General features: G+C 39.8%; 7 protein-coding genes, 2 long non-coding RNA genes and 3 pseudogenes across 19 annotated transcripts in view; 6 read left to right on the top strand and 6 right to left on the bottom strand.

The window, feature by feature from the left end:
• GTF2H1 (general transcription factor IIH subunit 1) overlaps positions 1–27,443 on the top strand; it is a 37,392-nt gene extending 9,949 nt beyond the window's left edge. Inside the window, exons 3-15 of the mRNA XM_025928392.2 lie at positions 2,551–2,743; positions 3,498–3,663; positions 5,050–5,143; positions 6,585–6,734; positions 6,868–6,947; positions 11,032–11,159; positions 11,269–11,356; positions 15,516–15,604; positions 15,987–16,104; positions 19,612–19,702; positions 20,172–20,287; positions 21,551–21,643; positions 26,451–27,443. Of these exons, the coding sequence (XP_025784177.1) occupies positions 2,551–2,743; positions 3,498–3,663; positions 5,050–5,143; positions 6,585–6,734; positions 6,868–6,947; positions 11,032–11,159; positions 11,269–11,356; positions 15,516–15,604; positions 15,987–16,104; positions 19,612–19,702; positions 20,172–20,287; positions 21,551–21,643; positions 26,451–26,537 (1,493 nt within the window). The 3' untranslated portion in view covers positions 26,538–27,443. The remainder of the gene's footprint in view (positions 1–2,550; positions 2,744–3,497; positions 3,664–5,049; positions 5,144–6,584; positions 6,735–6,867; positions 6,948–11,031; positions 11,160–11,268; positions 11,357–15,515; positions 15,605–15,986; positions 16,105–19,611; positions 19,703–20,171; positions 20,288–21,550; positions 21,644–26,450) is intronic.
• Positions 27,444–47,595: 20,152 nt separating this feature from the next.
• Positions 47,596–58,877, top strand: LOC112865275 (L-lactate dehydrogenase A chain). 2 transcript variants are annotated; one of them, XM_025928318.2, is made up of 8 exons: positions 47,596–47,695; positions 49,722–49,871; positions 52,695–52,812; positions 53,745–53,918; positions 54,363–54,536; positions 55,805–55,922; positions 57,452–57,575; positions 58,126–58,877. In XM_025928318.2, the coding sequence occupies exons 2-8, from the start codon at positions 49,746–49,748 to the stop codon at positions 58,288–58,290; spliced, it is 999 nt and encodes a 332-aa protein (XP_025784103.1). In that variant the 5' UTR covers positions 47,596–47,695; positions 49,722–49,745; the 3' UTR covers positions 58,291–58,877. The 2 variants fall into 2 exon arrangements, with proteins under 2 accessions (XP_025784103.1, XP_025784102.1); XM_025928317.2 differs by lacking the exon at positions 47,596–47,695 and adding an exon at positions 49,387–49,511.
• A 4,208-nt stretch (positions 58,878–63,085) lies between these two features.
• On the top strand, positions 63,086–104,758 carry LOC112865086 (L-lactate dehydrogenase C chain). Of its 2 annotated transcripts, none has more exons than XM_025928119.2 (8): positions 63,086–63,211; positions 63,462–63,596; positions 72,325–72,442; positions 80,942–81,115; positions 93,321–93,494; positions 94,265–94,382; positions 97,631–97,754; positions 104,078–104,758. In XM_025928119.2, the coding sequence occupies exons 2-8, from the start codon at positions 63,471–63,473 to the stop codon at positions 104,240–104,242; spliced, it is 999 nt and encodes a 332-aa protein (XP_025783904.1). In that variant the 5' UTR covers positions 63,086–63,211; positions 63,462–63,470; the 3' UTR covers positions 104,243–104,758. The 2 variants fall into 2 exon arrangements, with proteins under 2 accessions (XP_025783904.1, XP_086533964.1); XM_086677838.1 differs by lacking the exon at positions 63,086–63,211 and adding an exon at positions 63,227–63,377.
• On the top strand, positions 67,462–69,325 carry LOC112865085 (twinfilin-1 pseudogene; annotated as a pseudogene).
• Positions 100,572–103,717, bottom strand: LOC147576611 (WW domain-binding protein 2 pseudogene; annotated as a pseudogene).
• A 583-nt stretch (positions 104,759–105,341) lies between the features above and the next one.
• TSG101 (tumor susceptibility 101) lies at positions 105,342–163,801 on the bottom strand. 2 transcript variants are annotated; one of them, XM_086677837.1, is made up of 10 exons: positions 163,648–163,801; positions 159,367–159,451; positions 157,061–157,126; positions 154,263–154,426; positions 147,630–147,756; positions 143,137–143,203; positions 138,372–138,463; positions 126,726–126,928; positions 125,657–125,896; positions 105,342–105,574 (listed from the first exon to the last, which is right to left on the bottom strand). In XM_086677837.1, the coding sequence occupies exons 1-10, from the start codon at positions 163,687–163,689 to the stop codon at positions 105,500–105,502; spliced, it is 1,161 nt and encodes a 386-aa protein (XP_086533963.1). In that variant the 5' UTR covers positions 163,690–163,801; the 3' UTR covers positions 105,342–105,499. The 2 variants fall into 2 exon arrangements, with proteins under 2 accessions (XP_086533963.1, XP_025783931.1); XM_025928146.2 differs by lacking the exon at positions 105,342–105,574 and adding an exon at positions 124,055–124,394.
• On the top strand, positions 111,787–123,370 carry LOC112865631 (uncharacterized). The gene is made up of 3 exons (XR_015240967.1): positions 111,787–113,692; positions 119,670–119,843; positions 120,973–123,370. It is a non-coding gene; the product is annotated as an uncharacterized LOC112865631 (long non-coding RNA).
• LOC147576610 (small ribosomal subunit protein eS12 pseudogene) lies at positions 116,740–119,208 on the bottom strand (annotated as a pseudogene).
• A 1,033-nt stretch (positions 163,802–164,834) lies between the features above and the next one.
• Positions 164,835–224,041, bottom strand: UEVLD (UEV and lactate/malate dehyrogenase domains). Of its 5 annotated transcripts, none has more exons than XM_025928460.2 (13): positions 223,887–224,041; positions 216,063–216,147; positions 209,326–209,391; positions 203,382–203,545; positions 199,273–199,408; positions 197,711–197,829; positions 194,029–194,131; positions 182,887–183,057; positions 181,243–181,416; positions 174,767–174,830; positions 172,442–172,565; positions 168,084–169,449; positions 164,835–167,844 (listed from the first exon to the last, which is right to left on the bottom strand). In XM_025928460.2, exons 1-12 carry the CDS (start codon positions 223,932–223,934, stop codon positions 169,282–169,284), a joined length of 1,422 nt encoding a protein of 473 aa, XP_025784245.2. In that variant the 5' UTR covers positions 223,935–224,041; the 3' UTR covers positions 164,835–167,844; positions 168,084–169,281. The 5 variants fall into 5 exon arrangements, with proteins under 5 accessions (XP_025784245.2, XP_086533957.1, XP_086533958.1 ...); XM_086677831.1 differs by lacking the exon at positions 223,887–224,041 and adding an exon at positions 223,451–223,723; XM_086677832.1 differs by lacking the exon at positions 223,887–224,041 and adding an exon at positions 223,161–223,181.
• Positions 223,835–236,615, top strand: MISFA (mitochondrial sheath formation associated). 3 transcript variants are annotated; one of them, XR_015240966.1, is made up of 5 exons: positions 223,835–224,255; positions 233,313–233,531; positions 233,939–234,043; positions 235,829–235,866; positions 236,504–236,615. XR_015240966.1 is itself a non-coding variant. In XM_086677835.1 (5 exons), exons 2-3 carry the CDS (start codon positions 233,463–233,465, stop codon positions 234,029–234,031), a joined length of 162 nt encoding a protein of 53 aa, XP_086533961.1. In that variant the 5' UTR covers positions 223,835–224,255; positions 233,313–233,462; the 3' UTR covers positions 235,829–235,866; positions 236,504–236,615. The 3 variants fall into 3 exon arrangements, 2 of the variants coding, with proteins under 2 accessions (XP_086533961.1, XP_086533962.1); XM_086677835.1 differs by having other exon boundaries at positions 233,939–234,031; XM_086677836.1 differs by lacking the exon at positions 223,835–224,255 and adding an exon at positions 224,320–224,459 and having other exon boundaries at positions 233,939–234,031.
• A 1,768-nt stretch (positions 236,616–238,383) lies between these two features.
• SPTY2D1 (SPT2 chromatin protein domain containing 1) lies at positions 238,384–260,038 on the bottom strand. 2 transcript variants are annotated; one of them, XM_086677830.1, is made up of 6 exons: positions 259,822–260,038; positions 248,351–248,465; positions 246,029–247,588; positions 244,432–244,603; positions 242,796–242,873; positions 238,384–241,620 (listed from the first exon to the last, which is right to left on the bottom strand). In XM_086677830.1, exons 3-6 carry the CDS (start codon positions 247,509–247,511, stop codon positions 241,527–241,529), a joined length of 1,827 nt encoding a protein of 608 aa, XP_086533956.1. In that variant the 5' UTR covers positions 247,512–247,588; positions 248,351–248,465; positions 259,822–260,038; the 3' UTR covers positions 238,384–241,526. The 2 variants fall into 2 exon arrangements, with proteins under 2 accessions (XP_086533956.1, XP_025784917.1); XM_025929132.2 differs by lacking the exon at positions 259,822–260,038 and adding an exon at positions 259,308–259,611.
• Positions 260,039–267,859: 7,821 nt separating this feature from the next.
• On the bottom strand, positions 267,860–272,778 carry LOC147576609 (uncharacterized). Its single transcript, XR_015241431.1, has 2 exons — positions 272,370–272,778; positions 267,860–269,270 (listed from the first exon to the last, which is right to left on the bottom strand). It is a non-coding gene; the product is annotated as an uncharacterized LOC147576609 (long non-coding RNA).
• Between the last annotated feature and the right edge of the window lie 1,191 nt (positions 272,779–273,969).

Here is a 273,969-nt window from a genome sequence, read left to right as displayed (position 1 = left end):
TTAAAATGTTGGTTGCTGGGGCGCCTGGGTGGCGCAGTCGGTTGAGCGTCCGACTTCAGCCAGGTCACGATCTCGCGGTCCGTGAGTTCGAGCCCCGCGTCAGGCTCTGGGCTGATGGCTCGGAGCCTGGAGCCTGTTTCCGATTCTGTGTCTCCCTCTCTCTCTGCCCCTCCCCCGTTCATGCTCTGTCTCTCTCTGTCCCAAAAAAATAAATAAAAACGTTGAAAAAAAAATTTTTTTTAAAAAATAAAATGTTGGTTGATGCCAGATTGCCCTTTAACGAAATTGTATTGTTTAAGCAAGTTGTGTAGTTAATCTTTGGTTATGTGGCCATTGTCTGTTGAGAAGATAGACTCAATTTTTTATTGGATATAGATAGGAGAAATACAGAGCACAGTATCCTTAACAAATTGTGGTATCTGAACTGTGACCTTAATATGGATTCATTTATTTTCTTGGATATAAAATTCTTCTTCAAGATAAAATCTTATGTAGATTTCAAGGAATGTGATACCTCAAAAAACAAGACACTCTTCACCTTGCAGGTGCTAGATTTGTAAATGTCCTTTGTGTGTGAACAGTTGCCCTAAGGACTTACCTCAACTTTGCTACTGGAAATGACCAAGATCTTCATCCATTTTCACTGAAATAATTTAGAATTTTTACTTTCAAAAGGAAATACTGTTTGAAATTCATCATAATTAAGTACTGCCTAAGCTGTCTGGTCTTTTGTCCGCTATTCTGGTAATATTACCTCCTTTTAAAACTTTGTTTCTGTGGAAAAGTGACTCACCAAGTTCCTCATAGTACTCTTACAAACTAACATTTGTACCAGAAGAGACTCATAAATTAGGAACTTCCTCTGTTAGCATTTCTCTTCAACAGGAAGTTGGTCCTGTAGCTCTGTAAAACATGCACTCATTGTGATACCCACAACGTACAATAAAGAATATACCCTTCTTCTATTTCTTGACAATTCTGTTATTGGGAAGGAGAGCACATACTCAAATCTAGATCTGCACCAGATCAGTATTCATTTTAAGTTGAATATTTGAAATAAAGCCCATTTCTGAAAGAAGCCATTGAAAATTATCAGTAATAAATTACTAAGGTGAAAATCAGCAGTTAGATTAGCTAATTACAAAACTTCAGAAATAGACCTCTTAGAGGCAAGAGCCAAGCTAGAGCAAGGCTACAGCAGTCACTGAGAAAAGATGCATGAAAAGGAGTGATGGTTTGTTTTGGAGAAATGGAAAGCCACAATAGGCTGGCTGACAGCCTACATTGCCCCGTATTGCTGCTTTTGGTAGTTAGATATTTCATCTAGACTGTTGGTCTGGAAGCAGTATCTTGATTGAAAAAGTTTGTTTAGGGATTAGTAGGTGGTTTGGACCATGAGCTTTAGGCAGCATGTTCACACTGTCATGAGTCTCCCATTTCATGAGACAGAACCCCTCCATCCCTCTCCCTCTGTGGAAGACAAGGACTACTGTTGCCATGAGGCCCACTCTTTAAGAGTACAAGTTGTCTATAATGTGGGTGTATTTTGAGGTTCCCAACATCTATTTATTATGAAAATTTTCAAAGTTACAGAAAAATTTTAAGAATGGTACAATGCATACTATACAATATATCTGACTTACATGTGCATACACTCTGCTTTGTAATATTTCGCACTGATAAAATTTTAATAGTAAACATCCAGGACATTGTTACATCCCCAGTTGTCCCAGTAATGTTCTTTTGTAGTAATGATTTTTTTTTAAACCCTATCCAGTCTGGGTTCACATATGTAGTTGTAGTACCTTCAGTACTACACTTTATAGACTTGTCAAATATCATACATTCTGATTATGTCTGCTTATCCTCTCAAGGTTTTTTGAAAATTATTTTCATGCATACTTGTGTTTCTTATAAACTGAAAAGTTTACAGGCTTGATTATACTCAAGTTAAACACTTGCAGCAAGAACAACACATAGGTGGTGGCCTTTACTTACTATTCTATTCCCTGAGAAAGCCTGTAGTGTCAGGTTGTCCGACTCTGGATGAGATAAAGTTTGATCACTTGGTTGAAGTGATGACACCACATCTCTCAAATGTAAAATTATGTATTCTTGTTTGCAGTTAGTAAGACATGGGCTGTGATTTGGAGCTTTTTGAATTAGGACAAATCATTTTTATTTATGATAATGATGATTGGAGGTAGCTGTTCACGCTCAGGACTCCTAGTTGGCTATTTGGAGATTTTCCCCAGTTGAGTGGAAACAAAAGCCCTTTAATATCTGGCGATGGAAGCAGTGGGTGAGAAGTGCCACACAAAGAGGGTGCTGAAGAAGGAAGCAGAGTGTTAGCGGTGAATTTGTTAAACTATGCTCTGATTATATGGGATTATTTGAGAAGAGTTCATTTCTGCAAAAGCATTAAGACTGGAACAGGGCAGCTAAAGCCCAAAGGAATTCTGAATCTTCTTGGGAGGAGAAGTGGCGTATTGTAGGACGATTTCCACAGTGTGGGTGTCCTCGTCTAATTTGTCTCATGTTTCTTTTTAGGCCAGAAAATTAGTCCAGAAGGAAAAGCTAAAATTCAACTTCAGCTGGTGTTGCATGCAGGGGACACAACTAACTTCCATTTTTCCAATGAAAGCACAGCTGTGAAAGAGCGAGATGCAGTGAAAGACCTTCTTCAGCAGCTGCTGCCCAAATTCAAGAGGAAAGCAAATAAAGAACTGGAAGAGAAAAACAGGTGAAGGAGGAAAAGAATAACCTTTTGAAGGGACACTAGATTCTCTCCAGTCTCTTAGTAGAGTAACAGCTGTTATGTCTTAACCCTTGTGCTACATTAAATTAACTGCCTCAACTCTAATAATCGGGTGAGGAACAGAACTGAGATTCAGAGGTGCCAAGGTCCTTTAATTCCTTCTTCCAGTTCTCCGTCCCAGAGAAGACACTGAACTATTAGGAATGTGTTTGTGAATGAGAAACCTGAAAAATCACACTGTAAAAAAAGTTGAGAAAGCGTGTAAAGTAATGAGAATTTCTGATGAGGTGAATTACTCCATTGCCAGTATTTTCCAGGCCATCCATGCTTAAGTCTCCAAGTGCTTATCACCATGAAAAATTAGTGTCCAGAAAATCTCAAGCATACCTTTTCTCTTCCCCTTTCATCTTTATTTATAAAAGAGAATACAGTACAATACAAATACAGACATAGTGATCTTTGTATCACTGGGATATTGAGATGAATAACACCAATAACCCTCAGAGATTTTAGGCTTTGCTTCTAAAGACTTACTTCCATTTATCTTCATTTATTCCTCCAAAAGTTTTTTTTTTAGTTTGAATTATTAAGAGATGAACTAAATGACCTCTGCTGCTCCAAGTTGTGGGTCTCACTGTTTTGTGTTGTTAAAGTCTTTTTTTTTAAGTCTTTTTAAAGTGTTAACATAAATGGTGTTTTATTCTAGAAGTTCAATATATTCAATATATTCTATCACCAGAATGCTGCAAGAAGATCCTGTTTTGTTTCAGCTTTATAAAGACCTTGTTGTGAGTCAAGTGATCAGTGCTGAGGAATTCTGGGCCAATCGTTTAAATATAAATGCGACAGAGAGTTCTTCTACATCCAATCATAAGCAGGATGTTGGCATTTCTGCAGCATTTCTGGTATGTGACCCTTCTAGATTTCTGAAGGAAAAAAGAAAACTCTGATATATGTGTTAGCAATGCCATTTCTTTTGTAAAACTTAGCATTTCCTTAAAGCAAATCAATAGTTACTTTGGTATCCATTGTATTCTAAAGTATTTTAAAAATAGATGCAGTATTTTTTAAATGGATGCTTCTTGTGGCCCCTGGGTGGCTCAGTCGGTTAAGCGTCCGACTTTGGCTCAGCTCATGATCTCGCGGTTCAAGAGTTCCAGTCCTGTGTCAAGCTCTATGCTGACAGTTCAGAGCCTGGAGCCTGCTTTGCGTTCTGCATCTCCCTCCCTCTCTCTCTCTGCCCCTCTCCCACTCACACTCTGTCTCTCTCAAAAATGAATAAATGTTAAAAAAAAATTTTTTTTAAATAGATGCTTCTTCTTGCGAGTTAACTTTTTTTGGTTTTTGGACTTGACCCTAATATGCTGGAAATTAAGTGGAGTTTAATAAAAGAGAATCTTTTAGCAATTGGACTAATACTTGTTTCCCCAAATTCTTTTAAAGTTAGGGCTTTCTGATACTTTATTTTATGATTGCTATATATATAAATGCAGAGTTAAATGTGAAATGACCATGGTATGACAGAAAAACTAAGACTTGTAATGTGTATTTTAGTGAAAGATTGAGAATACCCTTCCTGTGGAATTAGAAAATGGGATTCATTTAGTCTATACTTTGGTGGACCCAAAGCAGTGTTTATGCATTTAACAAGAATTTGAGTACCAGTTATATGTTTAGCATCTTTCTGGGCACTTAGTAGTAAATTGAATGAACGAGGCCTTTCCTAAAGAAACCAGTCGGACCATAAGAGACTCTTAAAAAAACTGAGAATACACTGAGCGTTGATGGGGGGGTGGGAAGGAGGGGAAAGTGAGTGATGGACATTAAGGAGGGCACCTGTTGGGATGAGCACTGGGTGTTGTGTGGAAACCAATTTGACAATAAATTTCGTATTAAAAAAAATAAAAAATAAAATAGTAAAAAAAAGAAAGAAACCAGTCAGATAATATTTGTTTATTTATTTAGTAACCAAGGTTTATAGTTGTTTTGGTAACTGTGCAAGTGTTATGTTAAAGCTCCACTAGCTATCTTCCTTTGGCCACACGTACACATACCTATTTGACCATGTTGAATTTTCAAGGAAACCGATTTCACATCAGTAAGACTATGTGAAACCAAGCCAGGCTTCTTTGAGCCCTATCTCTATGCCAAAAATAAAGGTGAGGGACGTATTTCTGTCTGTCTAGTTTATTCAGAAAGTCTATTTTTCCACCTTTGTCCAGTGTCTATTATATGTTTACACGTCTTCCCCCAATATTCTAGTAAATATATACGTTTGGTCTTTATTTTAGGCTGATGTCCGGCCCCAAACAGATGGATGTAATGGTCTGAGATACAATTTAACCTCCGATATCATTGAGTCCATATTTAGGACCTATCCAGCAGGTAGGAAGAATCAGTCTTTCCACATAGTAGAAATATTTGGATGAATTCAGTAATAATACTTAAGTGAAAAACAAGTATTGCAAGGGAGCATTTTAAATAGCCAAAGTAAAAAAGTTACAGTACTTACGATTTTATTGAGTTTATTGTTTTAGGGGAGATTTTTCTTCCCTACAGTTGATTCTGGAATGGCAAATTGTTTCCATTATTAAAAGTCAAAGTTGTTAGTTTAAAAAAAAGAAAGCTTTACCTTTATTCCTGATGAAGTGCAATAAAATAAGGGTGAAGTACTTACCCAACGTCTGATATATAGTAGTTATTAAGGGCTTAGTATATAATGTGCTGTCATCAGTTCATTGGTATGATGATTTTTCCATTCTTCCATCAGTGGTTCTTAAACTCTATTTACCCTTCAACAAACCTGCACAAGATGGCCTGCTCCAGAGGTATCCGTACATAGTTTCTACAACGCTAACTCAGATCCAACATCATGCTGCCTCCAAAGTGACCTTTCTAACCCACAAATCATTACCCTTGCAGAAACCATCTTAAAAGTATAAATGACTTGATCCCAGCTTTATTAATTGAAGGTGTGCAGCTGAGGTTGCGAGCCCCACCACTTCAGTCATTCTGAGCAAACAGTTCTGTCTCAAAGCATATGCTGTTCTCTCTTCTCACTTCCTCACTGTGCCCCGTTAGTCCTTCAGAAACATAACTCCCCCATGGGATTCAACACAAGTATTGCCTCACTACCACCTCTATAAAATCCTGACTTCTTTGGGCAGGTATACATCTCCCCTTTGCTTCTGTAGGGGCTTGTGTCTGCCTCAACAAGTTATCACGTTGTAATTTTTATATCTTCCTGATAAGAACGTAATTCTATAGTGCATATTACATACCAGACACCATTCCGAGGCCTTGATATATATTAAGTCATTTAGTCATCACAAGTAACCCTACGAAGTAGGCAGTGTTAATACTCTCATAGGACAGATAAGGAAACCGAGATGGAGAAAGATTAAGTAATTTACACAAGGTCACATAGATAGTAAGTGGCAGACCTAGAATTTCAAACCCAGGCTCTCTGGCTCAAGAGACCATGCTCTTAACCTCTTTGCTCATTGGATTGTGAGTTTCTGGGGTGTGCTGAACTGATAGTCCTAGTGGGTATTGATTCTTGGTATTTCTACTAAAACTTTGAAACTCGTTAATTCTTTTGGTGCAAAATAAGGTTTCGTTTGTAATTGGTTAAGATTTATACAGGTAGTGAGTGCCTCACCTAGTCTCTCAAGTTATATTTCAAATTTACGATTAGATTATTATATATGGTATGTAAAGTTGAGCAGGTTAGTAATCTAGTTTTTGCTATTCTGTATTTCAACTCATTTAAGAAGTTTTAAGAAATGGAAACTCTTTATGTAACTATTACGGTTTTTTTCCACAGTAAAAATGAAATATGCAGAAAATGTTCCCCACAACATGACAGAAAAGGAATTTTGGACACGTTTTTTTCAGTCCCATTATTTTCACAGGGACCGGCTGAATACAGGGTCAAAAGACCTCTTTGCAGAATGTGCCAAAATAGATGAAAAAGGTAACTGCTTATCCCTCACATGCTAAAATTTAATTTGCTGTTCTCTAGTCCTCTAGTTATAGTGCTGTTAATGACTTTTTTTATTTTTGAGAAAGGTAAGACTTGACCAACTTTTATTTCATTGATTTTGTAGGGTTAAAAACCATGGTTTCACTAGGAGTAAAAAACCCACTGCTTGACTTGACAGCTTTGGAAGATAAACCATTAGATGAGGTAAGCAGTACCAAAAGAATTTATGAGAGGGGTGCCTGGCTGGCTCAGTTGGTAGAGCATGCAACTCTTGGTCTAGGGGTTGTGAATTTGAGCCCCACATTGGGCATAGAGCCTACTAAAAAACAAAACAAATTTTAATTTTTTTTTTAAACTTTTGTTTATTTTTGAGAGATAGAGACAGAGCATGAATGAGGTAGGAGCAGAGAGAGAGGGAGACACAGAATCCAAGGCAGGCTCCGGGCTCTGAACTGTCAGCACAGAGCCCGATGTAGGGCTCGAACCCACGAACTGTGAGATCATGACCTGAGCCGAAGTCAGACGCTTAACTGGCTGAGCCACCCAGGTGCCCCATAAATTTTAGTTAAAAAAAGAATTTATGAGAAAAAACAGTCTTCCCAGTTTCAACTAGTTTAAAAATTGCCTTCAGTGTAGATATTCCACTTCTGAGAATAAAATACACAAAGTACTGTTATTTGGAGTGATTTATCAGAAGTGCTTCTTAGTAGCACTGTTTGCTATTAAAATTGCCTTGGAGAATTGAACTTACAGGCGTTGCTAAAACTTTTGTAACAGGATTTTAGTCGGTTGAGTGTTGGACTTCAGCTCAGGTCATGATCTCATGGTTTGTGGGTTCAAGCCCGCATCAGGCTGTGTTCTGGCAGCTCAGAGCCTGGAGCCTGCTTCAGATTCTGTGTCTCCCTCTCTCTCTGCCTCTCCCCCATTTGTACTCTCTCTCTCTCAAAATTAAGTAAACTTAAATTCTTTTATTTTTTATTTTTTTATTTTTTTTTCTAGCTTCCACATAGCAATTCTCTAGGTAATAATGTGAAGGCTTAACATGTATTTGTGAGTCCAGCTTTATGCTCTAGCTGACATTAATCTAAAGAAATGTGGATAAATATTAGTAGATGAGGAAAAGATAACAAGCATTTTTCCATAGCCCACTATTTGGCAGACCTTGAACACACTCATGACCCTTACCCTATGCTAGCTCCGATATGTTTCAACAACTAAACCATCAAGTGTGAGCTACCTACCCCTGCATCGTGTCTCCAGACTTACAGATTTATCCAGTCATGGAGAGAGATATGATCCCTTCTGATTAGGGCAAATTCCATTCCTGTTTGTATCTTCTAGGGTAGGAACCTGCCTTCCTCAGGTATTCTCTTCACACTTATATTTTCATTTTCTTACCTTTCTTTTGGTTTCTCTTCTGCTGGCCGTATACACATGCTTATACCTTCCTATCTTATTTTTCTTAACTTTTTCCTTTATTTTCATGTATGAACTCTCCAAGTGAGGAAACTAATGTTAAAATTTTGACCTACAGTCTAGATTATAAATTAACAGAAAATAACCCTTGGTGCCCAGATAAGTCATTTCCTTAATGAAATTTAGTTTTCTTGGTAATTCTCCACATTCAGGCACTTCCTTGCTGAATTTCAACACATTAAAATATGACCTTCTGAAGTCATCCCGAAAAAAATGAAGCTTAATATGGGGGAAAGATTTTAGTGCTTCCCCCTGCCCTCAAGCCCAGTTTTCTTATAAAATGAGGTTAATAGTACTGATTTAGTAGGGAGTAGGAAAGTTGAGATGTTGTTTAAGGGTATCAGCTTACCACTAGTAGATAAATAAGTTTTAGATATCTAATGCACAGCGGAGTCAACAGTGCTGTGTTATAAACTTCAGAGTTGCTGCATCTTAATTGCCCTTACCTCAAAACAAAAAATGATAATTATGTGACATGATAGAGATGTTAGTTAGCTGTAGGGTATCATGTTGGAGCACGTAAGTATCAAATCAACACATTTATACCTTTAACTTCTAAAATGTTACATGTCAATTATATCTCTGGAAAAAAAATGCAAAACAAAAAAAGTGCGGACTTTATGGGATTGCTACAAGAGTTAAAAGAGTGTGGTACACAGTGAGTACTCAACAAATAATAGGTGTTACTATAATTTCTGTTTTTAGTGCTATACAATATTTGATTGTATGGATATGTAAACATATATATAACCAAACCCCTTAATAGAGATCTTGGTTGATTCACTTTTTCCTTTGGTGCCTTTTTCTTTCATCCTCTAGGTGTTATAACTGTCCTAGGTATGGCCTTGGGCCACCTTCTGAATACATTCTCTTCATTCCATTGCTTTGAATACTAATATTGATGATGATGATGATGATGAAATGATGAATCCCAGGTAGCTGTGGTCTCTCTAACCCCAGAACTCCCAAAATCATACATCTGCCTGTTTACTTGATATCTTCACGTAGATATTTCAGACATCTCAGCATAGCATGTCCAAACTGGAACCTTTTATTCCTCGTATATCTGTTTCTTTCTGAGTCTTTCCCATCCATCTCAGTAAAAAAACAAAACAAAACATTGCCATAGACACAGTTGCTCAAGCCAAAACCTGGGAGTCTCCTTGATTCCTTCCCTTCCTTCACCTCCAAAACTCAGTTCATCAGTAAGTCCTCTACAAAACATCTCTGATTTGTCTACATCTGTCCATCTGTACCCTTACACCCTCACTATTAGGCTGCCACCAGTTTTGTCTTGATTGCTTGCGTTAGCCTCCTAATTGGTATTCCTATTTCCACTGTTTTTCCCTATAATTTATTCTCCCCTAGCAGTAAGAGTTATAAATCAGATCATAATAGTTTCCTATGTAAAACTCTTTGATGGATTCTCATTGAAATTAAAATAAAAATCAAAACTCCTACAAGGCTCTTCTTGACTTGGACTCTGTCTGCTTCTACCTCACTTTGGGCCACACCTTCTTTCAGGTCTGTTCCAAGCTTTTTCTACCTCAGGGTCTTTGCACTTACTGTTTCTCCTCCCTGCTCTTCCACCTAACTAGCTTCTACTCATCTTTTAGACATCTGTTCAAATGCTACTTCTTCAAGAGAGACCTTCCCTAACCTGTCTATCTAAAGTAGCTCCTCCTCTCCATCTAGTCACTATATCATGCCACCCCTCTTTATTTTTTTCATACCATCAGTCATTTTCAAAAGTGATCTTTTTATCTTGTCAGAGGGTGACTCTTCTTGTTGTATTGGCTTATCACCCATACATGGCATGTATTAGGCACTCAGTAATTATTTGATAAATGAATGAATGGTATATGAGTCTTTTTGTAATTTTTCTTTTACATCTTTAGTCTTATGTCTTACCAATCCCTGGCCCACCCTTCATTCCAAGTGTACTGCAATACAGAAAAAAACTCATAATATGTATTCTGTTGTTTCTGTACCTTTGTTTAAGCAGATTTTTCTCCCTAAAATATCATTGTCTCTTTGTCTGGCTTGCAAGCACTTATTCAACTTATGGTGCTTCTTGAAGCTTTTTTGAATCTACCACTGCTCTCCTCCAGTGGGATTGGCTACTTCTTCTATTACAGCACATCATATAAGTTTTAACTACATGTACACTTACAGCCCAGCATCCCACTAACTACTACACTGGCTCCTTTGGCACAAGATCTTATTAAGTTTCTGTCTATAGGGCCTAGCACATAGCATAAACTCAATACATGTTTGAAAATATCTATTTCTCCAGTATCTCATTTTACATAGCTTAGACTTGCTTACACTAATACTAGCAAAGTTATAAAGCCAGAATTTGAAAACATATCTATGTGACTCCAAAGTCCATGGTTTTTTTTCCCCTACCATATTCTATTACTTCATTTAATATTTTGCTAGCTATATCTAAAACTGGTCTTTAAAAAATGCATGTTTCGAGGCACCTGGCTGACTCGGTAGAGCATACAACTCTTGATCTAAAGGATGTGAACAACTTTGAGCCCCACATTGGGTGTAGAGATTACTTTTAAAAATAAAATCTTAATAACAAATGCATGGTTTAAGGTTAAGATTATTTTTGTGAAGCCAGAAGGAATATGTTGTATTTTTAATCTTAACTTATTTTTAAATGTTTACCTGTAAAAATTAAGTAATTCTCAGAATTAATGAAGTCCCATCATCCAATTTTTTCAGCTAGCGTATCTCTCATAATGGGTAAGAAAACTAGAATTTTATTTTGAATTTTAATCCTCTAAATTATTTCTCCTAGGGCTATGGCATTTCTTCTGTGCCATCTGCTTCTAATTCCAAATCCATAAAGGAGAATAGTAATGCTGCCATCATCAAGAGGTTTAACCATCACAGTGCCATGGTCCTGGCAGCAGGTCTCAGGAAACAGTTAAGTATACATGCAAAGGTTCAATAACTGGACTTTTCAAGATAGCCAGATGGAGTTGTATTGTTGCTCTGCTTGTGATTTTTAACATTTTTCCCACTTTGTTTTAAGAGAAGCACAAAATGAACAAAATGGTGAGCCCAGCAGCATTGATGGAAATTCTGGAGATGCAGATTGCTTCCAACCAGCAGTCAAAAGGGTATGAGTAAAAAGTGTGGAACGTTTAGAACTCAGGTTTCTCCAGAAACCTTGTATAACTTACTAGTGCTTTATGTTGATCTTTGATTATTTAAAATGACTCAGTTCTTCTGGTCGAGACATTAGGTGTTAGACATAAGTTATAGAACACTTAAAAGAACACTTTCTTGGTTTTAACTTGCCAGCCACCTTTCCATGAACTCCTGTCTATTCACTGTTTTTATTGGCTTTCTTCTCTTTTTTTTCCTTCACATCTACACATACAGTTTGTGTTGTGGGCAAGAGTATCAACAAAGGCAATATGACAAGAATAAAAACTAAAGGTCTGTGTATATGATTTTAGAAGGTAGGGTTTGGGCCTTATATTAAGAGCTAGAGCTCTTATATATTAACCTCTTATATATAAGTTCTTAATATGTAAGAGCTTATATATTTCAGAGCTAGAAATGTGTTCTCATTAGATATTGAAGAAATCATTTAGGGCTATGAGAGAATAAGGACACAATTGTCTACTTCCATATTTCTTCTTTCTTTGCAACTTTGCCAAGCTACTCTTTCAGTTTGTTAAACTTCCTTCCCAATTACAAAAAATGAATATGATAAAGTTTTCTTAGAGGGCAATCAGGCAATATATATTAAAATTTTAAAGGTTTATTGCCCTGTCCATTTTGGGACAGCATTTCATTTTGGACACTTATTTAAAAAGGTAAAGATGTGCAAAGATTTAGATATCAATATTCATTACAGTACTATAATAGAGAAAATAGCAAATATCCTAATGATATCTGTGGTGCGTCCAAACAATGTAGATTGATGCAACCATGAATAACTTGAAAAGGATTCGTGACCTACTGAATTGAAAGGAGTTCACATTTACCATAACAGTAGTGTAGTTCATAAAAAATTAAAGACACCAATTTTTTTAATTGTTTATTTTGAGAGAGAGAGTACGTACATGCATGAGAGAGGGACAGAGAGAGAGAGAGAGAGAGAGAGAGAGAGAGAGAGAGAATCCCAAGCAGGCTCCATGCTTTCAGTGCAGAGCCAAACGTAGGGCTTGATCTCACGAACCATGAGATCATGACCTGACCCAGAATCAAGAGTCAGAGGCTGAACTGACTGAGCCACCCAGGCACCCAAGAAACCATTTTTGAGTTGCCTAAAATACTAAGGGGTGGGAAACAAAAATGAATTTAACAGTTCTTATTCTCAGCGTTCAGTGTCTATAGGGAAGACGAAATCAAAAGAACAATTTCAAAATAAGGTATAGTAATTGTGGGGTGCCTGGGTGGCACAGTTGGTCGAGCATCTGACTCTTGACTTTGATTCAGGTCATGATCGCCCATTGTGTGAATTCAAGCCCTGCATCGGGCTCTGTGCTAACACTGTGGAGTATGCTTAGGATTTGTCTCCCTCTCTCTCTGCCCGTCCCCCACTTGCTCTGTATGTCTCTCAAAATAAATAAAAGTAAATGTGAAAAAAAAAGTATGGTAGTGTTATTTACAATAGGAACCAGAATAAAAATTAATGAATTAAATAAAAAGTTCACAGATCAGACTGTGTGACACAATTTCATATGTAAAAAAAACTTTAAGAACTTTTTAAAAAGGACCTCAGAAATATACGCTAAGGGGTTATCTTTCCATAAAGGGATTATGGGTGATTTTTAACTTGAGTTCGTGTTTCAGTAACTTAATATGTTTTTACAGGCATATGCACTTTTAAAATTAACAAACCCAAGAAAATATTTTTTTTTCTTAAGTTTTTAACTATTTTTTTAAATGTTTATTTATTTTTGAGAGAGAGAGAGACAGAGCATGAGCGGGGCAGGAGTGAGAGAGAAGGAGACACAGAATCTGCAGCAGGCTCCAGGCTCTGAGCTGTCAACAGAGCCCTACATAGGGCTTGAACCCATGAACTGCAAGATCATGACCTGAACTGAAGTTGAATGCTTAACCGACTGAGCCACCTTGGTGCCCCAAGTTTTTATTTAAATTCCTGTTAGTTAACATACAATGTAATACTAGTTTTAGGTGTACAATTTAGTGATTCAGTACTTACATACAATGCTTGGTGATCATCACTTGGTGTACTCCTTTAAAAAATACTTATTTAAGCCATAAATAAATGACTAAGAAAAGTGAAATGAAAATTAAAGTTACAGGGGCGCTTGGGTGGCTCAGTCAGTTGACTGAACTCAGTTGAGTGACCATTAATTTCGGCTCGGGTCACATAGTCTCACGATTAGTTATATCAAGCCCTCATTAGGCTCCACGCTAACTGTGGAAGTCTGCTTAGGATTCTCTCGCTCTCACTCTCCCCCTCGCATGCATGCGCTCTCTCTCCAAATAAGTAAATAAACGTTAATAAAATAAAAAATGAAATGAAAGTTACAGAGAGGAGTTTAAGGAGAAATACAGGAAATGACACTCTTTGCAATACTGTGCACTAAGTACATTTGATTCTTGGTAATTAAAGAGTTGTCAAAAGTCATGGTTTGTTACATTTTCACAATATTCAATATTACTGACTCTGTTCTTTCAAATCAATAGTTTGAAATAGTCTGCTCTATGTTCTGCAAAAGGGTCTTAAAGAATGAGAGATTCAGAAGTAGTAATAGACAAAGTCCTTACTTTATAGATTTTTCATTTAGGTATGTGAGTCATGATGCCTAACGAGGCCCTTAGCAGAGGTTTAGGATTTGGGTTGTTATGGGAGGTTAGGGAGGGACATGACTTAGGCAACAGCAGGGGTAGAAATGAGCTTGACATACATGGAAAGTAATGAAGATATTGGTATGCCTTGAATTTAGCTGAAGGGTATAGAGTTGAGAAAGTAGTAAAAAATTAGGCTGAGTCCAGGTAAAGTGGGGCTGATGAATGTGTTACTTTGAATATTCTACCATCAGGTCTGTTCCTAAACTACAAGAGGACTATTCAGACTGTCAAAATAGGGACTTTAAAATACTAAGTTTTCAAATCCTTTCTGAGAGTTACTTAATAACCTAAATGTTTTGATCCTAGTCCTGGTAGCTATAGGTGAGGGTTGACCAGAAGGTTTCATTGTTAAAGGGGCACCTGGATGGCTCAGTCAGTTGCGTGTCCGACTTCAGCTCAGGTCACAATCTCACAGTTTGTGAGTTCAAGCCCCGTGTTGGGCTCTGTGCTGACAGCTCAGAGCCTGGAGCCTGCTTTGGTCTCTGTGTCTCCCTCTCTCTCTCTGCCCCTACTCCACTCACAGTCTGTCCCTCTCTGTCTCTCAAAAATGAATAAACATTAAGAAAATAAAACTAAAAAAGAAAGGTTTCATTGCTGTGTAAAGGCTGAAATGTTGTAGAATTATTTTCACAAATGTCCATGTAGATTGCTTTCTCATGTCTTATAAAGTAGGCTGTAGGAATTTAGCAGTTTGTAAAGATGAGTAAAACAAAGTAAAGAGTACAGAAGTAAACCCAAATACACGGAAAAATTAAATATATATATATGATAAACATGATATTTCAGAATTAATGGGACAAGACAGATTATTCTACAAATGAGTGTTAAGAGGACTGATTAATAATTTAGTAAAAAGAAGCTCAGATTCCCTGCCTTCTTATTCCAAAATAAACTCTAAGTGGATCAAAGATTTAAGGAGAAAATTAATCCACAGAAGAATAAGCAAAAAAGGGATAGTTAAAACCAAAAAACGCCCAATTGGAAGAAAACGTATTTACAACATTTACAATAAATTAGTCTTTTGGCCGCCTGGGTGGCTCAGTCGGTTAAGTGTCCGACTCTTGACCTCCGCTCAGGTCTTGATCTCAGGGTCGTGAATTCAAGCACTGAATTGGGCTCTGTGCTGGGTGTGACGTCTACTTAGGAAAAAAAAAAATAGTCTTATGTGGTGGAAAAATAGTAAAAGATACCATTTTCATCTGCCAGACTATTAAAAATTAAAGGTTCAGTAATAATATGGTCAGAGTGTAGGAAAACAGGTATTCTGTAAATGGTTGGTGAGAAAATGAGTTCAACCAATTGTAGAGCAGTGATCTCCAGGAACTGAAGCTCATGGTGGGAAGACTTCATATTTTACTCTCTGTAGAGTTGTACTTTTTCAATCATGTTCATTACTCTAGTAAGGAAAAGTTTCCACATAAAGTGCTGTGTTAATAATTATAGGCGAAGTTACAAGAGTCCATTGAATATGAAGACTTGGGAAAAAATAATTCCATAAAAACAATTGCACTAAACCTCAAGAAGTCAGATAGGTAAGTTTGGTCAATATTAAATTAACCTGAGACACAATAGTTTTATAACACAAGTCACTGCAGAGTATATTCTGCAAGTATAGCACTCCAGTTTTAAATCATTTTACCATAAAAATATATTATCTTTTTCTTTGAGAATTTACTTTGTGCATTTCAGAAAAGGATGCTAAATGATCAAAGCCAAGATAAAAATGTGTTCTCTGTACTGTTTGCTTACTGCCCATATAGGAATTAAGTTACTTTATTGAAATCTATTTAGCTTATATTATTTTTTGCTTTGGGGATAATGTTATATTGAGACTGCTAAAATATTTGAAGGACAAATGTTACGTGCCTTTATTCTGTGTTATGAGTCATTTCTTTCTTCCTTGCTAATCTTCAGGTATTATCATGGTCCAACTCCAATCCAGTCACTACAGTATGCAACAAGTCAGGACATTATTAATTCTTTTCAAAGTATTAGGCAAGAAATGGAAGCTTATACACCCAAATTAACTCAGGTAGGTGACTTGCACTGTTTGAAAACCAAAATTCCCTTAGTTATTTCCTCAGTTTATGAGGACAAACACATTGAATTATATAAACTGTTTTAATTGCATTTAAAGACATATTGCCACTAAATAAATTGAAAAAAAGAGGTAGGAAGAAAAAGGTATTTGGCATATTCAAGAAGCATCTGAAGTTAAGGTGGTAATGAAAAATAAGATAATGAGTTTTGTGCCAGTTTTTTCCCTTCCGTATACATAGTGTTGCTGGGGAAATTTCCCAGATTTCCAGAAAACTTGTGGACATCACTGTCTAAATATTTTGCATGACCTTAAACTAGAATATATAAAATAGATCTTATTATCTAGTCTTTATTTTTCCCTGCTCTTATTCATACTTAAATGGATCAGCCAGTTCTGTCCATTCTTCATTATTTCTTGACTCCTATCACCTTGGTTTAAGCAAACCTGAGTAGTTTTCCACAATGCCACTACAAGTTCTCTTTCTAAAAACAAATTTATAACCCTGTAGCTTAAATCCTTTACTGACCCCTTTTGTTGCTATGGTTACTGTCTGAATGCCTCATCTGGTGTGCCAGAATCTTTACGTCTGGCCCGAACCCACATCTCCAGCTGCATTTCCACCATTCCTTTCCACACACAACCAAGAGTCCTCTCTCCAACCTAACACACAAAACTGCCTAGAAAACAAAGTCATACTTTCTCTCTTAGCCTGTTTCCTGACCCTGAGGACCTAATAATAATTATTCAAAACTGAACTCAAATTACATTGTCTCTGTAAAGCAATTCTCAGCATGCCCAGCAACAAGTTTTGGAGGTGGGGGGCGGGGGGCACATCTTTTGTCTATTTTTGTAAACTCTGAATCAGAGTTCACATCTGTCTTGTAGTGCTTACCACATATTGGAACTTATTTTTTTTACTTACAGAAAGTTGCAAAAAAATGTTTTCTGGCTGTTTTGAGATAGAAACTCAAATATTTCAGTGTGTATTTCCTAAAACAAGACATTCTCATAAATAACACAGTACAATTCTCATACATAACATAGTACAATTACAGAAACGATAAGTTAACATTGATAAAGAATTTTTTTTTTAATGTTTGTTTATTTTTGAGAGAGTGCAAGCAGGTTAGGGGCATAGAGAGAGGGAGACAGAGGATCCAAAGCAGGCTCCATGCTGAGAGCAGAGAGCCTGACATGGGGTTCAGACTCCCAAGTCACGAGATGATGCCCTGAGCTGAAGTCAGATACTTAACCGACTCAGCCACCCAGGTGCCCCTAACATTGATAAAGTATTATTATCCAGCCTATAAGTCTTAACAAACATTTCACCAGTTGTACCACCAGTGTTCCTTGGAGCAAAAGAAAACTGTTTTTTCCTTGGTCCAGCATCCAAGTCAAGTTCATTGAGTTGCATTTAGTTCTCGTGTTTTTTAGTCTCTTTTAAAATGGTATCATTTTAAAAATAAATAAATAAGGTAAAATGGTATCGTTTTTCAATCTCTCTTTGTTTTTCATGATCTTGATATTTGAATAAAAGCCAGTTTTTGTAAAATACCCTCACTTTGAGTTTCTCTAATGTTTCCTCATGACTAGATTCACATTAAGCATTTTGGACAAGAATACCACAGAAATGATGTGTCATCCTCAGTGTATTATATCAGGAGGCACATACTTAATTTGTCCTAACTTTTGATCACTTGGGTAGGGTAGTATCTATCTGGTTTTCCACCAAAAAGTTAATATTTTCCCTCTGTAATGAGTATCTTGAGAGATATTTTAAGACCATATAAATATTCTATTTCCTATCAAACTTTTACCCACTAGTTTTTTAGAATCCGTTGATGATTCTTACCAAAACACTTACTTGTGTGGTGGTGGTGGTGAAGTGGTGATTTTCTAATTCCATCATCCCTTCTACATTCGTCAGTTGACACTTTGCTGAGACAGCTTCCCTTTCCTTCTGTGTTTATTTATAACAGAATGGACTCATGGGTTTTTACATTATTTTGTGGGTTATGAACTGTTGCTGTCTTTTTGTTAAACTAAAGTATAATTTACATAGTTAAATGTACCTTTTTTAGTCTCTTCTGCAACTTTTAATAAACACAGTTGTGTAACCACTGACACAATTAAAAAAATTTGTCACCTCCAAAAATGTACCCGTGCCTCTTTGCAATCAGACCCTTCCCACGCCCTTCACACTGGCTCCTATATCTTTCTGACAATGTCCTCATCAATTTTTGAGCACCTCATTTTGAGTACCTTACTTTATGGAACGATGAGATAGATGTTCCAGGTTCATCTTATGCTTGCCCTGCCCCAGCCACAGAATCTTTTTTAATGTTGGGTACACTTAGAAACCAAGATCTGGGTGTGGTGTACTGGTTGCTGTTGGGGTGTCATTTGCTACTGGTTTATCGTCCCCTCCGCGAACAGAGCTAGGAAATACATATATGTTCATATATGTACACATAACAATTGTGGGATAATTTGACTCCTTTTTTTCATCTGTAGTGTAACCCAGCATCTGGCCTTTGGGCCTAAGTAGATCCTCCTAACTTTTTCAAGCTGTGGTCAATCCTAGATACTTAAATTCTTCCCCATACTCACCCTGCATGCCAAAAATGATTTTATATCTGAGACACATGAATTGAGTCAGGAAGGCCCAAGAAATCAATTGTCTGGGTGTATATACCTGAGTACGGCCCGTGGCTAGTCAGCCAGCTCAGCAATCACAGAAGCTTCTAGTTCCAAAGCATTATAAAATTTCTGACAAAAGTGAATAGGAATAACATGAACTCCCATGTCCCCTTAACTTGTGGTGGTCATATCCTGTACTCTTACACCAAGTTGAAATTTTGTTTTCACCCAGTCCATATACCATGGATTTCTACTTAATAAAAACTCCATTGAAAAGCCTTAGAGAGGGTAACCCTGCACTTGAGCTATTCAACAAATGACTTGTTCCTCTATAACCACAGTGCCTGGCACTTGTTAGGCACTCACTGAATAGATATGTGAATTATTTTCCTAGCTGTTGATACTGATACAGTGGGGAGTGTGTTTTTTCCCCTTTTGGTTAAGTATTCACTTCCTTGGAAAACTACAAATGATATATTTCTGCTCTGTTGAGTTTTCTCTTTTTTCCCCCTAGCTGCCAGTAAGTATACATGTTAACATGTTGTTTTAGTTTTTTTTCTTAAGCTCAGTTTTAGCTTCAGTTGTAGAGTTCACAAGTTGAGTTGGTACTTAAGAAGGGCCAAAGTGTGACTTTTGGGGTCTAAAGATGTGCCAGGTATTACTGGAAGACTGGTAGGTATTCTGTTTCTATGCACACTGTGTTTCTGGCCTCACACAAAGTAGTTCACTCTAGTTGCTGTAGATTATGTGTTTATGCAGGAGTAAAGATGCACTAACCATTTTGCTGTAAAGCTGAAATGTTAGGTAGGAAAGATGACAGGAAGAGGAAATCACTTTCTGTGTCTTCGCTTCTTGCAGGTTCTCTCAAGTAGTGCTGCCAGCAGTACTATCACAACACTGTCACCTGGAGGAGCACTTATGCAGGGAGGGACACAGCAAGCCATAAACCGTATGTGCTGGGCTTTCTGTTGCTGCCCCTTTACTTAAATGAGCTCTAAAGAGCAGCTTGAGAGGAATGCTAAAGTTACATTGGTTTTTGTTTGGAGCTTTCTGAAATTTTTGTTTTTGTGCATATAGATCCTGAGATCTATTTAGACAAGAGCTTAGGTTTTGTAATTGTCTTAATAGTACAAAGAGTGGTGCATTGCTAGTCTCCCTATAGCATACCAAAAGCCTTCTTTTTTACTTTACACCTCTTAGAATAAAGGGAAATCTGAAAATTGCTCCAAAATCCAAGGGAATTTAAACTCTGGGATCTGTTAGCCACAAAATCGGTAACTTGTCTCAGAATAGCACATCCTGGTTTGGCATTGGCCGAGAACACACGTTCAGATTTATTCTATGAGTGGTCGTTCTTTCAGAAGCTATACATATGTAAAAATAACCTTTATCCTATAGACCTCTTGTTTCTTCTACAGAGATGGTGCCAAATGATATTCAGTCTGAGTTGAAACACCTGTATGTGGCTGTTGGGGAACTTCTACGGCACTTCTGGTCCTGCTTTCCCGTTAATACACCATTCCTAGAAGAAAAGGTCAGAATTAATTCCAAACACAGCCAGCTCAGTGGTGGTGTGACTTAGCGAGATACTGTTTTGAAATTTGAAAATTGTATTGTTTACCATGTGCTAGACACTGGGATAAGCACTTGCATACGTTAATTTAAGCCTTCAGCATCCTGATGGAGGTAGGTATTAAAACCCATTTTATAGATGAAGAAATTTGAGATACAGGCCAGTTCTATAACTTATGATTGTACGTCTTAAAACTTGTGTCTACCTCTAAGCCACTGGGAGTAATTGAAGAACACAGATCCAAAACAAATCACATCAGTAAAATTATTTATTTGGTATATTTTTTAGAGGTAATTAAATTCAAACTTATATTGACAACAAATATAGCACTAGCTGTTTAACACTGAAACCCTTTTAAATCAATTAAAGGACAGTTGATACATGGGAAAATATTTACAGCTTTAATAGTAATAGCTTAACTATATAGATTACTCTTATAAACATTTCTTAAGAGAACGGTAAATACCCCATTAAAAATAATAGGCAAGAGACTTCTAACAGGCCCCTCACTAAAGAATGCGGGTGGTTCAGGAAACCTAAGAGGAAATTTTCATACTCACTAGTATTCAAATAAGTTCATCTTTAACGCTACAGCAAAAGAGCATTTTTTTTTATCAATTATTTATTTTATTTATTTATTTTTTTTTTTATCAATGATTTTTAAAAGAAAAAATTTTAAGTGATCAGTGATGGCTGAGTTGCCAAGAGTTCTTTCTTTTATTATTCATACTACCTTTTAAAAAAAAAGTTTGACCCAGAAATTTAACCTAAGGAAGTAATTAAGAATATTTATAAATATTTAGCAGTAGAGATGTTCCTCTGCCACTGTCTCCGAAAGATGTGGAACTGGCCTGACTCTTGACCAGAAGGGGCTTGGTTAAAGAAGCATTTGGTATGCCCGTACACTGAATACAATGCATCCATTTTAAACAGTGACTTAGATGAGTATTTAATGATTGAAAGATGTTCACGTTAAACCAAGTGAAATTTTAAAACAGTATAATAAATGCATTTATACACATATACAAAAAATATCGAGAGGGATATGAATTATGAACCAAAGTGTTAATTATCTCTGAGGGGTGGTAGATACTGCTTCTCTGCCTGAAGCCAATTAATGTATTAAAAAAAAAAAGTAAACTTCCTATGTATCTTTTTCTCTTGCTTCTTAAAGGTTCTTTGAGATTTCTCTGTATTTTATTAATTTCTCTCATCTTTTTTTAGGTAGTGAAAATGAAAAGTAATTTGGAACGATTTCAAGTTACAAAGCTCTGCCCATTCCAAGAAAAAATTCGGAGACAGTATTTAAGCACAAACGTAAGGCAACAATCTGATTGGCCTGATTCTCATTCTCTGTGTAGCAAAATGATGAAATTAACTTTGTTTTCATGTAAATGAGTAGATACATTGGCTCTTATTTTTTTTCTGTTACTCAGTATTATTGTTTTTAAGTTTATTTTATTTTTTTTAGCAATCTCTACACCCAACATAGGGCTCAAACTCATGACCCCAAGATCAAGAGGGGCGTGCTCTTCCAACTGAGCCAGCCAAGCACCTCTCACAGGACTGTTTTTTAATTGTAAAATGCATCATATATTCAGAAGAGTGTATAAAATACTTACACTTTTTAAAACAATGAAATGAGTATCTACCAACAAATCATAAGAAATGGAACAAAACCGGTACCCATAGGTATTCCCTGTCCAGTTGCCTACCCCTCCTTCGCACTCTTTCAGGACCACAACTAATCAGGAATTTATCATAATCATCTCCATGGTTTTTGTTTTTCTCTTTTTTAAGTAAACTGCCCCCAGCATGGGGCTCAAACTCAACAACCCCAAGATCGAGTTGCCTGTTCTACCCACTGAGCCAGCCAAGTGCTCCAATCATCTCCGTGTTTTGCTTTATGGATTTACAACCTGTGTGTATGTTCCTAAAAAAATAATTATTTAGAAAACCTGACTAGCAAACACAAACCCAACCCTGCAAAGAAAGGCAGACTTGCTACTCTGTAACAATAAACTGTACAGTTGCTGCCTTAGAGTCTGCCTTCGCCTTCCCTGATGGCTTACAGCAGGGCAGGGCTGTGGGTGAGGTAGTGAGTGCAGAGTGTCACTTGGTGCCCAGGTTTTTTTAACATTTTTTTGAATGCAAGGCTACAGCAACCACACGAGATGGTTTTTCATTTGTTATGCAGTCCTCTCTGAGATGACTGGGCAAGAAGAGTATATACAAATTCAGGATTTAGTATTTGAGTAAGTAGCACAATCAAAAGAGGGAGTTTTATCATTGAAAGCTGAAAAATTCTTCATCAGTAAGGTTTTTAGTAAGTATTTATTCCCTAATGTCCTCAGTGATTTTTCTCAAAATATAACAGTAGTACTTACAATCAGAAAAGAAACTTGGAGTATCTTCCCAACAGCAGAGCAAGAGTGACACATAGGTTTCAGTTCATGTGTTTCCTTGATTGTAACTGCCTGGAGCACTATGGTAAAAAGGATTCTGAGGCCACGTGCAGGCATTAACTTGGAGAATACTGTAGGTTTGTTTCCACACCACTGAAGTAAAGTGAGTCAAATGAATTTTCTGTTTCCTAGTGCATGTACAAGTTAGGTTACACTGTACTGCAGTCTGTTAAATGTGCAACAGCATTGCATGTAAAAAAAAAAAAAACACTGCATACCTTAATAAGAAAATACTTTATTGCTAAAATTGCTATCCACCTTACCTCTCTGTTGGTGGCTGCTGACTGATCAGGTGGTGGTTGCTGAAGGTTGGGGTGGCCGTGGAAATTTCTTGAAATAAGACAACCTTAGGGGTGCCTGGGTGGTTCAGTTGGTTGAGTGTCTGACTTCGGCTCAGGACATGATCTTACGGTTCGTGAGTTTGAGTCCCACTTCAGGCTCTGTGCTGACAGCTCAGAGCCTGGAGCCTGCTTCAGATTCTGTGTCTCCCTCTCTCTGTGCCCCTCCCCTGCTTGTACTCTGTCTCTCTCTTTCAAAATAAACATTAAAAAAAAATAATAAGACAACAGTGAAGTTTGCCACAGCAATTGACACTTCTTTTGCAAATGATTTCTGGGTAACATGCGATGCTATTTGACAGCATTTCACCTACAGTAGAACTTCTTTCAAAATTCAGAGTCAGCCCTCCCAAACCCTGCTTGCTGCTTTATCAACTAAGTTTACGTAATATTGTAAATCCTCTGTTGTTGCTTCTACAGTCTTCACTGCATCCTCAACCAGGAGTAGATTCCATCTCAAAAGACTACTTTCTTTGTTCAGCCCTAAGAAGCAACTCCTGGGGTTCCTGGGTGGCTCACTCGGTTAAGCATCCGACTTCAACTCGGGTCATGATCTCGCAGTTTGTGAGTTTGAGCCCTGCGTCAGGCCCTGTGCTGACAGCTCAGAGCCTGGAGCCTGCTTCGGATTCTGTGTCTCCCTCTCTGTCTGCCCCGCCCCCGCTTGCTCTCTCTCTCTCTCTGTCTCTCAAAAATAAACATTAAAAAAAAAAAAAAGAAGCCACTCCTCATCTGTTCAGGTTTTGTCATGAGATGGCAGCAATTCAGTCATGTCCTCAGACTCTACTTTTATTTCTAGTTCTCTTGCTTTTTCCACCAGCTTGCAGTTACTTCCTCCACTGAAGTCTTGAACCATTCACAGTTATCCATAAGGGTTGGAATCAGCTTCTTCCAAATTGCTGTTAATATTGATACTTTGACCTCTTTCCATGAATCACAAATATTCTTAATTTTTTTTTAATGTTTGTTTATTTTTGAGAGGGGGGGAGGAGGAGTAGAGAAAGAGGGAGACACAGAATACGAAGCAGGCTCCAGGCTCTGAGCTGTCAGTACAGAGCCCGAAGTGGGGCTTAAAATCACAAACCACAAGATTATGACCTGAGCTGAAGTCGGACACTTAACTGAGCCACCTGGGCGTCCTGAGTCACAAATTTTTTTTTTTTTAATTTTTTAAAAATTATTATTTTTGAGAGAGACAGACAGAATGCCAATGGGTTAAGGGCAGAGAGAGAGGGAGACGCAGAAGCAGGCTCCAGGCTCTGAGCTGTCAGCACAGAGCCTGATGTGGGGCTCGAACTCATAAGCTGTGAGATCATGACCTGAGACGAAGTCGGACACTCAACCGACTGAGCCACCCAGGCGCCCCCTGAGTCACAAATATTCTTAATGGTATCTAGAATGGTGAATCCTTTCCAGAAGGTGTTTAGTTTACTTTGCCCAGATCCATCAGAGGAATCACTGTCTATGGCAGTTATAGCCTTAGGAATTGTATTTCTTAAATAATAAGACTTAAAAGTCAAAATTATTCCTTGACTCATGGGTTACAGAATGAATGTTGGGTTAGCAGGCATAAAAACAATGTTCATCATGTCTCCATCAGAGCTCTTGGGTAGCCAGGTGCATTGTCAATGACCAGTAATATTTTGAAAGGAATCTTTTTCTGAGATCTCAACAGTGACCGTAAATGTTCACTAAACCGTGTTATAAAATAGATGTGCTGTCATCTAGGCTTTGTTGTTCCATTCATAGAGCACAGGCAGAGGGGATACAGCATAATTTTTAAGGGCCCAAGGATAATCAGAATGTTAAATGAGCATTGGCTAAAACTTAAAGTCACCAACTGCATCAGCTCCTGGTAAGAGAATCAGCCTGTTCTTTGGAGTTTTGAAACCAAGTATTGACTTCTCCTCTCTAACTATGAAAGTCCTAGATGGCCTCTTCCAATAGAAGGCTGTTTTGTCTGTGTTGAAAATCTGTTGTTTAATGTAGCTACCTTCATTAATTATCTTAGCCAGGTCTTCTGGATAACGCACTACAGTTTCTACATCAGCACTTGCTGCTTCACCTTGTACTTTTTTGTCTGTTACAGAGTTGTCTTCTTTCCTTAAACCTCAGGAACCAGCTTCTGCTGCTTCAGACTTCTCTTCTGCAGCTTCCTCACCTCTCTCAGCCTTGAACAGAGTTAGGGCATTGCTCTGGATTAGGCTTTGGCTAAAGGGCATGTTGTGGCTGGTTGGAGTTTTTATCCAGACCACTAAAACTTTCTCCATATCAGCTATAAGACTGTATTGCTTTCTTTTCATTTCATGTGTTCACTGGAATAACACTTAATGTTTTTCAAGAACTTTTCTTTTGCATTCACAGCTTGGCTAACTGGCACAGGAGTCTTTGCTTTCAGCCCGTCTCAGCTTTCAACACACCTTCCTCACTAAGCTTAATCATTTCTAGCTTCTGATTTAAAGTGAGAAACATGTGACTCTTCCTTTCAGTTGAATATGTAGAGGCTACTGTAGGATTATTCATTGGCCTGATTTCAATATTGTTGTGTCCCAGGGAATAAGGAGTCTTGAGGAAAGAGAGAGAGGGGAATGGCTGGTCAGTGGAGCAGTCAGAATACACACAACATTTATTAAGTTCACCATCTTAACAGGCATGGTTCGTGGTGCCCAAAAACAATTGCAAAAACATCAGAGTCACACTAGTCACAGATTAGGGTAACAACATAATAATAATGAAAAAGTTTGAAATATTGCAAGAATTACCAAAATGTGACCTGGCACAGAGACACAAAGTGAGCAAATGCTGTTGGTAAAACGGTGCTGAGAGACTTGCTTGATGCAGTGTTGCCACAAACTTTCAATTTGTTGGAGAGAGAAAAAAAAAAAAAAAAAACCATTCCTGAGAAGCATAATAAAACTTTGCACAGTAAAACAAGATATACCTGTACAGTCTTCCAGGAGAGCTTGCCATTCATCTCTTCTAATTGGCACTATGGAACCAGTATGCCCATCCAGTAAAGTAAATTATTTTTATATACTTTCCAGGCAGGTTCAACTTTCATGTTGTCCTTTAGCTGCTTAATGGCAGGGCAGACACTACAACCCAGATAGAGCAGGTGAATTTCCAGCCTCTCCCACCATCTCTTCCCTTTTATACAAAACGGCTCTGGTAATAACCTTCACAGAGGGCTTGCCCTTTGCCTCATTGGGGTAATACAAATGAGCATAGAAACTACACTGAAGTATGTGCCAGATCTGGATCAGAAGCATTAACTTCCCCAGCCTTTGCCCAGTTATTGCTGAAGTTTCTTGCTGTGTTTTTCAGTTGGTAAGTCACATAGAGGAGATGCTCCAGACAGCCTACAACAAGCTCCACAAGTGGCAGTCACGGCGTCTGATGAAGAAAACGTGAAGTGTCTGTGACTCTCACAGGTTTTGTGAGAGTAAGAGAACTGTGACCTGCAGTGACTCTGGAAACCTGGCCTGAGACATGCCGATGATCACACAGCAGTGACAAACATCTGCACCATGCCAACTCTCGGAGCTGATGCTGTTGTACTTGCACATTGTGAACTGAAAGGAAAGGAACTGTGACTAAACTCGAAGCTGGGGAGGTAAATTAAGGCAGAACCAAAATGAGCTAAGTTGCAAATATATATATATACATATATATATATTTTAAAGAGAGACTGTTTACTGCAGTTACTCAGGAACTGCTTTTGATTCACATTAAGCTGCTTTCAGAAATTAAAAAAAAAAAAAAACTTTTTAAAAGGGTGCATTGATAAAATCTGAGGTTTTTTTTTTTCTTTGTAAATTTTTTTCCTAAGTTTATGGCACAGGGTACACCTTAAGTATTTCTCCTCCATCCTCCACATGGATCCTCAAGTTGTACTGAATTCTAGTCGTACCTTACATCAGCAAGTTAAAGAGAGTACTTTAAAGCAGGAGACTGTTGCTCAACCATCAGGAAACAGTTGTAGTCAGAAGACATCATTGGTCCTGTGTTTCCTACGGAAATAAGAAACAATAAATGTTGCACTGAATGTTTGTGGTTTGGAGTCCCTAAATGATTAAGAGGGAACATATTTGCAGAAAGTTGCGTGGGATTTTTTATGCAGATTTTTGTCAGAAGACAATGGCGCTGCATGTTTTTCTTTGAGTGCAAATGTACATTGCTAAGATTTTTTTTTAAGATGGCATGTGCTTTGAAAAGAGGAAATTGCATTTTTAAGAGTTTAAAAATCTTATGAGTGAGAAATATAAGAAATCTTACTTATTTTCACCTCTTTAGAAAAAATAAAAGATGTTTCTCATATCTCCTTTTCTCGAGTATCTGACTGTTACTGTCTTTGGCGAATCGATAATCATTGCATAGTGACTGAAAAGCCTAAATGGCAAAAGAAAAAAAAAAGTTTCATTCTTGTTTCTGGAATCATGCCATGTTTTGTTCCTAATAGGATCAACTCACTGTTTATCTAGATTTTAGATGTCTTATATTAAAAATTACAGAAAAAAGTAAAACTTTTTTATAGATACTCCTTTAACTATTAAGACATCTTACGGTTTCTCACATGTTATATTTACGTGGGTGGGCTACTCTTAAAGCCATTGTAGCTCGTTTTATTTTTTTTCTTCTGTTATTTAAAAAAAAACTTTTTTATTGAAGTGTAGTTGACCTACAATGTTATATTAGTTTCAGGTTTATAGTATAGGGATTCTGCAACTCTACATGTTATGCTATTTGTTCACCACAAGTGTAGCTACCGTCTGTCACCATTTATTACAGTACCATTGACTATTCCGTATGCTGTACCTTTCATCCTTGTGGCTGATTGATTCCGTAACTGGAAATCCTGATTATCTTTCATATAATGGCTACAGCAGGTCAAAAACCTGGACATTGAACTAGTAAAAGAAAAGGGGCAACATCCCTTTTGGCTTCAGTCTTCCCATCTCTCCTTCAGATCAATATAGTAATGGTGTAATCCCTTACACCTTACAGTTTTACAAAGTGCTTTTCAAGTGTATTATCACTACAGCTACTCTAAGCAATAACAATGGAGCAGGTAGAAAAATGTTTGAAATAGAAGAGTATGTCCGTTGGGAAAGGCAGGTATAAACAAATAAAATGCTCTGTTTAAGTGATAAATGTAGCGGAAACTGAAGAAAGAAACCATTTTGGAGAACTGGGTAGGCTTTACTAAATATTGAATAGAGAAAAGCATGATAAAAGTGTGAGGCCTTGGAACGACCCCAGTGTGTTTGTTAGATTGGAGGGTTGAGAGTGACAAGTAAGTGACTGGGATAATCAGTTTAAATCAAGTTGCAAATAGCTTTGTATGCCAAGGTAAGAAATTCAGACCTTATCCATTCAGCATGGGTTATGTCAGAGAAAACTTTGAGTAAGTTGTTTTTATGAGAGTCTGGGTTGGTTGGTCTATAGATAAAAAGTCTGGCAGTTAGGAAGGCCAAACCTAAAAGGCCTTTGGAACAATCCAGACTGGAAACTATGTCCAAATTATAGTGTAGTTCTGGTAAATAGGAGGGGTTGGGTAAAGACATCTAATGTATGTGACCAAGTCTCACAGGAAATAAAGGATTTAAGGGCGATCTCACCAGAGTTAACGGTCAATTTCATGTCTAGCTTGCATTTAAAGTATTTGATACTTGGGGGCGCCTGGGCAACTCGGTTGGTTATACATCCAATTCTTTGATTTCATCACAGGTCATTACCTCATAGTTTGTGGGATCAAGCCCCACATCAGGCTCTGCACGGACAACACAGAGCCTGCTTGGTATTCTCTTTCTGTCTCGCTCGCTCGCTCTCGCGCTCTCTCTCTGTCTTGCTCTCTGCCCCTCCCCCACTCACATTCTCTCTCTCAAAAAAAATAAACATTAAAAAAATAAAAATAATAAAGTATTTGATCTTTGGACTCTTTTCAGAGTGAATCTTGGCAGCTGTTTAGCCCTATTATTTTCCTACCTTCCCATTGTGGAAAACGATAATACCTTTCCTGCTATGTCACACTTCATTCCCACAATAACCAGAAGCAGGTAGGTGCTACAGGTTATTTTACAAATTAGAAATGGTTTAGATGTTATGTAATTTACCCAGATACACACAGCCAATAAGTGGCAGAGCTGGGATTTGCCCCAAACTGCAAGCTGCAAGTCCCTTAGGGATAAGATGCTTGTGAAGTTGGAAGCTTTTATTCCCCAACCCACAGCTCCATTGATTAGGTTTTCTTATGACTGCCCTGCTATTCCTGCCTCTCTGATTCTATTCTGCGTTGCTTTTCTGGCAAATCATAGTATGGAGTTAGTCTGCCTGATGGGTCCAGAGGGCTGCAAAATGTAATACAGCACGTCCTGCTTTAGGAGAATGAGTTTCTCCCTGAGAGAAGCAGGAAGTCAGTAGTACTAGTCGGCTTTGGACTTACACTGCAAAATGAATAGCTACATTGTGACCCCCACTTCAGTCTGAAAAATTAAAAGAATGCTTTAACATCTGTGCTAGAAAGGTAGCCCATTCATCCAGGGGGAGAGTTGAGTCCAGAAAGTGATTTCCTGCCCATACACACACACACACACACACACACACACACACACACACACACACACCACCTGGAGTTGACAGTGGCCCTGGGATGTGGCCCTGGGATGGAAAGCTGCCTATTTTAAACTTAGATTTGCTGTCTCCAGTGTCAAGACTTGCACGAGATTCCTCAGTGCATTACCTCTGCCCTTTCCCAGTTTAGCTTCTTGAAGACTCAGCTGTTCTCCTAGTTCCTGAGGCCAAGGAAACCCAAGTTATTTTCAGCTCTTAAACTGTCCAGAGTTGGAGGATTGGTTCAGGGGTGATCAGCCTTAGTTTGTAGTCCATATTGCTTGAGGATATTAAAGTCCCTGAAAAGGCTTAAGAATTCCGACTTTGTAACCACAGAATCCTGTATTCATAGTCTTCCGTGGAATTCCTAATACAACAAACGTGGACTTGCACCTATTGAGATAGAGCCACAGATCCAGCTTCTCCCTCCATGCACTGCCCACCCAGCAGTACACTAAGAATACAACCTGAAAAACGTTATTTTCTCTCTGGCCACCTGGTAACCTGCTGTGTTTATTGGGGTGGGTGATAATAAGAACAGACAAGTTAAAGATAAATTCTGGCTTAACTTTTAAATTTTACATTTCTGTAGTCATAGAAATAAGCAAATAGCAAGATGGTACTTAAACCCCACCTATTAGCAATTACATTAAATGTAAACACACTGAACTCTTTAAAAGACAAATTTTGTCAGAATGGATTAAAAAACAAGCCTCAGCTATACACTAGTTATAATCACAGAAATGATTATATAAATCACTTAGCTCACTGGACTTGCCCACTCAACAAGTATCAAATTCAGGTTCACTAGGTATTAGAGTTCAAAGTCCTTTATTACTCAGATTTATTTCTCTCATTCTAGCAGCTGTCTGGTGAACAGAGCCATAATTTTTTAAGGGGCGAATACTACTGAAGTATGTAAGATAGAAGATGGTTCTGTACCTTTACCCCCAAATCTCACTCTGCTGAGAGTGCTTTTTCTTAGGGACATTTTTCTATGCACTTAATTATTTTTCTAACCTACAACCTGAGATATTTCTGGCAAGAGATATCTGTGTGTACATTCATGCCCTTTAAGGTAAACCTTGACAGTCTCATCTTACAGAATCCATTCATGGTCCTAATTCTGTAAGTCAAATTTTTGTGAATTATGGTCCTATCCATTAGTGGGCTATTTCTGGCACCTGGTTATCCATAAGAAGAGGCTATGCCTGACCTGAATACAAAAATTCTTTGGGCTTTACATGTGCAATCAAGATCCTTATCACCAAGAACATTTGCACCCACAGATACAGGGAGGAGAGAAAGAGTGTTCCTGTAGGCCTAACCGGGATTGATTGCAGCCTCATGAACAGTAGAGACATATTCTAGCAGAGGTGTTAGAACAGACTTTGGTGGACTTGCATAGTTCACTAGCTGTGTGACCTTGAACAATTTAATTTGTACCTCCATTTTTTCATCTGTAAAATGGGCATTATAGTAGTACTTCAGTGATTAGGTGATTGTGAGGATAATGGATAACGGTCCTAGAATTGGGCTCCTTAACAATAAAATACTAATAATCATAAAATAAAAATAAAAAGAGGTTGGGCCCAAACTTGAGGCAAAAAAAAAAAAAAAAAATTTATCAGGAGAGCAACCTTGAAACTTGATTCGGTAGGTGTAAAGGGTTTCTCTGCGAAACAAGGTCACTAACAGGCTTCAGTGAACATATCCACAGAGCTAAATATGGTTATTTGACATCTCAACAATTCTAGCTTAGGCAAGAGAGAATTTCTTTCAAAGCATAATAGTGATCCATTTTCTGTTCTACATGAATAGGAAAAAAAAAGTGATTAAACACTCAAGCTGTACAGTTGAGCTGAGTTCAAATTCCAGCCCTGCCACTTACAAGTGGTGTGATTACTTAATCTCTTCACACCTCAGTTTTCTCATTTGTAAAACGGGCATACAAATAGTACTTGTAGATTTATTATTGTTAAATGAGCTAATAAGTGTAAGTGCTTAGAACAGTGCTTGGCACACATTAAGCAATACATGTTCTTCCTGGCATTTATCATCATTATCATCACCAGACTTCAGCTCAAAGCTTATTGACTCAGGCCAGTATATAATATCAACACAGACAGGCAGCTGGGGCAGAGAATAAAGGAAACCTATTAGGTCTATTTGCCAAACATTTACCGTGCATAAATATATTCTTATTTAATCCTTAGGATTCATTCAACAATTATTTACCAAGCTCCTACTATGCGTCAGTCCACAGTCCCCACCTTATAGTCTCCAATCATGAAAAGGCACTGTCCTAGATGATGGGTAAAATAGATTGTGCCCTAATCAGGCTTACTTAAGAATAAACCGAAGCTCAGAAAGGTGCAACAACTTTCCTAAAGCCCCTGACTCCCAACTTGGGTGTGGAGAGCGGATTCAAATGCCGTTCTTGAATGTAAATCTGTGTAGCTGCAAACTGTTGACCTCTCCCTGCCCCACTCACTGTCTCCCCACCCTGCTCAGGCAGGCTGGAACTTTCTCTTCTACCTGCTATAAATAATGGAGAGAGGGAAAGCTATTTTATTTCTGTCTGGCCACGCACTGACAAGCACAGATGGCTCTAAGGCTGAGAGACTGCTTCATGCTCCTGATGTGCAATGAAGGAGACAGATTGTTGGATCTAAAGCTGCTAGGGATAGCCACACAGGCTTGAACTCTGCTGTTGGTGCCACTAAGTACCCATTATGTGCTAGGTCCTCAAAAGAATAAAAGGGCCTTTGCTGTCCTATTTTCTCCTGACACTGGATTTTTTTTTAATTGTGTTTTCTTTTTTTTTTTTAATTTTTTTTTTCAAGGTTTATTTATTTTTGGGACAGAGAGAGACAGAGCATGAACGGGGGAGGGGCAGAGAGAGAGGGAGACACAGAATCGGAAACAGGCTCCAGGCTCTGAGCCATCAGCCCAGAGCCCGACGCGGGGCTCGAACTCACGGACCGCGAGATCATGACCTGGCTGAAGTCGGACGCTTAACCGACTGCGCCACCCAGGCGCCCCTTTAATTGTGTTTTCTAAGCGAAGTTATACCTGTTCATAATTTAATTTTTAAATTTTTTTTTTCAACGTTTATTTATTTTTGCGACAGAGAGAGACAGAGCATGAACGGGGGAGGGGCAGAGAGAGAGGGAGACACAGAATCGGAAACAGGCTCCAGGCTCTGAGCCATCAGCCCAGAGCTTGACGCGGGGCTCGAACTCGCGGACGGCAAGATCGTGACCTGGCTGAAGTCGGACGCTTAACCGACTGCGCCACCCAGGCGCCCCCATAATTTAATTTTTAAATTTTTGTATTTATTTAATCTCTACACCCTACATGGGGCTTGAACTCATGAACCCAAGATCAAGAGCCACATGCACTTCCGACTGAGCCAGCCAGGTGCCCAACCTGTTCATTGTTTTAAAAAGTCAAAAGCACTAAAAGACACACACCAGAACATTATGTCCACCAACCCACTGCTCCCTGTTCTTTATTCCTTCTTCACAGAATCAGTCACTTTCAACTCCTTTTGCTTATATACCATTCTTAATGTATCAATTTCATTTTCTTAAAAATAAAATGTCTTTTTATTCCTTAAAAATAAATTTTCTTTTTTCTTAAAAATAAAAAAAAAAAATTTAATGTTTGTTTATTTTTGAGAGAGACAGCACAAGCAGGGGAGAGGCAGAGAGAGAGAGAGAGAGAGAGAGAGAGACAGAATCTGAAGCAGGCTCCAGGCTCTGAGCTGTCAGCACAGAGCCTGACATTGGGCTCGAACTTACTAGCCCTGAGAGCATGACCTGCCCACAAACCACGAGATCATGACCTGAGCCAAAGTCGGCCACTTCACCGACTGAGCCACCCAGGCGCCCCCTTAATTTATCAATTTTATTATTATCTGACTTTCTATTTTGGTAGTTGGGGATTTAGTGTTCTTTTTTTTTTTTTTTTTTTAATGTTTATTTAGTTTGACAAGGAGGGGGAGGAGCAGAGAGAGAGGGAGAGCAAGAATCAGGAGCAGGCTCTGTGCTGTCATCAGAGTCCAATGTAGGCCTCAAACCCACGAACCGTGAGACCATAACCTGAGCCAAATCAAGATGCTTAACCGACTGAACCACCGAGGTGCCCCTGGGGATTTAGTGTTCTTATGCCATTATTCCCATATCCCTCTCTGCATCCTCCCAATATTTCACAGTTTTTTTTGATAATCAATAGTCAGTGCTTACATTTTGACTATGTAAATATTGTGTACAGCCTCAGTCATGGTCCTGACAGGAAACAAATGGCACCCTCAAACTGGGTAATTTGAGGGGATTCATAAGGAGACTATTTCCAAAGGTGGGGGCAGAGCATAGAGAAACCATAAGGAATAGGGCAGTACCCTAACTTACTAGGCCTATGCCTGATGAGGTGATGGAAAGGAGTCGTTAGTTACCAGGACAGAAGAGACACGAGTTAAGGAACGCAGCCCACCCATGGTCCCACGGGAAGAGCTCCCCCTCCCCCTCCCTCTCTCCCAGTCTCTGCCAGTGAAGGCAGAGGCAGAGGGCATGGGACACCACTGCTGTGTGGGTCATTCAGGTCAGTCCCCCACAGCCCAGAGCAGAGCGGGGAAGGGGAGAGTGGACCTGCAGGGCAAATAGAAGTCTAGCGCTGCGGCTTGGCCGAGGGGCTGTTTCCCTCCACCTTCTCAACCGGTTTTTTCTTTTCTTTTAAGTTTTCATTTTAATTCCAGTTAGTTGACATGCAGTGTTGTATTAGTTTCAGGTGTACAATGTAGTGACTCAACACTTCCATACGTCACCCGGGGCTCCGAACAACAAGCGCACTCCTTAATCCCCATCACCTATGTCACCCGCCCCCTCCCCCACCTCCCCGCTGGTGACCATCAGTTTGTTCTCTATAGTTAAGAGTCTGTTTCTTGGTTTGTTTCCCTCTCTTCTTTTCCCCCTTTGCTTGTGTGTTTTCTTTCTGAAATTCCACATATGAGTGAAATTATATGGTCTGTCTTTCTCTGACTTATGTCACTTAGCACTGACCAACTTGTTTGTCTTTCCTGGAAAACTTCACTACAGTCTGCAGTTTGCCTGATCTTCTAACATGCCTATGGTTACTTGTACTTCACAGTGAAAGAACTATAAACCGCCTCAACTAGCCCTTATATACGAGTGAGATACTTTAAAGTGGATTTTTGAAGCTCAATGTGCAGAGGCAGGCCTGTCAAGTAGAGGGATTCCCAGGGGTTACTGGGGAGGGAAGCCTGCTTTTCCACCCAGGACTCTTCAAGTGTCCGTATTGGGGGACTTTCTCTGAGGCCATTCAGTCTGTCCAGAGAAGGTGCCTCCGCGTTTGTCCCTGGGAATGTGAGCCGAGATGCTAGCTTTCCGGAATTGCCTCGGGAATGAGGTTCTCTGTTCAGCATGCAGACATGGTCTTACGCTCCTGTGTTCAGTACCTCTCACTACACCTCTCCCTGTGCTTAGGTCCTGGTTCACTTTCCCAAAGAATAAACCTCACATTTTCAGTGAGGGTAGAGACAAGAGGCAGGTGTTTTGTTTCACAGGGTGGCGATAGGAGTCTGGGAGTCTAACTGTCCCTTAGATCCCTTGTCCCAGTCCCAAATTTTACTCCTACCTTCCACAGGACCTGCTACCTCCAGTTGCTAGTTGCAGGGTAAACCAGCTCCCACCTCTTCACTGCGTCCTTCTGTGGGCTCTTGGATTTCACTCCAGTGTGAGTTACACTGATCTCAGCTTTCTGAAACATTGTTGGCAGATGTCACCTGCGGTCGTCTCCTCTTCCAGTCTCTTCATCTTTGTGTGATTATACCATCAATTTAGTTTAGCTAAGATAAACGTATGAGTTCAATCCACCATGCTTAACCAGAGAGCCACTAGTGATGAATTTTGGAGATGTTTTATTTTAGGTCTAGATGAATGCTCATCAGTTCATGCCTAAAGGCCCCATAAGGTGATTGATCCAAATCAATACCACCCAAACCCCTATTAGGTAGCCTCAGCTCTTTGTGATACAGGAAGCCAGTTACCTAGCTTCTTCCCATGGCATGGGCATGTCACATGATTCTACTACTGAGTTCTTCACTAACTCAGTGTTTTCTTTCTTTTTTGTTAATACTTATTTATTTTTGAGAGAGAGCGCGTGCGCATGGGGAACGGGGAGAGAAAGGGGGGAAGAGAGGATCTGAAGCGAGCTCTGTGCTGACAGCAAGCCCAATGCGGGGCTCAAACTTGTGAACCATGAGATCAAGGCCTGAGCCAAAGCCGGAGGCTTAACTGACTGAGCCACCCAGGTGCCCCTAGCCCAGTGTTTTCTGAAGTGTGGTTAGCATACCTCCAAGGGCTTGGCTAAGTATTAGATGAATGATCATTTCAAAATTGTAATTGTAACAGTTATGTATTTTATTGTATATATTTTTTTAAAAATGTCTGGGGCACCTGGGTGGCGCAGTCGGTTAAGCGTCCGACTTCAGCCAGGTCACGATCTCACGGTCCGTGAGTTCGAGCCCCGCATCAGGCTCTGGGCTGATGGCTCAGGGCCTGGAGCCTGTTTCCGATTCTGTGTCTCCCTCTCTCTCTGCCCCTCCCCCGTTCATGCTCTGTCTCTCTCTGTCCGAAAAATAAATAAAAAACGTTGAAAAAAAAAAAATGTAGCTAGCATGGGGCACCTGGCTGGCACTCTTAGTAGAGCCTCTGACTCTTGATCTCAAAACTAAAAAATAAAATGTAACTAGCACATCAGGACCATATTTTGCTAAGGATGAGTCTAAAAACAGCGAGTCAATTTAAAGAAAGGTGTTGAATAAATAATAACATAGGTGCTATTCAGGAGTGGCAAACAATATGCCAATGACTGAAAGGTGGTAAACACTAATCCTGCTGAGTTAAGCTAGCTAGTGCTACATGATCCAGAAAGGACACTTGTGAAGCACATTTCTTTCCAGGGCACTGAGTGGCTCAGCTGGTTAAGCATCCCACTCTTGATTTGGCTCAGATCATGATCTCGTGGTTCGTGGGATGGAGCCCTGCATCAGGCTCCACGCTGCTTGGGATTCTCTCTCTCCCTCTCTCTGCCCCCCCCCCCACCACACACACTTGTGCTCTCTCTCTCAAAATAAATAAGTAAACCTAAAAAAAAAAGGGGGGGGGGAAGAAGAAGAAGCACATTTCTTTCCAGAAAGCCCTGGACGTTGCTCTTCTCCTACCTGCTGGTCCCCAAACTGGAATGAAAACTAAGGATTGCCAAGTGCTGGCCTTCCCCACAGAAATCAAGTTTGATTCTGTGGAATGAATGTAGAAATGCTTCTGCCCTGGTGTGAGTTAGCTGATTCTGAATTGCAAGAGGCTATGTGCAGAGGGTATGAACTACAATAGCAAAGCAGACCTCCTAGAAACCCCCTCCCTCTTAGGGCTGTATTTCTGCTCCCAGGGACCTTCCTTCCTTTGCACCTTTCTCCTGCTGCCCTGAGATGCAAGGTGAGCATATGGGAGTGGAGGGTAATTGGCAGCTGGAATGTTTAGTTCTTAGCCTCAGGGAAGGCAACTGGCTCCTTGCCTGTCTTGCTGCCCCTGGCATATCGCCAGCCCAGACAAGGCAGTGCAGGTTGGGAAACACCTGGTATCAAAGGTCTCTCCTGGCTCCTGGGGGTTGGTCCCCCTTATTAGATTGGGCTCTTGAGAGTTTCCCAGAAAGTGTCCCAAAAGTTCAACATTCCAGATCAACCCACAAGGATAGAAAAGGGAACTAATATTTATTGGGCACCATTTATTATGCCCCAGAGCTTTGTACATTTAAACCTCACAACAGTCTATGCAAATGGTATCATTCCCATTCTACAGAGGCTCCCGATCAAGTAACTTGTCCAAGTTCTTATAATAAGTGGCAGGGCCAGGAGTCAAACCCAGAGTAGTATGAGGCCAAAGCAAAGAGCCATAGTGACAGGAAGACACAAAGCAGAACCTGTTGCCTGGAGATGCATGCTTCCCTTGGTGGCTGTCTGGACATTGCATGGCTGTCTGTCTTCAAACGTGTGAGAACAAGAAAACGGCAGAAAGCCAGGACCTCCCAGGCAGAGGCTGCCTTTCTGAATCCATGCAAGAGGCAGAAATGTGGCGCGTGTGGCAATGGCCGGGCAGCATGGCCATGGCCAGGAACACCCATGTGTTTTATATCATAGTCTAGAGACACCATAAAAAACTAGGAAACTGGTAGCCCCTCCCTGGCCAGCCTAGCCCAGTATATATAACTTATTATAGTTCTAAGTAATAAAGTGTTCCTCTTAAAAAAAAAAAAAGCCAAAACAAGTCCACACACACAAACAAAAAAAACCAAAGTTGGATAAGGCAGGCAGAATGTACAGGTTATGGAACAGCCTTCACCTGAGGAAGAGGTCAGACTAGGCTTGGGTACAGGGCCAAGAATAATTCTGTGAACCAGTTACAGTCCAAAATAGATGACAAACTGTCAGAACGGTGACCACAAACCCTCCTCTCCTCAGCTCATTTCCTGAGATAAGGAAATGGTATACTGAGCAATTCCCCTGTGCTGAGTCCCTTTGCTTGCATTAAAACTATTGGGGGCAGCCACCACTGCCTGGGTGGCTCAGTCAGTTGAGCATCTGACTCTTGATTTCAGCTCAGGTCCTGATCTCGTGGGATCGAGACCCTCATCAGGCTCCATGCTCAGCATGGAGCCCACCTGGGATTCTCTCTCTCTCCGCCTCTGCCCTTCTTCCTCATGCTCTCGCTCTCTCTAAAAATAATGATACTTTTATAACATAAAATGAAACTATTAGAGAGGTACTATTATATTTCCTATCTCACAGCTGCATAAGGCTTAGAAAGATTAAAGGACTTGCTCAGAGACATAAGGGCAGTAGGAATAGAGTCAGGGTTGGGACCCAGGTCTGTGTGGCTGCCAGACTGGAGGTTCCCACTAAGACAGTCTATCCTGCTGAAGGGTAGTGGGTTCGATATAAGCTAGAGCAACGCTGCACAGATTGAGGCCCTGCTCTTTGTGCCTCCTTGTCCTGGAGGGGATGTGAAAAGCATTTCTCTGTATGGAAGGGGCAGGAGGGAGATGCTTATATTCTAAAAGGCCTGGACGGAAAGATACAAAGGGCCTCCTTAGAGGAGGTCACTTGGGCTTTGTGTTCCTCACTCCCCTCCACCCTCAGGATTTAGCAAAATGGCACAGAAACAGGCTGGCAGGAGCTGCTCCAGATAATCACACACACATACACACACACACACACACACACACACACACACACACACACACACACGCAAACACCCTTCCGGGTGCATTCCTGCTGCTCACATCAGTGAGGGAGCAGCATCTACCAGCAATAACTCATGTAAACCTCATCCATTTTCTGCTTCATTAGGTCAGTGAGAGTCTGCGGCTCCGGAGAGAGCCCTCTTCAGCAAGGCCTGGCGATGTCCTTGAGAGAGCCTACTGGGAGGAACTCTCCATTGTTCCTGCTGTTAGAGGCAGTAGCTGCTCCTGACATCCACGCTGGAGCCTGCCCAGATGCCACCTGGATTTCCTGCCTTCGAAGCCTAGCCACAGCACATCTGGCTGTGTGACTGTGGGCAAGTGCCAGCACCTCCCCAAGACTCAGTTCCTATTTCTAAAATGATGATAATGATGTTCCCTATTCCAAAGGGTAGTTGTGAGGATTAAATTAGGTAATGCTTTTAAGGGGTTTAGTAGGAGGGCTAGGTACATATTAAATGTTCAGTAAACATGGGAGTGATTCTTCTGGCAATTCTCACCAAGTCTGGACCCACGAGGTTTGGTCTCCCAGCACTGACCCTTCAGCAATCACAAGGAATTTGAAAATAGCTCGAATCCTAGGCTGGCCTTTCGGCAAAGTGGGAGTGGGGATCACAGCAGCACAAACTGAGAATCGCCTTTCCTCTGCAGCCCACCTACCTTCAACAGACCACAGAGTCAGGGCATCTCTGTTTAAATCTCCCATCCCCACTGCCTCTCAAATTCCTTTCAGATGTGTCTTCTTCCTCTTTATTACGTGGATTAACAGCCTGTAGACCTAAATCCTTCTCCCCTCAACCTTCCTGTATAGTCTTAGGGCCAACTTGGTGCTCTTGATTCCGCATCAAAAAAGCCCAAAGAACAGGTTGAGCTAAAGACAAACCCCCCTCTGAGACTGGGGGAAGGGGGGAAGGTGAACAGGAATGGCCCTGTGAACTCTACATACTGTGTATATACAACTGAATTGCAAGCCCACTCCTCTCCTCTGCCAGAAGTGCTGTTGTGGAAGCAGAGATGTGCACAGAGGGCTGAGAAGGGAAGTGTGAGGAACCAGGAGCAGTTCCACTCTGCATTCTGATTTCTTTTTCTCCTGGAGACAGAACCTCTCTGAAGACTCTCCCCAGTCCTTCGGACGGTGGCAGTGAGGTCAGCTCCGGGGTGCGCTGCCAGCCCCCATCTTCCTCCCCGACTAGGAGAGCTGACAAGGAGCAGATCTGCCTACTGTCTCACTCTGGAGTCTTTGACTCCCCGTTGATAACCACCCTCCCTGGTTGAGAGCCTGCCAGCCCCTCACCTGCCCCAGGAGCCATTTTGTGGGGTGAGGGATGCAAGGAACTGGGATTATTGCCTAATCTATTGCACTCTGTCTCCTGCACCACCACAACCCCCTCTGCCAGGGAGAGCAAAGTCTAAAGCCAACCAACATATTGTGGAATTGTCAACTTTCACCCATTGCCCTGAAGAGAGTTTAACACCAGAGCCCCACGGCCTGCCGTGAGGAACCAATTCCACATGGGGGAGAAGGGGTGGGCTTCCCAGCCTACCCCATTTCAAGACCTTTCTCAAAGAACAGATGGGTTTAAAGTCTTCCAGTGCAACCCAGCCTGGCTGCCTCCCCGGGCTGTCCCCAGGGATGGCACTGAGGTGTGGTGGGGCCTGCAGCGACAGTCAGCCATCCTGGCGTCTACAAAGGAGCTCTGCAAGGGTGCTGGCTCTGGATTATCACCCAAGGCAGGAAGCTGTGGCCCTGGTTACCATGGAGATGCTGGCACAGTCTGTGCCCACCCGAGGCTGATGGAGAAGGAGGAGGAGAAATGCAGTTGCTTCAGAACTAGCTGAGATTAAGGGGAGGGTCTGTGATATCATGAGTCTGCTGCTGGGGGGGGTGCTTGGAGAGAAGGCTGAGGCTGAGGTGGCCCCCTGCCAGTCCTGTAGCTCTAATGGCTGGGGTGTGGCCTCTTGCACAGTGAGGCCTCACTGCCAAGTGCCAGCCTCAATCATAGGCTCTTGGAAGAGGCTCTGATACAGTGGAAAAAACCCAGGATTTGGAGACGCAATGAGAGCCACACCCACAGTACAAGATAGAGCCCAGGCTGGTTGAGAGGCCATGTGTCTGCTGCAGTGAGAAAGTACTGGACTAGTTGGGAGGTTCCAGCCCTTAGTCACCAGCACTGAAGCATCATGGGAGCCTAGAGCACTTCCCTTCCCTGCACCGAGCCCTAATTCCCCACAGCGAATGTTTGCCCTGTGGGCCAGAAGAGAGTAGCTGAGAGGCCCTGCAGTGTAAGCAAAGCAGGGGCAGGCGTGAGGGGCAGGTGGGAAGGGCCAAGGCTGGGAGGGCCCCTCTTGGGCTTTCATCCCTTGTGTGGCTAAAACTGGAGGATGAGCTAAGTTGAAATATCCTCTGAGAGGGCCTGACACTGCAAGTGTGTTTGTACAAAGGGCAGCGTTTGGCCCTGTACACACGCGGGCTGTGCAAGCTAAAGGAGTGCCAGGGAGAAGGGAGGCTGCTTAGGTAAGGCCCTGGAGCAGCCCTGTGGACAGACGAGCCGCCTGGACCTTTCTGCAGCCCTGTCACATTTGCCCTTTGATATCCAAGGAGCAGAGGGCCAACTGCTTTCCAGGCTGTGAAGACAGAGGGGCAGAGTGTTACAGGGGAAGGAAAGCTGGTCTGGGAATGCGCAATCCACCAGGCTGCTTTCCGGCTGCAGGGCCTGGGGCGATTCCAGGTTCTGAGGTTTCCACAGTCCCACCAGTAAAATGGAAGTAAAAATTCCTGCTCTGCTTTCTTCTGGTTGAAGTACAAATGTCACTAGAGAACTGATATGAAAGCCACCCTAGGCTATGCACAAATGAAGGGCCCAGTGAGCTTTATCTAGCTGCAGGGGGAGCCTTCTCCTTGCCTGCACCAGCCCCACCACAGCCTGAGATCCCTCTTGGGGTACCGGGAAGCTCTCCTTTGCTTCTCTTACCAGAATCCCACATTCCCCAGGGAGCCAGAACCCCTTCTAGTACCCTAAAAAAATGAGGTGGGGCTGGCTTTTCAGGTCAGAGCCCTCTGAACAGGCTCAAAGTACAGGCAGAACCTCCTTTGTGAGGTGTAGCTAGATGAGTGGCTGTGTATAGGAGTTTAAACAAAGCCCCAGAGCCAACAGACCCAAATTTCAGCGAGGGTGTTCTGCCAGTCAGCATCGGCACAAATCAGAAGACCTCCATTCCTTGCCCACACCCTAGGCCCAGGAAATTACGGATAGACCTGTCTGGTTTTATTCACTGTTACAATTGCTTTGATCCTCTTGGAATTTTATAGGAAATTACCCTTCTTTCGTGAGCTAGGGCTTGGAATGTACTTCCACACTTGGTATGGTTGCAAAGTGTAAAGAATTCCTTAAAGAATCAGAGATGGCTTCCTGTTATCAGTAATTTGTTTTCAAAGCCCAGTGAGGCTTTTTATTAACAGATGCAACACCCAGCCGGTGCCTTGGGTGTTTTGGACCCAGTTTTCGAACTAAAATGGAGGACAAGAGAATGCTAGGCATGAGATTCTTGTTGCCATGGGTGCAGTCAGGCCCCTTGAATGTCTGCTTCCACATTGGGAGCTCCTCATTCCACATGAGGAGCAGCCCAAATCAGTTCCCAAAAAGGGGGGGGCAGCTTTGCCTCTGAGTTCTGAGCAATTGCAAAAAAGAAGGTGTGTGTGGAGGCTTGATTCGCTAACTCAGAGCCCCCCTGGATGTTAGAACTGGAACAGAGATCCTCTTATGTTTAGTCTAGGATATTGGGGCTACAGAGGGAATGTGACTGCCACAACATCACTCAGAGGTCCATGACCAAACTCAGGTCTCCTGACCCTCAGGTCAGTGTCTCCTCTCCAGCAGGCTGTCCATTCAACTTTGCTAAGCCATGCCCATCACTGTCCTTGCCACCCAAGATGTTGGAGGGAAAGGCTATCACAGCTTCCCACGTCCTCCCCTGTGGTGATTAGATAAAGGGCACTATGTTACCATGCTGGGGATTGTCTGGCTTGGAGACACCTTGGGACTCCCTCTGCACACTGATTTTGTGGGCCCTCAATTTGGAAACCACTTATATTTTGGCAACAGTTTTTGCCTTGGAACCTGTCAGTGTGATGGAAAGCTCGAGGCCTCACTCTGTGACAGGGTTGGACGGAGAGAAAAGGGCATAGGTCTCATTTCTTTTCCTTGGAAAAGAAGGTACTTTAGTCCATTCATGCTGCTGTCACAAAATAGTACAGACTGGGTGGCTTATAAACAATGGAAACTTATTTCTTATGGTTCTGGAGTCTGGGAAGTTCAAGACCAAGGCTCCAGCAGATGTCTGGTGAGAGCCTTCCAAGTTCATAGACTTTTTGCCGTGTCTTCACATGATAGAAGGGACAAGGGAGCTCCTCTTTTTTTTAAGGGCACTAATCCTGTTCATGAAGGCTCCACCCTGATGATCTAATCATCTCCTAAGTGCTCCCCCATCTCAATACTATCACATTACGGATTAGGTTTCAGCATGAGTTGGGGGAAAGGGTGCAAACATTCAGTCTACAGAAAAAGGAATCCAGAGTTTCTGAGGTGGATTCTGTTAGGTGCTCACGGGAGGAATGAACTCTGGAGGGAATAACAATCTAAGCCGAAAAGAGACACAGAGGCAGCTTCCAGTACCTGATAGGAGGGCAGGTAGGGGAGGAAGAGGGGAGGAGAAAGAGGTGGGGGAGGGTGGACACTGGCGTACCAGGAGATGTGGCACCCAGGAGGACTTGAGGAGTCAGGGTGGAGTCTGTGGCTTCCATTCCCATCATGTGAGAGATGGAGGGGGTTAGGGGGATGATATGAAGCAGTCCCAGGGACAGGCACCTGATCTCTTGCCAGAGAGAGGAGCCTTTGCTTTGGCACGTACACAACAGAGCCTGGCCTGTTGGGGACAGAGACCGATGAGGCCATCTGCATCTTGGGCCCTGAAACTCAGAAAAGCCATCAGCTTTGCAAACATGGAAAAGGTAAAAAAAAAAAAAAAAAAAAAAAAAAAAAAAAAAAGAAAAGGGGGGGGCTGCAGGGCCGTGTAGCGTATATCAGAGAAGTGTATGTTCTGTGCCGTTGTGGTTGGAGCTGCGTATGTTCCGAGCTTCTTGTGTTATTACAAAACAAGGTGTGTTCCTCGCCACCCCGCTGTGCTTTCCAGACTTCTCAACTACCTTGCTTTCACTCTCTCTCTCTCTCCCCTTCTCCAAAAGCATCTGACTTCCACTGCCCACCAAAAAAAAAAAAAAAAAAAAAAAAAACAACAACAGCAAAAACACCTAAATTTCATAGCCTGGCATTTAAAGCTAAAGATTCACCAGATACACTTTGAATTTCCTGCCTCAATGCATTTGCTCATACTCATTCTCTGCTTTCTCAACACCTGATCTTCAGCAATTGAAGTCTTTTTCTAGGCTAAGCTCAGATGCTACCTCCCCTGGGAAGCCTTCTCTGATAGTCCTGGCCAAAGGACCCTTCTCTCTTATGATTGTTAGGGCAATTTATTTCTGCCTCTTTTGAGGCAGTGTTATATTCTGTCTTGCATTTTAACCAAAGAGGGGAATGCCATTGGCCTTCCCCATTAAATGGTAAAGTCTTTGAAGGCTTATAAATATGTCTTATTCATTCTTATATCCCCAGCATTTAGCATAGTGCCCTCATGCATTTAGCATAGCAGGCATGTAATTCAAAATACATTTATAAAAACAAATAAATATATGTGCTGAGAATATGCAGAAAGTTTCTGTCCATGTGGAGCTCACAGTCTAGTGAGAAAAAGAGGACAGCAATAAGAATTAGTTTAAAATAAAGCTCAAGCAACAGCATTTGACCTATGAATGTGTGGGTTTGGGGAGGACAGGGATGGTGGCAAGGTAAAGAACATTCAGGTTGAAGAATTCGCCTAGGCGGAATACATGGCATGTCGGGGGAATGTAGTGTAAGAGCCTTGAGACCAGCATACGGGAAGCATGAAGGAAAATAGAAGATAAGGCCAGAGAGGGGATGTGGACACTGTATTGTAGAACATCTAGTGTGCCTTCCAAGGAATTCGGATTTTATTCTTGATGCTGTTGAATGAGGAACTATTGAACTTTTTTGAGGATGACTGTAACAAATACTAAATGAAGGAATGACTCAGCACTGTATTTTGGGTGGACATCATTCATTGGCCGGGTCCATTTTAGGAAAATCTTATATTGGTTGCTGAGCACCACCCATTCCCTGAGGTCAGACTATCCCCTGGTCAAGCCACCTCTTTTGTGAGATGTTCCCTTTCAAAGGGGCCATCCCTGAAGAACACTTGGTTAGTTTGGAGAAGTCTGTTCTGCCCTCTGAAATAGTGCTTTCTGATCCATCCCATGGATCCCACATTTGGCTTGGGCTTTAGTACAGAAATTCTTCTCTTTGGGCTGTATTAGTCAGGGTTCTCTAGAGCAACAGAACCAATAGGAGGTATAACAAAATTTATTATAAGGAATTGGCTCAGGCAATTATGGAAGCTGAGAAATCCCAAGATCTTCCATCTGTAAGCTGGAGACCCATGACAGCAGGTGGTGTAAATTCCAGTCCAAGTTTAAAGGCCTGGAAAGCAGGAGTATGGATAGTAGAAGTACCAGTCTGAGGGCAGAGAAGACTGATGTCTCAGCTCAAAGGATGGGCAGAGACACCCAGTAACATCTACTAGCTCTCACAGAAAATGAAATTTTCTGAGCCTGGGACTAGCTTGGGCCCCCACCATGAGTTCTTAAAAAAATTTTTTTAAAGCATGTATTCATTTTTGAGAGAGGCAGAGTGTGAGTGGGGAGGGGCAGAGAGAGAAAGAGGGTGGAGGGGAGACACAGGATCTGAAGCAGGCTCCAGGTTCCGAGCTGTCGGCACGGAGCCTGAGGCGGGGTTCAAACTCACTAGCCGTAAGATCATGACCTGAGCTGAAGTCGGACGCTTAACCAACTGAGCCACCTGGGCGCACCCCCCTGCACCACAATTTCTTGACTTTTGTGGGGTCAGCGGTGAGGGGTGGAGAAGGGACAACAGGAAAAATAAGAGGTTGGAGTCAGTTGGTCCTAAAGAACCAGCTGAAATCACTTATTGTCTGACCTTGGCAAAATAACTAATTTTTCTGAGCCTTGGCTTCTTAACTGCAAAATGGGGATAATTATGCCTACGCCAAATAATTAGAGTGAAGGTATTACCTGGCTTGCTGCCTGACACGTAGGGGGTGCTCAGTAAATAGTACTTGTTTTATTCACATTTGTAGAGTTAAGTAGAGGATATTGTTCTGCATAAGAAGAAGGAAGCTGTGTTTGGAGTGAGCTGTTATGTGCCTTAATTTAGGGAGCTGCTGTAAACTTTCCACCCAGATTATTTTTAGAGGTCATCCCAAGGTCCTCCTCCTGAGTTCTTACCTGTCTCCCCAGCCTACCTTCCATTCTCTGAACTCTGCCCTCTTGCCACCAGCTGTAGTCACATCTGATAAGAAGGCAGGGGCCCAACCCTGACTGAATGAGGATATTGTTGCAAAGACTGGGGAACCTCGAGCAGTCAGCCCTGCCCTGAGAAACAACGGAGGATTTGTGATTGGCCTTCAGCCTGTCCAGCTGTGTGTTTGAGGTGAGAGCCTAGGTTTCTGGGATTCCTAGAGCAATAGGAAAACTATTACAACATGCTAGACAGATACCCTGCTTTTCTGGAGCTGAGGTTAGCTTGTTCCCTTCAAAACCAAGAGACCCATAATTATGGATCTTTCTCAGAACTGGACTCCAAGTTGGTCCCAGGTTCAAAGGAGGAAGTAGACTGATCCATGCCTTTGAAAGAATCGCTGTCAGGTAGGAGAGCAAAGTGACACACGTCTCTAATGCAAGCCAGTTTGAAGGAGACACAGCTCAGCGGATGCAGAGACAAGGCAGATACTAACTCTGCGTGTGTGTGTGTGTGTGTGTGTGTGTGTGTGTGTGTGTGTGTGAGAGAGAGAGAGAGAGAGAGAGAGAGAGAGAGACAGAGAGAGACAGAGAGAGAGAGAAACCAGATGATGGGTGAGATTTAAAAAGATAGGGAGCAGGAAGGCAGGCTGAGCAAAGGGGGGTGGGGGGTGGGGAAGCAGCGTCAAGTTTTGGGAATCACTCGACCTAGGTAAGGAGACTGATGCGGTGCTAGGCATTCCTTCCCTTCCAACAAATTGTTGAGTGCCTAACGGGCCAGAAGCTGTTCTTTCCGGTCAATTGGGAAACAACGGTGAAGATTCAGATTAAGCCTTTCCGGAGGGTAGACTGGACTGGCTGGTGGCTCTAGAGGGCAGGGGCTTTTGTGGCCGGAGGCTGAGCGGTTCCGGCAGCCCCTTAGGTCCCCAGGCACACGTGGGTCTGTCCCCAGATCTTCGGTCCCGCTGCGCGCGCCGCCTGAGCCTCCCCACAGCCCCGCCTGGCTTCGAGCCCGCCCCTAGCCCGACCCACACGTGGGTTCCCGCACGTCCGCCCGGCTACCCCCCTGACGTCAGCCTCCCGGTTCCATTTAAGGCCCCTCCCGCGCCCAGCTCCGAGTACGGGAGCCGCTGCCGCCAAGTCCGGACCCAACACCGCGCGCCGCCGACGCCCGCCTGCTCGACGTGCACTCCCGGTACGGTCGGGCCCCGAGCGCACTGCGCGGGAGGGTCAGGACAGCGAGCTGCCTCCGGCTCGCTAGCTCGGCGCTGTCCCCGAAGGGGTCTCTGTTCCCGGGGAGTCGGGGGGAGGCAGGATCCTCACGTGGACTCGGAGGTCACCGCACTCTGCTTTTGCTCTAAGTGGGCACCATGGCCTGTGGTCCGGCTGGGGAACCGAGGTGGCCGCAGCTGTCCTGTGGCTGAAAGCCCAGGTGGATGCAGAAAGACAAGGAAATGACAGATCTAAAGGGTGGGGCATACCTCCGGGCTTAAAATAGGCAAACAACGCAGAACTGGAGGTCGGGTTTCCAGAGCCCACCCAGCCTAAAAACCCTCAGCAGTCGCGGGTGAGGGATAGAGGGAGGGGGTCGAAAACCGCGGAGCGCTGCTTGGGTCGCTTTTTAACCCTGGGACTCTTTAAGAGGTGGACTCCATGGGGCGGCTACTGCCTGCGGATTATAGCAGCTGCTGATGTATCGGGTGCTACGCAAGGCACGGTGCATGCAAAGATAAAGCAGGAAGAGTCTCAGCCCTCCTGCCGATGGTCTTTTGAGAGCAGGCTATCTGGTACCGTCCCCTCCTCTTGAGAAATGGGGGAACCTAAAGCTGGGAGAGGGTTAGGGCATCTCTGAGGTCACAGAGTGGGTGGCAGAGTTGGGGGAGTAGACCCACTTTCTGCAGTGCTCGTCCCTCACCCGTGCCCCCACGTTGAAGGGAGCGCTGGATCCCAGGGTTTAGGTTTTGGTGAGGCCAGGTCTAGAAATAGCAGTGATTTACACGGAGAGATCTGATTCCACCTTGGTGACTCTGGGCTGCCTGCCTGGAAGTCCTCTCGGATATTTTTGCCCTTTGGGGTGGTGTCAAGACCAGACGTGGTGCTTCAGGATGCAACCTGTGATAATCTTTCCAGTGAATGTAGTGCAGGGTTGGATTAGCAGGGGCCCCGACACTGGGAATGGAGGATTCCACCAAGTATCTATTAACTTTAGGGCTCCAGGCCTCTGCAGCTATTTTTGCACTTCCTGTACTGACAAAATTTCCTCATATCGGGCCTCACGCCTTTGCAACATGGATCACGGCAGAAACCACACGAGGCGCCTCCCTCCCTGTTGGTTAACAGCTCCTTGGGTCTAGTATTCCGATTTAAAGTCTGGCTCTGCCCGCGGCCAGGGAGGCTGCCAGCTGGGGCACTAGTTAAGTCTAAAGTCCACCCCGGGGCTCTCTGCCTCGTGGCTCTCTCCCTTGTGCCCTAAGAGCAGGACAGTTCCCAAGTATTTCCGCTCTTGGGCGGGGCTTTCCAGACTGGCGCCTCTGCGCCAGCACCCAGCTCTCGAAAGCCGCGGTCTCTAGGCTCTACTCTTGTCCCCGCCCAGGGCTCGAAATGAGCATGCGCGCAAGTGTCGCGCCGGGCTGGGTGGGGGAGGGGCGGAAAACCCGAGGGTTCCCTGCCAACAGAGCTGTTGGTCTGATCTCCGCCCCATCTTCTGGGGCTGGAGGAAGGAGTGAGTGCGCATGAGCAGAGGTTTTTTTTTTTTGTTGTTGTTGTTGTTGTTTTTAACATCCTACGGCGTCCCGGTGGTTCCAAGAGGCATTTACGGGAACCTTCCGCACATTTCTCTCCACTTTTTTTGAGGGTTTCCAGGACTGGTGATTGGAGTACATTTGGGCAGGCAGTCACAGCGATTTTGTGTGAGGAAAGGCAGCCCCGCTTGGGGTTAATAAATCAAGATGAGTGAGTCCTCAGGAAGTTATACTTACACCCAAACGTCAATATTATTTTTCCACGCCAAGGTGAGATCCTTTACACCAAGATCCTAGCCAGACCAGACCCTAGGTTTAGGCCTTTCAGTATCCCTTTGGCCATCTTTAGGTTTGTTCCTTCCCTCTTTTTAATGGCAAGTATCCCAAAAGGAAGTAAAATAAGCTCTTTTAGAACAGCTTTTGGTTAATGAGCGTTAATTTCAAGAGGCTGCAGTGACAGTGTGTGTTTCCCCCCTATAGATTCCTTTTGCTTCTAAGTCCAATATGGCAACTCTCAAGGATCAACTGATTCAGAATCTTCTGAAGGAAGACCATACCCCCCAGAATAAGATTACAGTTGTTGGGGTTGGTGCTGTTGGCATGGCTTGTGCCATCAGTATCTTAATGAAGGTAAGTGAAAGCCCATCACTCTGAAAGCCAAGGATACCTTGACCCCAAAGATCTCCCCACACCTCCAAGAATCGCATTATTACATTGTATATACAAATACTTAGGTTCATGCATTCATTTGAAGAACTTTATGTGGAACAAACTTTAGTAATGTGATGCTATACCGAAAGGGTATCTGTACTAAAAACATTAAAAGTTATAAGGCTGGTGACACAGTTCCTTAAATTCACTGTGCTGTATTAACATGCATGAATTGCCTACAAATGAAAACATAGTCTATATCTTTAAGTTAAACATGCCTTTATTTTAAAGTAATTTTTGAATTGAAAATGATACATACATTTGGTAAAATTAAAATCACATGAGAGTGCCTGGGTGGCCCAGTTGGTTGGGAGTTCCACTCTTGATCTCTGCTCAGGTTATGATCATGTGGTTGGTGAGTTCGAGCCCCACATCAGGCAGGCTGTGCATTGATGGCATGGAGCCTGCTTGGGATTCTGTTTCTCTTTCTCTCTGCCCCTCACTTGCTTGTGCGCTCACTCTGTCTTTCTCTCAAAATAAAAAAAAAATTTTTAATTACACAATGTGGGGAATCTTAAGTCTTTCTCCCACAAAAATCCCCAGTGCCCCTCACCTTGAATAATAATTTTGGTACCAGTTATGGAGTTAAAATTTAGATAGCAAAAGATAATTTGAGAATGAATAAAGAATATCTTTTATAGTAGTTGAGCCTGGTTTATATAAAAAAAGAAATTGAGGCAGCTTACAAAATTAAAATATTTTAAGTTTAGATTTGGAGTTACTAATAAGGGAGTGTAATGGTGAATTCTGGGTTTTGAACAGGAAAGGATTGAAATAAGGAACTGAAGGCAGAAATGAGCTATGCAGAGGTTGTGTAACAACATAGGCTGCTTTTTATGTGTTCTTAGGAGGGGCCACATAGTATAAAGGTTTCCCCCACTATCCGAAAGGAGAGCATTCCTATGAAACCTTTCTGAAGCCTGGTGTGAAGCAAAGAAGCAATTACCATTAATTAATGTGGAAAAGTTTTGAACATTCCCAGACCCAAAAAATAACCTTAGGATTTTCTGATACCTTAGGACACATCTTGCTAATGCATGCACAAAATAGAGATAAGGTACAGATGCTCACAAAGTTCAAAGCTATGGCAGCTTGATGCTGAGATGCTGAGTAAAGTTCCTGAGGAACTTGGTTCATCAGGTGGAACCAAGGTGGTAACTAGGATGTGTGCTGCCTCTGGGGCGCCTGGGTGGCTCAGTCGGTTAAGCGGCCAACTTCGGCTCAGGTCATGATCTCGCGGTCCGTGAGTTCCAGCCCCACGTCAGGCTCTGTGCTCACAGCTCAGAGCCTGGAACCTGTTTCAGATTCTGTGTCTCCCTCTCTCTGACCCTCCCCCATTCATGCTCTGTCTCTCTGTCTCAAAAATAAATAAACGTTAAAAAAAAAAAAAATTAGGATGTGTGCTGCCTCTGTAAGAGCTCACTGCAAAACAAACACTGAATGCTGTTTTTTGTTTTTTGTGTTTTTTTGCCTTATTTCCTAAAGGCAGAAATCCTCTTTGGATTTATTTCAGTTAGGGAAAACAGGTACTAATGTTAGGTCTTTTATAAAAGGGAAGTGGCATAATGCAAACTTCTGACAATCAGGGGATACCTGGACCAATTTTTACAGCCTTCCACTGGATCAGGAATTGATGCCATTTGTTTTTTCCACACCTATGCCCTCTAACTCAGGTGTGTATAAGATTATTATATTACAGATGACTTGGGGGGGTAGATCTGTTGCTCAGCTAGTATAATTTACTTGGTTATAACAGTTCACACCCCATGTGTATTAAATCTGTTGCTGGTGCTCCTGGTCTGAGATGCACCTATAAACATTTACAGATTCAACTGAAAGGATATTTTTCACCAATATTATTTTGCAAATGCACAAATCTGTCTTCTTGGAACACTGTTAATGTTGGTTAATATATGGAAAACGTATAAAGGAATGATCCAGAATATCACTTTTTAATTTCCAAGTCTTAATACTGGTCAACATCACTTATGTAATGATTAATGGCCTAAAATTAATGTGTAAAATTGAGAGACTAAACAGAGCAGTCTTATGTAATTGGATGTTATTCCAACCATTGCCATCTAGTGTTCTGCTAGCACACAGTTGAATGGTGGAGTGCTTGCAGGAGTTGCTCTAGTGAAGGGGCGCCTGGGTGGCTCAGTCAGTTAAGCATCCAACTTCAGCTCAGGTTATCTCACGGTTTGTGAGTTCGAGCCCCGTGTCAGGCTCTGTGCTGACAGCTCAGAGCCTGGAGCCTGCTTCGGATTGTGTTTCCTTCTCTCTCTGCCCCTTCCCAACTTGCGCTCCGTCTCTCAAAAAATAAATAAACGTAAAGAAAATAAATTTAAAAAAAAAGTTGCTCTCGTGAAGAGAGAGGATCAGTACTTTTTCCTATGCATGGGTCATCTGTGAGTCACTTTTTAAAGTTTATTTATTTATCTTGAGAGAGAAAGAGAGCATACACACATGCTAGTGGAGGGGGTGGGGGGAGCAGAGAGAATCTCAGGAACTGTGAGATTGTGACCTGAGCCACAATCAAGAGTTGGATGCTGGACTGACTGAGCCACCCAGTCACCCCCATGAGTCCATTTTTAAATGGGGGCCTGCCTCTACTTTGAGGTATGTCCTGATACTAATAAAGTGGCAGAGCTCTCCTATGCTAGAAACATAGAACTTTTGCATCCCTTTCTAAAATTTGGAAGCAGCTCTTTTCTATTTGACTAAAAATTTTGTATCTTTTAGGACTTGGCAGATGAACTTGCTCTTGTTGATGTCATGGAAGACAAATTGAAGGGAGAGATGATGGATCTCCAGCATGGCAGCCTATTCCTTAGAACACCAAAAATTGTCTCTGGCAAAGGTTGATTTCAACAAGTTTATATTGTGATCTATGCTAGATTTGATTTTTTTATCAGGCTTGAAATCCTTTTTCAAAGATTTATTTTTCGTATAGGAGCAAAGAGCCTTTGAGCCATTTTGCATTGGCAACCTGTTTATACCAAAGTTTCAATTTCTCGTAATGGAAACCCAATAGTCTATAATATGGAAAGCATCTGAATTAGAATGTAATTAGTAATGCTTCTCGGGTCCATATTTAACCACATTGCTTCAAATATTTAAATTTAATATACTTACTTCCCCTACTTCCTTTTAGACACTAAGACAAGGTTGAGAATAAGGTAAATGAGCCGGTTCAGACTTTTCACACTTACGAGCCCTAGTCAGGAAACCTGGCATGTGTACAAATAGTGTTTCTTTTGACACCTGAAAATCACTGACCACTTATCTATGGGCTGGGTTAACCATCCTGTGCCATAGGGTATCTAGAAGCAAGATCTTGATAAGTGTAAAGTTGCCTTTGCTTAAAAAAAAAAAAAAAAAAAGGCGCCTATCTCTGTGCTGATATGATCACAGTAAAGTAATTAAGTAGAAATAGGGGTATGGAAGAGTCTGAGCATTGAGCTCAGGTGGCAAAAAATTGGGGGATAATGTCTCATTTGGTTCTTTCCAGCTCCTCCCAACTGTGGTTATATAAAGTCACAGTCTAACCCAGAATACAAGGAAGGCGTTGATGTACTCTTCCTCCATGTTAGGTGGCCACAGTGAAAAAACCAAAAGCTAAAGGAGTCATGGGTTGGGGGGAGGGGTGGCATTAGTGTCATTTATCTGTATTTACCTATGCGTGAAAGGAAGTAAGGGAGGTAACAAAACACTAATAAAATTGCCCATAAAAAAAAAAATGTATGGAAGAGATTAAGGCCTAAATCTGGTTTTTGTTTCCCCTTTGTCTAGACTATAATGTGACTGCAAACTCCAAGCTGGTTATTATCACAGCTGGGGCACGTCAGCAAGAGGGAGAGAGCCGACTTAATTTGGTCCAGCGTAATGTGAACATCTTTAAGTTCATCATTCCTAATATTGTAAAATACAGCCCAAACTGCAAGTTGCTTGTTGTTTCCAATCCAGGTGAGACCTTTAATTGCACAAATAGATGAGCTTGAGTAACACTGATGGCATATGTCATATTCTGTATATACGTATTTATTTCTCGTATTTTTCATTTTCCTCTTGTGAATGGATGTGGTAAAATAGTTAAATTTAACATATTGAAGGGGTACAGTGCCCCTCAATGTAGTTAGAACTTAAAAATTAGTTATTTTCCCGAGAAGATCTTAGATAAGGGAAAAGGGTATGAATAAGGTGTTCTTGATGCACAATTTATTTTCATTATACTACACTTCTTGAATACTTAATGAATTTGCTATATTATACATACAGGTTTAAAAATATTGACAAAAATACTGATTGGTTATGATCAATATCAAGATTCCTACAGAGCCATGTATCTTGAGTAGCCAAACATCATCTAATGATTTACCTAGGATTTTTGCCTAAATGTTTTCTTCATAGTGGATATCTTGACCTATGTGGCTTGGAAGATAAGTGGCTTTCCCAAAAACCGTGTTATTGGAAGTGGTTGCAATCTGGATTCAGCCCGGTTCCGTTACCTAATGGGGGAAAGGCTGGGAGTTCACGCATTAAGCTGTCATGGGTGGGTACTTGGAGAGCATGGAGACTCTAGTGGTAAGCATAACTTATTTTCTATTTTTGTTTTCAAAAAGATTGTGTAAGATATTGATAGAAGTTTTATTATTAAATCAGAGCTGAAATTAGATATCCATTCATTTAGAGTAAAATGATTTCTAAAAATCTATCTATTCAGGTTTTAGCTATTTTATGTGACCTCTTATGGCATGGGGATGGGGAATGAAATTTCTTTTACTTAAGATGATAATTCTTAGGATGACCTCAGTCATTTACTATCACAACTGTCTATATGAGACTTGAACTGTGAGGCTGTGAAAAGGTTAACCAATCCAAATGGAGTGCATGGAAAAATTCTATCACAGTTGAATTCAGTTACTTATACCAAGAAAATTCCCCTTATGATCTCATACTATCTTTATATTTCAAATAGGATTAAACATCCCAATAGGTTAGGAAAACAGGTCAGAATATGGTGAAAATTCTTAGTTTCACATAATCTAATCAATGAAAATCTAAGAGTAAGGGCATTGGTAGTCTTTACCATCTACCAAAAGCAGGTAATCCTCCTCAGATAAGAAATGAGGATTAGAAAAATGGGTCAAAATAACTAGTCTTGTTACCGAAACCCAAGTTTGGCGGCCTGTTGCTCAGAAGGCCAGCACTCAAGAGCAGAGTTTTGACTGGAAAAAGAATATGAGCTTTATTCAGGAGGCGGGCCACGTGGGGAGAAGGCAGACTCTTGTCCAAAAGTCAACTCCAAAGTTTCTGCCAGGCCCAGAGATTTTTGAAGGTGTCTAATCAGTTAAGGGAATGCAGTGGTCTGTGACATTTCTTGATTACATGCAGATTTGATGATGCCAGTTACAGAGTTACCTCGGTGCTTGGAGTTTGGGCAAGGTCTTAGTTCCTTGGTGCCTGGGGCTGGGGGTGGGGGGTTGTGCAAGAAGGTCTGGTTCCTTGGTACCCAGGGGTTGTGCAAGAGTATTCTGTTCTTTCTACAAAGGAGGGCAAGGTCTACAGATGTACAAAAGGAGGTCAGTAAAGTCATTTGTGTGACCTTAAAAAAGAAAAACATTTTGTTGAAAGACTTGCTGGCCTCTGTGGCCTGGGAAAGTTCTGGTCTTTTATTCTCTAAGGCCAGTGGTCTGCAAATCTTAAAGAAAGTAAATTAGTTCTGTTAAAGATCAAGGGTCTTAAGTCAGCAAACAAGGAGTGAGTTAACTTGAAGCAAGGCTGGCTGGAGTGCTATTATAGTCGGCTGGATGATGTATGGAAATAAATGTATTCTATGCTATTTCTTGTAGTGCCTGTATGGAGTGGAGTAAATGTTGCTGGTGTCTCCCTGAAGAATCTGCACCCTGACTTAGGCACTGATGCAGATAAGGAAAAGTGGAAAGAGGTTCACAAACAGGTGGTTGACAGGTAATAGATTCCATAGTTTGGCAATGTAGAAGATTAAAATTTATTATTTTTATTTTAAAGTTGGAAGTTTAATAGCATTTGAGTACTTCTTGTTAGAAAACTTTTTTCTAGGGATGTCTGACTGGTTTAGTCGGGTAGAGCATGTGACTTTTTTTTTTTTTAATGTTTATTTTTTAGAGAGAGAGAAACTGAGTGTGAGTGGGGGAGGGGCAGCGAGAGAGGGAGATACAGAATCTGAAGCAGGCTCCAGGCTCTGAGCTGTCAGCACAGAACCTGACATGGGGCTCAAACCCAGAAACCGTGAGATCATGACCTGAGCCGAAGTTGGATGCTTAACCAACTGAGCCACTCAGGCGCCCCAAGAATTTTTTATTATTTTAAAAGTTTTAGTGAAGTAGTCTTTACACCCCTGTGGGGCTTGAACTCACGACCCCAAAATCTGGAGTCACACGCTCCACTGACTGAGCCAGCCAGGTGCCCCAGGAATAAGAATTTTTTTTTAACATTTATTTATTTTTGAGAGAGTGAGCAAGCACAAGTGGGGGACGGGCAGAGAGAGGGAGACAGAGATCCAAAGCAGGCTCAGCACGGTGAGCACAGAGCCCGATGCGGGACTCAAACCCACAAACCATGAGATTAAGACCTGAGCCGAAATTAAGAGTCAGCCACTTAACCGACTGAGACACCCAGGCACCTCACCCCAGGAGTAAGAACTTTTAAATCCAATTTCCTGTTATGGGCTTTATGAATAGAGACATTTGTTTATTCAAATGATTATAAAGTTTCCAGGAACGTCTAGATTTGTAATGGTACTAAAATGTAAATATTAACTCTTAGAAATTGTTGAAACAAGGAAGCTTTCATGCTTGGTGACATTATTTACTTATTATAAACCATGTGGTCATGTGTGGATCTCAGGTATATAGAATTGAATAATGAATCATGATTGGTTTAGGCAGGGCCCTCTTTGTATTCGCTTAATTAAATAAAACCTAAGAAACGTTGACAGTAGCTGTCAACTAAGTGTAGTGTTTGTTGGAATTAGAATTATTAGTATGTTGGTACTTGGAAATGAGTGAGTTCTGAGCTCCTTCTCCCACTCACCCTTCCACCCATCCCTTACTTGACATAATCTTGAGTCAAGCATACCATACATAATCTTGGATTTATATTCCAAAATTCAGTATTACATTGTAAGAATCATTTATTTTGTTGCATGTAGATACAGTTATTTTTGGCCATTATGTAACATTCCACTGTGTTGAATATTGCACTGTATGTACCACAGTTTATCCATTCCCCTGTTGGAGAATACTGGGCTTGTTGCCAGGCTTTTGCTATTACTAACAATACTGTTGTGAACATCCCTGTTCATAATATCCTGGTATACATGGCAGTCATTACTCAGGTATATAATGCAACTTTGTGCCATTGTTTGCTGTAAAGCCTGTGTTCAGTGAAAGCGTTGTTGTTCTTTGTTTCTCTTACCCTACTTTTTCCTACCTTCCCTGCCCTTCTGTACCCTACAGTGCCTATGAGGTGATCAAACTGAAAGGCTACACTTCCTGGGCCATTGGACTGTCTGTGGCAGATTTGGCAGAAAGCATAATGAAGAATCTTAGGCGGGTGCATCCAATTTCCACCATGATTAAGGTAGGTCTGTGTAGTGATACATTGTATTTAAATGCCATTATTTTCTGGTTTTTAAAAAAGAGTCTTCTATGAAAGCAGAGTAGTCATCAGTCCTTGATTTAAGTGAAATAAATTAATGCACTAACAACTTTCCTTTTTTGGAGAGACATGGTTGCACTTTAGGAATAATGTCTACTAGTACTATGTTCACCACATCGATACTTGGTAACTGACTAATAATAAATTGGGGTAGGTGCACGACCATGAACGAAAAATTTTTTCTTTGAAGAAAAAAAGAAGTCACACTGAAGTTAGAGTTACCAAGATGTTATCCATAAAAATGTGACAGTACTATGGATAACAGCAATAGTTTAGAGTTTCTTTTACAACAGGAATCTTGCCAGTATTTCGATGATTTGCACTGTTCATCACATCCTAACTGAAAATGTGGAAAGAAATTTCTACTTACCAAGTTGTATTAAATAAGCATACATATTTGTAGAGCATGGAAGTCTTGGGAGACCCCAAAATGCATAGACAAAACATAAAATGTCTTTCATTTTGTCTTCAGGGTCTCTATGGAATAAAAGATGATGTCTTCCTTAGTGTTCCTTGCATCTTGGGACAGAATGGAATCTCAGACGTTGTGAAGGTGACCCTGACTCCTGAGGAAGAGGCCCGTTTGAAGAAGAGTGCAGATACACTCTGGGGGATCCAAAAAGAGCTGCAGTTTTAACGTTTTCTAATGTTGTACCACTTCACTGTCTAGACTACAACAGGATTTTTAGTTGGCGGTTGTGTATATTGTCCTTATTATCTGATCTCTTATTCAAGTAATAATATTAAAATTGGCCTAGGAAAAACATCAGTTTCCTAAGTTACAAATAGGAATGGTTCACAAAACCTTGCGGCTACATCCTGATGCTGGACGGTACCCATCTTGCTTCGTCCTAAGTTGGTTAACTTAAAATAGTTCCACCACCTCAGAGACACCACTGCCAATGTGGCATATGCTGCAGTTGCTATTCAAACCAGACGTGTATTTACTGTGTGTTGTATTACTTCTGGTTCCTTCACCCAATATGCCTAGACCAACTTTTTTTTTTTCTCCAGCCAATCACCTCCTGGGATCCAATATATAAATTCAGTATTGCATGTATTGTGCATAACTGTTCTAAAGGATCTTATTTTGTGTCCTATATAAGTCAATATAGTGTACATTGCCATATAATGTAAAAAGAAAGATCTACGTATAAACAATGCAACCAACTATCTAAGTGTCATACCAACCAACTAAAATATCAAATAAACTTTGAACAGTGACTTCTGTCTTACTATATTAAGATAAATAAAGCTGCGACTTACTCATTACATTATTGGGACCCATTAGGGTATTCATGGGCAACACTACAGTGGTATTTTTAAGGTGTGTTGTTTACTAATGATCAGACTTTAGTTTAACATGATTTAATATAATTAATAGATGACTAGATTGAGTAGGTTGTTTTGGTACCATTTCCATTATATTCAATCCTTTTACTATGCTAAGCCACAGGATATTAAGAGATAACTTGATAATAGGGCTAATCATAACTGGTACCCTACAAGTCACGTAGATGGCATTCTACACCCGAATGTAAAAATATCACTTACCAACAACATAGGCAGTGGTACTTTGTCACTATAGGGAGACACAGATTTTTAAGAACTTTTGCTCTCTGGAGGCCGGTAACTTGATGGTACTTAACAGTTTTAAACCAAATAGTCTTGGTGGTTTGTCCACTCAAAAACTTTTAGATTTTCCTCAAAATAGATCTACAACTATGATCCTTATTCAGGTCCGAATACTTCCAGAGGTTAACTAGAGCAACTTTATTGTCATCACTTCTCCAGGATCTTTCACTAAAGTTTCCTTCCTGAAAGCTAGTGAAGAGAAAGAATTATGCTTTTTTTTTTCCAGTGTGTCAAACGTAAAAGGAAAAGAATGAACTATGTAGTCTTAACAAGTACTATAATATGATTTGCTTTTTACACAGGCTTTAAAAAAAATAGACAAGCTACAATTTACACATCATAAAATTTACATTAAAAAAAAATTTTTTTTAATGTTTATTTCTGAGAGCCAGAGCACGAGTAGGGGAGGGACAGAGAGCAGGAGACGCAGAATCCGAAGCAGGCTCCAGGGTCTGAGCTGTCAGCACAGAGCCTGACGCGGGGCTCTAACTCATGAACTATGAGATTGTGACCTGAGCCAAAGTCGGACACACAATTGACTGAGGCACCCAGGTGCCCCTAAAATTCACCTTTTGAAAAGGTGCAGGGGTGCCTGGGTGGTTCAGTCCGTTAAGCGTCCGACTTTGGCTCAGGTTATGATCTCAAGAGCCCTACATCGGGCTCTATGCTGACAGCCTGGAGCCTGCTTCGGATTCTGTGTCTCCCTCTCTCTGTGCTCCTCCCCCGCTTGTGCTCTCTTTCTCTCTCTCTCTCTCAAAAGTAAACATAAAAAAAATTTTTTTTAAGAGTGTATAATTCTGTGAATTCACATAGTTGTACAACCTCCACCACTACCTAATCTTAGAACTTTTTAATTACTACAAAAACAAACCTGTACTTATGCCTATAGCCTCTTGTAAACTTTGGGGCAACTTTAGTCTAAAAAAATTTATTTACATTTATTAATTTCATATCTGATAGACTAAATTAGTCAATGCCAACATGACTGAAAAGTCAATGCTTAAAGATATATTAACCTAATCTTCCATGAATTTTTAGATTTAATCTTCTAAAGCTTCCTCCCTTTGTGGCACAAAAAGTGTTTCAGGATTACCTTGTATCTTCCTGTTCCAGGCAAGGAATGGACCAATTCTGCAAAGTCTTGATTCTTTTAAATGTAATATGATCTCAGGGTGCCTGGGTGACTTGGTTGAGAATCCAACTACGACTCCGTCATGACCTCACAGTTTGTGGGTTCAAGCCCCGCGTTGGGCTCTGTGCTGATAGCTCAGAGTCTGGAGCCTGCTTCAGATTATCTGTCTCCCTCATCTCTGCCCCTCCCCAGCTCATTCTCTCTCTCTCTCTCTCTCTCTCTCTCTCTCAAAAATAGACTTAAAATTTAAATGTAATATCTCATTTTAGTCTTAATAACCTTGGGGAAGTGGATTAAATATGCCTTAGTTCCATTTTACAGAAGATACCAGTTAGTGGAGAAGCAAATGGGATGTTCAGAACATAGTCTTCCTTCCTTCCTTATTATACATATATAATAATGTATATCATGTCTACATAAATAACGTTCATATATATGTATATAGACAGAAAAATGCACATATGTTTTTCACTGAAGCCCATGTTGCCAAAGTATCAGGACTTCAAAGCCATGCTCTTTCAGAATTTTTTACCGCATTTACACTAGGGCAGATGTTGGAATGTACAGATCTTGCCCCTCCTGTATTTTCATTGCTGCACAATCAAGCTGTACAATCAAGCAAAATGGCTAAGTTAGTTTGGACTGTAGCCACCCAGAGAGCCCACTCAGGCAGGGGACCTCAAGGGCCAGCCCTGCACTTTGGGTAGGTATGAATGAAGAGCCTTTTTCTTCATCCAGATCAGGAGTTTGGTCACTACCTCCTTCCGCCACCAGATGATCATCCACGCCAGCAGTGTCTCCCTCTTAACCTCCTGGTAAATGAGGTGCAAGCGTGGGGAGTTGCTGTGCAAGGAAGCATACAAGCAAGTGGTAGTACAGGACCAACAGTGGCTACTGTTCCTGTCTACTACAGGGAACCTGTTTCTTGGAGCTGGTAGTTTGTGAAAAGTGCCATGAGAGAAACAGGAGAGATGTGAGGAGGTGGTCCTTGGTCACACATCGGTCAAGGAAAGCTAGAGGAAGTGCCATTTATGTTCCAAACCGAAAACGAGAAATCAACTTTGAGAAGGGCGAGGGAAGCACTTTTTTCTTTTTTTTAACTTTTTCTTAATGTTTATTTTTGAGAGAGAGAGAGAGCATGCAAGCAGGGGAGGGGCAGAGAGAGAGAGGGACACAGAATCTGAAGCAGGCTCCAGGCTCTGAGCTGTCAGCACACAGCCCGATTTGGGGCTCGAACTCACGAACCGTGAGATCCTGACCTGAGCTGAAGTCGGACGCTTAACCAACGAGGCCACCCAGGCGCCCCAACAACTTTCTAAATATAGGGAACAGCAAAAAGTCCTGAGCCAAGAAAAAGCAGTCCAAAAGCTGGTGGGGAGTGAGGAGAGAATGTCTTGAGATCAAGTTGGAGAGCTAGGAGGCCAATTTTTTTTTTTTTTTTTTAAGGAGGCAAATCTTGAATGTCTTTTAGGTTATGGTAAAAATTGGTTATTTTAAATGTAATGGAAAGCCATGGAAGAGTTTTAAGCAGGGCGATTCATTGCCCTGCTTAATGTCTGAAGTACATTAAAAACAAACCGTAGGCTTTGAAACAGAAAATGGAAAAGGATTTCAAATGCAAATACTCAACAGAAGATGACCAAGGAGGTTGGTTCCCCTTCTGTGAGTTATAAATTCATGGTATAAATTAAGAACACCCTTAGAAAATTACACATGGCTTTTCCTTTCCATTATTACTTTATGTATGTATGTATACATGTATTACTTATTCTGAGAGAGAGAGAGAGAGAGAGAGAGAGAGAATTAGAGAATCCAAGCAGGCTCGTGGAGCCTGACCTGTGGCTCAAACCCACCAACAGTGAGATCATGACCTGAGAGAGAGAGAGAGAGAGAGAGAGAGAATTAGAGAATCCAAGCAGGCTCGTGGAGCCTGACCTGTGGCTCAAACCCACCAACAGTGAGATCATGACCTGAGCTGAAATCAAGAGTCAGATGCTCCACTGATTTAACCACCCAGGTGCCCCTCATTATTACTTTAATTCAAACTTTATTTCAGCCCTCTGTCCTGAAGTTTCGGAGCTCAATAATAATGTTTTGAATTCCTGCAAATAAATGTATGCACAAGGGCGTGATAAAGCACATCAAAAAATACTCGTCAAATTCAGGTTGGTCATTCCCAAGCCCAGCCTTAAATTCTTAGTCTTTGGGGGCTCAGGTCCTTTCAGCATGCCCTCTCAGAAAGAGGCAAGTTATCTGGAAGCAGTTTGGAAGCTATGTCATCAGGACGCGGTCTTAAGATGGCACCAACGTAAGAAAATGAGGTGCTCCCAAGAGGGCTTTTTCCCAGTGGGGCCTGAAGTCTCCAAAAACTCGACGCTAAACTCACTCCCAGGCCTAGGCTGGCTGAGGGAAATGAAACGATACCCCAATATCCCTCCCGTTCACACCTTAAAGAACGCCTAGAATTCTTCACAGGGAAGAGGGCTCAACCCCAGGCACCTGGAAAAGTCCCCCTCCCTCTCCCCACAGGCTGGGAGGATAGTTAACAGCCTGGCTAGGTGCCTGCCCCTGGGCCAGCGGGGGGCGGAGCTTGCGTGCTGACGAAAGGGAATCGTGCGTGGGGGCGTTCGTGCGTGCGTTGGCCGTCCAGAGAGTAACCGTTACAGGGCTCCGCACTTCAGCTGTCCTTGATGCTTTTCTTCTGATGTTACTTTTTTTTGTTTTTTTTTTTAATCTTCCTTAAAGGCGGTGTGTTGTGCTTTCTGGCTAAGTTGTGCCAGGCAAAGCATTTGTGAGTGTCTAGTACTGGGGTGAAAATGGTGGCTCGAGGGCAAGGAGAAATAAAAGCTTATTGGTTTCCCACCCCCTGCTACTGATAGGTAGACTGGTCCTGGCTTTACCTCTCCACACCCCTTGACCCCCCCACCCTTGGTTCCAACTTTCTGCAAACCCAAAACGTAGGTCCTTAGGTCTTCAGTGTAGTTATGACAGTGATCAATTTAGGGAGTTTGATTCCACTGAAATTTCATTATCCCTATCAGGTTCTCAGCATGTCAACTGTCAAGGAGAAGCTTATTGAGAATCTAATTGGGGAAGAGAAGATCTCCCAGAGTAAGATCACCATTGTCGGAACTGGTGCTGTAGGCATGGCCTGTGCTATTTGTATCTTATTGAAGGTAAGTAAGAAGTCTTGTAGGTGTTGATGAGTTCAGGGTTGTAGGGCTAATCTTTTGATAGCAAATATATATTCACTTACCTGATTTTGACATAATTTAAGAAACATTTACTTGGAGTTTACCATGTGATAAAGTACATGGTCTAGCCAGGCATTGCTAGACCACTTAAATTTATTCATAGGAGACACATTGATTGCGTTATTTCGTTAATATTCTGTTTAAATGATTCCATACCTTGCCTTCCTGGAAGAGTAATGGGTGAAAATCGTATTTCCCAGAAGCTTATATTTAAAAAAGTTTTTTAAAATTGTAAGTATTACATGCTCATTATCCAAGTACCAACTTGATAAAATAACAGTAGAAGTCCTTTAATTTTCCTTTCTGTTTACACAGCATCTTTTCATGTGGCTGTTGGCAATTCGTATATCTTCTTTGGAGAAGTATTTATTCAAATTCTTTGCCCATTTTAAATCAGGGTATTTGTTGTTGACTTGTAGGAGTTCTTTTTCTATTCTAGGTATTAATCTCTTATCAATTATATTATTTTCCAGTGTTTTTTTTCCATTCCATGGTTTTTTCACTCTGTTGATAGTGTTCTTTGATGCACATTTTTAAATTTTAATGTGGTTCAATTTATCTATTTTTACTTTTGTTGCAGGAGCTCTTGGTGTCATATCCAAAAATCATTGCCAAATCCAATGTCATGAATCTTTTCACTTCTGTTTTCTCCTCAGAGTTTTACAGTTTTAGGTCTTACATTTATATCTTTGATCCATTTTAATTATGTATATGGTGTAAGGTATAGGTCCAACTTCATACTTTTGCATGTAAATATCCAATTATTCCAGTATGATTTATTGAAAAGACTCTCCTTTCTCACATTGAATGGTTTTTGGCATTCCTGTCAAAAATCATTTGACCATATATATGAGAGTTTATTTCTTTTTTTTAAAGTTTATTTATTTTGAGAGAGAGAGAGAGAGAGCATACATGCCAGCAGGGGAGGGGCAGAGAAAGAGAGAATCCCAAGCAGGCTGTCTGTGCTGTCAGTGCAGATCCCAAAGTAGGGCGTGATCTCAAAAAACATGAGATCATGACCTGAGCAAGATCAAGAGTTGGGCATTTAACCAACTGAGCCACCCAAGCACCCCTGTGAGAGTTTATTTCTGCGTTCTCTATTCCATTGGTCTATATTTCTTTTTTTTTTTTTAATTTTTTTTCAACGTTTATTTATTTTTGAGACAGAGAGAGACAGAGCATGAACAGGGGAGGGGCAGACAGAGGGAGACACAGAATCTGAAACAGGCTGCAGGCTCTGAGCGGTCAGCACAGAGCCCGACGTGGGGCTCGAACTCACGGGCCGTGAGATCATGACCTGAGCTGAAGTCGGGCGCTTAACCGACCAAGCCACCCAGGCGCCCCCGTTGGTCTATATTTCTTTATGCCAATGCCACACTATTTTGATGACTATAGCTTTGCAATAGGTTTTGAAGCATGAGACCTCCAGATTTATTCTTTTTCAAGATTGTTTTAGTGATTTAGAGCCCTTTAAGATTTTATATTAATTTTAGCATGGAGTTTTTTCTATTTCTTTTAAAAATGCCATTGGGATTTCATAGGGGTTTGCACTAAATCTGTAGATTACTTTGGGTATGTTGACATCTTAACAATATTAGGTCTTCCAACCCGTGATCATGCGACGTCTTTCCATTTATTTGTGTCTTCTTTAATTTGTTTCAGCAACGTTTTGTAGTTTTCAGTGTACAAGTCTTTTGTTTCTCTAAATGTTTTAAAGATATTATTTCATCTTTATAACAACCTTGGGAGGTATGTACTGTTATCTCCATTTGTAAACAAAAATACTGAAACATAGATATTAAGTAACTTGCCCATGGCCAAGTGGCTAGTAGGTGAAGGAGTTAGAATTCAAACCTTGGCAATCTGGACACAGATCCTGTGTTCTTAAAAGCTTTATGATATTATATAGACTTTTTTTTTTAACCGGCAGAGTGAGATGACAAAAAGCCAAGCCAGTTAAATTCCAGAACCCCAAGAAAGGCTTAGGAATCGGAAGTACGTTGTCTCACAAGGTGGAGGTGAGGGATGGGAAAAACATGGGAGAATTGGTTAAAAGTTTATATGATGAGAAGGAAAACCACCAGATTCTCTTCTGCACCTTTATCAACCAAGTAACTGCCTCTCACGTCCCAGCAGGCAAGGGGGAGGAGTACATTCTTTGGAGTAATTGAATCAGGCATGTGCTACACTTAAGACATCAAGGACAGTAAAGACAGGCATCTTATACAAAGCAGTAGGATCAGGTAAAAATCTGTATATTGGACAGTGAGGCAAGAATCCCCCTTACTTCTACTGGGCTGCTGGAAAGAAGAATGTCAACAATGGAATACAGAAAAGAGATGAAATTAGAGGACTGATCAGGAAGTCCAGTCACTCATGGACGTTTCCAGGAAGTGAAAAGAAAGAGAGGGAAGAAAATTATTCAAGAGATAATTATAAAACTGAAGGGTGTGAGTTTGCAGATATAAAGAATTTATTGAATGGGGTGCCTGGCTGGTTCAGTCAGTGGAGCACGCAACTCCTTATCTTGGAGTTGTAAGTTAGAGCCCCATGTTGGGTGTGGAGATTATTTAAAAATAGAATCTTAAAAAAAAAAAAAGAATTTATTAAGTGCTTAGTACAATGAATCATATAAAGCCTCCTCCAAGGCATCATGGAATTTCAGAACTCCAATTGTGAGAGAAGGTCAGTTGTTGGAGCCCATTTATTTCCTACTAGAATCCACAGTACACTGGAAACTCCCAGGTCACATTGATGCACATTGTGGGATAAATGGAAAGTGATGAAGGATATTAAAAAATATATATTTACATAGTTTATTGACTTCAAGGGACATATGGGCTGTAATGAGTACCATGGCACCTGCATATATCATTGAAATGTGAACCTTATTTATTTATTTTTAATTCAAAAAAAATTTTTTTTTCAATATTTATTTTTGAGAGACAGAGAGAGACAGAGCATGAGTGGTGGAGGGGCAGAGAGAGAGGGAGACACAGAATCCGAAGCAGGCTCCAGGCTCTGAGCCGTCAGCACAGAGCTCGACGTGGGGCTCGAACCCAGGAACCTCGAGATCATGACCTGAGGTGAAGTTGGATGCTTAACCGACTGAGCCATCCAGGCACCCCTATTGACAGGTGGACTTTAAAGCATAGCAGTACAGCCTACTTCCTTGTCCTGTACAGAATAAAGTGGCCAAAGCAGTTTTCCTTAGATTGATATATATATTTTTTTTATTCTCTTACTTTTACCATTCCATTCTCTTACCTTACTATAGTTATTCTAGAACTCCCTGGAGAAAAGATCCTGGGATGCTCATAACTATTCTTGTTTTGTTTTTTTTTTTTTTTTTTTTTTTTTAATGTTTACTTATTTTTGAGAGAGACAGAGTAAGAATGGGGGAGGGGCAGAGAGAGGGAGACAGAATCCAAAGCAGGCTCCAGGCCCTGTCTGAGCTGTCCGCACAGAGCCCTTACAGGGCCCCTGAACCCAGGGACTGAGAGATCATAAACTGAGCTGAAACCGGATGCTTTACCGACTGAGCCACCCAGGCGCCCCCAAATAACTATTCTTAAAAGATTGTAACAGGCTAAACAAACCCAGACTCTCTGTTTGTAATTCTGTTTAAGAAATGACTCATAGTTAATTCTTAAAAAACAACACTTTTGCAATTATTTGAGTTCTGCCTTTGACAGTCCAGACAAATGGAGCTGGGAAGATTTCCTTGAAAAGAGTATTGTCTTGGCTCTCTGCACTAGATCCGGAGCCGGGAGCCCACGGCCCGGCCATGTCCCATTAGACCGGCACCCAAGCAAGTGAAGATGTTAAAGATCTCTTTGCAAGAGCAAGAAATGGAAAATACAGACTTCTAAAAATATCTGTTGAAAATGAGAAACTTGTGATTGGCTCATATAGTCAGCCTTCAGATTCCTGGGATAAGGATCATGATACCTTTGTTTTACCCCTTTGGCGGACAAACAACCGTGCTATATATTATTCAGGTTGGATTCTCAGAATTATGGATATTCATTCCTTGATCTCCAGATCATTCTCATGTTTGTCAAAAAATGCTGTATGCAGCAACAACAGCAACTCTGAAAAGGAGTCTGGAGATGGCTACATTACAGATCAAGTATTTGGAACAGTAAAGGAAGATGTATCATTACATGGATATAAAAAGTACATGCTCTCACAATCATCATCACATCATCTCCTGCCCCATGGACTGCAGCTGAGAAAGAATTATGACAAATTAAAATGAATGAGGTACAAACGGACGTGGGTGTAGACATAAGCATCAAACACTACAAGGAGTAGCATTTCCTATTTCTCAAGCTTTCCAGGCTTTGGAAAAATTAAGTAACAGCTCAACTATGTGCAATTAGAAATAGATATAAAAAATAAAATTATAATTTTGGCCAGTACAACAAATACAGAACTAAAAGATTTGCCAGAGAGGTTTCCCAAGGATTCAACACGTTACCATTTCTTTCTGTATAAACATTCCCATGAAGGAGACTGTTTGGAGTCCCTAGTTTTTATTTACCCAATGCCTGAATACACATGCAGTATAAGAGAATGGATGCTGCATTCTAGCCGCAAGAGCCCTCTGCTAGAAATTGTAGAAAGACAATTACAAATGGATGTCATTAGAAAGGTCGAGATAGACGATGGGCATGAGTTGACAGCAGACTTCCTTTATGAAGAAGTACACCCAAAGCAGCATGCACATAAGCAAAGTTTTGCAAAACCCAAAGGTCCTGCAGGAAAAAGGAATTCAAAGACTTATTAGGGGGCCAGCTGAAAGTGAAGCCACTGCTGATTAAAATCATTATATTAAGCATCGCAGTACTAGTTTTTGTTTAAGTCCAGTGTTTAGTACAGGAGAACTGAAATCACTCCATGTTGACACATAGTAGGGAAAAAATGTACTTTTTGAGAAATAACGCTTTTCACTTCTGTGTGTTTTTAAAATGAAGGCTATAGAAGACTCATGATTTCTATTTTTGAGTTAAAGGTAGAAGAGGGTTCGACACAGTGATGTTTACTTTTGTCACACTGTTTTCACAGATTAATAATGATTCCATACTTTCACATAATTCTTAAATTTTTATACACTTGGGCCAAGTCCAGCAAGTCTAATGTCTCAAAGTAAGATACCCTCCTTACTGCTCTGTAGTGAGACATCAAATTTTTTCCTTAAGGAAGAAAGACCTTAAAATATTCATACTACTTATGAATATGTTAAGGACCACGTTAGATTATTTTCTAAACTGAGAATTTAGTGTGCCTGGGTAAAGGTGGAAAGTTGCTGACTCTGAGAAGCAATGCTTAACTCAGCCTGTGGGGTCATGTCTGCAACTTGTAGAAACAGTGTTTCATGGCAGCAGTCTTTTCCATTTGACTTTTTTGGTTTTTAAAGTGGCATTAAAATTTCAGAAGAAATTTTAATTTCTGAAACCTTAAAGGTACCAGATATTTTCTATACTGCAGGATTTCTGATGACGTTGAAAGACATATTTGAACAGCTTTAATAAATTCTCTCTCTAATGCTTTGCAAAATTTCCTTTTCAAAAGTAAGTCATTTCCTTATAAGTAGTGTGAGGCCAAATATTTATGTTCAGATTGAATGTTAAATTAATATCCTTAAACAAAACTAAAGTCAACAATGTTGAAAGAGTTTTAAACATCAAGATTGATTTTTCTCCAGAACCACATATTTATAGGCAAGTTGTGTTCTTTATTACTTTTAAGCATACTCAGATTTAATAAAATTGTTGGAAAGTCTTAGTACTTAACAGCCTAACACAAATTAAACACTTAAGAATCTTATTTCAATTTATATCTTACTTCAAAACACATTTAACTGTTTTTAAAGCTTTGCATTTCAGCTACAACCTACAGACATTTAGAAATTTTGAGCCTCTTTTTTTTTTTTTGATACTTGAAACAGAAGGAGTTAGAATACTATGCCATGTTAAATCTGATGAACCTGCTCCAAGAGCCATAATTTGGAGGAGTTTTTAAAAATGAACTATGGGGATCCAGGATTTAGAATTTCTTCATTTAAATTTATGCTGCATAAAACATATTAGAAATGAACATTTCATAGTATAAATATGAAACACCTTTTTATGCCTTATTATCTAAGGTACTATATGCACCTTTCAAAAATTCCATGTGTGTTCAAGTAAAGCATATTAGAATAATTATAGGTTGACAGGATTTTTTTCTAGAGTTAAGAGTGTTTGGGGTTTTGTTTGTTTACAGATAATCAGACTGTAATATTTAAATATGCAAAATAACTGGCAGTAATGTTGCACTTGTTTTCTAAAGATAAACTTTAACTTGTTTCATGGGTGCCCACATAGACACACATATACACAAATTACTGCATTGAGAATCCTAGAGCTGTGTTTCAGAACATAGCTGAAGCTGTATTTTCAATCAGAAAGAATGCTAAACCTGTCATGAAGGTATAAAATAATTTGGTAGTGAATGTCTTTTTGTACCATTCATGTGCAATTATAGTCTAAATTTTACACTACATGAAAGTAAATGGACATTTCAGAATATAGATGTGATTATATAGTCTTTATTATTAAACCAAGATTGCTGAAAATCAGTGATGCATTTGCTATAGAGTATAACTCAGTGTTTACAGTAGGTTTTAGGTGACATCATAACAATCAAAGATGAATAAGATATTCCCAGTAAATTTATATAGCAGTAAAGAATTACATGCCTTCTATGGACATTTTATAAGTGCATTTTATATTGCAATAAAATTTTTTTCTCTTAAAAAAAAGGAAAAGAGAATTGTCTGGTAACTTGTTAAGAAAAGAAATAATTCAAGTTGGAAATATAATTTAAAAGCAGACTGTGTTGGTTATTATATTTTTGTCACTCAGCTCCAAATCCAACTTTCTTTACTCTGTGTTGCTGGTGCTGGATGTCTGTGTAATCTTTTTCTCCTTTACCAGTCGGCATCTTGTTAGGTTCTGCCAATAGGGGGCACTAGAGAGAAGTTGGAAGGTAGGAGTGGAGACATGACCACCTTCTTCCTGTTTGCTTGTTGTGTTGGTCACAGTAGTCCCCTTTGCCTCAGTGGTAGCAGTTGGTTCTAGATTCTAGTTTCTTTTGGACTGCCCAGCCTCATTTTGCTCTTTCAGTGGTATCAATAGCAGCCAGGTTTTGCCTCTTCCAGAGGTCGGAGCCTGGCTCCATGAAGTGCCTCCTTTAGTCTCTCTCTTTTTTCCCTCAGTCTTAGGGCTAGTAGCTTCAAACTGTGAGTGCTAGCTCTGGGTTACCTCAGATGTTCCCTTTTTGTCTTTTCAGCCCTCCAGCAGCTGTCTAACCAATTCCCTGTATTAAATACTTTCTGTTGAAATGCTTGGAGTGGGTTCTGTTTTCCTGTTCAGACCCAAACATATACATGGACTAATGTAAAAACTGGATCCATGAACATGATCTCATTTTCTTATCAGTTAGCTTAGAAGTGATATTTGATCCTTCTGGGTGAAACTCCTTATCCTCCTCATAGACTATATATATATATATATATATATATATATATATATATATATATATATATATATATATATATATATATATATATATAGTGTGTGTGTGTGTGTATCACATAATTTAGTATGTTTTAGAATCTACAGTTTTCCAGAAAGGTCAGACAGACAGTAGTAAATAGGGACTTTGATCCCTTTCCCTTACTACTCATCTTTGGAATCTAGCCACTGGAATCTGAGGGGGGAAATTTTCCTTCTATATAGTTCCGTATTCTGTTTCACTTGGTAAAACTGAATTTAAATTAGAGTAAGCAAAAGGAAGACTGTACAGATCTTCCTGGATTTATGATGAGGTTACATTCCAATAGACTCATCATAAGTTGAAAACATCCTAAGTTGAAAATGTATTTAATATACCTATTCCACCTATCATAGCTTAGCCTAGCCTACCTTAAACATGCTCAGAACAATTATATTAGCTTACAGTTGGGTAAAACCATGAAACACAAAGACTATTTTGTATTAAAGTGTTGAATATCTCACAAAATTTATTGAATATGGTACTGAAAGCAAAAAACAGAATGGTGTAAGTGTATTCATTGTTTACCTCTGTGATTGCATGGCTGACTGGGAGCTAGGGTCTGGTTATATTCCTGTCTACCCCTAGGTTGGAGATCTGACATTAAATGTGCTGTTCTGAACCACATAAAAATGTGGGTTCCCACAGGGGAGCACCTTTCTATTTTGGCCATAAGGATGCATACTAAAAACAACTTCAGCCAATTTAAAAATTGGGCATAAGGGTTGAATATAATAAAGTCCTTTGAAAAAATTTAATAACTTTTCATTGTTTTAAAACTATTATCTGAAGTAGAAAAAACCCACTTCTAAAAAACTTAATTATATGAAGGCAAAGCAATTAGTAATTTTTGCTACATTCTATCACTTACTTTGACTTCTGGTCACTCTATGCACATCCACAAACTATCATTTTTATATCATTTTTATACTAAAATATAACTCTATTTTGATTATGAAGTAACCACACAGAAATTTTCCTCAAATTTCTAAAACTGAAATAGGAACATTCTTCCGATCACGTTACTCAAAACTTTGATGTATTTTAGGATTTGGCCGATGAACTTGCCCTTGTTGATGTTGCAGTGGACAAATTGAAGGGAGAAACAATGGATCTTCAGCATGGCAGTCTTTTCTTTAATACTTCAAAGATTACCTCTGGAAAAGGTTAGTTTTAATGAAAAAAAATTTTTTAATGTTTATTTTTTAAGAGACAGAGAGACAGAGTATGAGTGGGGAAGGGGCAGAGAGAGGGAGGAAGATACAGAATCCAAAGCAGGCTCTAGGCTCTGAGCTGTCAGCACAGAGCCTGATGTGGGGCTTGAACCCACCAGCAGTGAGATCATGACCTGAGTCAACATCAGACGCTTAACCGACTGAGCCACCCAGGTGCCCTGGTTAGTTTTAATTTTATAGCGTTCTGGGGCGCCTGGGTGGCGCAGTCGGTTAAGCGTCCGACTTCAGCCAGGTCACCATCTCGCGGTCCGTGAGTTCGAGCCCCGCGTCAGGCTCTGGGCTGATGGCTCGGAGCCTGGAGCCTGCTTCCGATTCTGTGTCTCCCTCTCTCTCTGCCCCTCCCCTGTTCATGCTCTGCCTCTCTCTGTCCCAAAAATAAATAAAAAACGTTGAAAAAAAAATTAAAAAAAAAAAAATTTTATAGCGTTCTTTTCAGAGCTTTAAAAAAGAGTAATGAATTTTACCATATTGCTATTCATAAATATAAAATTAAAAGTAGCACCACTGTCATTAGGACATACAGTTTAAAAGGTTAATTTTTGCTTAAAGGGTTAATTTAAAAAAAAAGAACATTCCATTCAAATTTGAGAAAACTTGGAAAATATAAAGTATTTATAATGTATAAGAAAAAAGTATTTAAATGTAAAAAAAGATCAAAATCTCTCCTGTTAATGGTTTTGTTTCTTTTTCCTATTCATTTGTTTTTATGTAAATGTCATATTAGATCAATGCTTTTTATTTTTTATTTTTAAAAAATGTTTATTTACTTTTGAGAGAGTACCAGTTTGGGAGGAGCCGAGAGAGGGGGAGAGAGGATCTGACATAGGCTCTGCATTGAGAGCAGGGAGCCCAATGTGGGACTTGAACTCATGAACCATGAGATCATGACCTGAGCCAAAGTTGGATGCTCAACCAACTGAGCCACCCAGGTGCCCCTGAATAAATGCTTTTTAAACTTGTCATTCCATCTTATACATTTTCCCAAGGTTATGTCTTGAATACTTTTTGTAATATTGTTGATATACGTATCTATACTCTTTAACCTGGTTTCCTTTTTGTGTTTATAGAGGAACAGTTTTCAAGGTATAGTGTGAGGCCATACTACAGGAAATGGGGAGCTTGGCCCCATTAGCATTAGCATCATCTGTTGACCAAATAAGAAGCCTTAGAGAATTAGGAAAAATAATTATCATACACTAAAGTGCATAATGCACTCTTTGGTGATCTGATTCAATAGATATACTTTCTACTAAAGCCCTCTTACCTAACATGATTGGAACTGAGGGTGGTTACTTAATTTAAAAATGTGTGTTAGGAGCCATCACTGGAGGTATCACAGTTCCAGATTTCAAGTTATATTACAAAGTAGTAGTAATTAAAACAGTGTGGTACCGGCATAAAAATAGGTACACAGATCAATGGAGTAGACAGAAAACCCAGAAATAACCCCACAATTATATGGCCAATTAACCTTTAACAAAGGAAGAATGAATATCCAATGGAAAAAAGACCGTCTCTTCAACAAATGGTGTTGGGAAAAGTGGACAGCAACATGCAAAAGAATGAAACTGGACCACTTTCTAACACCATACACAAAAAGAAGCTCAAAATGGATTAAAGACCTAAATGTGGGACAGGAAACCATTAAAATCCTAGAGGAGAACACAGGCAGTAACCTCTTTGACAGCAGTTGCAGCAACTTCTTACTAGCTATATCTTCTGAGACAGGGGAACAAAAATAAGCTGTTGGGACTTTATCAACATAAAAAGCTTGCAGGAGCACTGGCTGGCTCAGTTGGTAGAGCATGCGACTCTTGATCTCAGGATTGTGAGTTTGAGGCCCATGCTGGGTGTGGAGATGACTTCAAAATCTGAACAAATAAATAAATCAAGCTTCTGCACAGCAAAGGAAACAATCGACAAAACTAAAAGACAGCCTACAGAATGGGAGAAGATATTTGCAAATGACATATTTGATAAAGGGTTAGTATCCAAAATATATAAAGAACTTATACAACTCAACACTGAAAAAACAAATAATCCAAAAATAGGCAGAAGACATGAATAGACATTTTTCTGAAGAAAGCATACAGATGGCCAACAGACCCATGAAAATATGCTCAACATCACTGATCATTAGAGAAATTCGAATTGAAATGAGATATCAGCTTATACCTGTCAGAGTGGCTAAAATCAACAACACAAGAAATAATGGGTGTTGGCGAGGATGTGGAGTAAGGGCAACCCTCTTACACTGTTGCTGGGAAGGCAAACTGGTGCAGCCACTCTAGAAAAAAGTATGGAGTTTCTTCAAAAAGTTAAAAATAGGACTACCCTACTTTCCAGCAATTGCACTACTGGGTATTTACCCAGAGGATACAAAAATATTAATTCAAAGGGATACATGCACCCTGATGTTTATGGCAGAATTATCAACAATAACCAAATTATGGAAAGAACCCAAAAAGCCATCAACTGATGAATGGATAAAGAAGATATATATATATACAAGGTAATATTACTCACCCATAAAAAAATATGCAATCTTGCCATTTGCAATGACATGGATGGAGCTAAAGAGTATTATACTAAGCAAAGTAAGTCAGTCAGAAAAAGACAAACATCATAGACATTTTATGTTGACCTAAAATATGGAAATGTACTTAGAAGTTCATTTGTTAGTTTTCTGATTTGAGTATAGTTCAGCTAATTGAATTTTGCAGTATCTTTTTAAAAGCACACCAATAGTGATCATTTCAATTTCATTAAAGTACTACAGTTAACTTGAAGACATTTATGAAACAGTCACAAAACTCTACTAAATTTTTATTGTTTTCCTTCATTTTTATTTCTCTCACCTAAAAGGACAATTTTTAAACAACTTGATTTTAATATGTCTTTCCGAGGTATTCAACTTAATTTTCTTTTTTCTTTTTTACAGTTTTTAAATTTTTTTAACGTTTAATTTTTGAGACAGAGACAGAGAGAGAGAGACAGACAATGAGTGGGGCAGAGAAAGAGGGAGACACAGAATCTGAAGCAGGCTCCAGGCTCTGAGCTGTCAGCACAGAACCTGACATGGGGCTTGAACTCATAAACTGTGAGATCATGACCTGAGCTGAAGTCAGAGACTTAACCAACTGAACTACCCAGGTGCCCCCCCCTTTTTTTTTTTACAACTTTTAAAATATTTATTTTTGAGAGAGATACAGAGCGGGGGGGGGGGGGGGGGCACAGAGAGAGAAGGAGACACAGAATCTGAAGTCGTCTCCAGGCTCTGAGTTGTCTGCACAGAGCCTGACACAGGGATTGAATCCATAAATCATGAGATCATGACCTGAGCCAAAGTTGGACACTTTGTTGAGGAGTCAGGCGCTCCTCAACTTAATTTTCTTAGAAACAATTATTTAGGGGCACCTCAGTGGCTCAGTTGGTTAAGCATCCAACCCTTGATTTCAGCTTAGGTCATGATCTCAGGGTTTATAAGATTGAGTCCTGTGTTGGCTCCACGCTGATAGTGAGGTGCCTGCTTTGGATTCTCTCTCCGTCTCCCTCTGCCCCTCTCCTGCTTGCACACTCTCTTTCTCTCTCAAAATAAATGAATAAACTTTAAAAAGGAAACAATTATTTTAAAAAATTAATTATGGTACTTGACATATAAAAAGAGTTTAAGTATAACAAACATCAATGTATCCAACAGCTAGCAAGAAATAATAAAACATTACCAATTCAGTTGATATGTTCTGTGTTACATCTGTTCATGTCTCAATCCTGAGTATAGTGGTTACCTTTACCATGCATTTCATTCACACTTGTATTTTGGTGACGTACATTGTATTATGTAATTAGCAGAGATAATTGGCATAAATACATTTGGATATAAACATGACTAATTCTTGATATGTAACAGCTAATGAACAGAAGTACACAGACCTCCCCTATGGAGATGTACTGGTTCAGAGTATTCAGTGTGCCCTGGGTGTCCATATGTTTTACATCAGTAAATCTATTGAATCAGTTCAGTGGAGTCAGGTTAAAAGAGATCCTGCCGTATTAAAATACTTAAAAAAAAATCATTCAGTCTTTATTTTCTACTAATGTGGCAAGATAAATACCTGGGTCAATATTTTTGCTATAAATAATAAAATTCCTGCATAAAGTATGAAAGAAATAAATTACCAATCCTTTCAATATTTCAATTTTAGTATATGTGCTGCCGAAGCGAGCACTCCTTTCAATATTTCAAGAATTGATAGGCACTGAGTGAAGTCAGGAAACTAGAGAGTTAGGGCAAGCATTGTAGCTAGTTTTCACTAGCTAGCATTAGCCAAACTCTGAACTTTAATTTTGGCTTCCACTGTCTCATAGGATTTAGGAGACTGGAGACAGAGCTTAATTTGGGGAGTTGCATAGGAGGTAACCCCATAAAGCTGGAACCCCAATGGATACCAGGAGTTAGTCAACTTTTGAAAAAATTATTTATTTATTTTGAGAGAGAGAGAGAGAGAGAGCAGGGAAGGGGCAGAGAGAGGGGAAGAGAAAGAGAATCCCAAGCTGTCAGGACAGAGACTGATGTGGGAATCAAACTCATTAATTGTGAGATCACGACCTGAGCCAAAATCAAGAGTCAGAGGTTCAACCAACTGAGCCACCCCGGCACCGCTAGTAAACTTTTTTGTGAAGGCTCAGATAGTAAATATTTTAGGCTTTGTGGGCTATACAGTCTCTGTGAAAACTTACTCAACTCTGCTATTGTAATTCTAAGGCAGCCATCAACAATGTGTGAGTAGGTGTGGCTATGTTCCAATGAGATTTGTTTTTACTAAAACAGGTGGTCAGCCAGATTTGGCTTGCTGGCCCTCATTTGCCAATCCTTAATATAAGGATGACCTAGAAATAATTCCTTTCTCCCTACCTCTGGGGACTGACAGTAAAATCAAGTGTGTCAGTTGCTTTAGTAAAGGAGGGAAATAGTGGCTAAGAACTTGTAGCCACCAGCTGGCCCTTATCTGAATTCCAAAAAAACCTCAAGCAGTCTTAGGACTTAAGATAGTCTCTGGAAGAAATCCACTTTATTTCAGGCCTCAAAGAACCTCCACAAGTAAAATCCGCCCCCCCCCCCCCACCTGAACATCTTACAGTAGGAATAATTAAATCTACAAAGAAAATACATGAGCAAGAACCAGCAGAGATAACAGAAAAGGCCATCATAGATTTCAGATACTGAAATTATGAAGCACAAATTATAAGTTAACTATGATTATTCCATTTAAAGAAATAAAGGACAAGCTTGAAAATACCAGTATAAGACAGGAAACTATTAAAAAACACCAGATTTTAAAATAGCCAAATATAACTTCTAAATATTAAATAGAGTGAAATAAAAAACTCAATTAGTGGATTTAATAATAGAGCAGATACATTTGAAGAGAGAAATGATAAGTCTAAGGCAATTACACAGACAGCAAGAAGCAGAAAATATGACAGGTTAAGAATCATACAGGATAGAGGGATAAAGTGTCATGTGCATTTAATTGGAAAAGTGGGGCAGAGGAAATATTTGAAGAGAGTATGATTGTACAATTTTTTTAGAGAGAATGTGAGTGGGGGAGGGGCAGAGAGAGAGGGAGAGAGAATCCCAAACAGTCTTCATGCTGTCAGTGTGGAGTCCAATGCGGGGCTCAAACTCACAAACTGTGAGATCATGACCTGAGCTGGAATCAAGAGTTGGATGCTTAACCTACTGAGCCACTAAGGCACCCCTGATTTTTGAGAACTAATGAAAAACAACCCATACATTCAAGCCAAATAATCTCAAGAAGGATAAATATAAAATCCTACCTAGACACATTTCTTGTGAAATTAGAGAACACTAAAGGCAAAGAAAAGAAAAAATTGTCACTAGACAAATTACCTACAGAAAAGGGAGAGAGTAATTGATACATCAATAGCACAGCGAAACCAGAATACAGTGAAATGTTATCTTTATTTTTTTACGTTTATTTATTTTTGAGAGAGAGAGAATGAGATGGGGGAGGGGATGGGCAGAGAGAAAGGGGACAGAAGATCCAAGGCAGGCTCCATGCTGATAACAGAGAGCCAGATGTGGGGCTCAAACTCACAAACTGTGAGATCAAGACCTGAGCTGAAGTCAGACGCTTAACCAGCTGAGCCATCCAGCGCCCCTGAAATGGTATCTTTAATGTGCTGAGAGAGAGTAAATGTCAATCCAGAATCCCTACATAGCACAAATATCTTTCAAGAATAAGGTTAAAATAAAGACATTTTCAGACAAAGACTGAGATAGTTGCCATCAGAACCTTGCTAATAAAAACACAAAAATATATACTTAAGACAAAAGAAAAATGATCTCGGGTCTGAGATGTAAAATATGAAGAGCACAGAAAATGGTAAAAATGAGGACAAATCTAAATAAATGTAAAATGTATAAGACTATAATGTCTTATGGGATTAAAACATTTTAAATATAGCATATAAATCTGGGGATGAAAGGTAGTAGTGATGAATGAAGTAGTGTTCTAAGTTCCTCAGTCATTAGGGAAGGTGGAAAGGTGATGATTATCTTTGGACTTGGATAAGTTAAGTATGCGTATTGTAACCTTTTATTTATTTAATTTTTTTAATTTAAATTTTTATTTTTTTATATTTATTTCTTTTTTAAATTTTTTTTTAATGTGTACTTGTTTTTGAAGGAGAGAGAGACAGAGTGTGAGTGGGGGAGGGGCAGAGAGCGAGGGAGACACAGAATCTGAAACAGGTTCCAGGCTCGGAGCTGTCAGCACAGAGCCCGATGCAGGGCTCGAACTCACAGACAGTGAGATCATGACCTGAGCCGAAGTCAGACGCTCAACCACCTGAGCCACCCAGGTGCCCCACATATGGTAACTTATGTGACAACCTTTAAAAGAATAGAAATGGTGTAACTTCTAAATTAGTAAAGGGGAAGAAGTAAAATTACAAAAACATACCGGGTGAATAAAAAAGAAGGTAATGGGAAAAAAAAAACATAACAGAGACAACATATAGAACTAAGCGTTTAGTGAGGGTGCTGGACATGAAGCTATTAATAAAGAATCCATTGTGCTTACGTATGTCAAAAACAAGCAAAAGAATTTAAAGCTATTATTTATGTTTTCCTCAAAAATAGGAAGTGCACGTGAATATATCTAACAAAATATCTTTAAGAGCTTTTATACAGGAAAGAATACAGCCTTATTGGATAATATTAAATACCTAACTAGATAGGCCTTGTACAAAAAAGTCTCAGTATTGTAAGGCGTTCATTCTTTTCATATTGATTATGATCATATGCAACTATAGTCAAAACCCTAAAAAAATCAGTTGTTGTTGTAGATACTAAATTTGTTCTAAGATTCACTTAGAAATTCAAAGGTCCAAGAATAGACTTTAAAAAAAAAAAAATCAAACAGGGCAGCGTGAAGAGGACTTTTTTTTTTTAATGTTTATTTTTGAGAGAGAGAGACAGAGCATGAACGGGGGAGGGTCAGAGAGAGAGGGAGACACAGAATCCGAAGCAGGCTCCAGGCTCTGAACGGTCAGCACAGAGCCCAACGCTGGGCTCAAACCCATAAACTGAGAGATTGTGACCTGAACTGAAGTTGGACACTCAACCAACTGAGCCGCCCAGGCGCCCCAGCAGATTTCCTTTTTTAAAAGAGTATAGGATTGCCTTGCAGACTCAGTCAGAAGAGCATGTGACTCTTAATCTTGAGGCCATGAGTTCAAGCCCCAACTTGGATGTAGAGATTAGTTAAAAAAACAAAAACAAACAAACAAATAAAAAAAGCATACAAGTTTTTTAAAGTTTTTTTTTTTTTAAATAGAGATGGGATATACAGATTTTATTTAATTTAATGTTTTATATCCATATGGAAAATAACTTCCAGGTATATAATAACTTTTTAAAAGTCCAGTATGGGATAATGAGCATCATATTATATTATCATTGGATTTAATAGGTGAAACAATTTTATGACTGGTCATCAGACTTATAAAGTAGTTTACTTTCTTGTGTGGATCAAGAACTTCTCTGTGATCTCAAATCTCATCCCTTATAATAATTAGAAATAAATACATGCTTATCCTTAGAATCCTGAAACATATACATGAATTCTCAGAGTTCTAAGCTTCATAAGGTGTTTCTAAGAAACCAGAGGGAGCTGACTTACATCGACTCAGGTCTTAATAAGAAATGAGAATGTGGGCTAAATGGGTTGGTAGGATTTGTTATTATTTTTTAAAATGTGAGAACTGGTAAGTCATAGTGACAAGGCCTCCTTGGCCTTGGAAAGTCTGGAAAGTCTGTTCATCTGCAAACACGTTTAAAGAAGTAAGGCACAGTAATTATGGCATTCTTGATCCAAGTATTGCCTTTTGTTTCCTTTTTAGATTACAGTGTATCTGCAAACTCCAAATTAGTTATTGTCACAGCAGGTGCGCGGCAGCAGGAGGGAGAAAGTCGCCTTGCCCTGGTCCAACGTAATGTGAACATTATGAAATCGATCATTCCTACCATAGTCCATCATAGTCCTGACTGTAAGATGCTTATTGTTTCAAATCCAGGTAAGTCTTTTATCCTCCCTTTAACTGAATCAAGATGATCTTTCCATAGCATTTTTAAAAAGCAACTTAATTGATGTAACATTTATATACAATAAACTGCACCCATTCAAAGTATATAATACAATAAGTTTTTTCTAGCTCTATTGAGATACAATTGACCTCTCATGAAGATAAAAAGCTTCTGCACAGCAAAGGAAACAACCAACAAAACTAAAAGGCAACCAATGGAATGGGAAAAGATATTTGTAAATGACATATCAAACAAAGGGCTAGTATCCAAAATCTATAAAGAGCTCACCAAACTCCACACCTAAAAAACAAATAATCCAGTGAAGAAATGGGCAGAAAACATGAACAGACCCTTCTCTAAAGAAGACATCCAGGTGGCCAACAGGCACATGAAAAGATGCTCAACGTCGCTCCTCATCAGGGAAATACAAATCAAAACCGCACTCAGATATCACCTCACGCCAGTCAGAGTGGCCAAAATGAACAAATCAGGAGACTATAGATGCTGGAGAGGATGTGGAGAAACGGGAACCCTCTTGCACTGTTGGTGGGAATGCAAATTGGTGCAGCCACTCTGGAAAACAGTGTGGAAGTTCCTCAAAAAATTAAAAATAGACCTACCCTATGACCCAGCAGTAGCACTGCTAGGAATTTACCTAAGGGATACAGGAGTACTGATGCATAGGGACACTTGTACCCCAATGTTTATAGCAGCACTCTCAACAACAGCCAAATTATGGAAAGAGCCTAAATGTCCATCAACTGATGAATGGATAAAGAAATTGTGGGTTATATACACAATGGAGTACTATGTGGCAGTGAGAAAGAATGAAATATGGCCCTTTGTAGCAACGTGGATGGAACTGGAGAGTGTGATGCTAAGTGAAATAAGCCATACAGAGAAAGACAGATACCATATGTTTTCACTCTTATGTGGATCCTGAGAAACTTAACAGAAACCCATGGGGGATGGGAAGGAAAAAGAAAAAGAAAAAGAGGTTAGAGTGGGAGAGAGCCAAAGCATAAGAGACTCTTAAAAACTGAGAACAAACTGAGGGCTGATGGGGGGTGGGAGGGAGGGGAGGGTGGGTGATGGGTATTGAGGAGGGCACCTTTTGGGATGAGCACTGGGTGTTGTATGGAAACCAATGTGACAATAAATTTCAAAAAAAATAAAAAAAAATAAAGCTACTGAAAAAAAAAGAGATACAATTGACCTATAATGTGTAAGTTTAAGGTATATATACTATGATGATTTGATATACTTGTATATTGCAAAATGACTGCCACAGTAGTGTTAGTTAATACTTCCATTACCTCACATAATTAGCATTTCCTTTTTATGGGGAAAACATTTAAGATTTGCTGTCTTAACGTTTTTGTTTTTTTGTTTTTTTATTTTTTTTGAGAGAGAGAGACAGAGACAGTGATAGCGGGGTAGGGGCAGGTAGAAGGAGAGAGAGAATCCTAAGCAGGCTCCACGCTGTGAGCGCAGAGCCGGATGCAGGGCTCGAACTCATGAACTGTGAGATCATGATCTGAGCTGAAACCAAGAGTCAGATGCTTAACTGACTGAGCCACCCAGGCACCCCTACTGTCTTAGCAGTTTTTAAGTATATAATACCATATCGTTAACTATAGTCACCATGCTATATAGTAGATCCTCAGAACTTACTCATTTAATAACTGAAAGTTTGTATCCTTTGACTGACATTTCTCCATTTCTCTTCCTCCCCCAGTCCCTGGCAACCACCTCTTTGTTTTTGAGTTTGGCTTTTTTAATTCCACATGTGACATCATACAGTATTTGTCTTTCTCTGTCAGACTTATTTCGCTTAGTATAATGCCCTTAAGATCCATCCATGCTATCACAAATGGCAGGATTTCCTTCTTTCTTGTAGCTGAATATTAAATTGTTTATATGTTGTATATAAATTGTATATATAAATTGTGTGTATGTGTGTGTGTGTGTATCTCACATCTTTTTTTTCCCTGGTGCTGTGTCTTTTAATCCCATGACTTATTCATTTCATAAGTGGAAGACTGTATCTCTTTCTCCTCTTCACCCATTTTGCCCAATCCCCCATATCACTCCCCTTTTGCAAACATCAGTTTATTCTCTGTATTTATAGGTCTGATTCTGCTTTTTGTTTGTTTATTATTTTTTTTTTTTTGGATTCCACTTATGAGTGGAATCATATGGTATTCAGTCTGATTTATTTATGTTTTTCAGTCTGATTTATTTCACTTAACATAATACCTTCTAGGTCCATCCATGTTTTCTCAAATAGCACAATCTCATTCTTTATAGCTGTATAATATTCCATTATATGCCGTCTTTTCCTTATCCATTTGTCTATTGGTGGACATTTACCTGGCTTCCATATCTTGGCTATTGCTGCAATAAACATAGGGGTGCGTTTCTTTTCAAATAAGTGTTTCCACTTTCTTTGGATAAATACCCAATAGCAGAACTATTGGACCATATGGTGTTTCTGTCTTTAAATTTTTGAAGAAATTGGTCATACCAACTTATATTCCCACCAATAGCACATGGGGCTCTTCTCTCTCCACATTCTTGCCAACACTTGTTGTTCTTGTGTTTTTGATTTTAGCCATTCTAACAGGTGTGATATGATATCTCATTGTGCTTTTGATTTGCATTTCCCTGGTGATAAGTGATGATGAGCATCTTTTCATGTATCTGTTAGCCATCTGAATATCTTCTTTGGAAAAATACCTGCTCATGTCTTCTGCCCATTTTCTAATTGGATAATTCATTTTTTGGGTGTTGAGTTTTATATATTTTGGATACAAACCCTTTATCAGATACATCATTTGCAAATATCTCCACCCATTCAGAGGCTGCCTTTTAGTTTTGTTGATTGTTTTCTTCACTATGCAGAAGCTTTGTATTTTGATGTAGTCTCAATAGTTTATTTTTGATTTGGTTTCCCTTACCTTAGGAGACATATCTAGAAAGAAGTTGCTATAGCTGATGTCAAAGTGGTCACTGCCTCTGCTCTCTTCTTGAATTTTAATGGTTTCCAGCCTCATATTTAGGACTTAAATCCATTTTGAGTTTATTTATGTGTATGGTGTAAGAAAGTGGTCCAGTTTCATTCTTTTGCATGTAGCTGTCTAGTTTTCCCAGCACCATTTGTTGAAGAGACAGTCTTTTTCCCATTGGATATTCTTTCTAGCTTTGTCAAAGATGAATTGACCGTATAGTTTTGGGTATATTTCTGGGTTTTCTATTCTGTTCCATTGATCTATGTATCTATTTTTGTGCCAGTACCATACCATTTTGATCACTACAGCTTTGTAATATAACTTGAAGTCCAGAATTATGATGTCTCCAGCTTTGCTTTTCCTTTTCAGGGTTGCTTTGGCTATTCAGGATCTTTTGTGGTTCCATACAAATTTTACTATGGTTTGTTCTAACTCTGTGAAAAATGATCTTGGTATTTTGATAGGGATTGCATTAAATGTGTAGATTGCTTTGGGGAGTATAGACATTTTAACAATATTTTTTCTTCCAATCTATGAGCAGCGAATATCTTTCCACTTCTTTGTATCATATTCAGTTTCTTCCATCAGTGTTTTGAGTAGAGGCCTTTCATCTCTTTGGTTAGGTCTATTCCTAGGTATCTTATTATTTTTGATGCAAGTGTAAAGTGCAAGGATTGATTCCTTAGTTTATCTTTCTGCTGCTTCATTATTGGTATATAGAAATGTAGCAGATTTCTGTATGTTGATTTTGTATCCTGTAACTTTACTGAATTCATTTATCTGTTCTAGCAGTTTTTTGTTTTGTTGTTGTTGTTGTTGTTGTTGGTGGTGGTGGTGGTGGTGGTGTGTGTGTGTGTGTATTCTTTGAGGTTTTCCATGTATAGTATCATGTTATGTGCAAATAGTGAAAGTTTCTCTTTTTCCTTGCTGATCTGGATGCCTTTTATTTCCTTTTGTTGTCTGATTACTGTGGCTAGGACTTCCAGTACCATGTTGAATAAAAGTGGTGAGAGTGGGCATCCTTGTCTTGTTCCTGACCATAGAGGAAAAGCTCCCAGTTTTTCCCCTTTGAGGATTATATTAGCTGTGTGTTTTTCTTATATGGCCTTTATTATGTTGAGATATGTTCCCTCTAAGCCTACTTGGTTGAGGGGTTTTATCATGAATGGGTGTTGTACTTGGTCAAATGCTTTTTCTGAATCTGTTGAAGTGATCATATGGTTCTTATCCTTTCTTTTATTAATGTGATGTATCATTTTGATTACTTTGCAAATATTGAACCACCCTTGCAACCCAGGAATAAATCTCACTTGATCGTGGTGAATTATGTTTTTAATGTATTGCTGGATTCGGTTTGCTAGTATTTTATTGAGAACTTTTGCATCTATGTTCATCAGGGATATTGGCCTATAGCTCTCTTTTTAAGTGATGTTTTTATCTGGTTTTGGTATTAGGGTAATACTGGCCTCACAGGATGAATTTGGATGTTTTCCTTCCTTTTCTATTTTTTTGGAATAGTGTGAGAAGAATGGATATTAACTTTTCTCTAAATGTTGGTAGAATTTGCCTGTGAAGCCATCTGGTCACGGACTTTTGTTTGTTGGGGGGTTTTTGTAGCTTAAGCTGAAGTTTGCAGTCTCTTTCTGACCCACAGATCCAGACCAGCTTTCTGCCTGTGCTCACTAGCTGTTTGACAACGCTCACTCTTGTCAGTGAGAGTGCATACAGGGAGCAAGCCACAGTGTGGGGGCCTGTGGGGTGAGTGTATGGAATGCTAGGGTTGCCTGTGGGTTAAATAGGGGAGTCCACTAGCAAGGCATCCCCAGTGGCCCGGGGGCAGTCTTCCTGATAGAGTCTACAACACATTTAGTGGGATCTACGTCCTATAATGCCCCTATGAGAGTCCTGTCTGCCACTTTTAGCTTTTTCTCATTCCTCAGTCAGACAGCTCATGACTCAATACTCTGGATGGGGTGAGAGAGAGATGGGCTTCTTTGGCAGCAGCCTGCCTAGCTAGTGAAGGTAGATGCTTACTCACACACTCTGACTTTCATCTGTGGGAGAAATTATGGGCTAAGATCTCTTTTAGCAGTGAGTTCTTCTACCTCAGGGGAGGAGTGAGGCAAGTAAAGTCAAACTGTTTCTCTTACCCTCTCCAATACATCCAAACTCATATTATTTTGCCCCAGTGGTGTGCCGGGACTTCTCAGCTAGAACCCTGAACTTCCACAAAGGCTCTCCTGTAGGTGGGTGGATTGTCTAAGACATTGTTTTCCAGGAGCTCCTGAACTTGAGCAGAGTGGGGCTAGAGCTGGCTCATGGGCCATTGCAGGGTCCACAGCTGGGACTGAGGCCCCTTTGCCTATTACATGCCTGACAGGCACGTCTCCTTCTGGGTTCTTTGGTGCATGATGCTGGATCACACAGCTCCAACAGAGGCACTTTTGTCCATGCGTGGATGCCAGATTGTCATTTTGAGGGTTGGGTGGTGAGTGAGGTATGTCTTATTTGGCTGTATTGCTGATATCATTCCACAGTGAATGTTGATAGATATAATCACTCATGAAACCACCACCATAATCAAGGTAAGTACATTTCCATTACCTCCAAAGCTTTTCTTGTGCCCCTTTGCAGTCCATCCTTTATTCCACCTCTGGCCCCGTTTTCTGGAATCTCATATAATGGAATCATACCAAATGTAGCCTTTTTTTTGGTCTGTTTTCTCTCACCCAGCATGATTATTTTGTGATTCATCCATGTAGCTTGGTATTGGTGTTCTGTTCTTTTTTTTTTTCTTTTTTTTACTGCTGGAAAGTGGTTTTTTTTTTTTAAATAATTTTAAATCCTTTTTTGTTTATCCATTCCTATCCATTTATCCATTGGTAGATATTTAGGTTTTTCCAGTTTTTAGGTATTATGAATAAAGCTGCTGGAAACACTTGTAAACAAGAATTTTCATGGGTGTATGTCATCATTTCTCTGGGTAAATACATGGGAGTAAAATAAATGGCTTATATGGTAGGTATATGCTTAACTCTGTTGAAGCTGCCAAACGGTTTTCCAAAGTGGTTATCCCAGTTTACATTCCTGTAAGCACTCTAAGAGTGTTCTACGTGCTCCACATCCTTGCCGACATTTTGTATTGTCAGTCTCCTCAATTTTAGTCATTCCAGTAGCATTATGGTTTTTGTAAGTTTATTTACTTATTTCTGAGAGAGAGAGAGAGAGAGAGAGAGAGAGAGCGCTTGCACAAATGGGGAAGGGGCAGAGAGAGAGGGGGAGAGAGAATTCCAAGCAAGTTCTGTGCTGTCAGCACAGAGCCCGACGCAGGGCTGAATCTCATGAACCGTGAGATCATGACCTGAGCCACAATCAAGAGTGGGGCTTAACTGACTGAGCCACCCAGGCACTCCAGAGAGTTTTTTTTTTTTAATCGTGAATGGGTGTTGAATTTTGTCAAATGCTTTTTTTCTGCCTCAGTTGACCCTTTTATCATTGTGTAATGTCTTTCTTTGTCTCTAGTAATAATTTTTGAGGTAAAGTCTATTTTTTATCATGGCAAAATACATATAACATAAATGTTACCATTTTAACCATTTTAAAGTGTGTAATTCAGTGGCATTAAGTACATTAAGTGAAGTTTATTTTGTGCAACCACTACCACCGTCTAATGCTCAAGCTTCTTTATCACCCTAAATGGAAACTTTGTGCCTTTAAATAGTCACTTCTCATTCCTTCCTCTCTCCATTCCTGGCAACCACTAATTTGCTTTCTGTATCTATAGTTTTGCCTCTTTTGGATATTTAATATAAATGGGATCATCCAATGTGTCCTTTTGTAAAAGTATCGCTTCTTTAATTTAATAATGTTTTCAAGGTTCATCCATATTGTGGTATGCACCAATACTTTTTATGACTGAAAATATTCCACTGTGTAATATATCACATTCCATTTATCCATTTATCAGCTGATGGACATTTGAATTGTTTTTACCTTTTGGCTATTGTGAATAGTGATGTTAGGAATATTCATGTACAATTTTTGTTTGAACACCTGCATATATCTCTAGGAGTAGAAACACTGGGTCATATGGGGGTGCCTGGGTAGCTTAGTTGGTTGAGCATCTGCCCCTTGATTTTGGCTGGGGTCATGATCTCACAGTTGTGGGATTGAGCCCCCCATTGGCTCCCGTGCCGGTCATGGAGCCTGCTTAAGATTTTCTGTCTCCTTCTCCCTCTTGCGTACATGTGCGTGCGCTCTCTCTCTCTCTCTCTCTCTCTGAAAAGAAGAAAGAAAGAAAGAAATCAATCGATCAATCCTGGGTCTTATGATAATTCTATGTTAATTAGTAACTGCCAAGCTTTTTTCTTGGTAGCTGTACTATTTTACATTCCCATCAGCAGTGTGTAAATGTTCCCATTGTCCATATCCCCACCAGCACTTGTTATTTTCTTTTTTTTACTGTTTATTTATTTTTGAGAAAGAGAGAGAGCATGAGCAGGGGAGAGGCAGAGAAAGAGGGGGACAGAGGATCTGAAGCTGGCTCTGTGCTGACGGCAGTGAGCTGGATCTCATAAACCATGAGATCATGACCCGAGCTGAAGTTGGACGCTCAATCAACTGAGCTACCCAGGCACCCCAATACTTGTTATTTTCTAAATTTTTTATTTTAGCTATTTGAGTGGATGTGAAGTGGTATCTCATCGTGGTTTTGATTTGCATTTCCCTAGTGCCTAATGATGTTGGGCATCTTTCCTTTTTTTTTTTTTTTTGTATTTATTTATTTTTGAGAGAGCACAGCAGGGGGAGGGGTATGGAGAAGGGGACAGAGGATCTGCAGCAGGGTCTGTGCTGACAGGCTGACAGCAGTGAGCCCAATGCAGGGCTCAAACCCATGAACCGCAAGATCATGACCTGAGCTGAAGTTGGACGCTCAACTGACTGAGCCATCCAGGTGCCCCTTGAGCATGTTTTCAATGCTTGTTGGCCATTTGTATATTTTCTTGGAGAAACATCTATTCAAGTTCTTTCCTCATTTTTAAATTGGGTTGTTTGCTTTTTATACGAGTTCTTTATATATCTGGCTATAGGACTCTTATCAGATCTGTGATTTAAATGTATTCTTCCGTTCCATGGATTGTCTTTTTGCTTTCTCGATAGTGTACTTTGTACATAAAAATATTTAATTTTGGTGAAGGCCAATCTTTTTCTCTTTTTGTTACTCATGCTTTTGGTGTCATACCTAAGAAATCATTGCCAAATTCAAGGTCATGAAGATTTACCCCTATATTTCTAGCTTTTATATTTAGATCTTTGAGCCATCTGGAACTAACTTTGTACATGATGTGAGGTAAGAGTCAAATTTCATTCTTTTGCATGTGGATATCCTCTTGTCTCAACCACATTTTTTGAAAATATTCTTCTTTCCCCATTGAATGGTTTTAGCACTCTTGTCTAAAACTCATTGACCATATATGAGTGGGTTTTCTGGACTGTCACTTGTGTTCCATTGATTGATATGTCTCTCCTTGTGCCAATATCATAGTGTTTTGATTACTGTAGCTCTGTAGTTAAGTTTTGAAGTCAGAATGTGAGTTCTTCAGCTGTGTTATTCTTTTTCATAATTGTTTTCACTATTTGGGGCCCTATGTAATTTCGTATGCATTTTAGGATTTTTGTTTTCATTTCCACAAAAAAAGATCATTGGAATTTTGATAGGGCTGAGCTGTCAGTGTAGAGCCCAATGCGGGGCTTGAATTCATGAGCTGTGAGATCATGACCTGAGCCGAAGTCGGATGCTTAACCAACTGAGCCACCCAGGTACCCCTAGAAATACAAGTGATTTTTGAGTGTTGTCTTGTATCCTGCAACTTTATTGAATTCATTTATCAGCTCTAATAGTTTGTGAGCGTGTGTGTCTGTGGATTTTTAGGCTTTTCTATATATAAGATCATGTCATCTGCAAGTAGAAATAGTTTTACTTCTTCCTTTCCAATTTGGTTTTTATTTCTTTTTCTTGCCTAATTGCAAGTGGTTCACTTTAGATTTAATGACACAGTAAGGTGAAAGTAAAAGGATGGAAAAAATATTTCGTATACACAGGAACCAAAAGAGAGCTGGAGTGGCTATACTGATACCAGAGAAATTAGACTTTCACACAAAAATTGTTACTAGAGACAAAGAAGGATATTACATAATGATTAGAGCGGTAATAAATGCAGAAAAATGTATCACAAAGTTCAACACCCAATCATGATTTAAAAAAAGAATCAGTAAAGTATGAGTAGGAGGAAATTTCTTCAACTTGAAAAACCCACAGCTAGCATCATACTCAATAGTGAAAGAGTGAAATATTTCTCTCTAAGATTAAGAATAAGACAAGATGCCTGGTTTCACGACTTGTATTCAACATTGTGCTGGAAGTTCAGGCCATAATAATTGACGAAGATTTACCAGACAAATACTTCATTTTTGTTTAAGTTTATTTATTCTGAGAGAGAGAGAGAGAGCAGGGGAGGGGCAGAGAGAGAAAGGGAGAGAGAGAATCCCAAGCAGGCTCTGCACTGTTAGCACAGAGCCCAATGCGGGGCTCCATCCAACAAACCATGAGATCATGACCTGAGCCGAAACCAAGAGTTGGACACATAACTGACTGAGCCATCCAGGCATCCCAGTGGACAAATACTTTAAACCAACCATTTTAAATATATTTACAGCTAAAGCAAGCCATGTCTAAAGAACTAAAGGACATATGAGGCTGAAGTCTCACCAAATAAGAAATATTAATAAATAGAAATTGTAAAAAGGAGGGGCGCCTGGGTGGCGCAGTCGGTTAAGCGTCCGACTTCAGCCAGGTCACGATCTCGCGGTCTGTGAGTTCGAGCCCCGCATCGGGCTCTGGGCTGATGGCTCAGAGCCTGGAGCCTGTTTCCGATTCTGTGTCTCCCTCTCTCTCTGCCCCTCCCCCGTTCATGCTCTGTCTCTCTCTGTCCCAAAAATAAATAAAAACGTTGAGAAAAAAAAAAAATTTTTAAAAAATAAAAAAAAGAAATTGTAAAAAGGAAATAAAATAGAAATTCTGAAGTTGAAAAGTTAACTGAAATGAAAATTCACTAGATGGCCCAACAATAGATGGAGAAGGCAGAGGAAAGAACCAGTGGGTTTGAAGATAGGTTAGTTGTTTAAAGTCTGGGGTACTTTAGGAACAGTTTCTGTTGATTGCTTCTTTTCCTTTGTATTGTCTATACTTATTTGTTTCATTTGGTGCCTCATAATTTTTGTTGAAAACTAGACATTGGTTTAGTTGAAACCATCAATTGAAAACAAACTGATGGTTACCAGACAGGAGGCGGGTTGGGGGAATCAGTTAAATATGTGATGGGGATTAAGGAGGGCACTTGTGATGAGCACCAGGTGATGTATGCAGTTATTGAATCTTTATATTGTACACCTGAAACTAATATAACACTGTATGCTAACTGGAATTAAAATAAAAACTTAAAAAGGCAAAAAATTATTTTTTTTAACATTTATTTTTGAGAGAGCAAGATAGAGTGTGAGTGGGGGAGGGGCAGAGAAAGAGGGGGACACAGAATCTGAAGCAGGTTCCAAGCTCTGAGCTGTCAGCACAGAGCCCGACATGGGGCTTGAACTCATGGGCCACGAGATCATGACCTGAGCCAAAGTCGGATGCTTAACCGACTGAGCCGCCCAGGTGCCCCAACCCAAAAGCCAAAAAAATTATAATAATATACTATAATATATTATATATATAATAATATAATAATATATATTATATATTATAATATAATAATTATAAACTGCAAATCAAACTCTCCCCTTTCAGAGTTTGCTTTTGTTGATGCTTGTTGTAGTAGTTTGTTTCATGACTTTTATGAATTAATTTTGTAAGGGCTATATTCCTTGTTGTACATGGCCACAGTAGTCGTAGGCCACATACATTCGTTTGGTGGTCAGCTGATGTTCGAACAGAACTTTCCTTAAAGTTCTTGTCATGAACATGCTATGAAGGCACACGTGGGTTGTGTCTTTCCACAATGTCAGCTTTATTCAGTCATAAAGCAGGGTTAATGTAATTATAAAGCAGGTTCAGGATTCCAGACTTGATGACATTCACATGTTTAACTTGGCTTCTTGTATGTCACACAAAGCAAAGCACAAGTCACACAACAGACAAGATAGAATAGGGGTAGGAGGCTAACAAACCAAATGGGAAGTCAGTCTGTGGGTGCACAGTTGAGATAAGGCCTTGGTCCAGTCCAGGTCAGCTGTTGGAGTTTAATGTTTATTATGTTCAAGCAGCAAAGGATGTCTGTTCTGTTCAAAGATCAATCAGGCACAACCTTTGGTGGCAGCTCCCTTTTTGAAGTGATCAGACATAGAGGGGTCAGTGTCTAAGGAGTCTGACAGTTTGCTGCAAAAATCCTCACCTTTTAAAATGATTTAATCACTCTTGGGCCTTTGCATATCTCCTCTGTTTCTGCTGGTTATCAGTTCTGAGTGCGTCATCAGCTGGTGCTGGTCTCTGTGATGTCTGGTCTTGGCTGCACTGCCCATCACTCCTTGACACGAGTGATTCCATCTTGCTCTCTGCAGTTTTCAAACCAAAAAATATCTCCCAGTCCTTGCTGGAGGGCTCTGTGTGCATGCTAGGGCATGCCCTCAACACTAAGCCTGGCAGTTTACAACTGTGGCTTAACCTTCACTTCCTGTTTGCACAAAGCCTCAAAGACAGATGGGGCTAAAGCTTAGGATCTTCTCACATTTTTTTCTGAGTATGTTCACATCTGCATATGACCCTGGTCATGCATGTGGCCTTATTCTGGGTAGGAGATGCTGATAGATTAGATGAGGCTGGTGAAGGAAAGGAGAAATTTAAGTGTAGTTAAGGAGGTAAAATTAATTGACTGATTATTAAACACACAGACAGGTACATGCTTTATCTCAAAAGGAGATTTTTTTTTTTGTTTTAAAATTCTGATTGTGAGTAATTTAACCTTTTAAAAATCTGTATGGGAGATAATCCTTCCTAATTTCTTTGTTGACTTGCTTTGCTTTGAACTCTGTAATGAATCTGTATTTGATTTTATGACCATTTATTCAGAAAAGCAAATTGTAGAACGAAGTTACTATTATTTTTTTTCTAACAAATTGTTCCTTCTAGTGGATATTTTGACATATGTGGTCTGGAAGCTAAGTGGCTTACCTGCAACTCGGGTAATTGGAAGTGGTTGTAATCTAGACTCTGCCCGTTTCCGTTACCTAATTGGGGAGAAGTTGGGTGTTCATCCCACAAGCTGCCATGGTTGGATTATTGGAGAACATGGTGATTCTAGTGGTAAGTATAAACCTATTACCATTATGTAATTACACTTCTTATCTACAATAATACGTATTTTCTTTAAAGTCTATTTTTTTCTGATATTAATATAGCTACACAACTTTCAGTTGCTTGGTATTTCCCTGGTGTATTTTTCTATTCCTCTACTTTGTCTTCTGTTCATGGGTTTAGCTACCTCTCATAAAACAATGCATGTAACATATAGCTGTTTTAAAAGTCTATGAGTGTTTCTCTTCTCTGGAGATTTTTTTTTTTTTCTTGAAGTATATCCTGTCAGTTTTGTTTATGCAGAAGTGTTTTAGTTTCACCCCATTCTTGAATGACAGTTTAACTGATATGAGATTCTAGGTTGACGGTTATTCCCTGTCAGCTCTTTGTTACTATTGAGTAGTATTAATTTGTTGCTCTTTTCTGTCTAGTTGCTTATGATATTTTATATTTCCTTATCAATCCTTTTCTTTGTGGATTCTGTATTTGCATCTTGCTTTAAAATGCCTTCTATGCCACACAAATATAAAATAATTCTACATATCTTTCTAACACTTTAAAAAATATAAATTTTTAAATATAAAAAATATAAATTTTTAAAAATTAAAAAATATATTTTTATAATTTTGTTTGTTTATATTTCTTTATTTTGTCCACTTAAACTTATTTTTATATTATGTGTAAGGTAGTTACCTAACTTTAAAATGTAAACCCATTGAACTCAAACAACTGATACAGTATGGGGAAGAAGAATTTATTCTGAGATCTATTTCTTTTAGTGCCCTTATGGAGTGGGGTGAATGTTGCTGGTGTTGCCCTGAAGACTCTAGACCCTAAACTAGGAACTGATTCAGACAAAGACCAATGGAAAAATATCCATAAACAAGTTATTGAAAGGTAACAGTACTCATTCAGTGTCTCAGTGCCTTAATAATCAGTTTTAAGAGTAAGATTCACACACAAAAAGTCTATGGTTGATCTTTGCTTTTTGTGAGATAAAGAATTCTAACTTTTTGGAAATTCCCAAATTTAGACTTATATTCTGCATAGCTTTCTTTGGGGATTGTTTTTCAAAAGGAAAATCTGTTTATCATTTTATAAGAACTCATTTGTGTTTGAGGGTAATATATCACAGTGATTTTGATCATGGACTTTGAACCAAGGTGCTCAGGCTTGAAACCTGGCTTCACCATTTATTAGTGGTGTGATATTGAGAACGTATTTAAAATATTAAAAGCTCAGTTCCCTCATCTTTTTTTTTTCTATTGATGTTTCATTAGCATACAATGTTATACTAGTTTCAGGTATACAACATGCTGATATTGACTGACATTTCTATGTATTACTTAGTGCTCCCACAGTAGATATAGTCACCATCTGTCATCATACATTATTATAATATTATTGGCTATATTCTCTATGCTGTACTTTTCATCTTCATCACTTATTTATTTTATAACTGGGAGTTTATATCTATTAATAACTTTTATTTATTTCACCCATCCCTCTACCCACCTCTTCGCTGGCAACTACCAGTTTGTTCTCTGTACTTAAGAGTCTGTTTTTTGTTTGTTTGTATGTTTTGTTGTTTATATTCCACATATAAGTGAAATTGTATGGTATCACTATTTCTCTGTCTTATTTCACTTAGCAGTGCCCTTTAAGTTTATCGATGTTATTGCAAATGGTACGATTTCATTCTTTTTATGGCTAAGTAATATTCCACTGTGGTGTAATATTTCACCACATCTTTATCCATTTATCTATCAATGGGCATTTGGGTGGCTTCCATATTTTGGCTATTGTAAATAATGTTGCACATCATTTTCTTCATATTTAAAATGGGGATAATAGGAGAACCTACCTTAGAAAATTATTATGAAGAGTAAATGAGTTAGTAGAGTAAAATAGGTAGAACAGTACTTAGAAATTATTAAGTGTTTATCAAATGATTTGATGAAAAAAACATGAAACTGATCGGATGATCAGAAGTTAGCTAATTTTACTTGTAAGTGAAGTGTCTGACTCCATATACATCAGCTTTAATAGCTTACATGATTCTTCCTCATGCTTTAGCCAAGTTACATGTTAGTAGAACTTCTAGACCTTAGAAATCACTTTTAAGTTAATGTCTAGCATATAATTATGTTAATACTACAGTATCATTTCCTACCCTTTTCAACACAAGTGTCCTTACCCATATGCCATGTATTTCTAGATATAGGGGCCAGTGAGGGCCAGTTCCCAACAAATTCAGGAATCAATCTGATACAGAGGCAGAACCACAACCCATGCCCTAAGGAATATGTTTTAGCCAATACTGGTTTCCAAGTGTCATGGAGCAGCCCATCTACTTCTTACAGGGATGTTACAGTGTTAGTCTTTGTCTACCAAATTCCTAATCATCGTACCCCAGGGAATGTTCAATTTGAAACACTGTTGCTATAAGGGAATAATGATTAAGACCACCTTTTCCACTGAAGTCCTGCGTGATTTAAAAACCAAATACTGCAACATATTACAGATCAGTACTTATTCCAGTTAGTCCTCTCAATAATGCAGTGTCCAAATTAAATTATTTGCCCCTTGGTCATTTAGCAAAGGATCTATAATTATAAAGAATCCTGAGATACTGCTAGTACTTATCTAAAAACAACTTACCACTTTTATGTCATAGCCTCTGATTTTCTAGTGCCTAACCGATTGTAGGGTAATAACATCATGATTTAATAGGATGTCCTTCCAGGTTTCCAATAGAGCAATTAGTTTTTGTCTTAATATAATAGCTTAAAAATGCTTGTTCTGTATGCTCACTTTGCCTACTTCTTTTTATGCCAGCAGTTTTATTTTCATTAGGATGGTTAATGACAACTAAAGGATTATATATTTAACTATTCTATTTTCAACCCTTTCTCTTTGTCAATCCATTTTGTTGATTCTTGAAAAAATAAATCTGTCATCCAGATTCCACTGGTAAGATCTTTCCCCATTTATTTACTGCAGAGCTTTCTTCAACTCATATTTCATCAATCAATCAATCAATCAATCACTAGGCAGAGCCTCCCTCCCTTCCTTTTTACTTACCCCACAGAGTCTTGGTCATATTGAATTGAGAGTCTGGAAGTTAGTCCTAAATTTGACAGCAATCCTCATGCCCCCTCATTGTGCCCTGGTTTTGGATTGATAGTCAAATTACAATACCACAGTAAGTCCAGTCCAGTCCCAGCTTTTCTGTGTTGAGGGGATCAGTCTTATCTTTTGCTACCAAGTGTATTGTGTGCAGTCCTGGGGCCTTGCAACAGTGCTTCCATGGATGTAAGACCCGCTGATATGAATAATGATGTTGAACATTCTGTTTCCTGTCCTGGATCCTTTTCTGAGAACTAAATAAACTCAGTGCTAAGTTGAAACCTCTTTGTTCTTTGACTTTGACTGTCAATCCAAATCTGTTGGTGGCAGTGCAAGGATATGATACATATTCATTGTAGAAAATAAGAAAATTCAGAGAAGTGTAGAGAAGATGATATCACCTGTAATACCACTTAAAAATAATCACTGTTAATAACTTTGTGGACTGATGCAGTTCTAAAGTTCTTATAAACCGTGTTATGTTTTTAACAAGACTGAGATAAGAAATTGCATAATGTTTAGGACTTTGCTATTTTCCTTTGAAAATGTGTCATGAACATTTCCCCATATTTCCATATATTGTTGATTTAATGATGTATTCTTATGAAAAATATGTACACCTGGCTTACAATTATATAAAGTTACATTGGCACCCTAGTAATAATTTTAAGTGGTCAGCAAGATGTATATGTTAACTTTCAAGATGATCAGATTCTGTGTTTGGATTTAAACAACAATAAAAAATATATAAAAATAGTTTCATCTTTAGTCGCACATATGTCCTAGTATTCTGCCTTTATGATAAGAGAAGGGTGTATAAATTATTATTTAAAGCAAATAATGTTTATGAGACTAGTATAGAAATTTCTATTGGCTATTGGTAAATAATTTTGGAAGAAATCTCTGAGAGTGGCACTGACATGTAGGTTGCTTCAAAATGGATGCCTGAAAAATAATATGTGTTCTCTAAGTTGACATCCCATAAATTTGATTTTTTTTACTTTCTACAACTGTAGTGGCTATCAGATTATCAAGCTGAAAGGGTATACCTCTTGGGCTATTGGACTATCTGTGACAGATCTGGTAGGATCAATTTTGAAAAATCTGAGGAGAGTGCATCCAGTTTCTACTATGGTTAAGGTAGGCTTAAGTCGAATCTTCATTTATCATCTTTTCTTTAACATTTTTGAGTACCTACTATGTGCCAGGCATTGCGCAAGATGTTGAGGATATAGTGAACAAACAAAAGAGAAGCCCTAATCTCATAGAGTTTAATGAAAGAAATGGACTTAATAAAACAATTATAAAAGGAAATATATATTAACAAATTATGATAAATTCTATGATGAAAAATTACCAAGTACTTAAGAGTGTACAAGAAGAGAATTTAGCTACCCTGGGTGGTGGCATGGGTGATGTTAAGGGAAGCCTTCCTAAGGAAGTAAATGTGACCTATTCTGATTGAGTAGGAGTTAATTTGGAAGGCTGAACTAGTAGTCAAAACAGAGGCAATACATGTACAGAGGAACTGAGGTAGATGTAAGTAGAGGGTACTTGAAGTTCTGAAAAAAAGGTCAGTTGTTGAAATGCAGACAGCAAAGGGAAGTGCATGGTTAGGCTGGAGAAATAAGCAGGGTTAGTCCACTGAAAGCCTTGTGAAAGGATTTGAGTCCTTACTGTAGAGCTATGGAAAACCACTAAAAGAATTTATTTCTTTTCAAGTTTTCATGTTAAAAAGATTTCTATGGCTGTGGTGGAGGGAACAGATTTGAAAAGGACAAGAGTAAACATGGGGAAACTTGTCAAGAGGATGTGCGGTAGCTCAGAATAGAAATGATAGTAGTCGAGGCGAAGAGAAGGGGATAAATTTGTAGATACTGTATTTAGGAGGTGACATTCATAAGACTTGGTAGTGGAATGAAGTGAGAAATAAGGAAAAGAAAGGCCATTTGTGGGTTTCTGTTTTCCACCTTTATATATAGATAGTGGTAGCCACTAAGGAAGGGAATACTCAAGGAGAGCCACGTTTAAAGTTCATGTTTGCAGTTATGGACAAGTTCATTTTCAGGTGTTTTGCAATATCCAAGAGGAAATAGGCAGTTGGGTACAAGCTTCTGGAACTTGTAGAAGAGCTTTGGGTTGGAGTTCTAAATGTGAGTCAGTTTGGAGAGAGACGGTTCCTGAAGGGGAAAGAGAGGTTCTGTCAACAACAACAACAACAACAACAAAGGAAGAGAAGCTGGACAGGTACAGACAACAGATATGCCTTACACATAGTAACTGAAGCCAGGAATGTTAATGAACTTGCCTAAGGAGAGCATAATAAAGTGAGAAGACAGATTGAGATTGAGTCTTGAGGAATTCCAGTGTTAAAAGTTGAGTTTAGGGGCACCTGGGTGGCTCAGTCAGTTAGGCATTAGACTTCTCAGGTCACGATCTCGCAGTTCGTGGGTTCAAGCCTTGCGTTGGGCTCTGTGCTGACAGCTCAGAGCCTGGAGCCTACTTGAGATTCTGTGTCTCCCTCTCTCTGCTCCTCCCCTGCTCATGCTCTGTCTCTCTCTGTCTCTCAAAAATAAATATTTTTAAAAAGTTGAGTTTATATAGTGTGAGTCCACAAAGTCAAAAAGAAGTGGTGACCAGAGCACGATCTCGCGGTCTGTGAGTTCGAGCCCCACGTCGGGCTCTGGGCTGATGGCTCGGAGCCTGGAGCCTGTTTCCGATTCTGTGTCTCCCTCTCTCTCTGCCCCTCCCCCGTTCATGCTCTGTCTCTCTCTGTCCCAAATATAAATTTAAAAAAAGTTGGGAAAAAAAAAATTAAAAGAAGTGGTGACCAGAGAATTAAAAGAAAAACCAAGAGAACATGGAATCATGGTAACCAAGAGACAGGAGGATGTTTTAAAGATGAAAGAATTGGTTTTCTATTGTTGATTGATGTTGTGAAGTCATATAAATGAGGATTAAAAATGCCAGGAGGATAGGGTGGCTTAGTTGGTTAAGTGTCCAACTCTTGGTTTCAGCTTAGGTCATGATCTTGTAGCTTCATGGGTTCGAGCCTCACACCGGGCTCTGTGCTGGCAGCACAAAGCCTGCTTGGGAATCTCTCTCTCTCTCTCTCTCTCTCTCTCTCTCTCTCTCTCTCTCTCTTCTCTCCCTCCCTCCCTCCCTCCCTCTCTCATTGCCCTTCTCCCACTCATACTGTCTCTCTCTCTCTCTCTCTCTCAAAATAAATAAATAAACTTAAAAAAAATGACAGGGGGATAAAGTGACAGAGGTCATGGATAACCTTAGCAGGAACTGTTTAATGAAGTCATAGGAATGAAAGTCTGATTGGAGCACACTAGGGTTTTCTTAGCCTTGGCACTATAGACTTTGGGCTGGATAATTCTTCATTGTTGGAGGGCTGTCCTGTGCATTGTGAGATGTTAGCAGCATTCCAGCCTATACTTATTAGATGCCAGTAGCATACCCTCTTTCCCCATTTTTGACAATCAAAAATGTCTCCATATAGTGCCAAATGTCCCTTGGAAGGGTCCCTTGAGAACCTCTGTGGAAATTAAGACAAGTATAAACAGCTTTTTTGAGGTATTTGTCTGTGAAGGTAAGGAAAGAGAGTAATAATTGAAGAGGAAAATCAAGGCCAGGCAAGTTTGCGTTTTTTGTTTAAAAAAATTTTTTTTTTTACTTTAGAGAGACAGAGAGAGAGAGAGAGAGAGAGCATGTGAGTGGGGGAGAGGGTCAGAGGGGGAGAGAGAGAGAATCTTAAGCAGGCTCCACACTCAGTGTGGAGCCCAGTGAGGGGCTCAATCCCACATCCCTGGGACCATGACCTGAGCTGAAATCAGGAGTCAGACACTCAACCAACTGAGCCACCCAGGCACCTGCCTTTTTTTCATTTCTTTTTTCAAAGATAAAATTCTGATAGTAAAGAAGATATTGAAGATAGAAGTAATAAGCAGAGGCAGTGGGATCCAGACCATAGGTGAAGGTATTAGTCCTAGACAGGAGGAGAGACAGCTATTGTAACAGGAGGTAATAAAGAGAGGATAGGCAGCGAATCCTGTAGATTTGTAAGTTTGGCATTGGATGCATCTGATGACTTCTGTCTTTTTAGTGAAAGGAGACAAAATCATCTGCTGAGAATCAGGGGATGTATAGAAAAGTCAGATGTTTGAGAAGATTTGAAGTCGTCTTTGTAGATAGAAGTTGACCAAAAAAAAAAAAAAAAAAAAAGCAGAATTACTGTTAGGTGGATGCTTATTTGAGGTTGGTGTGCATTAATTTGTAATGTGAGTTAAAGATCAACTTTATTGTGTAGTTTTCTCCAGGGATCTGAGCACAGGAATGGAGAGAGAGCATAGCTGAATTCATGTGGGCATGGGTTTTACTTGTGGAGTGTGAAAGAGGGGGTGAGGAGAGAAAGAGGAAGGGAAGGGTGGAGGTGTAGCTTTTGGCTTATATACATGTTAAAAATAGGTTTGACTTTCTGCTAAAGGGTCACAGACAAATTCAAGACCTTTGCCCTCCAATATGATCTACATACAAATGAATACATTATAAAAAGAAAATGAATAATAAGGAATTTAAGAACTATTTATAAAATAAAAATTAAAATAAGCAGAGGGTCTTAGTATATGGTGAAAGGGTCACAGAATGAATCATGGGATCTAAGTTGGATATGGAGGAACCCGTAACAATGTCCACAGTAGGATACTTGGGGTGGGAAGAGAAGGTTCTGTGACATAAAGAAGTCAAGAAACTGGAAAGGGAATTGTTTATGGTTAGTTTACCCACATGAACAATGAAGTCACCAAGAGTAATCACAGAAACTGGGACAGAGAAGATTGTGAGCCAGGTGTCAGTCTTTTATGAATGAGACAGAGTGGCCAAGAGGTTAGAAGGTGATCGTTAAGGAAGAAGAGTTGAATAAGATGAGCCTCAAAAAAATAGGGGAAATGTTAAGAGAGTAGGGGATTACTGTTTTTGAAAGAGACAATGAGTACACAATGGATACACACCCCTCCTCTTTTGAGGATACACAGGGGCTGCGGGAGAATAAGCAATTAATTACCCTGAGGTTGCTCCTGAGGAGGAGTCAAGGAGGTGTCAGATGCTCTGAGAAGAGAGTGAGATTGAGTAATATGGAAATTTCATAATTTTTACTGAGCAAATCAATGGATAAGTTATATTTTATAGGAAAATAAACATTTGACATTAAGAGCATAATCATTCATATACTCTTTTTTTTTTTTTTTTTACCCCAGCTACTTCAGTTTTATTACTTCACATTTTCAACAAATAAGGGTACAGTTTATTTCATATTAATATGTTGACTGGGTTTTTTTTTTTTTTTTTCAAATAAACAGGGAATTTTCTTAAGTAGCCATTTCCTCATTTCATGGCCAATCCAGGAGCAAATGAGAGCCAATTTTAGTGTATTCAAGGGTCATATTGCCAACCAGGCATGAAGCTTAAAGAGAAGAGGGGCCTGGGTAGCAGGTCATGGTCATCACACAGGACCAGACAAGGCCAGGCCCCAGGGGCCAAGCGCCTTATTTCCAGCCCACTCAACAGCCCCAAGTGTCATGATGGGATGCACATACATTCTTCAATTTTAGTCCTAGAAGCCCCTTCTAGACGAAAGAGAAACAGAGAAAGTAGAGGGAAACAAATTCCCAAAACACCAATAGGGAACAGAGGGGCTTCTTCCTCAGCTACAGTGGCCTTGTTTCTGATTCCACCCAATCCCTAGCAACTCATGTTAAAGCTCCAAAAGTTGCACAGAGGTGGCAACAGAATGACAAAGGACAGGAAAAGGAAGGGAAGGTGAATGTAACTGAAGCTGACCCCTGGCTGGGAATGGAATGTGGGCTGACAGTCTGGTGGGACTGTGGCCTTCCATGGATAGGGACAGACCAGAGTGGAGGAAATGTGAGTATAGCCTGGCTGGGGCCCCCAGAAGAAGACATGTGGCTGATGTGATGGAGCTTGTGAGGTTGAGTATAAAATGCCTACCCAAATGAGGGAGCTGGGCTGTGGTGGAAGAGGTGACCAGAGGCCCTCTGTGGGAGACTAGAATGAGATAGGAACAAGGGGCACACCCTGAGATCCTGAGGAAATCCCCAAAGATGGTGAGAGGGAAGCTTGGCTGAGTAGCACCTGTGGACTCTGGGCTGTTGTGGGAAGCTGGGAAACACGACTTCATAGTCAAGGGGCCTCTTCCTTCCCTCCATGCTAGTTCCTGGTAATGTTTAATTATAAGGAAGGCAGGAGGAAGAACAAGACCTTCCCATTGCCTCTTCCAACCCTAAAGTCAACCCCAAGGGATAGATGGGAAAGAGCAAGGAGGGATGGAAGGCAGGGAGGTGTCTACTGGGTCTTATCTTCCATGGGGTAGTAGGAAGGTGGCAGAAACTGGTTTGTGGGCATGTAGGCATTGTGCTTGTTGTCCAGGTTGTAACTGGCTCTGGCAGCTGCTTCTGTGGCCTTGGCTTAAGCTACAGGAGTAGAGGGAACATCAGGGCTGCTGGCTGGAGGTTCCATAAGCCCAGAATAGGGTGGTCGCCATGGTTGCAACTATTCCATGTTCATCATGGGAGGTTCTGGATAGAAGTCAGATGGGGGTGATGGATAGAAGTAGCCAGGAGGGTAAGGGCATATTCTGTTTGTAATTGGCAGGGGAAAGACAAAGGCCCTGCTGGGCATATGAGAGTATCTGTAGGCTCCATTGGAGGCTTCACCTTTAGAAGATTGAGATGTCACCTGTAACATCTATTGTCCAACTCAATGGTGCCTGTTGGTGTAAAGGTCAACTTACACAAAGTGGTCTTCCCAGCCAGTTCCTCCTTCAACCTTCACTGTTTTCTTGATGTAGTTTATACCAAACACAGGCTGCTTGATTTTGCAGTCCTTAGTAGATAAAATGGCATCATGAAGGACCAGATGGTATCTTTCCTTTGGACAGAAAGATGGACCTGGTAGGGGGTGAAGTAGATGTTGCCTTTCTTGGTCCCTTTGAAGGCCTCTGGTAGGCTCTTTATTTCATTGAACACAAACTCCACAGAGTCATAGGACATTAAGATTGGTATTGGTTTTTTTTTAAGTTTTTTTTTTAACGTTTATTTATTTTTGAGAGAGAGAGAGAGACAGAGACGGAGCATGAGCAAGGGAGGGGCAGAGAGAGAGAGAGGGTGATGCAGAATCCAAAGCAGGCTCCAGGCTCTGAGCTGTCAGCACAGAGCCCGATGTGGGACTTGAACTCATAAACCACGATATCATGACCTGAGCCAAAGTCAGACATTTTACAGACTGAGCCACCCAGACCCCCCTAGGATTTGATTGTTGATAATTACTCTACCACCCCCTGATTCTAGTTGAGCTCTGGTATCCTCTTATTCTGAAGCACTTTTGCATTAGCTGTTTTTCCATATCAGGTTACTGAACAATAATCTAATTTTGCCTTTTAGGGCTTATATGGATTAAAAGAAGAAATCTTTCTCAGTATCCCTTGTGTCTTGGGACAAAATGGTGTCTCAGATATTGTGAAAGTTAACTTGAATTCTGAGGAGGAGGCCCTTTTTAAGAAGAGTGCAGACATACTTTGGAATATCCAAAAAGAGCTGGTATTTTAAAGCCTCTTAATGTTCCACTGTTTTATAGAAGAAGATATCAGACTGTATATTTTCTATTTTGAAAGTATTGTCATTTGATTTGTAAAAAATTTAAAAAAAACATTGGAAACCCATGACATAACTTCAGTCCCTCAAGGCTAGAAAAAGGAAATGGTAAAAATATTTCCCCTCTTTATGAATCTCTTACAACTCTGTTCTAATGATAACCTATACATATGCAAGTAATACTTCTGAAGTATGCTATATATGAGTTGACTTCAAGTTTGGTAGAGTATGTATAATAATCCTTTATAATATAAAACTTATGATTCTTCCCATAAAACAACCAGCACTTTTTCTAGCATTGAAATTTCATTCTTCCATTAGGGCACAGGCATATTCAGTTTATATTGCTTCATTAGCTTTGTGTGTCTATGTGTGATCTGCACCGGGTACGTTAAAGTCCATGTATAACAGAAAGAAACAGAAATAAAACTTCAATGGCATAATCAAAATTAAATGTTTTCAAACCTGTAAGTATTATTCCAATTCATATGAACTCAAATAGCTGATTTGGTGTCTCTGTTGAAATACCACACAGGGAGCTTAGACCATTCTCTAAGTCATTTGTGGAGCAAACTTCTGGTACGCTTGTTTGTATTATGGTCATGAGGTCAATATGACATGATTTATGCCCTCAAGTATCTCACAGTATTTAGGGCACCTCAACTAATTGATTATTATTATTTTTTTTAATTTTTTTTAAACATTTATTTATTTTTGAGACAGAGAGAGACAGAGCATGAATGGGGGAGGGGCAGAGAGAGAGGGAGACGCAGAATCGGAAGTAGGCTCCAGGCTCTGAGCCATCAGCCCAGAGCCCGACGTGGGGCTCGAACTCACGGACTGCGAGATCGTGACCTGAGCCAAAGTCGGATGCTCAACCGACTGAGCCACCCAGGTGCCCCATCAACTAATTGATTATTGATGTATATGTATATGAGTGCATGTATTTCTAATATATATATGCATATGCCACACACACATACATGAAATATTTCCTTGATTTCACAATTTAAGGTAGCTATAAGAAATACACAACTGAACAAAAACAAAGAAATCAGGACCAAAGTAATTTATAGACTAGGACGGGACCAGGGCAAAAAATGAGAAGACATATGCAGGCCCTAAGGACTTATAGCGTGTGCTCTCGTGGAGGTGCTCACACTGGACAGAGAGTCACAGTTCATACTCTTATTCTTGCTGTTTGAATAGTTTTCATTCCGGTCCTCTACTGCTGAACATGATTAGTTTCCCAATATTTTGTTCTTTTTCCTTGTTTTCAATTCTTCCCTTGAATGCACAAACAGGATCATCAGAGAGGTTAGTTAGGATAGCAGGGATAGAGGGGTCTTCTGTGGATTTTTCCTTTTTTTTAAAAAGCTGTTCTTTGTACACCAAATTAAAACTTCATTTTAGTAAATGCTTGCAGGTATTCAAAGCCTGCAAAATATAGTTTCAGTGGGAATACTGTAGGAAGTAAAACTGCTCTACATCGTGTATTCTCAACAGGGGGCAATATCACCCCAAGAGGGTTAAATTGGTTATGGGGTTGGTGGAAAAAACAGATATTACAAGGGTTTCTAAACCCTAAAGTTCAACCCTAGCAGACAACATCTTATTATTATTACTTTTAGATTTTATTTTTAAGTAATCTCTACACCCAACCTGGGGCTCAAACTCACAATCCCAAGATCAAGAGTTGCAGTCTCCACCGACTGACTGAGCCTGCCAGGTGCCCCTCTTATTCTTTAATATTTATTAAAAAAAAGTTTTAAGTTTATTTTTCAGAGAGAGCACGAGTGCAAGCAGGTGGGGGGGGGGGGGTGAGGGGGGCGAGGCAGAGGGAGAAGGAGACACAGAATCCAAAGCAGGCTCCAGGCTCTGAGCTGTCAGCACAGAGCTTGACACGGGGCCTCTAACTCAAGAACCGTGAGATCATGGCCTGAGCCGAAGTGGGAGCCTTAACCGACTGAGCCACCCAGGCACCTCTTATTCTTTAATATTTAATTTCATGGTGGGGTGAGTGGAGCTGAACGATTGGGGGAAAATGTCTAAAAAGGCCCTTGAGGGAGAGAGAATGAAAAAAAGTTTGAGAAACAGCTGCTCTACTTCTTAGAAAAGAATTTGTCAGATGTGTATTATGTATTACGATTCACAAATGAGTTAGGAAACACTTAATTAGGTAGAACGTGGTGGGACAAGAGAACAGAAGCCTTGGTGTATCCCAGACTAAAGGATGAGAGGGGAATTTTGGGTTCTGCATTTAACTACCCCATAAATGAGTTGAGCTTTCCCATACACCTGTGAAAATTGTTATCAAGTAGCCCTGCACTGATCAAGTTCTTAGGGTTTCATATTTTATTTAAAAAGCCCCTTTGCATAGCAGGTTTTTAAATTTTTACTTATTCGCTTTGTGGGTGGTTAAAAGTAGCACTGAGGTCCCTTTCTTCTGCATCTCTGGGAAAAAGTTAGCAACGGAGAGTCAAAAAGTCCTATTGGATACATCCAGACAAGGTTTGGTTAGAAATACATTTACTTGGGCTTTCCAGTGGATGGGTTTTGGGCAAGTGGTACCCCATTTGATAGCTGGAGGCTGTCTAATTCATTGTTATCTTTTGCACCTCGTGCTCTTTGAGCCCAGGAGCCCAAGGAGCCTCCCTGAAACCCGCCAACTACAAAAATGGCAGCCCTCCACTGGTGCAGGTGACAAGCTGCAGGCGCAGGCCGGGCACAGGCCAGGCATGATGCACCAGAACCCTCATTCTGGCCTCGCTTCTGCGCCAGGTGTGCTATGACCAAAACGAGGCCCGCGGCCTTGCGCAGCCTCACTAGCCAATGGTTTTCCTTCTTGAGGCCTCAACCAGCTTTTCTGCGGTTTTCCTCCATTCTCTTCATCTGCCTCTTGAGGGGGAGGCCATGAGCTGGGCTGTGGGAGTTCTGTAGATGAGCTGCAGCGTGGTCGCCGCGGGAGTGAATTTCTTTTGCCTGAGGATGGCTCTGTGTCCCTTGCAGCCTGCACACATCCCTGTCAGAGGTGGCTGGCCCTCTCACCTGCGTGAATGTGGCCGGAATTACTGCGTGCTTGGCAGTCTTCGGCCCTGGACTTACGGAGTCTGGGCTGGGTTCTGGAGCCAAGAGCTGGGCGAGGGGGAAAACTGGGGTGGTGAGGGGAGGAAGAGCTGTCCTGACTGTCGTGTCACTTTTGGTGAAGCCGCCCCTTTGCCTTCACTAATTCTTAATCCCTCTTAACTGTTCCACCCTCCTCTTCCTTCCCTTGGTTTACCTCTGGATGCTGGGCGGCTGGCTAGAAACTACCCAGCTTCTTTGCTAGTCAGTTTTGTCATTCCCTGTTGGGTCTGCAGCACCTCCTTCCCCCAGGGGACCCGGGAGTTTTCTATATGCCCACTCTCACTGCAGACCAAATTTGGAAGTGGCTTTGCAGTTTTTCCTCACTCTGTTAGGTTTCCAAGATGGCGACTATCAAGGTGAACTTCTTAAGAATTTCACTTCAGAGGAGGCCATTCATCACAATAAGATCTCCATTATAGGAACTGGATCGCTTGGAACAGCCTGTATAATCAGCATCTTACTAAAAGTAAGTTCTCTGTTCTGTGCCATAGGGTTAACCAAGTTTCCTTTCTTTGGATGTAAGGCTACTGCATATGGTTAGGCAGGTTGTATTCAGTTAAAAATGGGGTGAGTAGAGGCCTTATTCAGTCCCTGCAGGCTTAGCCCAGAGGCACAGGTGGGCTTTTCTAATTGTTCTACCCAGAGGGGGCTGCTTTCTCTAGGTTTGGGGTTTTTGTTTGCTTGTTTTTGTTTTGTTTTTTGAGAGAGAGTGCAAGCAGGGGAAAAGCAGAGGGAGAGGGAGAGAGAGAATCTAAAGCAGGCTCCATGCTCAGCATGAAAGAAGCCCGGTGACGTGGGGCTCAAGCTCACCACTGTGAGATTATGACCTGAGTGGAAATCAAGAGTCCCATGCTTAACCAGCTGAGCCACCCAGGCGCCCCTGGTTTTTCTAGTATTTATGATGGTATCATATGTGTTAGAATGTTGATATTACTCTTTCCCCCATGTGATGACAGTATGAAGTATCCCTTTGCTTGGGGTACTTTGTAGGAAACAGCTCATACACGTGCAATGAAGAAATAGGTGGCAGAAAAAAGTGCACAACCTGTCAGTTGTGGTAGGTGTCCTACTACCACAAAACATAATAGTCTTTTTCCTTTAAAAATCTCTCTCCGGTTTCCTCGTCTGTCTTTATTTCCCTTCTACCTTATCCATGTTAGGTTAGTTTTAGCGTTTAGTTCTTAGCATTGATGTAGCAGATAAACTTAGCTTCCAGTTAAATGGCTAGACACAGGACTAGAAAGATTCTCACTCCTAAGAATATTACCCTGATCTGAACCCATAATGTTTTAGTAAGTCATAATAAACTCTTGGAGCTCTGCTTTGGTTTTATTAGTGGGATATCTGTAAAATTTCCTAAGCTACTTTTCTATAGCCTTTAGTCCTGGCCCTGGGTTTGAGCTAGATGACAGAAGTATCTGTAAGGCACTAAGAACATCAGCTGCTGTTAACTACTGCTGCTAGCAATCAGATGAATTCCCAGTGGTTCATTTTGTCTGTCAACTATAATGCCTTTGTCAGCGGTGCACTGTTGCTAATGAAGAGTGTGCATACGTGAAAGCCAATACATTTGTTGTCAATGTCAATAATAATGAAAAAGTGCTTTATATATGTTGTCTAATAAAACCCTGAAAGTAATTATTAGATCTATTTTGTAAGGGAGAAAAAAGAGCACAGACTATCTCAAGTTGCATGAATAGATAAGTATACAGATCATAAGTGTACAGAAAACGTTGAAGTAAAAGATTTATTTATTACCTCTACTTTGAAGGGCCTTTCTGAGAGGATTTGGGCTCTAGCCCTAAAAAAACAAGATGATAGGCACGAGCTCTCAGAGCTTGAATTGTGTGGTGTGACAATTACAGCATTTGTAGATCTGAGAGGGTGTAGTGCACAGTCCCCTACAAAGTCCCAGCTTAAGGCCCCCGTTCATCTGTCCCTCTTTTGGCCCTAGATTCTGCAACTTCTTTCATCCAAGGAGGTGGTGATATCTTAAAAGCTTCTTGCTTATAAGGAAGGAGTTCTCAGTAGGAATTGTTTAGTACTCTATTGGCAGAAATTTACTGTATAAACCTAGTAGGGAAACAGCAATGTTTTTGAAAATCACTGAATTATACCATAATACATAAGCTTTCACTACTATAATGTGATATTCACAAGGGCAGGCATCTTTATTTCATTTATTCTTGTATCCCAAGTCTAGCTAGAACAACGTCTAGTGTAATAGACACTTAGTAGTTGAATGAAAGAATAGAAGTCAATTGCATGTTAAAAGGGAGAAAGCACCGGATAACGCGTGCAGAGAGTGGATATTTTACCCACTTTCATTTTTATAAATATGGAAAATGTCCAGAGAGACTGAGTTAAAATATTTTTTAATAGACTTTGTTTTTAGACTTTATTTTTTAAAGAATAGTTTTCGAGTTACAGAAAGGTTGAAAGATAGTACAGAGTTCTATCTTTATCTCACACCCAGTTATTAACATCATACTTTAGTATGTTACAAATGTATAAATGCTTTTGTAAATGTATAATCATTGTCGTTAACTAAAGGCCATGCATTACCCAGATTTCCTTAGTTTATATCTACTGTCCTATTTTCTGTTCTAGGATCCCATCCAGGATACATTACATTTAGTCATCATGTCTCCTTAGGCTCCCTTCGACTATGACAGTTTCTTAGACTTTGTTTTTGATGGCTGGCAGTTTTAAGGATTACCGGTCATGTATTTTGTAGAATGACCCTCTATTGAAATTTGTCTTGTGTTTTTTTTTTTGTTTGTTTGTTTGTTTTTTCATGGTTAGACTGGGGTTATGGATTTTAGAGGGGAAAACACAGAGGCGAAGTGCGATTTTCATTATGTCATATCCAGGGTACCTACTGCCAATGTGATTTATCGTGGTTGATGTTGACCTCAGTCACCTAGCTGAGGTAGTGTTAGTGACCCTCTTTTCCCCCTTTCCACACTATGCTCTTTGGAAGGAAGTCTCTGTATTCAGCCCACACTTAAAGAGTGGGAGTTATGCTCCCTCTGAGGGTGGAGTATCTCTATAAATTATTTGGAATTTCACATGGGAGATTTGTTTCTTCCACTCTATTAATTCATTTGTAGATATTAGTATGGATTCCTGGATTTTATTTTATGTTTTGGGTTATAATCCAATATGTCTTCATGGATGTTGTTTCTCAAATTGTTCAGCTTTGGCCACTGGAAGCTCGTTCAGTTAGCTACTGTGCTCCTTTGACATATCTCATTGTTTTGTTTTAAGTACTTCCTTACTTTCTGGCACTTTCTTCATCTTGTATATTTTCTGCTCCAGGCCCAAAGCAGCCTTTTTTCTAAGGATCTCTGGTTCCTGTTATTGGAGATGGATTATGTAAATCAAGATGCTGGGCATGTTCTTTGGTACTGGACGTATAGTACATTTTAGAAGCTAGCTTTTCAAAGATAATTTTATCAATACTGTATAATTCTGCTACATACAATTCCAATCACTTTGAATAGTTCAAAGTATCCAGAAAGCATTGGCATCTCATTAAGCAACAATATTTTCCTCGTGATAGAGTTTAGACTTCTAGGCTAATCACTTATGATGTTTAAAATTTAAAGTGCTTGGCTTTGGATTTCCGTTATTTAGAATAAAGTAAAATATCCGACAATAAGTTGTAGATGTTTGATCATTTACTTCTCAGTACTAGCACAGTCATTTTTAAAAAAAATTTTTTTTCAACGTTTATTTATTTTTGGGACAGAGAGAGACAGAGCATGAACGGGCGAGGGGCAGAGAGAGAGGGAGACACAGAATCGGAAACAGGCTCCAGGCTCTGAGCCATCAGCCCAGAGCCCGACGCGGGGCTCGAACTCACGGACCGTGAGATCGTGACCTGGTTGAAGTCGGACGCTTAACCGACTGCGCCACCCAGGCGCCCCAGCACAGTCATTTAAAAATTCTTTTTTAATTTTTATTTATTTTTGAGAGAGAGAGAGAGAGAGCGAGCGTATGAGCAGGGGAGGGGGAAGAGAGAGGGAGACACAGAATCCAAAGCAGGCTCCAGGCTCCGAGCTGTCAGCACAGAGCCCGACACAGGGCTTGAACTCACAAACTGTAAGATCATGACCTGAACCGAAGTTGGACACTTAACCGACTGAGCCACCCAGGCACCTCACACATTTTATTTTTCAGTGAAAATTTTAGTATAAAGATAAAAGAATATGTAGTTATTTAAAACATTTTTCAAGAGGTAACACACTCACAAGGTTAAAAAATAAAGCTAATATAAACATATACATGGAGAAGCATGTTTTCATTAACCCTCTCCCTCTATGTCTGTTACAGGCATCCATTTAAATTAGTTTCTTGTGTATCTTCAAGTGTTTCTTTTGCAAATACAAATATGTTATATTCCCTTCTTTCTGACATATAAAGTAGCATGCTAGAAATATATAGTACTGATTGGTTTTTGCAGGTAATATTACCTGATTATAGAACTATAAACTTGTAGAGTTGGAAAGGGCCTTATATTTTAATCCATTTATTTTAAAAACTATTACTGAGCTCTTATGTGCTAGGTAGGTTAAGCACCAGAGTGCAGATGAATAAACACTTCCTATTCTCAAAGAGCTCCTAATTAAAAAAAAATTTTTTTTATGTTTATTTATTTATTTTGAGGGAGACAGAAACAGCATGAGCAGGGGAGGGGCAGAGAGAGAGAGAGAGAGAGAGAGAGAGAGAGAATGAATGAATCCCAAGCAGGCTCCGCACCATCAATGCCCGATGCAGGGCTTGAACCCACAAAACCATGAGGTCATGACCTGAGCCAAAACGAAGAGTCAGACGCTTAACCAACTGAGCCACCCAGGCACCCCAAGGAGCTCCTAGTTTGATGAGAAATTCCTTCTACAGAATCACTGCTTTATCACTGTACAGCCTCAGCTTAAGTTAAAGAGGTGTTCACTACCTTCAGAGACTGTTCTATTTATTAAACGGTTTCTGTTTTTTCCTAATTGTGAACTGAAACGTTCTTCTTTGTAACTTGTATCTCCTCTAGTTGGGGCTTTTGTATCCTGAGATGTTGAACATACTGCGTCTTCTTTGAGCCTAATATAAGATACACAGATGGCCAGTATAACAGTTTTCTTTCACTCTCCACTTAATCAGAAAGTTTACTCCCTCCCTGCTTTTGACTGATTTCTTTTAGGGCTTGAGTGATGAGCTTGCCTTTGTGGATGTTGATGAAGGCAAACTGATGGGTGGGACAGTGGATCTTCAACATGGTAGCCCTTTCATGAAAATGCCAAACAGTGTTTCTGGCAAAGGTTAATATCATAGTTAAATACTATAAATATTTGAATACTACATGAATAAATATGAAAATTGGATCTTTATTTCCCTTTATGAAGACTTCCTCAGTTCTTATAAAGGTGATTGCTCCCTACTCTGTACACTCATAGCCTCTTGTTCAGATTTCATTAGGTTTTACTTCATTTAGTTTCAAGGTTTCCTACAGCCCCTGAGTCCCTCTGAGCAGCAGTAACAGTGGTTATCATGATAGTTGTCATGAACTGATTGTCTGTTTTGTGCCAGAGCTAAGCGCTTTATGCATATTATTTAATACCTAGGACAGCTCTGTGAGGTTTTACAGATGGTGCACCGGTGAACTGAAGTTGAATAAAATGGAGTAAGGATTTGAACCCAGTTCTGTTTGACTCAAAAACCTAAGTTCTTGACTACTGTATTTTATTTACTTGGCACCCATGAGATAATCATTTGAAAAAAATACATGAACCAAGATCTCCCTGGCCTTTTCACACCACGTCTCTAAGTAAATATTCTCATTTACCAGACTCATACACATTTTTATCTCTTATTCTGTGAAGTACAAGAGGTATGTTAGGTTTTTAAAAATGTACAAGAAACATTGAAGTTTAGTAAAACTTAGTGACATTTCTCTAAACTACAAGAGTGTTGTGGGCATTATAGATCCGAGGGAGCCCAGTCTTCAGTAAACACAGTGTGGTGATTGAGCCCTAACAGGAAATGTGTACCGACATGTCAGATGTTTTCTTCCATAATGTATTTTCTATTCAAATCTTTCCCCAGATTACCCTGTCAATGTAAACTCCAACGTAGTGATTATCACAGCAGGTGCACGCTAGATAAAAGGAGGAGAAACACACCTTGATTTAGTCTAGCGAAATGTGTCCATGTTTAAATGAATGATTCCCAGTATTACCCAATATAGTCACCGCTGCAAACTGATTATTGTTTCCAATCCAGGTCAGTTTTGTTTTGACTGAATGTTCAGTGAAGAATTTTTGTGTGTGTGTGTGGGGGGGTGGGGTTAGGCTTGGTAACTTGGTAGAAAAATATATTTAAATTGGAAACTAGTGATATAACCAGAATCTCTTCCGGTTTTGCTAATGTAACATGTATTTTGCACAGTTGTAATCAATGTATATGTACTATAATGAAGATTTCCTTAAACACTAGGATGTATGATTATATAATTTGCTTAATCATAATGACTTCTAAAGTTTACATTCTAAAGGCTTTCATATCTGAGTTGTTTCCAGATTATTGAGGGTGCAAAAGTGAAAGTAACACTATAGTTTACTGCCTGACTTTCCAAAATTGCACAACTCCTCACTGGTGCATGAATAAAGTGGACAAATTCAAGATATATTTTGGAGATAAAATGTGCAGGATTGTGTGTAGTGAGGGACAGGGAGGGATAAAAACTGACTTCTAGATTTTTTCCTCAAGCAACTGATTGGATGGTGGCTCCATTTACCTGGGTTGGCATGCTTTCAAGGGGGTGGAAGTCAATGAGGGAAGTAGGAGAGGGTGTTGGGTTTAGGGGAGAAAAATCAAGACTTCCAATTGGGACATGTTAAATTTAAGATATCTAAAGACATTCAAGAAGAAATATCAAATAGGTAGCTAACTGAATCTGGAGCTCAGAAATCTAGGCTGAGATATTTAGGAAAATTATTGTCATTTGGAGTAGTCATTTGGAATAGTTTTTGTCTGTGGGTAGGCCAAAACTGAGTACCTAAGTTTATTCATTTAATTTTGATACTGAGGAAATGCTTTTAAAATTTTGTTTTATAATTTTATAAAATATTTCCATGACTACAGGAAGTCTAGCTTCTATCTCTGTCCCCTTTTCCCTTTAGTCTCCACTTTAAAATTAGTAGCCATTAAAAATTGTTTAGTTTAGGGGCGCCTGGGTGGTGCAGTCGGTTAGGCGTCCGACTTCAGCCAGGTCACGATCTCGCGGTCCGTGAGTTCGAGCCCCGCGTCGGGCTCTGGGCTGATGGCTCGGAGCCTGGAGCCTGTTTCCGATTCTGTGTCTCCCTCTCTCTCTGCCCCTCCCCCGTTCATGCTCTGTCTCTCTCTGTCCCAAGGGTGAATAAACGTTGAAAAAAAAATTGTTTAGTTTATAGTTTTTGTTTCTTTGTACACTTTTCTCCATCCTCTTCTTTAAGTTTAATACATCATGAAGATCACTCCATATTAGTATTTAGACGTGTCAGTCACTATAGCTTTGTGATAAGTTTTAAAATCAAGGAGGTATTAACTCCTCCAACTTTGTTATTTTTAAGATAGTTTTGGCTCTGGAGTCCTTTGCATTTCCACATAAATTTTATTTATTTTTTTATTATAATTTATTGTCAAATCGGCTAACATACAGTGTGTAAAGTGTGCTCTTGGTTTTGGGGGTAGATTCCTGTGATTCATCGCTTACATACAACACCCAGTGCTCATCCCAACAAGTGCCCTCCTCAATGTCCATCCCAACAAGTGCCCTCCTCAATGCCCATCACCCACCCACTTTCCCCTCTTCCCCAACCCCCATCAGCCCTTAGTTCATTCTCTGTATTTAAGAGTCTCTTATGGTTTGCCTCCCTCCCTCTCTGTAACTATTTTTTTCCCCTTTGCCTTCCACCATGGTCTTTGTTAAGTTTCTCAAAATCCACATATGAGTGAAAACATATTATCTGTCCTTCTCTGACTTATTTCACTCAGTATAATACCCTCCAGAACCATCCACATTGCTGTAAATGGCAGGATTTCATTCTTTCTCATTGCCAAGTAGTATTCCATTGTATATATAAACCACAATTTCTTTATCCGTTCGTCAGTTGATGGACATTTAGGCTCTTTCCATAATTTGGCTGTTGTTGAAAGTGCTGCTATAAACGTTGGGGTACAAGTGGCCCTATGCATCAGTGCTCCTGTATCCCTTGGATTAATTCCTAGCAGTGCTATTGCTGGGTCATAGGGTAGTTCTATTTTTAATTCTTTGAGGAACCTCCACACTGTTTTCCAGAGCGGCTGCACCAGTTTGCATTCCCACCAACAGTGCAAGAGGGTTCCTGTTTCTCCACACCCTCACCAGTATCTGTAGTTTCCTGAGTTGTTCATTTTAGCCACTCTGACTGGTGTGAGGTGCTATCTCAGTTACACATACATTTTAGAACCAGCTTGTCAATTTCTGCAAAAAAACTCTGCAGAGATTTCGATAATGAGTATGTTGAATCTGTAGACTAATTTTGGTAACATTTCCATCATGACAGTAATAAGTCTGGTTGATGTCCATAGGATGTCTTCCTTCCCATTTATTTATTTAAACCTTCTCTTTACTTTCAGCAATGTTTTCTAGTTTTTGGTGTACAAATCTTCTACTTTTTTAGATTTTAGATTAGGTTATTAGATCTTAGATTCAGATCTTCTATATACAAGACCGTATTGTCTGTGAATATAGTTTTCTCTTTGTAATCAGAATGGCGTTTCTATTTTTCTCTTTCTTTCTTTCTTTCTTTCTTTCTTTCTTTCTTTCTTTCTTTCTTTCTTTCTTTCTTTCTTTCCCTCTCTCTTTCTTTCATAATTGCCTTGGCTAGGACCTCCAATACAGTATTGTGTAAGTGGTGAGAGTGGGCATCCTTATCTTATTTCCCAATTTAAGTGTAACGTTAGTTGTATGTTTTTCATAGATCCTCTTTGTTGTATTAGAGATGTCCCCTTCTGTTCTTAGTTTCTTGAGGATTTTTACCACGATGGGTGTTGGGTTTTATCAAATGCTTTTTTTGTGTCTCTTGAGACCACCTTTTTTGGGGGGTTTTACTTTATTCTATTAATGTATTATACCAGTTGGGTTTTGGATGTTAAACCAATTCTGGGATAAATCTCCCTTAGTCATTATGTATAATCCATTTTATTGCTGATGGATTTGGTTTGGTAATATTTTGTTAAGGATGTTCACATTTATATTCTTGAGGGAAAATGTTTTTCCAGAGGGGTCTTCGTCTAACTTTGGGTAATAGTGTCCTCATAGAATAAGTAGTGAAGTGTTCCTTCCTCCATTTTCTGGAAGTTTGTGAAGGACTGGTATTGTTTGAATGTTTAGTAGAATTCCCTAGTGAAGGCACTTGGGCTGAGGCTTTGCTTTTGGGAAGATTACTGATTTGATTTAATCTCACATTTTCTATTTGAGTAGGTTTCAGTAGTTTTTGCCTTTGTAGGAATTTACCTATTTATGTAAATGATCTAATTTGTTGGCTTATAGTTGTTCATAGTACTTCCAAACAATCTTATTTCTCTAAGGTCAATAGCGATGGCTCCCTCTTTAATTCCTGATTTTAGTAATTTGATTCCTTCTTTTTTTTGTTCTTGGTCAATCTAGCTTGGCTAGCCTAGGTTTTTCAATTTTGTCGATCTTTTCAAAGAACCCATTTTTGATGTCATTAATTTTCTCTATTGACTTTCTATTTTGTTTCATTTTTATTTCCATCCTAATCTTATTTTTTTCCTTCTCTCTCCTTTGGGTTTAGCGTGCTCTTCTTTTTGGTTTTTAAGATAGGTTAGGTTAATGATTTGAAATCTTTTTTGTTTTGTAGTGTGGATTAATGGGTATTGATGTCCCTTTAAGCTATGAAAAACTGCATCCCATAAATTTTGGTATATTTTTTGTTTCATTTGTCTCAAGTACTTTTAAACTTAAGATTTTTTTTTTCTTTTCTGAGGAGCAAGAGCTAAATTTTTTATTTCTTTTCTTGCATTTGAAGTATTCCTTGATGACACCTTTGGCCTGAGATTCTGTGCCATAGCCCTTAACTACCACATAATAGCAACCAGTCTCTTTACAGGGCTTTCCCACTGTCAGTTTTACAGAGGCCTACTCATTACCCTAGTTTCGCATCATTGTCAACCTTAATTAGGTTAATCTGGTGTTCAGCACAAAGGAGCTCCACCAACTTGACATACATAGGCTCGTCACATTGGAGAAACACACGGAGATGGGCTTAGTGCTTTTCTAAGGCTTCAGCATCTTTATTATTAATTCCACATGCTAGGCCATTGTGGCTGAGGGCGGTCCTCAGCGCCTCGTGTGAAACGGAATCAGTGCCTGCTATGCCTCCTGCAGCAGAGCCTTCCCGGGCCATGGCCGTGGGTCATAGGTGGAGGCAAGCCTTAAGCACACCTGAGCCTCTGCCTCCGTACAACTCGGCAGTGGGGGGAACAGCCTTTTTAAGGTTTTGTTTTGAACCACTCATTACTTAGGGGCATGTGGTGTTTAATTTTGAAATATTCGTGAATTTTTCAGATTTCCTTATATGTTGTTTACTTCTAATTTCTGTGCTGGCATGAGAATATACTTTGCATTTCAGCTCTCTTAAATTTGTTGGGATTTATTTTGTGGCCTAGCATATGGTCTGTCATGAAAAAGATTCCATGTTCACTTGAGAATGTATATTCTGCATGTATATTGCGTCACTTAGTTCTAATTGGTTGATAGTATTTGGTTGTTCAGGTCTTCTGTATCCTTGCTGATTATCAGAATAGCTCTATCCAGAATCAAGAGTGGGGTGTTGAAGTTTTCAATTGTATTACTGAATTTTTTACTTTTCCCTTCAGTTTTGCCAATTTTGCTTCATGTATTTTAGGTGCCTGTGTTTATAACTGTTATAACTTAGTGATGAATTTATCTTTTTATTATTATAAAATATCTGTTTCTAGTAACTTAAAAAAATCGGTATAAATAGAACTACTTAGGTTCCCATTGGTATGGTGTGTAATTTTCCATCCTTTTACTTTCAACTTGTTTATATGTTTTATTTGTTAATTTGTTAATAATGTGTTATATTTGTTTCAGGTGCTACTTATCTCTTTAAATCTACAGTGTGTTCCTTCTACGGAGCAATATAATTAGATCTTGTTTTACCCAGTTTGAAAAACGCTGCATTTTGAATAGATTTATTCACATTGAATATTTTATTGATGTTTTGGATTTATTTTGGCCATTTTTATATTTGCTTTCTTTATGTCTTTTATTTTGTTCCTTAGTTCCTCCTTTACTGACTTGTTTGCATTAAGGTGGTATTTTCTAAAGTACCATTTTAATTCCCTTTTTTTTTTTTTTTTTTTTGAGAGTGTGTGCGAGAGTGTGCAGGGGAGGGGCAGAGAATCTTAAGCGGACTTCACACCCAGTGTGCAGTTCAATGTGGGGCTCGATCTCATCACCAGGAGATCATGACCTGAGCTGAAATCGAGAGTTGTAACTGAGCACCCAGGCGCCCCATCCTTTATTCATTTTGAACTATGGTTTTTGATTTTTTTTTTTTTTAGTGGTTTCTCTTGGAGTTACAATATACAGTTTAACATACCATGATCTACCTCACATTTTTGCATTTAATTCCAACAAAATACAGAAACTCTCCTCCATTATAGCATCAATCCCTCACTGACTTTTGTGCTATTTTGTGTCTATATATTACAAATCAACAAGACAGCATAATTATATATATATAACCTTATGTCTTTTGTAGAAGCTAAGAGGAGAAAACTATACATCTGTAGTTTTTATATTACAGCTTTTTATTTCTAGTTTTTTAAAAATAATGATCAACTCTTCCTCTGCCCCTTGCTCACTTGCACATGCTCTCAAATAAATAAGACTCTGTATGCATCAAACCGGTAAGAGATTTGATCAGAGTATTCACTTACTCATGTTTCTCAAAATTTTTTAATGGAGTGAACCTACTATGTTTCTGCACAAGGACTATGCAAAGTAGCAAAATACTTTTTCATAATATATTTCTATTGGGTAGCTACTGTTGGAATTGTGATATAGTTGGGAGTTGGAATAAAGAACCATGGTTTTTTCCCTCCGATAAAACATCAGATTTAGATAAAGCTAAAAAATGTATAATTTTAGATAAGAACTTTTCTGACATTAACTTTTTCTTCTCAGTGGGTATCTTAACTTAGGTAGCTTGGAAGTTGAGTGCATTTCCCCAAAACCGTGTTATTGGGAATGACTGTAATCTGGACACTGCCCATTTCTGTATCTTGATTGGGCAGAGGCTTGGCATCCATTCTGAAAGCTGTCGTGGGTTGGTGTTTGGAGAGCATGGAGACTTGAGTGGTAAGCCTAAAAGCACCACTGAGCTGTGCATTCTCTGAAAGATATTTATACTATGTTGATCATAGAGATAGTTCATCATAAAGTAAAATAGCTCCTGAGTGGGGGAAAAAGCACTTTGATTCCACTCTAGACCCTTTTAGTAGTGTATTTAGGCACATTTTATTTAATCTACCAGAAAAACTCACAAATTTGAAAACAGAACATTATTACAATCCTATGTATGGAAGATTAAAAGAGTTTTTTTTTTTTTAAGTTTATTTATTTTGAGAGAAAGCACATACCCGTGAGAGAGTGGGTGAGGGGCAAAGAGAGGGGAGAGAATCCCAAGCAGGCTCTGAGCTCTCCGTACAGAGCCTGACATGGGGCTCGATCTCCTGAACAGTGAGACCATGACCCGAGCTGGAATTGAGTCAGATGCTTAACTGAGCCACCAAGGCACCCCAAGATTATAAGACTTTCTTAATACAGCACGAAGTAATATGATATAGTTTATATTTAACTTGGAACACTCTAGAAAGGTCAGTACTGTAATCCGAGTAACACAAATTCTTAATATTAACAGAAAATTACAGAGGAGAGGTGCTGTGATGATAGTGTTTAGTTTTTTCTAAAAGCCCTTGAAATCCATTAATATAAAACTTGGTTATGGAAGACTTGAAGTGATAAAAGTTAAAGCTTATCTCTAGTTGAAAGTTTAAAATTGTCACTTTCTTGTTTGGAGAATCTTCACTGAGATGATACAATTACGGGCTCTATCCCTGGAGATTTTAGTTTGGTAGATTTGGGGCAGGACTTAGACTCTGAATTTTTGATAGTTCTGTTGAACATTGCTATTTGAAAACCACTTGGAGGGCGCCTGGGTGGCTCGGTTAAGTGTCCAACTTCAGCTCAGGTCATGATCTCACAGTTCATGGGTTCAAGCCCCGTGTTGGGCTTTGTGCTGACAGCTCAGAGCTTGGAGCTTGCTTCAGATTCTGTCTCCCTCTCTCTCTGCTCCTCCCCAGTTGTACTCTGTCTCTAAACATTAAAAACAAAAACACTCAGCAGTTGTAACAGGTTTGCTAAGGTTTAAAAAACTATTGTTATATAATACCATGTAATAAAAGGATTTTTGATGTCTTTTTCTTAGTTCCTGTATGGAGTGGAGTGGGGTCCTTCTGAAGGATCTGAACTCAGATATAGGAATTGATAAAGATCCTGAGCAGCGGGAAAATGTCCAGAAAGTAGTAGTTGCCAGGTAAGACATTAGTTTTGCATTTTCAGTATTTTGGAAGCTAGATGTGAGCCTGAATTCTGCCGGGGGGATGAGATTAGCTTAAGTATACATTGTTACATTTCCCATACTTTTCATTAGCACTTCTTTCATTTTTGTGTGATCATATTCACCAGATTAAAAAATTTTTAATTTTTACTCATTTTTGAGAAAGTGTGAGCAGGGAGGGGGGTTTGAGAGAGAAAATATGAGAATCCCAAGCAGACTCCGTGCAGTCGGCACAGAGCCTGATGTGGGGCTCGAACCCACAAGCCGTGAGATCACGACCTGAGCTAAAGTTGGACACTTAACCGACTGAGCCACCCACCCAGGTGCCCCACCAGATTATAAATTCTTAAGTAGTCCAGGACTGAGCCTGTCTTACTCATTGCTGAGCCTAACCCTAAACACAGTAGGCAGTGACTTGTTGAATGACAATATATTCTTTTAAATTGTTATACAGTCTTTACTGTTAGTGGTAAAATTGATTTCATATTATTGTATCTGTATACTTACCCTCATGACTGTTTATCTTAACCAAGTGCTATAAGATATTTCTAGGGGAAATTATTGAAGGGAATATTTCAGTTTTGTGGCATTGTCATACCAGCTGCTATAAAATGGATGTTCAAATGACAATTATTTCTCCACAGTAGTTACGAGATGATTAAAAAGAAAGGGCAACACTCCCAAGAAGTATATCCTATCTGTAGCTGATTTAACAAAGTATTTTGAAGAATCTTAGGAGAGTGCATCCAGTTTCCACCATAAGGTAGGATGTGCATGGTTGAAAAATTATTTAACATTAATATAAAATAGGAATAAAAACATTGTTGAGGGACAATTTTTTAAAAATATTTATTTTTGAGAGAGAGAGAGCATGCATGCACGGGGCAGAGACAGATGGAAACAGAGCCAAAGCAGGCTCTGGGCTGTCAGCACAGAGCCCTATGCGAGGCTCGAACTCACAAACCATGATAATGTGATCCGAGCCAAAGTCGGACACTTAACCGACTGAGCCACCCAGGTGCCCCAAGGGACAATTAAAGTCTATTCTTTGTTGCTGCTGAAGAGGCAGAGAAAGGGGGATGCTGGTGGTACAGGAACTTATCTTTGTAGACTTCTGTCCTAGTATTTATTAGATTCAAGTACATAAAAGTGTCTTTTTGTATGTTTATACTGGTAACACTGGGAAACACTGTGGGTAGGTCTTGCTCCATTTTGAACTGCTCTCTAGAATTCCAATTACGTCCAATGAAGAGGCGTAAGAAGGAAGCACTAGTCACAAAAGCATTAGCAGTTAGTCTCCTGGGGAAGGGGAAGTTGAGGCCTGGGTAAGACTCCTTTGCTAGTCTGAATGTGACAGGCTAAAGCAAAATGGAATTACATCACTGGGAATAATGTAATAGGTACTTTGAAGTGATTCCCTGATAGGAAGTGGTTTGGGGTATGGAGATAGGAAGAGGAGAGTGATTCCCAGCAAACATGGCAAGAGGCTGGGGCCTGTGTAGAAAGATGGCTGGTGAATCTGAACAGTAAACATGTCTAACCGCGTTTGAGATTGTTCTCTGTCCCGCTGGTCTATTTTTCTGCCACAGTTGATACTACAAAGCTGTTAAATTCTCATTCACCCGGCCGTTTCTCTGCTGTTTCTCATACTACAGACCTTTACTAGAAGAAATCAAGGAATAATTTTCAAGCCTTTACTTTCAGAGCCTCTATGGAATAAAAGAAGTATTCCTTGTTGTTCCTCGTATCCTGGGAGAGAATGGTATTACAGATCTCATGAAGGTAAAGGTGACCCCTGAAGAGGAGTCTCGTTTGAAAAAGAGTGCAGACACTCTTTGGGAAATTCAGAAGGAGCTCGAGCTTTCAAGTTACTTAAGGCTGCCATTCTGAAGTTATGGAAGAAGAGACCGTGGTTACAGGATATGTATCAAACTTTCGAATAAACCTGAATTCCTAAAAGTGGAAAAAGGGAAAACAGTGACTTCTCTGTTTAGCAGCTGGGGGTTGGAGGATAGTTTGTGCAATTGCTACATGACTGCAGTTCTGGCACACGCAAGCATGCGTTTGCCACTTGGTCCAAAATGAATGGATGATGTGTGTTTACTGTGTTTACAGAGGTTCTGATTCTTTTGTCCTGGCTGGCCGATACCTATGTTCATTTATACCCTATAAAAAAGCTACAACTTCCTCTACAATATAAAAATGAACATACACACAAAAATGCTAGTTTTAAACTATTATTAAATCAAACCTTGATTTGACCTTGCTCGCTTTTATTCTGATAGTTTTTACAAAAGATCTGAACTGTATAAACCCTTGAGGGATGACTGAGACCAAGGTGGGCATTCTTCTCTTGGGAGAAATATGGGGTAGGCTGCCTAGCTTCCTAAACATTTTAAAACACTTGAAATTAGAATGTTCCTTTTTTTGTAATCTTGTGAATTTTCTACCTCATTTTGATAGAGAAGATTCTATTTAGAAATTCTGTTCCTGCAGGAAACAGCCCACTGGGTGGTCCCAGCTTGGCTGTAGAATCACACACCAGGAAGACGGACTTCATGTGACAATAAAAGCACGGAGGCACTCTACCTTCCTAAACTGTGGCCAGACCGTCTTGCCCAATTAACGTAACTCTCAGGTGTGTAGCCTGCACTTGCCACTCTGTTCCTTTCTTCTTGGTGAGACCGGTTATGGTTTGGTTAGGCCTAGAAAGGAAACAGATCTAGGCAAGGACTGGTAGGAGGGTACCACATAGGACTTTTAACAGAAAAAGCCCCTTACATCCCTCAGTTTCAAATATTTCAAAAGTTAGATTTCCATATGGTATATTCCATATTAAATACAATTCACTTTGTAGATTACAGAATAATGCTAAATTTTAACTTGATGGATATTATGCTTTCTTAGGATTTCATTGATTTTTCCTAAAAATGTTGAATAAAGAGAAAAATTATGCAACAAAGTTTATTTAGCATAGTCAGTCCCAACATTCAGCACAAAAAGTTTACAGAGGATAGAAAGTGCATTAATAAAAGCCAGTCTTTACCAAAAGAAAACAGAAAATATATTATTGATTCAAAATATTTTACACTTGAATGATAAACTGCAATAACTTATTCTGGGCACCTACTGATAAGAGAAAGAAAGAGAAGAAAAGAACGCTTTAAGAAGAGCTCAATCTCCAGCTGATATCAGAGAAGTCAGTAGAGGTCACTGAGACCGGCAGTCTTTCTTGCTTTTTGCATTAGTGCCCTCAGCTGGAACTGTTTACGGGACAGAAGACGTACATGCTGGGAGGGGGAAAAAGTTTCAACAGTTTAGAACGGATTTGACCAAGGCAGGAAGTATCAGACAGTTTGTAACTTAGATGCGATCTAAGAACCCTAAACTTGTATCAACCGTCCTTTGGAACCAATATTTCATTACATGTAGCTTTTTTAAACTCGTTTTTAAATTAGATTGATGCTGGCAGGTTGTGCTATGAGATCCTGTAAAGGATTACTTCACAGGGAAGCATGACATTACAGGATCTGGCTCAGGAGTCTGAACTACATCTTGAGATTAACCAAGATACCAGGGAAACTAGAACTGCAATCCTAACAAAAGTTACTAAAAATGTTACGACCGCCTGCACTTGGCGAAAAGCAGGGGAATGAGCAGCATAAACCAGCTTTTGTCCAATGCCTGGCAACAGCATACCTCTCGGGCCTCTCTGCGCGCACCTTTCCCTAAGCTAGGCCGCCCAAGCAGGAACAGCATATGAAGGGAGGGAGGCCTCATCTTGGGTCTCTGATTTCTAGCCGGATATTCATGTGCTTGCACCAGACCCAAGACCGGTTTGGCCACTTAATCACAGCGAGAGAGGCAAGATCAGCAAGCGACCCAAGCAGCCAGCCGGCCCTGCGTGTGCACTGAAGCAGCTGAATCAAATACCCTAAAAGAGGGCTGCTATTCTCCTAAAACCACACTCCCCGATCCAACAGAGAGCAGTAGCCAAGCTAACTCACTGGATCTTCACGTCTGTACGTTAGCATTAAGCCTAAAACAACCTTCATTCAGAAGGGCTCTGGTACGAGCAGGGCAGCCCAATACTTTGCAGGGCTGTTCGATCCGGGAAAACAGCTCTAAAATTAGGCAACTCTAAGAAAATTAACAGGGAAATATGAAAACAGAACCCAAAACGGGTGGGGTCGTCAGTGATCTTACTTTAGATGGTGTATGACTTGAAAGAACCAACGGAAATCTGATTGTTTCTGACCCATGCGGCACAGTGGAAAGACACAGGCAGGAATGACTACATTCAGCTTGGTGCTGCCTTGGGGGATGGGAAGTACAGCCACTAGTCCACCTTTCTTCCCCTCCCAGGGGGATCCTCAGCCCTGTGTAGGTGACATCACACTGCTCACAGCCACAGATCTCACTTGCTCTCTTTGGGAACACAAGGGATTTTAACTTCCCCTACGGAGAAACCCTCCTGGTTTGTGGTTTTCAAGGTCAGTGCCTCTAAAGCATGAGTTCTGAGATCCTGGAAAGCAGAGTGAGGAAGACATACCTTCAGGAAGACATCCAGATCTATTACTCCCCGTCTCAAGGCTTCTCCCAGGTAAAAGATAGTGTCTTCAATAGCATTTTCTTCTGCATACAGATTTAGGATTTGTTTGTATAGTGGGGCTGTGGGAATGATAACTTCATCAATATCATTGTTTTCAGACTGATTTTCCATTTTCTCCAGAGCAGAACTGAGTTCTTCATCCTTCTTTCTCAAAAGTTCTATGTTTTTATCAACCTCAGCCTGAAAACAAAACAGTCCAAGTATGAGGACTTCATACGAATTGTACATAAGCATCTACCAGTCAAGCATCTACAACTCAACTCTACAGAAACAGCCTTGCGAAATAAAAAAAGCAATAAACAACACATGGTCGATCTTAATGTTTCAGATAACATATTGGCCAACGGCAGAGGAAAAGGTGTGATGTAATATATGCCGAGTGAAGACGGACTAATGTTGAAAACACTACACTGAGCACATCCAGTGGCAGTGATAAGCTTGTCACTTATCAGTGACAGATGATGTTGCAAATTAAGCCATCACACAACGTATTTTCCAGCAGCAGGTTCCCTCCATGAAAATAAAGGACGTCTTTCTTCCAAATAAGTGGGCAGCTGCTACGGAGGAATAACTTGCCTCAGTCTACACGGAGGATGAACCCAAAGAACCCCACACACTTGAACTTTAGTTACAAGATGCTGCTGGTGGTTGTGGGCTCCGAACTCGACCAGTCTCTACCCACGGTCTGCAGATCTCCTTCATGCCTTAGAACTCTCTCAAATTCTTATTTCCCGGTTAACTGTCGGGCATCATCAAGCACTGAAACAATCCTCCACTGAGTCGGAAGCTCATCTCTCAGGGTGAAGGTACAAGTAAAAATGCTCTAAATACCATCTACCTCCCCACTGCAAACACAGGCTCCATTTCTAACAAGCTATCCAGAAGCTATATTCAAATTCTTAACGACCAGAAAACTCGTGTTAATTTTCTCAACTCTTACTAGACCCATAGTCCAGGGTAACCAAGGTGTACATGCCCAAAAATCACAAGTATTCAGTGAGTTACTTACTACTTCTTGATCTAAACGGGTGACCATCTCTTCCAGTTTCTGGTGACCTTTTTTCAGGTCTTCCTCTGTTCGTTTCAAGGCATTGAGCTCGGCCTGGGCGCGATCCATTTCCTCCTTCATTCGCCATCTCAGCTTGTCACTGACTGCTGAGATGAGAGAGGCTCGGATGGTGTCCTCACTGATGGTGCCATCCCTACTGGGACCTGCACAGGAAAAAGGCAGAAACCACTTGCTTATTTCCCAGGCACTTTCTACTCCTTTTGTGGGACAAAATGAGTTGACACTTTCAAAGTGGGAGAAAGGACAAATGGGATAAATTTATGCCAAAGAAAAACACTCGCTTCAGGTCAAGGGCATTCTCAGGTTTCGCTGCTAAGCTGAAGTAGAGAGGAACCCACCGTAGAGGCCAAGAAGAAGACCGAGAACAGGCAGTTTCCTTGATGTAAGGGTAATAAGGCTTCCCTTCAAGACTTTTACTCCTTTACTCTTTACCGAAAGAATAGGAAAGAACAAATGAGCAAAAGAGAGTGATGTACAGAAAATCCAACAGCTGATAAATGTCCCTTCCTATATAATGTGTCTTCTATAATTTCCTTGCATATTTCATATCAAATAAACTTATCCCTCTGATACTTGCTTCAAAAGGTTCTCCCGATAACAGATGTATTCATGACTACCAGTGTCCTTCAATTGGGGTCCTGATTCAGCAAATGTGTAAATAATTACATTTATCTGTCACTGCCTATAGTGAATAAAAACTGATTACAGACTAATTTACAAAGTATCACTTCTACTTTGAGCTGAAAATTTTTGGAGACAATTAGTTACACCCATGGGGGGGGGGGGGGACGACCCCACCCCTTTAGTCCGTTTGCAAAATGTATCCAAACTCTTACCATTCATGTTCTCACATCATAGGCCTGTTCCTAGTACCAAAAAGGTGCACTGTTTCTAAAATGAAATTGAGCTTTCCAAATGATAGGCAGCCAGCTCCACACGGGCTCTTCGGTGTCCTGTCTGTCCACAGTTCTTGATGTTGCATAAGCTGGTCGGTCACCCTACTTTTTAATTAGTAAAGCTGTCTTCCTACAGAAGGTGGTTCATACCAGGTTACCCTGAATGTTTTTCCGGCTTTTTGCAAGTAACATTGGGACATTCTCTGGTTTCATAGGTTTTGAAAGGAAGAGTCTAAGTCTAAAGTCTAAGTCTAAAAGTCTAAGTTCTGCTTTTCTTTCTTTTTTTATTTCCACCACAGAAGAACTGTTTTTTCCTGACTTGGGTTTTCTTCTTGTGAGGGAAAATGAGTATAGACAGTGTCTCCAGGGCCAGGTTTTCCTAGGAGTGTCCTTCATCCACTTGTCCTGAGGACACAGCTTGCACACAGTGAGAGGGAGAGCCCAGGATCAGCCCCGCAGTGTGCACTCCTTCTCACTCCAAGGACCTCCCCTCTTCCCTGCTAGAAACCTCTTGCTGAGGACAGCCCAGACGGTATCCATCTTACAGGGTTCACAGAGAGGCAAGAGGCAGTTAATACTTTCTGGCTGATTACTAACATACAAATCCATAAGGTATGTACTTTCCAGAATTCATTTCTCATTTTACAAGAGTATTTCAGGGGCGCCTGGGTGGCGCAGTTGGTTAAGCGTCCGACTTCAGCCAGGTCACGATCTCGCGGTCTGGGAGTTCGAGCCCCGCGTCAGGCTCTGGGCTGACGGCTCAGAGCCTGGAGCCTGTTTCCGATTCTGTGTCTCCCTCTCTCTCTGCCCCTCCCCCGTTCATGCTCTGTCTCTCTCTGTCCCAAAAATAAATAAACGTTGAAAAAAAAAATTAAAAAAAAAATATTTCAGCTTATTTTGTATTTCTGAAAAGCAAAAGTGTTAACTCAGGTAACTTGTGTTTTGGAATTCAGAATGGCAAAACAAGAGGGCAACCACATTTCTCCTATGAAGACTGAGCTCTTGTTTTCCACATCCCTGGCCTCTGAATACCTAACTTTTCCAAAGATTCTCATCGGTTTACCAACTACTGCACCACCTCTGGGCTCATTCCCCTAATTTTTCTTGCTGTTTTCCTGTCTGACCGCCTCTGTATTCACATCTTCCTCTACAGAGACCAGGATGACTTGAGCAACTTTCTCCCATTCACTAATTCATGTCTCCATCCATTCCTTCTTGCACCTTTGACCTCTCTTTCTACCACTCCTGCTTCCTGTGAGCAGCTTCCCTCAGCCCTGACTTCTTGCCCATCTCTCACAGTCTCGTGGGCAGGCTCTCTACTGAGGCGGCCTCTCTCACATTCTGTCAGACCACCAGGCCTCCTAACTCCAAAGGCCTCACCTGCCAAACACAACCTGATCCAAATCCTCAATCCTTCTGACTCCTAAAGCTCTAGCCGCCTTTTATCATCTGCCACAACGGCAAAAAATCCTCAGGACATCTTCAAAGGACTGAAACCATCAGATGGGAGTTCTCCACTCTTCTCCCACTCTCCTTTGAAACAAGAATCCTCACCCCTTTAACTATGGAACTATGGTTTGACTCCTGTTCAGAAGCACTACCTTCCCTTTTACAGGAAGACAACTTGTGTTCCTCTAGATCTTTCCAAAAGACCACATGCTTTTATGCTTTCATCTGTTCTTCCTCCTAATCTGATTAGCCTAAGCACAGTGACTTTTTTTTCCCACTCTGCTCTTGGCTAAGGAGAGGTCTGTTTATTCACCTCTCTTCCTAGCCCAGAGCCGGGGACAATCTTTGCAATGCTATTCTCTCTAGTTCTTTCCTCTGAGTTCAAGGCCAGTCTTATCCAGCATCACTCTAACCCATACACATACTCAAGGGGAGGTGATATTACTCCTCTAAGAAGATGAAAGCTGGTTCTTAGAAAGTGAAAACCTCTTGTTCTTTTTATGTATAGAGTGGAGATATACATAATGTAAACAGGTATATAGTATAATATACAGTATTAACAGTTCACAGGAGGGATGATTAAGGGAAAAAATGTCTAAAAAGGCTCCTGAGGAGGATAATGAAGAAAGAAAGGTTTACACTGCTGTAATCCATCTGTGTGATTCTTGCTTTTCTACCAGATATTTTTCCGGCCTTGTCACCATGTCCCAACCTCATCCCCCAAATTATGGTCTACATTTGTTACAACACTTAAATTATACTGATCACAACCTATGAAAGGCAAACTTCCTGAAGGCCTTGCACGTGCTCTACTTACTTCCCTGCTGGATGATTCTTTTTTCCATAGCCAGCCCTACCTCTTTCATTAACAAACTCTCAAGTCATTCTAACTAACAAAAACAGTTTAATGTTCTTAAATATCAGATCCCATCTTCTACCATTAAATATGGTTAAGACTAACCCCCACTAGGTGCACCTGGGTGGCTCAGTCGGTTAAGCATCCAACTTCAGCTCAGGTCATGAACTTGTGGCTCGTGGGTTCGAGCCCCGTGTTGGGCTCTGTGCTGACAGCTCAGAGACTGGATGGAGCCTGCTTCAGATTCTGTGTCTCCCTCTCTCTCTGTTCGTCCCCTACTTGCACTCTGTCTCTCTCGCTCTCAAAAATAAAGATTAAAAAGAAAAAAAGACTAACCTCCACTAATGATCTTCCCTCTATTTGCCATAATTAATTCCCAATACTTCTTACTATATTTATCAGTTTAAGAACATACTTTGAACTTTAAAAATACCCCAGAGTACAAAAAAGAGAAAGGTATATTTTAAAAACTTCCTGAAACTGGAATTTCAAGATGGGAAGGGCAGTGTAGATGTCTGGAAAAGGAGGCACGTGCTAACCTAAATCTGGGCTGGGCCACCACCCGTTACAAACCAGGAATTGGGGATTCCTATACTCTGGAGTTTCTGGTTTTGTTGCAATAGAGACTAGGTCAGAAACTCAGAGGTAGGTTGTTACAGAAACATGTTTATTCCACCCTGTATTAAGTTGTTTCAATAACTTACTTTTCAGATTTAACTGCAATTAGCATTTTTTCTAACCTTTTCAATTTGTTGTGAGAAACCAAAACCATAAATTGGTTTTCACCACCCTGGCAAAAATGGCAGATCAACGCAAGTCAGAGAGATTGAATTCTGGCAGTATTTCCTGGTAAAAATTTGGCTGTCCCACTGGGGAGAGGAACAGTATCTTGAAAGAATTTGACTTCTGAAGGGCTCAGCATTGAATTGTGGTAGCTGCTCAGCCAGAATTATTTGAGTAAATGGAAGCAGTGAGTGTTAAAATGTGCAGTGTGACTCAGGTATCACCTCACGCCAGTCAAAGTGACCAAAATGAACAAATCAGGAGACTATAGATGCTGGAGAGGATGTGAAGAAACGGGAACCCTCTTGCACTGTTGGTGGGAATGCAAATTGGTGCAGCCGCTCTGGAAAGCAGTGTGGAGGTTCCTCAGAAAATTAAAAATAGACCTACCCTATGACCCAGCAATAGCACTGTTAGGAATTTATCCAAGGGACACAGGAGTACTGATGCATAGGGGCACTTGTACCCCAATGTTCATAGCAGCACTCTCAACAATAGCCAAATTATGGAAAGAGCCTAAATGTCCATCAACTGATGAATGGATAAAGAAATTGTGGTTTATATACACTATGGAATACTACGTGGCAATGAGAAAAAATGAAATATGGCCTTTTGTCGCAACGTGGATGGAACTGGAGAGTGTGATGCTAAGTGAAATAAGCCATACAGAGAAAGACAGATACCATATGGTTTCACTCTTATGTGGATCCTGAGAAACTTAAGAGAAACCCATGGGGGAGGGGAACAAAAAAAAAAAAAAAAGAGGTTAGAGTGGGAGAGAGCCAAAGCATAAGAGACTGTTGAGAACTGAGAACAAACTAAGGGTTGATGGGGGGTGGGAGGGAGGAGAGGGTGGGTGATGGGTACTGAGGAGGGTACCTTTTGGGATGAGCACTGGGTGTTGTATGGAAACCAATTTGACAATAAATTTCATATATAAAAAATAAATAAATAAATAAATAAATAAAATGTGCAGTGTGAAATATTTTACTCTATTGTTTGCTTTTCAACACCCCTTCCAACACATGTTCCTTCAAGGCGGTAGAGCGATGTGGCCAATCATACATAGCACTTAGTGTTCCATTCATCTATGTAGAAGTTATCTGAAGTAATAAAGGATTAAGGGTCTTATTTTATAACTAGCCAGGGTTTTTCACACACAAACACATCACATTTTGTTAAAAGTATTACACTAAAATGGACCGACTTACACTGATGTGAAGTTTTAAAATTTCTTTTTAAAAATACACATTTAAATTCTGGAATTTATATTGTTTCTCTTATAAAATACACGAGAACATGGGGCGCCTGGGTGGCTCAGTCGGTTAAGTGGCCGACTTCAGCTCAGGGCACGATCTCGCGGTCTGTGAGTTCGAGCCCCGCGTCGGGCTCTGGGCTGATGGCTCAGAGCCTGGAGCCTGCTTCCGATTCTGTGTCTCCCTCTCTCTCTGCCCCTCCCCCATTCATGCTCTGTCTCTGTCTCAAAAATAAATAAAACGTTAAAAAAAATTAAAAAAAAATAAATAAAATAAAATACACGAGAACAAATGTTACCATACAGCACCAAATAAGGCCATCCAAGTAAGTCTCTAGCTGAAGCCATGAGCACTCAAAATGGCAGCCAAGCTGAGGCAGCAGATGCCTGCTTTCAATAAAGGTCACAGTTCACCCGAGGCGGGTGGAAATGCCAAGATTAGACCTCGTCCTTTCCTCTGCCACACACAGACCTTACATACAGTATATTTAAACATTTAAATACACCTACTTTCTAAAAAGAAGAGAACTGTAATTAAGATCTGAAATATGAATGCCAAAGAAGAAAATCTATTAAAGTTCAAAATTCGATGCACCTTGACACTTTAAGGGATTGTTTAAACAAATAAGAAAAGAGACTTGATGACAGATTCTCTTCTGCTTGATCACTTTTCAAACCAAAATTTTTTTCCTCAAATGTCTTAAGAGAAATTTTAATTTTCTTTGTACCTGCTCTAATAAGCCTTGGGTTAAACAGAGTTTGTGGCAAACGCCATGCATCAAGTACCCACACAGTGACCTTTACCCATGCAGAGTCAGATTTCAGAAGTGCCCTTCTACAATTCCAGATTAGCAGCAATTGAAAAGGTAACAACGATTTTGAGAAACAGCTGTAAGTAAAACTTCATTTAAATGTCAGGTAGGATTCAATTATTGAACCTAATCCTTAGGAATTACAACATAATTAAAAAAAAATTTTTTTTTCTACTATTAGGAAACCAATATGCTACTCGATAGATCTGATAATTCAACAAATAATTTAGGCTAGTATCTTCAAAGTGCACTAGTATAGACTACTTGATTTAAAACTATCTTTAAACACTTAATCAGTTTTATTTACCTCCTAACAGTACTTACTAAATGATCACTGTTTCCTGTAACTCAAAAAGATCATTTATATTAGAGAATCCAGGGCAATCCCAAAGTAAAGTACAAGATAACTAAACAGTAAACTTTAAACACATTCAATTTATTTAAAAACAAAAACAGTACATCCCCTTCTCTCTTTCTCCAACTGCTGCCCTCTGGCAACCACCCCTCTCCTGTTCCCTAGATCTGTGAGCCTGGCTGGCTTATCTATTGCTTGGCTTATTTATTTTTAAGATTTCACAAATAAGCAACATCATATAGGGGTGCCTGGGTGGCTGAGTCGGTTGAATATCCGACTTCGGCTCAGGTCATGATCTCACGGCTCGGGAGTTCCAGGCCTGCATCGGGCTCTGTGCTGACAGCTCAGAGCCTGGAACCTGCTTCAGGTTCTGTGTCTCCCTCTCTCTGTCTGCCCCTCTGCCACTCACTTTCTCTCTCTCAAAAATAAGTAAAAAACATTATAAGCAACATCGTATGGTATTTGTCCTTCTCTGACTTATTTATAACTAAACACAGTAAAGTTTTCTGAACTCTAACCAGCAAAAGTGAATCACCTGCACAGCATTTTTACTTCAGGATGTTACTTAACTCAGTCCCACACAATGGTCTTTGGTTTGGCATCTGTGCTACAGATCAAACTATGGAGCCTAAGCAATCCCAAACGGTGCTTTACTATCTGCTCAGAAACCGGATCAAGCCCATTTGGATCACTCGATCAAGTCCCATTATTTCCTTTTATAATAAAAACACACAAAAATAGGTCAATCTCTGATATAGGAAGAACATTCAAATAACTATATGGATAAAGGCATTCTGATTCATGCTAGTAAGTGCACACCTGGCAAATTCATTAAGCTGCTTACAAAGGCCTTTATTTATAGTCTTTGAATATGTAAGCTTCTAATACTACTACCAGCCTCTGTGTGGGTTATGGAACTTTTCTTCCAAAGAAATCAGGGAACCTCAATTTATCTTTTTTTAAAAAATATTTATTTTGGGAGAGAAAGAGTGTGAGTGGGGGCGGGGGGAGAGAGAGAGAATGAGAATCCCAAGCAGGCTCCGTGACGTTAGCACACAGTCTGACACGAGGAGCCATCTCACGAACCGTGAGATCATGACCTGAGCCGAAATCAGAGTCGGACGCTTAACCGACTGAGCTACCCAGGTGCACCTCAATTTATCTTTTAAACACTGTCAGAGCATTACTCTTTATTTAAGCTCTAGAAAGTCTCTGTAACCACAGTGAGAAAAAAGTGGACTTAAGGAAAACCATCAGTTTACACTTCTTGAAAAAAACCACACACCGCAAAGAAAAGTTTACGTTAGTTTACATAAAAATTCAAGTTTTCAAAAGTAGAGGTGAGTAGGTATGAACCTCATTAAAGTAGGACGCCAAAGCAGTAGCTACTACAAAAAGACACGGTGCTACCCAATCATTCGATGATCATAAAAACCGAGAGGCGTTACTAGCAGGCGTGAGCACAAAGGCCAGTTAATTTGAAGGACAGTAAAATTCCATCCTTAAAAAAGATGGGTCAGAATCAAAGTCATTCCTTCAGATTATTTTGTGAAAGAGAACAATTTAAAAACCTACAATGTTAGAAGTATCCTATGGAAATAACCCCAGGAAGCCAAACGAATCAGCTACTCATACCCTTCATATACCCCCCCCCAAAAAAAAAAAAAGTTAAAATCCAGTATCAATTTAGATAAAGGCCTTTTTTTTAAAGCTTTCAAAATTTATTATTATTTTGGATTTCTGCAGCAGAAAAGGTTTTAAACATTTAGCACAGCAAGCCCCTTGGCAAGCCCTCACTGACTGCCCACAAGGGAAGAAAATGCTACTTTACCCTGAAGACAAGGCAGGTCTTCCCAAAGGCAGTCTGTGAAAGACTGTGGAGGAGAGGTGCCCAAAGCCACACACAAGCGTGAACCAGTATGCCCACATTGAGCGGGGTGCCATATTCAGGAAGGTCAATTTTTGTATGCTGAACTCATGAATCCAGGATGACGAGAGAGGGAAGACCAGCATTAGACAAGACAGTCAAGAAAACCTTGTCATGTTTACTAGTCTCAATCCTCAAAGGAATGTTGCTCAATAGGAAGCTTATTTTCCTTCAAGTTTTTGTTTCTCTTTATTAAATATGGACCAACAACAAATGGAAAAAATGTAGAAATAATTCTGCTGCAGCATTTGCAAGACTTTCTGCTAACATTAAAAAATATATATAGTCTTAATGTTTATTTTGAGAGAGAGAGAGAGAGAGAGAGAGAGAGAGAATGAATGAGCAGGGGAGGGGCAGAGAGAGGGAGCAAGAGAATCCCAAGCAGGGTTCGTGCTGTCAGCACAAAGCCTGATGTGGGGCTCGAATTCACCAACCATGAGATAATGACTTGAGCTGAAACCAAGAGTAGGGCGCTTAACTGACTGAACCACCCAGGTGCCCCTCTGCTCCTAACATTTTAAAACAAGACTTAACAAACACAAAACCAGTTTCTGAAATGTCTTTTAACAGTACCCTACCAAACTAAATGTTTCTGATCCTTGTTTATGATTGAGTTTAGGAACAAAATCTTAAAAGGATATGATTAAATTCTGATGCTGAGATAATACAGCATTAAGGAAGATTTCCAAAAGAAATTCTAGAGTAGGTATTGGCTTTAACTTTAGGGGTACCATTCATAATTTTCTAGTAAAGAATGGAGGCCAGATTGCCTCCTGTTGTGTCACACATAGCATATGATAACCCAATAATTAAGGACATACCTTTTAGTTATTTTAGACAAAATTACATGAATTACATAAGACTGTGTAGGTGTGCTACTTTGGACCTTGCTAACGTATAATAGTCTGTCCAAAATTATTTCACATATAAGGGTATTCATATAATAAAGGCATCAGGGTGAATGTGATGAGTATCATCAATTGAATACTTAATACATTTTCCTAAGCATCTTGTTTAATAATAGCTCCAGCTATGATTTTCCCAAAAGATGACAAGAAACAAAAAATAATGGTGGAGATAAGCACTCATTCTCCAATGTTGCTATTATTAAACTATAATAAACTAAAAATGATACTATATGTATGTTAAAGGGTCTAAAGTCTAGTATTCAGAATTGTAAATCAACTATAATCATCTACATAGCCTCCTGAAATAAATCAACCTCCAAAGAGAACTTTCACACTGCTGAGACTAGGATTGAGGGAGTGCCAAACTTTTAAGCCTCCGTGCATTGGACAGGGACAGAGTGGCTGGTAGGGGGGGCTGGCGTGGGGTAGGGGGGAAGACACCACCTAATGCCTCACCTAGTGCTCCTACCCATCATTTTTTAGGGATCTTGTATGAGTCATTTGTCCTATATCCCACTTGGATATGTACTATATACAGAATCTTGTATAATATCTATCTTATATACATGTATCTTATATCATGGACAGAGTCCAATCTTAACTCTGCCAGTAATAAATAAAAATAAAATCTTTGTGCTAAGTATCAATACGTATTACCACTTAGATTTTTTTTTCTTTTTGGCTATGTAAACAGGTTTCTTCCTTCATTACCCATTGACTACCAAAGTATGTAACAAATTCAGTGTGACGTTAAGTAACTTTTCAACAGAGTCTAGACAATGGAAAGAGTCCTCAGGAACTATGGCTTTGAGGTTTTGTGGAAATTCGTTTTGTTTTGTAAATGTAAAATCCATTATAAAAATAAAGTTTGGTTAGCATACACTGAATAGCTACCGCTAAAACTAATAACAGTATTTGCATGTTCTGCTTTAAAAATAGTCCAAAGTTAAATCTGATTTGGGCCCTAACATACCCCTCTGTGAAATAGAAACTGAAGTCCTATGGCAATGTAACAATGTAAAGGAAATGCTGCCAAGTGCGACCAGTAAGTTAGGATATACCCAATGGCTTTATGCTACTAACTGATAAGATTTTAAAGGAGAAAAACTCTAAGCTAGCCTGCTGGGGAATTTGAAACATGGCTGTGAGATCTAACACATGCAATCATATCACAGGGGAGGGGGACACTGAAGCTAACAGGGCTGGTCAGAAATCACACATAACTGACTCTCCAGCACTAGGATGGCCAAAGCTTATATTGGCCATTATTACAATCAGTTAACAACTCTACCAAAACATTCTGAAACGAGCCCTTGCAAAGTAGCTTAATGTTCTGTTAGGAATAGGAGTAAAGGTATCCAAGTGGGATATAGGACAAATGACAAGATAAACTTGACCAGTCTCAAAAAGAAACTATGGAAAACAAAGTACACATCATGTGTGTCAAGGGAAAAAAGTTCCTAATACTTAAGATTTATGTAGTTCTTTGTGTTGGAAATACCAAAAGGAGTTGTACATATGAGGCTTGTTCTTTTTGTCGGCATCTTTTAAAATGCATCATATACATAACGCAAAACTTTCCATTTGGAAAGTGGACATGGATTTCCATTTGAATACAGGAAAGGTTAACGACATACATCCTAAAGGCACATCTACCCCTTCATAGATGGATTCAAAGAACTCTTTCTCAAGGTGTGAATTATTACATGATTACTTTCAAGGATGAGAATCTTAACAACAGATCCAAAGTGTTCAAAGAACAGATTCTATTCAGGGTCAAGTCCTAGGCCAGAAGCACCTCGTTTTGTTATTTTCTCTCCTCAAAGTTTCAAAACACTTAGGTAAATCAGAGTTGAGACAACTGTAACCACTCTCTGATAAAAGGACATCACTGATATGAAGTAAACCTAGAGACCCTGGCACAAAGCAAGTATGGCCGATAGTACATGCTCTGATAAACTTCATAAAGGAGCCAATTAGTCCACTGACTTTCTTCTCCAAAAGATGCTCATCTGTCTTCACATATATCCAGGCTAGGGAAATCTAAGTACCGTATCTGTTAATAGTTCAACACACACAAAGTTCATAAAAGAAAATATGTGACCCACAGCAAAGAGTGAAAAGAGTCAATCAGATTTATTTTTATGCCTGGATAGAAGGCTCATTTATATAATGATAGATCAACCACCTACTTCAAGTTCTGGATTATAGGACATTGACCATTAAGAGTTTTTCCTGCAACAAGGAAGAGTATAATATTTCACATGGAAAAGTGAAACGCACTTTTCACAACAGGAGACTCTGACTTTCCTTATGGGAGAAATACAGTTTTGAAGAGTCCTTACCAACAGTGGCCACTGGAGGCTGGGAAGGATACTGAGAACTCGCTGTGGCAGGATACTGACCACCAGGTGGGTAAGGACAGCCTGGGTAGCCACTAAAAAGAGAGCAAAAAACATTAAATGTTAATATGACAAAGATACTAGAGTATCTTTAAGAATCCCATTCAGGAAGTTAAGTTTGAGATGTTTTATCAGTTAATGACTTTTAGAGTCACGAGTGTCTTCTCAAGCAAAGTGGTATAGAAATTCCATTAACGACACTGGATTTACTCCTAAGTAAATGGTTAAAATACTCTTGCTTGGCCCTGGTTATTTGAGGGTCATCTTCACAGGAGCAGAAAGCAACTAGAGTATTTCTAAGGGCAGTTCAATGGTATCAGAACTGGAAGCAACATACATATTATATATTATATATATTATATATTATACATTATATATTATATATATGTGTATATATATGTATATATATTTGTATATATGTATATATATTTGCCTGTGGTTCATTGATAAGCTTTGTGAATATCTGATCTGAAAATTCTCTTTAAAGTTTTAAAAATTTTCTTCTCACTCTATGGATAGTTTGTGTCACTCATGTATTCGTATGAGAAGGAACTTTCCTTAGAAGTATTCTCCTCCAATCTTTTATCCAACACTGTTTTATAAATATCATTAACAAATGATCATCTGACAAATGGTCATACTTTTCTACTCAACATTAAATACCATTTTGATGTCACTTCCAACTAATGGTCCTAAATTTGCATTCTGGAAAACCACTTGAATAGCAGGAGACTTCCAACATTTCCCCCTCTGTCTTGTCTTCTCTTCTTTGGGTGCTCTTTTAAATTCCTTCAACCATTCTTCACAGGACATGATTTTTAGGTCTAATCACTCTCCTCTGAATGTTCACTAGTTTGCTAGTGTTTCACTTACGATGGAGAAGAAAAGTAAAACAAGATGACTACTAGCTACCTGTTAGTTTGATAACGAATTGTGATTAGTCACCAGATCTATGACATTTGCAATTCTGATCAATATGTCTTTTACAAGTCCATTAAAATTACTGATTAAAAACAGCCAGTTCAGGAGCAGGAGCTCTGAGTTTGGAGTCAGTAATCCCCTTTCAGTGTAGTGGCTCAAAGATTCTACTATTTGTACCACCAGCTCACACTTTGTAATTTGTCCCCAAGAAAAACATTTTGTACAGTGTGTTCAAGATTCAGTGTAATCACAATACCATCTATCAGTATAAAAAACAAAATCAAAGAAGAAAAAAATGAAGCATTTATGTTCTTAGCAGATACATGCCAAAGGCTACTGAATGGTACTTTTATTTCTAGTCTTTAGTAGCCCTGCTACCATGGTGCAAGGAAATGGTGCCAATCTTACATTTCTTAATCTACAGTTTTGAAAACTGGGATAGGAGTGCCTGGGTGGGTGGCTCAGTCAGTTAAGCGACTCTTAGATTTCAGCTCGGGTAGTGATCTCATCGTTTGTGAGGTGGAGCCTGGCATCGGGCTCTGTGCTGACAGCATGGAGCCTGCTTGGGATTCATTCTTTCTCTTTCTTTCTTTCTCTCTTTCCCTCTCTCTCTCTCTCTCTCTCCTCCCCACCTCCCTGCTCACATGCATGGGTGCTGTCTCTTTCTTAAAATAAATAAATGAATAAACATTAAAAAAAAAAACTGGGATAAATATGTTTTCTTCCGGGGTTACTCCCATTTTGCACCTTTTTAAAGACAATCTGTGATTACTGCTGAATTTTTCAGTAAAAACTTTTCTAGGTCTACAGGTATTAGCTTCCAAGAATTCCTTTGTCCCTTAGTTTGTTCCATTTTTTTTCTTCATGGTTATTCTCTATGTTCAGGGTTAATAATTTTTCTTGAGTAAAGAAGTAGTTGAATAGTACTATTTTCTATCTTTGTGCATTATTAAACTAGTTGCCTTAGGCAGCAGATCTTTTCCAAACTTTTAAAGAGCCTTTTTTAAACTAAGTATTTAAAAAAAATTTTCCAACACTCTAATGTTCCTTTCTCTTGACATACTCCTTCAAATTTTACTTTTTATTATATTTAAGGCACTGTTTCTAAGTGCTTGTGTAGGTGCTAAGATATGAATCCATTTCTTCCTCAGTCCTGATTGGATCAAAGAAACAACAAATGCTAAGTAAAAATTCAAGAGATGTAGAATGGAAAATCACTATCAGGGAAGAGATCAGGGAAGGTTTCGGGAGATCTGTAACATCTATGAAGGTTGTACCTTTATTCTCTTTAATTCCTTTACTCATAACCCTATATTCTCCAGCCACACTACATACAGCGTTTCCCTATTCTTTCCTGGGATTTGGGGGGGGGGGGCTATCACACTTTTGCTTACATAAAATGAGTGGGTTGGACTTAAGAACTGGTAAGTATCCCCTAAGTTGTAAAATGTTGTAACTTTTTGCTGCTCTTTGCTTTGGTATTCGGAAATACCAAATTTCCTTTTTTTTTTTTTTTTTTTTAATGTTTATTTATTTTGAGAGCAGGCGGAGGGCAGAGAAAGAGAATCCCAAGCAGGCTCTGTGCTGTCTGTGCAAAGCCTGACGTGCGGCTTGATCTCATGAACTATGAGATCGTGACCTGAGATGAAAACAAGAGTTGGATATGTAACCAACTGAGCCACCCAGGCGCCCCTGAATCTCCTTCTGTAAGGTCATCCTCATGAATCAGTTCTCTCATTTATGAAGCTATTGCTGAGCTCCCACTTCTGAAGCAGATGTGAAGTTCTATTGATCGCAGCACTTACCATTTTCTGTCTTTTCTGATACCAGGAACTGGTTCCTAATATCTTATTACATGCTTGCTAGTACACATACCCAAACTGGAACAACTATTCTTGACATACCTTTTAGGTGCCTTGTATACATGCTGCAGGTGCTAAATTAAACTTTCAAAGGATCTTAAGATTTGGAAGAGAACTTAGAGATCATCTAGTCCAACTTTCTATAGCAAGAATAAAGACTCATATTCACTGTTTTAAGATAAAGATTCTTCTTGAGTCACTGATTTATTAATTCTCCTTTAGGACAAAGGGAGAAGAGAAAGAGGTTCTGAAGTTCTTCGGCCAAAACCTTTTATATACAGAAAGAAACAGATGGCAATTTGAATATAGTTACCCTTAATGACTCATTAGCATATTATTTATATTTTGAGATTAAAAGTTACATTTCAAAGGAAAAAACCCATCAAATTTCTGAAAAATAGCTGTCTCAAAAAGGAACTTCTTGGGTGTCTGGGTGGCACAGTTGGTTAAGATTCAGCTTTTGATTTCAGTTCAGGTCATGATCTCACAGTTGCTGACCTAGAGCCCTGCATTGGGCCCTGTGCTGGGGCAGCACAGAGCCTGCTTGAGATTCTCTCTTCCTCTCTCAAAAATAAGCAAACATTAAAAAAAAAAAAAAAAACAAACTTAAAAAAGGACTTCTTACAAATAACCTCACAAAAGACACTTTTATAATTACCTGAGTAAGATTTACAGTTTTGTAATATTTTCCACCTTCATTTTTATCTATGAGTTTCTCTGAAACGGCTTTATTGTTCAGAAGCCCACTTTCTTACTATACTTCCAACAACCATTTCCTCAGGTCCAACGTTCTTTCTTATTAGCAACTATTAATTGTAAAGCCTTGTAATTTCAAGGCTTCAGACAAGAAGATCCAATTTCTAGAAGTAAATCAGAAAATTAAAGGCCTCAAGAAATCTAAAACTTATAGCCTGTTTATATATCACAATCATAGGAATCGTTATTGCCCCTGACAGATGTTCATCTAGTCTCTGTTTACATCTCTAATGTAACAGAATGCTTACTATCTTATAAAGAAAGTCTCTGAAATTAAGAAAGACCCAGAAATAAATGAGACTGCTAATTTTCACTTATAAAATCCTGTATATTTTATATGTACATACATCATATATACGCAGCCAGGAAAGCTCGCTACATTTATCTGTGAGGGTTATATGAAGCTAAAGAGTTAAGCAGGGTTAAAAATTTCTTGTTAATAAAGTGGCTAGAAATCTCATCTGGGCACCAGTATATGCCAGTCTTGCATTTGAAGTCAGCCCAAAGACCACCTTTGGAATGTATTCCTAGATTACCACTGAAACAAGTACACATGTGAACCATGGGTTAATAATTATTTCTCACTGATTTTCTAGTGTGTCTTACTCATAAGACTGATGTATTAATTTAACTTACCTGAGTTATGTTATCATCAAATGGAAAATAAAGGTTGGTAGTACATGTAGTCTATGAATTAAATAAATAAATGCCTGGGGACAAGACTGACCCCATCATGTAAACCATTAATTCATCCCCTGTAATTTACAAAAAAGGGAAGGTTTTTTTTTTTTTTTAATAGGGTATTAAAGTATTTTTCTCCTTAGTTGAATTCATTAGAATTAGTATTCCATTAACCTTTCAGCTATCTACACTAAATATATAAAGTTCTTAAAAGGGAAGTAGCAAGCAAGGATTTCAAGGTCCAAAGCCAATCAAGATCATTATCATTATCCCACGCCTTCCTTCTATGTAAACAGATTGGAGCTGCACTTATCTAGAATTGAAAAAAATCCTGACCTATATACATACCATTTCACTAATAAACCATTTTACCTTCCATTAAACTGAAACTAAGTCTACTTTGATGCCCTATGCTAGCACCCATTATTTTGATTCTAGAACTAACAGAATTTCTAATATAATTATTCAAAAGATTAATTTTTCATTACCTGGGGTTGGGAGGATATCCAGATGGATATGCAGAGATTCCACTTGGCATGCCTGGTATATAGGAAGCTAAAAATAATTTTTGACATTTTAAAATAATTTGCATAGTCCTGGATACATAGGCTATCAAATAAGACATACATCACTGTCAAACCACTGCAAAATTTCACACAGGTAAAGAATCCAAATCTCAGCACCAAAACAAAACACTCCATCCATATTAGTTCCTTACTGCAAGCAGTAAGTATCTTCAAACCACATAATTCTCAAAGCATTAAATATGAGTTATGACCTTACACATGACAATCCCAACAAGGAATAACTGACAAACAGGTCAACCTGCTCAGCTCTCGACACTCTCCTGAGACAGTAGCTGGTTCAACTGGAATTTAGAGGAAGGTATTTCTGCCCTCATCTGGTCCAAGGTCAGCTTCTTATAAAGTGACCTTTTTCTTATATCTAAGAAATATTTTCATATTTCTTGTAAGACTATGTTGACCAATTTGCACAGCTGGTTTTGTTGGTTTGATTGAGAACTCTCAAATAGTTCAAATTAACTACAAGAAGTCCTTTATGAAACTTAAAAACTTATATTCAGCTAGACTGGTTAAAAACAAAACAAAAGCTTGGAAATACTAGGGGAAAGTTCAAATCTAGCAAGTTTAAGGAATGGTGTATATATATAAAGTTTACTTATTCATTTTTGACAGAGAGCATGAACGAGAGCGAGCACATGAGCAGGGGAAGGGCAGAGAGAGAGAGAGGGAGAGAAAGAATCCCAAGCTCTGTGCTGTCAGTGCAAAGCCAGACTTGGAGCTCAACCAGGAACTGTGAGATCATGACCTGAGCCAAAACCAAGAGTTGGATGCTCAACCGACTGAGCCACCCAGGTGCCCTGATTTATATATTTTTTAATGTTTTTTTTTTTTTTAATTTATTTTTGAGACACAGAGAGATACAGAGCGCGAGTGGGGAAGGGGCAGAGAGAGAGGGAGACAACAGAATCGGAAGCAGGCTCCAGGCTCTGAGCTGTCGGCACAGAGCCCAACGCAGGGCTTGAACTCACGAACTGTGAGATCATGACCTGAGCCGAAGCTGGATGCTCAACCAACTGAGCCACCCAGGCGCCCCTGATTTACATGTTTTTTAAAGAGAACACTAAAGACCTAGAACTAGTTAGTGGTGCCAGGAGACTAATCAGCATAGATGAAGAAAAAATTAGTTTCGGCCTTAACTGGAAATGACTTGTCTGAGAATCAATTTATCCTCAGTGAAATTTTTCACACTGAATACAATGGTGAATTAGCTCTTAATCCAATCATAAATATTCTAGTGCCCTCTATGTGACCAGCACCAGGAATTTGATGAAAAACAAAGAATTCCTGGCTTCAAGTTGCTTATGGTCTAGTGGGAGAGAAAAGCAAGAATAATAGAGTGATAAGTACTATGACAGGAGAAGTATAGAGCGCCATATATGTGTATGTGTGTGTGTCCAACTGAACCACCCAGGTGCCACAAGAAATGAACGTTTTAAGCACAGAATGTTAAGTGGCTGGGAGAAGTATGCTGGACTCTGACCAAGGGCCTTAGAAATCTTTACCAGAGCTGCTGAGTATATACCTACAAGTATCAGTGTTCATAGTCTTCCTGTTAGAATGAACTATAGATATCACAGGTAAATTTCTTCTTAAGTATAATGAAGCTAGGATGGTGATGTTCAATGCTATTTCAAAAAGGGAAATATACCTCGCAAAATGTCTCAGTTGCTGGATTCCATAAGACATTTTTTCTTCCTGGACAAAACACAGTTTTGTTTTGTTTTAAATTTTGTTTTTAACGTTTATTTATTTTTGAGACAGAGAGAGACAGAGCATGAACGGGGGAGGGTCAGAGAGAGGGAGACACAGAATCTGAAACAGGCTCCAGGCTCTGAGCTGTCAGCACAGAGCCCGAAGCAGGGCTCGAACTCACGGACCGCAAGATCATGACCTGAGCTGAAGTTGGCCGCTTAACCAACTGAGCCACCCAGGCGCCCCTTGTTTTGTTTTTTTAAGTTTATTTACTTATTTTGAGAAAGAGAGAAAGAGAGAGCACGTGTGCATGCATACACATGAGAGTCGGGGAGGGAGAAAGGAAAGAGAAGAGAGAGATCCCAAGCAGGCTCTGAACTGTCAGCACAGAGCCTGATGTGGGGTTCAAACTCACGAACTGTGAGACCGTGACCTGAGCCAAAATCAAGAGTCAGACACTTAACTGATTCAGCCACCCAGGCACCCTGAGCACAGCTGATCTTTAGGAACATGAAAACATGAGGCTTCTATTAAGTGTCAGCAACACACATAGTCAATTACTGACCCCCCATGCTAGTTTCTCTTGTACACATAAACCATCACCTCATGGTTAAAAGCAATTCCGCATAATCATAAGCAATTTTCCTTTTCTAAGGTTCTGAAAAGCTACTAATTCCTTCAAATTTTGATTCTTAGAAACAACAAATGTTATTTGAATCCAAGAGAGTCACGGAAGAAGATAATGAGGTAAAGTAAATTCGCAGCCAGAATAAAATGGAATACAAATACACATAATGTACGGAGTTATTAGAGGGATTAAAGAAGAATGAATACAAAGTGCTTAGTGCTTAGCTGTACAGTTAAGAGTATACAGTTATAGTTAACAACTCCGTAAATGTTGACTATCACTGTTAGTTGTCCAAAAAACGAGTTTTGGCCATAACATGTTTTAATGTGACTCATACCTAGCTCAAAGTCATCCTAAAACAGGAGATCAAAAATGTTCTCAGTAATAATAACAGAAGTATACAATCTCTGAACTAGAAGATAATATTTAAGTATATATCCAAATTTCTGGGTTATTCTTTGGTGTGTGTGGGGGAATTTAGACCTTCATCTCTTTACAGTCATAGCTAATAATTGATATTGTTTAAATGTAAAGAAAGTATTAAAACTGGAATCAATGGACAATAAATTGGTCTCTTCTAGTAATTTATTTACATCAGCTCTAGATTTTTTTTTTTTTTAATTTTTTTTTTCAACGTTTATTTATTTTTGGGACAGAGAGAGACAGAGCATGAACGGGGGAGGGGCAGAGAGAGAGGGAGACACAGAATCAGAAACAGGCTCCAGGCTCTGAGCCATCAGCCCAGAGCCCGACGCGGGGCTCGAACTCACAGACCACGAGATCGTGACCTGGCTGAAGTCGGACGCTTAACCGACTGCGCCACCAGGCGCCCCGAGATTTTTAATGTGATACAGTGAGTGCAAAACTGAACTGCAATAATAATCTCTTTAGTGTGGTCTCTTTCTGGAATGCTGCATTTCCAATGTCAATATAAATAAAACTGGAAGAAATTTAGGAAATTAGAACACTACCTAAACTTCTGAAAAGGTTATCTTAAGTGGTCACTAGCTATGTTATTTGAGCAAATATACATGAATGACAAACTAGGAAGTATTTGCTATTTGAAACTTAAATGAGCAAAAGTGTCTAATCTCAGGTACTAGACTCAACTGAATTTATTAAGATGAAAACAAATTTCTGGCACAAAAGAATCACACTACAACTTTTAGTAAAAGAACTACTAATATCTAAAACCAAACTTAATCTGCAAAGGCAGGGAAGGAAAAGAAAATGCGTTCAGAAATTCTTTCTGTTAGAATCCCATTAGGCTAGTGCATTAAGATGGTCCTCAAGACAGAATGGACTGAAAAGAGGATAATTCCCAGTATGAGAAGAATGAAAGTTCACACAATCTAACTTAAGTTTGCTTAATTATAACCTTAAAATTTGTTAAAAAAAAAAAAAAATCACAGCTCAAAACACAATGAAATCAATACTAAAAGTCAAAACAAATAAGTACAACCAACTCTCAATTATTCTAGGGTGATTTGAAAGTATTAATAAGAATTACTTAAAAAAAAAAAGATATAATAGAGATATAGTCCGCTAATTAGGGGCGAGTACTGACTTCATGCTCCCACTTTCTCCACACCAGGTAAAATCAAGAATTGGCTGTACTAAAGAGAAGAAGGCTGAGAGCTAGCTGTCCAGTTGTGTAATAGCCAGAATAGCAGAATGTGGATCATTTAGTTAATTCTGTAATTGATTCTTATCTACAACACTGATTCTACAGTCGCAGAGGAAAGGTCAGACTACCTTGGAACTTATATCTGTTTCCAAACCGATCCTATAAGGCTATTCCATGGCATGCATAATTAACAATTCTAGCTCTATTCCAGCATTCTTTCTCCTCCATTCTGGAATCCAGCACACCCATAGTTAGATTTCTACCCACAAACGAAAGCCCAAATGCCAGTCTTTGGTGGCAATCTGTACATGCAGATGTGCGGCCTCAGAATACCTCCAAAAAATCCACTAAATGGGTAAGCTAAAAAGTGAAGTCATTAAAAAAAATTTTTTTACAAGGTTTTCTGTTTTGTTTTTACAAATTTAAAAATCAAATCTTAATTCTACTTACTATTTGGTGGCCCTGTTGCCTGGTATGATGGATAAGATGCCGAAATAGTAGGACGAGAGAAGACTGGAGGTTCATCTCCAAACACCACAATCATGACCTGAATAAGCCCCAACAAGTCTGACTGTGGCTAAAAACAGAAAACAAATTTAAGTCAGCTACAGACTTCCTTTTTGGCAAAATGGAGAAGAATGGCCATTTCTTACTTGTTTTCAACTGATCTTGGTAACTTTTTTTGTAGGACCCCAAACATGAAAATTCTACTGAATTAACTTAATAAAGCTAGGTGATTTTCACTTATCACTTATGTGTAGCAAAGCTGTTCCTTCACGTATATAAAAATGACACTAGCCAAAGCAGTATAATGCAAAATTCAGATAATACTGTTCATTTGACTCTGTACAGCTAACTAAAACTTATTATATTTCCTATGGACAAATTAAGTTTTCTGGTACCAATTCAGGATGAATGTAAACACTAGTCACAAATAATATTTAAGGCCTTTAAAAGATAACAATGCTACCTTGGAAACATGTTCCGAGACTAATTTTCATTAGACAATATTATGAACTCTGAAATTATAGGTATGCTCTGCCTTAAAATCACTAGATCACTGTACAAAAGATACAAATTGTTACAGAATCTTTCCTTCCAAAAATGCTTGTTTTTCCAAAAGGTTGCTAAATTTTTCTCTCAAGTATCTATTGACCACTACTGGAAGATAAACTATGCTAGGCAAAGTTGTTCAGGGCAGCTTATTTGATGGTTCCATTTTCACCCCTTGTTATATTTTGCATACATCTCATCTCATATACTTCATTCACTAGTTCATCAGGTTCGGAAGGATTACTTAATCGTCTCGATCAGCTAATCGTCATCTTCACACCTTCTCTTCTCCTAATAGAAGTGTTCACTAACAATTTTCAACTTTCCAAAGCACCAAACTCATCTCTTGCATTTGATTTTCCCCTAACTTACAGACAATGACAATAACACTACAGAAAGCTTCTTGTGAAAACTTGCCGACTCCCACTATTCCCATACCTTTTGTCTGTGAATGTAAAAGCTGAGACTGGGGGTAAGCATGTGCAGTATGTGTAGCACAGAGGGGCATGGGCTAGGATCGTACCTGGCTGAGGCAGCGTGGCTACAGAGGACACTTTTTTTCTCCTGTTAATTATCTGGTTCAACAAAACTCCCAGCCTAAACCATAACTTCGTACGTTTTAAAAATTGAGACATAATTTGCATACCATAAAATTTACCTTCTAAAGTACACATAGTTCAGTGTTTTTTTCCATCACCACTATCTAATTCCAGAAGATTTTCATCACCCCCAAAAGAAACCCGTACCCATTAGTAGTCACTTCCCATCCCCCCCAAACCCCCACCCACAGCCCTTGGCAACCATTAATCTATGTTCTGTCAATGGATTTACCTATTCCGCACATTTCATATAAATGGAATCACACAGTACGTGACCGTTTATATCTGACATCTTTCGCTTAGTGTAAGATTTTCAAAGTTCATCCAGGTTGTAGTATGAATCAGTACTTCGTTCATGTATTTTCATGACCAGTTTTGCCAGACCTAGTTTTATTTTAATTCTTTATCATACCATTAATCTCACACAAAATTCTTTGAAGGAAGAAACATTAATCTTTAATATCAGCTTCCTGGCATAATGCAAAGCAACAGGTCATGAATTCAAACTATTTCAGAATGACTAATTCAGAATGATACAGGATATGAAAAAAGTAGGAATACTGCAGCCTAAGGACCAACTGAAATAGACCACACCTTTGATAAATTGCTTTCCCACTGAAAATCCTGCATGTAAAATGCCTCTCTTCTTGAAACCCCCTTTTACTTGTTTTTCCAGCAAGCAATAAAAAGGTCAGATTTTACATTCTAAGTAGTACAGGATACATATTCAGGATTAGGATCAATAAGCAATTTCAACAGGAAGACCAAGCTGAATGACAGCAGCCCCACTTTATGTTCTGTCATGCTAGATTATTGCAGCAGCCTCCCAAGTGGCCTCCAGTTTTACTTAGCACTGGGAGTTTTCTATGAAAGTTCAAGCTCCTTCTTCCATAATAGAGAGCTGTTGCTGAGAATCAACTGTTTGGGCAGGGACCATATACTCCAGCCCTTCTTGCAAGTGGGTTTTATCAATGGACCATAAGCAGAAGTGACAACTTCTAAGCCAAGGTGGATAAGAAGGGAGTTGTTCCTCTACCACTCTCTCAATGCTTGTCTTCCTTAATGCAGGGGACTCCTACATCCTGGAAGATGGTGGTACCACAAACTGGGAAGAGCCTCTGTCCCTGGCACCAAGTAGAGGAAAGCTGCTTGCCATGAGGAACACTCCCAGTGGACTATAACGTGGGCAAGAAACTTCTACAGTATTAAGCTTCTTAGCAGTTTGGGATTTACATTTTAAAGCAGTTAGTGACTATTAGCAAATCAATGTATTCATCTGGTACACTTCATCAGACATTATACCTAATATTCATTGCTTCTAATACACTACTCTTGTTCAAGTCTAAAAAATGACTCCCAACTGTCTACTGAAGGACAAAGTCCTTAGCTAACAATCAGGATACTTCATGGTATAGCCCCGAACACCATAAAGTTAGCCATCGTTGTGCCTTTTCTGTGAGATTTGTGAAATCTGTCATACATACAGAATGTATGACATATGTAACTTTAAAGAGTAATCATAAAGAAAATGCCTGGGAGCCATTATCCATGTTAAGAAATAGAAGACTGACAGTAATTTAGGAGCTCCAGACTGCATCCCCTCTATCTACTCAAGAGGTAAACCACTTCTCTGATTTAGTGGATAATCATTCCTTTTGTTTTACTTTAAATGTACTACCTTATGAATGATTTCCTAAAGTTTAAACTGGCCTGTTTTTGAACTTCATACGAATTTAACCAAAAGCTGTGTATCTATTGAGATTTGTTGCTTTTGTTTAGTCATGTTTGTAAGATACATTCCTCTTAAAGAGTATAGCTATATTTAACTCGTTTTCATTGGTGTATACAGTAGTAAAAATACTACAACTTCCTTATTCCTTTTCCTGTCCTTAATGGTCAGCAAAGTTGCTTCCAATCTTCGGGAATGTAGGCTATAGCGATTCTTGCTGTATTTCTTAGTACGTATGTACAGGGTTACTCTTGTGCAGCGGTTCTCAACTGGGGGTGATAGATTTGCCTCCTGGGGGATCTTCAGAAATGCCAAGAGACATTTTGGTCGTCACGGCTGGGCATTATGCTATCGGCATCTTGTGGGTAAAGGCCAGAGATCCTGCATTTTACAACGGACAGGATAGCCCTTCCACAATAAAGAATTAACCAACAATGGGGCGCCTGGGTGGCGCAGTCGGTTGAGCGTCCGACTGCAGCCAGGTCACGATCTCGCTGTCCGTGAGTTCGAGCCCCGCGTCAGGCTCTGGGCTGATGGCTCGGAGCCTGGAGCCTGTTTCCGATTCTGTGTCTCCCTCTCTCTCTGCCCCTCCCCCGTTCATGCTCTGTCTCTCTCTGTCCCCCAAAAAAAATAAATAAATAAAAAAAACGTTGAAGAATTAACCAACCTATGATGTCAAAGTGCTGAGGCATATACCTACGTGTGGAACTGCTAGGTCATAGGGTGTGTGCCCACAACTTTACTAGGTAATGCCAAACTGGTTTTACCTCCCACTGGTGACACTGAGATATTCTCTTTCTCCATACCCTAACTTTTAACACTGTCAATTGGTAGTACAAATTTAATGGATATGTAGTGTTATCTCATTGTGATTTTAATTTACATATTTCCCTCACTACTAGCAGGGTTAAACATCTTTCCATGTTTACTGGAAATGAGGATTTCTCTTTTGTGAAGTACTTGTTCAACAGTTTTATTTAAGGGTCCCTGGGTGGCTCAGTTGGTTAAACTTCCGACTCTAGATTTTGGCTCAGGTCATGGTCTCACAGTTCGCGAGATTGAGCCCAACATCTGGCTCTGAGCTGACAGCTCCGAGCCTGCTTAGGATTCTCTCTCCCTCTCGCCCACTCTCTCTGTCAAAATAAATAAACTTAAAAAAATATTAAGTCTTTAAAAAAAAAAAAAAGAGTTTTACCTATTTTTCTACTGGGTTCTTTCTTTTATGATTCCCAAGTTATTTTTACATTCTGGATGGTATTATTCTACATTATTCTGAGGGTATTAAGTATTACAGATATATTCTTCCAGTTTGTGGTTAGTTTTTTCATACTTTTCAATGTGTCTTTAATAGAAGTTCTCAATTTGTATAAGTTTAAGGTAAAACTTATTATTCTTTCCTTTCCAAAGCATTAGTAAATGCTTTGCGTCTTGTTATAAACAAAAACAAAAACAGGGGTATCTGCGTGGCTCAGTCGATTAAGCAACTGACTCTTGATTTTGGCTCAGGTCATGATCTCATGGTTGTGGGATGAAGCCCTGCATCAGGCTCCAACGCTGAGCATGGATTCTCTTCCTCCCTCTCCCTCTCTCAAAATAAATAAAATAAACTTAGGAAAAAAAAAAAAAAACTTACTGCAAGATCATGAAGGTAATCTTCTATACTGTTTTTTTCCTTTTGCTTTTCACAATCTACCTAAAATTTTTGTGTATTGTATGAATAGGAATCCAACTGCCCCAGCTCCATTACTGAAAAGTTTGTCTTACCTCCTGTCTTAATTACTAGTTTTATAATACATTTTGACATCTGGAAGGCAAGTCCCTTCTACCTTATTCTTCTTGGAAAGTGCCTTAGCTATGCTCAATCTTTTGCATCTCAATATAAATTTTAGATTCAGCTTATCAAGTTTACAAAAGTAACAAACGAATATACAAAGAAACAAAAACTATCAGGACAAAGACCAAAGCGTAAAGAACCATGAATAAGGTTCTCTCTCCTTCAAGTCTTCTTTCTTTAAGGTCTTTCAATAAAATTAAAATTTTTTTCCATAATGGACTTGTAAATCTTTTGTAAGGTTTATTCATAAGTCATTAGCATTAAAAAATATAAAGTATTCATTTATCAGTTCATTACTTCTCTATTCTGCTGAATCCAATCTGCTACTAAACCTGTGTGTTGAGTTCTTAATTTGTATTATTCTCTTTTCCAGGTCTAAGATTTCCACTTGGTTCCTTTTTAACATAATTCTCCACCTTGAACATATTAATCACAATCATTTTCGAGTCTGTGTCTGGTAACTGGAATACCGGGGGGTTGTGGTGTCCAGTTTCTACTGTCTCTTTGTCTCTTTCCCCCTCTTTGTCCTCTTTCTTGACGTGCTTGATAATTTTAAATTGTATGCTGGACACTGAAAAATTACAGACGCTCTATACACTATCTTTCCCTAGGAAGGGTTTACCTTATGGCAGGCAGATACTATGAGAATCACCTTAATATAATCAAGACTGAGCTGATTCAAGGCTCTTGGAGTGTGTTCCTCCAGTGACATCATCTAAGAGCCTAGGATGTTTACTTACACCCCTCCTCTTTTTAAAAAAAGTTTTTATTTTGAGAGAGAGAGAGCGAGAGCATGCGTGCACAAGCAGGGGAAGGGCAGAGAGGGACAGAGAGAGAATCCCAAGCAGGCTCCACGCTGTCAGTGCAGAGCCCAACACAGGGCTCGATCTTAGGAACTGTGAGATCATGACCTGAACCAATACCAAGGGTAGGACGCTTAAGTGACTGAGCCACCCGGGTGCCCCCCTCCTCCTTGATAAGGTTCCAAACTCCTAGTGTCTCTTCAACCTGGGACTGCAGAAAACTTGGCTAGGTTTTTCAGAGGCTTCTGCTTAGCTTTTTAACCTGTCTTTGAAGCTTGGAATTCAGCTTATCGCTTGAGGGGGCAACTCAGATTATCTGGTTTGCTTCTTTGTAGCTTCCTCTTCTCCTATTATCTTGGCTCCTAAAGTACTAGCTATGTTAGCAGACTGTCGTATTTTGAACACTGTGAAACTGCTAGAAACTCTGTAGGCTTCTTTCCCTCTGAGCTAAGCGTCCCCAACCCAGATTCTTAGTCTCTCACCCTCTATCAAGAATCAGTAAACACCTGTAGGGAAAGTTGGCAGAAGGTTGGTTCATCTCTTTGCAGTTCCCTTCTCTATAGGATCTTGGCCCCTCAAATCCTGATTGCCACAACAGTTCTCCAAAGCCTTCCACAGATGTCTGTACTCTGACTTTTCTAATTGTCTTTGACGGTAACATTGGTCTGCCAGAGCTATACCAGCAGAGACAGAAACAGAAGTTTCGTACTACTATTCCTACTTGATAGGAATGCTCTGAGTAATGAGATTTGAACAGTTTTACAAATATATGCCACCTACACTACTTGTTAAAATGCATTTCCCATTATGTGAATCCCATCTATTCTTAAAGGTTCAGCTCAAGCAAATAAAATAGTGACTATGTATATTCTGTAAAGTACCAAGCTCTACACAAATATATTGCTTTTGGAGAACCTTTTCCAATCATCCAGCTCAGTGATTGGTATCTCATGTGAACTTCTCTCTCCTCTTGGGAATCCTCTTTGAGTGTTAACAGAGAAAGTAGATTCTAGGGAGCAAAATAGATAAAATGCAATAAATTCACAGAAGACTGTTAATACTTACGTGTTTCCATTCATGTAGATAAGGAAGATATATCTTCCCGTTTGCATCAACATGCTTTCCTGTTTTAATAGTCATTGAACTAGTAGGTTTAACAAAACAGATAGGGGGATTATATGGGTATGTGTCCAGCAGCCACAGGCATATTGGAATATTATATATATTACCTGAGAGAGAAAGAGAAACTTCAATTACTCTATTATTTTTTAATAATGGCTTAGTAGGTAAGCAAGAGAGAGCTACAACTAAGCAACACTTAGAAGGAAAACCACAAGAAATATTTTAGGTTTCAAAGTTCAGTTTAAGGTGTTTCTCAAATTTTCAGTTTGTAAAATACATCAGCAGGATTAAGGAGCTAACTGATCACTACTCTGCCACTGTCTGCTTGCTGCTATAAAAACATTCTTTGCAAGTTATCTTATGGATAACCTTGCAACTTTAGTCTTGTCATTTCAGTTTATAAGGTTCACTGGGAAGGGATATAAAAGGAAGACTACGGATTATGGTGTCCTATTAGAAAGTGACATAAGAAGCTACACTTGAAACTCCCTTGCCAAAAGCCAGACTATAAGACCCAAACAAACTGCCAAACAGATGTTGATCGGTGGCCACAGCTTGACCGGTCCCTATGATATCTTCAGCGACAGTTACTCAGAATCAATGTCATCCCTGTTTCTTGCTTTAGGTAACAGAGTCTCTCTCAGTTCAGGAATTAGACTCAGTGGAGTCAAACTGAACAGTGTTTCAAAGGAACAACAGTTAACATACTGAACATAAGCCATCTCCTTTTCTTACTAAGCTCAAAGCCCAATGTCCCAAATAATCATTTGAATCACCTAACATAATTCAGATGCATTTTTCCCCTTTGGAAGCAGTTTCACTTCACATGAATATATACATATAAATTGCACTTAAATCAGACAGCTGTGGGACTTTGGATTTATTTTTTACTCAAAACTACATCTACAATGGAAAAAAAAAAAAAAAAACAACTCCAATAGAATATATCCTAACATAAAACATAAGTTTATTTCAGTTACCCAGAATTCTCTGCTTTGTGACAATAAAGAATTCTACAGAATTACTTAGGCTTAGGAACTATGCCATATGAACGACAGTAAGGGAAGAGAAAAGGTAGTTTAGATTATATATTTTTCATACATGTTCTAATATATATTTATATATTATACATTCATATTCATATAATATGTATTCATATATACATGAAATATATATATATATAATCTTTAATTATGCCATAGTTTGCTGCCTCCCTCTCCCCACCATACAACTATTTCTCCCACCCAAGTTTACTTCCTGAGGGCAAAGTCAATAATTTTGAATTTTACTCAGTCCTTCCTAAATTCATCATAGCTGCTTTATTCAATGCCAATGCTCAAGTGTTTTTTCTCTCTGTCTGGAACATCCATTCTGATATAAATGGTTGACTCATCCTTTTATACCAAATTCAAATTTTATTTCCTCCATGATCTTCCCACATGGTCTTATTCTCCTCTGTAATCTCATTGCACCTTTACATTTTATCATTATACAGCAGTTACAGGACACTGTAAATAACTATTCCCTCCGTTTCTCCTACTTGTGTAAGTTCTTCCAGAGAAGACACATCCTTTATTCACCTTTGTATCCACAGCCCCATCCCCTATGCCTCATGCACAACAGGTACTATATAAAATCAATGGATATATTACACAGACACAGGTCTTAGGTAGTCACGAGGAATAATTAAGACACAGAACTGTCCAAAAACAGAACAATCGTTTATGAAACTGAATGCTCCCTTATCACTGTAAGTATTCCAGCAGAGACTGGCTAAGAGAGACTTAATTATCCATCATCAGCATTATCACCAACATTATAGCCATAAATAATAGCTACTTTTGATATCTGTTTATTACATCCCAGGCTCTGTGCTAAGTCCTTCACATTATCACAATGAATTCGTTTTTTTGAGTTAGTTCTATTATCCAATTGTTACGATGTCCATTGTCACATCACAAAACTGACAGGATTACAGAGACAGAAGTGAAACCTCACTCTGCCCTGACTTTAAAGCCTCTACCTTAGCCACTATACTATACAGCTTCCCACTGTTGGAAAAGCCTGGATGGGATGGCAGGCTGAACTACAAGGCATCTAAAATCCCTTTCTAGGGGCACCTGGCTGGCTTGGTTGGTAAAGCACGTGATTCTTCATCTCAGGGGTTGTGAATTCAAGCCCCTACATTGGGCGTAGAGGTTACTTAAGAATAAAATCTTTGTTTAAAAAAATCCTTCCTAGTTATAAGATTCTCTGATTCAATGAAACATCAAAATCTTCCAGGGCACCGAGGCATTTATTTCTTGACATATCTTTATAAAGAAGTCGGGGGGGAAAGGTGAAAGTATTAGGTGCTGCTGCCAAATGAAGTTCAATTAGAAAAAAAGTTAAAAATATCTATATCCTCAGGGCACCTGGGTGGCTCAGTCGGTTAAGCGTCTGACTTCGGCTCAGGTCATGATCTCACGGTTCGTGAGTTCGAGCCCCGTGTCAGGCTCTGTGCTGACTGCTCAGAGCCTGGAGCCTGCTTCAGATTCTGTGTCTCCCCCTCTCTCTGCCTCTCCCCTGATCATGCTCTGTCTCTGTCTCTCAATAAATAAACGTTAAAAAAATTAAAAAAAAATCTGTATCATCATGAGAGTCATAGAAAGTAGGTTTAATTTACTTGTAATTCTTTGGCAACCTACTAGGTGAATTGCAATGCATCTATACTGGAAACACAAATTACTTAAGATGCTTACCTTTATAAGGCACAGGAATTGTTCCAGTGAGGTTCATTAGTTCCCTGGAACTGCCATCATTAAAAACTGAAAGGAAAAGAATAATGATTCAATCCTGAGCATCTTCACAGACACTCCCATATAAGTTATTCTTTCAGAAACACTGGTTAAAATTCATGATTACTCTTGAAAGGAGCGAACTTGTTAATGTCCATTAATCATCCATTTTGTCCAACAACAAAATATCCCTTGTTGATTCACTCAATGGGATCAGTTTTTAAATGAGTAAAGAAAAGATCCTTTGAATTACTTGGAAAAATGAATGTGAGTGCTACAGTCCTGGTAAACATAAGCTCTGGGTCCCCAACTAATATGATTATGAAGTTACTTAAAAAACACTATCAACTGACACCATACTAAATGTTAATCTAATATCATTCAGTTTTAGATTGCTCAGATGTTTATCCCTACTCAATGTCATTCTCAATCTGAATGTAGTATCAAAACACAGTATTAAAGTTCTCAAATATAGTCATCTTTTGATACAAACGTTTCTCCTATCATGTAAGTTTTTCTATCTGTAATTGATTATAATTAAGGCACGTAATTTATATTATTACATGGACTGCTATTATTTGTCATAATCATTTGGAATTAACACCGTATCACACAGGGGAAAAGCTGTAATGTGCAGTACAAAGACACAGAACTGCAAGGCTGACCTCAGTTCTTTTACTTACTATTGACAATTACAATCTGTGCTATAATTTATCCTGATTTTGTACATTTCTAAAAACCACCTTATTTAAATTTAGGGCTTTCACGACTTTAAAAGCATGGTGATAATAATGGTTTAGACTTGGTCCAGCCATACAAACCTATATAAAATTTACTCAGTGATGTTGGGGTCTGTCAGTTTAGGTAAGCATATTTACTCTTTAGCATCCGGTAAAAACCAAACACTTAAAGTTCTGGCCACAGTCACTTTTTTCCCTTATGGAAGCCATTTTTAAATTAACTCTAATTTTGGGGCGCCTGGGTGGCTCAGTCGGTTAAGCGTCCGACTTCAACTCAGGTCACGATCTCGCTGTCCGTGAGTTCGAGCCCCGCGTCAGGCTCTGGGCTGATGGCTCAGAGCCTGGAGCCTGCTTCTGATTCTTTGTCTCCCCCTCTCTCTGCCCCTCCCCCGTTCATGCTCTGTCTCTCTCTCTCTCAAAAATAAATAAATGTTAAAAAAAAATAATTAATTAATTAATTAACTCTAATTTTGGTAATATGAGGCTTTTCCCAGATCTAAGTACAACAGTACAGTATGTGGACAGGAAGGAGAATCATGCCCTCGGTTTGGGAGAGGAATTCCTGTTCATGTCTTTGCTATTCGGAAAATTCAGGACTGACTGCCTCTCTATCAACCCTCACCTCTTGTCACCAAGCTCCTAATGTTTTCAAAGCCCTTGGAGTGAGTGGAGTTTAGAATGACAGTTTCACCTACAAAATTCAGCTCTTAGCCCTCGGTGCCAAGAGCCTCATGATGGACAGGAGGCAGCATGGGTATTCCCTTGGCCCTGGCATTTTTGGGGTTTATAAGGACACAGAGTTGGAGAGATGACATTAAGATTGGTGAAGAAAAAAAGGCCTTTTAAGAAAAAAAAAAAAAACAAAACTCTAGGTATTGTCATTTTTAACTCGCAATTTTATTTCATCTCAGTAGAAAGTGGACACACGTGGTCACCTATCTACTCTATAGAATTAAGGACCATATTTAAAAAACTGTTTTCCTCATCTATAAAATGAAAGAGGTATTCCAGAATATTGTTTTACAAAATGTGTTCCTAGGAATATAAAGAGATGCTCTGGGGAGGAAAAAAAAAACGTCCATAGCTAATCAGCTTTAGGGTATACTGTATAGTTGACTCTCTTCTCTTCTCTGTTGGTGAGTATAGGCTCTCAGAAATCTTGCTGCAAAGAAACCCATTTAATTTTGTTTAGTTTATGATTGTTCAAACTGATCCCTCCCATCCCCACAAGAAACAGTCTTCATAACTGTGGATAAAATTTGGGTAGATGATAAACTAAACTATTTTTAAGATCTCCTCTAGGTCTAAATTTGCATAGTTCTGTTAGAGTATTTTTTTAAAACTTAAAATAGCTAAACAAATAAGTTATTACTAGATCGTGTCATTTCTTGTCCAACACTTGTTTAGGTGGAGGTTCAGTCCTACAAAGGAAACACCAACAAACTTAGAGGAAAATGGGAAACCTACAATTATTAAAGAAAAGAGTAAACTCAAAGGACAGCAATTGATATTTTTATTATATAAACTCACCATATGAATCCAACACAGGTTTGAGATCTTTGTATAAAGTAATAACATTGACAGTTTCGCGTACAGTTAGGTCTCTGTATTTGTACTGAAAAGCAAAATCACACAGGAATTTAGTTTAAAACCAATGCACATTATTTTACTGCCTAATTTTCAAAATTCTATTTTCTTAATAGAACTCTTCTTAAAAGTATAACGGTTCTCCCTAATCATTAACATTAATTAAAGCCTGAAAGAACCTTGATAGCTTTCTCTCCAGCAACCTATTCAAACCCTTTACTCACCTCCATTTTAGCTCTTCTTTCCAACTGGAAATACCCTCCACCAAATCAAATCTTAACCTTTTTCAAACCTAGCTTTCACCTCTCTCCCCCTTCTTAATGAATCCTTTCCCCAACGTCCTTTTAGCCCATAATGATCTCTCCCTTTCCTCCAAACTCCATCATTTATCGTCAATACCAATTATTTTGAAAGTTTTCATTTATTGTACTGTATTTTCATACCCCCACCTTGTACCACTCCACTCCAGGAAAACAAGAACCTGGTTTACACATTCTTGACGGATTAGGAGAACAGGAGATGGCGACCTCCATCTTATTACAATTATCGAATCTCACCAACTAACAAGCTCCATCCTTGCACACAAAGCTTTCAATCAGCTTTTAGTACTTCTCGCTTAAAAAGAAGCAATCAGCGGGAACCTACATGGCTCAGTCGGTTAAGCGTCTGACTTCTGTTCAGATCATGATCTCCTGGTTTGTGAGTTCGAGCCCCGCGTCGGGCTCTGTGCTGACAGCTGCGCCTGGAGCATGCTTCAGATTCTGTGTCTCCCCCTCTCTCTGTCCCTCCCATGCTCATGCTCTCTCTCAATAATAAATACACGTTAGAAAGTAAGTAAATAAATAAATGCATGCATGCAATCAGTTACTCCAAAAAGAAAGACTCCAAGAAACAGGTCAGAGACCAAAACAAACAGAAAAGAAGGAATTAAGAAGTAACAGAAAAAAATGCAAGGAGCAGAAGAAAACTTCAAAAAGACTTAGCTTTAACACCTTCATTCATGAAATAAGAACACTCGGAGAAGAAAGGACTCTTGGACACAAAAAATGTGACAGTTGGGAAAGAAAGCAGTAGGAGGATTAGAATATATGGTCAAAGAAATCTCACAGAGATTAGTGCAAAAAGACATAGTGTAGCCAGACAGTAAGGGAGAAAACACAAGAAAAATTAGGGAATCAATCCAGAAGGTCTACTGAAAGGAAACCCTTCAGCATTTCTTGCCTTCTTTCGGCCCGAAGTACCACTTGTTCCATGCTATGGGATCAGTCCTATTAGCACACAAACCTGTTCTTATTTCTACCATCTTATTTGCACAAACACGCTCCTGACCAGCCCCCTTCCTCAGCAGCTACAACCACACTTCTCACGGTTCCCCTGTATAGCAACTCTTGCAAAGGGCTCCCTAAATTTGCTGTCTGTGGTTGCTCTTTTCCTATTCTCTCTTTTTAGAACTTTTTTATTATGGAACATTTCAAACATATCCAAACGTAGGCAGAATAGTACAATGAGCGCCCTATATCGTACACCCAGCTTCAATGATAATCAACTCACAACCAATCTTAACCTATCACCTCATTCACCTTTTCCTCCTCCTTTATCATTCTGCAGCAAACTGTAACACCATATCCTGTCACCCATAAATAGTTGTGTATACCTTTAAACAAACTTTAAAAAACCCACAATACTATTATTATAGTAAAATAATCCGTTTCCTTAATATTATCAAAGACGCGGTCATATTTGTTTGAATAGAGATCCAGGTAAAGTCCATACATTGCTATTTTGTTTAGATGTCTTTTAGGTGTCTTTTAATCTATAGATTCCCTCTCCCATCCTTCTGTTGATAATAGCTTTACTGAGATAATCAGTAATTCACATACCCTATAATTCACACATTTAACGTGAATTATACAAAGTTCAATGGTTTTCAGTACTGGGCTGTGCAACCACAATTTTAGAATATTTTCATCACCCCCAAAAGAAATTTGTACCCTGGGGCATGTGGGTGGCTCAGCTGGGTAAGCATCCAACTCCTGATTTCAGCTCAGGCCATGGTCTCAGGGTTTGTGAGTTCAGCCCTGCATCCGGGTCTCTGCTGTTGGTGCCACTTCGGAATCCTGTCTCCCTCTCTCTGCCCCTCCCCCACTTGCACACACTCTCAAAAATAAACATTAAAAAACATTTTTGTACCTTTAGCAATCATTCCCTCGTAACTACCCCCTCCCCCTCAATTCACCTTAGACAACTGCTATTTTGTTTCTATCAATTTGCCTATTCTGGACGTTTCATGTAAATGGAATCATATAATATGTGGTCATTTATGATTAGCTTGTAATGTTTATTTATTTTTGAGAGAGAGAGAGCAAGCAGAGGAATGGCAGAGAGAGGGAGACAGAGGATCCGAAGCAGGCTCCCCTGTGAGCTCCGAGCCTGATGTGGCCCCAAACTCACAAACCATGAGATCATGACCTGAGCTGAAGTCAGAGGCTTAACTGACTGAGCTACTCAGGTGCCCCTACTTTTATTATCCTACTCACTATTCCTACTTCTCTATTCATAGGCTGGATAGAAAAGAAGTTGATACTCAGAACTGACATTACCACTTGTAGGAGACTCAGTTTTTCAGATATTAGGCCAAGAACCAAAAGTTAGGTACAATGTCCTCTCCCACCTCTTCTCTATGTCCTTTTTTTGTTCTTAGGGAAAAAAGGAGGAGGACGGAGGGGGAGGCAAGTGGAGATACAAAATATCTTCTAAAGATGTTCTGCCTGTCTTTGAAGGCAGGTCCTTCTGCAGGAAGGTTAGGAAACTTGATTCATGATGGTTTTTAAAATCCAAAACCATTATTTGAACATTCTTGTCCTTATATACTTCTAGATACAGGCTAAGGAATATAAGTGACTTTAATGACTATGCTAGCAATTTAAACATCAAAAATGACATGGAACGAATACTTGTCAGTTACATCGTATGTAAAACAATGTATTGTCTTTTAAAGTGATGTATAAATGTTTTCAACATAGACCTGGGCCATAATCTACTAGGGTTCCCCCAAATGTCCTCTGGAATTAAGGAGAACTATCAAAAGAAAATCAAGAAGCCTAGAAGAAATTAGACAACCAAGAGAAATTTTATTTTGAAAACCAAAACTTTCTCTTTACAGGTTATTTGCTCTTCAACCAATGGCTATGGGGACTGTTTTACTGGGGAGGAATAGTACATTTTTCAAAGAAATAAATTTATACATAATAGTGAGTTTTGTTAATAATGAAAACTGCTTAAACTATTTCGATTCCTACCATTCTTGCTTTGACAAAAGTCTCCAAAGCTAACCCGTTGAACTGGAGAAGAGTCAACTCTCAACCCCCTCACACACACCTTATTCCTAATTAGTAAATCGAAAGAAAAACCCCCACCTGAAGTCAGTTCACTGTTATCAGGTGCCACACTTAAAGTAATTATCAAAATAATTCATGGCTTTAAAATACAAAATGTCTATCTACTTTTTAAGAATTAAAAAAAAAAATACACCGGTCTTGAACTGTGAAGATTAAAAATTAAGTTCAAAGCAAAGAAGTTCGCGTTGTAAGAAGCCTACAATTCATTAAAGGCGGTTATTCTCAGCAAATCAAAGTCTCTGAGGCGGTCATGGAATTCTATTTATTCCATCGAGGTAGTGAGGTACTGGTATTTAGGCTTCTCTGGACGTTTTTACTTATAATTGAACCGATTCAATCAACAGTTCCTGACCTCCGCGGGTCGGGTGCTGAGCTGTGTGAAAAAGACAAAACTGAAAAGGACACAATCTCTGGGGGCCGGGACGTAAGGGCGAAGACTGACGGATCCCTACACCGGGACAAAAGTGGAATGCCTCAGACCGAGAATTAAGTCCAACCCCCTCTCTGTGTTTATAAAAACTAGGAAGAAAACTAAACTGCCCCACAGACTGTTCCAAACTCTACCCGCAGAGAGGAGGGCGGGCGGCAGGTGGCAGGCGGCCTCGGTTCCGCGCCTTTGTTGACCGTCGCCGCCCCCCAACCTCCCCTGGCCACGTATCGGGGATTCCGGCACAAGGCGACAGGCATCTCGGGGCCGCAAAGGCGACAGAGGACGGCACTGGGCCTCCGGCCGGGGAAGCACTCTGGGCTGAGTCCGGCCAGGCCCCGCCGGGCGCCGAGGGGAGTGGTGGGCGCGCGCCGGGTGGCCGGCGCGCTGAGGACTCACCTTGGACACCATTTTTTTGAGCTGGCTCTCTGACACCGCCATGGCGGCCGCCTGGCGACTCCCGTCCCCGCAGGCAGAGGGTCAGCCGCTCCGGGGCCGCCCCAGGCCGCCCCACACAATCACACACCTAGTAGCCAGCCCCCCACCCCCCCGCCTCTAACAACAGGAAGTCGGCCACCAGGCCAGCTCTTCCGCTTCCCTGACGTCACTTCCGGGTGGCGGGGCGTGGGGTGGGTTCCGACTCGTATCTTGATGGGCTCCGTTCGGTAGGCCGGGTCGGGTCCCAGTGATCAGGACAAACCTGTTGTGAGGGTCGAAACCCTGGGACAGGATAAGATCAGGTGTTTCACGGTTGCCTTAGACTAAGGGAGCAGGTGCAGGGAGGGGAAGTAGGAAGGTTTTGCTAGTGAGCGTTAATGACCATCAATCACGTGCTTTGGGAATCCTAAAACTGTTGTGCGCCTAACTTGCCCTTGTGAGAATAGAAGGCAAGTGCACTTGTAATCGGGGCTAAAGTTTTCCCCCAACTCTGAGATGAGAGGCTAGCATTACATGATGCCCAGGGTCTCTCTGATTACCAGGTTTTTGTTTTGTTAGCTTAAAAATCTTTCATACTACATTCACAAGGGCAAAGTGCAGAGCCCTGGTTTCCCAGGAATCCAGACGGTGATTTCTTTCTTTCTTTCTTTCTTTCTTTTTTAATGTTTATTTTTCAAGGAGAGACAGAGTGAGTGGGGGAGGGACAGAAGCAGAGAGAGACACACACAGAATCCGAAGCAGGCTCCAGGCTCTGAGCTGTCAGCATGGAGCCCAACACTGGGCGCGAACTCACAAACCGGGAGATCATGACCTGAGCCGAAGTCGGAGGCTCAACCGACTAAGGCACCCAGGAGCCCCCCAGACGGGGATTTCTTCTCTGGGAAACCATTCCGCCAAGTCAGAACTCTGTGCCTAGGCATAAATCTAATACAGGCCGCATTCTGCCTTGCACTACATTTGCATACTAGCCTGCCACTGTCAGAGCCCAAGTCTTGGAGGGCAGGCTCACCTTAAGATCCTCATCCTTGAACAGAGCAAGAGTAGGTGCTTGATCTTAACTGAATTTCTACTACCCATAAACGTTCTTCATAGTCATTTACATTAGTCATTATTGCACTCACCACCAGTTTTATAAGCACACAGTGTCATTCAAGGTATTTATTTATTATTTATTTTTATTTAAATCCAGATTAGTTAACATATAGTGTAATAATGATTTCAGGAATAGAGTTTAGTGATTCATCATTTACACGTAACACCCAGTGCTCATCCCAACAAGTACCCTCCTTAATGCCCATCACCCATTTAGCCCATCCCCTCACTCAACACCCCACCAGTAACCCTGTTGTCCTCTCAAGCTATTTTAAAGCTCGGGTTTGGTGACATGAAGTATGATAATTTGGACGATTTTAGCTTAGTGCCAGTGAGGAACAGGCTGTGGTATTAATTCCCTTCTAATTTTTTTTTTTTTTTTTACAGTTTATTTTTGAGAGAGAGAGAGACAGAGAGACAGAGTATGAGCCGGGGAGGGGCAGAGAGAGACACACACAGAATCTGAGGTAGACTCCAGGCTCCAAGCTGTCAGCACAGAGCCCAATGCGGGGCTGGAACTCACCAACCTTGAGATCCCGACCTGAGCTAAGCTGGACGCTTAACCGATTGAGCCACCCAGGCACCCTTAATTCTCTTCTAAATTGGCATCTAAGTGAGGTCACAAACACAGAGGGCATAATTAAAACCATGTGGACGTATCATTTTAAATTACTGCCAACACACACATGCACAGGCTATCCCAATAGGTATTATTGTTTTGGATATGGACACCATGTGTTAGTTAAGCATACAGCACCAGTCAAACCAAATTATAGGGCAGTCTATCCTTCCACTGCACCGTTTATGTCACTTAAAAGCAAAGTCGTTTCCAAAGTGGTCTTAAAACCATAGCTTACTCAGGAGTACCCTCAAAGTAACTGCACTTTATCAATTGGGAGAGTGCAGGTAATAACATTGTTTAAAAAGTTTTCTTGTTAGGGGTGCCTGGGTGGCTCAGTCGGTTAAGCGTCCGACTTCTGCTCAGGTCATGATCTTGCGGTTTGTGGGTTCCGGCCCTACATTGGGCTCTGTGCTGACAGCTCAGAGCCTGGAGCCTGCTTCGGATTCTGTGTCTTCCATCTCTCTGCCCCTCCCATGCTCATGCTCATGCTCTGTCTCTCAATAATAAATAAACGTTAAAAAAAAAAGTTTTCTTGCTAAAAGTAATTTTTAAAAGTTGGAAAACAATTAACAAAAGCTAGTCTCTTAATTTTGCACTTAAGCCACTTAAATATCCTGGGTACTGCATGAAGTGTATAAAAGAAACTTTCTCCTCAATCTGCATACATTTCCTTCCACTCAATAAATTAGGCGTCTTTGGGTGATTTTAAAGTCAAAGTTTATTTTATTCATTGTTCTTGATATTTGAGGAAAACTACAATGTAAACTGGAAAATATTAACCTCTGCATTATAAAATCAAAGAAGCATTTTAATCCAAGCCCCACTAAGAATCGTAAGAAGACACTCCATGACTTTGGAAAAATTAAGAAGTGAACGTTAATATCACAACCGTGACTGGCAATTATCACCAAATCATAGCGAAGTAATGTGGTGGTACCGTTTCTTGACTTACATATGAAACCTACAACACAACTGCTAATAGTCAACACTTAAGGAAATAACTGACAGAATTATTTCTATAAGGTGGGCTTCTGTCGGGCAAGGACTATTACTCAACTTTGAGTACTCAAATTCTAACACAGTATTTGGAATAACAGTAGATGCTCAGTAATTGTTTGTTGCATTGCATTGACCTTAATTTGCAATTAACATGGTGAACTCCTGGTAATTGATCTATTACACAGTATCCTGCAGTTAGGTTGTTGTTCAAGAGGGTATTAGAAATTAGATAGTAGAAATTATCTAATTTCTAAATAGATCACAGATATTAGAAAAGGCTAGTTTAAAAAATACAACAAATGGTTCTTTTAGTCTTACTTCCCTATTTTGTGCGAAAGGATAGTGAGAATACACTGTTAAGAGCGACACCAAAATAATCTACCCATGTAGTGAACTTACACAGAACTAATGCTTATCTCTTCAAACATCCAAGGGTTTATATCCCAGTTAATTCTGGTGGGAATCTTTCCAAACATATTAAATACTCTTCTACATTCTTAAACATGGGACACTGGGTATAATTTCACTTTATGATTCAAGCTCATCGTTATAAGCATTCATTACTATACTAAATCAGAATTAGTTTGATTCTTTTTAACTAGGATGTGTCTGCCCTACTGGGCTCCTATCTCTCGACCAGCTTTGGATTTGCCTATTATATGCTTTCAAAGCACTGGGAATTTCTTCACAGTACTTATTACGCTTGCAATTGTACATTTATTTGTGAGATTTGATTACAATGTCTCCCATACTAGATTGTATGGACCATGAGGGCTTGTACCTAGTCCAGGTTTGCTCACCACTATATTTGCAGTGCCCAGTATGGTGCCTGGTGTATTGTAGGCTTCCAGGCAATACTATATAAATGATTAAATGAACGCCTATTTCATCGTATACTCCTCTCTGCTATTTGCTGAGGGCAAGTATGGGAAGTCAGGGAATCAGTCTTTCAAAAAACTCTGTTGGAATAAAAATGAAGTCAGCCTCTACATGAGAATAGAAGTAATCCTTCTATAGTGTATAGAACCCCAGCTTTATGGTCTTGTGGTAACTATTTTGGCTGTTAGGCTTTTCCTTCTAGTGCTTAGAAAAAGTAGAGGCTATGTGTTTAAGTGCCTCTTGGCTGTGACACCTTGGGCACTAAACCTCAATTTTCTCCTCTATAAAATGATAAAACCAACCCCAGTGGATTATTTTCAGGATTCAATAAAATAATAAAATGCTCATCACACTACCTGAAATGTGTTGGGTATTAGTCGTTACTAATTAGTTGTGTGTTACGTCTGTAATAATATGCTATCTTTCATATACGAAGATACAGTTACTGACCCATCACCAAGGCATATGTGCTCTGAATCATTTCTTCAGGAGGGGTTAAAGGATTTGCTCAGAATAGCCAATCCATCCATCCTCTTCCCCTTACGACTAATGGTTTTCAGGAAAGCCTCATATTTTTTTTTTTAATTTTTTTTTGAACGTTTATTTATTTTTGGGACAGAGAGAGACAGAGCATGAACGGGGGAGGAGCAGAGAGAGAGGGAGACACAGAATCGGAAACAGGCTCCAGGCTCTGAGCCATCAGCCCAGAGCCTGATGCAGGGCTCGAACCCACGGACCGCGAGATCGTGACCTGGCTGAAGTCGGACGCTTAACCGACTGCGCCACCCAGGCGCCCCAGGAAAGCCTCATATTTTAAACTTAAATTGCTTGGCGTTTATTCATAATCTGTTTCCACTAAAAATACATATTTCTCAGGGCGCCTTGGTGGCTCAGTTGGTTAAGCGTCCAACTTCGGCTCAGGTCATGATCTCACAGTTTGTGAGTTTGAGCCCTGCGTAGGGTTCTGTGCTGACAGCTTGGAGCCTGGAGCCTGCTTTGGATTCTGAGTCTGCCTCTTTCTGCCCCTCCCCTGCTCATGCTCGGTCTTTCTCTCTCAAAAGTAAATAAACTTAAAAAAAATTTTTTTAAATACACATTTCTCTATGCTACTAGCAGTATAGTTGGTTTTTGAGATGTTAGAGATCTATTATATATCCCAAGAAGAGGTTATAGAAAATTTCAAAAAGGACAGTCCCACTGGAAATTGCTTTTTCTTCAAATAATAAAAATTTTACCTTCCCTTTTAATATTTTAAAATGCACATAAAATTCTTTTTTTTACTTTTCAGTAGCTAGTTAATTTTTTTTAAGGTTTTAAAATTTACTTTGAGAGAGAGAGGCAGGGAGAGAGAGGGAGAGAGAATCCCAAGCAGGCTCTGCACCATCAACACAGAGCCTGATGTGGGGCTTGATCTCATGAATAGGGAGATCATGACCTGAGCTGAAATCAAGAGTTGGAGGCTTAACCAACTGAGACACCCAGGGTTAGCTAATTAATTTAAAGAGGGAAAACAAAATGCTTTCCTATTACTACCGATTTTATTTTAAAGAAGAAACAATACCTTAAGCTGTGGATCTCTTGAAAGCACACCAGCACAGATTCTGTAAACCAATACTGGACCTTCAGCTTATCATGTTTATTGTAATAAAGAGTAATTTTCTTTTAAAAGTGTATTACTTTCAAAATATTCCCAAAGTGCTGAATGTGCTTTTAGATGAGGATCCATAAATTTAAATGATGCATATTGTAGATTGTAGATGAATGTCTACATCTTCTATAGATTTAAAGAACAGTTTAGATATCTCAAGAATGACAAAGAAAATTAGATTTCTTCCCCCTCCTTATCTAACTCCCTAAGGATTCAAATTACAGCGCTAACTGGAAACCGTCTATCTTAACCAAGCAGTTTGTAAGGGTAGCTAATAAGATACAGAAGTTCTCAACCCTGTATGTGTTGGCAAAATTAAATGACCTTTCCTTTCAGGTAACTCTGTACTTTAGGATCAAAGTTTTAACTGTTGTTGGAGACCATGGATTGATGATGCACTGCTTTGGAGTTTCTCAGTTGCTGTATCTTCCTTCACTGTGCTTTGGATGACTTCAGATACTCCACTGGATCCAAGGATGCAAGGCAAACTTAAAAACACTTCATTGTTTATATCATAATATCCCTGAAATGAAAAAAAACCCAGGGATTATGATAGAGCTAAATCACTGCAAAAAATTAATATCATAAATATGGATAGCTCCTTTGCTTTTCTAGTTCCAGTACAAGTTGAACTTCTAAAAACTTTTTTCGTTATTTAATTTTTTTTAAACGTAATTTATTGTCAAATTGGTTTCCATACAACACCCAGTGCTCATCCCAACAGGTGCCCTACTCAATGCCCATTACCCACTTTCCCCTCTCCTCCACTCCCCATCAACCCTCAGTTTGTTCTCAGTATTTAAGAGTCTCTTATGGTTAGGGCATCTGGGTGGCTGAGTCGGTTGAGCATCCGACTTCGGCTCAGGTCATGATCTCACGGTTCGTGGGTTCAAGCCCCACGTCGGGCTCTGTGCTGACAGCTCAGAGCCTGGAGCCTGCTTCAGATTCTGTGTCTTCCCCTCTCTGTCCCTCCCCTGCTCACACTTGTCAATCTCTCTCATTAAATAAATAAAAACATTAAATAAATAAAAACATTTTAAAAAATCTCTTATGGTTTGCCTCCTTCCCTCTCTTTTTTTTTTCCCCATTCCCCTCCCCCATGGTCTTCTGTTAAGTTTCTCAGGATCCACATATGAATGAAAACATAGGGTATCTGTCTTTCTCTGCCTTATTTCACTTAGCATAACACTCTCCAGTTCCATCCACGTTGCGACAAATGGCTACATTTCATTCTTTCTCATTGCCAAGTAGTATTCCATTGTATATATAAACCACATCTTCTTTATCCATTCATCAGTTGATGGACATTTAGGCTCTTTGCATAATTTGGTTATTGTTGAAAGTGCTGCTATAAACATTGGGGTACCAGTGCCCCTATGCATCAGCACTCCTGTATCCCTTGGGTAAATTCCTAGCAGTGCTATTGCTGGGTCATAGGGTAGGTCTATTTTTAATTTCTTGAGGAACGTCCACACTGTTTTCCAGAGTGGCTGCACCACTTTGCATTCCCACCAACAGTGCAACGGGGTTCCTGTTTTTCCACATCCTCGCCAGCATCTATAATCTCCTGATTTGTTGACTTTAGCCACTCTGACCGGCGTGAGGTGGTATCTCAGTGTGGTTTTGACTTGTATTGCCCTGATGAGGAGTGACATTGAGCATCTTTTCATGTGCCTGTTGGCCTTCTGGATGTCTTCTTTGGAAAAGGGGCTATTCATGTCTTCTGCCCATTTCTTCACTGGATTATTTGTTTTTGGGGTGTGGAGTTTGATGAGTTCTTTATAGATTTTGGATACTAGCCCTTTATCCGATATGTCATTTGCAAATATCTTTTCCCATTCCGTCAGTTGCCTTTTAGTTTTGTTGATTGTTTCCTTTGCAGTGTAGAAGCTTTTTATCTTCATGAGGTCCCAATAGTTCATTTTTGCTTTTAATTCCCTTGCCTGTGGAGGTGTGTCAAGTAAGAAATTGCTGTGGCTGAGGTCAGAGAGGTTTTTTCCTCCTTTCTCCTCTAGGGTTTTGATGGTTTCCTGTCTCACATTCAGGTCCATCATCCATTTTGAGTTTATTTTTGTGAATGGTGTAAGAAAGTGGTCTAGTTTCATTCTTTTGCATGTTGCTGTCCAGTTCTCCCAGCACCATTTGTTAGAGACTGTCTTTTTTCCATTGGATATTCTTTCCTGCTTTGTCAAAGATTAGTTGGCCATACATTTGTGGGTCCAATTCTGGATTCTCTATTCTGTTCCATTGGTCTATGTGTCTGCTTTTGTGCCAATACCACACTGTCTTGATGATTACAGCTTTGTAGTAGAGGCTAAAGTCTGAGATTGTGATGCCTCCCACTTTGGTCTTCTTCTTCAATATTACTTTGGCTATTCGGGGTCTTTTGTGGTTCCCTACAAATTTTAGGATTACTTGTTCTAGCTTCAAAAAGAATGCTGGTGCAACTTTGATTGGGATTGCATTGAATGTGTAGATTGCTTTGGGTAGTACTGACATTTTAACAATATTTATTCTTCCAATCCATGAGCATGGAATATTTTCCATTTCTTTGTATCTTCTTCAGTTTCCTTCAGAAGCTTTCATTATTTAATTTCTAAACTCGTTGTTTCAGAAAATTTGTGTGAAATAGGAGGAAGCTGGTCAGAGACAGCCACTTTGTGTGGAGATAAGCTAGGCCCCTGCCATATGGGTAGCAGGCTGTGGGCCAAGAAAAAAGATGGTCAGAGTGGATTCCCTGGGGAGGGGCCCAGTCAAATACAGTAACCTGTTTTAAGTTTTCCTTTCCATGTTTTATTTTCATCCTGATATTCTGAAGTTTTCAAGAAAATTGGTTAAGCATTTGTGCCTTGTCTTAGCTGTGCTTTAGGGACTTTATTCTTTTTTTTTTTTTTTTTAAATTTTTTTTTTCAACGTTTATTTATTTTTTTGGGGACAGAGAGAGACAGAGCATGAACGGGGGAGGGGCAGAGAGAGAGGGAGACACAGAATCGGAAACAGGCTCCAGGCTCTGAGCCATCAGCACAGAGCCTGACGCGGGGCTCGAACTCACGGACCGCGAGATCGTGACCTGGCTGAAGTCGGACGCTTAACCAACTGCGCCACCCAGGCGCCCCTTAGGGACTTTATTCTTGGGATAAAGTGGTAAAGGACAAAGTGAACTGGAGAAGCAGACTGCCAACCAGCTAAAACTAGTTAGCACATCGGTCTGGGGTGACATGGCTGGCTGAGGTGATAAATGACTTTACCAGAAGAACCAGAAGAGCTTTATGGAATATATAAACGTTTCTTGAGGCTTCTCCAAAATTACATGGGGGTGAGGGGCAACCTGGTAGAAATCCAGACTTCCCGTAACCAAGCAGATAGAGTTGAGACCAAACTGTCTCTTCCAGTGTGTTACCCTAAAAGCTAATGACATTGAAGACACCTGGGATACAGTCTGAGCAGCACTTTTTCTGAATTTATATTAATAATATAAAAGTTTAACATGTGTAGAGTATAAAAACAGCAGTTACCTTTGCTAAAATTGATACAGAATGTACTTTCTTTTTATCATTTACAATACTGTCAACCAGGTCAGCCACTGATAGTCCAACAGACCAGGATCTTTGACCTTTTACCCGTAACACCTCCATGGCTCTAGGTTGTCAAAAAAATAAATAAATAAAAAATAAGTAAATCTCAGAAAATGCACAAATATGCACAGTTTTACATTGTATAAGGTCTTAATTAGATGTATTTTTATTCAGAAATAAGACTTCTACAGCAATTGTTAGGAAAGCCTACAGATAATCTAATGACTAAATTTTTCTTAAAATGTCAGGAAGGTAGTTCACAGAGAGAAAATACAAATGGCCTAATAACATAGAAAGAAGCTCACCTCTACCAATATTCAACTACATATGAGTTAGAACAATACACCACTATTGCCTATCAAAATTGGCAAATTTAAGAAGATTGATACCTACTTTTGGAGAAGCTCCAGAGAAACAGGCATTCTCTTAACTGCAAGTTGAGTGATACAGTCTTTTAGGAGGAAGATTTAGTAACAACTGATCTAGAAATTCCCCTTCAGGGATTTTATTCCACTGCAATATGCTCAAGTATGCAAATATATGCATGTTTGTCTTGGATGAGACAGAAAAAAATTCTGGAAACAACTCATCAAAAGAGCACTCGTTAAATAAATCACTATCCAAATGTAGTACTGTATAGCCCTGAAGAGGAATAAAGTAGATTTATATGACCAATATGGAAACATTTCCAAGATTTATTATTAAGGAAATGAAGCAAGTTGCAAGATAATATGAATAGCATAAACTTATCAGTATGCAAGTAATAAAAATAATAATGATAGTTTGCATAAGCACTGGAAAAATGTTTGGACACCTGGACACTAAACTGTTAACAACAGTTGTCTCTGAAGAATGGGATACTCCCAGCTTTTCGCTTTCTACTTTATAGATATCTGCAGTATTTGAAGTTTCATAACAGCAAACATTCTCTATGTAAAAAATAAAAAATGATTTACGTTAAATAAACATGTTTGAATTTCTTCCTTTTACAATTTCTTCCTTACGTATGCAGGATTAAGTAGAGAATCAGATTAGAATGGATTATACAGTACACTACTCTTCTCAGTAGGAGAATATTCTTTCCAGTGGTGACAGTCTAAAAACCTTAAGCTGAAGGTTTAGAAACCTAAAAGTCTTGGGGCGGCTGGCTGGCTCAGTAGGTTGCGCATCCAACTTCAGCTCAGGTCCCGGTTTCATGGTTCATGGCTTTGAGCCCTGCATCGGGCTCTCAGGAGCCCACTTCAGAGCCTCTGTCTCCCTCTCTCTCTCTGCCTCTCCCATGCACCTGCTCACTCTCTCTCAAATATAGACATTAAAAAAAAACTTTTTAAAGCTAAAAGTCTACACCATTCAAACTGCAGAAATGTATGTGATTATGTGATGACGGGAAAACAGATGGCATAAAAATACATGGTGCATGGGGCACCTGGTGGCTCACTTGGTTAAGCATCTGATTTGATCTCAGCTCAGGTCTTGATCTCAGGGTCGTGAGTTTGAGCCCCACATTGGGCTCCACGCTGGGTGTGGAGCCTACTTAAAAAATACAATACATGGTGTGTGGAGTACAACCTGTAAGGCACGGACCTTGGAAGGTGTCTGATCAAAGGCAAAAATACAAGGATCTATGCATTACACTTTTGTTTTTGCCTGAACCTATAATATGGCTTATCCACTCATATTAGACTAGTTCCCAATTAACACATGTTAATTTTAAGTGGTATGGACAAATTCTACATTAAGAAAATTCTTTTTTTAATGTTTATTTTTGAGAGTGAGAGAAACAGAGAGAAAGAGAGAGAGAGGGTGAGAGAGGAGAGAGAGGGAGACACAGAATCCAAAGCAGACTCTGTCTGGGCTCCCAGCTGACACGGGGCTAAAACCCACGACTCACGAGATCATGAGCCGAAGTCAGATGCTTAACCGACTGAGCCACCCAGGCATCCCTATATTAAGAAAATTCTTAATATCCTCAGATGTTGACATATCAAAGTAGGAAATCACTGACTACAAATAGGAAACCTCTTCCACCCTGTATGTGTCCACTGAATATCTGAAATAAAGTTTGCAAAGCACTCTTGTATCTACTTTCAGATAAGAAATCAAAGAGGGGAAAGCACTGCTCCTTTGTACTTTAGAGTTGCCCATACTACCTAGTTTTGTTTGAGGAAGACTGGTAAAGCAATGCTGTGTACACAGTTGTTATCATGGGAGCTACGAAGTATGTGATTTTCGGTTGGGTAAATGCAGATTGATGCTCAGTGTTACCTGTTGGACAACTGCACTTGAGAGTTATGACTCATCACTTCTTCTTGGCCACCCCATGTGGGCACTAAAATTAAAGGAAAAATTAATTATACTTTGCCAACAACTCCCTTAGGACTAAGATGTCATAAATGATCATTTGCAGTCAAGGGTATCAGTATTCAACCTGAAACGCTTTCCCCCTTTCTAGCAATAGTTAGTTTTCCACTGGGCTTACTGTGCCAAATGCTTGGGGCCTGCAATCCTCCAAAAGACGTGATCCCCTGAGCCTATCTGCAGCCTCCTCACCTGTGCTCTCTCATCAACCCTGGTTCTACAAGGGCAGTGTACTGTCCAAGCAGAAAGTTTTCTTTTCTCAGCAGGCTGCACTGAAAGCACTTCGCATTTGCTCCACTTGGAAATAACATGGAGATTCATTTCGTTCACCAGGTGAGGAATAATTCAGTCACCTATTTTGGCTAGGCTTCCACAGCTGTTAGAGAAGCAGGGTCCTACTTGCTAAGAGGACCTTTTCAGCTACCATTTCATCTCACTATAGCATTTACAAAAACAATTCAAAAATTCAAAACTGTGCACATGAACTATTTACACCACATTTTAATATTAAATAGAAATTGCCAGAAGCATTTTGAAACCCCTTCTAATGGTCATCTATTTCTCGTGTGTGAAGACAATTATTTGATAAAAATCCGTACTTGGGCAGGCAAAACAAAAATACATTTGAATATATAAGACTATGTTTAAGATACAAGTCTTCTAAATTGCATTCAAAATTAGGTCATTTAGCGACAGGTCAGCAACAAAGGACACCCTATGTATCCAGACGACTCTTCTTCAAGCTCATTATAAGCTTGCAGGGGGTAGGGACCATGTGTTCTTTTGTTTCCTCTCACACATTTTTACCACAGTAAAGAATACACAGGAGATGATGCAGAACCGACTTCACGCACAATCCATTATTATATTAACAAAGAGGAAAGCATACTTGCAACAGTTAAATCAAAAACTACGAAAAAAAAATAAAAAAAAAATAAATCGAAAACTATGGAAAAGTTTAAAAGTTTTTATGTTAAAGAAAAAGCAAAACCAAAATTTGTTATATGAAAAATACAAATATATGTGGACAGATTAAGGGAATTAAAAAAAATGTTTTACTTGGACAGAATGGTTATATGTGAATTTTTTTCTAAAAAATTGTTGTGCATTATTGGTATATTCACAATAGGTAGAAAATTGGGGAAATATCTGTAAATGCTGTACTTCAACATTCAGCATGAGATGAATAAAAGGGGCAAGGGAGGAATAAGAGAAGACTCAGAAAGGACACAAAAAATCTGAAATTTAATTATGAGAGAGGGAGAGAGAGAGAGAGAGAGAGAGTGAGTATCACATTCTTTCCTCTCTACGCCCTGACTTATTAGAGCCATAAGGAAAGAATGGAGAGAAGGGGAGAGCTTCACTATGTTCAACTTTGCTTATGACACAGTTATTAGAATTTTCAATTAAGTTCAGATGGACTTTTTTTTTTTTTTGCTCATTTACTGCCCAGTCCTTCAAACTTCCTAAATATATGTTCAGCCTATTTTAAGGAGCCCTTTCAAATATTGTAACTAATCAATCCTGATCTTTCTGGCTCTATTCTTTAAGAACAACAATCCTCTGGCCCCCAAATTTTAATGAACAGTGACCATGGGATGACTCTTTCCCTTGTGTAAGAACAGATGACCAAAGCAGATGACCTAACAGTCTGTTCTGAGGTCCAACCCTCAGATTAATCATCATTTGAAGGAGTTATTTACAGTTTACATATGATGTTAATATCACAGCTGAAAATAGCAGCTCCAAAGCATATTTCTGCTGACTATCTAATTTGGGGGGGTGCATAATATGAATGATCTTCGGTCACAAGATAGTATCAACATCATTCATTCCTTTCAAAACACTTTTATTGAGGCCATGCCAAGGTCAAGGAGCTTTTATAGTCTGCTGGAATAAACAGACAGGTAAATATGCAGTTATAACATAATGTGATAATGGTTAAAACAGAGTCATGAACTTACTTAACCTGGAGAATTAGGGAAGGCTTCCTGGGAGAGGTGGCACTCAAGCCCAGTCTGAAAGGGTAAGTAGGAGTTAGCCAAGTTCAGGTTAGAATGGAAGGAAGAATCAGGTGCAAAAGCAAGGAGGCATGAGAGTGTACGAATCATTTAGAAAACTGTAGGCTGACCACCTGACTAGCATAGAAGGCCTGGCAGAATGGTGGAAGATGAAACTGGCAAGGGAAGCAAGAAACTGATCGTAAAGAGTTTTGTATGTCATGGGATTCTTCCCCCAGGCTATAGCTGCCATTTACCTCTGAAATACTTAAAGAGAATTCATTTTATTTGCACACCTGCCATCTTACAACTGTTTCCAAATCCTAATGCTGCTTTACTTCAAAGAGTAGTTTTACGTGTCCTTTTGCCAATTTTCTATTCATCACTGTCTTGTCGATTGCTGTAACAGAAACTACCATTTACTGAGTGTTTACACTATCCCAGATACTGTACTAAATGCTTTAGATAAATTATCTAATTAAGTCACAGCAAAGAAAAAGCACAGCTCTGAAGTCAGACCAGGGTGCAAATCTTACTAGATATGTAATCTTGGGCAAATAACTTAACTTCATTGTCTTAAGCTTGCTCATCCATAAATTTGGAAAACCCCCATCTCCTTTACAGAGTGTTTGTAAATTTTAATGAGATACGCAACATATTTAATACACATAGTAGGCTTTCAATAAATTATAATTGCTATTATTGTGGTGATGTCACTTATGCAAAAATATAACCAGTTGATGTCTACACATGAAACCAGCAGAGGGAGCCTCTATCCATTTCTGGCTTCAATGCCAAGGTAAGTATACCTATTATGGATATATCTATCTCTGAAACAAAATACAAGACAGGATAAAAAGTGATTTGATGGTGGTGTCTAGACGGGACACAGGGAGATGGGTTGGGGAGAACATTGGTAGCTTCAGTCATATTGGTAATGTTCTTAATTGAGCACAGATTCATGAATATTCTACTATTATGCTTTAACACATAATTTTTTTATATATGCCAAATAGTACAAAATATTATATTTTAGTGATCCTAATGCATGTGTACCTACATCCCTCTACCTCTTGTTCCCATTTGAGGTTCAACACAGAACTACCATATCCCTTCCTTGTATTTTTATCTTACTTCCCTTGGATCTCTCTCATAGCAAGTTAATGCTGCCTTTCATTATAGTCATTTTCTGTGTTAGATCTAAGCTTCCTAAAGATATAGTCAGGTTCTTACACATCTGTATAGCTCCAATAGCAGACAGCACTGTGCCTTCGGCTTATTTATCAAGTTGCACTATCCTTTATTTTCTCTTTACAATTTGAAATATTAATATAACCATATTGTGAAATATTTTTACTCATTAAAAAATTATAACTTATTAGGGAAACTGGCTAAATAAATTTTGACATATCCAGTAGTTTAAAAGAATGAGTGAGATCTACATATGTCATTATGCAACCATTCCCACGTCATGTCAATAAATAAAAGGGCAAGGTGCAGGATGATGTATGTCTATTTCAGACATGTGCTTATGTATGCACAGAACATTTCTGGAAGGCTACATAAGAGACTGGTAACTGTGACTGAATCTAGGGAGAGAGCCTGAGTATCTGGCATCAATTGGAGACTTATTTTTTACTGCATAGATCTTTTTGTACTATTTAATTTTTTGTAATGTGACTGTATGACTTTTTCAACTAAAAGAACAGCTTAATAATTTACACTTTCAATAAGAACATATGCACACAAAATACTCAAATTGGATCAGAATAAACAGCAGTTTAACAAAAGAATAAACATCACGTTTATTGGTTATATGGTTAATTACCATATAGCTAGCAACAGATTTAAGGGGTGAAGAAATCACTGTGGAGTGATGTGATCAGGAAAGGCTTCACAATGTAAAACAAGGTCTAAGGAAAGGCTTCACAGTGTGAGTAAGGAGGGCTTGACCTAGACCTCAAAGGATGAGATTTGAGTATCTGGAGAGAGGGGAAGAAGGGCAAAGTTCCCTGGGGCTGAAGCAAAGCTGTGGGGTGGGGCTGGGAGGCACAACACCTGGGTTTTAGTCCTTCTTTGACCCTAAAACTATAGGCTCTTGGGCAAGTCACTCTTACCATCCCTGTATCCATTGCTGGGTCCCTAAAACAAAATGTAATCAGTGATCCGTTAGGTCCCTTCCAGCTCTCAAATAATATTACTACATCCTTAATTATAATTGGGAAAGAAGATTAGGGCTAGATTTGGGGACATCTTGAATGCCAAGCAAAGGAATTTAATAGTTTGGTCAGAGGAAGCCAGTGAAAGTTTTTGAAAAGAGGAGTATGATTTAGCAAGACTGAATTAACACATGAAAGCATATAGTACAATTTTGGCTAATATCATTATTAACTTGGCATCATATTTACAGGGTAGACAAGAGGGGAAATAGCAAACTAAATTGGGAGATCTGCAAGAATCAGAGAAGCAAGACATAAGCATGGCCCAGAACTCAAATGGCACTACTGAGTAAAATATGGGGTCTCAGGTTTGTTTGCAGCCCTAGAGATTCATTACTCTAAATCATCTGCCCCAAGTTTTTGCTTGCTATCCTTTTCTAGGATCCGATTGATTAGCGTTTAGTGTCAGGGAGCATTTTGAACTTGAAAAGTCATTCTACTCAATCACAGTGTTGGGTTTTGTAAAGGTTTATTCTACAACCTGACTCTTTCTAGTATTGAATTGTCTAGGTAGCCAGTACCAATTTACACAGATTTAAATACTTTTGTATTTTATTAAAATTTTCTCAAAAATTATACAAGTACTATATGTCCATAGTGACAAAATTAGAAAACACTGACAAATACAAATTTTTAAAAGTTACCTTTAAGCCAGTTTTAACCACTGTTAATATTTTGTTTTAATTACATCAAAGCATATAGGAACCTTTAAATTCTAAGGAAATAGTTTTGAGAAGGTGATTTGCTTTGTGGCACTGTGGACTGACTCTCATTTAACTTTTAGTGTGCATGGTCTTTTTCCAGATCTCCAGTTAAAAGATCACCTCCTCACAGGCAGAGAAGTTCTTTTTCACATTGTGCTCTACCCCATAGGACCTACATGCTAAATAAAGCAATAGTAACAATAGTAATGTCATTTAAATGATGAAACAATGATTAACTGCCCCCAAATTACCTTTTCAACATATCACTCTCATGCTCAAATACCTCTAATGCGTTCCCTCTGCCTGAGAATCACTTTCCAACTCTTCAATCAGGTATTCAAGGATCTCCAAAATGTGATTTCACCCAGGCTTATCTGCTTGAAATTCTCTGCGACATCTAGTTTAGATTTTTTTTTTTTAATCCCACGCACATGCCATACTTAACATACTATGTGCCTTTGTCTGCTTCTGATTTCCCATTCCTGGAATATCTTTCCCACTCTTTGCTCTCTATTCAAATCCTATTCATTCTTTCAAAGTCCAGTTCAATAACGGCCTGTACAGAATTTTCTCCAGTCATTTCAATTCAGGTTAAATGCTCACTCATAAGCTAAGCACTGTAAGTCTATAATACTCATTCTGGCACTTAATGAAATACTTTCCCTATGCTTTCACTGTTAGCTAAAATATCATGTAAATATTTTTCTTACCGTTCTAAAATAATTTTTAAGTATGATGAAGAAAGAGATCATGCTCTATGCCTCTTTCATTTCATACTAACATTCTATACAGTAGTGAGTACAGAGTAGGCACTTATACAGTTGTTTAAATAAATAAAAAAGAACAAAATGAGGATAAAGAGCACTTCTGTCACCTGACCAACCTCACTTTATAGCTTAAGGGAAACAGTAAAGGAGTAAAAGGAAGAGATTCTCAAGTTGAATAGGGAAAGTATTCTTTTGGGATAGGAAAGGGGCTTTCCAGTCTGAGGAATGGAATGCTTTTTGTGGTAGGAAGAGAACAAGTGGCTGGTGAAAAAGGCCATGAAGATAAAGAAAGGGTGAAAACCCTGTTTAAAAAGGTGAGAAGCAGACAGAGAGGGCGGTACCTAGGAAGAAAGTCTGAACTTAGGAAACATAAGCAACAACGAAGTGTGGGGAGAATAAAGGAAAGAGTTCTATATATGCTTTAGAGTTTTTTTAAACGTGGCTCTCTAGAAAATGAAACTTTCAAATTAATCCTGGACTCTGAAACTCAACTAAAAAATATGAAACTAATCTTAAACTTACAGAAAAGTAAGTAAATGAGAATGACATACTTGAAGAGTCTACTCACAACACAGGGCCTATAAAACAAAAGCCAAGTAAGTGCAACTATTCTGGAATCTTCAGATATATCTGAATATCATGGCCTCTGGTGACTTAGGTTGTCAATATAATGAATTAAAATATATTTCTTACCTTTGTCTTCTCCCTGCTCACCAATAACCCATACTTGTTTTCCTGACATTTGTGCCTTCAAAACATTTGTAATAATGTACTGTAATCTCTGTGAATCCAGATTACATCCAATTCCAATCACTCGATTTGTAGGAAATGCACTCAGTTTCCACGTCACGTAAGTCATGATTTCCACTAAATATTGCACACAAGGTGAAAATGTAAAGATTTTAAAAATACACTTCTAGCCTAGTTCTCATAAACAAAATATTTATTATTAAAAACTTTTTTAATGTTTAGTTATTCTTTGAGAGAGAGACAGAACACGAACAGGGGAGGGGCAGAGAGAGGGAAACACAGAATCAGAAGCAGGCCCCAGGCTCCGAGCTGTTAGCACAGAGCCCGACGCAGGGCTTGAACTCATGAACTGCGAGATCATGACCTGAGCTAAAGTCGGACGCTTATGCTACTGAGCCACCCAGGTGCCCCAAAATATTATTACTTTAATAATTAGCATAGTAGAGCTTCTACATATTTTTCTTAGGTCCCAAATGCACTTTGAGGCATTTTTAATGTATATTAAAAACACTAACCAGGTTTCAACATGATTTTACATAACTTTGTTGTTTAATATAAATTAAGAGTGGAAAATAAATATTTTCCTAGTTAAGTAAGAAAGATGAAAAATGGGTATAGAAAGCCAGAAAAGAATGTTTTTCATCGACCAAGTTCTCTTTTATATCTTTTTTTCCTTTCTTTAAAAAAAAATTTTTTTTAATGTTTATTTATTTTTGAGAGAGAAAGAGAGCGTGAGCAGGGAAGGGGCAGAGAGGAGAGGGAGAGAGAATCCCAAGCAGGCCTCATGCCGCCAGCATGGAGCCCAATGCGAGACTTAAACTCACAAATCACAAGATCGTGACCCGAGCCAAAACCAAGAGTCAGATGTCCAACCCCCTGAGCCACCTAGGCGCTGCTCTTTTATATCTATCTTAAGGTGAATTTCTATTTTTAAATTAAAATAATGATCATATACTCCCACTATGCAGTGCAACATTATGAACAAGCAAAAACACAACTACTTTTTTCTGCCATGCCAAAGGGATGTCAGGAATTAAAGAGACTAGTGTCCCTCAAACAATTACTACAGAAAAACAATCAAAACGTACACCATACCCTTATACTGGGAACATTAAGAAACTCTGTTCGCCAATTTGAGTTCGATACCACCCAATTCTTTGATAATACTTCTTTTTCTTAGTAAACCAGTTCCCAAAACACTTTGTAATATACAAAAAGTTAGGAACACAGTGGCCCGCCCACTAGCATTTTACAACACTTTAGAATTAACAAAATATCTTTCATATAAGCCACTGCATTTTTCTCTTCGGTGTTTAACCATTTTCTCACTGAAGGAGACATGGCCAACAACCTGGAACAGAATGATGGTGATCTGTCACAAAAAATCGTTCAGGTAAAAGCTTCTAGTTAATGCCAGTCATAAGAAGTAACTGGTTGACCGGATATGGACATACCGTATTGTTCGGTATAAGAGCAATTTGAATAGTCTAGCTGCCCTTTTATAATCTAGTTTTATGACTTTTATCAGTACTGGCAATTATATTGATACACTGGACCATCAGAGTAATTAAAAATAAAACTATTTACCTGGTTGAGATGCAACAAGCAGGATACCATGTTGACTATAGTGTCCCAGAGCTGGGACAAGGGCTCTGAACATATCCACATTGCTTTGTACCACATCAAGGTAGGACTGAGAACTACCCAAAGAGTTGACTGTGAAGATCACCACCTTGGAATGAGCAGAGGCAGACAAATCTAATGAATAAAAAGAAACAGTCTGAGCTCAAGATCTAGGTTTTCGTCAAGTTCTTGTTCTTGTTTTTCTGATTCTTTTCTACAAGTGGAGAGCCTTTAGGTATATTTGCCTCCAGATCAATCCATATCCATAGAAATATACAGAGTGCTGAGGTTTGCTTCCAGAAAGGTGATTAAGAGCAAGAGTGTATCCCAAAGGGAGAAAGAGAACAAAGGGGGATAAAGAAAATAAAGTACAGGACTCAGAAGCTAAAAACAAGGGCTTAAGTTTTTTCTGTAATGCACAACTTTCCTACGAAAAATAAGTAATGTGCTATAGGCAAAATGAACCTATAATCAATTAGGTCACTGAGTTTTAAATTGTGAGTTTAGGAGCCTAGAGTTCCTTGACAGTGACTCACAGGCCATGTGGAAGGAGTGGGAATAAGTGGAAAGAAGGCTGGTAGGCACAGCTCCATGCTGTTTACTTTGACCTCTCTAAGCAGAGTAGTTCTGCTTGTATCTGTTTTACTTATGAAGGATTCTACTCGAAAGAGGAACAAAATGGTCAGAAAATCTTTAAATCAAGGTAAAATGTCTTAGCTCATTTTTTACAGACTTTTCCTTATACTGAAGCCAGTATCCTTGGTTTTAGGTTCCTCTTTCAATGGGACTAGGTAAGCAACTGTTACGACTTAAGAGAAGCTGTTCTCTAGAGTTCGCTCCTCTGATCCTGAAGCACACAACATGCAATTTTACAACTACATCACTCTCTACTACACAATGTGCTCTATAGTTAAGTACATGTCGAAACAGCGGCCAGACTTTATCAGCATCAGAGACAACAGAAAAATAACACAGTAGATGGCATTAGTCAACATTTGTAAATTAATATTAGCATCCCAGGGAGACAAGTAGATTCCAGTGTTTATATTCTTAATTAAGCCCCTACGGCCATCTCTCTAAACCAGTTTCAGAATGTACTTTCCAAGTTTAGCTCCTGTTCTGATGCTGTTGTGGGGATAGGAGATCCAAAAGCTGAGTCCTGGATTTTAATGATGGTTCTTCATGAGTACTCTTAAATAATTCCTGTTGGAATTCCTGTTGGAATTCCTGTTCTAGTGTTTAGAGTAGATACCTGGTGATGAATCAAAACCTCAAGAGTTGGAAGGTATATAGTTAACACTTCCAGACCACTTCTATATGCCAGGTACTATTCTAAGAGCTTTCTATGTATTTACTCATTTAATCTAATCTACAACACACTATGGGGTCATAGCCCCCATTTTGCAGACAAGGAATATGAGGCACAGATGAGTAACTTACTCAGTTGTAGAGCTAGCAAGTATCAGACCCAGAATTCAAGCCCAGGCAGCCTGGCTGTAGAGTACTGTTAAGCACCATGCTATGTTTAGAAACTGAGCCCAAAACCCGCATAAAGATGAGGAAACTGATGTTTACAGAGATTAGGTGACTTGTCCATATTATCAAATTACCAGTGAACAGTTCAATTTATGATCTTAAAATTTGGTCCCAACCTATTTTGCAAGGATCATTTTATTTTCTTTCCCCCTTTAGCTTTCTCTACTTTGAATGATACATATACCCTTGCCCTCAAGGTTGCCTCATGAATAAATAAAGTAGTAGCTGTCTAAAAGGATTTCAAAAGTACAAGAAAGGCTTCCTACTCCATAAGGTTTCCTAAGCTCCCAGGCCTTTTATTCTCTTCCTTTGAGCCTAGAAGCTAGTATTTCTTGTACTCTCCTAGGTAAACCTTTGGCTTAAGTAGAATTGGTCCCTATTCTTCCCCACTATGTTTCTCCCACTTTCCCGATAAGCACTTTACTCAAATTCTTTCTTTCTTTTTTCATGTTTATTTATTTATTTTTGAGAGACAGCATGCACATGAGCCAGGGAAGGGCAGAGAGAGAGGGGGACAGAGAATCCCAAGCAGATTCCGTGCTGTCAGTCCAGAGCCTGACACAGGGCTCAAACTCACAAACCATGAGATCATGACCTGAGCCAAAACCAAGAATCGGATGCTTAACCGACTGAGGCACCCAAGCGCCCCTCAAATTCTTTCTAGCTGGAATGTTTCTCACTTCACTCACCACATGCTAGGTAGATATCTGTTTAACTGTCTACTACATTCAACATGTTATGAGCTCTGTGAGAGCAGGGACTTTCCATCTCCAAGATCTAGATACTTAGCAACAGCTACATGCCCCCAGGGCACCCCTGGACCCTTTTATTATACCATACACAAAAACAAACTTAAAATGCATTAAAGACCAGGGGTGCCTGGGTGGCTCAGTTGGTTAAGTGTCTGACTCTTGGTTTCAGCCCAGGTCACGAAATCAGTTTTGTGAATTCAAGCCCCGTGTCAGGCTCTGCACGGCAGCACGGAGCCTGCTTGAGATTCTTTCTCTCCCTCTCTCTCTGCCCCTCCCCCACTTGTGCTATCTCTGTCTCTCTCAAAATAAACTTAAAAAAACCTTTTTAAATGGACTAAAGACCTAAATGTGAGACATAAAACCATAAAATTCCTAGAAGAAAACATAAGCAGTAATTTCTTTGACATCAGCCACAGATCTATTTTTCTAGATAGATCTCCTCTAGTAAGAGAAACAAAAGCAAAATTAAGCTATTGGGTCTACACCGAAATAAAAAGTTTCTGCACAGTGAAGAAAATGACCAACAAAACAAAAAGGCAACCTACTGAATGGGAGAAGATATTTGTAAATGATGTAACTGATAAAGCATTAATATCCAAAATATATAAAGAATTTATGCAACTTGGGGCACCTGGGTGGCTCAGTCAGTTAAGCGTTCAACTTTGGCTCAGGTCATGATCTCACGGTTCATGAGTTCAAGCCCCACATAGGGTTCTGTGTTGACAGCCTCAGATTCCGTGTCTCCCTCTTCTCTCTGCCCCTCCCCTGCTCACTCTCTCTCTCTCCCTCAAAAATAAATAAACATTAAGAATTTATGCAACTCAACACCAAAAAAACCATCAATCCAATTAATAGGGAGAGGACAAGAATAGACATTTTTCCAAAGAAGACATACAGATGGCCAACAAGACACATGAAGAGATGCTCAACATTGCTAATCAGCAGGGAAACGCAAATTAAAACCACAAAGAGATATTACTTTACACTTGTCAGAATGGTTAAAATAAAAAAGATGAGAAATAATAAGCATCGCGAGGACATGGAGAAAAAAGGAACCCTCATTCAGTGTTGGTGGGAATGTGAACTGGTGCAGTCACTGTGGAAAATTAGTATGGAGCTTCCTCAAAAAAGTTAAAAATAAACCTACCATATGATCTAGTAATTCCACCACTAGGTATTTACCCAAAGAAAAAGAAAACACTAATTCAAAAGGATCTATATTTATTGCAGCATTATTTACAGTAGTCAAGACATGAAGCAACTCAAGTGTCCATCAATAGATAAATGGATAAAGATTGTATATATATATATGTGTGTGTGTGTGTGTGTCTATACATATACATATGTACATATACATATATGCATATATATACACATACATATACATATATATACACACACACATATATTTACACACACACATACATCTACACAACACACACACAATGGAATATCACTCAGCCATATAAAAGGATGAAATCGTGCCATTTATAACATGGATGGACTTACAGGGTATAATACTAAGTGAAATACGTCAGAGAAAGACAAATGTAGAATTTAAGAAACAAAGCAAATGAACAAAGAAAAGAAACAAGAAAATCAAACAAACAGAGGGTTACCAGAGCAGAGATCAGTGGATGGAATCGGTGAAGTAGGTTAAGAGTAAGCTTATCTTGATGTAAGAGTAGGTGAAGGCGGTTAAGAGTAAGCTTATCTTGAGGAACACTAAAAAACGTATAGAATTGTTGAACCACTATATTGTACACGTGAAACTAATGTAACACTGTATGTTAATTATACTTAAATAAAAAATAAAATTAAGTTTAAAAGAAGTTGCTGACTTAATATGGGGAAAAAAGATTGTACAGTTGTAAAGAAAGTTAAGAACCTTAAGCGTAATTATGTGAAGATATGATATCATTTACAAGGTTAAGGATCATAATAAAAGTTTATTCAATAACAATTAGTTCAATATACCTCTGCTAAGGTTCCTGTCATGCCAAGCATAATTATACCAGGCCCTAAGAACACAAGGTTAATGACATATTGTCCTTGCCCTAGATATAATACGGTAGGGCTCAAGGGTTAGAATGGAGGGCTTCAGAGTGAGATTGCCTGCTCCAAATCCTAACTTTACCACTTACTTAATTAGCGTAGTGATGTCTCCTCCTGGGTCAGGGGTGCATCTGGACCTCCAGGACAGAAAACTCTTACCTCTATCCCAGCTGCATAGGTAGCCCAGAAAAACTACATCCTTCCTGCCAAGCCACTGGTTCCCAAACAACAGGCCCTAGACCAGTGCTTGTTTAGTTATAGTAGGGGATATCAATCCATTATCAAGCATGTCAAAAGACCCAGCAAATACTTCATGCTCCGATATACCACTGTTCTCAGATTATGAGGATGATGTTGATGAATGAAATACACACTGATTTTAAATCACTGCTGAATTATTTTATTCAAAACCATGGAAAATCAATCAAATAACAATGTCCAAATGCTGTGGAGACCTCACTGAAGTATTCTAGCTTAGTATTATCAGTCTGAATATACTGGAGACAGTACAAATATTTTCATTTCTCTGGTATATTGCTAAACCATTCTAACTGTAATAAAAATTACATAAAAATATGTTCCTTTCAAATTATTTTTCTCTAGGACACAAAATTTTAGAAATGATGATGACCCTTAATTTAGAAATTGTGTTAAGTTGATAGCTACTAAAAATCTTCCTATGTTGGCAGGGGAGGGACTACCAAAGAATGACTTCTCAGTAGCTTTGGGCATTATTTCAGTCAATGACTGGAAGGGATATTTTTGTCTGATGAATTCTGTCTGAATATATTTTTTTTAATGTTATACAAGAATACTCCTATTAAAAAATAAGGTAGGAAATCACTGCTCAGTTCAAGTGAGTGCCTTTAACAATTACTGCCACAGTGGTCTGGGTTTGGAGCTATATAAATAACACTGAAACTTTCTAAGATTTACTATATGTGGCAAACTAAAGCCATGAACTAAGTATGTTATGCCATATCTCTATCTTTAGGGAGGATTTTCTTAAAAATAAAAGGTATATCTATTGATAAAATGTCTCAGGAAGAGAAAAAAATGATACAACATAAATTTCAATATCAATACTAAAATCATGAAGAGTAATAAGTGATTTGGCATTAGGATTACTCTGGAAGGTTTCCCAGAGAAAAGGTGACTCAAGGTTAAGTATGAAGGGCATGTTGAGGCTAATGAAGAAGTATTTATCTGAGGTAAGTGTAAAGGGGGAAAGGAGGCAAAAAAAAAAGGGCTTCAGTCAAGATTCTTTACTTCAATACAGTGAATTTCAAAAATTTGATTGTGACCCATGCCATGAGATGGACATGCTATGAAATACGTTTTCTATTGCAACCCAAGACATAATATATGCATATGTATATATACAAAGCAAAAACATTACAGAAAATACCCTTAATACTACTCTGATATTTTCTATTGTTCTAGTTCAATTTTATTAAATGCTGGTCGTAGTCCCCTGTGCTGATTCCACAATCTGCAATAATGTCACTATTTATAATTTTTAGAATACTTTAATGAGTATAAGAATTACTTGAGCTACTTATCTAAAATGTAGATTCCCAGGCTCCACTCCTAGAAATTCGGGATCCATAGCCTAGGGTGGACGCCAGGCATCTGTAATTTTAAGGTGGTTCTGATATAAGAGATTAGCCCACAAGCCATGTTTTACGAACCACTGGCTATTGAGCATATTATGCTTTAGTCAACAACACTTTATTTTTTATTTATTTTTAAATGTTTTTTATTTTGAGAGAGTATGCACACATGCACGAGTGGGGGAGGGGCAGAGAGAGAGAGAGAGAGAGAGAGAGAGAGAGAGAGAATCCCAAACAGGCCCCATGCAGTCAGCACAGAGCCCAACATGGGGCTTGATCTCATCCTACAAACCAAACTGTGAAATCATGACCTCAGCTAAAATCAAGAGTCAGATGTTTAACCAACTGAGCCACCCAGGTGACCCAACAACACATTATTTTTAAATTTACAACTACTGAACACTTTTTTCTCCATGCATAAGCATGCATATATCCACACACACAAACATTTATGCTTGTATAAACACAGACTATTTCTGGAGTGAATCATGTGAAACTGGTAACAAACTTACAATTGAAATCCTAAATTTAGCCTCTTACTAACTGCATGTCCTAAGCCACAATCTCTCTGAGTCATTTATAAAATAAAGTAAGAATGGGGCACCTGGGTGGCTCAGTCAGTTAAGCGTCCGACTTTGACTCAGGTCATGATCTCACGGTTCGTGGGTTCGAGCCTCACATCGGGCTCTGGGCTGACAGCTCAGAGCCTCGAGCCTGTTTCAGATTCTGTGTCTCCCTCTTTCTCTGCCCCTCCCCCACTCATGCTCTGTCTCCCTCTGTCTCAAAAATAAACATTAAAAAAAAATTTTTAATAAATGAATAAGAAAAGTAACAGTGTGTGAATATATGTAAAGTATCTAGCATATATTACTGATTCCTTAAAAAATGGCAACTATTATTATTAAGAGATAACAGATAAACATAATAGTAAACATGATAATATAATAAACATAATGACCATGATCAAAATATAGGACAATGATCCAATCAGCTATATTTAATATAGGATAAAAGTAATCAAGAGAAAGGAAAAAGGAGTACTTATATACTGTTGACCAGAGTATTAACTGGTACAACTTTTTGGGGAACAATTTTAGCAATATAAATTTTAAAAACACGTATCTTTTGACCCAGTAATTCTACTTTATCCTGCTAGTTAGAGAAGTACACTAAAATTTTTGCATTACAATGTTCTCTTCACTATTATTTGTAAGCACAAAAAACCCCCACAAAAACAAACTAAATATCTCCCAACAGGAGATAGATACCCATCTGACAAAATATTATGAAGCTATTCAAAGAAATAGAGCTATTTAGATCTACATGTGCTGTTAATAAAGATCTTTGAAAGCATACTATTTTTTTTTTTTTTTTAAATTTTTTTTTTTTTCAACGTTTATTTATTTTTGGGACAGAGAGAGACAGAGCATGAACGGGGGAGGGGCAGAGAGAGAGGGAGACACAGAATCGGAAACAGGCTCCAGGCTCTGAGCCATCAGCCCAGAGCCCGATGCGGGGCTCGAACTCACGGACCGCGAGATCGTGACCTGGCTGAAGTCGGACGCTTAACCGACTGCGCCACCCAGGCGCCCCCTGAAAGCATACTATTAATTCACTAATAATTTAAACACAGAATTGCCATGAGCCAGCAGTTCTACTTCTGGGTTATACCTAAAACAAGTGAAAACAGTTATTCAAACAAAAACTTGTACATAAACTTTCATTGCAGCCCTATTCACAACAGCAAAAAGATGCAGCCCAAAGGTCCAACGGCTGACAACAACAGACAAATAAAATGTGGTACATCCATACCATGGAGTATTATTCAGCCATATAAAGAATGATGTACTGATACATGCTACAATGTGGATGAATTTTGAAAACATCATGTTAAGTGAAAGAAACGAAATACAAAAGGCCACATATTGTATGATTCCATTTATATGAAATATTTAGAATAGGCAAATCCACAGAGCAGACTGACGGCTGCCAGAGCCTGGGGAGAGGGAAAATGGGGAGTGATTGCTTAATGTGTACACGGTTTCCTTTTGAGATGATGAAAATGTTCTAGAACTAGATAGTGGTAATGGCTGTGGAACACTATGAATGCCCTAAATGTCACTATTGATAAATTTTACATTATATGTATTTCAGCACAAAATAAAAATAAAGGAATAAAAATATTAAAACAAGTGCAGAACAGTTTGCCATCTGACTCCTGAAGCAACGACTCTTAATAATTTTTGTATTTCTCCAGAGTTAGTCTACGCATATACAAGCATAACTGTTTGTGTATATATGCATATGTATTTGCATGCTCACCTGTATATATGTGTATTCCTCCTCCAAATGTTTTAATAGCTATTTTGAAAAAGTCCAAATGGAGCCAAAGCACAACTCTAGGATGGCCAGTTGCAGTCATCGATACCTGCCATGATGGAGCATTCCTCAAATTTCCAAACTATTGACTTTAATTTCCCAAAATTATTCATATACTTCTCTCCATATTATGGAATGTATTTATGAGATGTTAGTTAACATTATATTTAAAATTCTTGGGGCGCCTGGGTGGCGCAGTCGGTTAAGCGTCCGACTTCAGCCAGGTCACGATCTTGCGGTCCGTGAGTTCGAGCCCCGCGTCGGGCTCTGGGCTGATGGCTCAGAGCCTGGAGCCTGTTTCCGATTCTGTGTCTCCCTCTCTCTCTGCCCCTCCCCCATTCATGCTCTGTCTCTCTCTGTCCCAAAAAAAAAATAAATAAATAAACGTTGAAAAAAAAAAATTAAAATTCTTCATGTAATAGTGATTAAATTCAGTGTTATCAGGAATATACAACCAAATTAACAAGGGGAACGTGAAAGTTGTCCCCAAGATGGTGTGGGCTCATTTGACATTCCCTACTTGGTGGCAAACACCACACACTATACATCTCCTCCGAGGATTCTATCCTTTCAATTATGTGAAACAATTGTAATTGATGGTTAATGAGACACACAGGAAGAAACAATTGTGAGGTCCTAAAAGGCCTCACAACCTCTAGGGTCCATGTATTAAAGTCTCCTGAAGTGATTTGGAAGAGTTAAGAGGTCCCTTAAGAACTTTAGTACTTGGAAATGACAGAGAATTTCCAGCTCCCCAAGGGATCCTCTATATGAAGCCTACAAAAGGATCAGTAATGCAAATACTGCACTCTTTCCAGAGAAGGAAAATGAACTCGTTGTACCCTACAGAGATCCAGAGGCTTACTCCAACTAATACACCCAATTTTTATAACCTGTAGGTATAATTTCAACTTTTCTCACCCACTGTTGTTCTTAAGTACATTCAGGCTTGTGACACAATCTTGAGTTTTCTTGTTTTTTTTTTAATATTGTCAAGGAAAGCCAAACAATTATAACATATTACAATGTGACTTTGGCTATATCCTGGTCTACCAAATTTTTTGATCATGCATCTCTAGTAAAAAAATATTTTTGGGGCACCTGGGTGGCTCAGTCGGTTGAGCGTCCGACTTCGGCTCAGGTCATGATCTTGTGGTCCGTGAGTTCGAGCCCCACGTCGGGCTCTGTGCTGACAGCTCAGAGCCTGGAGCCTGTTTCGGATTCTGTGTCTCCCTCTCTCTCTGTCCCAACCCACTCGCATTCTGTCTCTGTCTCTCTCAAAAATAAATAAGCATTAAAAAAAATTTTTTTTTAAGCCCACATCCCCAAATATGGTATTTACCTACATATATGTCTGCACTAATACATCATGTATGTTATAAAATAAATTAAAAAAAAATTTTTTTTTTCAACGTTTATTTATTTTTGGGACAGAGAGAGACAGAGCATGAACGGGGGAGGGGCAGAGAGAGAGGGAGACACACAGAATCGGAAACAGGCTCCAGGCTCTGAGCCATCAGCCCAGAGCCTGACGCGGGGCTCGAACTCACGGACCGCGAGATTGTGACCTGGCTGAAGTTGGACACTTAACCGACTGCGCCACCCAGGCGCCCCTAAAATAAATTTTTAAATAAAAAAGATGAGATAAAACACTTTCCTAACATTTAAAAATTTATTTATTAATGATACAAAATCCTTTTGTTCTTATTAAAACTTATTTTAACAATATATTTTTAGTGAAAGTGATGTGAATTTTTTTAAAATGTTGGTTTAACACTTTGCCATATGCCAAGCGGTAGGTATTATTCTCACTCTACAGATGATAAAACTGAACTTTGAGAGGTTATATAACCTGACAAATGTCAGAACTATAATGTGGCAGAGCTAGGATGCAAACTCCTATCTGTCTAACTCTAAATCCAGTGCTCTTAACCAATATATTATGAGAATGGAAGCAATCAAAGAAAACAAATTTATACTGTAGTATAAGACAAAGACAGAATAAATCCTTCTGACCAATCAGAATGCTATTTGCTCATCTGAATTCTTTTTAATTTAATCAATTACAATCTCTGTATGAATTAGGGTAAGTCATTTCATTTATGTGAATCTTAGTTTCCCAATATGTAAAATGAGGAGCTTTGACTAGATGAACCTTAATGTGCTTTTTAAAACTTCTTTTTAATGTTTATTTATTTTTGATAGAGAGAGACAGAACAAGAGCAGAGGGGCAGAGAGAGAGGGAGACAACAGAATCCGAAGCAGGCTCCAGGCTCTGAGCTGTCAGCACAGAGCCCGACGTGGGGCTCGAACTCACGGACCACAAGATCATGACCTGAGCCGGAGTCGGGCCCTCAACTGACTGAGCCACCCAGGCGCCCCTTAATGTGCTTTTTAGCATTAAAATTCTAAGACTCAAGGCACAGAGGATTTTGGGGGTAGTGAAAAATACTATAATGGTAAATACATGTCATTAGAGATTTGTCCATATCCACAGAAAGCACAACACCAAGAGTGAACCTTTATGTAAACTACAGATTTGGGATGATAATGATGTATCAAGGTAGGCTTATCAATTGTGCCATTCTGGTGGGGGACGTTGATAACAGGGGAGCCTTCCCATGTGTGGGGGTAAGGGATATACAGGAAACTTTTTGTTCAATGTTGCTGTGAACTTAAAACTGTTCTAAAAAATATATATACCAAAACAATTCTAGGACTCAAATATGAGAGCAAATGAGGCAAAGATCTATTAAGCAGAATAACCAGACCTTTGCTGATCTCCACATTAGGCAGGTTAAAGATGTCAAGGTCCATCACTCCTCCTTTCGTCTCTTCTGAGAGGTCCAAGAGGACCAGTCTGTCTGCAATGCCCTGTACAGTACAATAACAAAAAGAACATACAGCATTACACAAACACAGCCAGTTACTCAATTTCAGTTCATTTAGAAGGAAGCTAAAGGGGAATGCATGGGCCTAAAATGCTCTCTTATGAAGGAAAAATAACACGACAGCAATAAAAGGGACTTGTAAGCAAGAAATTACTATGAACTTGAGTAATGTAATCCTTTAGGCTTGACTGAAAACTGGGATCTAGCAGGACTTAACTAAGAGGTCACAGACGGCAGGTTTCCTTTGATGGAACAATGCGTAATAAAGATGACTTGGTGCACTCAATATATTTGCAGTCATTCTTGAGTTTATGTTTTCATTTTGATGTCACAATTTCCATTCTGAAAGTACGTAAGAGTGATTTTTTGGTCTATTTTAGCGCCTCATTTCTAGCATGAAAGTCAATACTAATGCCAAGTTTCTCTTTAAAAAAACAAAAAAGGATAATAGCCATATATCTAAAATAAAATCCTATTATCATGTAGAACTCTCCTCAGAAATCTTGTGGAAAACAGTCCAGGAGCACCTGGGTGGCTCAGTCAGTTGAGCATCCAATTTCAGCTCAGGTCATGATCTTGTGGTTCGTGAATTCAAGCCTCACATCGGGCTTGCTGCTGTCAGCTCAGAGCCCACTTCGGATCCTCTGTCCCTCTCTCTCTGTGCCTCCCACACTTGCGCCTTCCCAAAAATAATATTAAAAAAAAAAAAAAAAAGAAAGAAGGAAAAGGAAAACACTACATATGCTTGTCGATGGCTCCCTGGGTACCATGTAAATGATGGCATAGAAACTCCTCAGAATCAGGTTACCTTTGTGAAAGGTCTTTTTCTCAAGTGGTAAGCGGTTTGAGGATCTTTCCTATATTAGAGTGCAGAAGCAAGAGTACCCAGGGATCCAGCAGACTATCAAGCAGAAAGGACAAAAGAAAAGCAATAGGACTCATTAGCTCTGTCACACTGGGCAAGTCACTGAACTTGGCCTTACTTCATGGGGTTATGAAGATTAATTTTGTGACACAGAGCTGGCAGAGAGCAGTCCTTTCTAAACTGTACCTACTAATTTCATTATTGTCAGCCACACTCATAAGACGAATGTAAAAAAAAAAAAAAAAGAAAGAAACAAAACTATGAGTTACCATCTTCATTTATGAGACATGCAAAGATCCAAAAGTTAAACATTAAAAGTGTGGGGAAAACAGGCATCCTCACACACTGTGGGTATGAGAATAAACTGGTATAATTGATACGGAGGATAATTTGACAAGTTCTATCAGAATTTAAAAACATAGTAATTCGTTTAATCCATCTATCTCATTTATAGAAATTATCCAACAAGTTTATTAGTACATGTGTAAAAGGATACATTATGTATAAGGTTTTCTTTTTTTTTTTAATGTTTATTTATTTTTGAGAGAGAGAGAGAGAGAGAGAAAGAGAGACAGAGCGCAAGCAGAAGAGGGGCAGAGAGAGAAGGAGACACAGAATCTGAGCAGGCTCCAGGCTCTGAGCTGTCAGCCAGAGCCTGACACGGGGCCCAAACCCATGAATGGTGAGATCATGACCCAAGCTGAAGCTGGACGCTTAAACAACTGAGCCACCCAGACACCCCACGTATAAGGTTTTCAAAAGACAAGACACAACTTAAATGTCCATCAGTAACAACAACAGCAATAATGGTATTGTTATATTATTATAGCAGCATTATTATATGGCATTATTGCAATAATGGTAAACAACAGCAGTATAACATAATGGTTTAGAGAAGAACTTCCCAAGCCTTAAGGGATCAGCATTCAGTAGATCAGTGCAGCACATGGACATGGGGGGGGGGGGGGGGTTGTTATGCAGATTTACTTCCATAGGTCTGAGCTGGGGCCTGAGATAATGTAATTCTAAGAAGATCTCAGATGTTGCCAATGCTGCTGGTCTGAAAGTCACATGCTGACAGTAAAGATTTAGAATACAGGCTCTATAAATAAGACTGCTTCACTTCAAATCCTGCCCCCATTTATTAACAGTGTGACTTTGGGCAAGCTGCATAATCTCCCTCTGCCTTCATTTGTAAATTGGCAGTAACCATAACATCTAACCCACAAGGCTGTTGTAAAAATAAGTCAAGTGTCTAGCTGAGTGCCTGGCACTCAATAAGCATTCAGTTAAACGCTAGTTACCGCTGCTACCACCACAACCGACACTATTATGACTACTATTGTATCATAATATTTTATATATTGTACCTTGTATCCAAATATTAATGTTTATAAAGAAAAATGGGAAAAAACTTCCATTTAGACAGCTTACAGACAAAGGAATACTGATAGACTCTTCTAACAGCTGAAGGAACATGACTTTAAGGGACCTTCTTGTACTTACCAAAACCAAATAAAATTGATAAAACTCAGTACTGCTAGGAATGTCAAAAATCAGGTTGATGTGCACACTGTTATCAGCAGCATAAATTAGTTCTGCCCTTCTGAAGCGCAATCTAGCAATATGTAGTTAAGTCCCACAAAGACCATTCGTGCCCTGACTCACTAGTACTGTTTTTGAGACTATGTGTACCTAAAAGAAAATTCAGAGGAGAAAATAAGCAACTTGTAAGGCAATGTTTATGGAAGCATTCTGTTTAGTAACAAAAGAACTGAAAACAATTCAAATTCAAATTCCAATTAAGAGGGAATAGTGTATTCACATGGAGGGTGGAGATGAAACGAAGTCAAAAGTTAGCATATGTTATTCTGTGCAGCCAGCTTTTAAAATTTTCTAGCTCCCTGGATACACTTTAATTACTTGCTGAAGTAGAACCTATCTCCAAGACATATGTGAGTCTGAAATAAGAAGGGAAGAATTTAGATGGCAAACAATCAAATTTTAATAGAAAAGAAAAAATGAAACTCCAGCTACCAAATAAACAGAGAGGGACAGCTATTCTACTGTGGGCTACATCTTGAAATGACAGACACACTGTTACCACGATACTGGGACCCTGGAGCGTCTTCTGAACCTCTCTGGAAGGGAATGTAAGCCTTTCTGCAAATAATTTATATATCAAAGATCTAGTAAAAAGGAGTGATGGAAAAATAAACAAATTGCAAACTAGTGTAAAATATCCACTCAGAAACTACGATCCTAAGAGAAAGTGGAGTTATTACACCAGAAAAGGCAATCTTCAAGAAAAAACTGTTAATTTTAGAAAAAGCTAAAATTAAGTATTATATTAAATAAGAGTTTAATTAAAGTGGCATGACTCAGAAAACACAAAGGAATTTGTGACTAAGTGGGATAAATGTCACGTTGAGGTTTCCCTTGGATAGGATGATGAGCCGATTGTTCAAGTCACTTTTTTAAAGCCTATTCTGTGACTAAGTACTAATTAAGAAGCAATATCCCTGATGAGAGCTTTCAGCTTTTTTTTTTTTTTGCCAACTTACTAAATATATTTGAAGGCAAAGTGAGGTTTTCCCACATGACAAGATGAAGCCATTATTTCTTATATGTTAAACACACACTGCTTAAAAGTGTAGCAATATGATAGATGGATTTATAACCACTGTGCTTACGTACCTTTGCTGAGATTGCTAATGTGCAGGCAATTCCCAGTTCTCCACCTCCAACCACAGTAATTTTATTGACTGTTTTATGCTCATGATTTGCCCAGTTCTTTGAATTTATGTCTGAGACACCTAGAAATAAAAGTGGATTATTATGAGAATTTTAAAATAGTATCAAAAATCTTTTTTAGCATCAAAAAAAAAAATACACCAACCTTCAATAACTTGGACAGAAAACATGGTGCTAGTCTGTAAGAAGCACTCAAAAATACTTGAACAAATGAAATGCAAGACAGGAATCTCATTAAATGTTATATTAAATAGAGGCTACCTCCTTAAAAAGGAAAAACCTGGGGCGCCTGGGTGGCGCAGTCGGTTAAGCGTCCGACTTCAGCCAGGTCACGATCTCGCGGTCGGTGGGTTAAAGCCCCGAGTCGGGCTCTGGGCTGATGGCTCAGAGCCTGGAGCCTGTTTCCGATTCTGTGTCTCCCTCTCTCTCTGCCCCTCCCCCGTTCATGCTCTGTCTCTCTCTGTCCCCAAAATAAATAAAAAACGTTGAAAAAAAAAATTTTAAAAAAAAGAAAAAGAAAAAACCTTTCCAAACATTTAAAAAAATATTATATAAGACTAAAAACTAGGATTTCCAGAATTCTGAAAAACATTCTGATTCTTACTGCTCTGGTCTACAATGCAAAAATGTTTAACGCCTTACTGAAGTTTACAAGCATGGATTTTGCTTTTTGTTCAATGAGAAACACTGAGAATCATAGATTTTCTGGTCCGATATATTGAATGAGGCAAAAAGCCACATAAAAATATAATGAAAAAGTTTGGGATCATTAATATATATCAAATGATTTGGAACAAAACACAAATTATTTTATCTGTCAGTATAAGGGTAATTCTTTTACATTTTAAGAAACCATATTCACTGGAACTATACGGTAACACACTGATAAATGTGTAGAAATTTTTGATTCAACACAGATATACATAGCTACATGAATATATTTACTTATAGAAATCTAGTAGCAGCGGGCGCCTGGATGGCTCAGTGGGTTTAGAGTCAGATTCTTGATTTTGGCTCAGGTCATGTTGTCATGGTTCATGGGATCGAGCCCCATGTCAGGCTTTGGGCTGACAGCATGGAGCCTGCTTGAGATTCTCTCTCTCTCTCCCTCTCTCTCTCTCTCTCTCTCTCTCTCTCTCTGCCCCTCCCTTGCTCAAGCTTTCTCTCTCTCTCGAAATAAATATTTAAAAAAAATTTTTTTAAATGTTTATTTATTTTTAAGAGAGAGACAGAGCGTGAGTGGGGGAGGGACAGAGAGAGAAGGAAGACACAGAATCCAAAGCAGGCTCCAGGCTCTGAGCCGTCAGCACAGAGCCTGACGTGGGGCTCGAACCCACCAACCGCGAGATCACCACCTGAGCCGAAGTCAGACGTTCAACCGACTGAGCCACCCAGATGCTCCAAAATAAGTATTTTTTTTTTAAAGAAAAAGAAAGCAAGGAGCAGAGAGTAAAGGATATTAGAAATTGTAAACTCATAACTCTCTGATTAACAAAAATACAAACCTTCAGTGATTTTTGCAATATAGGCTAGCAAGTCTACCTGCCGTGCCTCATCAGACGACGGTAGAGAATACAGGGGAAGTTCCTCTTGAAACTTGGCAATCATTTCTTTAATTAGTCCAACAATGACAGACTTAGGCTGCAGAATACACACAAAGGGAAAAGTGATGCAAAGATTTTGCTCAAGAATACCACCTTATTAACCTATGCATTGTTAAAGAGTTAACCCAAAGAAAGTTTTGCATTATGCTCTTATTTTTTGAAAATTATCATACAAATTCGATGATACTTTTAACTGAAAAGTTACTTAATTCTTTTACCTGAAAACTAGAGAAATGCTAATCCAGCTCTCCAAAAGATGGGAAAATAGCATGACTATGCTTACTAGCAGAGTACCTATATTCAGGAACAGTCTTTTTTTGAACTTTTTATTTTGAAATTATTGCGGACTTACAGAAAAGTCACAAAAATAGTACAAAGAATTTTCATAATACTCTTCACCCAGGTCACTCAAATGTTAACATTTTAACACATATATTTTCTCAGTCTGTGTCCCTCTACATATTTTTCTGAACAAACTGAGAATAAATTGTAGATCTGATACCTTTTCACCCCTAAATACTTTAGTATGTATTTCCTAAAAGAAAAAACAAAACAGACATTCTCCTATGTAAGCATTATCAAATCAGAAAAGTGACACTGATAAAATATTATCTAATCCAGTACTGTTTCTTTTAATTTATTAAGCAACCTTAGTGAAATTCACTTAACCTCTCTGAGCTTCAGGGTTATCAGCAATATAATATGAATAATATTGGGGCGCCTGGGTGGCGCAGTCGGTTAAGCGTCCGACTTCAGCCAGGTCACGATCTCGCGGTCCGGGAGTTCGAGCCCCGCGTCAGGCTCTGGAGCCTGTTTCCGATTCTGTGTCTCCCTCTCTCTCTGCCCCTCCCCCGTTCATGCTCTGTCTCTCTCTGTCCCAAAAATAAATAAACGTTGAAAAAAAAATTTAAAAAAAAATATGAATAATAAATCCCAAGTGGCTATCATGAGAAACAAATGCATGCAAACATATGCTGTGAGTATAAAATATTTATTAGTATTGAAAATATTTAGCAGTTTGCTTATTTTGAAAAGGATTTAATTTCCCGAAGTCTGAGAGATTCATTACTTATATATTAAGAGGATGAAGCTATTAGGATCAAAAGCTCAAACACCTCTGAAGACCAAGCAGATAACATAATGTGGGAAGCTGGCAAGTTTAAGAACATTTGGGGAGATGGTTATTGAGACAAACTGGAGTGTACATACAGGCATTCAAATTCGTATTAAGAGCAAAACAAACCCACTTTTCTGTTCAACAAAACTCTGAATTTTTTGGGGAAAACATCTGCAATCTTTGGCCTAGACAGCCTCTAGATTCCTTCCAGCTCCAAAATTCTATGTAATTCTATCACATAATTATAATTCCAACTACGTGAGGAACTTAAAGTTACTGCAGTACTTTTAAATAGGGCAATTTAAGACTAGTTTTAGCTTAAAAAAAAAAAAAGACTAGTTTTAGCTCATAATAAAGAGGCTCAGAATAGTAAAGTGAAATCAATAGTGTCTGAACTCAAATCAAATACAACCTCAACTAGGTTAATAGGGCTATCTCTAAGTATTTATTAAACAAACAAAACTATGAAAAGAGATGCCAATGAACACCAGAAAAAGGGAACTGGAAAGATGAACTCCCACAACAGGGAACAGATGTCAAAATATCGTTTGAGGATAGCTGGGGGGGGGGGGGGGGGGGTGCGGAAAGAAGGGTAAAAATGGCTGAAGGCGATAAACAATTAAAAAAAGAAGGAACCTAGGGGCGCCTGGGTGGCTCAGTCGGTTGTGCATCTGACTCTGGCTCAGGTCATGATCTCACGGTTCATTAGTTCGAGCCCTGTATTGGGCTCTGTGCTGATGGCCTGGAGCTCGGAACCTGCTTCAGATTCTGTGTCTCCCTCTCTCTCTGCCCCTCTGCCACTCACACTCTGACTCTCTCTCAAAAATAAACAAACATTAAAAAAAAATTTTTTTTAAAGCAACATAAGTGATCAATATATGAAAAATACTTTAATTTCTCAAATAATCAAACAACTAAACATTAAGATATCATTTTTGTCCCCCCAATGGATAAATTTTTATTATGCCCTATTCATCACATTAAACTGGCAATCCTATTAAATAAAATCACCACATAATGCAAATGATGTACAAATTCATAAAGTAAAAGGTCAATGTTCCTGCACCTAAACTCCACTACCAACCACTTGGTGTTCATCCCTTCTTGTATTTTTTTCTTCTTTTTAAAGGTTTTACATATATGAAAAATAGAGAAAACTGTAAAAACAAAGTAAAACGTGTCCATAATTGCATGCTTTTTCACAGGATGTATATAAAACAAAAAGTGATAATCCTAACACCATCCTTTACTCTAATCTCACTTGACTCAACATATTCCTGATCTCCTTCAGGGATCTCTGGTCCTCCTGCCCTACAATTTTCTAGGTATATATATATATTATAAATTATCCTTTCATAAAGATCTTAATTACTTATAAAAATGAGAACATATTGTACATCCTTGTAAGTAAATATATAGAGATAAGCAAAGGTTTGTTTTGCTTTAATGATAATACCTTCTGGTTAGGGCAAGAGTGCTGGAAAAGTGGCATTCTACACTGATTTCAAGTGATGGTAGAAATACATTTTGTCTACCTTCTGGAGGCCAAGTTGGCAATATGTAAGAATAGCCTTCAAAATATTTCTAAGCTTTGATTCAGTAATTTCATTCCTAGAGATTTATCATTAGGAAATTATTAAATATTTATAATGTATACACATTTATGCTTATATGTATTTATATTTGAGGATGCTTATCATTAAATTTCTAACAACAGAGCAATCTGTAAATATATTATGCCAATATCCTTATGCTAGATCATCAGGCAACCAATTAAAGACCATGTATTTTGAACAGATTGTTTAATATGAGACATGCTCGGGGCGCCTGGGTGGCGCAGTCGGTTAAGCGTCCGACTTCAGCCAGGTCACGATCTCGCAGTCCGTGAGTTCGAGCCCCGCGTCGGGCTCTGGGCTGATGGCTCAGAGCCTGGAGCCTGTTTCCGATTCTGTGTCTCCCTCTCTCTCTGCCCCTCCCCCATTCATGCTCTGTCTCTCTCTGTCCCAAAAAATAAATAAACGTTGAAAAAAAAAATTTAAAAAAAAAAAATATGAGACATGCTCAATATAATAATGGTAGATGAAAAATACAGAAAACAAAATTACATAATGTGAGAAATTTAAAGCAAATAAACTAGTTACATATATCATTACAAAATTACATAATGTGAGAACTTTCAAGCAAATAAACTAATTACATATATCACTGTGAATGCATTTTTAAAACTTAATGCTCAGTTAAAACAAAACATGTAATAAAAGATTATATACAGTATGATTCAATTTACATAAAGGTCAAAAACAGGCAAAACAAAAAATACATTCTTTTTTTATTTAAGTTTTTATTTATTTTGAGAGAGCAAAAGAGAGAGGGGGCATGTAGGGAGAAGCAGAGAGAGAGGGAGAGAGAGAGAATCCCAAGCAGGCTCTGCACTGTCAGCACAGAGCCAAATGAGGAGCTTGAACTCACAAACTGTGAGATCATGACCTGAGCCAAAGTCGGATACTTAACCAACTGACTCCCCCAGGCCCTCTCAAGACTATAAATACATACATATATTACATAAAAATCTTTAATAAGGAGGGACTAGGAAATAATGCCCAATAACTTGCTAGTAGCTTTTCATGTGCTTTATAAGCAGTAAACAACTATAAAAAGAGAGGGAGCAAATAATAGTTGGCTCCAGACCTGGAGAGAGTGCTTCATGCGGGCTGCTGTCTGTCACTGGGGTTCTGGAACCTAGGTGACTCTAGGGAGTTCAATTTAAAATTACTTTCAAAGACCATATGAGGAGTGTCATTAAAAGAAAATTCACTTATTTGTACCATGAGAAAAATAATTTGTACCACCAGAAAAATAAAAACTTTTACAAGAAAATCCAAATTGATCTTACATGGCTCCAGTTTTGAAGATAGGGCAAGTATATTCTGCCTTGAGCATCCACATGTTTTCCAACTGAGACACCCATATTTGCAGTTGGCTTTAAGAAGCAAATGGGGGGAGCAAAAGGGTGGGAATCCAAGATCCACAAACGAATTGGTATGTTGTATGTATTACCTATTTGAGACAAAATAAACACATCTTCAAATAATGATGAAGCATATACATTATATTTATGGTACAGCTAGGTGGCATCTTAAGACCTGTAGTCAAGTGCATATATAAAGAATTTACATAAATCGAGGCCTACTTCTCCATTTTCATGTTCCCATTAAAGCACCAGCATAACATCTGAAGAAATTTAATTAAGACAACGGCCAGCTCATCCAATTCAATTCAATAATATTTACAGGACCTATTGTACCAGGAGTCTGGGATACAGTATCTTCTCTATGTAACCTCTTTGCCCCACCCAAGCAGAGCTATTGTACCTTTCTTTAAAGGTAGTGGACACTTTTATTTTTATACTTATTCTGCATTGAAGTTACTTGCCTGCAGATCTGTGTCTCCTTTTACACAGTAAACTTCCAGAGGGTTAGGTATTATTCATTTCTATTTTCCCCACACCAAGTATAGAGCCCAACATACTGATTGCTCAATAAAGGTTTCCTATATGCATAAGAATAAGTGAATGAATAAACACATGAAAAATTAATGAATTAACAAAGACGAATTGGATACATTTGATACTGACCCGCAAATTACTCACTAACCGTCATCAAGCTGGGTTAGATCACAGAACTTAGAGCTGAAAAGAACCTTAAGCATCACCTTGCCCAGCGTACTGAGAGACAGGAACTTGAGTGCATGATCTTCCAACCACACACGTGTAATGTCATGACTACTGAGAGCCAAAATCTCTGACGGCTCTGGTTGCCAGGAAGCCCAAATCTACGACCTAATGAAAGTGTAAAAACTAAACTTAAACTAGAAATCTGATCAACTCCATTAGCTGTATCTATTGTATCTCCTGATGGTCAATTCCTGCACTCACAGTCTGACTGCATGTCTTTCACTATACTTACAAACATGGCTGCTCGGGACCAAGAATGCCTACGTTTAAATCCTAGTTTCACCCACGACTACCAGCTGTATGATTTTAGGCCAGTTATTTAACTTGTCTGTGCCTCAATTCCTTCCTCTATAAAATGGAAATAGTAATAATAGCTCCTACCCCATAGGGTTGTTGTAAGGATGAAATTAGTTGAGGTATGTAAGATGCTTAGAACAGTACATCATATGGTAAGTACCATGAAGGGTTGGCAATTTTTGCAATTTACTTCAAACCCATGTTGAAGGTTTAACTATAGGGCAGGTATAAATAAAAAAGTATTGTTTTCTACTGAAATCTTTTTCTTGCTAAGAAAATCATCCTTCCACTGACAGCTACTTTTCTCATCTTGTTTCTTCCTCTAAGGATACAACAATACTCAACCCTGTATGCACATTAGAAACACTCAAGAAACTTGGAAACATACCAATACCTATGCCACTCTCCCAGTTTCTGATCCAATGGGATGGGGTATGGACAACATTTTTTAAAAGCTTCCCATGTAATGCTAATGTGCAACTAAGATTGCAAATCAGTATTATAGAAATGTCCTAATACTTGTGGGTCTATTATTTTATATCAGCAGTACTGAGAACACTCCTCTTCTATTTTCGTCTAAGTATTAAAAAAATTTTCTTGAGATATAACTGACATATAACATAACAGTTTCACCATACAACATAATGATTTGATATTTGTACATATTGCAAGATGATCACTACAATAAGTCTAGTTAACATCTGTCACCATAGTGTCTAAGTATTTACTATTTGGCTATCAGCATAGCTACTGATCCATAGATAATTCTGATTATAAAGTCATGTGACTGTAGCACCACAAAGTGACTGACAGGTACTGAGACACCATCAAATTTCTCCAAAAGCAGTTATTCTGTCTAACATTACATACTCTCTAGAGAGTGTTTTTCAAATAGTGGTCGCAATAAATGGGTCACAAAATTAATTTAGTGGGCTGCAAGCAATATTTTCAAATGGAATTGAAAAGAAAATAGAATACATGACAGGTATTATGGTGTTTCTTTTTTTCTAATTTACTTTTGAGAGAGAGAGAAAGAGAGATAGGGAGAGGGAGAATCCCAAGCAGGCTCCACATGGTCAGTGCAGAGCCCAATGTGTGGCTCAAACCCGCAAACTGAGATAGTGACCTGAGCTGAAATCGAGAGTCAGATGCTTAAACGACTGAGCCACCCAGGCACCCCTGGCAGTTTCATATATTAATGTACATGTGTACATTACATGTACATATAATGCACATGTACTCACATGTACACATATGAGTGCGTGCACATGCATGTGTGCTAGCTGTGTCTGTAAAAGTACAGTATTTCTTATTGTGGGTCACAGTCAAGACATTTGAAAGCCACTGTTCTAGGCCATGCAAATTTTCTTGTTACATAATATAGCTGGAGTAGCCAAATCTCCATGGTGTCGCTTTCTGTGTTAAGTACCACACATTAAAGAAAAGGAAAGAAATGTCTATTGATGGTATCTTCCTAGTTGATTAAGGATCTGCTGCCCCCATCAATGCTCTTCCCCAGCAGCATTCATGCATTTTACTAGCCCATGCCTGGCAAAGCAACTGGTGAGCCTGATTCCCATGTCCAACTGGTAAGATTTCACTACTGGTGTTCTGCTCTCTTCTTCCTTTCTTCTTTCCCATTCTTTTCTGTCAGCCACTGCCCTGCCTCATTCCCTGCCCACTTAGCTTTCGGGAATTCATTACCAAAGAGTCAGAAATCCTGGTAGAGTCCTCAGATCTGAAGTAATTATATCATAAAAATATAATTTAAGTTAGCTGTAAATAAAATTCAGATGGGTATCACTTATTAAGATGATACACATCTCTCAAGTACAGTGGATGAATAAAAAGCGTCATCATAACCTTCACACAATCTTGGAGAGATAATAAATGATTCAGAAAATGTCTGCAGATACACATAAGGAAATATCAATGGAAGATTCATCTGGGGAATAGGACTGGGTAGGAGGTTAGTTATAAGCTTAACCTCATCCCTTCTCAATTTTTAAGTTTTTTTTTTTTTTTTTAGCACAAGTATGTATTATTATTATACTAATAAAACTAAGAACTGAAAGAAATACAGGATTAAGCATTATGTGCCAGGCACTACGCCAAGAGCTTTACTTATGGTAATCCACTTAATCCTCATAATTCTGGAGTTAGTATCTATTATTGTAACATTTTACAAATTCTGGAGTTAGTATCTATTATTGTAACATTCTGACCTCTGATCAGCAGGAAGTAACTAATATGGATCACAAAGAGTTGATATAATTCTACTCAAAAGCAAAGAAAAAAGAATGTACTGCAAAAAAAAAAAACAAAAACAAAAGGTACTTCGGTACCATTACTACCTTGGAAGATCCAGCTTAAGGATCAATGAAATAACTCCTCGGCTTTAGGAAATGCAGAACGCCAATGAGGGGCATTTTACCAATGATATTAAAATAGGATTTATGCCCTCCTGTTACCCCCTCACACTATCTTTGAAACCGAAATGCTATTAAGCAGTGATTCACTTGATGAGCTCCTCTGTTAATATATAATTACCCTTGACATCACTGGGGTGGGTAAGAATTGGGAATGAAATCAGTCAACCAATCACTGGGGTGGGCAATAATTCTCTCTCTCTCTAACATCTAATCATAATAAATGCAGAACACAAGTAATGGGGAACAGGTCTGAGTAAAGTTTTCTAGGCAGCCAGAAAAGAGTCTGAGAGTTTGGCAGGAGAGGAACAAGAAGGAAAATAAAAATCAATTCTGCAATTTCTGCAGAGCCCAGATCACTGCTCATCTACTTCCATCTCGAACCATATTCTTATGTATAAAAACCAAACTGAGGGGTGCCTGGGTGGCTCAGTCAGTTAAGTGGCCGACTTCGGCTCAGGTCATGACCTCGCAGTCCGTGAGTTCGAGCCCCACGTCAGGCTCTGGGCTGACAGCTCAGAGCCTGGAGCCTGTTTCAGATTCTGTGTCTCCCTGTCTCTGACCCTCCCCCGTTCATGCTCTGTCTCTCTCTGTCTCAAAAATAAATAAACGTTAAAAAAAATTTTTTTTAATAAAAAAAAATAAAAACCAAACTGACTTCTTATGCATTTCCTATGCCAAAGGAGGTGTCATAGTGGGACATAAACAGTGGCAGAATAACACATGAGTGAACCTCACGCAGTGAGTGATCATGGAGGGGCAGAAATTAAGAAGGGTTTGTTAACAGTCTAGGACTACCATAATGAAATACCTACTTTGAAAAAAGTCCCCCAAGATACAGCTCCTTGGTGTCTTTTGGGCAGTGTCTTCCTATAATACAGTGCTGAGTTTTTTGTGAAGGAGCAAATTCCACCATTCTCTCCCCATTTGTTTTCAGGTCCTCCTCATCCCTTTTTAGTTACCTCCTCTCTCAACTGCCCAGCAAATTCATTTATTACTAAGCCCCTTCAGTCAGTAATCAAATAAACTCAACCATGCAACAAATGTTTACCAGGTATTTTCTATAAACACAGCACTATGTATTAGTAATTTGGGATATTAACCCACTTGGGATTATAGACCAGGAATAGGTTTTTAGTGGTAGGATTTCAGACACCCCTTCAGAGACATCTATTAGAACCAAAGCTTCACTGGTTTTCTTCACATCATACCATATAAGCAATCACCTATAATACCTACCTGAAAGGTTAGTCGTCTCGAACACTGATAGAAGTAGGTTTGGACAAATAGGAAGAGTTAAGAATGGGGGAACTAGCGATTTTTTGTTTGTTTGTTTGTTTTTTGGCAAACACTTAGCTATCACTTGATAGCAGGCAGATCACTTGAAAATATGATGCCTTCTTTGAGTTTTAATGGCCCCCAATTTCCTACTGGAGTTTCAAGTTACAGTCTGATACAAGCAGTGTGGTTTTAGGTAAATCGCTTGACTAGGCTAAGACTGAGTTTCACCCATACAATGGGGACATCATACAGAGGGAAACGGAGAGGATCAAAACATTGATGTAATGGAGAAGAAGGTGTGATCCTTGCATTTTGCTATGGAAAGCAAAGAGAACTGTCCATAAAATCAGGCCTGTCTCTGTGTAGGGGCCCAGGGCAGGCTGCCCCAAGATGGGCCACTTTGGCACAAAGATTATTTTGAGTTAAAAGTAATCAAAACTTGGCAGATTCAGGAAAAGCTTTCTTCCTCCCTCTCAACTGCCTAAATTACAATGCGAGGAAGAGCCTGTACCTGGAAGAGAGCTATTAAAAGAGACTCCCCTTTACCTAGAGTTTAGCTGCATAACAGGGCAACCTTTGTTTTTCCAAGTATCTCCTTTCCCTTCTTGCTAGTGGTCTTTCTCCCTTTTGTGTCTGCAGGCCCCTCCCCTCTCCTTAGCTCAGATAAGCTTCATGCTCCCTCACTGTCCTTGGAATCTCAAGTCTGTGTGGATTCCCCACTACGCACACCTACTAAATTTGATTTTCTCCTGTTAACCTGTCTTATGTCAATTTGATTCTAAGTCCAGCTGGAAGGACTACAGGGCAGAGGAAGGTCTTCCTCCCCAACATCTGTCTTACTCTCCTCTGTACCCCAGCACCTAGCAGACTAGTGGGAATATAGTTGATACTCGTTAAGTATTTTTTGAACTGAATTGAATTTGTTGATATTAATCTAGGCCACCTTGAATGGGACAGCATTCAGCTATACGCAATAAGGTTCTGTGTACATTATATGTGAAAATACTTTAGAGAATGTTATGGGACTAAACAAATGTAAGCTCTTGTTAAACTGTTCTTTTACAAAATTCCCACATTTTCTCAACTTCCACACTTACCATGGTACATCACAGGAATAGTGCCAGTGAAATTCAGCAGGTCTTTCTGGGAACTATCTTTGAACACTGGAAGAAAAATAAAAGCCCCAAAATGTACACTCAAAAGTAGAAAAAACTGTATGAAAGTTTACGCACACACAGACCCACATACAGAAGCACACCTAATTTTTAAGGTTCATCATCTAGGCATCTGTAACTATGTTGACAAGGGGAAATTACCACATACTTGGCTTTTCTTAGAAAGCCAAGAGGATAGCTGAAAGCACAGAGGGCTTTGATACAGAAACTCCAGATTCTAGACCTACTTTCCCCACTTAGACACATGCAGCTTTACTGTTGAAGCTGTTACTTGAATCCCTTTGACCTTCAGTTTCATCATCTATAAAATAAAGAAAGCAAGACTACATCATAAAGTGGTCATAAGGATCAAATGTGATAATGTGAAAACATACTTAAGAACTTTAGGACCATAGGGGTGCCTGGGTGGCTTGGCTGGTTGAGCATATGACTTTGGCTTAGGTCATAATCTCGAGGTTCGTGACTTCAAGCCCCACATCAGGCTCGCTGCTTATCAGCACAGAGCCTGCTTCAGATCCTCTATCTCCCTCTCTCTGCCCCTCCCCACTTAAGAGTGCGCTCTCGCTCCTCTCTCTCAAAAATAAACATATATGGCACAAAAACAGACACATAGACCAATGGAATAGAATAGAAACCCCAGAACTAGACCCACAAACGTATGGCCACCTAATCTTTGACAAAGCAGGAAAGAACATCCAATGGAAAAAAGACAGTCTCTTTAACAAATGGTGCTGGGAGAACTGGACAGCAACATGCAGAAGGTTGAAACTAGACCACTTTCTCACACCATTCACAAAAATAAACTCAAAATGGATAAAGGACCTGAATGTGAGACAGGAAACCATCAAAACCTTAGAGGAGAAAGCAGGAAAAGACCTCTCTGACCTCAGCCGTAGCAATCTCTTACTCGACACATCCCCAAAGGCAAGGGAATTAAAAGCAAAAGTGAATTACTGGGACTTTATGAAGATAAAAAGCTTCTGCACAGCAAAGGAAACAACCAACAAAACTAAAAGGCAACCAACGGAATGGGAAAAGATATTTGCAAATGACATATCGGACAAAGGGCTAGTATCCAAAATCTATAAAGAGCTCACCAAACTCCACACCCGAAAAGCAAATAACCCAGTGAAGAAATGGGCAGAAAACATGAATAGACACTTCTCTAAAGAAGACATCCGGATGGCCAACAGGCACATGAAAAGATGTTCAGCGTCGCTCCTTATCAGGGAAATACAAATCAAAACCACACTCAGATATCACCTCACGCCAGTCAGAGTGGCCAAAATGAACAAATCAGGAGACTATAGATGCTGGAGAGGATGTGGAGAAACGGGAACCCTCTTGCACTGTTGGTGGGAATGCAAATTGGTGCAGCCGCTCTGGAAAGCAGTGTGGAGGTTCCTCAGAAAATTAAAAATAGACCTACCCTATGACCCAGCAATAGCACTGTTAGGAATTTATCCAAGGGACACAGGAGTACTGATGCATAGGGGCACTTGTACCCCAATGTTCATAGCAGCACTCTCAACAATAGCCAAATTATGGAAAGAGCCTAAATGTCCATCAACTGATGAATGGATAAAGAAATTGTGGTTTATATACACTATGGAATACTACGTGGCAATGAGAAAAAATGAAATATGGCCTTTTGTAGCAACGTGGATGGAACTGGAGAGTGTGATGCTAAGTGAAATAAGCCATACAGAGAAAGACAGATACCATATGGTTTCACTCTTATGTGGATCCTGAGAAACTTAACAGGAACCCATGGGGGAGGGGAAGCAAAAAAAAAAAAAAAACAAGAGGTTAGAGTGGGAGAGAGCCAAAGCATAAGAGACTGTTGAGAACTGAGAGCAAACTAAGGGTTGATGGGGGGTGGGAGGGAGGAGAGGGTGGGTGATGGGTACTGAAGAGGGCACCTTTTGGGATGAGCACTGGGTGTTGTATGGAAACCAATTTGACAATAAATTTCATATATAAATAAAAAAAAATAAATAATAAATAAATAAATATCATCCTCTCTTGGGAAACTAATACAAAATTGTCATAGGAAGAGGTGATCAAAGTAAATGCAACCAAAAAAAAAAAAAAAAAAAAAAAAGGAAGGAAGGAATGTATCATAAAGGTGTCAGAAGTTTAATGAAAATAGTTTCTAGTATTTTGCAGTAAGTGTGGTATGCCAGCTTTAAAATTTTTTCACTTACTCCTTTTAATATTCTAAATAAATATACAGTTTCATAACCTAGCTCTGTATTTGAAATTTTATATTCTTTTTTTGATGAAGACCTACCCCCACTCAGTTCCTATAAAATCTTCTATGACTTGGACAGAACTGTTCTTAAAAAGTAATTTTTCATAAGAGACTCTTTGACATGGAGAACAAACAGAGGGGTACTGGGAGGGGTGGGAGGGGGGATGGGCTAAATGGGTAAGGGGCAATAAGGAATCTACTCCTGAAATCATTGTTGCACTGTATGCTAATTTAGATGTAAATTAAAAAATCAAATTAATAAAAAGGTAACTTTTGTTTCTAAAATAAAAAAAAAATAAATAAAATAAAAATAAATAAATAAAAATAAATAAATAAACATATAAAAAAAAGTTTAGGACTATAAAACTCAGGGACACCATCAAATAACTGTCACATATTGTTGCATCCACACGGCTCCTGAAACAGAATGCTACGGGCACCAGTGACAGTCACAACAAAGTTTATTACAATGAGAGGCAAGGCCGACAGATCGGGACCAACACTCTTGATAAGAGTGCGGCCTCGAACAGCCGGGGTACAGAGTTTATAACCGATCACATCGTTTTATCATCACCTGGGAACAGAACAAAGAAACAGTTTCCAGATGAGTTAGAAACAGCTGCCTAATGAGGTGTTTATTTTAGACTTTCTGCCTCTAAGTTGCAACCAGTGGATCTCCTTGACCCTGCCTCTGACACTCTTTCTTTGAACTTTTGTTTCCTTAATTGGTGAAGCCTAATTTACAAGAGTATGAGGCTAGTTTACAAGAGCAAAGCAAGGCTGTTATCTCTCAACCTTCAGTGTCAAAACAAAGCTGTTATTTTTCAAGCTAAGCGTTAGCCCTACACTACAATTTAACCCTTACAATATAAAAGTTATAATCATTTTCAGATACCAGACTCCAACTTTACAATTTTAAGATTTTATAATTTTAGGGGCGCCTGGGTGGCGCAGTCGGTTAAGCGTCCGACTTCAGCCAGGTCACGATCTCACGGTCCGTGAGTTCGAGCCCCGCGTCGGGCTCTGGGCTGATGGCTCAGAGCCTGGAGCCTGTTTCCGATTCTGTGTCTCCCTCTCTCTCTGCCCCTCCCCCGTTCATGCTCTGTCTCTCTCTGTCCCAAAAATAAATAAAAACGTTGAAAAAAAAAAAGATTTTATAATTTTATAATCTTTAGATGCAATTAAGAAAAAAAAAGTTAGCTTTATTTTTTTTAAGCTCACTTATTTTGAGAGAGAGAGAGAGAGAGAGAGCGCGAGAGCGCACAAGCAGGCCAGGGCAGAGGGAGAGGGAGAAAGAGAATCCCAAGCAGGGTCTGTGCTGATAGCTCTGTGCTAATGGTGAGATCATGACCTAAGTCAAAATCAAGAGTCTGTCACTCAACCAACTGAGCCACCCAGGTGCCTCTGTAACTTTCAACTTAGTTTCACTTTTCTTATTGATTTATGGCTTAAATAAGTAAGATATTTTTTTAAAGGAGTGCACTAGCTAGAATGATCACCAGGTATTGTATGTAAGTACTGAATCACTAAATTGTACACCTGAAACTAATATTACATTGTATGTTAACTAACAGGAATTTAAATAAAAACTTAAAAAAAATATCTTATTGGTTTTGTTAATGTTAAAAGTGTATATGTCTGGGGCGCCTGGGTGGCGCAGTCGGTTAAGCGTCCGACTTCAGCCAGGTCACGATCTCGCGGTCCGCGAGTTCGAGCCCCGCGTCGGGCTCTGGGCTGATGGCTCAGAGCCTGGAGCCTGCTTCCGATTCTGTGTCTCCCTCTCTCTCTCTGCCCCTCCCCCGTTCATGCTCTGTCTCTCTCTGTCCCAAAAATAAATAAATGTTGGGGAAAAAAAAAAAAAGTGTATATGTCTGTAGAAATCTATTAAGTTACCGAAACATGAACTAAAGTGTAAGACTCGCCCATAATTCCTTTATGGAAAGACAACCATTTAGCATATTCTTCCGAAGGCCTTTTTAAAAATTCATAAACTTTTGGGACGCCTGGGTGGCTCAGTCAGTTGAACGTCCAACATCGGCTCAAGTCATGATCTCATCGTTTGTGGGTTCAAGCCCCGTGTCAGGCTCTGTGCTGACAGCTCAGAGCCTGGAGCCTGCTTCAGATTCTGGGTCTCCCTCTCTCTCTGCCCCTCCCCTGCTAGTGCTGTCTCTCTCTCTCTCTCTCTCTCTCTCTCTCTCTCTCTCAAAAATAAGTAAACATTGGGGCGCCTGGGTGGCTCAGTCGGTTAAGCGGCCGACTTCGGCTCAGGTCATGATCTCACGGTCCGTGAGTTTGAGCCCCGCGTCAGGCTCTGTGCTGCCAGCTCAGAGCCTGGAGCCTGTTTCAGATTCTGTGTCTCCCTCTCTCTGACCCTCCCCTGTTCATGCTCTGTCTCTCCCAAAAATAAAATAAAGTGTTAAAAAAAAAAAAATAAGTAAACATTAAAAAAAGTTCATAAACTTTTTTTTACATATGAAATTGTATCACACAGTCTGTTCTGTGAACTTTTTACTTATTTAATTCATTCATTTTTATTCTCTTTGATTCCTATTGTAAATAACACAATTATTATACTTTAAGTTTTATTTAGAAATTGTTCTTTTAATTTTGTCTTAACTCACAGCTTGGGTTGTAAAAAAATATGTAAGATAATGTAGATAAAACATTTGGAAACATATCTGGCATTCAATAAAAAGTAGCTGTCATATCCCCGATCCCACTCATTTATGCAGCACCAAATAATGAGGTGCTAATCAAGAGAGGCCAGTCACAGATGGGCTAGAATTTAATAATTTCTTCCACATGTGAAATTAACTAGCTATCCCTAAGAAATACTTCAATAACTCCTCAAAATTTCTAATATATAAATCTGAATTAGATACATTTCTAACTAATTCTAATATAAAACATTCCCATGGAATATAAATAAGTTTTTGAAAACCATGTGTTTTGACTAATTTGTGGGTCCTAAAATCAATTTTGTGAATCTCAATTAGCATTTGTCTTTGAATGAAATGGAATGGAATAGAAAATGCCAGAATGTACACACTATTTCAGTTATGTGTCTATGGAGTCAGGATATAAAATGCATTGAAAAAATTTTTTTTAAATGTTTATTTATTTTTGAGACAGAGTGTAAGCGGGGGAGGGGCAGAGAAAGAGGGAGACAGAATCCAAAGCAGGTTCCAGGCTCTGAGCTGTCAGCACAGAGCCTGACATGGGGCTTGAACCCATGAACCATAAGACCATGACCTGAGCCAAAGTTGGTCACTCAACCGACTGAGCCATGCAGGGGCCCCTAAAATGCATTTTCAAGTGTGATTTGTGGTCAGAAATTTTAAAAGACAGTGAAGTAAAATCTTTCTTAGGTAACTATAAGTGAACAAGATAACTAAAACTTTTGTTATTAATAATTCAGACTCAACCATTTATGTGGTAGGCAGTACAATGGCCTCCAAAGATGTCCAATATCCTAATCCTTGGTACCTGTGAATATGTTATCTTACTTGGCAAAGAGACATTTTAGATGCAGTTAAGGACCCTGTGATGGGGAAATTATTCTGTATTATTGGAGTAAGCCTAATCTAATCACACTGGGCCTTAAAATCAGAGATATGACTAGAGAAGAATGGTCAGAGACATGCAACATTGCTAGCTTTGAAGATGGAGGAAAGAGATCACAAGCTAAAGAATATGGCTAACCTTTAGAAACTAAAAAAGGCAAGGCGGGGTGCCTGGGTGTCTCAGTCACTAGAGCATGTGACTCTTGATCTCAAGGTGGTGAGTTCGAGCCCTACCTTGTGTGTAGAGATTACTGGAAGAAATACATAAACTAAATAATAATAATAATAATAATAATAAAAAAGGCAAAGAATTACATTCTCTGCCAGAGCCTCCAGAAAGGAATTAAGACCTGCCAACACTTTGCTTTTGGCCTAAATGTCTAACCTAAAGAGACATGTGTTGGACTTCTAGCCTACAGAACTCTAAGATAGTAAACTTGCGCTTTTTTGAGCTACTAATAAATTTGTGCTGATTGGTTGTTGTTTGTTTATTTATTCATACTCAAGTATAATTAACACACAATGTTATATTAGTTTCAGATGTACAATATAATGATTCAACAATTCTACACATTTCTCAGTTCTCATCAAGGTAAGTGTACTCTGAATCCCTTCTCTCTTTCACTCATCCACCCACCTACCTACCCTCTGGCAACCACCAGTTTGTTTTAAAACTAATACAATATAAGTTGTATTAACTTAAATTTCCTCAGAAAACACAGGTCACAAAGTATAGTTGAAAATCAGGGGATAAAAGAGAGAAGTGAGAAATTACAATTTTGTAGCTCTCTAAGTATAATTCACAATTTACTAAAGTTAATAGTAGAGGTTATGACTCTTACCATAGGTGTCCATGGAATATCTGAAATGTGGGAAAAACCTATTTACATTCTTTAGTTCTTCCACAGTTAGATCTCTGAACTTGTACTGAAAAGAGAAAGATGAGAACCAAGTAAGAATCAAGCTACAAGCTGCAGAACGATTACAATTAGCACTGAACAGAACACCATGTGCTAGGCCCCCGGCTCTGAGTTTTATGAACATGGATAGTATGTGATTTACTCTTTTTAATAATGACCCCATGAAGTAGGTAGCAGGGCTTATGACTGCTCTACTTTACAGAAGATGAAAATGAAAGCTAGAGAAGCAAACTAACTTGCTGAGTTAGACAGTTAGAGTCAAGCCAGAGCTCAAACTCTGGACTTGGGCCTTTTATCACTAAATTAAACTAAATTTCCAAATACCTCCTGAAAGCTTAAGAAAGAGGGCAGGAGCACCACCCCTGTCACCACTATTCAAGATCCAAGTCTCCTCCTTGAATACCTCATTCAAGGAATGAGACACCCTGAATTCCCCTCCTAACCCTCCTGGCACTGCATCCTGGGTTTCAAAGGGAGAACAGACATCACTCAAGGGTTTGCAGTCAAGTTGAGTCAACTGCCTCTTTATTCATCCAGATGTACTCCCAGAAATACTACCTTGGCAAAGTCATTTAACTTCTTTGAACTTATTTCCTCATTTGCAAAGAGAGCCACCTCCTAGACTTGTGCTGAGGATTACATGAAGGAAAGAAAAAGTATGTGAAGAATCTATTATCAATCTCAAAATGAAATTTGAGGAGATAGTTACATTTGCAATAGTATCAAAAAGAAAAAAACTACTTAGAAATAATTTGAACAAGATGTAAAACTTAGTGTAGAAACTACAAAACATTGTTGAAAGAAATTAAAGTATATCTAAGTAAAAGAAAGCCATCCCTTGTTAGTAGATCAGACGACTTGCTATTGTTAAGATGGTAATATTCCCCAACGGATTCAATAATCAACAATCCTTATCAGTATCCCAACTGGCTTTTTGTTTGCAAAAATTTACAAATCGATCTTAAAATTCAAAAAATTAAAAACAGAATTACCCTAGCAAAGGAAACAATCAGCAAAACTAAAAGGCAACCGAGGGAATGAGAGAAGATATTTGCAAATGACATATCAGATAAAGGGTTAGTATCCAAAATCTATAAAGAACTTATCAAACTCAACACCCAAAAAACAAATAATCCAGTGAAGAAATGGGCTAAAGACATGAATAGACACTTTTCCAAGGAAGACATCCAGATGGCCAACTGACACATGAAAAAATGTTCAACATCACTCATCATCAGGGAAAGACAAATCAAAACCACAATGAGATACCACCTCACACCTGTCAGACTGGCTAACATGAACAACTCAGGCAACAACAGTTGTTGGCAAGAACGTGGAGAAAGAGGATTGCTTTTGCATTGTTGGTGGGAATGCAAATTGGTGCAACCACTCTGGAAAACAGTATGGAGGTTCCTCAAAAAACTAAAAATAGAACTACCCTGCGACCCAGCAATTGCACTACTAGGCATTTATCCAAGAGATACAGGTATGCTGTTTCGAAGGGACACATGCACCCCCATGCTTACAGCAGCACTATCGACAACAGCCAAAGTATAGAAAGAGTCCAAATGTCCATTGATGGATGAATGGATAAAGAAGATGTGGTACAGATATACAATGGAGTATTACTCGGCAATCAAATAGAATGAAATCTTGCCATTTGCAACTACGTGGATGGAACTGGAGGGTATTATGCTAAGTGAAATTTGTCAGAGAAAGACAAAAATCATATCACTTCACTAATCTGAGGACTTTAAGAGACAAAACAGATGAACATAAGGGAAGGGAAACAAAAATAATATAAAAACAGGGAGGGGGACAAAGCATAAGAGACTCATAAATATGGAGAACAGAGGCTTAGTGGAGGGGTTGTCGGGGGGGGGGGGGGATGGGCTAAATGGATAAGGGGCACTAAGGAATCTACTCCTGAAATCATTGTTGCACTATATGCTAACTAATTTGGATGTAAATTTAAAAAAATAAAAAATAAAATTAAAAAAAAAAAAGAATTATCCTACAACCCAGCAATTGCACTACTAGGTATTTATCCAAAGGATACCAAAATGCTGATTCGAAGCAGCACATGCACCCCGATGATTATAGCAGCACTATCAACAACAGCCAAATTATGAAAGAGGCCAAATGTCCATTGACTGATGAATGGATAAAGATGTAGTATATATATGCAATGGAATACTATTCAGCGATCAGAAAAAATGAAACCTTGCCATTTGTAACAACGTGGACAGAACTAGAGTGTATTATGCTAAGCAAAATAAGTCAGAGAAAGACCAGTATCATATAATTTCACTCATATGTGGAATTTAAGAAACAAAAGAGATGAACACAAGGGAAGGGAAGGAAAAATAAGATAAAAACAGAGAGAGAGGCAAACCATAAGAGACTCTTAAAGACAGAGAACAAAACTGAGGGTTGCTGGAGGGGTGGTGGGTAGGGGGTGGGCTAAATGGGTGATGGGCATTAAGGAGGGCACTTGTTGGGATGAGCACTGGGTGTCGTAAGTGATGAATAACTGGGTTCTACTCTGGAAACCAATACTACACTGTATGCTAACTAATTTGAATTTAAATAAATAAAATTTTTAAAATTCAGATGGGAATGCAAGAGACCTAGCACAGCCCAAAACAATCCTGTAAAAGAACAGAAGAGTTGGAGGATGCATACTATAATTAAAAGACAGGCTATAATAAAAACACAGAAAACAGTAAGTATGGGAGAGGATGTGAAGAAGTCAGAACCCCTGTATACATAAGCTACTGCTAGTGGGAAAGTGGTACAGCCGTTTTGGAAAAGTTTGGCAGTCCTTCAAAAGATTTAAGCATAGAGCTACCGTACGACCAGCAATTCCACTAAGGTATAGAACCAAGAAAAGGGGAAACATATGTCCACACAAAAACACGTGCACTATTGTTCAAAGAAGCGTTACTTATAATAGCCAACAAGTGAAAACATGCTAAATCTCCATCAACTGATGAATGGATAAATAAAATGTAATATATCCATAAAATGGAATATTCAGCCACAAAAAGAATAAAAGAATTGATACATACTACAACATGGATGAACCTTGAAAACGTTATGCTAAGTGAAAGAAAGCAGACACAAAAGGCCACATATTATATGATTTGTATATGGAATATCCAGAACAGGCAAATCCATGAGGCAGAAAGTAGATTAGTGGGAGCCTCTCTGAGCCTTAAGTTTTTCATTTGCAAAAGATATATAGCTCCACTGCCTACCAACTGCAACAGGTATGTATGAGGACCTTATGATTAACATATGTAAAAGTAAGATATTAAACAAAAATGTATACAATAGTAAGTACAGACAGGAAGTGATGAATCCACATAAAGCATATCTAAGTTAGAGAAAGGCCTCCAGCAACAGCTGCCTACAATTTGCGTTAGAGTCTAGAAAATGAGAGGGAAGGGGGAGGATCATTTTAAGATGGGAAGAAATTTGGCAGAAGAGAAAGCCCATCATTATTAACAACTTGAGGGCAGGAATCACCTCTTACTCATCTTTGTACCTCCCCACAGCACTTAGCACTGGGTATGCCTCTGATAAATACAGGCTGGATGGGAGTTAGCAAAGAGGTAGATTTATACGAGAATGATCCACAGGACTGGGCATCAAAACTAAGAAGTGAGGGGCGCCTGGGTAGCTCCGTAGGTTAACCGCTGACTTCAGCTCAGGTCATGATCTCGCGGTTCGTGGGCTCAAACCCCGTGTCAGGCTCTGTGCTGACAGCTCAGAGCCTGGAGCCTGCTTTGGATTCTGTGTCTCCCTCTCTCTCCGCTCCTTCCCCACTTGTGCTCTGTCTCCCTCTGTCTCTCAAAAATAAATAAACATTAAAAAAAAATTAAAAAAAACCCAAAAACTAGGAAGTGATCAGTATTAATTACAGCAGGGTGAAATGAGTTCCAGATTCAGAGTCCCTGACTCAGCATCAACAAAAGTGAATGAAATCATCCCACCAATGTACAGAAGGCTGCACTGCTGTCAGCTGATATATTCATTATGAATGAAAACAATTTTGTTTTGTTTCCTACTTAAAATTATAAGCTGTTTTCTAGATCTTTAATGTCCCATGAGAATGTAATTATTAATGGCATACACATCATAATTGATTTAATTGCAAAACTGTTATAAAAGTGTGTCAAAGGAGGGCAAAAACACTCTTCCTTAGGGACTGAATACCCAAATGTCACTAGTATAGTCAAATATGTGATTTGCCTTAAAAAAAATTTTTTTTAATATTTTTGAGAGAGAGAGAGAAAGAGGAACAGAGAGAGAGACACAGAATCTAAAGCAGGCTCCAGGCTCTGAGCTGTCAGCACAGAGCCCGCATGACACGGGGCTCGAACTCACAAAGCGGGGGTTCGTGACCTGAACTGAAGTTGGACACTTAACCGACTGAGCCACCCGGTCGCCCCTGATTTGCCTTTTTGACACCTAAAAAGACAGATCTATTTTGTTTGTCCTAAAAATTTTTCTTCACATCATTTTCAGTATATATGAAACAGAATATCTTCTTATTATAATATTAAGACACACATTCCATTATTGTTCCTATTAACACCAAAGAGAAGTCTGCCTAACATTCTCTAAGGAAATGTGCCTCAGACAATCCCATGTGCTTAAAGGGTGGAGGCATGCCACTAAAGAGGAAAATTGGCCTGTGAGATTCGAAAGCTAAAATAATTATACTGTCATAAAAGTCAGTAACTGAAAAATTGAGAAGTTACGAAAATTTTAGCTTTATCTACTATACTACAGTATTTTTATTTCGTACACTTATATTTATGAAAAGTACGTAAGAGTATTCTTATATGACCTATGTTCAAATGTAGGACACATTGAGGAATACTTCATGGCATCATGTCATTAAAAAAATGTTAACAGGAGGCACCTGGGTGGCTCAGTTGGTTAAGCCTCCAACTCTATTTCAGCTCAGGTCATGGTCTCATGCTTCACGGGTTTGAGCCCCACGTCTGGCTCTGCATTGACAGTGTGGAGCCTGCTTGCGATTCTCTTTCTCCCTTTCTCTCTGCTCTTCCTGTTAGCTCTCTCTCCCAAAATTAAAAACAAAAACATTAAAAAAAAATTGTTAACAGGAAGGTATCTTACAGATCAAGTCCAACTTACTGTTCTACGAGTGAGCAGAGCAAATCTAGGTTAAGTTACCTGTCCAAGGTAACCCAACGAGGGATGTGGGAAATAGGAATTAGGGAACCAGATAATCTTTCTAAACTTAATATCTAAAACAAATTAAAGGATATATACACATGTGTGTATGTGTATATATGTACATATATATATAAATACACACATACACAAACATATACACTAATTTTGAAGAATGAACAGCATGCCCCAACTCACTCACATGTGATTTAGAAATAGTAACATCTAACAAAACTTTCTATGATGGAAAAGATCTATGTGTGATAGGTCTAATAGAGTAGCCACCAGCCACATGGGGCTGACAAAATGTGGCTGGTGTGACTGAGAAACTCAATTTTTAATTTTAGCTAGTTTTGACAAATAGCCACTTGTGGCTCCTGGATACCATACTGGACAGCACAGACCTCTCCAACACCATTACATCTGTCTGACTACTCCTCTCGACCACTCAACTGCCTCCCCTGAATTGTATATTCACTTTCCTCTGCTTTCGTCCTCTGGTTTTATCATGCATGTGAGTGCATCCCTAAACAACACATTATTTAGTATTCATATTTATTGTTTAGTTTTTAATTTTAATTTTGTTGGCTTTATCAAAACATAATTTTGCATATACCCTCCAATTTTTTTTCACTCAACATCATGTCTCTAAGATTCATTTGTATTGTTGCCATGTTGTAGCTCAGTCATTTTCATTGCCACATAGTAGTGTTTTCCATTGTGTGGATATACAACAAATTATCCTTCCTTCTGTTAATGTACGTTTGGGTTGTTTCTGTAGTTATGAATAATTATGCAGGTATCTGTTGCTTCATACACTATGAATTCTCTATGGTAGCCACCTAGAGGTAGAGGGGATATAAAACCCACATAATCAAATTAACAAGACCCAACTGTTCTTCAAAATGGTTAAATAACCATTTAACCACCAGCAGTGTGGCTGAGGCAAGTGCATCCTCCAAATCATCTAAATTATCTTAATTTATGCTAATCTAATGAGGGAAAAATTATGAAGTTCTTTTTCTACTCTCAACTTTAACAGTTCTTCCCACTGAACAATAAATACATCATGCTCCCCTCCTTAAAAAACTTGAGAGAGTGGTTCTCTGAGGAGGAGAACAAAGGGTGTAATGGTAAGCATGATGATACTTCTCTTCCTACAAGATGATACATCTGCACCTGTCACAGTAGATAAAATCATTCAAGTCAATTAAATAAACATTTCTACTCATGAGGCTTCACAACCCCGCACAGATGTACAAACTGCCCCAACTAAGTCAAATCCAACAAAATGGCATACATGTATAGTTTCTGCACGGGGAAGTTTTAAGGAAGCATTAAGAATCACTTAACCAGAAAGCTGGATACAAGAAAAGAATGAAATCTTGCCATTTGCAGCAATGTGGATGGAACTGAAGGGGTATTATGCTAAGTGAAATAAGTCAGAGAAAGATACCATGTGTTTTTACTCAAATGTGGATCTTGAGAAACTTAACAGAAGACTGTGGGTGAAGGCAATGGGAAAAAAATAGTTAGAGGGAGGGAGGCAAACCATAAGAGACCCTTAAATACAGAGAACAAACTAAGCGTTTATGGAGGGGCAGGGGAGAGGGGAAAATGGGTGGGTGATGGGCATTGAGGAGGAGGAGGGCACTTGTTGGGAAGAGCACAGGGTGTTGTATGGAAGCCAATTTGACAACAAATTATATTTAAAAAAAAAAAAAAAAAGAAAGGAAGCTGGTGAAAAGGGGGTTGCCTCAGAATATACATTGGTGGGAAGCCAAAGAAACTGGACCAAGAGCCTGGACTAACCTGGAAACTGGAGCTAGTCATGCCCTAGAAACGTAGGTTAGACTTCTGGGTCAGGCCTCCCGCTCAACCCTTCAAACATTAAGAGGATCTCTTCTGGGCCTTCAAGCCCTGTCTCCATTCCTATATCTACTCAAGTCTTTCATTCAATGCACAGTTATTTAGAAGCCCCTGCTCCGGCCAGGCACAGTGCTAGGGAAGGGCAACAGCACCCTCTCTGCCGTCAGAGTTCACCGCATGAGTAAATAAATAACTGTAAATAAGTAATTATTCCACAATGTGATAATCCATACTTCTGAAGGCAAGCGGAGAGAAGGGCGTGATTCCATCTTGCAGGGAGTGACATCTGAGCTGAGTCTCAGAAGGGAAGATTGCAAAGCAAAAAAAAAAGGGGGGGGGGGGGCAGGCCATTTCAACATAGGGAAAGGCGTGGTTAAAGGCACTGGCGAGCGCTGGGAGCTAAGTCGCCGAAACGCTGGTGGCGTGAGAACTCACACCGCGTGGAGGGCAGGGGTTTCGGAGTCGTGGGCGGAGCCACAGCCCCGACCCGAGGGATGTAGGGCTCCCGAGGGAGAAGCCCGCGGCCTCCCAGGGACCACTCCCCAGAGCCGGCTTCTGGTCAGCCCGCCTCCGCTCCAATCGCCGCGACTAGTTTGGGAACCCCCACGAGGAGATAGCTCAGCCCCGACACCCCGGACCCTCAGACCCGGTCCGGCGGGCTGCCTGCACCTTGCCCAGGAGCCGCCTGAGACTCTCGCAGTCGAACTCCATCTCCATCCACGTCCCGGACCCAGGTTGCGCGACCCAGCCCGTGGATCTCCTTCCGTGCCGGTTCCCGGACGGAGGCCGCCGAGGTCCAAGCCTCCCAGAGCTGTCCAAGGCCACGCCCCTTCCCAGGCTCGAAAGTCCGCCCGCGTCCAACGCCCAGGCTCAGCGGCCGCTCCGCCCGGGAGTCGAACCAGCGCCCCAGCGTGGACCCTGAGCGCCGTCGGAAAGGCGTTAACGCCCAGGGGGTCACAACCCAGCTTGCTGGAAGGAAACTTGGGGACATCTGTAAGGAGAGGAATAGGAAAGACCCGAGGAGAAGCAGTAAAGGAGGTAGAAGCAACTCGCGCTGTTTTGGAGGAGAGTTTCTAGAAGGGTGTGTTAAAATCAGCAGAGTATTGAGAAAGATCAAGACCAAAAATTGCAGTTAGATTTAGGAAGGAGGAGGTAACGGAACTTCAAAAGCAAAATTTCGGGGAGCTAGAAAGGGAAAATGGAGTCAGGAGGAGCCTTGTCGAAAAACTGGAAGATGTGAAGGTTGGTGCAGCATGCGGGGAGGAGTTGCCTTTTTTTTTTTTTTTTTTAAGGTGGGGCGCCATAACTGTTGGTGGGAGAGAGAGAGGAAAAAGCTAGGTCAGAAAGAGTTTGAGAACAAGAGAGGGGGGTGTATACAGAGAGAGGGCGAAGAGATGCAATTTGTTGGCTTTGTCTGGTGTCCTTGGTTTGTGAATTACTTTCCTGCATTATCCCTGTCTTGAGCCACTGAGCTTAAAAAGTCTCAGAAGATAGGTACTGAAACTGTCAGAAGGGTGTGTAAGCAGGAGGGTGACTGTATTTACAGGAAGAGCCAAAGGCTGGAATGCTGTGACTCAATTAGGAGAATAAAGTAGAGGCTGGGCAGTGTATTTATTCATTCACCAAACTTTTGCTCAGCATTGACAACTTGCTAGATATTTTTCTGGGTCCTAGGATACAGCAGTGAATAAAATAGACAAAAATATCACCTGTCCTAAGGCTGTCATTCTTTTATTAGGAGGAGAGCAAAACTACATATAATAAGTAAATTAGATTGTATGCTGGAAGGTAATCAAGTGTTGTGGGGAAAGGCAGGGTAAGGAGATCAGAGTAGTCTCCTTGAGAGGTGAGAGAGTAGGTGTTCTATATTAGAGGGCATTCAGTTCAAAGCAAGGTCCTAAGACAGGCTTCAGTTCAAAACAGCAAGGGGGCCAGTGTGGCTGAAGTAGAATGAAGTAAGAGGTGAGGAAACGGTAGTAGGCTAAGTCAGAGAAGTAAGGGGGAAGCCACAGATGGTTTAGGGAAGTGATTCTTACAGTGTGGCCCCCAGACTCAGCCTCAGCATCACCTGGAACTTGCTAGAAAGATTCTAAGACCCCATCCCCAGACTTAGAGAATCAGAAACTCTAGGGGGAAGGGGGATTCAAGCAATTATTTTTTACAAACCTGGGTGATTCTAATGCATGGTGAAGTCTGAGAACCACTTTGGTGCCTTTGTAGACATTTGTGACTCTGTCTTGTCACTGCCCTCCAGCCAGAGCCCATCGAACACACCCACACTTAAACAGGTTGGGCTGATTATTCCTTGCAGTGAGGGCGCAGACGCTATGGAAAACCATCGGGACTGTTCAGTAAGGCTGTGTTAGAGGGACCTATCATAGGATTGAGGCTTCGGGTGACTTGGGAGAGGGTTTAATGAAGTGACCCATCACTTTGGATTGGGTGCTATCAAAGCAGAGACAATTCTGTGATTGGATATCTCAGTAAATATAAGATGGGCAAATTGGAGCAAGGCTAAAGCAGTAATTGGTAAAGAAGTAGCAGTTACTCACTAGCAGACAGAAGAGGGTGTTTGGTATTACATGGGCTGCACAATGACCTTGATTTGTCTGCTTAGACAGAATTATGAAGTGGTCTTATTTTGTCTCATTTTATCATGGTCTGAGTGACCCTCTCTGATGTTTGTGTTCTGTGAGATTGTTTCATCCATCAGGAGAATAACAACGTAGCTGTGAGTGCCAGGTCAGCTTCTAGTAACACTGAGAGCTTTCCTAGATGAGTCAGACCAGTTCCCAGATGTCAGGGGTTGGTTTTTTCTTTCTTAGGCTCTTACCCTGAGAGAAAAAGGAAGGCACTGGAGGATTTTGAACAGAGAAGTGATGTGATCTAAGGTTTAAAAGAATAGGCCTGACTGCTGCATTGTGAAGAGACTGTATGTGGGGCAAGAGAGGAAGCCAGGAGACCATAGGAGGTGAGAAAAAGGTAAGAAGATGGAAAGATAAGAGGCCTGTAAGAGCAGTTCAGGCAGATCTAACAAACCTCGGAAACAATAGGACTTCCAGGGCCTCTCGGATCTAACAGATCTTGTCAGAAATCCATTAATCAAGGATTAGAAGTGAGGTTTGAGCAACGTTCTTCTTTTTATAAAGGAACCTTTTATGGAAGACACCTTCCATCCAAACAGCTAATTCTCTTCTGGTTTAGTCACTATGAATGACTTACAGACACTGTGAGCACTTTATGCCAGTGTGTGTGTGTGAGAGAAGCCATCATTTCCTGTGTGGAAGGTACATCGCTAAGAGTTTTATGTGCTTTATCAAAGTCAATCTTCACAAAGCTCTATGACCTAGATAGAATCATCTCATTTCTACCAGTGAGGAAACTGAGGTTTAGTGTTGTGTTACCTATTTCCCTGTTTCTGAGATCCTGTTGAGTAAGAGATGTATTGACAATGTTTTAGGAGAGAAAAGATTACAAAATTAAATACAAATACCCATTTTAACACTTATACCTATTTGAAAAGAGCTAAAATGTGAAAAAGAATGCCCCTTAAAAGAGAGGATATATGGTATAATTGGCTCCATTTTACAGTCAGGGAAACCAAGACTCAGGTTAAATTATTGCAGAAGGTGGTGTCAGAGATCATGTCCCTAATCTGTGCATTTTGCTGCTTCTCTGTGTGTGAAATTGTGATGAAATTTTGTGATTAGTAATCTCTAGCGAGCTAGAATTCTGTACCTATTGGTACTCAGTCATAAGAGGAAGATTCGGTAGTGCAAACATTGGCTGACTTCTGATAGGACCCCCCCCACACACACACCCAGAAATTGTCACTGTTAGGTCCTGTGACCTAACCAGGCTGAAACTCAACTTTTCCCCAAGCACATTGTATCTTCCTTGCTTTGTGCCTTAATGCCTGCCTGGGATATTTTATCATACCCAACTAATTCTGTCTCCTCCCGGCTTCCTATCCCCAAAGACTGTAAGATCCTGGCAGATAGCTGTCAAATCTCACTTATCTCTGTATTCCCAGTGCCTAGTATGCCTGAACGTATGCATACCTTCAGTCTTCTAATATTTGGTAAGTCTGCTGAATGAATGAAAGTATGGGGTGACCACAGCCATAGGGAGAAGATGTTATAGTGAACTAGTTCTCAGCCTTATTTGAGTTTCAGCCTTAAAAAAAAAAATCTGTTGAAAGATACAGACTTGTCCCAGAAAAATGTGAATGCCAACATAAGCAATCCATTTTGTGCTCAATTTCAGGAATGTTCATGGATGCACTGAAGCCCATCCCTGGACACTAGTTTAAGAAAATGTAGTTGGTGGGAGCATAATTTGCCACAAACTTTGGGCAAAGCAATGCGACCTACCTTTGACTCTTTAACTTGACGTTTGGAAATTTGTCTTAGGGGGGAAAAAGTACACAAGATGCATGTACAAAAATGTTAATTATATTAAAAGGGTAAAAAAGACCCCCAAACTAAGAAATGGGAAAAGTGTATATTCTGCATCTTTGTTTGTAGCTTGAGAAAAATCACAAGAATGGCTTGTTTAAAATTAGATTTTTTTTCTTGGTGCTCTGCTTCAGATCTCTATTTATAATCCTTTGCTTTCATAGTTATTAGTCCTATCAGACCTACTGTTCAGGGATGAACTGGTATTCCAAATACCAGACACATGTATCCTTATCATTTACTTCAGTTTCCCCCCTTTTTAAAATGGTGATACATACACATAACAGTTGATTTACTATCTTAACCATTTTAAAGTATACAGTTCAATGGTATTAAATACATTCATAATGTTGCCCGGCCATGACTCCTGTACATGTCCATAATACTTTTTATCTTCTAGAACTGAAACTCCATATCCATTAAATAATATCTTTGTATTCTTCCCTCCCCTCAGCCCCTGGAAAGACCATTCTATTTTCTGTCTCTGTGATTTTGACTTCTCTAAGTACCTCACTAATGGAGTAGAATAAACAGCCTAGAAAAAAAATCCTTGCCTATGTGGTCAAATGATTTTTGACAAGAGTGCCAAGACCGTTCAATGGGGGAAAGGACAGTCTTTTCAACAAATGGTGCTGGGAAAACTGGATAACCATGTACAAGAATGAATTGGACCCTTATTTGGGGCACCTGAGGGACTCAGTCAGTTAAGTGTCCAAGTCTTGATTTCGGCTCAGGTCATGATCTCGCAGTCGTGAGATTGAGCCCTGCATCAGGCTCTGTGCTGAGCATGGAACTTGCTTGGGATTCTCTCTCTTTCTCTCAAAGTAAACAAACCTTAAAAAAAAAAAAAAAAAGAATGAATTGGACCCTTATCTCACACCGTATACAAAAATGAACTCAAAATGGATCAAAGACCTAAGTGTAACACCTAAAACAATGAAACTCTTAGAAGAAAACATAGGGAAAAAAACTTAATGACTTTGGATTTGGCAGTGATTTCTTGGCTATTGACACCAAAGGCAGAGGCAACAAAAGAAAAAAATAGGCAACTTGGACCTCATGAAAAATTTGTAAAACGGGTGCATCAAAAGCCAGTATCCTTTACTTAGATGCATGGAGTTTTTGTTGTTCTTTGACCTACAGCGTAATGTTGCATCTTGGGTGATCCTTCCACAGGCATCCTCCATCTTTTTATGGCCCTGTTTTCATGACCTTAAGAAAAGAAGTTGTCATATTTCTTTCCTAAACTAGTTCCTTTCTTGTAAGGATTTTATATATCCTCTCTGTTTTCATACTCTATCTGACCTGGAACACCCTTTTTGTTATCTTCTTGCTGCCTTACTGGTTAACAAGTAAAAAAACCCGCAGTGCTCAAAAGAAATTGTCAAAGGAGTTTTGTTTGGCAATCACAGCATTGTTTACGGTGGTAAAAGATGGGAGAAAACCTAGATGTACATTGTGTCAGTTATGAATTTATCACCCTTCAGCTCCAAGTTCACCATTCACTGCTTGCTCTTCTCTAGTGGAGCTGGACCTTGTAAATATTTGTTCCTTGCTCGTGGGCATGATGCTAAGTTTTATCAATAGAGGGCCTTGGGGAGATACTGTAGGAGGAAGAAACTTCTCTGCCTGGTTCCAGCATGCTTTTGTTCTTGTGCTGTGTGGCTGCCAATGGCACATGGGGGGTACCCAGTGGTGCTCACCCCTGTTGAGTTTCAGTGGCCTCTCTGTGGGCTGTTTTCCGTTGAGTTTCACTGGTACCCCTGCCACTAAAACAGTTTGCCATTGAGGTCCACCACCAGCACCCCACAGGGTGGCTTCCTGGTGTATTCTCCTAGCAGACCCAGAGGCCAGATTCTCAGCAGGGATCCGCAAACCTCCCAGAACCCCTTCTGGAGACTCCCAGCAAATTCCACCAGCATCTAGGGTCGTTCTCTAATTGTTAGGTCTGGCCTGCAGTTGACTGGATGTCTCTACCACCCAGTTAGTCCTGGCCACCACATACTCAACAAGTTTTGAATCTCCGCCCTGGAGGTGAGGGACTCTTCCAAGTTTGTTTCTTTCTTGGGTGCTTTGCCTCAGCCCTAGACGTGGTGGCTGCTCCTTAGATACACTATGTCTGTATTATGGGGAGCTTTCTACCTTTTCCTTAGTTAATAATTCTCTCTATTAAGCTTTCTCTGTGGAAATTGCTGTGTAGTTTCTGTCTCTTGACCGATCTATTCATCGTTAGGAGAAAGAGGAAATAAGTGTGGAGTATTAGGTAAGAATTAAAAAAGGATAAGTTAGATTTCTGCCTCAGCCTAGAAAGGACCAACTGCTATGGGAGTTGCCTTCTCTCCATAAACAAGTAGAAAACTGCACAAAACCTATGAAATAATTGTTTTCAGATCTTGCATAAGAAGCAGCAGCATGTGAACTTTGAAAGACAAGAAATAAAGGAGATGGGCCTTAAAATTGCCCCCGCCTACTGCCTGGAAGCAGTTTTCAGACTGCAGCATGGTGGGGTCACCTGAACCGAGACTAGGCTTGCTGAGTTGTAAAGAAAGACAGCAGGGTACACAGGAGGCCAGAGTGCCAGGAATTTGCAAGATGGAGTCCTGAGAAGGAGTTCCACAGGGAGAGAACTCTGGAGATCTCCGTAGGGGTCCTTGTGAGTCTTTGGCTGAGTTGGTGCGTAGATGGGCTCAAACTCCATGAGGCAGGATAAGAACGGCCCAGAAACAGCAGGCCAAGCACTTCTGGGAGCTCCCAAAGGTGCTAGGAGTTGTGGAAAATTCCACAGCATCAGAGAACGCTCAGTGGGCATTAGAGGGGCGGTAGCTCATTCGTGGGGATAATTACCCCCAGAGCAAAAGCTGCCTTTTGTCCACCATAACGAAGCTTAACACAAGCCCCAGAAGAATCAAACTGATCCCAAGCATCCCAGAAGAAAGTCCCACACTACTGAAAGGAATATAACGAAGTCCAGCACATAGCCCTGTAAAATTCACCATGTTGAACATGCAACCAAAAGTTGCCAGGCATTCAAAGAAGCAGGAAAGTATCATCCATAACGAAAGGAGAAAAACCAACCATCGAAACAACCCCAGAAATGACAGAGATGATAGATTTGCAGATGGAGTCCCTAAAATGTTTATTATCAATCTTATAAAAATGCTCAAGGATGCAAAGGGAAACGTGAGCATGATGTGGAGAAAAATGGAAGAACTTTTATTTTATTAAAAAAACTTTTTTAACATTTATTTATTTTTGAGAGACAGAGGCAGAGCACGAGAGGAGGAGAGGCAGAGAGAGAGAGACACACACACACAGAATCTGAAGCAGGCTCCAGGCTGAGCTGTCAACACAGAGCCCAACGTGGGGCTCAAACCCACGAACCGCAAGATCATGACCTGAGCCGAAGCTGGATGCTCAACCGACTGAGGCACCCGGGTGCCCCAACGAAAGAACTTTTAAAAACACACAAATTGAACTTGAGGAGATGAAAATTACAACCTCAGGTGAAAAATGCATCATATGGGATTCACAGAAGATTAAGACACTATAGGGGAAAAACAAGTGAACTTGAAAAAGACAGCAATGGAAACTATCCAAAATGAAACACAAGGAGAAACAAAGACTCAAAAATGAACAGAGTAGCAGCAAGCTGTGGGACATGTTTGTCCTGGTTACTGGTCTCCTAGACGTGTACGGGAGGTCATGGAGGAAGGGAGGCAGAAAAAGTATTTGAAGAAGTATTAGCCGAATATTTTTCCAATTTGATGAAGACCATTAAACCCACAGTTCCAAGAAGCTCATCGAACCCCAGATAGAAGAAACTTGCAGAAAATTACATAGTCACATCAAAGTGAAATTGCTGACAACTGGTGATAAAGGCTTTTTAACAGGCACTTACCATGTGATTCAAATACCCCCCCTGAGTATTTACCCTAGGGACGCTTATGTTCACACAGAAAAAACTTTGCAAGTATTTATAACATCTCTATGCATAATAACCCCAAACTGGAAGCAACCCAAATATTCTTTGACAGGTAAATTGATGAATTGCTATGTCCAGGTAATGGAACATACGTTCATTCAGTAAAACAGGACAAACTACTGTACAACATGGATGAAGCTCCAGAGCATTATGTTCAGTGAAAGAAGCCAGTGAATGAGCTTATAATTCTCTTTACATGAAGTTCTGGAAAATGCAAAAGCAGATCAATGGTTTCCAGGGGGCAGGGAGGCCAGGGGAAGGAGACTGATTGCAAAGGGGTACAGGGGACTTGTGGAGATGATTGAAGTTTTTTCTCTCTTGATTGTGGTGGTGTTACAAGATTGACACATTTTTCAAAACTCATCAACTACACACTAGAAAGGAATGCATGTTATCATATGTGATTTATACCTCAATAAAGCTTATTATTAAAAAAAAAAAAGGATGTGTTTAGATTTTCTTTTTTTTTGTTTTTATCCATTGACTCAAGAGCCTGTCCATGATGTATTATTGTGAACAGGAGAAAAGCAAGTTGCGCGGTAGCATAGGTAGTTTGATCACCTTTGATAAAGCAACGCTGAACAAAACCCCTCTATATCCCTCTACGTGTGTACTCATGTTTGCAAGCTGATGGAAGATTCTTTGCCAGAAGGGTACACACCAGGCTTGGTTACATGATGGGGATGGGAATTGAGGGGGGAAAATGGGGAGGTTGTTAAATTTTTCTTATATGTCTTTTGGGTGGTTCCATGTTTTACAATGAGCACCTATTATTTTCATATTTTAAAAAAGTATTGAGAATAAAGAGGATATCAAAATAATAAATAGAGAGGTGTGTCTGTAGGAAGAATTCTGGTGGAGAGAAGGGTCCATTGTGACAGTACAGGGAGGTCAAAGGGATGAAGGTGAGGTCATTAGACTGGGACAAAAAGATCTTTTGTAACTACTGAGAGCATCTAAGTAGTGGTGAGCGGGCCAGAAGTCATAATGTGATATATGGAGGAAAGTTGGAGATTGGGAAGAAAGGCTCTGAGTGTGGGCCATTGTTTAAAAAGTTTGGTCATAAAGGGAAATTAAAAAAACAGGTTAGGAAGGAACCACAGCATCGGTTGCAGGTTTTTGTGAGGGAAGGACAAAGATACTTGTGGCTTCTTGAAGGCCAAGAGAAGAGAACCAGCAGAGAGTTATTGACCAAAGGTACTGAAGAATGGTATAAAATGCTGGTGACAGAGCCCTTGAGATGATGAGGGCTTTGCAGGGACAGAAAGAAGAGATGTCTCACTTCCCTAGAATTCAGTTTATTCCCTTCACAGCTGTCATAGACCTAGGAACACACCCTGCCGAATCCCTGTCTGTAGTCTAAGGAGCCCAGCTTCCTAACAGATAGCTGGGCCCTGAGTCCAGGCTTTCACATGGAGCATCAGCTGTGTGACCTAGTGCCAGTCACTTAGGCTCTCTACACTTCAGTCTTCTGGTTAGTAAAATGGACTTGGTAATAATACCTTCTTCCTGTTGTTGCTGTGAGGGAATACATACAAAAAGTTTAGTTCGCTACTCAACCACTGGTCTGGGGGCAATATCTCTGACATGTTATGAGTCTGGGCCATGTGACCAATGATGTCACAATGCCCTACTAGACTTCATCTTCTCCATTAGGGCGTTGCGGATCCTTTGGAGCCAAGGACTGGAACTGCCATGCAAGACCTCTGCCAACTGAGGGTTTCATGAGCGCACTCCCTTGCCAAGATCTTGGTGAATAGTCTTTCACTGTGCAATTGTGTCTTAGACATTGTTTTACTTGTTATCATGATTGTGCTTGGCTGGATGCTTTTTGTTGGACTTGCATGTTACATGGGCACGTTTCCAGAGTTCACGGTAAGTAATGACCCTGCCTGTGAATCCCTGGTAGTAGTCAGTCCTGGCTCTGACTCCACCTCCCAGCCAGGGTTTCTGACCAAATGGGAGAGACAGGTGAGGCCTCATCACTAATTAGAGGTCAGGGTGCAGTGGGAACAAAGTTGGCTTCCCAGGCTACTTCTCAACTCACTGGGATTATCTTTAAGTTCCACCCACCCCTTGGGTACATAACATTACTTATTTTAAATTTATAAGGGGTTTGCTGGAGAAAGTGGATTTCAGGCAAAGTAGATCAATGGTCGCCGGCTAGAAAGGGAAGGTGGGCATTGGTGGGACCTCCAACAGTCACAGTCACAGACAGAGGCAATTACCTGCTAGGCCAACAAGTAGAACCGCTTCTGCCTTTAAATTTCTTTCTGACTCAGCCTCCAACTCTGAAGTGGAAAGAGAAGTGGCCTGTTCAGGAGAGCAAGACACGACTGAGGAGCCTGGCTTTGGATGAAGAACCACAACTATGAGTGAGTGGTCAGGTCTGCTGGACTCAATTCCTCTCTTTCCAGAGAACATGGCAACCCCTTGAAATCTCAGTAGGAAGTTTATATTCCCCTGGGAAACAATAAACTGTAGAAAGGGAAGTGGGTTGAGATATGTGGTGGGGAAAGAGAATTCAGTGAGCACTGCTTTGGACAGCAGGCCAAGGCTCAAAGATTTGTTAAGCACATCTTACTGGTATTCTTTCCAAAGACTATTCCTGTCTATTAACTTATTTTCTCACAAACTCTGTAGTAAGTCGGACCAGCTTTTTTAGCGCCCCTTTTGGCAGATCCCAAGACAGGTTCAAGTTCTAACTTTGCAACTCACTAGCTACGTGACCTTGGGAAAGTTTAATCTCTCTAAACCTCAGTTTCTTCATCTGTATAAGGGAGATATCTCTGTATCTTAACTGTTTTTGTGAGGCTTGCATCTGGGAATTCATGTAAAGCATTTGATGCAAAGCATTTACTAAATGCCAACTTAACAACTAAGCAAAATAATGAACGGGTCCACAAAGATTTAGTGGTGACAGTAACCTCAACTATTTACCCAAGGCCATACAAATCAATTCCTTTGAGAAGCTGGGATGCGAGCATAGTTCTCTGGACTTAACAGCCTCTTGCACTAACTCGTTCCACTAGACCAGCCTGCCTTTAGGAGACAGGAATAGCAGTATCCTTTTCACAACAGTCTCCTGGCTTTCTTCCCTCCCACTCCCTTTCACTCAGATCTGGTTTTTCAAAGGTGTTCCCACTGTTAAAGCAACTTTACTCTGAGAGTCTTAGTAATGAACTGATAACAGGAGCAGATTTTCTGGGAAGCTACTCTGGAAAGCAGTGGTATCAAGTCCTAACCCCAGGTACACTGAGAGCAGGGCATGAGGGTTTGTTTGTTTGTTTGTTTGTTTGTTTGTTTCCATCGGCCCCAGAATTTCCATGCAAGTGTTGACCCAGCTCGGTCAGATCATTGTTGGGGTGGGGACGTAGATGGAGGCCCTGGGCACTTGCTTAGCTGAGGCACTGCCACCCTGATCCTGACCAAGCCACTGGAAATGTTCTGTGCCTCAGGTTCTCCAGCTTTGAAATGAGCAGGACAGCCTAATGCCCTCTCTTCCCTTTCCAGGGAAGGGAACCCTACATGATGAGGGTTTAATTGTGACATTTCACGAAATGTGAGATGTTCATTTGTTTGGTTTTTTGCGAATAGCCTAACGATAGTCTATAAAGTAATTGCTCGTAGCATACCTAGCCAATCCTCCCAATCAATCCAGGGTATTTTTTGTTTTGTTTTGTTTGCATGGCACTGCTTTTTGCATCTGATTGCATGAAAGCAACAGTTAATATTTTGACAGGTGATGAGTTAATAAAGTTCTGATGCCAGCTAGATCCTGACCGTGTAGAGTCACCAGAGAACAGGGCCCTTCTTTTAAGGGTTCTTTGGCCCCAACACACCAGGCACCCTGGCCAGTTGTCCCATAGTTATTCACTCTGACGGGTCCCTCCAAGGTGACAGGAGCTGATGTCACAATTGGTGTCTGAGCTCTGCCCCCTAAAATGGCCATGGCCAGCCATTTCAGTTCACACTAGACCACGAAGCCCCTCAGCCAGGAGCTATCATGCTGGGCGATCCGCCATCCGGTCTGGAATGAAGACAGCCCAGCTCCCAGGACTCAAGGAATAGAGCGCCACACCTTTCAGAACCACCTGTTTTCCCCAGCACATCCCACCCGTGAGCAAGAAGCCCCACAATGATTGTTGTTTTATGGTTGCTTCTCATTGCAGGAACCATGTGGAAAGGATATAAGTATCCCCCAGGAGGGGTAAGTGTGCTTTCAACTTTCTTCTCTATTCCTCCTTTGAAATTTATTCCCCTAGATCCATGAGCTGAGCATCAAAATCCAACTTTAGAAACAAATCGTCTTTTCTTGATTAAGAAAGTGGTGGCAGCTTACCTGCCTCTATTGTTGCTCGCTGAGAGTTCCCTCTCTCACGTCTTTCTTTTATACATATTTTCCTAAGAGTCTTTACTCTTACATTTTTCAGTTTTATATAACCTGGAGGTAGAGAGGTAAAGACTCAGGCAATACTGTCTGACATGGGTGACCTAGTCTTGTGCTCAGGGGCCATTTTCAGTGCTGGGGTCTTCAGTCCCATTTCTTAAATCAGCCCAGACCAGCAACCCACCCTTAACTCTCCTTCATCAAGTAAAGGGTGGTCTATAAAATGGTTCTGGTGCTAGAAATCTTCTCTCTTCCTGTTAGACCTTGGATATGTGTCCTTTCTCTGCCCCTTGTCCCCTCCCACATGGCTAAGCCCCTCTGGCAGTTGAGGTCAGAGACATTAAGAGACAGAATTGGACAGAACCACTTCTGCCTTTGGCAAGGAAGGCAATTACCTCAGCCGCACACTCTGGCAAACACTAGAGAAGGCCCACCTGACATACTTTTGTCCCCCCAGACCCCGGTGGAAATAAGCAGAGATGATCCTGGTGAAGTCATGCAGCTCTGAAGCTTACCTGGCCTGCTGTAGAGTTCCTGTTGTTGGTTTCGCATAAAGTAATTGCACATTATTTTGTCACATTTTATGTAAAAAGTTACCGTACTTTTTAAGATGAAGAGCTGATATTCTGTTAGCTCAAAACAGGGAGATGGGGGAGGGTAGTTGGGTTAGACGAACGTGATTGGGTGCCTCTGTTTCAGTCTCTAAGACTGACATTAAGACTAAAATACCTAGTTCAATTTGCCCCCTATTCTGAATCCTTAGGGATAGAAATTCTCTAAAGCTCCTTTGACCTAGTTCCTGGGTGTAGTCTTCCTCCTGCATCCAGGGTCCAGGGTCGAAAAAACGTTCAGAAAAGGCTAGAGGTTGCAGCAACTTTAAGCCTATCTTTTGGGGATACTCCTCTGTGGCCTTTTCACAGCTGTTACCAACAACCTTCTGTGGACTTTTCTCAGCTGTTACCAACAACCTTCTGTGGCCTTTTCACGGCTGTTGTCAAGAACCGAAGGCTTACACTGTGTGGGGGAAGGGATGTCATTTTAATATGAGGTGCTAGATACTAAATTAAACATTACTTTAATTCTTATAAGCTTCTGAGCTGGGCACTAGCCTCATTGAACAAAATGTTACAAATGAAGTTGAGAGACTCAAGTATCTTACCAGCTGCACAGCTCTGGGTTGGAGTCAAGATCAAGATCCAGACCTTCTCCTTGGCATGCTTTTATGTGCCAAGGAAAAGAGCCAAACAAGAGACTGGAATATCCAAGATCTTGGCTATCTCTTGGCTCAAGTGCCCCCTTCATTTGAATAGCCAAGAAGGTACCTGATGATTCTTTTAGCAGTAACCACTGCTAATACAGGGCAGCATGCATAGAAACAAAAGCTAAGTGCTCAGTCCTCAATATGATGCAGTTTGAGTTTGAGACCAAGTATGGAAACTCAAGACCCATGCAATTAATCTAGGTGTTTCAGCCCTAGGATATTCCTCATAAGCCCTCTCTAGGGGTGGTTTGGAATTTTCTGACCTTAACGGGGTTGGGGAGGGAGGGGGAAGAACCCAACAAGAACAAGTACTTCTAAAATAAACTGTATGGAATTTTTCCCATTCTGTGGCTACTTGGGGATGACTGATAGTTCCATCATTCAGAAGTGCATCCTTACCACCAAAGTAGATCTTTTTGGTTATGTAGATAACATTTTGTTGAGGACTATTTCGCACACATTTGCTAAACTATTTTTAAGTGGCCCTTTGCACTGAATGAATTGCCTTTTTTATGGAAAGAAAAGTGAATTCAAAATCCATTAGCAACACTGGAATCCTGAATCCAGGATACTATCTCTTATAAGGCTTCTTGTATGACCTAGACTCAACACATCCCATTGAGCTAAGTGCCTACATTTTCTGGCTCCATGGCTATACCAACTTGCCTCCTGAATATCCCAAAGGACTCATCTTGTCAGTTGTTTCAAGCTCTTTTATTACAGGGGATCAGAACCTGTGCTCGTTTTCTTGACAAGAGGAACTATACACCCAGTTCTTCCCTCTGGTTCCCTGAATATACCTCCAAACAGTTCTCCGGCCTTCAGAGTAGCTCTCTCAAGCTGGTGGGGTGCGGGGAGATGGGTCAGTTGTGGGGGTTGAGCAGAGGTCAATGCGTCAGAGGGAATGAACAGGTATGTGTGTGTATGTGTCTGTGAGTGTGTGTGTGTGTGTGTGTGTGTGTAAGGAAGCACACCCCATGTCAAGTCTGATGAGTCTACTGGGGTTTCTAGCTGGAAAAATGTTCAGGGTGATGAAAGAAGGAATATCTGAGTTTTGGTAAATAAATGCAAACCAGTGAAAATATCAATAAAATATTTTTAATGCCTACAATTTCTTTTTATACATAAATTGCAAAACTTTCACCTGTATATGCAAAAGTAGATTCTCTTGCAGGTCAACAGCACCAGAAAACAAGCTAAACTATGTAAATGTTTGTTTTTTTTTTAAACTTGATTTGTCCATTATGTAAAAGACATGATGGATTTAATAACTTCAAAGAAATCTATATCCCACTCTTAATCATACACTAAACACCTGAATATTTATTTTATCACATCCACTCACAAAATAAATAGTAGTCTAATATATTCAGCACATTGAAAATAAACCAACCAGTTTCTCTTCATATATTTATTCTCTTTCCAAACATGTTTTGGTCTCCTGCTATATCTCAGAAATGTACTAATAGCTGCTTTTAAGTTACAAAATACAAAAACGGTAATTTCTTGGAGAAAATCTTGGGGTAACATTAAAAAAATGATATTTCGAGTTCCCATAGACTTTCTTTTTTGTTAACAGTCTTTGAACCTTCTCATGGCACACATGTAAGGCTGTCTGTGACATGTGGTACCCTGGCCTCCAAATGGACATAATTGCATTTATAGTTTAGAGAAAATACAAAGACAAGTTTTTGAAAGTAGCCTTAAAAGAAGAGTGCCCCTTGCTTTGACATAGCAATATCAAAAGCAAGTGGGACTGTGCAATCAGAGCCATATGAGTTTTATGAAAACTACTTTCTTTTCACATCATCTGTTAGAGAATGCCACACCCATGATCATGTAACATTACAATCGTGAAATAACATTACTACATTCGTGAATTAACATTACCCAATAAAAGGCACATCTTCAGATATTGAATTAATAAAATCTGAAAATCAAAACAGTAGAGGATACATTAAAAACCAAGCACTTAATTTGTAAACCTTTATAAAATAACAGCTTATTCCAGTTTCTTCAAAGGTTTGTGAGCTTTTTGTAAGAGCCGTCAGGAATTGCAGAACAAAACGGAAGACAGGATTTGGAAACAAGGCCAAGATTAATTTAAAAGACTTTCTCAGGACTTTCTTTTTAAATGAGCTACAGAAGTGCCCTTTTATAATGTTGATGCCGAGGAATAATATAATCAACATCTGTAGAAGAAATGCACTCAAAAGTGGTAGATGCCTAAGGACACGACCTGACTCTTCCTATGAAGTTCTAGAACTTTTATCTAGCACAGTGGTGCCTTTCTGTACAAATAACTGCACGTCAAGTAAAGTGCTAGTAAACGTTAAGCCACCAGAAATCTTTCAGCTATGATAAGCACTTGATTGTAATAGATTTTCAAAGAGTCTAGATACTGAAAAAATATAGCCCAGAAAACAACTTTTGTAGGGGTGGGGCGGGAGGAAGCACAAAAGTGACAGCAAAGGAAATAATGTTCCAAACCTGTTTTATTAATTGGAACACCACACTACCCTTAAATCAATTTCACTGAAGATATTTTGAGATGGGTGAGAGGCAGTCAACAGGATTTTCTGCCAGTGTGACAATTCTATGTAGATCATTAGAGTGTTACTCCTGGTGATGAAGACCTCTTTCAGAGGATCCAGCTTCAAAGTGAAATGCTTGCACTTTCGAAATGTGAAACTCAATTCGAAATGAGTCAGAGTCTTAAGGGACTAGGTCAAATGGTTGTCCCATTAAGGGAGGTAACAACAGTAATGTATACCACCCAAACTTGGAGAATAAAGAAAGCTTTATGGATAAAAAGGAATACACCAAAACAACTTTTGGAACTGTTCTTCAAGCTTATGTCCCACTGTCCCCAACCCTCCATATTTAGAATTAAGGACAAAAGCTCTCTAGCGTCATCATATCTCATTTTCTGTTGCTGACTTTTCCTTGAGACTTGGCTTCTCTCCAGCCAGAACCTAGGTCAGCCTGATTGGAATTGCCTGGGTTTGAGGCTTAAGAGATCTCAAGTGTAAAAATAGGACTTGGAAAAAAGTGAGAATGAAGAAAGTTCCACAGCCCGGTAAAGCACCAGTAGCAGGGAACGTCCTTTTCTACCTGGGAAAAAAATCTCTTCACAGTGCATAGTTTGAAATAAAAGTGCAATATGGGCAAAAAGAGAAGGTGGTGCTCTCAATACACGTGAATTTAGTTTTTGGCTTTTGGCATTAATTGCTAAAGAATTTAGGATAAAATGCAGTCGTTAACATCAAGAGGTACAGGGGCACCTTTTTCCAAAATATCTTTATAGAGAGGGAGGAGGGGAGTCTCACATGTCACTTCCTTATTTTTTAAACTATTACTCTTCCAAATCTAATGTTTGAATAAAATAAGCATTTTTCTTCAGTATAAAAATGACTTTTCTTAGATAAAAATCAATCAGCACAGTGACCTTGTCTATTTTACGCTAAAGCCAACGTAACAGTAAATTTGAAAGGAAAACCTGGAAACAGATTATTTTTAAACTAAATGGCATAACTTGTATTTTAACTGGAAAAAAAAAATTTGTTAATTGCCTTACCACCTAAATTAGTGAATAAGAATGCTCGGCATCCAATCCATGAATAATGTAAAATACGATATAATTTATTCTACTTTTTACTTCAAAGTCACAGAGATGACATCCATACGATAATTATAGAGCCTACTCTACATTTTCAAGTTCTCAATCCAAACATATACATTAGGACAGGTCACTTTATTGCTGGCAACATTCATGGAAGGGCCAGGTTCCTCATTAAAAGACAAAGTTTGATTGGGAGCTGGGCAGTGCTCTACTCACACATCAGCAGAACATGAAGAGGCAATCCTTTTTTTTTTTTTTTTTCCTTTTCAAAATAGCAAAGGAACAATGTAAGATTGGCTGACAGTGAACGGCCCCCATTAGAGTGCATAGCTCATCAGGATCAAGGCGGGCACCTGTGAACAGTTAACTTCATAAGCACGCTCACTGGGCATTCTATCATCTGCATTAGGTTTAACCCTGGAAAGTATCTGAAAATACTTTATGCTCCAATGACAGCCTGCAAATAACAGTATGCATTCCTTCTCCTTGAGTACCCAAGTATAAATTAAAATCATAAAGGGGCTTCTTCATTCTGAAGGCAGGACCTCCTGGCAGCAGAGTGTCTCCAGAATTTCACAAAAATAATAAAAGCAGCAGCTAACGCTTCTTCAGCTTCTTAGCCTTTCGACGCTTCATTTCTTCTTCTTCACGTCTCATTTCCTCTAAGTCCTCCTGCATACCTAGTCTTAAACTGTCACACACAGAAAAAAAGTACTTGTCAATATACATGACATTACCACCCTCTTTAAAAATTAAGAATGAAATTTCAACTGGGAGCTCATATGGAATGTGCTGAGGCATTAAAAACGCCTCAAGGCTTTTACCACTGAAAACAAACTAGCAGGAATATTTTTTACTAGGAGCCTCGGCCACTGATTCAACTTCTAGTAGAAAAAAGACCTCACATAAAACCTCAACATAAAATACCTTAACATTCCCCTTAAAGTAATAAAATGTAAATTGTTTATCACAATGGCTTTTAGAAATAAAAGACAATTTATTCAATAAATAACATTCTATTCTTATCCCTTCGCATCACTTTAGTTGGATATTTTATGTAGTTACATGAAGGGAAGGCAAGAGGGAAGAGGTTTAATATTCTGGGTTGAGACTGAGGGGAATTATCTTACCAAGTTAACACTATAAACAAAGCAATCTCTTGTTACCCTACCCTAAGAACTTATCATGAATTTTATTATCAGGTAGCCAAATAGGAATTAGACAGAATTTCATATTCCTCATCAGGTCCCTATGGCCAGCAGTGGTACAGGTCAGCAAGACTGAGATGTGTTTGATGTAGAAAGGGAATTAAAGATGGGGAAAGAAAAACAAGGAACTTGTTACAATGGGATCAGAGGAGGCCTCCAGGACTGACTGTGTGCCTATATAGGTGAGGCACCGCACTAAGCAACTTGTATACTTAATGTGATACCTCAATGGGTAAAAAGAGTTAATTCTCACTTTACCCATGAGAAGACAGATTGAAAAAAAAATTTTTTTAAGTTTATTTTTGAGAGAGAGAGAGCAGGGGAGGGAGAGGCAGAGAAAGAGGAGAGAGAGAATCCCAGGCAGGCTCCACAATGCCAGCACAGAGCTTCACGCAGGCATTGAACCCATGAACCGTGAGACTATGACCTGAGCTGAAATCAAGAGTCGGATATTTAACAGACTGAGCCACCCAGGTGCCCCAAGAAGACAGATTTAGAAAGGCTAAGGAATTTGTCTAAAGTCCCACAGCAAGTAACCAGGATGGGAATTCAGAAGCGAGGGGCCCCAAACCTCTGCTCCCAATGATGTAACTGGAGCAGCAAACAGAAAGGAACGATTAGGACATTTCTGCACAAATGTGTTCAGTTTTGTGCTTACCTCTTTGCTTCTTCCTTCTGCTGCTCTTTCCAACTACTCTCCATGTAACGTAAGGCATAATCACTTTCATCTTTGTATCTGATAAGAGGAAATCAATGTTGTTAGGGAAAACACCCAAATTCCCAAATATTTAGGAACTGCATCCTCCTGTTTTAAAAATCAGTATCTTTATAACTAATAAAAAACACAGGATTACTCTTCTTTCTTTGGCAAGGAGTGACAGAGGCAGAGGACAGGTAGCAGTGGGTTTCTGAAGTCAAGGCAAATTAAATGAGCCCTCACTACTCCCTGAAGGCAATTATTCCTGAATCTAATGTCAATGAAGGTACTCAATCCAACAATGCTTACTCACCTCACTCGCCTCTAGTTACAGAATAGTTTATATTAAAATCCTGAAAGCACACTATATATGGAAATCATTTTGTACATATTAATCGCATTTGAGCTTTGTGAGAAAGGACTTTAGAACACAGACTGAAGCAGGCAGATTAATGGTTTGACCAAGAACATATAACTAGCCAATGACATTACTAATATTAGGTTTTTATTAAAAAAATTTTTTTTTAATGTTTATTTAGTTTTGAGACAGACAGTGAGTGGGGGAAGGGCAAAGACAGAGGGAGACACAGAATCTGAAGGAGGCTCCAGGCTTTAAGCTGTTAGCACAGAGCCCGATGCGGAGCTTGAACTCACAGACTGGGAGATCATGACCTGAGCCAAAGTCAGACACTTAACCAACTGAGCCACCCAGGTGCCCCATTAATATTAGATTTTTAAATCTGATTTTTATTCCAATTCTTTTTACTACTCTTTTTACCAAAAATTTTTTTTAAACACTTTTTCTCAGGATTGCCTTCTAATTTCTCATATCCATGGCTTTAAAGGAGAGGGCAACTGTCAACCGATATGCACTATGTCCCTTCTGTTTTACATACAAAACATATGTCCCTTCTGTTTTATCTCATTTAATCCTTCCAGATGTCATTCTGAAAATAATTTACTCAAGTTTATCCAGCTAGGAAGTGGTAGAACTTCTATTCAAACCCTGATCTTTCATCTATACTAGTGTTCTCAAACTTTAATGTGCATTTGAATTACCTGGGAACCGTATAAAGCTGATTTAGATTTGGTAGCTCTGAAGTAGGGCCTGAGAGCCTGCATTTCTTAATGCTGTTGTCAGGTGATGTCAGTGATGTTGGTCCCATACTGACTGCTGTCCAGGGACCACACTTTTGAGCAGTAAAGCTTTTTACATCAAAGAAAAGCAGATGTCAGATCAGACCAGCTTTCAACACAGGTCTGTGATGTCAGATCAGACTAGCTTTCAACATGGGTCTGTGGATGGCTTTCTGAGTTCAAAGCCAATCTAGTTCTATTCCAGTAAGCTGCTTCACTCTCATTAAATATACATCTTACAAGGGCAACAGTTTAAAAAGGTATTTTTTTGCATGCAACCACACAAAAAATTCTGAGTTAACCGTTAGGTGGTGCCAAAAGAGTAAATCTTAAACAATCATCCAATGGTTCCTAATTAAGAATTTTATTCAATGCCTCTGCTATTAATGTTTGCTTTTCCCCCATAGCACGAGTCATTCAAAATAAGTATATCATTTATCTAAACCACCTATAGCCTTACTTTTTTCGGTCATAGCCAAAGATTTCTCGAATGTGCTTGGATATTTCTTCCTGAGGTTCTCCTTCATCTTCGATAAAATCTTCCATTTCAGAGTCATATTCATCATCATCTTCCTCCTCTTCATATTCTCGTTGCCTTTTGTAACCACTAGGGAAGGGAAGCCTTTGAGGACCTAAGAATAGAAAAGTCATTATTTATAGGAGCATTAAAACTGAAAATAGTCCCAACAAAGTTTTACATAAACTGAGATTTTAAGAATTCATTAAGACAGTATCCTCAAAAACCAGAGCCAGCAAACTGGCCCATAGCATGGACTCATTACGAAATCATCCCTGCTGCTTCATGTTGTCTACAAGGAGTAGAATTTATTTTTATCCCAGGGCTTACCAGAAGCATCTGTCACATCTTGTAGCCTAACAGCTGCCTTCCTTCTGGATTTAAAAGACTGATAAAATTAAAAAGAAAATTACAAATAGCTTACAGGATCTCTAACTTTTAATTCTGCCATGAAAAAGACACCAAAAGTAACAACCTACCATCTATTATCACAATTTCATTCCTATTTTTTTTTAGAAGTCCAACAAAGTATGAAAGATTCCCAGAATTATGGATAATTATTGAAATGAGTAAGTCTGACTTTAAAAGAAAATCACTACATTATCATTATTTTGTCATTTTGCCAAAAGGCTGAATAAAACTTTGCAAAAGACAGGCAATGATCAATAGAACAGCATCTGGGAACAACTGCTTTCTAGTCCTTGATTACAGACACTCCTTTTATTGATCTACAGTTGTTTTTAATACGCATGGCTTGTCTCCTTAGCTCGGCTCAACTTCTGCACTGTTGACATTTTGGGCCAGATAATTCTTTGTGAGCAGACTCTCCTGTGTCCTATAGTATAATAGCAGCATCCCTGGCCTCTATCTACTAGATACCAGTAGCATCCCCTGGGCCCAGTGGTGTCAGTCAAAAATGTCTCCAGACACTGCCAAATGTTCACTGGGCATCAAAATCATCCTTGGTTGAGAACCAATGTTCTAGCTGAACTAAGAAGTTAAAGCATGGAATCTTACCTAAGTAGATTCATAAAGGACCAGTAGCTAGGGTCTTGATGTGCTGCCCACTACAAGGAGCAGAAACACAAGGGCAGTTCCCGGTACATTGTGGATACTTAAAAAGTATCTGATGAATAAATGCACCAAAGGCTTCAAGTTTACAAATATACTCCAACTTTTGAAGAAAGGTCTCTCTAGTTCTCATGAAAAGGTAAAGATGAATTAATTCATTGAACCATATAAGGCATATTCACTCATCCTGTCTCACAAATCACATAGCCAAGTTTCATGCACTTGGAGACGTTACAGGGGTGAACACAGAGGGTCCCAGATAACTCTCTTTCTAAAGCCTTTTCCAAGTTATGATCACTAAAGGGACTCTCAGGCATAAAGAGAGACAGAGCATCAGGATTCTATCAATACAGGAGTACATTAAAGGGCACATGGAAGGGTTCACAGGGTCTCAGTTTACGTAAAACAAAGTACTCTTTCCAATTTCCTAGTAACAAGTCAATATCCTTAGGGTGAAGGACAGTTTTACCTTGGGCAGATCTGTAGCCAGATAAGGAAGCCTTCATTCCATTCATCTGTCCATTGCTGGATCGGCTAATTATATTCTTGGAAGAAATTGTTTCTGAGACAACGGTACACTTGGGTTTTAGGGGGAGACCGGAGCTACTAACTGTTCGCCCAGGTCCCAAGCTGCTCACTGGTCTTCCAGGGCCTGAACTACTGACCGTCCGTCCGGCTGGAACTGAGCCACTGACTGGCCGCCCAGGGCCACTGACTGGCCGCCCAGGGCCATTGACTGGCCGCCCAGGGCCACTGACTGGCCGCCCAGGGGGGCCAGAGCCACTCACTGGTCGTCGGAGGTCATGCGGACTGCTCACAGGCCGCCCAGGGCCACCAGAGCTGCCCAAAGACTTCCTAGAATCACCTGAGCCAGTGGTGGGTCGTCCAGGTCCACTTGAGCTATTTGCAGGATGCCCAGGGCCACTTGTACCACTGAGTGTCCGTCCAGAGAGATTTAAGTCACTGGCTGGCCTCTTGGTCCCACTGACTGATCGCTCAGGTCCTGAGCTGGGGCTGCCATTCTGGCGCCTGGGCATGGGGCCAGAACTAACTGTGGGCCGAGCAGTCCCTGTGCTGGGCCGCCCGGGAGCTGAGCTGGAGCTGCTGCCTGGCTGCCTGACGACACCTGGACTCTTGGCTTTATTGTGTGGGGTAACCACAGGCCCAGGCCTGGAATGGCTAGGATGGGGAGGAGATTTTTTGGCTTTGTGCTCAGTAGCAGATTTCTGAGGCCCTTTAGCAGAAGTCTTTGGGACACTTGGTGAATAGGTGCTGGAGTGGGGCTTTCCAGCCCCATTGAAAACAGGTCTGTCATGGCCCTCTCGAAATAAGGGCTGGGAGCAATTGCCAGATCCTGCTTTGGTCCTCTCTCCTGGCATGGATTTGGATGAAGACACACTTAAGTGTTTTTCATTGGCTGTACTGGGTCTGGATTTCTTCTCAGCATGAGGGAGGGGTGTACCCCTGGAGGAAGGGTGTTTGCCAAGTTTTGTGCCCACACTTTCTTTCTGAGAAGGTGCCTTTTTGGCTGGAGGTAGTCTTGCATCTGTCTCAGCTCTCTTTTTCCTCTGTTTCCGTTCAAGGAATTCTCGCTCCCTAAGTTCTTCTGCAGTCATAGGCCGCTCTTCTGTTTTCTTCACTACTTTGATCTCCACTGGTTCATACTGCTTTTTCTCGGCCAGCCTGAGTAGATCAGTGAAGTTCATGAGTGGCGGGGCACTTTTAAGGGGGACCTTTGGTTTGCTTTCAACTTTGGGAGGTTCTTGCTCCTCCTCATACTCCTGCTCTGACTCTGCTTGATTGTACTCTAAGAATTCATCATCTTCTTCCATCCCATACTCTTGTTCTGTTCCCTGGCTAGTGTGGCTTTCCATCACCTGCCTCTTCTTTGACTTTTCCTCAACGGGAATCCCGTTGTAACCATGGAAATTATCCTTTGTCCTCTTGGCCATAGCTCTTGCCTTCTTATCATGTTTTAGCTCAATTCGCTTTTTCACTAGTTCTTCTTTTCTCCTTTTCTCCTCTAAAGCTAAAATGGAGAAAACAAGAACAAAGTATTTCAAGGTCTGGAGGTCTCAAGTATGTTCATCCGAAATCAGTAGGTGGCCAAAACACAGGCAACATTCAAGTTACAGTTTGAAGACATCTAGGAATCAAAGGAGGAAGTCCTTTGAACAAGTATCAGTTGAGTCATCTTTACATAATGAGTGGGTTACGTATGGGGTTTTCAATATGACAAAGCAAGCGAGAGACTGGGGTTTTAGCTTTAAATATAGAAAATAATTCATACCAAATAAAGATACCAAGTTAAGGAAACAGTAGGAACCACTTCACAGTCATTATTAACTATGAATAAATGAATACTTAAATGTATTAAATCAGTTTCCTTGTCATTTGCATGAGGTAAAACTACTGTTTAAGTTTGCTGGTCTTCAAAAATTGCCCCTATTTTTAACCTTTAAGATAGCATTCTTGATAATTAAAAAAATTAAAATACAAAATATGTAGAAGCAGATTCAGAATGAAGGTCAAAGAATGGAGTTCTTATTGGGACCTAGTGTGGCCAATTGCAAGATATGGCCGCTATCCCCAAAAGCACTAAGAAGAAATAAAAGATAACATCCATACAAATGATCAGCATGAGAACACATGTAATATGCTCTAAATACAGCTGACTCAGGCACACAAATCCCTTAGCCTATTAAGTTACTACAAGCATCCGCTAGTTAAGTACAAGCTAGTTGTGAAGGTAGAAGACTTTAAAATTGACAATAAAGCTATAGATATGTACCTTTTTGCCGGAGCTCCTCTTCTTTTCGTCTGAGAAAAGCCTGAACAGCTGCAGATTGGACACCCTTGACTTTTGGGTCTTTTTTGGGAGGCCCCACTGCCAAACTATACCTTTTCTAAAAATAAAAAAAGTAAAAGTTAAAAGCAATTCAACTTTAAAAATGTATTTGCTATTAGGTGTAAGGCATGGTACCAAGCAATAGAGAGGTTTACATACTGACTGAAAAACGGATTCTGAATAAAAGATCATATAGCTAACATGGAAGCTTAGCTATAAAATTTTGGTCTAAATAGGATTATGCATGACTGTTTTTAGGTACAGAATTTCTTTGTAACATCCTAAATAATGCACACGTGAAGAATTCAGAGAAATGCTATTTTTATGTTATTTTCCCAAATAGGTACTTGGACTGGGGGACTTTTAAAAAGAAATCATCACTTAGAATGGACTGTTTAAAAATTCTGAATAAAAAAAAAAATCGACCTTTAGAACTAAGATTTCAAAGTGTAACTTTTCAAACAAACAGAAAAAACTACTCATAAAATGTTTTCTCTCCTGAATACCTTATTCCAGACTATTTTCTAGTAAGACTCACAGCTACACAGGTTATTTTGCTTACAGTATAAAACACTGAGATTTTACTTTGACCATAGGCAAAGCTGGTGGCAAACCAAAGCTAAAAAGCATTTCAAGGAAATCTAAGCAGCAAGAAGTGCCCAATTCTCTGTACTTTTAACCACAGCTCTTATGTTCATTAAATATTTGTTACATAAACTGTTTTAGAAAGGTTTCCATATCACCCCAAAAATACTAATATTATTCTGGCGCAGATGATATTAATCTGGGTTTTGATTTTTATGTAACTACACTGGGAAATGACTAAAACCATAGTAATGTTAATTTGAACTACAACAGGAAAAACATTTCCATTGTATAAGTATCTATCATAAGAGAAGTATGATAAACAGAATAACTCAGACCAGGATGATTCATCTCAAGGACTATTGCACATTAAATATATGGATAGAATATGTTTTCACTCTTATGTTGATCCTGAGAAACTTAACAGAAGACCATGGGGGAGGGGAAGGAAAAAAAAAAACAAGGTTAGGGAGGGAGGGAGCCAAAACATAAGAGACTCCTAAAAACTGAGAACTGAGGGTTGATGGGGGGTGGGAGGGAGGGGAGGGTGGGTGATGGGTATTGAGGAGGGCACCTGTTGGGATGAGCACTGGGTGTTGTATGGAAACCAATTTGACATTTCATATAAAAAAATTAAATAAATAAATAAATAAATCTATGGATAGCAAATAAGTTTTTAAATGTTCTCCCTCTTTTGTTAGGCTGATGACATTCTTATCCACTAAACCTGTTATTGTGCTAGTTAAAAAGGAAACACTAACCCCCCTGAGCACAAATCCAGCTACTTAAAAACCAAAAAAACAGACTCCCCAAATGTGCATGAAATTCTTGGGAGGAAAGCCAAGGACCCATGCTTACTATGTGGCTAGCCAAATACAAGACACATCCGAAACAGACTGGAAGTTCCAGCTAAGTTAGTTCACCAGTGAAGCAGGCCCTAATCCAGCATGAAAATCCTGCACGATAGCAATGCTGTGACCTGACACATCCCTGACAGAAATCCCAAAAGAGAGCACCCAGATTCCTCTCCCAGTCAGCTTGGTTGAATCACCATAAAACCCAGTAATAAGTCCCTATCTTTGTAAATTTAGTTGTAGATGCTTTCCATTGTGGATTGGAGCCCAATATTTAAAGAAGAAAAGGAGAGGGAGGGCACACTGAGGAGAAAGAGAATACTGCTTTACCTAACTGCCTATATATAAATTGTCCTCGTTTACAAGAACCTCAAACATAAGCTTTATCTACAAAAAGTTTATATTTTCTTAATGGAAGAGCCACTATGAATAGGACTCAAGTTGCATAAGATATACACAGACTCATAAGCAGAGACATATACTCACTTCACCCTATCCAGTAAGATTTGTAAGAGGAAAGATGGATTTTTTTTTTTTTGCCAAGACTTAAGATTTTCCTGTCCCCGCCAACAACCTAGTCCATATGTTCACCTGCCAAATCAAAGCTTATACAAAGCACCCCCCCCCAACCCCGCCCAGCCTCAAATGCCAATATACATGTTAGTGTTACCTTGAACAACACTGGTTCATTATCTACATATTACAGCAAAAAGCACTTCCTAATTTGACTTCAGGATAGACATATTTCTTCCTAACCTGAGACTTCAAGGGATAGGTAATGGGATATGACTAGCTGAAAAGCTACTCACGACTGCATACAGGCACCAACAGCGTCAATGGAGTACAGTTTACTAAGCTTCAGTCATTTGCATAACACCTGCATGATTTTTGCCCTTTTAGGATACCATCTGCATTATTATTTACTAATTTTAAGAAAATATATAGACCTAACACTATGACTTATTATTATAGCTTTACTTCAAGCAATAATATCCATGAAATGATTGGCTTGAGGGCTAGTTACATTTCTGCAAATCATGTTAAAATATAACCATTAAACACACACACACACACACACACACACACACACACACACAGCATTTTGGAAAATGCCAAAAAGGAACATAAAAATACAGGAAAGGCAGAACACAAAGAAGAAACAAGGGAGTGGGATGTTCAGGCTCTCAGATTTACTCAGAAAAGAAGTGCAAAGATTACTTTTAGCTTTTTCTTCTTTTCATATTAAATACAATTTTTTGTCAAATTGGTTTCCATACAACACCCAGTGCTCATCCCAACAGGTGCTCTCCTCAATGCCCATCACCCACTTTCCCCTCTCCCCCACCCCCCATCAACCCTCAGCTTGTTCTCAGTATTTAAGACTCTCTTATGGTTTGCTTCCCTCCCTCTCTGTAACTTTTTTTTCTCCCTTCCCCTCCCCCATGGTCTTCTGTTAAGTTTCTCAGGATCCACATGAGTGAAAACATATGGTATCTGTCTTTCTCTGCCTGACTGATTTCACTTAGCATAATACTCTCCAGTCCCATCCACGTTGCTGCAAAGGGCCAGATTTCATTCTTTCTCATTGCCAAGTAGTATTCCATTGTACATATAAACCACATCATCTTTATCCATTTGTCAGTTGATGGACATTTAGGCTCTTTCCATAATTTGGCTGTTGTTGAAAGTGCTGCTATAAACATTGGGGTACAGGTGCCCCTATGCATCAGCACTCCTGTATCCCTTGGGTAAATTCCTAGCGGGGCTATTGCTGGGTCATAGGGTAGGTCTATTTTTAATTCTTTGAGGAACCTCCACACTGTTTTCCAGAGCGGCTGCACCAGTTTGCATTCCCACCAACAGTGCAAGAGGGTTCCCGTTTCTCCACATCCTCTCCAGCATCTATAGTCCTGATTTGTTCACTTTAGCTTTTTTCAAAGCATCCACCTATTTTCAACCACTCACACTGCCAATTTTAAATTCAGCTTTTTTGTTTTAGCACCTTTAATACTCAAGGGTATTTATCAAGCTGACTTTACTTTTACCCCAACAACTCTGCAGTACTTTTTGTTCTGTCCTATGATGTAGAAGGGATTCAATAAATCTATTAAAAGTCTCATTTCATGGGTCTGCTAGGAAACAAGAAGGGCAAGGTCCTAACTTGATGAGGCTTAATCTTATTCACTGACATGAGCTGAGTCATAATTAACAGTTTCTTACATCCGCTGTAGCTTGATGCACTCAAAAGCAGATACCAGGAAAATATTAAAATATTCTCTTAGGCAAACTTTAGGTCAAAACCTAGAAATCTGGGGTTAGAAAAAAAAAGGGGGGGGTCCTGTATCTCCATAGGAAATATTCTTCTTTCTTAACTGTTTTGAGATACAATTCACATACCATAAAATCCATCCTTTAAAAAAAATTTTTTTTTAAACTTTAGAGAGAGTGAGTGAGCAGGGGAGAGGGGCAAAGGTGGTGGGTGGGTGGGAGGGAGGAAGTGAGGGAGGGACAGGGAGGGAGAGGGAGGGAGAGGGAGGGAGAGGGAGGGGGAGGGAGAGAGAGAGAGAGAGAGAGAGGGAAAATATCTTAAGCAGGCTCTTCGCTCTGTCTGGAGCCCAATGTAGCTCAATCCCATGGGATCATGACCTGAGCTGAAACCAAGAGTCAGATGCTCAACTGACCAAATCACCCAGGCACATAAAATCCACACATTTAATGTGTACAATTCATTGGTTTTTAGTACATTCAGAGTTGTACAACCATCACTACTATTGGATTGCAGAACATTTACATTATCCCAAAAAGAAATACCCGTTAGCAGTCATTCCCCATTCCCTCTCTCTCTCCCCTCTGCCCCTGGCAACCTACTTTCTGTTTCTGTGGATTTGCCAATTCTGGACATTCCATATAAATGAAATCATGTACCCAGTGTACCATTATACAATAATATTTATCACAATATAAGGGAAAATTTACAGGCCATAGACAAATGGCTATATATGAGTGATTATACAAAATATTAAGATTTTTCAAATTTGAAAACACTTGTTAATTTTCACTTGACTCTATTATTAAGTTTGAAAATAGACCCCTTCAAAGGCCTAGAAAATATCCTTGAGAGAATGCTCTGTAAGTTAGTTCCTTACATCACTGAACTGAGAAATTATAATTATTTCCCTGGCTTATGGAAAATTAAGAAACGATTAGCTTCTATGACCATTAAGTGTTTCAGTTTCAGCAAAGGTACCATTTTAACTCTTTTGGAGTAAAAATAGAATATACCTAGAACTTTAAAATGACAATTATTTAATACCTAAGTAAATTTAAATGGAGATAATGTAATTTTACTTTGATGTCAGTGTTGGCTTTTCTATTTTTTTTTTTTCTCAAATAAAAACTTTCAAAGAAACAAAATGAAATCCTACAATATGTGTGGCTGCCATGGTCAGTTTTACGTGCCAGCTCAGCTAGGCTATAGCACTCAGTTATTTAAATCAAACACTAATCTAGTGTGGCCGTGAAGGTATTTTGCAGGTGTGGTTAACATCTACAATCAGCTAACCTGAGGTAAAGCAGATTACCCTCCATAATGTGGATGGTACTCATCCAATCAGTTGAAGGCCTTAAGAGCAAAAACTGAGTTTTCTCAGAGAAGAAGGTATTGGCCCTACAAATTTCAGACTTGCCAGCCCCCACAATGACATGAACCAATTTCCTAAAATAAATCCAACTGGTTCTGCTTCTCTGGGGAGCCCTGACTGATACAGTGGCCATTTGTATCTTGGTAGTTTCCCTTAGTACAATGTTCTCAAGATCCATGTTTGTAACATGGATCACTACTTCATTTCTTTTTATGGCTGAATATTTCACTGTGCTGATTTACCACATTTTATCTATTCACCAGTTGATGGGTATTTGTTTTTACTTTTTGGCTATTATGAATAATGCTGCCATGAACACTTGTGTACAAGTTTTTGTGTGTGTGAACATCATTTCTCTGGGTACAGGGCTATAGATCTTCTTAACCTTGAGCTAGTCAGACCTTTTTAAAAGGGGTTGCAGTAACACTCTGTTCAGTTGAAAGATCTGAGATTTGTTGTAACAGAATATTGTAATAGATAATCCCCTACGCCCAAAGGGGTAGCCCAGTAGAGAACAATGCTTTTTTAAAAACATAAAAATAAAAAGCCTCAGGCCGGGATTACATTATATTCTATTTAATAAAGCAGAAGAACTATTTGGCACTTTCTCCTGCATCAGATGGTCACATTTAGCTCTAGCAGCAGCACATTGAGATGCACCCACCAATTCTGAATCTGATTCAAGGCACCAGGCTGCTTCATTGTTTGAGCTTCATGAAAAGCAGCTGGACAAGAGTTTCTTTTATCCTAAGTGTATCCATTTTATTATACTGCAAGCCAACTCAGTCATTCTGCTGGACCCCAATGAATGATCCACAGCAGTGAAGCTTATGCCATTTAAATACAGTATCAGAGATTTTGCCAAGATTTGTAATTCTGAAGCCAACAGACCTAGAAAACATTAACTCACTTTAAGACATATGTGTTCCTTGCATTGGAATTATACTGTCATGGTCAGATAAGGAAAATGAGGAGTTTTCTGTTCTGGAAATATGTGTTAACCAAATACGTTACATTGGAATCAATAGTCAATCCCTTCTTGAAAGTTGTTCTTTACTCAGGAGAGAACAACATATTGTTGTAATTGTAGAAAATATAAATTTCCTGATGGCTTTATACATATTAGAGACTTATTATTAGAGTTAGGAATATTCAAAGAATATATCTTTGAGTTTAATAATACTATACAATTTCACAAAACATCATAGGGAATAAATGCAGGCCTGGAAAATGAATGGTTTGCATTAGGCTTGCTTAGCTGGGTGGTTAAGAGAATGAAAATAAAACAGTCAAAAAGCACGCTATTCAGGATTGCTATAGGGTCAAATGTAAATTTACTATTATTGTGTTTATAAAAATATACCTGATTATAAAATGTAGTATCAGATAGGTACCTCAGAGTCCCTAGCCCAACCTCTATGTTAGAAGTGGCCCAAAAAGCACAAGTGTGTATTAACTGGTTGTCACTCACAATTTGTAACAGAGTGTGAATTAGAATCTAAGTCTCCTGACTCAGGTCCAAGAGTATTCCCACTATATGTCTCACTTCTACGTTAATCCCAACACTTTCATCCAGCTCTAACCTCAATTTTTATGTTTACTTTGAGAGAGAGAGCGAGCGAGTAGGGGGATGTGGGGGGGGGGGGAGAGGGGGTACAGAGAGAATCCCAGGCAGGCTCTGCACTGTCAGCCCAGAGACAGACACAGGGCCGAACCCATGAACTGTGAGATCATGGCCTGAGCCGAAACCAAGAGTCAAATGTTTAACTGACTGAGCCACCCAGGTGCCCCTCTAACCTCAATCTTAAACACCCTTCCCAAATTTCCATCTGCCTCTTGGATGGTGCCATGACCTCCAATAGGTCCACCACTTAACTTTCTATCTTATCCACCCTCACCCTCAGACTATTTCTGTCAACCATACTGGCACTCTCCCACCACAGGCTGTAAGTCTCTCTCTACCCACCAATTTCCAAATGCTGTTGGTTTGCCCTTTAAATTTCTCTCCCATCAGACTTTACTGTACATTGACAAGTGCCATAAAAACCAACAGTTATTGCCTAAGGCTATATTATATTGGGCTGGAGTTGAGGGTAGGAAGCTGGATGGGTTCAGGCTTTATTAAATGAACAACCGTCCTCATATCCAATAGACTCTTCACTTAGCACAGGGTCATGATTAAGAGCAAGAACTCCGGAGCCAGTTAGCCTGTATAAAATTCTCTGCTCTACCGTTACTAGCCCTGTCACTTTTTGGCTGAATGACTTCAGACAAGTTTCCTCATCTCTCTAGGCCTCAGTTTCCTTATCCATGAAACAACCTTCCCTATATGGTCATCACAGTGATTGAATTAATCAATGTACACAAAGTGGTTAGAACAGTGCCTGGCACCAAGTAAGCATTATAAATGGCAGTTGTTGTTGTTATCATTATTATTCAGAAAGAGATTCTCTTAGGTAGTGATGGGAAGAAAAATAACAATCTCTGGTGGTAGAGTTACTAAAAGACCCTCTCCTTCCAACACTGGTTAAATAGTACTACCCCCCCAGGCTAGCAATTCAGAGCTACTTCAGACCCTGGCAAACTCCTCTTCAGATCCAAGCATGGGAGCAATCCAGTTACAGCCAATAAATCAAAAGTTGCAAAGTGATTGCAGAAACGTTTTTGTTGGCCCATACTGTTCTTTCAAAGGAAATATAACTACTGTAGCACACAGTAGGCTTCTTTTGAATGCAGAGCTTGACACCTATTATTTTATATCTAGACAACTTCAAGAGCTTCCATTATTATCATTTTATATCCAGGCTACTTTAAGAACTTACATTATCTACCTGGCCCTCAGGACATCTGAACTTGCCACCCCAGTTAAAGTCCCTGAGCCCCTTTTCCAGTACCGACATTCTTATCCTCAAGGGGCTATAGCCCCCAAATCCTCATATGTTTAGTACCACATAAATGCTTCGTCTTTACTTTTTGATTTGACGATCACACCAGAGCGACAGCATCTCTCCGGGATGATTTTCACAGTATGACTGTGAGAAAGCCACGTAAGTCATCAATTAGTTACTTACAACCTACAAGAACCCATATTCTAAGCTCTACCATTCTATCAAATCAAGATACTTGGTTTTCGCTAGAGGAACCAGGGAGAAAACTTTTAAGTACAAGTGCGAGGTTACCAAAAATATCTTTTCTCCTTTAAATATAAACAGAGCTTGCGACGATAACTGGTTACATCACCTTGATCAGCTGTTTTTTAAATTCAGTTTTCCACTGGGAAATGATAGCATGCCTAATATTGCTAGGCATGATGCAATCCTTCCTTTGTTTTAATAAAACATTATAAAAATAACTATTTCTCCTGAAAAGAAACAACAGAATAGAGTTTCCATTACAGAAATGTTCATTGCTTCTCAAACCAGACACAATAGATACCTCTTAAAAGTGAAGCCCTGGAGGGGCACCTGGGGTCAGCTGGTTAAGTGTCAACTCCTGATGTTGGGTCAGGTCACGATCTCACAGTTTTGAGATGAGCCCCGTGTCGGGCTCTGCACTGAGAGTGCAGAGCCTGCTTGGGATTCTCTCTCTCTCTCTCTCTCTCTCTCTCTCTCTCTCTCTCTCTCTCAAAAATAAATAAATAAAAATTCAAAGTGGCTGTCCAGGTGTTTTATATTTTACCCTTCCTTGGAGTTAATCAGTGCTAGTCACCATAGCTCCTTTCTGTAGCAAAGTCTGACATAGGAACAATGAAGACCGAAATCTCAACATCAGCTCTGATAAGACTGAAATGGAAGGTGGGGAAGAAGATGGCTAAAAGGAAAATATGAACCAAGCACCAGAGTGGGATGCAAAGCCTCTGTGGTTCTCAGACCATCATTCAGTCAATACAGCTTATGTCAAACATGGGGTGCATGTGTATGACTGAGTTGTTGTTTCTTGACTTGATGGTTTACAAGGATACCTGCTTTGCCACAGTTTATTACACTGTACAATATATATTTCACAATTGATGGTGTGCTCTCAGAGGCTTTATTTACTTTGAGCTGATAAAGCAAAGTAACAGAATAATTAGATAAACCAAGTGAAAGCAAGATCATGGATTAAATTCAACTGTCTTGCTGTTTCTCAATAGTTTCTTTTGTGACACATTCATCTAATGTAAAAAGAAAAGGATTATAATGCTAACTAAATCAAACTTCTAGGCTTTCTAGTTTTTTGTGGGGGTTGAGGGTGGGGAGGGGAAAGTATGCTTTCATAAAATATATGCCTATATTCGTTTATTAAATTTTAAATGATCTCACCAATTCACCTTTCTTTTCTGCTTCCAATCTTTGTTATTTAATAGATTTGTTGATAATGTACATATTCTAAAACATACACAGATTTTGAAATCTTCTGCTCTAGTAATATCTGGTTTTTAGAATAACTTGGTTCTGATTCTCCCTCAGAATATTACTGGGTATCAAAGCTAGTATTACCTATTTTTGACCTCCACTGAAATTCAGGAAGATCTAGAATAAAATATGGACCTAATTATGCAAAGATGAATGGTTACGGGATCCAATATTGACCTGTCTAGGAAATTTACATAATTTGAAGAAAATAAATTTGGTTGTTCAAGGTTTCAGTGGTTTAAGCCCATAAGTTCAACATACAGATCTTCGGGCTCATGGCTTAGGGGGAATGATTATTCAGCGTACTTGGGATGAAAGATGAATATATGGGAATTTAATAAATATTAAACTGATAGATATCAGTTTCATTTACCAATTGTTTTACTATCTTCAAATCAATATTTTCAAAGGGTAAAAGAATGGGCCAGACTCAGAAGACAAGAAAAGTGTAGAAGTGGGAAAAACAAAACAAAACACTGCAAATACACAAAAATCTAAGAAATGCTGAACGCATAGTGAGAGCTCAATAAATTCCAGTTGAACTGACTTTGACAGAGAGCTGTTCGAGGTCTATACCTCACTGCTCAAACCGCAAGTATCACAATGCAATTTGTCGGTTTACAGCTGTGCTGTGGGTACCATCTGAGGATCCAGAAATGATTAGTTTATGCAAAACAGCTACACCCCGCAGACTAGGCACTCTCCACCACTTCAGCGTGTAGATTTTAAAAGTCTTACATCGCTCTGCGAATACGGGCGAATTCGCAAAATTACTGAGCAAATGGGACATAGATTTTAAACAAAGGCAAACCTGGAAGGCCACAAGTAAACGGAAGTTGAATAACTTACCCATTCTGTTGGCCAAGGATTTCGTGGAATCTGCTCAACTTCTCTTCCCAATACATAAGGTATTATTAAATCTTTGGGAGGTTTTAATTTAGTCATCTCATCAGAGAACTTGTTCGAGAAATCACACAATGTTTGACCCCATCTTAGGCGGGAACTCACCCAAAAGGCTATCAGACCACATCCCGAAAACCCCTGAAACTCCCCAACGTACACGTTTTCTTTCCATCCTTTGGGCTGAAGTTTATGCCAAAGCCAGAAACTACTAGCGCTGGATTCCACCATGTACCAGGCACGGTTTCACTCACCAGCCTTCACACAACTCTAAAACACCCGCACTGCAAAGTCCACGTTGCAGGGGTGACTAAGCCGGAGAAACCTACTCGCCGGAAGGCTGCCACTTCGCACCTCAAGCCCCTTTTCACCCATTCCCCAAGAATGCACGCCCAAGAAAAGCAAACAAGGCGTCCAGGTCTTCCCTCTCCCGGAGTCGATAGGCGGATGCCTGGAAGTTCCACGGGCCAGAAATTCCAAACTTGAAGATTAGGGTCTCCTACACTGGTGCCCGGCTGGTACTTACCGGCACGTTGTTGACACCTTGTCCTTTGGAAGCTATCAGGAGAATTTCCCTGAAATCCATGTTGACAGAGGCGGAGACACTGGGCCAGGCTCTCGGAAAGAAGTGAAAGTACGCCTTACCGAGGCGCCCAGCTACAGCCAAGTGAACTGCCTGGCCCACCCCTCTCCCACCCCTCCTCAGCACGACCACTTCCGGCGCCTTCCAATGCCGTCTGCCCGCCCCCTTTCCTCTTGCGGCCTATATTCTTTTAGGTCCGCCGCTCAGCTCTCGAGTCCCTGGCGTAACTTCCGCCTTTAGGCTCCAGACACGTAGAAACGTGGTACGTGGCTGCTGGCGTCGGCTCGAAGGGGCGGGACTAGGCCCTTCACGGACCAAGGAGACGCGGCCTAGTAAAGTGAGGGGTGTGGCCAAGGGAAAGATCCACTTCCCTGGAGGCCGGGGCTCGCGACCTGACCATCTTGGTGTTTCTTGTGACCTCTGAGTAGGGAAGGTGAGGGGGTGGGGGGTTACCTACCAGGCCTGGGTTCTCTGGGTGTCACGGGTGGGCGCTCAGGTCCGAAACGGCAGGGCCCCAGCAGCTGAGCCGACGGATCTCGGGCAGGGGGTTTCAGTTACCGGTTTCTAGGCGCTCGCGAAATTGCGCAGGCGCACATGGCACCGACTAGTCCTCTCGTGTACACATTACTCATCACATCCTGGCACATGGTGTGTGCTCACCTCCTGCGCAGATGCATGCATGTCGTTCGTGTATAGAGACACAGGCTTGGTGCTTTTGCCCCATCTAGATAATAAGCTCCATGTAGTGGATAAATGAAGGAACTCTTTACATACAGTCCCAGTCTGAACATACTTGCGCACTAACGAAACATACATGGCCCATATCATATTAATTTGGAGTCCAGTCTTGGGTTCCTTTTAAGAGTATCTGGGGCCTGTAAAGTCTCATTCAGTAAAATAACGCTAATTAGACCTGGGGTGGGAATAGGCCAAGACTGGCTGCCAGCTAACAGGGCAGATATTTTCAGTGTGATGGAAAGCCCATTCCAAAACTGGATTGTGGTGATGATTGTAAGTTTACTGAAAGTCACTGTACACTCAGAACAGGTGAATTTTCCAATTATATATCAATACAGATGTTTAAAAATATTAGGCAAAGCTGGTCTTATTCTTTACAACTGAAGTTTTAATGCTGAGTTGTGGCCCTGACTACGTTTTTCCGTTTAAGGTTGCCCAAACAACAGACCAAGATGAAGTCTTCCTCTGATGACAGACCTGGAATTTTCAATTCCCCTATTCCCTCTGGGGAGCCCAGCATAGCATACAGCTCACCTATGCTATGCATTCCTTTCAAATACATGCCCGCCTACTTTCAGTAGATTAGGTAGAAGCTTGAGTGTAATGTACTGAAAAAACTAGCAGACCTCAGGGGCCTCAAGTGTAAAAAATGAAAACTAAGATTTTTGAACTTCCTTCAAGTGATTTTCTCTATTCAACAGGTAGAATCCTCTTTCAGTGTTAGATTCTGATTGTTCTTAGGATAAAGACCAAAATTTTAATCCTAACTGTGGCTTGTAAGGACTGCCATGATTTGCCCTGGCCCACTTCTGTAACATCATCAGCTCTACTTTTTCACTTCTTCGTATGTGCCAGGCTCTCTTCCACTCCAGGTCCTTTCCCCCTTTCTCCCTCTGCCTAGTATGTTCCCTCTAAACTGCTGGGCCAGCTCTAACTCATCCTTCAGCATCATAAGCCTTTAGTGAGTGGTCATCAGGGTTTAAGCCCCAGTTCTGTTGATTTCTAGGTATTGTATGACCTTAGGCAAGGTTTAACCTCTCTGTACATCAGTTTAATGTAGAAAATAACAAGGATAAGATGGCTGTAAAATAACTCAAGTAAGGACTATAGATTAGTACCTGGCTGTTATGGGCTCAATTGTGTGCCCCCCAAAATTCATATGTTGAAGTCCACATCCCCAAGATGTCAGGATGTGATCATATTTAGAGATAGGGTCTTTGAAAAGATAATTAAGTTAAAATGAGGTCATTATCTCGCGGTCCGTGAGTTCGAGCCCCGCGTCAGGCTCTGGGCTGATGGCTCGGAGCCTGGAGCCTGTTTCCGATTCTGTGTCTCCCTCTCTCTCTGCCCCTCCCCCATTCATGCTCTGTCTCTCTCTGTCCCAAAAATAAATAAACGTTGAAAAAAAAAAATTTAAAATGAGGTCATTAGAGTGGGCCCTAATCCGACACGATGGGTGTCCTTATAAGAAGAGGAAATATGGATGTAGACAGGTACAGAGGAAAACTTTGTGAAAACACAGGGAGAAGATGGCTATAACTCAAGGAGAAAGGTCTCAGAAGAAACCAACCCTGCCTGTACTTGATCTCAGACCTCTAGCCTCAAAAATGGTGAGAAAATAGGTTTCTGTTGTTTAAGCCACTCAGTTTGTGGTGCTTTGTTACGGTAGCCCCAGCAATCAAATACACTGGTGTATGCTGAGTATTCGTTAAATGTCAGGTATTATTTCAAGGAAGCTTTCTTTGAACTAGGTCAGGACCCCTTTTGTAAATTCTTATAGCCCCCAGTGTTTAACTTTGTGGAATCGTTCATGGATTGTAATTACATATTTGTGGGTTGTTTTTTTTTCTAACTCTGTGGTTATTGCTCATGCTAGACTGTAAGATCTGTGAGAACAGGGACCACACCCATTTTACCCATTTCTATTCCCATCATTGGCAACAGTCCCCTGCTCATGCACATAAAAACACGATGCATATTTGAAAGTTGTTAAAAGAGTAGATCTTAAAAGGTCTTATCACAAGGAAAACATTTTTGTAACTATGGTGACAGATGTTAACTAGACGTATTGTGATTCTTTCACAGTATCTACAAATATTGAATCATTGTGTTGTATACCTGAAACTAATGTTATATGTCAATTATACCTCAATAAATAAAGCAAAAAGACCTACTGTCAAAAGACCTCCACATTTTGGGACCAAATGAATGAGTCTTTAAATGAAAAGTCTTCAATATTCAATGCCATAATAGCTAACATATATTGAGCCCTAACTATATACCAAGTGCCTGGCCTGGATATCATCTGATTAAATCACAAGTGCCTATAGTAAGACACTTCTCATTACTATTTTATAAATGAAAAAAAGTGGATTAATATTGTACGCTTAGTCAGTGGGGAAGCCAAGGCTTAAATCTGTTGAGACATCGGCTACCATGCTAGACTACCTTTTCATATTTCAATTAATCCATTTAAACTGGTGTCAATATATACAGATAAAATTATAGATAAACTAAGAGGGTTTGGATTAGGTAACTAATATATAGTTACTCAGAATCTTCAAGAACAGCAGCTGGAAGTGGGAGTGAAATAAGGAATGAGAGGAAGGAGTTTTCCCATACCCAAATAAAAGAAAATGTGTAGCACTGAATTCAGCAAATATTTCCTGAGGAACTACCGTGTGCTCAGCCCTACACACAATACAAAGGAAAGACCCAACCCTCGCCTGGTCAGGGCTTTCATTCTTGTATGAACACAAGTAACAATGATGTATTAACCGCATTAGGGTACAAAGTACTGGGGATAGGCTTGCCAGATTTAGCAACAAAATAAGATACCCAGTTGAATTTGTATTTCAGATAAACAATAAGATCACTAGAAACAGTCGCTTATCTGAAATTCAAATTTAACAGGGTGTCCTGCATTTCACATGGCAAGCCAAGAAGTGACAGAATTCCAGTCTGAACATAAGCAGAGACAGAGGCAGGAGAGCTTATACAAGGGTTCAGAGAATAAGTAGGTGATGTATTTAAAAGAAATAAGAATAGGAAATAAGGCCAGAAAAGTAGGTGAAGCCATGTTGAGAAGATCTTGAGAGCCATGGCAGGAGAGAAGGAGGAAGAGGAACCAGTAAAAGACCAGTTAGAAAGGCAGGTGGAAAACCAAAGGAGTAGAGTGCAGTGTTCTGGGAAGCAGTAGAGAAGACTTGCCAAGGAGAAAGGGACAACCTAACAGGTCTGGTCTTCAAATGCAAATGTCACATGCTCCAAGGAGGTTCAGTAGGAATAGGAGCCATGAAGCTCACTGAATTCAGCAACTGAGCTTATCCGATGAAAATTAAAATCACGAGGATGGGTAAAAGGGTACCCTTTTTACCCATCGGCTTAACAAACTTCAAAAAGTTTGAAAAGAAGCAATGTTGGGGAGTGAGGGTGAGGGAAATAAGACATGATGGTGGGAATAAAAATTCTTAGCCTCTTTGAAGGCAATTTGACTAAATAATCAGTGTAATATACTAAAGGCCAGTGCTATGTGTATATTGCACACCAGGTGCTCTTCTAAGCAGTTTTATGTGTATTAACTCATTCAATTTTCACAGCAACCCTATGAGGAAGGTACTACGACAGATGGGGAAAACTGTGCCCAGAGTGGCTAAGGGACTTGTCCACGTTCACCCAACTGGTAGTGGCAGAGCCAACACTTGGCTCCAGGCGGTGTTCTACTATACTACACTCCGTCAAAAGTCTAAAATATAGCTACTCTAACACAGAAATTCCCTAAGAATATGTTCTACCAGAATATTTGCACATGTGTGCAACGGCAACTGAACAAAGTTATTAATTACAGCATGGTTTGAAAAACAATCTGAATGTCCATTAGTAAGAGACTAATTAAATGCATACTGGGAGCACCTGGGTGGCTTAGTTGGTTGAACGTCCAACTCTTGGTTCGGCTCAGGTCATGATCCCAGGGTGGTGGGATCGAGCCCTGTGTTGGGCTCTGCACTGAGAGTGGATCCTGCTTAAGATTCTCTCCCTCTCCCCCGCCCCTCCCTCCTGCTCTCTCTCTCTGTAAAATAAAAAGAATAAAAAATAAACCATATTGGTACAACCTTACAGTGGAAAACTATGCAGCTCTTACAAAGAATGAAGTAGATCTATACATGTGCGTATTTCTGAGATACACGGTTATCAACCAATCAATATCAGTCTCTGAGATACATGGTTAGGTGAAAAAAGCAAGATGTTGAGCAACGTGTGTTACTAAGGCAGTCAAAAAAATGAATATAGATGTATACGCACACACATCTATGCTTGTACATACAAAGATTACTTTGAACAGATGTGGGCCGAGGCGATCCAGAAAACAGTTGATTCCGTGGAAGAGAGTAGTCAGAGACAAGTGGGAGGGAAGGAGGCTTACTTTCACCTCATTCCCTTTGGGGCTATTTGAATTTTTCTCCTTGTGCATGCACTGCCTTTTCAAAACAAGCCAAGTTTTTTAGGTTTTAAAAAAGGGATCCCGGCAGCCAGTGGTCTTGTAGCTCTCCCCACTTTATAATGTGCACTCACGTGCATGATGTTTTTTGGATCCTCAGTCTTTGAGGAAAGCCTGATTTACTCCTTTCTGGAGAGTCGTTTTACAGACATGAAAAACTCCAATCAGAGACATCCTTCTGGAATGGCCTCTCTGGACCAGCAGAGCTGCTGTAGTGGTGCTTTTGTTATCCTTAGTGAGAGGCAGAGGCCTGTGGGGTTAGCTGCCTCAGCACGCAGAGGTCCCCCCAGTAATTAAGCAACCCCAAACCTGACTGCAAGGCTTTTATAAGCAGCTTCTGCAATGTGGTTTGGGGAGAACAGAGTGACTAGGGGTTAATCGAGGCGGGTGGGGAGAAATGACTGCTGACTATGGTCTTTGAAGAAATTTGGTGAGGAAAAGGAGAGAGACATGAGGGTGGAGAAAGGCAAACTCAGAGAGATTGTGTGACCAGTCAGTAATGGGATGAGCTGGGTCTTTGCCAATCACAGGTCTAGTGTTTTATCTTAGCTCTGCTGGAGGGAAAACCATGTGTCCTTAGGCAAGTTACTTTTTTTTTGTTTTTTTTAAAAATTTTTTTTTAATGTTTATTTATTTTTGAGACAGAGACAGAGCATGAACAGGGGAGGGGCAGAGAGAGAGGGAGACACAGAACCAGAAGCAGGCCCCAGGCTCTGAGCCATCAGCCCAGAGCCTGACGCGGGGCTCGAACTCACGAACCGCGAGATTGTGACCTGAGCTGAAGTCAGACGCTCAACCGACTGAGCCACCCAGGCGCCCCTTTTTTTTTGTTTTTAATGTAAGTATTGCACAGTATTTGAATACAAGTCTGGATGTAAAAAAATTTCATGCAGTGTGAATAACACAAAAGCCCCATCAGCCCCACTCAGTTTCACGTTCCTTACCAAAGGAACCTACCATATCACATTGCTGTGGGTTTTTCTGAGATGTTTTTATATGCACAATTATGCCTAAGGTATAGTATATATGTAATATATATATTGTATATAATATATATTATATATATGGCACAACGTATATAATATCTACATATCAATATAAATCTCCAATATGTGTATTTGGAAACACAGTTTGGTTTACAGAAATGAGATCATTCTACGTATGTGCTTGTATATGTACATATGTACATGTAATTTTTTTGTTGTTTAAAATATGTCTTGGAGCTATTTTCATGTCAGTACCTATTGATGTGCTTTATTTTTTTATAGCTGCTGCATCATATTCCATAAAATGTATTTAGCATAGCTTATTTAACCACACTACTGTTAACGAATTGTAAGGCTTCTTATACATTTTTACCAACATGAACAATGCTGCGGTGAATATCCTTGTGCATGCTTTTATGTGCAAACATTCCTCATGTTTTTCTATGGTAGTTAGATACCGAGAAATTGGATTGCTGGGATGAAGGGTATGCACAATTAAAATTTTGATGGCTACTACCTAATTGTCCTCCAGAATGTGCATACCAACTTAGATTTCCACCAGCAATATACTGGAGCATTCTTTTCCCTATATATCAGCTCTGGACATTATCAAACTTAAATTTTTGCCAGTGTGACAAGTGAAAAATATCTCATTGTTGTTTTTTATTTTTCCTGTCCTCAATTACTAGCCAGCATCTTTTCATATGCTAATTGATAATTTGTTGTTCTCTTTCTTCTTCTGTAAATTGTTCACATCTGCAATGGATATTTCCATTATTTCACTGGCATCTGCCCCTTTCCCTCTACGATTGTATAACAGAAATTCCATCTGGGTGGGACAGACCCTATTCCCAGCTCTAGTGAGTGCCATAATCTAATCAGCACAACTTTGCCTTCATTTCCCATGTGATTGAATCAAAAGCCCTGTGTATCCAGGCTCAGACCAATCAGGCAGGAACATGTATGTATTCCTCCAGTATAGTAGGCACAGTGCCTAGGGCCCACAGTCTTTTTAAGACTTAAGAAAATGTCTTGGGGCACCTGGGTGGCTCAGTCAGTTAAGCATCCCACTTAGGCTCATGTCATGAGGTCACAGTTCATGGGTTCGAGCCCCTGACAGCTCAGTCTGGAGCCTGCTTCGGACTCTGTGTTTTCCTCTCTCTCTCTCTCTGCCCCTCCCCTGCTTGTGTTCTTTCTCTCTCTTAAAAATAAATAAACATTAAAAAAAAAAAAAGACAAGATAATGTCTTCATTTTTTTTCCTAGAATTAAAAGGAAAAAAATGTACTTTTAGGTTAAAGAAGAAGCTTCAGTATTTGTTATGGACTGAATTGTGTTCTCCCCAAATTCATATGTTGAAATCCTAGTCCCCAGTGTAATATAGTGTGCCTATATTTAGAAATAGGGCCTTTACGGAGGTAATTAAGGCTAAATGAAGTCATAAGAGTGAGACCCTAATCCCACAGGACCAGTGTCCTTCTAAGGAGAAAAAGGGATACTCAAAAGTTCTCTCTCTCCACGTCCACACAGACTAAAGGCCATGTGAGCACACAGCAAGAAGGTGGCCATCTGAAAGCCAGGAAGAGAGGTCTTACTAGACACTAACTGATGGGCCCTGCAGTCGGGCCTTGGCATTCTCTTGGAACAGGCCTTTAGAGTAATGACAGGGAAAGAAGACTGCTCTGGGTTGTTAAGTGTGTTAATGTGAGGCTTGGCCCGGCTGTAGCCACTTTGCTATTATAAGGGAAGCTGACATACTGAAGAAGATAAAGGTCACAGAAAATGCAGTCAGAGCTCTGAGCCTTCATCCCTAAAAAAATTAAGAAAAAAAATTTTCTTTACCAAGTAATACAAACATGCATTCCATTTTAAAAGTTAAATAGAAAATTTATTTTTAATAAAAGTAGTCCTTGGTGGCTCAGTCAGTTAAACACCTGACCCTTGATTTCAGCTCAGGTCATGATTTCACGGTCTTGAGATTGAGCCCCTGTGTGGAGCTCTGTGCTGAGTGTGGAGCCTGCTTGGGTTTCTCTCTCCCCCTCTCTCTCTGCCCCTCCCCTGCTCGCGCTCCCTCCTCCCTCTCTCTCAAAAAAAAAAAAAAAAAAAAAACTTTTAAAAAAGCAGTCTTTTATCCCACCCCTTTCCATCCCCACCCCCCCCCCCCCCCAGTGGCAACCTCCCTCATCTCTTCTGGATGCTTCCACAGTATTCATGTGTCTTTATAATTGCTGTTTTTGTTTTTACTCTAATTATAATAACAGGAACTGACACATGTAAAGTGCTTAATAAATGGTAGCTTTAATGTCAGAAATCATCAAAACAACCCAATGAGGAAAATATTATTCTCTTGGTGAGGAAACCTGAGCTCCAGAGAAGATGTTACTTTCACGAGATTTCACACCTTGTACGTGGCCGGAGTCAGGATTCAAATCCAGAGCCCAGGTCTTAACCACAGTGATTTATGTATCACCTGCAACCATAGTTTTGAAAACTGCCAGGTTGGAATGTGGCATAGTAGAACTTGCTAAGAATAAAGGAGGTAAGGCGTGGTGACGATGGGGACCCAGATTTAGCGGGAGGCCTTAGAATAGGGTTGCCTGATAAATTACCTGACACCTAGTTAAATTTGGATTTCAGATAAACCATGCATAGTTTTTAGCAATAAGTAGGTACCAACCAAAAAGTTATTGGTCGTTTATATGAAATTCATATTTAACTAGAGGTCCTGATTTTTTTATTTGGGAACTAAGGGCATGATTCCAACTGGGAGTTCAACCCCCAGCGTGGAGCCTGCAACTAGAGCATCTGCGAGGAACTGTGGTAAATCCAACCCCTGTCACTAGGCGGCAGTAGAGAACCGAGCAGGACAGGGGGAGGGACTACAGGTGTGTGCAGAGCAGGTCTAGGGAAGGGCCTTGTGACTGCCAAGGATCTCAAATCAAACCACAAAAGAAGAAACAGGCAGGTCACAGAAAGAACAGCTTATGCATGACTAATAAACGTGAGAAGAGGCTGAATCCCATTCATAATTAAATGAGTAAACCTAATGAGATGTTTCCCACCTCTCAAATTGGCAAAAATAAAAATATCAAAAGGATTAGTAACACTCAGTGTTGTGAAAGTGTGAGGAAATACTATGTGAGTGGAGACTGATGCATCATCTTTGGATTAATATCAAAATCAAAAATGCATGCTGCCTTTAGCCAGTGATTTAGCTCTTTCTTAGGGATTTATCAAACAGCTTTGCTCATACGCAGACATTCATTGTTGTACTAGCCAAAACCTAGTACAGCCTAAATATCTACCCAATGGGGACTGATTAACACGTGGTAACATATCCAGGTAATGGGATACCATGCAGCCATTTAATGAATGGTGTAGATCTGTGGTATATACATCTGTTGGTGAGCAGCACACATACACCGATGAGGAAAGAATTCCAGGATATTCTGCCAAGTGAATAAAGCAAGAGGAACATCATCATACATAGTTTTTCCAGTTTGTGTGTAACGGAGAGGGGAGGGAGGAGACCGATTTATAAATTCATTGAACATTTTGTAAGGATATCCAAGAAACCATCCACAATGGTTCTCCCTGGGGAGGGAGGCAGGGGGTGAAGGATGGGAAGGAAACTTACTGTGCACTCTTCTCCTCCTCCTTCTTCTTTACCACAGACAGGTGTTACCTTAGAAATTTAAAATAAAAAAGAAGTTTGAAAAAACAGAGAATGTCAGTGTTAGACTAACAGAAAGAAGGAAAAGTATCCAAAAAAATAAGATGGAGAAAGAAATGGACTCAGCCTTGGGGTGCCTGTGTGGCTCAGTCGGCTGGGCATCAGACTTCCGCTCAGGTCATGAGCTCACGGTTGGTGAGTTCGAGCCCCGTGTCGGGCTCTGTGCTGACAGCTCAGAGCCTGGAGACTGCTCTGGGTTCTGGGTCTCCTCCTCTCTCTCTGTCCCTCCCATGCTCATGCTCTCTCTCTGTCTCTCAATAATGAAGAAACGTTAAAAAAATTAAAAAAAAAAAAAAGAAATGGACTCAGCCTCTGGGGTTGGAGTGAGTCATCAGGCAGTAGCAAGCTGGGCAGGTCTGTCCAGAACACCTAGAAAAAAACCTTTGGTTTCCAGGACGCCTGGCCTGGCCTCCCTTGGCGTAAGCTGGGAAGATGATCACAGTTTCAGGACTCAAGAAGCTGCTGGGGGGTAGACTTGCCCACTGGCCCCTTCTTGGGCAGCTCAAGGATAAGATGACATTCATAAAAACTTTAGGTGAATGAGGCCAGCACAGGGCAGGGCCTGAAACCTCTTTTCACCTGAGTACCTTTATTCAACTAACACAATCTTGGACATCACTTACATTTTAAATTTCACGAAGAGTTCGTGGTCAGCTTAGCCACTCAGGCTAGAAGATGAACAGTAGCAAGGAAAGAAATGCAGGGGGGCCTGAGGTATGGGCAGTGCTAAGGGAGGGAAACAGGAAGAAGTTTAGTCCAGGAGACAGAGTTTAGAATGAGAACAGTGGGTCTCAAAGTGTATACTCCAGACAGGGCCCTAAACATTGAAAAACGTAGACTCTACCTCCTACCACTTAAGCAATTGAGAAATAAAAAGGTATATGGGGCGCCTGGGTGGCTCAGTTAGCTAAGAATCTAACTTCAGCTCACGTCATCATCTCATGGTTCATGGGTTCGAGCCCCGTGTTGGGCTCTGTGCTGACAGCTCAGAGCCTAGAGCCTGCTTTGGATTCTGTGTCTCCCTCTCTCTGCCCCTCCTCTGGTCCCACTTTCTCTCTCTCTCTCTCTCTCTCTCTCTCTCTCTCTCTCTCTCAGAAATGAATAAATGTTAAAAAAAATTTTTTTAAACAGGTATGGAAGTCCAGCAAAGTTCTGAATTTTCCCATTGTGATGACTCTGATCTTTTAAATACCAAACATAAAATTCTTTTCTAACGTTTCTGCTTCCCTTATTTGCTGAACTTGTGCTTTAGTCTCTCCACTGGATAACTCCTCGCTGTCTGCAGACTACTGGTATTAGAATCATCTGGCTTTTTGATGGCTATGTCCGTGCTACTAAATGGGAAGCTCTAGAGGTGGGTCCAGGAAAGTGAATTTTCACCAGATGAAGAAATAAGAGCAATAATAAATATGGTCATAGCTGGTCTCCAAGGTGCCTCCATGACTTTCGCCTCCTGATATTCACACCCTTGTCTAGTTTCCTCCCACATTGTACCGGGGCCAGCATATGGCAAAAGTGAAGCCATGTCACTTCTGAGATTAGGTTATGAATGATTTAGGCTTCCATCTGGAGTGTCCGCTTTCCTTCTCTTTCTTGGATCTGTCACTCTGGAGAACCCAATTTCTGTGTTGTGAGCAGCCCTGCGGAGAGGCCCAAATAGCAAGGATAAGAAGCCTCTGTCCTGCGATGAATGGATAAGGAAGATGTGAGACACACACACACACACACACACACACACACACACACACACACACACACACACTGGAGTATTACTCGGCACTCAAAAAGAACGAAATCTTGCCATTTGCAACTACGTGGATGGAACTAGAGGGTGTTATGCTGAGTGAAATTAGTCAGAGAAAGACAAGTATCATATAACTTCACTCATGGAATTTAAGATACAAAACAGATGAACATAAGGGAAAGGAAGCAAAAATAATATGAAAATAGGGAGGGGAACAAAACATAAGAGATTCTTAAATACAGAGAACAAACTGAGGGTTCCCGGAGGAGTTGTGGGTGGGGGGATGGGCTAAATGGGTGAGGGGCATTAAGGAGGGCACTTGTTGGGGTGAGCACTGTGTATGATATGTAGGGGATGAATCACTGGGATCTACTCCTGAAATCATTATTGCACTATATCTAACTAACTTGGATGTAAATTTTAAAAATTAGAAAAAAAAGGAGCCTCTGTCCCACTAAGAACTGAAACTTGCCAGCAACCAGGTGACAGGTTGGGAGTGTGTGATGAGTATGGAGATGACTATTGTCCCAGGCCACCAGCTGGCATCTTGGCAAAAACCTCATGAGAGACTCTGAGCCAGATTTCTTTATCTCTGCTAAGCCACTTCTGGATTCCTGATCCTTAGAAACAGTGAGATAATCCAGGTCTATCTTTTTCAGCTGCTAAGTTTAGGGATAATTTGTTAAGCAGAAATAGATAACTAATACAAGTACCATTTGTTGAAAGCTTACTATGTATCATGTTCCTTCCAAGTGTTCAACAAACTTTATTCCACATGAATTTCTCAACACATTTGTGAGGTAGGAATTATCAGACCCATTTTACAGGGGAAGAAACTAAAGTTCGACACCAGGGCTGACATACCACAATTGTGTATATAAAACTCAAAAGAGAATATCCAAAATGTTAAGGCGAAATATCACAAACTAGTACTCTTATTAAATATATATATATATATATATATATATATATATAGTGCTTGGGTGCAATAATTATCAGAAAAAAATTTATATTTCTTGCAAAAAATGCACTCCCAAATGTCCTCAGAGGAGCTGAATTAGTTGACCATAAAGCATAATGTTTTCCATTTAGATTTTGGAGCATTCCTGCCAAATGCCGCGTTTTAAAATTTAGGCACAACGAACACTAAGGCAGCCTTTCTGACAATTAATTGCCATTAAAGCAGTTTCCCTCTTTTGTGAGTTTGTTTACTTATTTGCGTCAATAACATCACGCCATCAGCACGAATGACCGAAAGGAAAAAAAAAAAAAAAAAAAAAAAGGCCAAGAGAATTTAAATGACTTACATGGATTCTCACAGTGGTTAGTTGACTTGCTAAGCCCAGAATGGAGCCTGGGCCTTTAGACACCTGCCTGCACTGGGGCCAATGACTATAGCTTGAGGTTTTCTCTCTTTACTTGGTGAGCTCCTATCCGGTTCCATGAATTCCAGTCATATACACAAGGTGGGGCTGGGCTGCAGGTCCTGAAGGCGCCTTGGATGTCAGTGTCGACTTTACCAGCTGCGTGACGTGACCTTTGGGAGGAGAGAGGGAAGCTGTGGCTTAAGGGGCTGAATGTTATTGGACCCCTCCCACCAGCTCCTCCGCCTGTGCTCACTTCTGCTGCGCTGGGAAGCAGCGGCGGACCAAGCAGGGAGTGTGAGAACCATCTACACCTGACATCAAATCCTGGCTCTCCCAGTTTCTTGCCGTGTGATCTTAGACTAGCAACGTGGCCTTTCTCTACCCGAGCTCCTTATTTTCACTAATTAATTAATGCATTCATGCAATGACACGTTTAGTTAAAAATACTTATTGAGAACTTACTAGGCATAGAATTACGTAGCGGACAAAACAAAGTCCCTTGTCTTCAAGAGCGTTCATTTCAGCAGATGTGGAGGGTCGTTGGGGAGGCAGACAACAGGAAAACTCATAAATTATGTCGCGTGGGGATGGTTGTAGGTGTCATTAAAGACAATAAAAAGAGGGGCGCCTGGGTGGCGCAGTCGGTTAAGCGTCCGACTTCAGCCAGGTCACGATCTCCTGGTCCGTGAGTTCGAGCCCCGCGTCAGGCTCTGGGCTGATGGCTCAGAGCCTGGAGCCTGTTTCCGATTCTGTGTCTCCCTCTCTCTCTGCCCCTCCCCCGTTCATGCTCTGTCTCAAAAATAAATAAACGTTGAAAAAAAAAATTAAAAAAAAAAAAAAGAATAAAAAGAGGGCAACATGATAGAGTGACTGGGGTGCTGCTTATCTGTAAAAGGAGATGGTAATTCCTACTTTACAGGGTTGATCTAAAGATCACATAAGATGTAACATATGAAGCGCTCGGTGTTGTGCCTGAGACAGAGTACTATAATGGTAACAATTATCGAGTCCTTGTTATGTAATAGACACCATTCCAAGTAGCACAGCTATATTAACTCATGTAATCACCTGGTTTTAGGGATGAGCTAAGGCACAGTTATGTTGCATTACTTTCCTAAGGTCAGATAGTAAACAGATAGTAGAGTTGGAACATGAACCCTAACATTCCGACCTCAGAGCCTATGTTTTCAATGGATTTGCTAGACGTCAGTGGTTCTCTCTGCCTTCTATAACTTGATTTATGGAAGAGGGAGGGACCCAGAGTGGGGCATATTCAATTTTGTTGGAGGTGGGGGGCTGGAGGCCAGGTGGGACCTAGGGCAGCTTGTGGAGCAAATGCAAGGGCATCTGGAGAGTGAGTAACCATGTGACCTGGTGATGCAAGTAGATGACAAAGAAGTTGACAGCTGAGGATAATGAAGTCATGAGATACTGGGACGAAGAGGGTGCTTAATTAGCTCAGGCTGCTGTCACACAATACCATAGACTAGGTCACGTAAACAATAGATGTTTCGTTTCTCGCAGTTCTGGAGGCTGAAGT

This window comes from Puma concolor, chromosome D1 (assembly GCF_028749965.1).
Source record: "Puma concolor isolate L17-30 chromosome D1, mPumCon1.1.hap2, whole genome shotgun sequence".
Classification (NCBI taxonomy): domain Eukaryota; kingdom Metazoa; phylum Chordata; class Mammalia; order Carnivora; family Felidae; genus Puma; species Puma concolor.
Note: the sequence above shows the minus strand (reverse complement) of the source record. Positions and strands in the feature narration are given on the sequence as shown.

Excerpts from the sequence above, each read along its gene's own strand:
- UEVLD (XM_086677831.1), bottom strand. The coding sequence starts at position 223,576 with ATGTTGAAATGGCCTGCCCCCCCCCCCCCTTTTTTTTTTGCTTTGCAA. Across the intron at positions 209,392-216,062 it reads ATATTCCATGGACACCTATG|TGTTCAAAGATAGTTCCCAG; the intron begins GTAAGAGTCATA and ends TTTTTCTTCCAG. Across the intron at positions 183,058-194,028 it reads TAATGTGGAGATCAGCAAAG|ATTTGTCTGCCTCTGCTCAT; the intron begins GTCTGGTTATTC and ends TTTATTCATTAG.
- LOC112865275 (XM_025928317.2), top strand. The coding sequence starts at position 49,449 with ATGAGTGAGTCCTCAGGAAGTTATACTTACACCCAAACGTCAATATTA. Across the intron at positions 49,512-49,721 it reads TATTATTTTTCCACGCCAAG|ATTCCTTTTGCTTCTAAGTC; the intron begins GTGAGATCCTTT and ends TCCCCCCTATAG. Across the intron at positions 55,923-57,451 it reads CACAAACAGGTGGTTGACAG|TGCCTATGAGGTGATCAAAC; the intron begins GTAATAGATTCC and ends TGTACCCTACAG.
- MISFA (XM_086677835.1), top strand. The coding sequence starts at position 233,463 with ATGATTGTGCTTGGCTGGATGCTTTTTGTTGGACTTGCATGTTACATG. Across the intron at positions 233,532-233,938 it reads GCACGTTTCCAGAGTTCACG|CCTCCAACTCTGAAGTGGAA; the intron begins GTAAGTAATGAC and ends TTTCTGACTCAG.
- LOC112865086 (XM_025928119.2), top strand. The coding sequence starts at position 63,471 with ATGTCAACTGTCAAGGAGAAGCTTATTGAGAATCTAATTGGGGAAGAG. Across the intron at positions 72,443-80,941 it reads AAAGATTACCTCTGGAAAAG|ATTACAGTGTATCTGCAAAC; the intron begins GTTAGTTTTAAT and ends TTTCCTTTTTAG. Across the intron at positions 94,383-97,630 it reads CATAAACAAGTTATTGAAAG|TGGCTATCAGATTATCAAGC; the intron begins GTAACAGTACTC and ends CTACAACTGTAG.
- SPTY2D1 (XM_025929132.2), bottom strand. The coding sequence starts at position 259,367 with ATGGATTTCAGGGAAATTCTCCTGATAGCTTCCAAAGGACAAGGTGTC. Across the intron at positions 248,466-259,307 it reads AAGGTGTCAACAACGTGCCG|AAAAGGTATAGTTTGGCAGT; the intron begins GTAAGTACCAGC and ends TTTTATTTTTAG. Across the intron at positions 242,874-244,431 it reads TTTGGCTATGACCGAAAAAA|ATACAAAGATGAAAGTGATT; the intron begins GTAAGGCTATAG and ends TCCTCTTATCAG.
- TSG101 (XM_025928146.2), bottom strand. The coding sequence starts at position 163,689 with ATGGCGGTGTCAGAGAGCCAGCTCAAAAAAATGGTGTCCAAG. Across the intron at positions 157,127-159,366 it reads ACCTGTGTTGGATTCATATG|TTTTTAATGATGGCAGTTCC; the intron begins GTGAGTTTATAT and ends TTTTCCTTTCAG. Across the intron at positions 138,464-143,136 it reads GGATATCCTCCCAACCCCAG|TGGCTACCCAGGCTGTCCTT; the intron begins GTAATGAAAAAT and ends CTCTCTTTTTAG.